Below are 248,252 nucleotides of genomic sequence, written 5' to 3' on the forward strand. Positions count from 1 at the left end.
TCCTGGTCTTTTGCTAGTTTGGGCTCTGTTCTGAACTTGCTGATGAAATTAAGGATTTAGTTTCAATCAACTTTTCTTTTCCCTGAAAACTGAAACAAATAGTGTCTTGAATGTTTCAACCTCCACTATGCTTTTTCCACATTTGTGTCATCTACTAAACCAAGTGAACCTCTAAAGCTTTCATCTCTGCTTTTGACCCCTCCTCCAGTCTAATTTGCTTTATTTTCATTAAGACTCATAGGTAAACTGGTGACTAAATCAGAGCAACAGTAGCATCATCGTCAATCATAGAATCACAGAATCAGTCAGGGTTGGAAGGGACCAGAAGGATCATTTAGTTCCAACCCTCTGCCATGAGCAGGGACATCCTACCCTACACATCAGGCTGGCCACAGCCTCATCCAGCCTGGCCTTAAACACCTCCAGGGATGGGGCTTCAACTGCCTCCCTGCACAACCCATTCCAGGTTCTCACCACTCTCATGCTGAAGAACTTCCTCCTCATGTCCAGTCTGAATCTCCCCACCTCCAGTTTTGCTCCATTCTCTCTAGTTCTGTCACTCCTTGATAGCCTAAAAAGTCCTTCCCCAACTTTTTGTATGCCCCCTTCAGATACTGGAATATAATAAGATCACCTGGGAACCTCCTCTTCTCCAGCCTGAACAGCCCTAACTCTTTCAGTCTGTCCTCATAGGAGAGGTGCTCCAGCAATCAAGCACACCATTTGTGCTTGTACCCTCACTGGAGCTAATGTCATTTGCCAACACTTCCATCCAGGGCAAGGTCTAAAGTTTAATTCTTCAGTTGCTTTATAACAACTCTTTAAAGTATGGAGAGATGGATGAATGGATGGAGACATAGACTAAAATATTAATCTTTTGGTCTCTGAATGAGTTCAGTATCCCAAAGGAAATGACTGTTTAATATTACAAGAGTAGCTTCATCTGTTCTAGCATTTCACAACAGACTGTTGCAGTGCCACTAGTGCTAATATATCACTGAGATGCTCAGATTCCACAAAAGATGTGGAGGATGATAAAAGCTGAGACAGTAAAAGCAGTGCATACACTTTTCAAGGAAAAAAGTGCTGCTCTCTTTAAAGCAGAGGCAGCAGTTGCTCACAGTGAGAAATCATTGCTCATCAGGAATAAATAATTTAGGATTTCTCTCTCTCTCTAACTTTGATTAAGTTTATTTCTAAAGATTAGGAATGTTGCTAGGACACCAAGAGCCTAGAATTAAGATGGTATCAGAAAGAAGATAAAGCATGTAGCAGAACTAGCATTCTGGTATGATGGTGATTTCTTACATCCTATATGCAGTCTGGGAGCCACAACCTGTGTCTCTCTGAAAACAGTTCAGAGTAATAAATAAAGCTAATTTTGCTTGCAGCACCTGCTGCTGTAATTTGGAAGGAGAATCTCTATCTTCCAGCAGCAGATGGCCCTTCCACAGATTCACAGTTTCTTGGTGAACCTTTGACCTTCCTGATTTTTTTTCAATAATCCAGTTAAGATTGAAGCAGAAAAAAATCCAAGGCTCACAAAGAAGTTTAATCCCTCCTCATAACTCAGTTTTGTGGCATTTGCAATCCCTCTGTTGTTGCCTTTTCTCATCCAACTCTTTGCTTCCGAGGATTTTATAGGGGTTATTTAACCATTGCTCAATTGCTGCAAAGGATCTGAATTACAAACATGCTGGGGCTATTCTTTCTCACCCATGCAATGTGTGTTCTTGAGTGCTGATCTAACTGGTCTGGTTCCATGAGCTTTTGTCAGCTTTCCTCACAGAGTGCTGCCTTCCCAGCTGGAATAGTACTCTCCTCCAGTGAGGAAACACTGAGATGTTTTTGAAGACAGTCCTCTTTGAGAGAGTGAAAACAGTCTCAATCAAGCATGCAGCACCTCTTTCCCTCTCCTACTTGCCAAATACAGAAAACAACTAGGGAAAGATATTTTGGAGGGTATCAACCTGCATATCAAACAACACAGGGGGGGTAAGAGAGGTGAAATGAATCTTCCCATGTTTTTACTTTCTCTTGCCATTGGTTGTAAAATGACCTCAGGCATCTTGCTTAAACTTGATAGCTATTTTCTGACAGCCAAAGTTAGATGGGGTAAATGCCAAACCTGATCTAGCCATCACCAGAGTCAACAGCAGCCTTTCTGCTCACTTCTGCTAACAACTGACTGGCCAAACCTGGCATCAATTTGACACTTTCTGGAGAAAGTTTATGAGCAGTGTTAGGGTAACTTAAATGTCACAGGAGCTGTTCAATATCTTGCAGGAATGGCTCAGCACAAGGGATGCAGCAGTAACAGGGAATGACAACTTGCTCTTTTGACTCCAGTGTTGTCTCACTTCGTTCTCTCAGCACAAAGCTCCTAGAACCACACATGTATTTATGTCTTCATTTTTACATTGGATAATTAAATATTCCTTCACAACTCGTCAGTGAAAACCTTCACTCTGAGCCACATACATATGATCAAAATGATGTAAGTCTAAGCATTTGGCTATTGTGTAAAAAGCTTCATATTGTGAGACAAGCACACTTGCCAGCTTTCCCTCTCTCCCAGGAGCCTTGGTTGAAAGGTTAAAGTCATGGGAATAGTGCAGCAATTTCCTGCTGCTGAAGCACACAAGTTAATTCAGTTAGTCCAGCCAAGGTACAGCACATTTATATAAACTGGCTAGCAGATTAGCATTTATCTCTGTCAGAACTGAAGATTTAGGTACTCCCATAGACATTTCTCAGTCTTGTACGGTGCAAAGTAGAATTGCTCTTGCCTAATTTTGTGGCTATGCTCACAGTGATCTGTACTCTTCTTATACTAGAGCGAAACAGGCACTTTCACAATGTTGTCTTATGTATGGGTTTCACCATTTGCTTTTTGAAGTGCCTGTGTCTCTCCACCGACTACAGAGAGAGACTACTGATTTATTTTTAGATGGCTGCCATTAAAATGAGGTAAGAATGGCCATAAGTAGCTTCCCTGTTTCCTATACCACTGTACCACATTGCCAGACTTTGTAGAACATATCTTAACTTGTCATAGAGTCATAGAATGACTTAGATTGGAAGGATCCTTAGACATCATCCACTCCAACCTCCCTGCCATGGGTAGGGATGCCCCTCAAATGGACTCAGCTGCTCAATCTGGACTCATTCAGCTTGGCCTTGAACACATCCAGAGAGGAGGCATCCACAACTTCCCTGGGGAGCCCATTCCAGAATGCCACTATCCTCATACTGAAGAAATTCTTCCTAAGATCCAGTCTAAACCTAATCCCCCTCAGCTTAAGACCATTCCCCCTTATTCCATTGCTAGACACCCTTATGAATGTCCCTCTCCAGCCTTCCTGTAGGATGCCTTCGGGTATTGGGGTGTCCCCCCAGAGTGTCGTCTCTAGTTTGAATAACCCCAGTTCCCTCAGCCTATCCTCACAGCAGAAGCATTTCATCCTTGGATCATCTTTGTGGTCCTCTTATGGACTTGCTCCAACAGCTCTATGTCCTTCTTACGATGGGGATACCAGAACTGGATGCGGTGACTGTCCCAGGCTGTTACATCTCCTTTTTCCATGGAGCATCCCTTCCATGTCCCATACTGGGGAGAAAGCTGAAAACATGTATGTTATTTCAACTGGTATCTCTTCTCATACTGTTTCTACTACATCACCAACAACATGGACAGTGGCCATGAGTGCACCTTCAGCAAGCTTGCTGATGACACCAAGCTGTGCGATGCAGCAGACAGGCTGGAGGGCAGGGATGCCATCCAGAGGGACCTGGACAGGATGGAGAGGTGGGCACAAGCCAACCTCATGAGGGTCAACAAGTGCAAGGTCCTGCATCTGGGACAAGGCAATCCCAAGCTCAAATACAGGCTGGGCAGTGACTGTCCGGAGAGCAGCCCTGAGGAGAGGGACTTGCTGCTGGACCAGAAGCTCAACAGGAGCCAGCAGTGCGCACTTGCAGCCCAGAAAGCCAACCACATCTTGGGCTGCATCAGGAGAAGTGTGGCCGGCAGGTGGAAAGAGGTGATTCTTCCCCTCTGCTCTGGTCAGACCCCACTTGGAGTACTGCATCCAGTTCTGGAGCCCCTATTACAAGAGGGATGTGGACATGCTGGAGTGTGTCCAGAGAATGGCTACTGGGTTGATGAGAGGGCTGGAGCAGCTCTGGTATGAGGAGAGACTGAAAGAGTTGGTGCTGCTCAGGCTGGAGAAGAGGAGGCTCCCAGGTGACCTTCTTGTGGTCTTCCAGTATCTGAAGGGGGCCTACAAAAAAGCTGGGGAGAGACTTTTTAGGCTATCAGGTGGTGACAGGACTAGGGGGAATGGAGCAAAGCTGGAGGTGGGGAGATTCAGACTGGACATGAAGAAGAAGTTGTTTAGCATGAGAGTGGTGAGAGCCTGGAATGGTTGCCCAGGGAGGCAATCAAAGCCCCATCCCTGGAGGTTTTTAAGGCCAGGCTGCTCTAGGGTAGGGTGTCCCTGCCCATGGCAGGGGGTTTGGAACTAGATGATCCTTCTGGTCCCTTCCAACCCTGACTGATTCTGTGATTCTATGATCACTGCAGAGCAGTGATGTTTACCTTGAAAATGTACGCACATGGAGTTACTTCGCCTAATAATGGACTAAAAGAAAGAACATATCTGAGATCCTGCTCAAGTTATGAGAAACTACAAATGTCTGATCTGGATCTGTATCTTTTTCTGTCTTTCTTTTTTTTTTTTTTTTTAACAAATTGGATGTTACATTTCACAAGGGAAGAATCAGGATTCACTGATGAGAGCACCAATGTCTTATTAATAGTAACTACAGCACAAAAGCAGCAGTTTCCAGCATTACGTTTCCTTGATGTAGATTAAGAGAAATTATTTATAAGACAATGGAAAAAAATTATGTAGGAGGGTGAATCACATTGGAAGAATAGGAAAAAATGGAAGTGGGGGCAGAGTTTCTTGAGTATGCTGTGTCATCACCAATGAAAACTAATTTGCTATATAAATGGGATACTATTAACTCCTGCTTAGTGGGACATAATGCATGGTGGAGGAGGGAGTACTTCAGTCAAAATGAATGACAGCAATTTTTGGAGAAAGAGAATGGCTCTTAGTAATGTTGGTTTTTTTTTTCAGGAAAGGAATTCATTGACATCTTTACATCTAATTCTGATTTGCAGTCACACTCTTGCCTTTTAGCACTGCACAGCCTAACTCCCTAAGACTGAACACAGGCAAACACAGAGAGAGTGTAAGTTGTCTGGAGGACAGGATTCCAAACTTTCAGTGAGGACACAGTTTGCCTGTTGACATTTTAGTTAATGGTAGGTACTTTTTTCTTTGTTTCTTCCCAAGTCTTATGATTATATTATCCAGATTACACTTACTGTGAAACAGGAATAAGGAATGCTCTAGAAAACTCTCTACTGCAGAGACACAAGCCTTTACTAAGTCAGAAATCTATGGTTTCTAAGAGGGGTTTTGGCTGTGCATGTTACGCAAGAGTGACTCACACTGGGTTTTTGCGCAAGCTTTTAACAGGAAAAACCTGCCTGGGTCATCCTGTCTCATCTCTACTTTTCTGGATTACATCCTCCCTCTTTTTTTCCCGAGGGAAACCATTTATTCTATAAGCAGCAGTTGTAAAACATACTTATTCACGTCAAAGCCAGGGGGAAAAAAAGAAGTGTTATTGCACCATAGAAGTTAAAGTCAAGGGCTTAGCCCAGAGACAAAAAAAAGTGGCACTTCTTACGGGAACACTCCAGTTTTCATGTGCAGTTTGTTTCCCCTTTGTGCTGACAGTCTGTCTGTCTGTGCCTGCTGTCTTAAGGGCTGTTCACACAAGAGTGGAAAGCAACCTGGGCTCTCTGCGCTCTTTCATGGCAACTCCTCGAGTATTCTTTACTAAAACCTTTCCTAGCATCTGCTCTGAATCAATATATGCAACTGGGTAGCACTTTGCAAACTCTACAGTGATTCTGAGAAACCTTGCAGATTTCTGTTCTCATTTCTGGGGCACAAAGTGTTCATGAGACATGATTCAGGGGAAAAAAAATCCTCAGATTGTCTGTTTGTCTCATTACTACCTGGCTCTGAGCTATGTAACCAATGTCTATATTGGAATTCAGGTAAATAAAAACCACAGGTCACCCAAGCCACATTTCCCTTTACACTAGGCTGGATCTCCTAGGGCAGTTCTGAGGGCATCCCTGAAGCTAAGCTCTCCCACCACGAGGCCAGGACAAGATTTCCCACGTCTTTATTTCCCCAGATTCCCATGCCTTGTTTCCCATGCTGGTCCTTGTTGCTCATCACTTGTTTCCACATCCTCCTCCTCAAATTGTGAATGACATTTAGACTCCAAAGTTACAAAAATGTCCTCCAAACTTGAATCAAATGTAGACTGGAGGTGTTTCAGTAAGTGAAACCATACTTGCTTTAATGCAAGACACTTCTTTTGGAAGCTGCACATTAATCTCAGGGCTTCTGAAAATCTGTATTCTTCATCCCATATTCATAGAATCATAGAATCAATCAGGTTGGAAGAGACCTCCAAGATCATCCAGGCCAACCTAGCACCCAGCCCTAGCCAGTCAACTACACCATGGCACTAAGTGCCTCAGCCAGGCTTTTCTTGAACACCTCCAGGGACAGAGGCTCCACCATCTCCCTGGGCAGCCCATTCCAATACCAATCACTCTCTCTGGCAAGAACTTCCTCCTAACATCCAGCCTATACTTCCCCTGGCACAACTTGAGACTGTATCCCCTTGTTCTGTTGCTGATTGCCTGGGAGAAGAGACCAACCCCCACCTGGCTACAGCCTCCCTTCAGGTAGTTGTAGACAGCAATGAGGTCACCCCTCAATGTCCCTTCTAAACTGGGAGGCCCAGAACTGAATTATAGGCACCAAGAGCAGGTTGGGCATTCCTTTAGCAAGAACTAAGCTCCATGGTGCCTGTAGTCCCACCTGAGAACATCTGCTGCAGTGCTGCTTCAAGGATCCGCTGGCTCATGAGGTAACGAAAGTAGATTTAGTGTTTGTATTTCCTCAGTGGTTCACAGATTCCATCAGGTTGGAAGGGACCCTCAAAGGTTATTTTGTCCACACCCCCTGCAGTGAACAGGGACATCTTGTCGTGGAGTCCTGTACCCCTAAATTCCTCTCCTGCCTGGACTTCGGTGGGAAGAGGGAAAGCCGCCTGGTTTCCCTCCCCTCTCGCCTGCCCTGCAGCCGTGAAGGGGGGGAGCAAAGGAGTTCTGCCCACACAAGGCAGTGACCGCGCTGGAGCCAGGCTGGGACTGGCCGTGCGCTTTCGCGCCTAAGGTGTGGTAACTCTGCCCTTTGTCTAGCGAAGGTTATAAATATTGGGGTCTTCCTGCCTTTGGGGTTCCCGCTTTGGATTTTATCCCTGCTTGGATGCTCCTGCTTGCCTGAGAGCTCCCCCACTCTCCCCTCGCCTTGGATGCAGAGAGATCTTCAAAGAACTGCTTTCCTATTGACACCTTTGTAAGCCTAACGACTCTTAATGGCCCACCGGATAGCTGCTGGAAGGTGAACGACAGAGGCAGACCGCGAGCAAGTCAGCCTGATCGTGAGTTATTTTGGCTCAATCTATTAGTAAGAAAAATGCTATAATTTAATAGCTAAAGCCTTTTCCAACTTCTGACTTCCAAAATAGTCAGAATATTGATGGTATCCCTGTAGGTAATTCTCATGCGACTGAATCTGCTGATTAAACTAAATTAATCTTTGTATATATAGTTTTGGGGGCGAGTTTTTGGGAAAATAAAATAACTATTTTTGTCTAAAATTCCCGACTCAGCCACACATTAATTCCTGCCTCCACAACACACCTCCAAGTTGAGTGGGCTGTAGAGGGACACATCAAGTTTGATCTTGAATGTCTCCAGGGACTGAACCTCAATCACATTGCTGGGCAATGTGTGCCAGCAATTTACCACTCTAATTGTAAAGAACTCCCTCCTTACATCTATCCTAAATTTAGCCTGCACCTAAAAAGCATTGCTCCCCATCCTGTCTCTACAGGCCCTTCTAAACAGTCCCTCCCCAGTCTTCCTGTAGGTGCCTTTTAGATATTGAAAGGCAGCTATAAGGTCTCCCCAGATTCCGCTCTTCTCTGGACTGAACAGTTTCAATTCTTTCAGCCTGTCTTCATAAGAGAGGTGCTTCAGCCCTCTGATCACCTTTGTGGCCCTCCCTGGACCTGTTCCACAGGTCTGTGTCCCTCTTGTGTTGGGGATCCCATAGCTGGACACAGTACTCCAATCAAGGTCTCACCAGAGCATAGTAGAGTGGCATAATCATCTCACTCAACCTGCTGGTCACACTTCTTTTGATGCAGCCTAGGATGTCACTATCCCTAACTGCACTATTTCTTGTAGGTATTTATGCTGTCCCTATATGTATTATAAGTCAAATGAAAACTGATTTACTAGAAAAGTTTTTTAAAAGTACTGAGATTTGTGAGCTGTAAGTAACATCGTTATTAGAGGAAAGTTTGAATGCATTTACTTTTATATCAGTCTCCAATTAAAGGCACCATTTAAAAGACAGATGATAACAGCAGCATTCAGGCTGAGGGAGATTAGCTAGAGAAGAGGGAGCAAAGAAGGTTCAGCTCAAAAGAGAAATGTATTCCCAATGAACAATGCAACCAGCCTTAATCTGCTGACAAAAAGAGGCATTGAACTGGATAAGAGCTTCCAAACTCCCAACTTCCAGACATTTATGACTGAATTAGACAAAGCTGAGGTAAATATTTTTTTCAAGCAAGAGTTAACTGCTGGCAGAGATGAGCCAGATGCCTTTTGTGTGTTCTATTTGTGCTTTCAAACTGCATTTGAATACACAACAAGCTCATCAAACTAGTCCTGAGCATGGGGTTTCTAGCCTAACCCTGAGCAATCTGGCCAAAGGCAAGAACTGGGAGAGTTACTGCTGCTGCAGCAGTGGGGAGGAAAACAGCACCTTCCCAGAACAGCAAGTAGTGAGAAGTATGACAAAGGTGTACATCAACAATCCATTTGGTGAAAACAGGAAAAGAGAAGATCAGAGCAAGAGGAAAATCCAGCATATCAAGAGCAGAGCTGTGCAGATCTTTTTTGGAGCCACTTGGCTGTGCAGGGTCATAGACTGATTTCTCCACATCTGGGCAGGAAAAGAACTCCACAAGTGCCCTCAAATTTCTCCAAAGTAATAAACAAGAGTCCAGAAAAATGACAAAGCTAAACAGAAAACTATTTCTCCATGGTGAAATAAAAAAAAGGTGAAGTTTTGCCAAAATAATATTCACTGACATGTTGCTCCCTAAATCAGCCTGTGTTCCAACTACATACATATTAGGCTCCAAAAAAATAAGATTTAATACATGTTTAGGCTTTCACTGAATGGGAAACAGGAGAAAATTCTACCTAGATAGAGAAAACAAAACTCAAGACCTCTGGAGAGCAGACAGCACAGATGGAAGACAGCATACTTGTCACACCACCAGGCATTTGTTTCCAAGCTTAGTATTCAGCTGCATGATCCATGCCCAGTAACTGGACTTCCTGGGAACCCTACTTCTTCCAACATTATTTCTTTGTCTTCTCTTTGTTTTCTGAGCAGGAATTACTTTTTGCCAGGAAGTTTAAGCAAAAGTGGCCTCGGTGTGTAGTGAAGTTCAAGCCATATCCTAAACATTTATAGTAAAGTCTGAAGTGTTTATTTCTGACCAGGACCAGCCTCACAGAAAGCCAGCCTTGGAGAAGCCAGTGAGTTTCTTTATGCAGCTGCCACTTGTAGATAGCTGTAAAATACATGAAAATTAAACTCATCTCTAGGTAACAAATTTTACTTTTTCAAAATTAGTATCTTAGAGGACTATAAATACTTATGAGAAAGGAAGGGAGAAAGGGAGATAGGAAGGGAGAAAGGGAGAGAAGAAGGGAGAGGGGAAGGGAGGGAAGGGAGGGAAGGGAGGGAAGGAAGGAGGGAAGGAAGGAGGGAAGGAAGGAGGGAAGGAAGGAGGGAAGGAAGGAGGGAAGGAAGGAGGGAAGGAAGGAGGGAAGGAAGGAGGGAAGGAAGGAGGGAAGGAAGGAGGGAGGGAAGGAAGGAGGGAGGGAAGGAAGGAGGGAGGGAAGGAAGGAGGGAGGGAAGGAAGGAGGGAGGGAAGGAAGGAGGGAGGGAAGGAAGGAGGGAGGGAAGGAAGGAGGGAGGGAAGGAAGGAGGGAGGGAAGGAAGGAGGGAGGGAAGGAAGGAGGGAGGGAGGGAGGGAGGGAGGGAGGGAGGGAGGGAGGGAGGGAGGGAGGGAGGGAGGGAGGGAGGGAGGGAAGGAGGGAAGGAGGGAAGGAGGGAAGGAGGGAAGGAGGGAAGGAGGGAAGGAGGGAAGGAGGGAAGGAGGGAAGGAGGGAAGGAGGGAAGGAGGGAAGGAGGGAAGGAGGGAAGGAGGGAAGGAGGGAAGGAGGGAAGGAGGGAAGGAGGGAAGGAGGGAAGGAGGGAAGGAGGGAAGGAGGGAAGGAGGTAAGGAGGGAAGGAGGGAAGGAGGGAAGGAGGGAAGGAGGGAAGGAGGGAAGGAGGGAAGGAGGGAAGGAGGGAAGGAGGGAAGGAGGGAAGGAGGGAAGGAGGGAAGGAGGGAAGGAGGGAAGGAAGGAAGGAAGGAAGGAAGGAAGGAAGGAAGGAAGGAAGGAAGGAAGGAAGGAAGGAAGGAAGGAAGGAAGGAAGGAAGAAAGGAAGGAAGAAAGGAAGGAAGAAAGGAAGGAAGAAAGGAAGGAAGAAAGGAAGGAAGAAAGGAAGGAAGAAAGGAAGGAAGAAAGGAAGGAAGAAAGGAAGGAAGAAAGGAAGGAAGAAAGGAAGGAAGAAAGGAAGGAAGAAAGGAAGGAAGAAAGGAAGGAAGAAAGGAAGGAAGAAAGGAAGGAAGAAAGGAAGGAAGAAAGGAAGGAAGAAAGGAAGGAAGAAAGGAAGAAAGAAAGGAAGAAAGAAAGGAAGAAAGAAAGGAAGGGTGAAGTAGAACACCTAACTTGCTCATTTGGAGTATCAGAACATAGGCACTACAATTGACTGTGAAATTTAGTCTTCTCTACCTTTAGATGTTACCTTTCAGTTTCAGAGTCATCTCTCCATAGAACAGAAAGCCCAAGAAATGAGAAGTTACAAAGTCTAAAAGACTTTTCAGTCTTCCAGAATTTAGCCAGCACATCAGGACCTGAAGTGTCCCCCAATGTGCTATAAGAGAGGGGGTTTGATCTAAAATGTTTTGAAGCAAACATGATCTAAAGTACCTACTTACATACCCATGGCATTCACTGCAATAAAACAAGAATAAAAATCCCAACACTCCTAGCTAGGGCTACAAAAAGCAACTCAGCCAAGGCAAAGGGTTAAGACATGCAAATACCAGGTGATGATTCCTCAAGATGATCTGGCAGAAAGGTTTGTTTCCTAACGCATGTATATGCACCTGCCATGTGTTCTGTACATCAGCAAGAAAGAATGAAGGAAGGACAGGCCAATACCTGCAGGTGTTTGTCCAACACATGCCTGGAGCCCCTTTGCACTGTCTTTGCAACACAAGTTGAAGCACCCCTCAATATTTCAAAGCTATAGTTAACCCAGGAGCTCTTCAGATGGCTGCAGAGAACAGTGATTAGTCATGAATTAAGCAAATAAGAGCGAAGCTACACTTGCAGATGAGATAGTCAAAGAAGCGTGGAGGGTTTAGATGAACATTAGACTCTGGCAGTTATAAATCCAACAGGCTGCCAATGGCAGTATGATCCCATCTCACTAAGTTTAGGAAAAATGCAAGAAAGTCTTATGAAAACACTGGGGGCTGCTCAGGGACCTCAGGTAGCAGTTCCTATCACTAATAATTGCAGTATCAATGAATAAAACTTCATGCTTGACCTTCTTGCTGAAGTCACAACCTGGTGAAAATGGCACTGGAGGCGGGGGGTGGGGTGGGGAGGTTAGTGAGAGAGTGAATGTGTGAGATAATCAAGTAGGGTAAAAGCTCACATCTTGTTGGCGAATCAAAGATCCACTACAAGCTGTTGCTTGCAACCTTTATGTGGGCATCAGGCAGAGGGTCTTATGGTTGGTTTGGGTCTATTAAAACAATAGAGAGCTCATCAGGGATTTACACTGTCTGTAACTGTTCTGCCTGTGTTCAGAAGGGTCCTCTGGCTGGCTGCAGGCTGTTGTGCCACTGTTGCATGTGATCTTTGAGGCACCATTGTTAGTGTGATCTACAGGACTACCATACAGGGTACATCTGTCTCAGGAAGCCTTACAATGAATTTTCTTGCTTCCCACCTGAAGCAAAAAGCATAACAACAACTAAACATATCTTGTTCTGTTTCTGAGTTAATTCCACTGGACACAGGCACATTTTCTTATCAGCATCACTGTCAGCTGAGTTCTTAAATTTTCCCTGATTCTCTTAGTTTAAAATCACCTGTACCAACTGGGTTCATCAGAACAAGTAGGAATGTGAGATGCTGGAATACATTTAATTCAGGTATGCATTCATGATATATTGGTGCTTTGAACAAGCAAAACAGAGCATAAATAACAGCCCACAGCATGACTTAGTCTAAAATAGGAAGCCAGGAACAGAGCAAGACTTGCCCTCTGTGCCAGGAAAGATGTCTGGATGGAAGGCAGAGCAGTGACTTGCAAGAAAATTGCTTGGACAGGAAGAGAATGTGAAATACCAATAAATATATATTAAATACACAAAAACCCCCAAAACTTTCACCCAAAATGACATGAATTCACCAATTACAACAGCAATACAGAATTTCAAAAGGCAAAGAATTCAGGCTAAAAATCAGCACTGCAAGGAATCCCTAAGTGACAGGCAGGGTGAAGCACTAAGTTGGAAGGGCACAGAAGTATCTGTGGACTCATACTCCAGAAGGAGAGAAGTTTGATGCAATAACCCTGCAGAGGCAGCATAAGCACAATGAGTTCTGACAGAAAGACAACAAAGATCTGTCAACTGAGAAGGGAAAGCAAGATTAATGTGATCTCACTATGCAAAAGTTTTGAAAGTCTGATCAAAGTTATGGAGATGTAAGTGCAGTAGTACCTGTTTTGTAAAAGCTAATACACAAGCAGGTAATCCCCCTACTACATACTCACACATGCAGGAAATCCCCCTACTACATACTCTCTCAAAAGTGGCTTGGTCTAGGCTGGATGTTAGGAGGAAGTTCTTCACAGAGAGAGTGACTGGCATTGGAATGGGCTGCCCAGGGAGGTGCTGGAGTTGCCATCCCTGGAAGTGTTCAAGAAAAGCCTGCCTGAGGCACTTGGTGCCATGGTCTAGTTGACTGGATAGGGCTGTGTGATAGGTTGGACTGGATGATCTTGGAGGTCTCTTCAAACCTGGTTGATTCTATGGTGACAGAGGCCAAGTTCTCATCCCATAGACTTCTTCCCTGTGCACAGCTGAGTCACATTTAGCTACTTCCATGATAACATTTGCTGAGACCTAGGTCCTTCAGAGCCTGCCCAGCTGTGGGAACCAACAGTTCTCTCTTCTATACCAAAGCTGTTCCAATACTTTACATCACTGTGAACTCACTAACAGCAGTAGTGCCACGGGCTTTGAAGAAGATGGTCTAGCACAACTGATGTTAAGAGACTAATTAATCCTTACAATGATTTTAACAACCATGATGATGAAGTATGAAAAACAGAGCACTTGGCTTGGTTTCCTGGAACTTTGGTTTCTCAAGGCTAGTAGCTGGAAATAACAACCAAAAAATGTTCTGTTCTCCACAGTAGTTGTGTTAGATAAGAAAATGGTCCAAAAAAATCAATAAACTCTGAACTTCCCAATGATACTTTTATGTCAACATTTAGAGAAATGGAAACATTAAAGACTGGATTTATTTGAAATTTGGGGTGTTTGCAATACCATTTTGGACAGCTGCTGAAAACTAAAATACAGAACAATCAATTCCCCCTAAGTATCTATGTACAGATACAGATGGGAGCACTCCCAAAATAAAACTGCTTCTGAGAGCATATGTTAGAACTAAAAAGACCTCACTGGCTTCAGTAGCTGGTGTTCACCCATTCAAAGTCAAATAAATCCATCAGGCCAGGAGACAAAGATTGTCTGGCATAAATTATCCAGAGAAGTCGTGAAAAGAAGTCCACAAAATTCCACATCCACAGATTTAGAGGAATGATTGAGCTGTTTAAAAAGCACCAGAGGTGCCTTATCTGAAGAAAAGATGTACTGGGATACACACATACCTTCTACTGTAAAATCAGAGAAGAGGCAAAACTGAGCAGTACCAGGCAAGGAGATCGAGCCCCAGAACTTAGTTTCTCAGGGACTATGAGAGTGGTCTGTGAGGAGCTGCCCAATCTGATCTCAGAAAGGAGGTGAGGCTGGCAGAGCTCCATGCCTCCAGGTCAATCCCATAGTAAGGCTGAGCACATATTCCCAATAAACACATGTGTGCAGATGTACACATGCACCACATGGGCTTACACACACAGTCAAAAGCAAAGATCAGCACCAATGGCCTGATCCTGCTCCCTTCTCTATACACACACACACATATATACACATGTAGAAGTCTATATACACATACACACACATATATATACACATGTGTAAGTCTATACACACACACATACATCTACAAGTACATACTCCACATCGAGAGTCACAACATGGACCTCTCCAGTTTCTGAGTTAGACATTCAGTCTCTAGCTGCTGGCACTGAAGAAAACAGCTATAAATGGAGTTCAGTGAGAAAACAGGAGAGACTGGTCAGGCATAAGGTACAGACAGACAGACACCTATACTGACCATCTTCTGCTCACATGTGATGGGTTGGCCCCTTTTATATCCTTATTCATACAATCATAGAATTGCACTGGTTTTCCCCAAGCATCTTGATCTCTCCCTTTTCCCACCTTTGGTTCTCACCCTTGATGTCTGTAATTAAGTCCTGTACAATACACAAGTATCCAAAATACACTTCCCACACGTCACACAGGGTATTTGCTACCTTTGTGTGCAACAAAGCCCACAGTCCGCAGAGTGATCTTGGAACAGTTTCTTCAAAAGACCCATTTTGGTGGTTTTTCTCTTTGGAACCACAGATTAATGGTTGTCTGGTGACAGTCCTGGGAAGAACAGTGTCAGGGCTCTCTGATGAGGTTATTGTGGTTCCCTTGCTCCTTTGTGTTTACAGAGATTAGATTTTAACCACACCACCTGCCCCTGCTCCCTTTCCTTCTTACTGCTTACAAGATAGACTTCTCAATCATTAGGTGCAACTGTGAAACATACTGCTTGGAGCTATCCCCTTAATAAGCTCTTAGCCTGTAAGTGATCCTGCTTTGGTAGGTGGATTGGACTCAATGATCTCTGGAGGTCCCTTCAAACCTCTAATGTTCTGTGATTCTGTGATAAAGAGGGTAAATTTATCTAAAGCGGGGTTCATCCACCCAAGCTCTGTGCTCCTTGATATCTGTGAAGATGAGCTCTGAAAAACGACCTTGCAGATTCTTATTCTTTAATTTGAGAGCCATCTCCTTTTGCCTGTGTACAGAAACTGCTGCTGAACTCAAACTAATGTCTGCTTGCGTGCTGCTTTCTACACCTCAGCTATTATCTGCATGAAGGGAATCCACACACTGGAGGTCAGTTCTTCATATTTGATAAGAATAATTTAGGAAAATCAAATTAAATAAGAGTTAAAAAAAATTACCAATCCCAGATAGTCCTCACCCAAATGTTCTAGAAGAACTTAAATATAAAACTAAGATCACAGAATCAACCAGGTTGGAAGAGACCTCCAAGACCATCCAGTCAAACCTATCACCCAACCCTATCCAATCAACAAGACTAATACGAATAATGATTATAAAGTAAGATTTAAACCACTCTCAGCCCATATGTTCAGGGCTGAAGTCAGTTCACAAACCTGTACTATGCTAGTCAGGACAATATTGGAATCTAGAGCGTAACCTGGCTAACACTGGGCAAGATTCACACTTCTTATGCTGTGTAAGGTGATCTGGAGTCTGCAGGAGTTTTGTGGATTACATACAAAAGGACAGTGGAAATCTTCCTCCTTTTCTGAAACCCCACCAAAATCTTGCACTGTTTTGTCTTGTGGACAGCAAGTGCAAAATAAACTGTAACAGATGTTAGCTGCGTTGCTTAATTTCTTACCACAGATACTCTGGCACTTGGATCTCTTCGACACTTCGGCTCTGTGAGGAGAAGAAATACAGATTACTCCATACAGAATAGAGTCAATTCAAGCAGAAGAGTGGGAAGTCTGGCAAGGCTCATCATATATTTCAGCAATTATAGAATGGTAGCAATGCACACAGCTTCTCCAGATCATCTGGAAGCATTTTTATACTGAATGAATAAAATAATCACTTTTCCATGACATCCCTCTTATCCTTCACTCTACATAAGATGAACTGAGTGGATTCCTCCAGGTTTTTTTACCAACTAAACTCAGCCCTCACTTTCAGCTGGTAGTTTTCTAAGTAACACTTTACCATCTCTGTCAACATGTTGAGACAGCATAAATCCTACTTCAATTCATTGTCACTTATATATACAGCTTCAAAAGAAAACAATATACAAATGGAGGCACAGTTCTGCAGAAGGCACAGTGGAATATTCTCAGAGAGCAATCCAATGATGTCTTCTGCTGGTTGAAAAGGTTTATGTTTTAGGATAAATGCAACTACAGTATGATGTGAAGTAAGCATGTGGGGAAATCAGAGCCAAACTGATAGCAAATTACTTAAAATAAAATTACTCCATAGATCTGAAAGTGAAGGCCTTTGTTCATGAATCCATAGAATGATCTGGGTGAGAAGGGACATTAAAGATCCAAGCCCTCCACCATGGGCAGGGACACCTTCTGCTAAACCACACTGCTCAAAGCCTCATCCACCCTGGCCTTGAAAACCTTCAGAGAGGGAATATCTACGGCCTCCCTTGGCAACCTGTTCAGGTTGTTCAGAGTTTACCAAAGGACATGAACATCATTATCTGGATTTTGGGGTTTTTTTTACCTGTAGCTCTGAAATCCACCTTCATCGCCAACCCATGAAAGAGGGTTCCTGAAAACAAATTTTAAACATGATTTTTTGTATTGCCATAAGCAGTGCCTGAAAGAACTGAGAATGCTTGAATGCATGCAGACATCCAAGTGTTAGCAGCAGATGTGAGAAAAGATCTGAGTCCTTCCAAGTCAGTATTAGGAGTGAAGGTAAGAGAGAGTGCAAAACCATCACAAGCATTTCAGAGTTACATATTCTTGTTGTCAGTGCCAGCAGCATGAGTTTGGTAGTAACTGGATCAAGAATAAATTCAGACAGCACAGCACGTAGATGTCTGTATGTGACCTGCGTGTCTAAGCTGCTGTAATAGCCATTAAAGCCTAGACAGTAAGTCAAGTGCACTTGAAATGCATAAAAATGGATGAAGCTCAAGACTCAAGCATTTAATTTTTAATGTCACTGTATTTCTGGGACATTTGCCTGATGAGACATACAAGAACGCTCTGCTTTTCTGAAGCAATACCTGAAACAGCATAAGATACTACTTTTAAACAAATCTACATCTTCCATAGTGGCTGGTCAGCTAAATTACTCTAAGCTCCATTACCTGTACTGTCCAGAGGCTCAGTCTAGCTGACAAACACAGACATGCACTGCTCTTTAGGATGTCTTCTCTACTACTGTTGATCAGGAAGGGCTCAGGTCTCTTGTCATATCTACAAACTGCAGATGGATGCCTGGATGCTCTCATGCATTTTTGAGCAGCTCCAATGTCTAAATTTCACCAATTTACTTCAGCCTTACACTCTTTCTAAAAGTTTGTGCTGATATTTTCTAAGGCACTGACTCCCGCACTTATCCATAGCTGTCTACTGCTGTTTGAAATGCTCCTTGGTATCTAAACTATCTTTACAGAAGAGGTCAGTACGACACAGGCTTTACAGGAGGCCCAAACCCTTTTTGGACAACAGCAGGTGAATGCCACGCAAGACACTCCACACTAACTATAATGACAAGATGTGCTTATGTGTGAGCAACACATCCTATGCCTGAATATTTGTACTGAGGCTTCTTAAGTTCAGCTTGACAACAGTTCATTATCTTATCTACATGCATCAAGTTAGTTACAAGATCAGGGATTGAAACTGGAGAGGGATGAAAATTATGAAATCAACGTACTCATTCCTGATTGCTGCTTCATTCACATCTACTCAAATCTCTCAGAGAGGTTTTGTGTAGCTTGGAAATTAATTTGCTCCCCACATACTACAATAGTAAAAAGTATTAATTTTCAGCCTAATAAAGGCAAATGTTTGAAAAAGGAAAACTACATTCTTGTACTCATTTTATCTTTTACACTTGTGAAATTTAGTTCTGTCTCACAGACACCCAAGAGATATACACAAGCCAGCAATATGCCCCTGTGGCCAAGAAGACCAATGACATACTGGGGTGTATTGAAAGGGATAGGCAGGTCAAGAGAGGTTCTCCTGCCCCTCTACTCTGCCATAGTGAGGCCACATCTGGAATACTGCGTCCAGTTCACAGAACCTTAGAGGTTGGAAGGGACCTCCAGAGACCATCGACTCCAACCCACCTACCAAGGCAGGACCCCCTAGGGTAGTTTGCAGAGGAATGCACTAAAGCAGGTTTTGAAAGTCTCCAGAGAAGGAGACTCCACAACCTCTCTGGGCAGCCTGTTCCAGTGCTCCATCATCCTCACTGTAAAGAAGTTTTTCCTCATGTTGGGGTAGAACCTTCTATGTTCCAGCTTGCAGTTGTTGCTCCTTATTTTATGGCTGTGGACCACTGAAAAGAGATTGGCACCATCCACTTGACACCCACCTCTCAGATATTTGTGTACATTGATGAGATCTCTCAGTCTTCTCTTCTCCAGACTGAACAGCCTCAGGGCTCTCAGTCTCTCTCCATAGGGGAGATGCTCAGGTCCTCCAGTCATCCTTATGGCTATCCACTGAACTCTTTCCAGCAGATGACTGTCTCTCTTGAACTGGAGATCCCAAAACTGGACACAGTATTCCAGGTGTGGTCTCACTAGGGCAGAGTAGAGGGGGAGAAGAACCTCCCTAGACTTGCTGGACACACCCTTCTTGACGCACCCCAGGATGCCATTGGCTCCTGTGGCCACAAGGGCACACATTGCTGGCCCATGCAGAACTTGCTGTCCACCAGGACTTCAAGGTCTTTCTCCACAGAGCTGACTTCCAGCAGGGTAAGCCCCAACCTGTAATGGTGCCTGTTGTTCTTCCTCCCCATATTCAGGACCTTGCACTTGTCCTTATTGAACTTCATGTAGTTACCCTTTGTCCAGCATTCCAGCCTGTCCAGATCTTGTTGGATGGCAGCACAGCCTGATGAGCTGGTAGCCACCAGCTCTAGGTTTTGTATCATCAGTGAACTTGCTGAGGGTACACTCAATACTCTCATCCAGGACATCAAGATATTGAAAACTGGACCCAGTACTGATGCAGTTCTTATACTACTTCCATCTAAATTGTACTTATACAGGCACCTCTAATGGGTTAGGTGTTTATAGGTACTTCAGTGAGCACAGCTTCAAGGGGCCTTCTATTAAAACGTAGAATTAGATCTCCAAGTTCAGATCTAATAATTGGTGAGAAAGCTTATGCTGAGACTTTTGTTTCTAACTAGTAAATTCACATTTAGATAGAAAGTATAGAACTTTCATATCAATTTATCCCATATTTAATTATGAAACATTCCAGATTTGAAATTTAGGCCAAGTGCATACCAAGTATGTAAGGGCTTGTCTAATTTTTCAATGTCTGGCTTTTTCTGTGCAGTTTTCCAGGGAGGAACTGGAACTTCAGTGGGAACTCCTGGCTCTATTTTACATTTTAGAAATTAACTCATCTACTAAAGCATCCCTAGAATAATGTAGAAGCCTAACTTTAACTGTGTCCTCGTGAAAATCCTTGGAGTGGAGGTGAGATTCTTCAGGAACATCTATGTGACTCTGGAATGAAGTTTATTAACATTGCAAAGTCAGTTCTGGAGGTTGTCTGACAGTCTCAAGTTACTTGATTGCCATTTCTTGGATATCTGTAAAGGTAAAACTAAGCATTACAGCTGTCTGACCAAAATGATTCTATTTCTTCTAGCGATGTAACAGTGAGTTAGCAGGGTAGTATTATCATAGTCTTTATTGATACAGAAGATTTGAGTTACAGAACATCAGGCAAACCCACCCTCTTAACTTGCCCAATATTTGAGGATGAACAGTTAGAGACAATAAAATGATTCAGTTACTTATAGTGCAGCTATTTGCTACAGTAATATTCTATTGCAAAATATAAGTGCATGTACAGTATATAAATACAACAGCTTTCTGTTCCTTGTTAGGAACATAAGCCAATCACATACATTTTACAGTTTAATTTAGCTCCTGCTAAAGTACATTTCTATCTTAAATATATATTAATGTAAACCATACCTATTAAATCTTTCAGTTTCACGCCCTGCACCTTAACTTGCAACTTACATTACAGTACTTGAAAAGCTGAGTGAAGACTTATTACTCAGAAGAAGTTTCTGTCAGAATTTCCTATCTTTTAAATCTTTGGCAACGTTTCACAGGAACAATCTTATTACTCAAACTTAGTACGTTTTTACTACATGACACTTTAGTCTTATCCAAAGATAAAAGTCTGACTCCTGACTCTATTTCAAAGAGCAGGCCATGCAGATGCACTGTATGAGTGTTAAAACAACAACGATCCTACACTGTAGGAGAAAACTGACATTGTGCAAAATGTATTAATACACATTTTACAGATTCAAAAGACACAGCATTGTTAGACATGGCAATGCTGGCCCACTGAGTAAACTCACTGCTTCACACCCGGTCAGCTCATGGCAATACACCACTCTGAAAATCCGCTCCTTGACAGGCTGCTCCTTTGTCAGACACAGCAGTAAGGTGTGTAAGGGTTTGTATTTGGGCCAGGTTATACAAAGTTTGATGAGCAAGATCAGCTTTCTCAAACCTATCAAGCTCCTCATAAAGTCATCTGACTTTCAAAAGGTAGCCATCTACTTAGGTTCTAGGCAGCCACAACTCAGCAAACCTTCTTTGATAGTACCATGTCAGTACTCACTTGCATCGGCAAAAAACCCACCACTGAATTCTGGTTAAGTCCTTCTGCACTTTGGTAGAAGCACCTTCTCAGAGCTGCTCACTAGGGCATGATCAATGAAGAACAGGTGATAAGGAAGGACACATGGGTGGATAGATGCAGAATTAACAGGAAAAATAACTGTAACTGGTCCTACTCAAATCGTTCCACATAGAAGTATCTGATGTCAAGTAAATCACACTGCACAGAACCTATTCTCTCAGACTGTAGAGTATGTTTGTGTAAATGACAGCTTCATTAGGAATCAGATGGAAACAGATTCAGTGTCTCAAAACAGCTTAAAGACTAAAAATCTTTAAGACAAAAAGCTGATGTTACCTTTTGCTTCCCTGCTATCTGTGTTTGCTCCTCTGTGGCACTTTCATGTGAAAGGTTATTTCTCTAGCATCATACCAGCAGAGACTCATCCCTTTAAAGTGCCTGCCAAGTATTTAACTTTGTCCATGCTAAAATGAAAACAAGAGCATTACTCAGTACTATTGCTTGAACAACTACATGCAGTTTGAACTACATGCTGTAACAAATCCCTATCAGAAATGCCCTCATCAACACAGTGATGAAAGTGCTCAAATGCAGTCACCACATAGTGGATGACTAGGGAAATATTCTGAATAGAAAATATAAATATAGATATATCTAGCAGTATTACTCTAGCACTAAAACACTAAGTGGTAGATTTGTAAGGAATATACAGAAGGCAAGCAAAATATTACACATATTCCTATCTTCATTTATATGAATACAGTAGAGAAGTTTTGGCATACCACATTTTCTGGGAGAATGCTATAATTAAAATATAGAAAAATATAGAAAAAGAAGTTTCTTTGTAACAGGACTGAGTATGATAAATACAGTTCTATTTCTCAGAAAACAAGATCAAAATCACAGCTTTAGCATTTGGAGTAAAAGACACCTAGGAAGTGTGAGCCACAAAATCAAACATGACCCCTGAAAAATCAGGATTCCAGCTGGGGCCTCAGCTCACAGGATTGCTGAACAAAACTCATTTCTATCCACTTACCAACTTAGCAACTTGTTGTTTTTTTTTTCTTCCAAAGTAGACAAAGGAAGCAAAAAAATAAATCTGTAAAGGGTATGTTAGATCCTATTTAAGGCAGAACATAAGCATGAAAAAATATTATATGCTCCAGTAGAAATATAGATAGGCAATCTACAAAAGTATCTCATATGGCTGTAGAGTTAAAATCAAGGGGAAAAGAAATGGTGTAAAAATGGGTTAGGACAGCAGCTACCAAAAATGTGAAAAAATAAAACTCTTTATCGTTTGTGTGGTTGAATGGTTTTGGGTTGTGAAAGTCATACTGCTGTGATTAAGATCCTGTAGCTTTTCATTCCACATCCAAACAGGATATATAATTGCTTCCTAAAAAAAAAATGTTGGATTTTAAACATATACATCTCATATAAACTGTACCTCTCCACAAAGTAACAGCAGCTGAAAGCAAGTCCTGAGTCACTACAGCCTGTAGGGAGGTGGTGTGCTTGTGGAAGAAAGGGCTTCAAAACAGACATCCTTGGTGGCCCCTCCAGCTCACAGTGCTGTGGAATCATAGGTTCTGCCACAAATAAACCACAGCTTGTATGTGTGAAAGTATAACACAAGCTTCGTTCTAGAAAGTAGTGTCTCATCCTTTCCTTTCTCACGCAGAAATTAACATCATGACTCTTCTAAGCTGCTCTGGGCAGCCAGGCCTCCTTGGCTCTACCAACCATCAACAGCAGACATTTCCCCAGAGCAAGGGCTGTGTCATGCTGAACAGCTAATGCATGGTACAGGAACATAGGGTAACAGACTGTGTAAGATAACAAGAGCACTCTTAAGTAGCTAACTTCTGGCCTAATAAAAGACCCACCCTTCACCTCAAAACCTTACCTTAAGTCTTGTCCATTCTTCAGTTTAAATAGTAAGATGGTCAAAGTGAAAAAGTTCCTTTATGCTTACTTTAACCCCTCAGCAACAGTGGTGTGCTGTACTAATCAGGGACTTCCAACTGCTTGAAAAAAGCCCTCGGAGCCAACGTGAAAAACCTGAAGAAGAATGCACAGCACACTCTGCAGACATACTGACTCCCAGGAACCAGAGCAACTGCAAAAACCACAGATGCTCTTTGTAAAACTAAAGTGCCTCTGGTTCACCAGGGTGTTTAATTCACCCATTAGAGACAGCCAAGAGATCTTGCACCACTGAGCTCCCATTCCAACCCTTACAACAGAGCTGGCAGCAGCAGTGTCTAGGCTTGCTGCCTGAATATGATGACTAGAGTGATTTCCATCTTTTCTGAAGAGGAAGGCATCTTGACTTCCTTATAAAAAGTCTTTTTTTTTTCCTTGCAAATAACCTAAAATCGTTTTTCCTTCCTATATTCTTGTATATGTTTTAAATCCTGATATCAACTCAGTTTTTCACAGCAGAGATTGAGAGCATAGGGGTTAATGGGAAGGAATGAAGTAAAAAAAACAATAGAGTGAGAAAGGGTTGCATGCTATTTTAAAATCCACTGGAATTAGTCTCACACATAGGTCTGCCATCCATCTAGGATTTCTTGGTAAGGAACAAAATAGTTCACAGTGGATGGTTATTATTTTAAACCAAACATCAAATTTGTAGCATTTAAATCTGCAGAGATGTTCTCTGTTGTGTTTTCTAGAACTGTGGATGCAGGATAAATTATTTCTTCAACCGTCACATAGGTCCCTGTTAAAAATCCAACAAATCCAATAGCAGCTATAAAAAGGTCTTTAAATATTGTCCATAAACTCAAGTTTTCCTTGTAGAAAGTGAGGATTTCAATCAAAGGTGGCAGAATCAGTGCCAGAGTGCTGCTGCTGACGGCTCCAACCAAAGAAATCACCAAGTCGAGGCGAGGAATCAAAACTGCTACAGCACCTAAAACACAAGAAGAGTGACACTGGTTTCACATTCAGCATCCTCAGGGAAAACACAACTGTGGCAAACACATCACAGAATTACACAGAATTTAACAGGTTTCTGGGAGGGCTGTTGTGTTTCTGTATTACCTTTTACCTTGTATATTTCTGTATATAACTGTATATTTTGTAAATATCTGCTTGTATATTGTGCTAGCTGTACATAAATAGCTTCATTTATATTCCCAGAACTGGCTGAGTCTAGTCTGGGTAACTTTTAAAGTGTGGGGGGGGCAGGGAACACCCAAACCATCACAACTTCTCATCAAGACAAGGAAGTAAACAGAGAAATGGGGAGAACTGTTAGCATATAAAAAATTACATATATTGTGGTTTTACTCTTCCACACTTCCCTTCTTCATTCTTAAGCCATAACAAAGTATTGTCTTTAAAGCAACTACTTTGCCAACCAAATGCCATGTGCACAATGTTTACAGCAATCACAAACAGAACTAGGAGGAAGGATATCCTCACATGACACACAAGGATGAAAACCTGAAGGTATCAGCTTTATAATTTCTCTAGTTGCAGAGTCTTTGCTGTGGGCTGAATGCCACCAGTTGCCTTGAACCTTGACGATTTCTGATTCTGAAAGGTGTTGTGGCCAGGAGGAGGTTGCTCTCTTCTCTCAGGTGGCCAGCACCAGAACGAGAGGACACAGCCTCAGGCTGCGCCAGGGGAAATTTAGGCTCGAGGTGAGGAGAAAGTTCTTCACTGAGGGAGTCATTGGACACTGGAATGGGCTGCCCGGGGAGGTGGTGGAGTCGCCGTCCCTGGAGCTGTTCAAGGCAGGATTGGACGTGGCACTTGGTGCCATGGTCTAGCCTTGAGCTCTGTGGTAAAGGGTTGGACTTGATGATCTGTGAGGTCTCTTCCAACCCTGATGATACTGTGACATACTCAAATTTTGTTATGATGCTCTCCCTTGAGAATATCTAACTAGGGAAAAACTACACTGGCAAATATACTCAGAATTCACTTGCAGAACACAACAGTTATCTGCTGCTACCAGGTAACCATTTGCTACACATTTAAATCAAATCTCTAACTACAGATACTGCACATAAAAAGGCGGTGAGATTGAATGTATAAGCTCACAGAGAGATAAAGGATTCTCCAGCCCATCCTATTTGAAAGCAGCACATCAGACACATATCATGCACAGATCTGGCAAGAAAAATAATTAACTTGTTCTTGCTTGTCATGACTTCAGTTTATTAACACTTTGTGTTTCTATAGAGATATGAGAGGCACCATGTGGCCCAAGAAAGCTTGGGCAGAGGCAGAGGTGTCCTTCAAGAAACCTTAGGAACACTCTGAGACTCAGAAATATGAAGACAAGTTTTTTTATCTCACTGTTACAATACACCTACTCTATGTCAAACAAACTGTTTCTTCCATTGCGTGAATGTGACATTTAAGGACTGGAAATGTCACATGTTTATGCATTAACTAGGACAAAGTCAAACAACATTAGGAAAGAATAATGCCAAAGTTAACTTTTGCAGCCATAACTCCACTCAAGCCTTAGAAGTAGGCACCATGAGTGCTCAGACAACATAGGATGAGCACTCAGACCAGACCTATTGGCACAGCAATGCACAGGCCATAAGTAATTGAAAAGTGTAGCTGGAGATATCTGCAATGTATGGTAAAACTCTCAGCTAATGAGTACATTGAACACGCTGTTCTGAAGTAAAACAGAGGGCTGCACATTTATTATTAGCTTGGCACTTTAATAGACACAGATTTTCAGCTTATGCAATAGACTACTTTTGAGTCTACATGTATCCAGAATTCAGAAGGTGTTCATTAATTTATAGTTCGTGTGTTTGCTTGAAACATTGCTTCATTACAAAGACTATTTTTTCATTGAAACACAAAACAAACAAAAACCCCCGAACAAACAACAGAAAAACAACCCAAAACTCCAAAACTAGAGTTTATAATTGCTATAGGTTACAGAAAATGCTGTGTGTTGGTATCTGGCTCATACCATTTTGTACAGATTTGGATGTTGCTGTTGGAGGAAATCTGAAAATATGTTTCCAGGTTTCCATTAGTGCCTTATTTATTCTCTAACAACCAAAGAGAAATACAGTTCATGTTTATTACCCACTAAAGAGAATCCTTAAAAGCTAAGAAAGAGCCCCAGTTTCAAAGAGCAGTAAACAAGGGACATTCCTACAGGTAGTGAGCCTGATTTTCCCAGCCATGCACTTAACCATATGCTTAAATACACAACACCCAAGAAGAAATTCTAAGCCTTAACAAACAGTCATGAAACTTTCTAGTTTGAAAGCTCTGAGAATCTCAACTGAAGACGTATGTCCTACAGCATTAGTATGACACTTCTGTTTTGATCAGCATCTTAAACATCTAAAATTTAAAGCTCAAACAAAAAACAGTGTGTGCTGCTCCTCAGACATCAGCTGGGCATTGCAGACTTATTAAGAATAAATAATTTATCTCTCATTTATAAGAAAGAAAGTAACAGACTATGCCACAACTAAACCAATCCCATTTTAAAAGTATATTACATAATTTAACAAGAAGCAAAGCTGTTTGTTTCAATAAGTTAAAAAAACTACTTCCCTGACATGGAAACTAAACTGTGTTTTGATATGTGGCTGCTGGAAAGCAGTCCTTTGGAGAAGGACCTGGGACTCCTGGTGGACAACAAGCTACCCACGGGACAGCAATGTGCCCTGGTGGCCAAGAATGTCAATGGGATCCTGGGGTGCATTAAGAGGAGTGTGGCCAGCAGGTCAAGGGAGGTTCTCCTCCCCCTCTGCTCTGCCCCAGTGAGATGTCATCTGGAATATTGTGTTCAGCTTTGGGTTCTCCAGGTCAGGAGGGACAGGGATCTACTTGAAAGAGTCCAATGGAAGGCTGAGATGATTAAGGGGCTGGAGCACTGCCCTGTGAGGAGAGGCTGAGGGACCTGGGCCTTTTTTGGTCTGTCGAAGGGAAGACTTAGAGGGGATCTAATCAATGTTTATAAATATAAGAGGACTGGGGTGTCAAGAAGGAGGGGACAAACTCTTCTCAGTTGTGTCCTGTGATAGGACAAGTGGTAATGAGTATAAACTACAGCACAGGAGGTTCCACCTTAACATAAGGAAGAACTTCTTTACTGTAAGGGGCACGGAGCACTGCATAGAGAGATTGTGAAGTCTCCTTCTCTGGAGACTTTCAAGACCCATCTGGATGCATTCCTGTGTGACCTGAGCTAGATTCTATGGTCCTGCTCTGGCAGGGGGTTTGGACTCAATGACCTATGAAGGTCCCTTCCAATCCCTAACATCCTGTGATACCAAGTAGAAGCATGTTTCTAATCTGAAGATAAACTAATGCAAATAATCACTTGAGACCATTTGTGAATAATTTACAGAGCTCTGCACATAGCTAGAAAAAAAATTTACATACTGATGCCATCAGTTTAAGAAAAGGATTTTAGATTAGGTCCTGTGAATTATAATATTATTTTTCTCTGTCTAGAATTGCTAATTAACATAGGGTTTGAGGTGGTATTTGTTTAATATATTCTTCAAACATTAGAAGATTTTGAGATGCATACAGAAGGTAATTGCTTTTAAAAATATTTAGATTCAGTCTTCACCAAAAAAAAAAGTTCTCTTAACTTGAATTCTTTTGAAGCATGCTTCTCAACACCAGCTCAATCTCAAAATCAACACTAAACAGAAAAAGCAATGAAGCAGATGATAAATTGCAGTTATACTACAAAGTGACAAATTCACTTTCATACTGGAGAGGAAAAGAGATATAGGTTGCACACAGGAACACCACAGATGTAATGTGGTTTGGCTTTACTCCCTTTGGAATAAGAAACCTTTCATTGTTATCTTTTTGTAACATACAGTATTCAGAGTCAGAAAGTGCCATCACATTACAACACACTGTTTCTGATTGCTTTGTCTTGTGTTAGAAGGAAGGACTAGACCCATACAGGTGAAGGTAGTTTAGGTATCTTTATCCCTCAAAATGGGAGCCACTCTACAATACCCCTCAACACAGAGCAGAGCCCTAACAACCTGTTCAGGGAATGGATCCATCCCTTCCACAGAGTCCCCTATGTTAGTTTCTTAAAGATGTGCAAGTAAATTAATTTTACCAGCAGGCATCAGAAATGCAAACCCAGGCAACAGGAAGTTAAAACAAATTTATCTTGCCCTCAGCCTTGAAAATAAAATTTTAATTGCATAGCTTTATATACTACTACATTTTGCTCCATAAATACTAAACATGTACACATGAATTAAAAAGCATTGCCAAAGACACTTTCAGGAATAGTAAAATTTCCTTATCTTTATCCTTCAGGCTTCTTGTGCTATTTCATAAACAAATGTTACTTTTTTAATTAAAGATTATTAAAGAAACAGCTGATTAAGATGACAAAAATATCATTGCAACCACGGAATCCTTTTGTCAGAACAGAATCTATCAGGATGCCATAAACTGTAACAATTGTGCCAGATAAATGGTAATTGGAGAAGCTAATTTAAGGACTGAAAGTATTATTAAATTACAGACAAAGTTTGCTCTCCCTCTTACACTCCAGTATTAAATAAATTAGAGACTCTGTTCTGGATAAATATAATAAAACTTATGAGCTGAGTCCCTCACCTACATATGGAGAAGTTCTGTGTGCAACAGCTTCTATTAGAAGGAATGTATTTATTTGCAAAATTTCCAAGTAAGACCACCTACCAAAGCAGCCTGTCTAAGAAGGGAACTCATGTCAGAGATCTAAACAAAACAAAACAGGCATACAGAAGATGGGAAAAGGGACAGGTTACACAGGAGAAATTTAGAAGCATCACATGGATGCATCTGGGGGGTCCCAGTAAAGTCAAAACTCAAGCTGAGACATTCAAAGTATGTCAAGGGTAATGAAAAGAGCTTTTATAGCCCCATTTGAGTGTGACATGGGGTAGTGACAGCACACAGAGGCTGAGGCACTCAGTACTGCCTTTGCCTCAGCTGTTCTCTCAGACCCTGTGATCAGTCAAAAAGCTCAGCAAGAAATAGTATGTGTGTGAAAGAACTCAAACCATAAAGGTATATGTGACATAGAATCATAGAATCAACCAGGTTGGAAGATCCAAGATCATCCAGTCCAACCTAGCACCCAGCCCTGTCCATTCAACTGGACTACGGCACTAAGTGCCTCATCCAGTCTTGTCTTGAACACCTTGACATGATAAGTTGCATCCAAGATGACTAAGAGAGATGGACGATTCTAATACCACCCTGTACTGTCTTTGAAAGGTCATCGGAATTGGAGAAGATTCAGGCCTGGTGAGTGTGGGAAATTCTGGCAAGTCATCATGGAAGGCCAAAAGAATAATCCAGAGAAATATAGGCAAGTCAGCTTCACTTTGGTATCTGGAAAAGTCATGAAGGAAGTCATCTTGGGGCACATTTCTGATCATGCAAAGGAGAAAAGGGTGTCTGGGGACACAAAATGGATTTATGTAGGATAAATCATGTTTGACCATCCTGACTGCCTTCTCTGATAGAATGACTGGATTTATGGATGACAGGAGTAGCCATCATTTACCTTAACTTTAGAAAGGTCTTTGACACTGTCTGCCACATTATTCTTGTATTTGGATGGAAGGACACCAGATAGGCAAAAGTCTGACTGCACAAAAGAATGGGTCATATTCTACCTAGAGGCTGGTAAAAATTCTACACCTAGTAAGGAAAAAGTAAGAGCTTCCTCTAACTGATGAAAACATGAAATGATTACTTAATATGATGGGAAGAATGTTCTTTAAGTCTAGAAGATTATAATGCTCTCAGTACAACACTGTCATCATACAAAAACATCCCTAGAGAACAAAGTAAAAGTGCTGAAAGTAGGCTGACATCATATTTAAGTCCAAGTTAATGTAAATCATCACTTTTTATTCACCCTTCAAAGCTAGAATCATAGAATCAACCAGGTTGGAAGAGAGCTCCAAGGTCATCCAGTCCAACCTATCACCCAGCCCTACCCAATCAACTACACCATGGCACTAAGTGCCTCATCCAGTCTTTTCTTGAACACCTCCAGGGATGGTGACTCCACCACCTCCCTGAGCAGCCCATTCCAATGCCAATCACTCTCTCGGCCAACAACTTCCTCCTAACATCCAGCCTATACTTTCCCCTGGCACAACTTGAGACTGTGTCCCCTTGTTCTATTGCTGGTTGCCTGGGAGAAGAGGCCACCCCACACCTGGCTACAACCTCCCTTCAGGTAGTTGTAGACAGCAATGAGGTCTCCCCTGAGCCTCCTCTTCTCCAGGCTAAACAACCCCAGCTCCCTCAGCCTCTCCTCATAGGGTTTGTGTTCCAGGACCCTCACCAGCCTTGTTGCCCTTCTCTGGACACGTTCCAGCACCTCAACATCTCTCTTGAATTGAGGGGCCCAGAATTGGACACAGTACTCAAGGTGTGGCCTGACCAGTGTTGAGTACAGGGGAAGAATAATCTCCCTCATCCTACACAAGCTGTATTAAAATTGATACTTTAACAGTGACACTTCATAGATGTTTTTTAATTTCTTAAGTAAAATGACTTAAAAAGGTCATGGATAACTTCAGATGTCACAGCACAGTGTTTAAATAACAGCAGTGCTGAATATCTTACAAACAGAGACATCTTAGATACTTTCCAGTAGGAAGTCACACTGATTCCACATAAAAGTTTTCACAAAATGCTAGGATTTTCATGTACTTTTTAAGTGTCTGAACTGACCTGCTTCTGCTGGGCTGTGAACATGCAGAGGCCTTTGGTACACTCAGCACCTATTGCACATGGCACATACTGACACGCTAATTAATGACTTGTAAATCTACTGCAACACATCCAAAGTAAACTAAAAAACAATGCCCACAAAAAGGCAACAATAACACAGTGAGATGACCAATGCATTTCCAAAAGAATGCTTTGCAACAGCTGGTGTCACAGGCGCTGGTTAGTTAAAGCCTGCCGTGTTGACTGATGATATTGAAAAAACAAGTTGCTAAGTGCCTTGGCTTCCCGGAGAGAATCACGTGCAGTAGCTAGCTGAAGTTCAGCTCCCTGTATTGACAGGCTTAGGCAGACTAAGTACTGAATTATGGCCTGCAGTCTGAATCCATCAAAAAACGCAGCCATCTGCAAATGTTTTTAATCTTAATTTTTTGGCACTTCACCTCACAAAGCGAAGTTCAGAGAAGGCTTCATCACGCAGGAACGCTCGAGTGCCAAACACATCTCTGTGCAGCTCAGTGCAGGGAAACTCAGGTACAATTTGTGTCTGAAGCACCGTTCCCTCTTCCAAAGTTAGCTGTGCCTGCTGCAGGCTGGGTCTCACTGCACAAGCCACTCTTTGCCAGATATCTGAGAACATTCCCTATAAGTATGAGCTATGCACATCCAAGAGGAGGAGGCATCCTTCTTAGTATTCATTCTTCATTTTTTGTGACTGAAATCAATACCCAATGTAAATACATGAGCATGTGTAATAAGCCTGTACTGCTACATACTATCCTTTAGCTGTAACTTTTAAAGAGCTCACCATTATCTTTTCAGCTTTGTGGGACAGGATAAATAACAACCTAATGCTTGCAGTGGTTACAGGAATAAGGAGACTCAGGTTCAAGGCTCTCCTACAGTGACTGGGCTTAAATACCATTTTGAGTGTTCCATAACATTGGGTGTATAGCTTTCAGCAGTAAAATTACCTTTCAATGATATTTTTCTAAACATAGGGCTTTTAATTAAATCACCCAAAGAAGTCTGCCAAAAATTCACTTTAATCTTGATGAAGGAGGTTATATGAAGGTTATTTAAAAATAAAAAAATCTCTGAATTGCTGATTCACTTCAGTTTCACCAGCAGAATTCTCACATGTTCTGCAGGGTTTTAAAAACACAGCTCCGTTTCAGTATTTCTAAAGGAAACATTGAAAACCTGTGCATGTTGTCTCTGTACAAATGATCCAGTTATAAAAGTCCCATTATGGCTTCAGGGAAAGAAGCTTTCTGAAACCGAGATGTTTTCTACCATTCCCATGTTTAGCAAACTTGAGATTAGATTTCAAATCAGCTTTTTACTTTAAGAAAGAAGCAGTTCTATTTCCTGCCTCACAAGTGCCAAAGTAAAACAGTAAGCAGCTTTCATGACAAGAAACTTTGTGTTAAAAACAGTAGTCATAAGAGCCAGTGATTTGACAGATGTAGTCTGCTTAGGATGTAGTCATAGGATGTAGGTTGCTCAGAAACAGCAGCGCACCAAACAAGCACTTTATCTCAGCAGGGAAAACAACAAAGCAGCAGAAAGCACCCCAATGGACTACTGACTGGAAAATGAACATTTTCACAGTCTATCAGGAGTGCAGCTGGTTTAAAGAAACGGTTAATCAAAGTGATTTTCAACACCGTAGAAGTCCCAGAACGAGATGATCTCTCAAACAGCTGACAAAGTCCCTGTGGCAACAATGTTTAGGATTGCAGGTCCTGGGATTTTGCATCTCCACGAGCAAAGGGAAGGCACCATATCCTTAGAAATAAAGCTGCTAATCTGTGCACGGGAAATCTATTTTCAGCATGTTTCACTCCACCAAGTCGTTTAGTAGCTTTGGGTATATCACTTCCCCTTCCCAAGCTTCAGCTTATCTGCAAGATGGCAACAGTGAGTTCCTCTGCAAGGCACACTGACAGTAACAGATAAAACCAATATGAAAATAATAAACTGCAGCATCACTGCAGGAGTTGTTAGAGCTTTACTACTTATAATGGAACTCTGATATCAAGCAGCATTACTCTTAACTGTCCCTTTGCCTACACAATAAATGGTAAACAAAGAACTGAGCTGGTGATACGTGAGTAGACATCTCTCTCTTTTTTTGGCTATCCTCAAATGCTTTGCACTCTGGTTTAGGGATGTTTTTCTTCCTATACCAAACTCTACCATGATCCTTTGGTTACACTTTTAAGTGGACACAGAAACAATTATGTTTAAATAAAGCCTATAGACTCCCACAGAATAAAAAGATATTGCCGTGCTATAACACTACTTTTTAACTAACAGGTACTACAACTACCAATGCCAATATTCCTGAAAGCATCAGTTACCCAAAGTAAAAATGGTGCCTGCTGGTGGCATTCCAAATAAAGATGCAGAAACCTGGCAAGTCAAGTGAGTGTGTGTCCACTCATAGCTCATCTGAGACGAGTGTGAATCATGGCACTGATTTCTACTCAGCAGCTCTTTAGGTAAGCATTACCTGACTTTCCTGGGGAAAAAAACAAACAATCCAACAATTTATTCCCTCCCACCACCAGTTACTGTTGAATTAATGTTTAAACTCAATCTCCTTTTCATTCTCAAAAACTGAACTGTCTAAAACAGGTAAAATTTCAGATAACCATAACTAAGTAAACTTCAATGTGAATTAGGATTGACATTTTTACCCAGCAGTATAATTAAACAATTAAAGGTAAGAGGATTTTATTTTTCATTATATAAACTACTTAAAGTTCAATGTCAACGTAAAAGGACATGTGAAAAGACACACAGAGCACAGGCTAAAATCCTAATTTTCAGATGATGGGCAAACACCAACTAGTGTTACATCTAGTACCAAATCACCAGATACCCCTTTAGAAAAGCCTGAATTCTGTGCTTGGTCTCAAAGACATTACCATAATTTTGTGTCATAAAAATCCAAATTTACATCCATGTGTTTATAACTTATTTTTCATCTGTTAATCTCCAAGGAAAAAAAATTATACAGATTCTGTACTTTGGCCACAACAACTCCAAGCAGCGCTACAGGCTGGGGACAGAGCGGCTGGAGAGCAGCCAGGAAGAAGGGACCTGGGGATACTGGTGGATAGGAGGCTGAAGATGAGCCAGCAGTGTGCCCAGGTGGCCAAGAGAGCCAGTGGCATCCTGGCCTGCATCAGGAACAGTGTGGCCAGTAGGACAAGGGAGATTATTCTTCCCCTGTACTCAGCACTGGTCAGGCCACACCTTGAGTACTGTGTCCAGTTCTGGCCCCTTCAATTCAAGAGAGATGTTGAGGTGCTGGAGCATGTCCAGAGAAGGGCAACAAAGCTGGTGAGGGGCCTGAAACACAAAGCCTATGAGGAGAGGCTGAGGGAGCTGGGGTTGTTTAGCCTGGAGCAGAGGAGGCTCAGGGGTGACCTCATTGCTGTCTACAACTACCTGAAGGGAGGTTGTAGCCAGGTGGAGGTTGGTCTCTTCTGCCAGGCAACCAGCAACAGAACAAGTGGACACAGTCTCAAGTTGTGCAAAGGGAGGTCTAGGCTGTATGTTAGGAGGAATTTCTTGCCAGAGAGAGTGATTTGCATTGGAAAGGGCTGCCCAGGTTGGTGGTGGAGTCACCATCCCTGGAGATGTTCAAGAAAAACCTGTCTGAGCAAGTTTGCAGATGACACTAAGCTGGGGGCAGATGTGACTGAGCTGGAGGGCAGAAGGGCTCTGCAGCGGGACCTTGACCGCCTGTACAGATGGGCAGAGGCCAATGGGATGGGGTTCAATAGCTCCAAGTGCAGGGTGCTGCACTTTGGCCACAACAACCCCATGCAGAGATACAGGCTGGGGTTGGAGTGGCTGGAGAGCAGCCAGACAGAGAGGGATCTGGGGGGTACTGATTGATACCCGCCTGAACATGAGCCAGCAGTGTGCCCAGGTGGCCAAGAGAGCCAGTGGCATCCTGGCCTGCATCAGGAGTGGTGTGGTCAGCAGGAGCAGGGAGGTCATTCTGCCTCTGTACTCTGCACTGGTCAGACCACACCTCGAGTACTGCGTTCAGTTCTGGGCCCCCCAGTTTAGGAAGGACACTGAGATGCTTGAGCGTGTCCAGAGAAGGGCGACGAGGCTGGTGAGAGGCCTCGAGCACAAGCCCTACGAGGAGAGGCTTAGGGAGCTGGGGTTGTTTAGCCTGGAGAAGAGGAGGCTCAGGGGTGACCTTATTGCTGTCTACAACTACCTGAAGGGTGGTTGTGGCCAGGAGGAGGTTGCTCTCTTCTCTCAGGTGGCCAGCTCCAGAACAAGAGGACACAGCCTCAGGCTGCGCCAGGGGAAATTTCGGCTCGAGGTGAGGAGAAAGTTCTTCACTGAGAGAGTCATTAGGCACTGGAATGGGCTGCCTGGGGAGGTGGTGGAGTCGTCGTCCCTGGGGCAGTTCAAGGCAAGGTTGGATGTGGCACTTGGTGCCATGGTCTAGCCTTGGGCACTGTGGTAAAGGGTTGGACTTGATGATCTGTGAGGTCTCTTCCAACCTTGGTGATACTGTGATACTGTGATACTGTGATGGTGTAGTTGTCTGGATAGGGCTGGGTTCTAGGTTAGACTGGATGATCTTGGAGGTCTCTTCCAACCTGATTGTTTCTATGATTGATTCTATGATTTGGCAAGATCAATTTTACATAAAACTGTTGTGATTGCTAACAGAAACCTCTTTCTTCTTCTTACTCCCAGGTAACAAGTCAGTTCTGCATGACTGTTAACGCTTCTCGCCTCCTAATAGCAGTAAGTCAATTTCTTTGTCATATCATTGCTAAGATTTATTTTACTTCTGATAAACTCCAAATTAGCCATTTTAATTTGATTAACTAACAAAGCTAATGACAACAAAAAAAATCCTTCACAGTATGTGATATCACCTCCACATTTTGGTACAGATAAATTAATATTTACTGAGAATTTATACCTACTTTGTATTATTAAAGAGGTTGAAAACTAACACCAAAAAAGGGAATTACAGCATGTTTGAAACTTATCAAACCCCTAACATTTTACTATCAGAAAAAAACAAAAGGTGCAATGACTTCATGGTTAGTGCTGAATCACGTTGTATTTATAAGGTAATATTCAAATGTACAGTACTTTTGTTACCAAAATTAACCTTGTGGGCTAAGGAAAGGAAAAGCTCTTATACTGTTTCTTTGTTCTCAAAACATCAATCTGGATGTTCAAGCACTGCTTAACTCTCTATCTACATTGAGGGAGCGACTTAGCCCTTGCAAAGAGTTTTGTAAATACTGATTTAAGGATGTGGAGTTAGAATATTGGTCTATCCATTGGCAGTATAAGAATCCATTTAGAAAATGAGCAAATTATTAAGAACAGAAAATTGCCAGGGGTTTTGTTAATTAGAAGAGATAAACTACAGCACAGGAACTTCCACCTCAACATGTGGAAGAACTTATGGTCTCGGTTCTAACTTGGATTTCCCAGAGTCTCAAATATAGTTCATAGAACCAATGACAATGTAGAGGATGCCCTTCCCTCTCCCCTCTTTTTTCCCCAAAAGAAAAGGAATTAGATGGGGAGAGAGGAACGGTATACAGACCCAAATAATCTCACTGCAGTTTGGAAGTTAAAAAAAAAAGAAAAGTTTGACAATAAATACAAGGTATATGAGGTAGGGAAGTTACAAATACATAGAGAAGGGAAAACATGAGAGAAACCATGTAAATATGCAACCACATTTGATGGCAATGGTTTTTGTCCACCTCATGGTGACGATGGCCACGTGGAAAGACAAAGACAGCAGGAAGACAGGAATGGTGATGCTGACAGGCAGGGAGGAAGAGAAGGGGAGAACAGGAAGTCCCCCTGCTTTTATGGATATTTAGACAGGAAGGGGGAGTGGGCTAAACCACAATCACCTGGTAGTGTTCAGACCCACCCCTGGGGAGAGGTCAAGGCCACCTAGGGTCAGGTTCAAGATCACTCCCCCCAGGAGGGTTAACCCTGTACATTTACTGTTAAAAGTACTGGAACAGGCTCCCAAGAGATGTTGTGGAGTCTCCTCCTCTGGAGACTCTCAAAATCTTTCTGAATGCATTCCTGTGTGACCTGCACTAGATTATGGTCCTGCTCAGGCAGGGGGATTGGTCACAATGATCTCCAGAGGTCCCTTCCAGCCCCTAACATCCTGTGACCCTGTGATACTGCTGCTTATAGATCAGATGGGGAAGAATTTTTCTTTCATTAGTTTTCCTCTAAAGGAAAAGTCCTGAAAGAAATAAGAAAACAGTAATTCTGAAAACACTCACAGGAGAACAAGAATAGCAAACTATCAGAATGGACTAAGAGGATTTTCCAACACAAGCGAAAGGATGAAAAGCTGTAGTAGATGTGGATTTAAATAAAAGGGACTTACGGTAAGGTTGATCAGTTATTGACTGTTGATTTTTGAGATAAACAAAAACTGCTGGTTGATCAATCTTGCATGCAAAATCCTATTTTGTAGGCTAGGCATTGCTAAACACCATAGAACAGTGAGGAGGACTGTTAACATGGTCAGAAAACAAAGTAGGTCAATTTTTTTCCCAGCAAATATCTGCCCCTCCATGGTGATGATTCATATTGGTATAAATGAAAGTGTAGCATGTGTCTGTGATGGATTATGCAAAAAATAATAATCTGTATTAATTTTTATGTCAGCCCTGTCCAGTCAACTAGACCATGGCACTAAGTGCCTCAGCCAGGCTTTGCTTGAACACCTCCAGGGGTGTGAACACCACCACCTCCCTGGGCAGCCCATTCCAATGGCAAATCACTCTCTCTGGCAAGAACTTCCTCCTAACATCCAGCCTATACCTCCCCCAGCACGACTTGAGATTCTGCCCCCTTGCTCTATTGCTGATTGCCTGGGAGAAGAAACTGACCCCTACCTGGCTACAGCCTCCCTTCAGGTAGTTTCAGGAGGAAGATTAAATGACAAAGTCTAATGCATCCCTTCTGCTTATGGCATGAATTTAGAATTTAGCAAGTATAACCACACAAGCAGATCACACAGCCATTCATAACCATCCTCCACTTCAGAGTGAGCTCCAATATTTCAATCAGGCAGAGAAATAAAAATCACCTAAAAAGAAAAGTCTATTGTGAAAATATAACACTGCAAGGATGCAGCTCCTTTAAAGATGCTATATTTTTTTTTCTTAGTTTTGCTCTGACATTTTAAGGCTGTATACCTTTATTATGACATGTGATTATTAAGGTCCTAACTCTGGAGTAGGCTGGAAAAGTCATTATAATGAAGTCACGGAGGACTTAATTCTCATACAGTTCCATCTACATGTCAAGACTAAAAGTTAACTTTGATGCCATTATACACAGTTAGAGAAAACAAAATAAAGCAAAAAAAAATTGTAATGCTAATTTTGACCAATAACCTTTCAAAAGGCACGAGAAGCCGCTGTCACCTAGGAATTGCTCTCCAATCCTTTATAAAACAAGTGAGACATTTGAAAACCTGTTGTGAGGATCAGCTTATCAAGACACTAATCACAAATAACACTAAGACATCATTAATATTCCAATTTTTATGCTTATCTGAAGCACTAACAAAGAAAATATCTGGAGTGATTAATTCCAGCTATGAAGTAATTTAAGAAACAATTTAAAGCAAAGCAATTTTTCACATTTATCAAAAAGAAGCACTAAGATGCTGGCACGCACACTGTCAGAAAAAGCTATTCTTTGGTAGTTCTGAGTACTTTTGCTACTGCTGTTTTCAATATACAGTGGAAAAGCTCTCCAAGATTTTCCAGGAATGCTTTTGCTACCTTTATCCTTCACAATCTTCAAAAGGCTTATTGCAATCTAACAACTCTAGCACCCTGAAAGCAAACCCTGGGTGTTTGACTCCCTGCACAATGCATGAATAAAAACCTTCCCCATCTATAAATTAGGAAATTATCTTCAAAAGAAAGAGTTTTTCTAATTTGAAGTCTGTGTTCAGGACCTCCTGCTAGTTGCAGCCCAACCTTAGCAGCAGATGTCATGCTGGGGCTTATTTCAAGAGACTTCCAATCATTTTCTGTTTGTTTGTTTTTTCCACTCAGTATACATTAAATGAAGTATTTCACTATTCGGATGTTAGATGCTCTCTCATGCTCAGTTAGCAATACAGATAGGTAATAGTGTTTACCTAGGAGCTCACACAGGACTGCAGTCAATCAGATGGTGACTGTTCTTTCCCTGCCTTGCCTGAAAAATCAGAGCTCACTCTCTACCAGTGCTGCTGAAGGAATGCAAGCACTTTGATTGCCTGTCACTCTTAAATGTGGCTTACATCTTGCTTAAGTGACCCCTGTCAGTTGACTGAGAAGAGTACCACACACATGTAACACATAGAAGTGTGTGTTAAATCTCCAGTAAACTCTCCATCTGGATAGAGCCAACGACAGGGAATGCACTACACCTGTTTGCCTTTACTAGAGTCACAGTTGAATATATTGCTTGTCTACTTACAGGTAAGAAACATAACTACCACCAGAAAATTAATACAAAATGTCAACAATTTGTAAACATAAAATGTACCCAAATATATACACCTGAGTCATTTCCTTCTTGTTCAGTAGTCAAATCTTTTCACATGCTGCCTTTGTGGATAAGACATTAGAACATGTGCATGTGATTGCTTGAAACATAGAATCATAGAATCAACCAGGTTGGAAGAGACCTCCAAGATCATCCAGTCCAACCTAGCACCCAGCCCTATCCAGTCAACTAGACCATGGCACTAAGTGCCTCATCCAGTCTTTTCTTGAAGACTCCCAGGGACGGTGCCTCCACCACCTCCCTGGGCAGCCCATTCCAATGGGAAATCAGTTAGTTGCAACCATTAGACCATTTTCTTCTACAAGGTTATTGTGAGGACAACGTATCTAAAGAGAAATGAAATCCCAGAGACCCTAGCTGGGTTACAGTTATCTTTTCACTTTGTTTGAGTTAGAAAGCAATATCTTCTGTATCTAAGTTGCAAAGACCAGTAACATCATGTCTTAGCTTTTGTCCCATATTTTACATACATTGCTGAAGGGAAAATAAGCACTTCCATTGCTTTTGACAATAATTTGCAGTTTCCTTTCCTTATAGAATTACTTTGCTCCTTAGTTATATTCCTTTGCTTGCTTAATAACACTCTCAATAAGTCTTATTTATGCTACGTATCTGAAAACAAATCACTATTTTATTTAGATGCCTTTCAAAAGTATATTGAGTAGCATCAGTAATTTCCCCACTAAGTAACTTGATAAACTTCATTATCAACTAGCCAGAGGAATTTATTTCAGCAAACACTGCATAGCTGGCTTTGCTGATTTTTTTTCCCCTACTTTTCCCCAAAGTTGAACTACTCCTTAACTGAAATGATTATCTTTACTGAGCTAGATCCTCATCAGGAGGGTGTAATGTTCAGCATCTTTCAACTTACTAATTAGCCTGAATGCTTCTACTGCCTACATAAATGTCCTGTCTGAAAATCAGGAACATTAATTAAGGGATTCACTGACTATTCCATTCTTCTTTTAAGCCAGAGCCACAGGGAAGATCACTTGACCAAACACTGATGTCACTCCAGGGTGACTGGATGCAAACTAAGACACAGATACAAATTTGTTGCAACAAAGGTAAAATAATTTATAATATAACCCAATGGAATGAGGGGCAAATACGAAGCCTAGTTTCATAGAATTATAGAATTACTTCAGTTGACAAAGACCACAGAATCCAACCATTGACCTAACACCACCATAACCATTAAAAACATCCCGACATGGCAAGTCTACATGTTTTTAAACACTTCCAGGGATGGTGACTCTGCCAACTGCTTGGACAGCCTATTCCAATGCCTTACCACTCTTTCAATAAAGACATTTTTCCTAGTATCTAACGTAAACCTTCCCTAGTGCAATCTGAGGCTGCTTCCTCTTGATCTATCACTTGATACTAGGCTTTCCTTTCCTAAGACATGCTCATGTAGGAATATTGCAGGAAATACAGATTCATTCAGGAGCACAACAGTCGGACAGGGTAAAAGAGGTACAAGATATATCAACTCTAGGCAGAATTCTTATGCCTAAAATTCTTGGGACTTAACTGAGTAAATTCTCTCAGACTTCATTTCCTCTTATGCAGAGAAATATAAATAATTAAATAGTCACACTAGTAATGTATGTTTTCTTTAACAAGACAGCTTTATAAAGTAGGCTTATTTATTTATTTAGTGCTCTAAACCACAGAAGTTATCCCCTGGGTAATGGACTCATTTGTTCTCTTGCTGCAAAGTGGCTTCCACGAAGTGACAGGCACATTCTGTGAACATCTATTTTCAGTCACAGAAGTGATTTTTTTTTTCAATTTCTGAAACATAAGCTGTAACCTACCACCATGTCATGGTTTAACCCCAGCTAGTAACTGAACACCACACAGCTGCTCACTCACTCATCCTCCCTTCAAGTGGGATGGGGAGGAGAATGGGAAAAAATAAAACTTGTGGGTTAGGAACAGCTTGATAACTTAACATGGAATAAAATATAGTAATAGCAACAATGGGAGTAAATTATTATTATTGTAGCAACTAAAAAGAATAAAAAGAGACATAAAACCCAATAAAAGGGCAAGTGATGCACAAAGCAATTGCTCACCACCCACTGACCAATGTCCAAGCAGTGATCCAGCCTCCCCAGTGAATCCTTCTGAGTTATATAGTGAGGATGACAGGAGCATGGCATGGAATATGCTTTGGCTACTTTGGGTCAGCTTTCCTGGCCATGCTCCCTCCCAGCTTCTTGTGTACCTGCTTGCTGGTAGAGCAGAGAAAAGTGAAAAATTTCTGACTTAGGATAAGCATTACTTAGCAATGACAAAAACATCAGTGTGTTCTCAACATTATTCTCACAGCAAATCCAAACCGCAGCACTGCACCAGCTGCTAGGAAGAAAAGTTAAATCTATCCCAGCCAAACCCAGGACATATGAAAACAAGGACAATGAAACAGCAATACACTGAGGATTAGTAACAATGCAAAACCCAACCAAATGTAAAGGGGAGATCTGGCTGTGAAAAAAGCAATCACTTCAGCTGGCTGCTCAAACACTGAGAAAGAGATTACTAAAAGGAAAAAACTGCTATGTAAGTTACATTACAACTATGATATTTTTATCTTCAGAAAATGGCTTTTATGGCTCTTCCTTTCCTTTATTATAGTGATTTTATCCCTACTCATTCCAGTTTAATTTTCTTCAAATATCAGCCCTAAAAATCTTCTTCAAAACCTCTCCATTAGAAAACTGAAGTCCTTTGTTTTCATCTTGTACTCCAATAACAAAACCAGTTCAGGTACCCATCCTCCTGAGTTATGTGCTTTAGCTCTAGTAAACACTGCAAAAAAACCCAAACAACTTTCGTCCCAGAATGGCTTTAGCATTTGCTATGAGGACAGACTGAAAGAGTTGGGACTGTTCAGTCTGCAGAAGAGGAGTCTCTGAGGTGACCTTATTGTGGCCTTCCAGTATCTGAAGGGAGCCTACAAAAAAGCTGGGGAGGGACTTTTCAGGATATCAGGGAGTGACAGGACTATGGGGAATGGAGCAAAGCTGGACATGGGTAGGTTCAGAATGGACATGAGGAGGAGGTTCTTCAGCATGAGAGTGGTGAGAGGCTGGAATGGGTTGCCCAGGGAGGTGGTTGAGGCCCCATCCCTGGAGGTGTTCAAGGCCAGGCTGGGTGAGGCTGTGGCCAGCCTGATCTCGGGTAAGGTGTCCCTGCCCATGGCAGGGGGGTTGGAACTAGATGATCCTTGTGGTCCCTTCCAACCCTGACTGATTCCACGATTCTACGTTTTCTCTAAGTAATGACAACTTACTGTTGTACACATACCAACTTACAGCTTTGATAACATAAATCTAAACAAACAAAATCCCCAAAGCCACAAACTCTGCATGGTTTCCTTACTTGGTCTTCAGAAAATGCAAAACCTTCCAGAAAAGTGCAAGCATTGAAAGCTAAGATCCAGTGCACCTTTAACTAGAACAGAAGCCTCAGACCAGAACATTGGTGCTAGTGAAGAATGCTACACATGGTGCTGGAGAGCAGCAACCCTTAGAAGTAACTACAGATGACAGGGTGCAGTAGAGCAGCAACACCTTATAAGAAGTTCCTGCAGAGCAGGCTGAGCAAGTAACTTGGGAGCAAGTTCCAGTAATATTATGGCAAAAGTCCTACCACTTTGGTTGGAGATGGATATGAAATTTTAAGCTAGGACATAAAAAAAATGTGACTTCTGCACACAACACAAGTAAGACTAGGAAAAGGTGAAGTGGGCTCAAAAGAGTTCTGTAAACTAATGAAACCTGGTACAAGCAACACTGACAGCAAGAGCTAAGGCCAGATATAGAATCATAGAATATTTGGAAAATTCTCCATTGCATAATATTTCAATCTTGCCTTCAGTTTAAGACACCATGCTAGTCTAAGAAAAGTAGTGAATTATAAAACAGATTATTAAGATTTTTGAAAAATCAAACAAACAGTTCATCAGTTGGTATTATTCATGAATTTAGACATTAACCAATGGTCTCTGCTCGTGCAATGCCTAGGATTAGGAATGCAAAGAAGTTACGCGTAAGAAGAGATGGGAATAAGTCATGATTTGAGATTTGAAGAGAAACAGAACAGTATCTACTAAGAATAAAAAAAATCTGATAAAACAAAACTCCCTAGGTAATATGCAATCAAAAAGAAGCAGCGCAAAGAAAGCATGAGGAGGAGGAGTTGCAGAGCTAGCAAGATGATGCACACGGAGAGCCTGTCAAGACCTCTGTATCTACTGCAATTTAAGTGGCTTTCTGCTCACATTTTCTCAATGTTGGTAAACAGAAATATGACTCACTTTTTGATCTGAACAGACTTTTATTACTGGCAGACCTGTCACTCTCAATTCAATGTACTGAGTGTCAAACAGTTACAAGGCTGCATCAGTATAAGTAGCTGCAAACAAGAGTGTACCAACTGACTCAGGTTCTTGGCACACTAAAGCCTTTCTGGAAACCCTGAATTAGCTGCAGTGATAGAAATGGAGATGTAAAAGAGGTAAAATAAAAGACAAAACAATGGTTCTCAAGGGAAAAACATTCCAGAGCGGTAACAAATGCAATAAGGTAAGACTCTGTAGAAATTCGTATTTGGAAATAACATCATTATGGCAGGAGTTCACTAGAATCATAGAATCACTGTGCTAAATGCCATAAGAAAACACTACCAATTTTATCTCATAGAGCTCTATTTCCTTCCAACAACATATCTCATGCCTTTGAGTGAACAAGAATCTCATTTCTGACTTCAGCACAATCTTCTTGTAAATAGATATCAACAGAGAAGCACTGAAAGACTGCAAGAAAGATGTGATTTTATTTTTAATCCTACCACAGAATAAAATTGACACAGAATCATGCTACTTTTTACAAACTGTTTTATATCTGTTGTGTGTTAAGTCTCCATCCTGCAGAATTTACAATTAAAGAAAAAGCTCAATGTGACATGCTGTAGTTGCACATTAGGACAAAAATAGCTTTCTACTTCAATGCTAAGTGGTTTTTTTTATTATCTAAGACTTGTACTACAGTGTCAGAAATAAAAAGGTAGCCTCTTCCACATTACTGTCCAGCTGCCTACAAAATTGTAGGCTAAAAACGAAATCTTTCAGAAATGACATTGAAAAGAATATAAAACAATTTCATTTCTCCATTGGAGAGAAAAAAATTCAATTTTAAAAATATACTTTCCTATGTAATACCACAGTTTATAATAATATAAAATAAGAACTTCTGAAATTCAGTGGTGTTGCTGGAGAAACTTACTTTTAGCAAACATTTATTTCAGTTAAGTATAGAGCAGCAGGCTGAAATGCTTGGCAAGCTGTAATCAACACTGCACCACTGCTTATTTATGTCTTCACTATGCAGTGCTGGGTGAGAAGTGTTCTTGTTTGGACAGTGCTCAATTGTCACTGTTATGCAGCTGCTACTTCACACACTGTTTAAGACAGGAAAAAACAATAATCCAAATAACCTCCGTCAACATAAAGTCCAAGAAGTTTGCCTTATTTTCACAGTATCACAATATCACACAGTATCACCAAGGTTGGAAGAGACCTCATAGATTGAGTCCAACCCTCTGCCACAGAGCTCAAGGCTAGACCATGGCACCAAGTGCCACCTCCAATCCTGCCTTGAACACCTCCAGGGACAGTGACTCCACCACCTCCCCGGGCAGCCCATTCCAGTGTCCAATGACTCTCTCAGTGAAGAACTTTCTCCTCACCTCAAGACTAAATTTCCCCTGGTGTAGCTTGAGGCTGTGTCCTCTTGTTTTGGTGCTGGCCACCTGAGAGAAGAGAGCAACCTCCTCCTGGCTACAACCTCCCCTCAGGTAGTTGTAGACAGCAATAAGGTCTCCCCTGAGCCTCCTCTTCTCCAGGCTAAAATTCAGTATTTCATTATGACCTTGAGAATGTTCCTCTGTTGAGTAGACTTAATTTCAATGCAAGTAACTGTCCAGTTTGTACCCTAGTGGAAGTTAATCTAAGCACAAGAGCTAATACACAACACTGTCACACACGTCCAATAGAGATTTGCTTCTGTACATCAAGGAAAGAGATAGGGTCTGTTTGCTTGCTTGACAGGTACATATTCAGAAGATCTAAAAGCTGTGTAACTGATTTTCATGAGTACTTCCACTTCTGCAAAATGCAAATAAATTTAAAGGCTACAGCCCTTCATAATCACATACACAGGTTATATTCTGTGGCTGTTCTGTAATTAACTAAATACTTTATGGTACTGGATATTAACAACTTCAAATTTCAAGAAGTTCCATGCTACCTCATCACCTTCTTGTACAGATTGGGCTATTTATGGCTGACATAACTGAGATTTGCTAACAAAAAGGAAAAAAAAAGCAAAGTATGAGGATGAAATCCAAAGCAATAAGTTCTTGCCAGAAAGAGTGATTTGCCATTGGAATGGGCTGCCCAGGGAGGTGGTGGAGTCACCGTCCCTGGAGGTGTTCAAGAAAAGCCTGGCTGAGGCACTTAGTGCCATGGTCTAGTTGACTGGCTAGGGCTGGGTGCTAGGTTGGACTGGCTGATCTTGGAGGTCTCTTCCAACCTGGTTGATTCTATGATTATGATTCTATAACCTTAGGACACGTAGCAGTTGGCAGTGATAGTTATCCAAATGGAAAAGCTGAATTTAAAAATTCAGCTACTACAGACTTGTCAGGAAATTGGACTACTACTTCACATTTGATCCAGGTATATACTGAACTGCAGAAAGACTGAAATCAATGCAACATGGTATCATCCCACAGATTTGCTCTAGCCAAATTTCCAAGCTCAGATCCCCCAAACCAAACAATATTAAATCTCCCCCAATAAGTAGACTGTTTTCCTCACAACCTGACCACCTGCAGTGATGAAATAATAAAGCAAATGTAATTGGTACATTGCACACAAACATCAGGTGTGCAAATCTGAACATCCATGCACTTTCACATAGGCAAAGCTTAATACCACTTAGGCATCTCACCAAATCATAGCTTCTTAAAGATGAACTGAAATTTAAAATGATTTATAGGTATTAGCACATGGATAATTCAAGGCAAGTGTCTGAATGATAAAATTTAACCTAAGTGTCAGACACAGAGCAGCGCGACATGAAGAACAAAAATAAATCCTCAGGGGATACCCTAGGATAGCAACAGTAAAACAACAGGAAAAAATATTGCATCTTACTCAAATAGAATTTTGTGACTGACTTGGGTTAAAGTAACAACCCCATTCAATGAAAGGTATTCCCATAAATGTGAAATACTCCATTAGACAACAAAAATCCTACTCATGTTAGCTGTACCACAGACAGGTGAGAAGACTCTAAATTGGAGTTGTTGAAAATAAAGCAATTATTATGTTCTGCATCCTTATTGTACAGATGCATTCATAAGGCTTTGATCTTGAAAAGCATAACGTGGGAGAATGTGTGCTGTTAATTTCTGTGTCCTAGTGGTCTGTTTATGAGAGTGGGAGCTTTTAATTAATTTTTTTTTAATAAAAAAATAAATCTTTGGCAACAAGAAGATTATGTAGGCATAAATGATGGGTATGACATTACACCAATGTAATATATGCATATAGATAATGAAATATGCTCTTTATATAATAGGAAGCATTACAACTCTACAGGCAATTTTGATTTCAAGATTTCTTGATGCCAGAGCTCCATTGGAAAACTAAGGAACTGTACAGGTTAATACAATTTGAGGCCAGACCTGAGTGTAAAGCCACATGCTAAATATGCCTTAATACAATATGCCAGATACTTGCAATAGGTTTTGCCTTCTATATGCACCTTGAGAATCCACTGCTAAGAGCAATCAGGGATCCTCTGCTGATCCAAGTGTAAGAGGAATGACGTTTTCACCTTATTTTTCTATGTCAATAGAAGGTTCCTGAAGAACTATATGTAAATTGATGCAGTGATAATTAACATGCAAATTATACACATCTGTTCCCTCAGGATGCCACAGTTCTGATATTTTGTTGTTTTGGTTTTTTTCCTCAGTAGGAATGTGCTGGATATGAAGCACACTCAATCTCTTTCTGTTTATCGTTTTGTTCTTCTACAAAAGCAACCCTAGAAGAGTCTCTGCTTTCAGACTCATTTCTATTGGCAAAGACTAACGTAGATACACATCACCTGTTTCTCTGTCATTCTTTGATTTGCTTCTTTCACATAACTTCACAGAATCTGTTTTCTTTGCTCCTTTGGAATAGGAAAAGGTATGCAAATAATTTTGTTTGGGTTATTTATTTCAATTGTGGATATTTTATTTTGTGCAGAAAAGAGGACCTGATAATACTTCTTCAATGCCACAGGTGTCCCTCCTTTATCAGCTAAAGCAGATATCCTTAAGAATCATGACTGATTATCAGTAAGAAATTCCTGAGGAATGTACATGATATGCTTGGAGCTACAGAGTAATTTCTAACAAGTGGAATGAAACATCTCACACTCTTAGATAAGAAATGTCTTTTCTCAGTTGTGTAAAGCCTAAGGGATGCCAAATAAAGTCTTTTATGACAATAAAAAGGAAAAATCACAATACTACTACATGCTACAATACCACTTAGAGAATAAGGTTTTGAAGTTTCACAAAACTGCTGAAAAGCTCTCCTCAGAAAATTCTACCCCTCTGCTCCTGAAGCTCACAGTACAGCTCTGCTGCAGCACACTGCTAGACATCTCACCTCTGCTTCTCCTTTGTGTTCTTATGAACTGAGCAACTGGATATAAATCATCACTGCACTTAGATTTTTTTTGTGTGTCAAGTTTTGTTCTCCTAACTTTCGTACGGTGTGCTCTAAGTTATTTAAATCTCTCAGATGAAACAAATTGTTTCCTCATATATTACACTTTTTGTTGCTGTTTGGGTTTTGTTTCTTTCTTTCCTCTAGATAAACCTGCAGTGTATAATTACAGGTATTTTCATTATACTCTCTGAAGGAGAAGTCCTTTTATCACCTCTGCCGTTCAGTGCACCTATTGATTTTAAAAACATTTCCAAATGACTGCATAACTGAAGGATACATCTATCTTGCTGGATAAAAGTGGGTGCTCCTATTTTGCTGACTAACCTCACACTAGTAACAAAAACACCGCTATCAACAATAACAACAAAAGAGACATTTTCTATTCCTCTGATAGATTTCAGGAAATAAACTATGAGATCCACAGTCAAGCATCTGCTGGATGTCAGAAATGCCAATCACCAATCAACCACCACTTTTCTTCAGTTACATTTGTTGGGTGGCTCAGCAGCTCAGAAAATCAAGCAACTGTCTAAATCTAGACTGTATTGATTCTTGGCTTTCATTTCTTCAAATGTTCATCTTACAAACCTAGACAATAAATACAGACACACAAAATAATTTATAATATAGACACAGTTCACCATGTTAAATACTTATTACTTGGCATAAATATCAACACTTTCAAGGTTTCTATGATGGTTTCACCATTAGAATGGAAAAAAAAGGAGTTTTAAGAACTGGATACCTCATGTCTCACACCTCTCTCACTAATTAAGGTGTCATTTCCTAAGGGCTTATACACTGATTTACATACGTGTTGTCCCACTGGGTTGTGGCTCAGCCTTACACAGAAAACACTGAGATTTAAAAACATGCTTCTTTTCAATAATAAATCCCATATTTACCCTTCTCACCCTACTTTGTTAGGCATTCTCTCTATTTCACTTCTACACAGGACAAGAATGTCTGAGTGTTAGGCCAAAGTAGCTTTGAGAACATCTGGAATCTAAAGAAAAATTGGTCTTAAACAACTTAAATACATTTTAAAATCACGTTTTTACAGCTAAAGGATGTACATATGCACAGCTCACAAACATACTGGTGCACATTTGACAAATGGCCACAAAGACAACTAAGGGATTGGAGCATTTTTCATGGGAGGAAAGGCTGAGAGAGCAGGGACTGTTCAGCCTAGAGATGTCTCAAAGGGACCTTGTCAATGTGTACAGATACCTGTTGTAGGAAGCAAAGAATATGGTGCCAGAGTCTTCATGGCGTTGCCTAATGACAGGACAAGAGGCAACAGGCACAACCTGAAACACAAGTATTTGTACTGGAACCTGAGGAAAAACATCTTCAACTGTGAGGGTGGTCAAATACTAGAACAGGTCACCCAGAGGGACTGTACATAGAATCATGATGTCCACCCCTGGAAGTATTCAAAGCCCATCTGTACACAGCCCAGAGCAGCCTGCTCTTGCTGGTCTTGTCAGCCCTGATCATCTGCTCACAGCAATTTCCTTGGTGCTTTCCTACTTCCACTGCTCTATGATTGTAGATTTGCTTTCACGTTTTGAAAGATTATTTTGTCATTTACTTGTATGATAAAGCTGCTTATATAAAGAGGCTATACATCTCATGTTTTCTTTCTCCTTGTTGGAAATTGGCTGGAAATGGGCATAAAATAAAGTACACACTATATGCACATACAAACAATTGGAAGATCAGCATTTTTGAAAGAAAAGAGAAGGATCAGCTTAGAATAAAAAAAAAAGATATAGTTATATGGAGTACACAGAGTTGCACAAACAGATTAGAGCACAAGTAATTTAAATGGAAATACTGAACACAAAGTAAGACAGAACAAAGGTTAACTTCATGAAGTCTAAACTGAAGAGCGCAAGAAGTAATTGCAGTAACTTGATAATACAAGCATTTACCTTTTTCAGTGTGATTTTACAACTAAAGAAGGTTTAATAGACTGCATATCTTTTCTAACCTGGTTTTCATATGCCTACAGAATAAACTGAGTGAAAGGAATTTAATGTACTGGATCACAGCTTTTACACCATATCAGAAAACCTTCAAAACTTGTATGGCTGGAACATAGTACAATTCTGAAAAGCAAGCACTGTGAGTATCAGCATTATTAACAACATGAAAATCTGTATTTTGCACCTTCAAAACTTGTATGGCTGGAACACAGTACAATTCTGAAAGGCAAGCACTGTGAGTATCAGCATTATTAACAACATGAAAATCTGTATTTTGCACTGTCCTTGACATCCTGTGCCTAATTATCTCAATACAGAGATTCTTTGTAAATGACCAAAGAGTGTCCCTTTGTCTCTAGAGCCTGAAACATTCAGCCAGCAACAAAGCAAAAGAGGATAAGCTGCACAGTAAGAACATCAAGTAAAACCAGAGGATTTATAATGAGTCATATGTGTGTTAAATGGCACCAGTTTTCTAGAACTCCAAAGTACCTAATAATTAGGATATCTCTGAAAGCACTTGGACAAATAAGTAGGCAGCAAAAACATAAGATGGTAACAAAGGAACATCTAATTTTCATAGTATGTATATGCATCATCAGCTCAGTGCCATCCCCTACAGAGCAGATAAAGGACAACGAAGGCAGTATAAGTACCACAGTTTTACATTCCCACTAGACCAAACCATAAACATTAGCATTGCTATTTCACTAAGGAAATATGATGCTATACAGACAAAATAGAAATAACTGTTTGTCAAAAAAAAAACCAAAACAACTCAAAATCAAAAAACCCCAAATCCCAAAAACAATGCAACTCAAACAAACAAAACCAACCAAAGAAAAAAACACAACATCACCATGAAAATAAGATTTAACACTGATGAGGCCTCACAATTTGTGTCTGGCTTTCATCAGTGGGATGTAATGTTGAGTTCTTCCATGAATATATCATGGGCCACAAAGATGATCAGAAGGTTGAAGCATCTCTACTACGAGGACAGGCTACAGAGTTGGGGCTCTTCAGCCTTGAGAAGAGAAGGCTTTGAGGAGACCTTATAGTAGCCTTTCAGTATCTGATGGGGGCCCACAGGAAGGCTGAGGAGGGACTATTTACAAGGTCTTGTAATGACAGGACAAGGGGTAATGGGTTTAAACTGGAAGAGGGGAGATTCAAACTAGATATTAGGAAGAAGTTCTTTAGAGTGAGGGTGGTGAAACGCTGGAACAGGTTGCCCAGGGAGGCTGTGGATGCTCCCTCCCTGAAGGTGTTCAAGGCCAGGTTGGATGAGGCCTTGAGCAACCTGTTCTAGTGGGAGGTGTCTCTGCCTATGGCAGTGAATTGGAACTGGATGATCTTTGAGGTGACTTCCAACCTAAACCATTCTATGATTCTAAGATTCTACACCCTAAAGAATATTTTAATATGAGAACACATGGACACAGAAGAGCAGCTTACAAGTCAGGAAACAATAAAGCAAAAGTTTCTCATCCAAGCAAAGAAAATATTCTGTTGCTACAAGAAGATGGTACAGATTGTGTTGAGAATAAACAATAGTATTTATCTTCAAAATATATGATGCACTTAAAATAACATTTTTTGCAGGCAATTAGTTATCATCCCCAAGGATATTTTAAGATCTAATTTAATTAAACATGTAAGCCATTAAAAATATGACTCTGCTATTATCAGAAGAAGTCCACAGACTTTGTACACAGCTTACAACGCAGGATCTCTGGACCTGTATTAGCCTGAGCTGGTTGTAGCTTGTTTTAACTGTGAGAGCAATTATCCAGCCATCAAGTAGACAAATTAAGTTTTGCCTGACTTGCTGTAGCATACTTCTGTGAATACAATTCATAGCTTCATAGAATACAAGGTTGGAAGTGACCTCAAGGATCATCTTCAACCATTCAGGGTAAGAATATCATAGAATCAACCAGGTTGGAAGAGACCTCCAAGACCATCCAGTCCAACCTAGCACCCAGCCCTAGCCAGTCAACTAGACCATGGCACTAAGTGCCTCATCCAGTCTTTTCTTGAACACCTCAAGGGACGGCGCCTCCACCACCTCCCTGGTTAAATGAGATTGTCCAGAGCCCTGTCAAGCTGGGCCTTTAAACTGTTTAATGTAGGGGAATCCACTATCTCCCTGGGGAGTTCATTCCAAAGGCTAAGAGTTCAAATAGTGAAAAAAAATTATGCATATTAATAATGTATGTTAACAATCCTACATTGTATATTAGAATTTCACACTGTCTGTGCCTTTTCTGTAATAGTTTATTTGGGCTACAAGAGTTAGCATCAATATAACCACAGCAACAACTGCATTGTATATTAATTCTCCTCCTAAAATACTAACGAGACTTAATTAATGAATCTTTCCATCTCTGTATAATGTATTCTGTCTAAGCTCACATCAAAAACATAGTGTAAAAAGTAATTAAACTTTAGGAATAAATTCTAATTGAGACTTAAAGCAACTATATGTATTCTTATGTGCTTAGCTGCCAGCACCAGAGATGACAGTACAAGTGAGTTCCAAGAAGAGGACAACAGAAGTGTAACAGCTGTTTTATAAGAGCAGGTGTTTTCATGCAGAACACTAAAACTCTTCCTTATCTTTTCATTTCCTGTAGCTTAGTGAATTGCATAAAAATACAGATAATGCTTTCCTAATGTTAAGTATCTCCAGGCAGGAGTTACTCTTTCACAGTCAAAGAAGGCTTAAGTGATTCTTGAAGCACTCATGCATTCTCCAAAATACAAGCTATCTCTCTTCCACTGGTTTCTGTAAAGTCTCTGCAAGGTCGTTAAATTTCACAGCTACCTCAAGTGCATACACAAGACACACGGTATTGGGACTTCCAGTGACTCAGCCAAGGAATCACCGTCACCAAGGGCCAAACAGGAACCTGTCTGCCCACAAGGAGAAATTTCTGGTATCAAGACTATTATTTATTTACTGAACAGCACTCTGAACTGCATAGCTGCATTTCAATATCTAAAGGGGCCCTACAAGCAGACTGGGAAGGGACTGCTTAGAAGAGCTTGTAGCAGTAGGACGAGTGGAAGGCAGATTTAGATTGGTCATAAAGAGGAAGTTTCTTTACAGGAGAGCAGTGAAATACTGGAACAGGTTGTTCAGAGATGTGGTTGAGGCCCCATTGAGAATGGGGCCCTGGGCAATCTGATCTAGTTGAAGATGGGGTTGGACTCGATGATCTCTTTGGGTCCTTTCCAACCCCTAACATCCTATATCCCTGCTCACTGCAGGGGCATTGAACAAAATGACCTTCAAGGATCCCTTTTAATCTGACCAGTTCTGTGACTCTGTAAAAATAAAGAAGCAGAACCTATGCTTCTCCACTCATTTTCCTTGAAGTACTTTTTTGCATCACCTGCCTGTACTAACGTTAGAAATTTCTCAATAAACTGACTCCAGTGAAAACTACATGGAAAAATGCCAGTCTTTGATGAACAACTGTTGGGTAATTAATTATGTGTTTTCTTGCCTCTTATGGCTTGGTTTTATTGAGAACAAAAGCTCTATTACCAGTGTTACCTACATTCTTCTCTGTGCATAGAACATCAATGACCATTGCAACAGCACATGCTTTGCTGTTCGTCACACTTTCCACCTTCATACGCTCACCCACTCTGGCCACATGTCTTAAAAGGAACAATCTCTCAATCACCAATATACAAATTTTTCTTTAACTTATACTATCTATCTTTTCCAGTATCCCTTGTCTAATATCCACTAACACTGTACCCTTTTTAACTACAATTACAATCAATTTGTGAAAGCAGAGAGGTAAAGACTGCCTTTGACTGAAGAAAGAAAAAGCTATGACCATTCATTTAGACAACAATGACAAAAGTGAAATTACATCTTCTGTTTTATGACTCCAAGTGTGTCATATCATAGAATCATAGAGACAACCAGGCTGGAAGAGACCTCAAAGATCATCCAGTACAACCTAGCACCCAGCCCTAGCCAGTCAACTAGATCATGGCACTAAGTGCCTCATCCAGTCTTTTCCTGAACACCTCCAGGGACAGTGACTTCACCACCTCCCTGGGCAGCCCATTCCAATGTCAATCACTCTCTCTCTGAAGAACTTCCTAACATCCAGCCTGTATTTCCCCCGGCACAACTCAAGACTGTGTCCCCTTTCTTTGTTTCTAGACATTTATACATATATACACACACATATAAAATTCAAGTACCATCTAAATTCCTCAGCATCATATAAAACCATTGGTACTGGTATTATTAATTTTTTTTTTAGTATAAATACTATGGGATATTTTAAGGGCATGGAAAAAGTAGTTTGAAGGTAAGAGAAAGAGGTTTACTGCAGAAATTCTCTTGTTATTTTAATGCATGTACATGTGTACCACCAACTAGGAGGAAAGGTTAGCTGTAATTTCAGCTATTGTGCATGCTTTTGATAACAGTCATTATTTTGCTGATTTACAGTCTTAGTCTATATACTACGAACTATAGCTTATAGTGTAAAAAATGTTCACCAACTTTACTGCTGTGTTAAACTCAATGAATTTGGATTTATACAAGACTGGTTAGAACCAGTTTCATAATTTTTCTTCCCCTGTACTATTTTCTAGTCTTTATGGGAAATATACAGACTTACATATGAATAGATGCAACAAAAGAAACTACTACGTAATATATTTTGACTTTTTTTTCACTGTGATATTATTTGATAAAATTATTTTGATTCTCAGCTCATGGGATAACTTTTTAGTTGTACATAAACCAGCAGGTAGCTTTATGGAAATGCTGTCCCTTTTCAAAATATCCTGTTTCAGAAGAATCATGGAATCAACCAGGTTGGAAGAGACCTCCAAGCTCATCCAGTCCAACCTATCACCCAGCCCTAGCCAGTCAACTAGACCATGGCACCGAGTGAAGAGCAAATATTAATGATATCCTAAATAGAAACTCCCTCTCCAGTTTTCTCTGAAGCATCAAAAGAGATTCAGTATGTCTAATGCTTACTAACACACATAAAATCAGCTCCAGATGAACTTTGCTGACCAGAAACACACTAGCTTGTTCATTCTTGAAGTGCAGCACCGCAAGTGACTGAGGAGTTGAAGAAATGCGACACAAAAAAGTTAGCCATATCTTCTCTCTGATCATTCTTATTTAAGAAAGGCCCTTCAATACCAAGTAGAAACATTACTTTGCCTGCCTAAGGACAGAGATTTTTATTATGTTCCATATTTTGGCAAGTAAGATGGACAATACTCAGCATTGTGAATTGATCTGAAAACACTGCACAAATGCCACTCGGTTCATAGCTTTTAGATTCATGTTGCAGAACCAAGATCCACAGGACCCAAGATCCTTCTGAGAAAAAAAAACTATTACACTATTTATTCATTATATACATTCTTTTGTTAAAAAGAACTTGGAAGATTGATCATCTTTAGTGATTTTTAAATGCAGCCCTGCACTTTGGCAACCAAACCAGCAATAATGTATTCCTCCTTTATTTTGCTTTCTTCATATTTAGTCATGGCAATTATTTCTCTTGTGCTTTACTCCCTGTAATTTTATGTTACATAGAATGGCAGTTATTTGAGCTAAAACAATTACTCTCAGTAGTTTGGGTGTTTATTTTTATTGTGATTATTGTCATTCCAAAAGGAGACCACTCAGTTCTGCATACACAAACCATTTAACATCTAAGCTGTTATTTTCCTTGAGGTTCAACCACCTACTACAGAAAAATAAAAAACAACCACTAGGCAAAGAATGAAAAAAAGTAAGTCAAAAGAGTAAGCTACCTTCTTATCCCTCTGGTATCCACTAATTAAGGAAAAAAAACACCACCTCAATAGTAACAAGGAAAAGTGCTGTGCTACTGTACCGTTTAGCTTTGCATTTAATTATCAGGTGGGGTTTTTTGCCAAAGAATAGCTTTAAAGATTGATAACTTTACCAGTAGGTATAGTAAGAAACTGAATCCTGTGGAGCTGAACCTGGGCTGAAGTCACAGAATATTTTCTTTTCCATTTAGGCTCCCTCTCAGTCCAGTCAAAATAGAGACTAGAACTGCACTGATAGTTCAACTCATGGCAAGCCAAGTTTTATATGGCAGCAAAACAAAGTCCCACATCTCATTCTCTGCCAATTTCATCAGCCTTTTTCATAGAATCATAGAATTAGTCAGGGTTGGAAGGGACCACAAGGATCATGTAGTTCCAACCACCTGCTGTGGGCAAGGATACCCTACCCTAGAGCAGGCTGCCCACAGCCCCATCCAGCCTGGCCTTAAACACCTCCAGAGAGGAGGCCTCAACCACCTCCCTGCACAACCCATTCCAGCCTGGAACCAGGCAAGTATCCAAGCAAGATACCGATACTTAAAACAATCATAGAATCAAACAGGTTGGAAGAGATCTCCAAGATCATCTAGTCCTGTCCAGCCAACTAGACCATGGCACTAAGTGTCTCATCCAGGCTTTGCTTGAACACCTCCAGGGATGGTGCCTCCACCACCTCCCTGGGCAGCCCATTCCAATGCCAAATCACTCTCTCTGGCAAGAACTTCCTCCTAACATCCAGCCTAGACCTCCCCCAGCACAACTTGAGACTGTGTCCCCTTGTTCTATTGCTGGTTGCCTGGGAGAAGAGACCAACCCCCACCTGGCTACAATGCCCCTTCAGGTAGTTGTAGACAGCAATGAGGTCACCCCTGAGCCTCCTCTTCTCCAGGCTAAACACCCCCAGCTCCCTCAGCCTCTCCTCACAGGGCTGTGCTCCAGGCCCCTCACCAGCTTTGTCGCCCTCCTCTGGACACCTTCCAGTATCTCTCTTGAATTGAGGCGCCCAGAACTGGACACAGTACTCAAGGTGTGGCCTGACCAATGCTGAATACAGCAACCTCCCTTGTCCTACTGGCCACACTGTTCCTGATCCAGGCCAGGATGCCATTGTCTCTCTTGGCCACCTGGACACACTGCTGGCTCATGTTCAGCCTACCAGTACTCCCAGGTCCCTCTCTGCCTGGCTGCTCTCCAGCCACTCTGTCTCCACTCCGACCCCAGCCTGTAGCACTTCTTGGAGTTCTCTGTCACTAAAGGCATGAAATCACACACGAATCTACTGAGTATCACAAGGACCTAAGTAGGTCATTATATACCATCCTCCCCTTGGGAGTTTAAACTCATTCTTAGTTCATACAAAAGAAGTGTTGCATGTATGCATCAGATGATAAGCTGCAAGTGAGAACCTGTCAAACAGAACACAACTAAAGCACTCAGAGGGAAATGAGGGAGGACTGCAGAAGTGGAGAGCACCTGCGGATAGGCCTGATGGCAACAGAATCTGCTTTGAATCCACATGAAGAACTGCATTACATTATGGAAGACCAAATACTCTGAAACTGGCACTCTGAAGGTTTAAAATTGAGCACTTTCAATGAAAGAACACAGCTGACCTTAGTTTTTCCAACTCTCACCTTTCAGTTCACCTGTAGTAATTCTGGAAACACTCTTGGGTTTATAATGCCTTTAAGAACTACTGCAAAGAAGAAATAGTTTGTAAATCATTCCATTTCCAGATAAGATTTGAAGAGTATGATGGTTTGGGTGTTACCCACTCCCCACACACTTTAGAAGTTACCCAGACTAGTCTCAGCTGGCTCTGGGAATATAAATGAAGCTATTTATTTACAGCTTAGCACAATATACAAGCAGATATTTACAGTCTATACAGTTATAGACAGAAATATACAAGGTAAAAGGTAATACAGAAACACAACTCCCCTCCCAGAAACCTGAGTCCCCAGGAGGGGCTCTCAACCACCCCTGCCCCTTCCCCCTGCCCCTCTCAACCTTACCTCAGTCCTAAAGAAGAACAGAGGTTCAGACAAGAGGTTAAGAAGCAAAGGTGAGTGGAAGGTGAGGTTAGAGAGATGTAGCTCAGTCAGAAACCCAAAGAAGAGTGCGACAAAATGGCAAGAGTGTTATCTAATGTTTTCCTTTCTTCTTCAGCAAGACTCTGAGGGGAGTAGACAACACCATTGTTTTCCTTTCACAGCCTATGATCTATTTTTTCTCACCAAAACATCTTACCCTGCTTCAAACTAGCACAAAGGGTAAGTGGATAATGATTTGCAGTTTGTTAATAAAGTACCTTCCACATTATGGCCTAATTGGCAAAAATACTCTAGAATATCTGCAATCTCAAAATTCTAAGCATTATTAATATAGTTGAGCCTGTATCAGGGCATCAGATGTAGCTATGATAGAGTATCTGTGTAGAATCAGAGATGACAGACTTTACACATGTAAAAGAAATGAAATATCAGCCTAGACCTGTTTACCAGAAAGACTATGGATGTCTGTCACAGTATGTGGCCTTTATTAACTCACTTATTTAAAGCTAAGGAAGACAACTGGAGTTGAAAGACACAAAAGCAAGTAGTACATTAGCTTCTCCATACAAGACTTCAATGAATCAGAAACAAAAGGAACAAAATCAGAAAAAACAAATGCTATTTTTTAAAATGCAAATTCTTCCCTAATACCTCGTAAAAAGGAGCTGTACAACAGGTCTTTAATTTTTAAACATATTGGAAGTCAGAGCTGAGATGCCATATCTAGTTTGTTTTCCTGAGGCAGCATCAAACCAGTTTGAAACATCTGACAGAAGAGAACAGACTCAATGTGAATGTTAAACAACCATACTGCAGAGCCACAATCAGACCAAATTAGAGTTTCCAGTATGCCTGACTGGTAAGATAAAATTTCCAGAAAGCAGTAACATATCTGAACTCAGCAGTAATTGTTTTTTGTTCTACAAGTGAATAATCATATGTGATACTCTCCAGTAGTTTTCAGCAGCAGATGTTCAAAAAGAATTGTTTGCACCACTGACCAAGACATGTCTACATCTATAAAGAAGTGGTTTATTCTCTGCTGAGAGCATGGTGAGTTGGATGCATAGTTCTCACCCATGTATTAACTCAGTGTTCCTGAAAATCAGGTCTGCTACTGGCTAACACAATTTAATCACTGTATGTAAACTAAGTGGGTCTACAACACTTACAAATCAAAAGTTGATATTAAAAAAAATATTTAGAAGGGGTGGGGGAAAGTATTTAATTTACTTATTGTTTGTGCTGGCTTGAGGCTAATTAGAATATTTTAATGAGAGAAATTAGATCACTGGTTGTGAAAAGAAAATCATGAGGAAGTCTGCATCATTCATTGGCTTGCTGAAAAGGATAAAAAGCCAAAATATAAACAATATCTTTCAGTCTAGTCTGCATCCCTGGATCTATTACTTTCCTCTTAGCGCCACTCTAATATCTTTCTATTAATCTTGGCTAACAGAAAACAACGTAAGTTTTGATGCTTGTTTTGTTTGTCTGTCTGGGAAAGTAAAGGGAGGAAAAGAAAGAGGTAGCTTAGAGTCCCTTCTGGGCAGTTTCATTTGTGCAAGTGGGAGTTTGGATTTCTGTATTATTTCTAGTTTGCATATAATTTTAAATATATTGTGTATATATGCTTGTAAGTTATGTCATGCTGTAACTATAGCTTCATCTTACCTCCAAACCATCTGAGCTAGTCTGAAAATTTCAATTGTGAGTAGGGAGAGAAAGTTCCTAACCCACCACAATATTGTATAGTGAAGCTTGGAATGAATAAGCCAAAACTTTAAGGTTTTGAATTTTAACCTTTTATGCATAACTTGACTTTCAGTAACATGACTGAATATCCAATAAAGTGTGCTACTCCTGCATGCCATAGATGTGCATAGATTTCACTTTCAGAGTGATGAAATAGACTTTTAACTTGAGAGAAGATGAAATATCATACAGAAAAGAGATCCTGTGACAGTGTTAACAAAGATCACACATAGAATTTAATATCCAAGTATAATGGTTTGGGAGTTATTCGCTCTCCCACACATAATGAATTCACCCAGACTAGACTCAGCCAGATGGAAGTTAAGGAAAGAAGCTGTATTTACAGCTTAGCACAATTTACAAGCATACATATACACACAAATATTTACAGTTATATATAAGTTAAAAGTAATACAGAAACACAAAATCCCTCCCAAAAACAATCAGACTGCCAGGAGGCTCCCGACCTAAACCTCCTCCCCGCTGTTTCACTCCCTTCAGAAATAACCAGATCAATCCCCAAGTATCTCATGTGACAAATCTGGAGAGATCTGAGGTGGAATGTCAAAAAAAGACAAGAAATAAAAGGGGAAATAAAAGGTTAGGTAGGATTAGAGTTAAGGCAGAGGCAACCAGACACAGACTGCCAGAAAGAAGGAGCAGAACTGAGAAGTGTCTTATCTATATTTTGACTAGTTGTATTTCTCAGCAGAAGCATGAGTGATACAGGGTACTGTTGGGATTTTTTCTTTCTTCTCACAGCTAAGGATTTAATTTCTCTCAGTAAAATATTCCAATTAGCCTCAAACCAGCATATCAAATCTAGGCCTTCTTGATACAAGACAGACATTTATATGAAATGCAGCAAGCTCTGCAGAGGGCCACCAAAGTAGCTATAGAGTTGGAATAACTACCCTGTGAGAATTTTGTAACTGGAAACTGCTCCATTCATAAAGAAAGAATTCCAATTTAGGCCTCCTTTCAAAACAAACAAACCAACCCAACCAAACAAAAACCCCAAATAAACAAATCTCCTTTAACTTGACAGGTTCTGTGACTCTGCAAAAATAAAGAAGCAGAACATATGCTTCTCCACTCACTTTCCTTACAGTACTTTTTGCATCACCTGCATGCACTACAGCTAGGACTTTCTCAATGAACTCATTAGGACAGGTTAAGTGATAGCAACTTCCTTGCTAACTACTGAACAGCTCTCTCCAATGAAAAGTTGGTTCCTAAGCTTTAGTCATCCAACAGTTCTAGGCTCAAAGAGAGAAAAAACATTCACTGTCAGAACTGACAATCCTTGCAGGCAATGGGAAATCAGAGAAAGCAATCCTCACACTTGATGAACTGAGCACACCTTGAGTACTGTGTTCAGTTCTGGGCCCCCCAGTTTAGGAAGGACATTGAGATGCTTGAGCGTGTCCAGAGAAGGGCGACGAGGCTGGGGAGAGGCCTTGAGCACAGCCCTACGAGGAGAGGCTGAGGGAGCTGGGACTGGTTAGCCTGGAGAAGAGGAGGCTCAGGGGAGATCTTATTGCTGTCTACAACTACCTGAGGGGTGGTTGTGGCCAGGAGGAGGTTGCTCTCTTCTCTCAGGTGGCCAGCACCAGAACAAGAGGACACAGCCTCAAGCTGTGCCAGGGGAGATTTAGGCTGGAGGTGAGGAGAAAGTTCTTCACTGAGAGAGTCATTGGACACTGGAATGGGCTGCCCGGGGAGGTGGTGGAGTCGCCATCCCTGGAGCTGTTCAAGGCAAGATTGGAGGTGGCACTTGGTGCCATGGTCTAGCCTTGAGCTCTGTGGTAAAGGGTTGGACTTGATGATCTATGAGGTCTCTTCCAACCTTGATGATGATACTGTGATACAGGATCTAGCCTCAGGACTCCTAATCTAGAATGGAAGACTTTGCTTCACTGTCTTGGAACCCAGACAAAAATGAGGATGGTATTACAACCAAAAGTAATAACACAGCAGAAAATAATAGGTAAAAATAAAGAAGTTATGCTCTGTATTGAAAATTGTTTGCAGTTTAGCAGATGTGAAAGAGACTGCATGAGTGTTAGCATTCATTTATGCTCTGAATAAAGAAATATCACCTTAAACAAGAAGCACTGGAAAATGCCTCCTACATTCAGTCTATTTAGTTTACCAAAGAGTACACCAGCTATAAATTAATTACAGCCTGTTTGCATTAACATGTGGAACAAAAAACGTGGTAAGAAAGGGTCTTTATGCTAGCAGTTGAAAGAAAGCAAGCACAGTGGTTCAAAGTTGAAACCTCATAAATGGAACACAGTGAAAAAGAAAACACTTAAACAATATAGCAAGGGTAGGAAGTCACTAGATTCATCTCTATAATCAAGACAGATATGGCCCAACACTTCAATTATTTTTCACCACGTTCAAGTGGACACAACCACAGTTAGGTGGAATGGGGGCTCCTTTACAAACGAAATATAAAAGGTACAAAAAGGAAGAGTCATTTCTAAAACACTGACTCATGAAGAAGTGCTTAGCAAGACTTAAAACACCATGGGATCTTGTCCTTTCTCTTCTGCTGAACAAATGTTAACATCTTTATTGATGACTTGGATGAAGGAATTGAGTCTACCATTAGTAATTTTGTGGAAGATACTAATTTAGGGGGGAATCTGCTGGAAGGTAGGAAGACACTTCAGAGAGACCTGGACAGGCTGTGTCAATGGGCTGAAGCCAACAGTGTGAGGTTTAACAAGGTCAAGTACAGGATCCTACACTTTGGCCACAATAACCCCATGCAGCAGTACAGACTGGGGGATGAGTGGCTAAAGAGTGGCTTGGCTGGGAGGGACCTGGGAGTGCTGGCTGACAGCTGGCTGGACATGAGCCAGCAGTGTGCCCAGGTGGCACAGAAGGCCAATGACACCTTGGACTGTATAAGGAATAGTGTGGCCAGCAGGACTGAGGATGTAGTTCTGCCTGTGTATGCAGCAGTGGTGAGGCCTCACCTCGAGCACTGTGTGCAGCTCTGGGCCCCTCACTTCAAGGAGGACATTGAGGTTCCAGAGCGGGTCCAGTGGAGAGTGATGAGACTGGTGAGGGAGGCTGGAGGGAAAGTCTGATGAGGAGAGGCTGAGGGAGCTGCAGTTGTTCAGTGTGAAGATGAGGAGACTCAGGGGGACCATACCACACTCTACAACTACCTGAAGGGCTTTTCTCCCAGGCAACTAGTGACAGGACAAGAGGACATGGCCTGAGGCTGCCCCCGGGGAGGTTTAGGTTGGATGTTAGGAAGTATTTCCACACAGAAAGGGTGATTAGACACTGAAATGGACTGCCCAAGGCAGTGCTGGAATCACCACCCCTGGGGGTGTTTAAGGAGAGACTGGATGTGGCTCTTAGTGACACAGACTAGCCTATGTGGTAGGTTTAGGTCATAGGCTGGACCTGATGATCTCAGAGGTCTACTCCAGCCTTAATAATTCTGTGACTCTGTGACTGCCAAGGAGTTCAGAGTTTCTCAGAACACCACAGCAGACAGCTGTACTCTTAGGTGGCATATGAATTTATCACTACATCACAGGTCATTTGGCACTAAATTAGATTTAAGAAATCCATCTCAATAGACATAATTATGAATTATTTTAGTTTTCATTCTGATACTTTAACCTTTCCTTAACCTTAGCTAGCTGCCCTGCAATTTCTTTCTAGCTCACCAGCACTATTTCTGATTGAACTTGTTAAAAAAAAAAAATCAAAAATTACTTCACTGTACATACAGAAATTTAATTTAAGCAATGACATCCAAAATTATTACCTTGTTTTCTTACGAGTGGAAAATCTTCTGCAGTCAAAACTCATCCAGTGCTCTGAGCTGTATATTAACTCTACTGGGCTTCTCAACAAAATATATAACTTCTAGGTAGTAACCTTGAACTAAGATCAATATTTTAAACCTAACTCCAGATACCTTCAGAATGTACCATTTTACATTTATCTGAACAGTAAATTCTTGTAGCCTCCTCTATATAGCTAAGTACCACCTCTTAAAATTCAACTGTAGCCATATTCTCAGTGGTGCACTTTGCAGCAAGTATTTGCAATCATTTTGTCTCTACATTCCAATAAGAAACATAGTCTGTAGGGATACTTAAAGGAAACATAAACCACCTAATTGCACCTCTCTTAGCCAAACCACTCAGATTTTGGATGTAGAATATATTCTGTCAAGTTGATTACTTGTCACGTCATAATAGAGGTTCATTTCATGCATCTATTCTAATAGTACTCTGGCTCCTTCTTTGATATTATAAATTAATAAAACCAGACAATTAAAGCAAGGTTTAAAATAAAGGGAGAGTCGTAAAAATAAAGATTTCTTAAAAAATAAAATCAGGGAAGTTACAAAAAGAAAGTATTTCATATGTTGTAGAAACAGTGGGTAAACACAGAATGAGAGACTGAGTAGCTTTTCCAACAAGTAGTAAAAACTAAGGCAGAGATCTGAAAGGTCAAGGAGGATGAAACTAGCAAGATCAGGTGCTAGCTGAGTGAGAAAGAAGTAGTTCACAGAAATAGAGTTGAACTGTGCAGAACAAAAATGTGGCATCTGATCTCAGTCCAGTAAAGAGACAGGGATTTAGCACAAGCTACAAAGGTAGAAGTGTGACAAAAAGTGCTAGCATAAAGCACAAGAAGCAACATGAGGAGCCAGGGAAAAGGGAATGAGAGCCAGCAGCGTGAGATTATGCTACAGAAGAACTGGATTTATTCCTAGACCTTTTGCAACATTTCAACAATCATGTCAATAGTAAACAAGGGACTGAAAGCTGTCAAAGGGATAACAAAAACCTGAATACCTACCATATCATATAGGCCACAAAGGTAGTGACTAGCTCTGGAGGTTTAGCCAGTGTTCCTGATCTATCACACTCACAGAAGGGTTAAAAAGGCAAAAAGACACAGAGCTCCCACTCTTCCCTGTTCTCAGAAACAGTAGCCCCCATTAAGTGGCTTACTTGCAATATATCTGTTATTGAGATAGAAGTTAAATCTATTCAGATAATGTAGTAGTTCAGAACATGGTAGCATCAATCACTGTGGCAGTTTTAGAGTTAACACTCTAGTTTCATTTGGAATTTTAAATAAAGAACTGTACTGGATGTAGAAAAACAACAAGAAGATAAATCTATATAATTTCATTCCTTTGCTGGACTAGTATATAACCTGCTATATAAACATTTTTCCTTCCTTAGCCTTTCTGCCTCCTGCTTTGTTTGCTCCTCAACTTCTCTGCACTGGCTGATTTCTGCACTAACCTTGGCTGAGTAATAACAGTTGTGGCCTTCTCTGTTTTCTCACTGTGGGAAGGAGTAGTAGGTGACTGTTAGCCCCTTCTGGCCTTCGCCCAGAGTGGGCTGAGGAACAATTCAGAGAGATCTGGACTCTTCCTTATGTTGTTTCTAAATTGTAAATAATTGCAAACATTTATATTTGTGTACATATTCATTGTATTATATGCTTGTAAATTTTAGCTTACTCTAAATACATAGCTTCCTTTGCTTCTAAGACATCTTAGCTGGTCTGGTAAATTTAGTCAAGGGGTAATTTCCACCCACCACAACCAAATAAATAAGACTCTCTCATCTTTCTTCTCTTCCAGTAGGGAAGAGAGAGATTCTGAAGCCCAAAGTTATCATTCTAGGATATTTGGATAGAACAAGTTATTCAATTCTATGAAACACTTTGTCTTTTTAAGACTTTTTTTTCCAGCTACAAGTTTCTCAGTGATTTACTTAATACTGTAATTCATCCATTTCATAGAAATATTTGCACAGGAGGCAGTAGGAGAGCTTTGTGTTGCAGAGTCTAATAACCTGGTGCAGTATAGTTACAGAAACATTCAACGGAAAACAGAATAGACCAAAGGAAGGCAAGACAGAACCACTGCACAAAACAGGACAAATTTGAAACCATTTTAGATATGCATGATAAATATGTGTACTCCACTTAGCTTTGCTTAGATCAATTACATCATTGTTTCCATAGTAATAAGCTTCAAAAGAAATAAAAGAGAGTATAAAAATACTGACAAGCAATTAAAACAACTGTGACACAGAGAGCTCAGGATAATGAGAAGTCTTACTCAACAGTTGTATTGGTGGCCTTGGTAGTCCTGGATAATTGATTCCAAATGTTAAAGATCGCACAGTGCCAGAATGGCAGTTCAAACAATTCTCTGACCATACTATTACATAACATCCATTATGAAGTACCCTAGCACTTGTGAGAAGATAGAGGACACCTCTGTTTTGAATGCTAACTTCACCTTTGACTCAGACCAGAAATCCTGCTTTGCAATCCTGCATTGACTATCTTTATGATCTCTGCTCTGTAAAAACGATTACGCATCCATGCTACTCATCCTATTTGAAGCTATTCTGATTCTGTAACTTAAGACTCTTTGCATTTAAAGAATAGATCTGGAATTTGGTAAAGCATCAGAATGAAAATCAGCGAGAATCTGCTATGGGAATTTAAAAGTTTACCTGCTCCAAGAGAGCACTGAAATGGAATTACACAGTATGTACTTTGTTAGTCTCTTATGTCAAACTGTTGTCTCCTCCCCTTTTTCCTTTCTGTGGGACAGCACTCTTCTATGGTTAGCAATGCCACTATCTGGAATTACAGAACAGACTAGGCACTACCTTAAGCATGCAAACACCTTAGGAGATCCAGCTTGACAGCAAAACTGATGAAGGTTAAAAAAAAAAAAAGACCAGAAGAACAATTTTAGTTGTATTGTGACTCCTTACTGGAAACAGTGGAGAACAATGATGAAACCCCACACACCCGAGAAGGTGAGTCAATATACATAAGCTTTTTCCTTGTTCAGTCAGGCCCATGGTGAACAGAAGTCATCAAACATCAGTATTGCTCTAATCTGAAAATCTGTCTGCATACTTCTTTTGTCCAACTGTCTTTACTATTAAACTGCAGGTTTTAGCATGGCACAGACATAATTTTGATGTCTTTTTTTTTATTATTTAAGTCTTCTTACTAGAGTAAGTCTGAAACACTGCCCTAAAAAGCAGCCAAAATAATACACAAAATAAGGCAGCTCAACCTTAGCGCAAAATCAAAGCATGCAGCGTATCTTCTGTACTCAGTCATCTTGTCAAAACTAACCTCTGAGCTCATGAAGCATCAGTAGTTGGAATATATAAAAATTGCAAAAGTAGCCTGTTGTAATTTTCAAGCTCACAATTAAAAAGGAACTGACTAATATTGCATGATTGTCAGGTACATATGCTTTCTTTCACCACAGAAATGCATTGCTGTTGAGTTACCAGTTTATAGGACAGTAACTTGATTCAAAGTATTTTTTACTTATAGAAGAAACTATAATTCAGATAACCTTACCAGAAATGTCCATTTAGTAATTTAACTTTGACGAGCAGGACAGAGAATTTTTATTTGGCTGTGTTACAGAACAGCTTTTATCAATGAGTAATTACTGCAAGACAAAACACAACATATTCCATCACTTGCTGAATTGAAAACTACACAAAACAGTGAAAGACAGAACATGGGGGTTTGTGCTGAGTAGTGCATCCAGTCTGCTCTTTGTGATTCATTTTCAGAGCCAGCATGAAGGAGAATATGAGATTACATACCAGGATAAAGAAGAAACAGTAAAATAGCCTATATTCAGAAGTAGCAACACATTCATTTGACTCATGTATCATGAAATTGTACTGTAAAGATATTATTTTTTCCTCCGGCTCCTAAACTCTAGAATACAGCTCTTCTGGTTGTGTCAGGACACAGGTTTGGAGGTCACAGTGAGAGTCAGGACTAGGAAAAGTTCCAGGTTTAAAAAGAAAAACAGTGTTTACAAGATACAACAGGAAAGAACAAACTACTGAAGCCTTGAACGTGACTTTGAAAACACAGAGATCAAAAAGTAAACGGGTTTTCAATTGTACTACAGCTTCCTTAGCTGTCATTATCACTACATCACAGGAGATTTGATCAAGGGAAAAAGTACAGATAAGCATTTAGTAATAATCAACTTGGCTAACCAAGTAAACATAGCATGGCAACCTACAACCTCTGATGTTCCCATTAGCACAATATACCTTTTCAACTCTGTGTTGTTTCATACCAAAGGGTAGGAAGACACATGACAATCTCCTGAGAACAACAGGCAGATTTTTAACAATGTCAAGCACTATTACTTATTTCCTCTTAACCGGGCATGAGGGAAAAAGGGTAGTTTTTCATCTGTTTTTTCTTTTACTTCCCACCTCAGAACAGTTGGATGCTACAGAAATTTCAAGTCTATGAACCACTGGACAGATGTAAAGTGTAAAAGGGAGTGCCTGTAAAAAAACCTGCTTTGCTCAGCAAGCACGACAGAAAATCATTGTCTTGTGTGTGGCACTTAAAAAAGTACCCCATAAATGACCCTCTCCTATAGCCAGTTCATGCATAGAAATAAAATGATAATGAAGATACAAAATCACAAACGTATCACAAAGAAAGTTCATGTTCCAGGAGCTAAAGAATTTATGTATTTTTGATATTTGGGCAATGTATCACCATTTCATTGTTTTTGTAAGCACACAGATGGAAAATATGAAGTGGGAAAAAAATAAAAGCAGGCTTGACTAGTTTGAAAATTATTGTTGGAAAGGGAATGGGATTGAACTGCAGGCAACTGAGCATAACATTCAGCATCACTTCTCACTCTTCCCGGGCGGCAGCATTCACCATACTGAATGCTAGACACATTTCTCATCTATATACTTTCAAATAGCCCATAAAAAGGAAGTAAGAACTTCTTTGGTCCAGTTCAACAGAAGCAAATATGTAAAACAGATTAGACAAACAGTGCTCTTCCAAGCACCTGTATGTCCTGGTAGGGCACAAATCCTGCCTCCTTCTGTTGTGCTGGGGTTCAGGAGTGAGTAGATGAGCGAACAATAAGGATTTCACCCCAGCAAAGCCTTGAGGGCTGGGGGCTTAGCACCTTGTGTCAGGTGTCTTGTGCTGCTCTCAACCTGCCTGCGTAGTCAAAGGAGGCAGGAAGCTTTGAATTCATTGGCCAGAACAACGGTGCTAGTGCATATTGGCGAGTTGGATTTCAAAATCGAGTATACAAAGGGGGATGACTCAGAAACCTTGACTTTCTACCTTCTGCCTTTCTGCACCGTGCCTGTGTCTGCACGGAGCATCTCCTCGCTCGCAGCTTGTTAACAGGTGGCCACCTGTACGCAGCTCACACTAGCAGCATCTCCTTCCTCCTCGGCCTGAAATATTTGTATTTTACCCCGGGATCATCGGGAGTTTGAGAGCATCTCTCATACAAGAGACTTATTCAGGGACCAAAGGCTTCGTGAGTATGTGCTGGAGTGAATGCCAAGACTCCATAGGCATTAGTTAGAACTTTTCCTGTTCTCGCGTTATTGTTTTCCAAGTTCTGATTGCCTAAACTGTTTAATGCTATGAAATTGCTTCTTGTCAATTGAAAAGCTAAAGAAACTCAAGGGATTTTCCCGAATTTCTAATATTAATAATAAAAATTACTATTCATAGAGAAATTAATAGTCATAATTCATAACTGATTATTAATTTCTGATACAAAGTCTGGTTCAACTCATCCAGAAGCAAATATGTAAAACAGATTAGACAAACAGTGTCCTTCCAAGCACCTGTAGATCTCTGTCTCTTGTAAGGAGTCTAGCCAGGATGACCATTACAGGTGTAGATGTCAGGTAGTGACAGAACTAGGGGGAATGGAGCAAAGCTGGAGATGGGTAGGTTCAGACTGGAGGTGAGGAGGAAGTTGTTCAGCATGAGAGTGGTGAGAGCCTGGAATGGGTTGCCCAGGGAGGTGGTTGAGGCCCTATCCCTGGAGGTGTTCAAGGCCAGGATGGATAAGGCTGTGGGCAGCCTGATGTAGGGTAGGGTGTCCCTGCCCATGGCAGGGGGCAGGTTGGAACTAGATGATCCTTGTGGTCCCTTCCAACCCTGACTGCTTCTATGATCTAAGACCAAAAAACAGTCCTCTTCATGCTAAATTAGACGACTCTCAACTCGTGTAGCACTTTGCAACATGTGCCATGCATTAGCTAAAATCTTCAGAGCACAGACTGCAACATAGGTTCACACTGTAAAAGGTATTATAAATCTTCAACTTAACAGTTCACTGTAAGTGAATAAATATTGTAAAGCAGCCTCTAAAAGGCACCACATACTTGTAATGACAACAAAATTCCTGGAGGGTTGTTGTGATGGTTTGGGTGTCACCCGTCCCCCCCACACACACTTTGGAAATCACCCAGACTAGACTCAGCCAGCTCTGGGAATCTGAATGAAGCTTATGATTACAGCTAGCACAATATACAAGCAGATATTTACAGTATATACAGTTATAGACAGAAATACACAAGCTGAAAGGTAATACAGAAACACAACAGCCCTCCCAGAAACCTGAGTCCCCAGGAGGGGCTCCCAACCACCCTTCCACCCCTCTCAACCTTACGCCATTCCCAAGGAAGAATGGAGGTTCGGCCATGGGGTTAGGAAGCAAAATGGATTAATCAGAGAGATGGCAGAGAGGCGAGAGAGAAGTGCAGATCAGGCAATGCCCCAAGAAGAAGCAGCAACTCCCTTATCTATGTTTGGATTCTTGTTCTTATACTTCTCAGCTAGCCTATGAGTGAAGTAGACATTACCCTGCTTCCCTTTCACAGCCTGTAATCTAGTTCTTCTCACCAAAACATTCTAGCTAGCTCAAACTAGCACAGTTGTAAAACAGATATTCAATATAAAACCTAAACCGTGACTAATAATAAAGTCTGCTTACTTTGAAACAATTACTGCCCCAAAACAGTATCAATGATTTCAAAGTACAGAAATGTGTTACATTCCATTTTTTAAATATTTGTTTTTAAATCCCAAAAAGAAGAATTAAGTTTTATCACAGTATCACCAAGGTTGGAAGAGACCTCATAGATCATCAAGTCCAACCCTCTGCCACAGAGCTCAAAGCTAGACCATGGCACCAAGTGCCACGTCCAATCCTGCCTTGAACAGCCCCAGGGACGGCGACTCCACCACCTCCCCGGGCAGCCCATTCCAGTGTCCAATGACTCTCTCAGTGAAGAACTTTCTCCTCACCTCAAGCCTTAATTTCCCCTGGCGTAACTTGAGGCTGTGTCCTCTTGTTCTGGTGCTGGCCACCTGAGAGAAGAGAGCAACCTTCTCCTGGCTACAACCTCCCCTAGGTAGTTGTAGACAGCAATGAGGTCTCCCCTGAGCCTCCTCTTTTCCAGGCTTTATGGCACAGGTATTATTTTTATTTCAAATTATTTTCAAATGTTCCTATTATAAAGCTTTCCAAGATTTCCAATTTTCACCTCAATCACAAAGTCCATACTTTTCTCTCTGTTCCATGCCTACAAAAAATTTCTGGAAAGCAGCTGCACCTCAAAATTTAAATTCACTAACAGAATCCTACTTAACATCTGAATGGAAGGAAGTCCAATCTACACAGCAGTAATCAAAACAAACAAAACCAAAGCATAATAAAGCATCACATGCTTTAATTTTGAAGGAATTTACTCACAACCTTCATTTTCTGTGTAAAGTTTTTAAAATAAAGCCATTTGCAAATTTGGGTCCATATCAGGGCCCAAATCCTGTCTGGATGCATTCCTCAGCGATCTGTGCTAGATTGTGTGGTCCTGCTCTAGCAGGGGGGTTGGACTCTATGATCTTCTTCTGTCCTTTTCAACCCCTAATATCTCATGGAGAGATTCACTGTTAAAGAAGACCTGATATCAGCTGAAACAATGCACCAAAAGGAAGAACTAAACCAGTTGGCTTCATAAGGCTTTGATCATTACTAATTTTAGGCCATTTTGCTTAACCCTGTGGAAAGAAAATCCCCAACTCTTTATCTCAGGCACCTGTTATTCACAAGGTAACACTTGTAGAACAATTAGTAATATCAAAGTCTTCTAGCACCATTGAAATAACCTGTCATATTTAACCATGTATGCTAAAATCATACAATCGTAGAATCAATCAGGTTGGAAGAGACCTCCAAGATCATCCAATCCAATCCAACCTAGCACACAGCCCTGTCAAATCAACTAGACCATCGCACTAAGTGCCTCATCCAGGCTTTTCTTGAACACCTCCAGGGATGGTGACTCCACCATCTCCCTGGGCAGCCCATTCCAATGGCAAATCACTCTCTCTGTGAAGAACTTCCTCCATGTGTTAAAAAAATCATGTGTTTAAAAAACCCAAAAGTTTATCATTTATACTGTGAGAAAGAACATTAGTTATTATATGGACATAAAGCAATGGCCCACATCAACAGCTGCTCATAAGATATGCCATAATAACCATAATGGAACACCAAAAGAAAGAATTCATAATTGAGATATAACTCTGATATTGGGTGAGCTATTCTTCTTGAAAGGATACTCAAAAAAATTGGAAGAAACAGGATTTCACACAGCTATTTCTGATAGCTAAGCATATGCCTCAAAACTACAAAACAAGAAATACAATTTCACTTTTCCCTGACTTTCCAAAAAAATCCATCTTGCAGTGAGTTTATTCAACCGGGGGAAGGATCCACCCTAACCCAGGACAGAATCATAGAGTGGGCTGGCTGGAAGGGACCTCCAAAGGTCACCTAGTCTAACCTCCTCTGCAGTCAGCAGGGGCATCCTCAAGTAGATCAGGTTGCCCAGAGCCCTGTCAAGCCTCACTTTGAATATCTCCAGGAATGGGGCCCCAGACACCTCCCTGGGCAACCTGATCCAGTGGTCCACTACCTTCGTAGTAAAGATCCTGTTCCCAACATCCAGTCTAAATCTGCTTTTCTCTAGTTTGAAGTCACTGCCCCTCGTCCTGTCACTGCAGTGCCTTTGTAAACAGTACCTCTTCATCCTTCTTGTAGGCCCCCTTGAGATACAGGAAGGTTGCTAGTAGGTCTCCCTGAGGCCTTCTCTTCTCTAGGCTGAACAACCCCAGCTCCCTCAGCCTGTCCTTGTAGCAGAGGTGCTCCAGTCCCCTGATCTTTATTGTGGCCCTCCTCCGGACCTGCCCCATAGTGCTTGTTCTCATCTCTGAACCGAAACACAGAATGGCTTATGAGCTTGTGAGCCTGTGCTAGTAAACAAGAAGTATGCTCATTAATCAACCACAGGGCTGTGTGGGGGAGGGTCACATAGGCCCAAATAGGCTTGTTCACAGGCCTATGCCTGCCTGGACATGTTTTCCCGCCAAAAGGTGTTTTTCTGTCTAAACCAGGGGAAAACAAATTAAGCGGACAAAGGGGCACAACAGCCCTGGCACCTCTGTGCCTGGCCTGCCCTGCTTATATAAGGTAGATGTAAACAGGTTGCATAAGCCCAAGCGCTTAGCGTGTGGCCCACCTGTGCTCTCCCCATATCTGGGGGTACCAGACCTGTGGACTCTACCTCATTTGGCATGTTTGGGCCTGCTGCCAGATGCTTATTGGACAGCACTGTGGCCAAAGGACCATCAATCTCAGCCCACATCTCATAAACAGGGCAATTCAGTGCTCCTGCCCCCTCCTCCACCCACCGCTCCGAGCCTCTTCGTCGCCTGGGGCCACTGCCGCTGTGTATGACTTTGTCCCACGGTACTTCACAACGATCCAGTGGGCGATCATCAAGGCGTACCTGGCTGCCGCCACTCCAGCTCACTGCACCAGCCCGATCATGCCCACGGAGGCTTCTCAGACAGTTGCGCCCCAGTATCCAAACTGAGTTATTTAGATCCACGAGGATCAATACGCGGCTTTCGCTACACGTTTGGGGCCACAGAGACTGTGACTCCAACTAGTGAATAATTGAACTCTCGATTTGAGCAGCAATGAAATTTCATTGACTTCACCCGTGGCACTTTATGCCACAAGACTCTCTATCCAAAACCTCTCCAAACCTCTACCACATTCCTTAATCCTGCTGTAAACAGACATTCTGCAAAATAATTTCACTAACGGCATATAAAGAATTTGTGTAGGTTAACTGTATATAAGTTTGGGGGAAATTCTCTTTGTATGTATTATTTAAACCCTTCAAATTCGGCCTCATATCTTACCCCAAACGCTGACAAAACCTCTTCACAAGAAGGCTGCCCTCGAGCAGATCACCTCCCAACCTGCACTGGTGCAGTTTCCTATTCCTTCCTGGTGCAGGACTCTGCACTTGTCTTTGCTGAATGTGGCCGTTTGAGCTGATCCTCTAGCTCAGACATAGGGGAGAGATGAACATTCCAGGGATAGGCCACATAAATGGCAACAATAGATAAATTAATACAATTTCTTTGGAGCATCAAGAACTTAATGTCTAGAAGCACAGCTTGTTCTGCCCCTTCTCCCGCTGGCTTCTGCTGCTGCAGCTTCGCCTATTTTCCCCGGCTGCTGTTTTGGCTACTGCTGCTTCTGCTGCTTCGCCGCCGCTTGACCCCTCCCCCATCTCCCTTAAGGTTATTGCATTGGTTTTTTTTCCCTTCCCTCCTTCTCTAGTTATTATCTCTCTTTACATTGCTATACTTATACTATAAGAAAATACAATTTCATCTTTCCCTGACTTTCAAGAAAGGAGGGGGGTTTGTGTTGTGAATTTTCTTCCCGGGGGAGGGATCAGCCCAAACCCGGGACACTGAACCTCATCTGTCTCCTCTGTGCCCAGCTCTCCAGTCTGTCCAGGTCTCGCTGGATGGCTGCACAGCCTTCAGCTGTATCAGCCAAGCCTCCCAGCTTGGTGCCATCTGCAAACTTGCTGAGCAAACTCTGTCCCCTCACCAATGTCATTAGTGAAGATGTTGAACAGGACTGGACCCAGCACTGATCCCTGGGGGACTCCACTGGTTACAGTTCTCCAGCTGGACCTAGCACCATTGATATCACTTAACCCTAAAACTATGTGTTAAAATCCATACAGATCATGCTACTTCTGCCACAGCTACTCTAAGTGAGTATTTTATTGGCACAATGTCATTAAACAGTAAAATACCTGGTAAACATCATGTTATCTTGTGTCTAATTGTTCAGTATGGAGAACTGCTCTTTCCTAAACCCAGGTACAGTTACAATGGGGAAATGTTTAGACAAGCACAACTGACAAGTTCAACTGAATAATTAATTCATTCTCTTGGCAAAATTACACACTAAACTGAGGCTCTTTTTTTTAAAACTGAAATCAGCTCCCTAATAGCTCAGTTCACACTCAGCTGGATCAGCCATTCGACTACATTTAATTTCAAACTAACAATCAAAACAGCTGACAATTCAACTGATATCTCCACATCCACATGCACTATTTCTTAACTCTCATTTTATCAGGAGCACTGTGGCTGCTAAATTAAGTTATTAAAATATCTCTATTTCTTGCATGGATTAAAGATAGTATTAACTCTTCACTCCAGTTTTCTCCACGATATTTGCTGATGCTCTTCATCAGCTTTTACCAATTCACCAAAAAATAATCCTGAAACTAATACATCAAACAACTTACTCTTTAAAAACTGAAGTACTGCTTGTATTTCATTCTTTTACTTCTTTGTGGATTTGCTAACAGCATGCAGATGAAAACAATTTTCTCAATATTTCATTATTTTTAATTCTTCCAACAAATCCAACAGGCACAATTTAAGTTTTATGCCTTTCAGGCAGAAGACATGTGTTAGCCTGTGCCAGGCAGCAACCAAGAAGTTGACATTTTACTTGAAACTTACATTCTTGCCACAGCCCAAGTGTGGCAAAAGCACAGTGTGGCAAAACCACAATGAAAAGCACAGTTTTCACTGAGAGGTATCAAATTAAGTGAATATGTTTGATGCTATATATCATCAGTAGTAACTAATGCTCAGCATAACTTAAAATGAAAATTATGATCTCCAAGATCTCCTCTCAACCTCCTTATGCTCATAGAATCATAGAATGGTAGGGGTTGGAAGTGACCTCCAGAAATCATCAGGTCCAACCCCTCTGTCAAAGCAGGATCACCTAGGGCAGGTCACACAGGAATATATGTCCAGACAGCTTTTGAAAGTCTCTAGAGAAAGAGACTCCACAACCTCTCAGCCTGTTCCCACCTCTTTTCAACAACTACCAAACCAAGTCTCCAGCTCTAGTCTGGACATTCAACACAATTCTATTTCACCCCTTCAGACAGTGAACAAGTTTTTCACTTGAGTTTGCAAAACAATGGCTGAAGTGTTATCATTTAAGAAGTATGTTGTGATCTTCCCACTTGCTACACCATACATGGTGAAACCCAAGCAAAGATGGTAAGATGAAATGAAGTGCTCAATACCAAATGAGGTAAAAAATTCTCCTTCTCCCTCCTTTTTCTCTAAATTCAAAAGCAGCTGACTTGCATTTTCAGCCACGCAATACAAAGATGGCATTTCAATACTTCATCAGAAGAAGGGAGAAAAACAATAGAAGAACAAGGTTTATTGAGTAGTTTGCACTCACTGTTTTCTTGTTCAAAAAGTTCAAATGAGGGGCTATAACCAAAGGAAAAGCAGAATTTTGCCAGTCTGGCACTCTCCCAGAAAAAAATACTCCCCAGTATTTTCATTTACCTTGAATAATAGTCTAAATCTTGAAAATGTTGCTAAGAAATTTCAGACAGCTACTGTGAACATTGCTCTCAAATTTGTCTGTAACTTTCTTTCCAATATGGCAAAAATCAATCTTAACAGCTTTAACTACCCATTCTGTCTGGAAAGATCTCAGTGCTCCTTAGGAATAGCTCAGAAAGGCAAGACTGACTTAATCACAGTATCACAGTATCATCAGGGTTGGAAGAGACCTCACAGATCATCAAGTCCAACCCTTTATCTCAGAGCTCAAGGCTACATCATGGCACCAAGTGCCACGTCCAACCTTGCCTTGAACTGCCCCAGGAACGGCGACTCCACCACCTCCCCGGGCAGCCCATTCCAGTGTCCAATGACTCTCTCAGTGAAGAACTTTCTCCTCACCTCCAGCCTAAATTTCCCCTGGCACAGAGTGACAACCACCCAGCCCTGCTACACACTTCCCAACAGCTGGCTACAGTCCTCCTTGGCTTCACTCTTAAAGGCCTGGCTGGACAGGTGACAGTAAGAGTCAAATATCTTTTCCATAGCATGCTTCAGATAAGATCTTTTGGGGGGAACAAGAGCAGAGGATGCAGAACATGCAAATCTAAAAGGACATAATATTTTTGTGAACATCTCTGTGCAATGCCAAGTGCCCAAAAGTGAGAAGAAAACGATGAAAAACTCTAAGCCACACATACAGATTTTAAGACACATGTTACATCTCCAGGCTTCTGCCAAGTCTTTACTTGCATACTAGGCAATAAAAACAAACCCAAAATATCCCAGAATATGCTTTTCCTCAGAGTTTCTGATGCACTAAAATGATTTTTAAATTACCTAAGTTTTTAGTAATGCAAAAGCCTACAAACTTAATAATAACTGATTTTTCAACTCTTCTCTTAAAAAGCTAATGCATTATTAGCAACACAACTGAAGTTTCTCTTTTCAGAGAACTACTTTCAAGTAAGCAGAGTCCCTTTAATCAGTGTATGACCTCTGAATAGTCCAGACATTACAACATATTCTGTCACTGATATCTAAAACATTTCATTTTTAAAACTCAATTTAAAAGAATTTGGATTATTTTTTTTTTCTACCAAAGAAACACTTTCTGAATTGTTTTAGGAACTATGTTCTGCACTTAGTGGAAGGGAAGCGCTACTTAAATCATCTCCGTTTATAACCAGTGCTTCAATGAAAAAGGACACACAGAAGACAAGTGCAGAGATAGAGAGCATGAAACACAATCCTAAGTGAAAACTATTATAGATACTGCATGCACACAATCTGCAGAAATAATGTGAAGAAAAAAAAATGAAATTACAGCTAGGCTAAATGCAACATACCATACAAAAGGCTGGCCAATATCAAACATTTAAAAACAAACTTCTGTTTTGACTTTTCTGTGCCTTGCAGCAAATCATAGAATCAACCAGGTTGGAAGAGACATCCAAGGTCATCCAGTCCAACCTAGCACCCAGCCCTGTCCAGTCAACTAGACCATGGCACTAAGTGTCTCATCCAGGCTTTGCTTGAACACCTCCAGGGATGGTGACTCCACCACCTCCCTGGGCAGCCCATTCCAATGGCAAATCACTCTCTCTGGCAACAACTTCCTCCTAACATCCAGCCTAGACCTACCCTGGCACAACTTGAGACTGTGTCCCTTTGTTCTGTTGCTGCTTGCTGGGAGAAGAGGCCATCCCCCACCTGGCTACAACCTCCCTTCAGGTAGTTGTAGACAGCAATGAGGTCCCCCCTGAGCCTCCTCTTCTCCAGGCTAAACAACCCCAGCTTCCTCAGCCTCTCCTCACAGGGTTTGTGTTCCAGGCCCCTCACCAGCTTTATTGCCCTTCTCTGGACACGTTCCAGCACCTCAACATCTTTCTTGAATTGAGGGGCCCAGAACTGGACACAGCACTCAAGGTGTGGCCTGACCAGTGCTGAGAGCACAGGGGAAGAATAACCTCCCTTGTTCTAACGGCCACACTGTTCCTGGTGCAGGCCAGGATGCCATTGGCTCTCTTGGCCACCTGGGCACACACTTCAGCAGATCCATTTTAGAGACCTGCATCACCGAGAAGTTTTAATGGCACAAGCTGGGTCAAGGCTTTTTGTTAGATTTTGTTTTGTTGGTTTGTTGGGGTTTTTTTTCAGGAAAATAAAGATAGATTCATAGAATCATAGAATGAGTTGGGTTGGAAGGGGCCTTAAAGATCATCTAGTTGCAAGCTGCGGTGGAGGGTTGCACAGGCCTCAAATGACTTTGTTTACAAATCTATTCATGCCCGGACATGTTGTCCCCCCCCAAGGGTGTTGCCCTTCCTATACTTGGGGTTAACAAGTTAAGGGGACAATGGGACACAATAGCCTTGGTGCCTTCCAGTCTGGGTTGCCTCCTCGAAGGTTGAAGTAAACACCTTACATAAGCTCACGTGCCTAGGGTGGGGAATCCACCTGAGGCCTCTCCTTATTTGGGGGTACCGGACCCTCAGGCTTCACCTTATTGGGTATGTTTTGGCCTGCTGCCAAGCCCTCATCGGACAGAACTGTGGCCCAAGGACCATCAATCGTGGGGTCAAAACTCATAGAAGGGACAATACAGTGTCCCTGCTACCTCTCTCGCTTCTCGCATCTTGCACCTCGCTCCTCTCCTGCCACCCTCGTCCACCTGCTGCTCCCAGCTGCTGCCAGCCGCTTTTGGGCACCACCGCCGCTGCATGACTCCAGCCCACGGCACCAGCCCAGGGAACTGACCAAGGCGCTCCCGCCCAGCCGCCGCTCCAGCCGCCGCTCCCTGCTTGACCGTGCCCGTGGAAGCTCCAGACAGGTGCCCCAATAACCCCCGAGTTGATTATTTAAACCCACGATATTTGGGACCATCAAAACTGACTCCAGCCAGTGAGTAACTGAGCGAACTTGATCTGAGCCAGCATAAACTCTCAATAACCTACCACTGGCACTTTCATGCCACAGTCTCTCTTCCTAAATCCTTGCTGAACCCTCTGCTAAATTCCTGATTTTATTTGCTGTAAATAAGACATTCTGTAAAGTTATTTCACGACCGCATACCAAGGACTTGTGTGGGGTAGCTGTAAATAAGTTTGGGGAAAGGGGGGGTTCCTTGTGTATATAATATTAAATTATTTAAACCTTTTAAAAATTCGACCTCATATTTCATTCCCCCCCAAACCCAGACGAAGCCCTTCACGACACAAGCACCCTGACATGGGCAGGGACACCTCCCACCAGACCAGGTTGCTCAAGGTATTATCCAAGGCCTTGAACACCTCCAGGGAGAGTGCATTTACAACCATCATGGGCAACCTGTTGCAGTGTCTCACCACCCTCACTGTCAAAAATTTCTTTCTAATATCCAGTCTAAATCTACTCTCCTCAAGCTTAAACCTATCCCTCTCATCCTATTGCAACAAATTCTTGTAAGAAGTTTCTTGATACTAAACAATTCTGAAGTATTTATTATGCCTTCAGAATATAAAGACCATTAACCACTGGTTAATAGCAAAGGGAAAGAAATGAAAGAAGTCCCAAAAAACCACAGTGGACAACAGCATGAAAACAAAAAGCAACACAGAAAAAAATGCATCTCAACACACCTCTGAGAGAAAGGGACCCACCACAATTCACGCTGGATCAGATTCTTCCTGTCACAACTCACCTAACTGTAGTTAATTCCCCCCAGTAAGCAACCATTCCATTTTCAAGTCCCGCTCACAAGGTACCCCACCTCTGGTTTGCTTTCATTTCTTTTCAGTACTCACAGACTCCTCTTATTATAGATTTTAAATCTCATTTTCTTTTTTTTTTTTTTCTTTTCACACAGTATCACCAAAGTTGGAAAAGACCTCATAGATCATCAAGTCCAACCCTTTACCACAGAGCTCAAGGCTAGACCATGGCACCAAGTGCCACGTCCAATCCTGCCTTGAACAGCCCCAGGGACGGCGACTCCACCACCTCCCCGGGCAGCCCATTCCAGTGTCCAATGACTCTCTCAGTGAAGAACTTTCTCCTCACCTCAAGCCTAAATTTCCCCTGGCGCAGCCTGAGGCTGTGTCCTCTCGTTCTGGTGCTGGCCACCTGAGAGAAGAGAGCAACCTCCTCCTGGCTACAACCACCCTTCAGGTAGTTGTAGACAGCAATGAGGTCACCCCTGAGCCTCCTCTTCTCCAGGCTAAACAATCCCAGCTCCCTCAGCCTCTCTTTTGTACATATTTTCCTGGAGACTGCTCCCCAGTTTTGCATTCTCAGACTACACAGTAATTACAGAGCTCAATAATAAAACTGAGAGCGAAAAAGAAACCCAAAAGCTATGTCTGAGTATGACATTTATAGCTTCCCAAACAACGAGATGTGCTTTTAAACCTATTTACCACAGTCTCTTCTTATCAGATACACCTCTCAACGCATTCTTCACCTACAAATCATCACAATTTTCATTTGTAAACAACAGTTTGGGTCTAAGAGAGTTTTAGTTTTTCAAACTTATTGTGTTATCATTGCCAGGGCAGGTCACAAGGGGTACATAAAAGACAATTAGAGAATGAGTGGTAGTTGAAGGCCTCATGATGCCAAGAGATGGTTAACACTAAAGATTGGGGTCCCAGAGAGACACTAAAAAGCATTTTGGAGCTGAAAGCATTTTGACCTAGATGTCTCTCAGTATTGCAAAAGCTTTTCCTCTATCCTCAGCCATAAAATCTTACGTTTGCTGTGCACCACGAACACTAGAAGCAGAACACAGCCTTTAAGATGCTTCAGGAGATTTGCACTTCATTATTCAAGAAAGCTTTTAACTTTTTATAATTTCACATAGCAGACATATTATCAGAGCAGCAAGTTATTCCATCAATAGTAGTTCTCTTTGTTTACTGCAGTAATTAAACTGCATCGACACCAAACGTTTCTCTCAACAGGCTTGGCCTTAAGAAGGTCTCACTGGATAGTCAAGTTCTTTCTGAAAGCAAACAAGTATTAACTGCTGCCCAGCCCATTACCTACTGGTCTTTCTTCTCATGTTGAATGATGACAACAACTAAACTCTTCTCTTGCATCAGTATTTTCACTCTAAAGAACAACGTTTAGCATTTTTTGCTTGTTTAGTGGGCTTGATTCTTTTTAAGGCAGCTTGTTTCAGTACAAATGATAGCGTTAAGAAGCCATTGCTGTGCTAGAAGCAATTCTTTTGTAATATTTCTGACCAAAGTTTCTTGTGCTTTAGATGGGAGCTGTAAAGACAAGCTAAACTTCCCCCTCAGTTCATTATTATCACAGTATCACACAGTATCACAGTATCACCAAGGTTGGAAGAGATCTCACAGATCAAGTCCAACCCTTTACCACAGAGCTCAAGGCTAGACCATGGCACCAAGTGCCACATCCAACCTTGCCTTGAACAGCCCCAGGGACGGCGACTCCACCACCTCCCCGGGCAGCCCATTCCAGTGTCCAATGACTCTCTCAGGGAAGAACTTTCTCCTCACCTCCAGCCTAAATCTCCCCTGGCACAGCTTGAGGCTGTGTCCTCTCGTTCTGGTGCTGGCAACCTGAGAGAAGAGAGCAACCTCCTCCTGGCCACAACCTCCCCTCAGGTAGTTGTAGACAGCAATAAGGTCACCCCTGAGCCTCCTCTTCTCCAGGCTAAACAATCCCAGCTCCCTCAGCCTCTCCTCGTAGGGCTGTGCTCAAGGCCTCTCACCAGCCTCGTCGCCCTTCTCTGGACACGCTCAAGCATCTCAATGTCCCTCCTAAACTGGGGGGCCCATTGATAAGATGAGATCCTGCTCAGCATTCAACAACCACTGCTGACTCCTCCTAGTATCTATGGTATCTCAAGTAGCTGTGAGAAAGTATGGTACAGAGAAGGAGAGATGGGAAGATGAGAGAAAAACAACAGAAGTAACAGGCAGTGAGGGCAGAGATACAAAACTATTTTGGAGCATTATGACCTAAAGTGAGGGCCCCTCTGTGAACACTGACCAGGCATCCATGTTTGCCAGTGCAGCTTTAAGGATACAGAGTGGCACAACTTTGGCTTAGTCCTCAGACCAAAAAAAACCCAAACCAAAACCCAAAGACCAAAACAAAACAAAATTAAAGAAAAAAAAAAAAAAAACCACAAACAAACCGACCCAGAAAAACAATTTCCCCATGAGTAGTATGTACTGCAGAAATGCTGACATGAAACAGCAGTGTGTGTCTACTAGAATCATAGAATCAACCAGGTTGGAAGACACCTCCAAGATCATCCTACTTGGAAATTATTTCCTTAGAGTAAAAGTTTTTAAGTTGGCAGCTTTAGCACTACTGGTAAAAGATGCAGCTGTTAAATAATTGCTTATATCTACTTAAAAAAGTGCTTAAAATGTAAATACAACATCAGGTTCATGAAAATCAAAACATACTGAATCATTGGCTCGAAATTCCAGGTTTGCTAGCCTCCAGAAATAAACAGTAAAGAAAGAATAATAAAACATGTAAATAAATAAGCATTTTTTAACAAGTGCTCTGCAGATACTTACAAGTTGAGCAGACTAACAATGCTCTCACCACAAGTTCACAGAGTAACTTCCACTTCTGCTGCACTTTGGAGGTGGCACTGGGAATGAGGATCTCAGCAGGGACGTAGTACTGAATCGAATAGGTCACAAAAATCCCAAAGGAGTACAGAATTTTTACAGCCTGATACAACCTGTTCAAAACAGTTAGGCATGTCAATGTCAGTTGCAAACTTCATTAAAAGAAATAAGCTTGAAAGCTTTTTTTCCTTTTATAGGATTTTGTATCAAATGACATTTGAGAATTCATTAATGGCTAAGCAAGCAAACTCCCACATTTTAATTAGATCCAGATTCTTTACCTCCCACTCAAATTCAGATATTTAACAAGGTTTAAGGCCTATAAAAATATAACCTGTTCAGTGCCTTTTTTTTTTTTCTTCAAGGTTTACAGATGTCCTAAGAGTTGTTGTTAAGTGAAAAAGCAGGTAAAGTGACTATAATTTTATTCCTCTCATGCTATTTTTGGCTGACAATAGTGGCTTTTTTCTAAATTTGTACATCAAATGATTTTTTTAACAGAGAAGCTGCAACAATGGGCACAAAGAAACAACACAATTATGTTCATGTGTAGGAAAACAAACTACAAGCCTGTTTATGTTTCTCAATGAAGACGAAAATTGATCATGCACTATCATTTTGACAGTCTAGACTATCAGGTAAGGGTTGATCAAACACCAAAGTAAAATTAACACAGTGAACTTTAAGCTGTGATGCCCATCCTGCACATCAATTATTGCTTCCCAAACTATACATATTCAGGAGGGCCACAGCTGAAGTTTTCAGAGCCCTCATCTGGCCTGATCTTACCATAGTGAAATCCATTGCTATATGGTTGAATCACAAATTATAGAATCAAGCAGGTTGGAAGAGACCTCCAAGATCATCCAGTCCAACCTAGCACCCAGCCCTAGCCAATCAACTAGGCCATGGCACCAAGTGCCTCAGCCAGGCTTTTCTTGAACACCTCCAGGGATGGTGACTCCACCACCTCCCTGGGCAGCCCATTCCAATGCCAATCACTCTCTCTGGCAACAACTTCCTCCTAACATCCAGCCTATACTTCCCTCGGCACTACTTGAGACCGTGTCCCCTTGTTCTATTGGTGGTTGCCTGGGAAAAGAGGCCACCTCCCCACCTGGCTACAATGTTCCTTCAGGTAGTTGTAGGGTTATTAGATTTTCCTTCATGATCTCTTTGTTTTCCTACATTTCTGGCTTTTTATAAACAAAATATCTGCAAATCTACTCCAAGAGGTCTCAGAAAAAATATCTTGAGAATCTTTGTTCAGTTCAGTAAATCTCCTACTTTTAATTGTGTCTTCTTAAACAAACCCCACAGTCCTAAGTTAAATGCATTTGTAAATCTGTGCTGCACATGCTAGAAGCATTGTCACTAGTCTGCTTGTAGTCAACTGATAGAAGTTAAAAGTCTGCTTGGTCTCAATTTCTTTCTAAGAATGCAGCTGAGGACACAGTCAAAAGGTACATTTTTTGTTTATTTGCCATAGGGTGTTCTTCGTTCACAAATGAGAGTGGAAATGATTCCCATAAGCAGCCTTTGATAACAAAGGATGACACTAGCCACATCAAAGCACTGATTTTGTTTTCCTTCACACATCGAAGCACTGAGAACGTTTCTTTTTTCAGTTCTTAAAAAGAGGCTCAAGTGCAACCAGAAAGTGAAGGCAACATGTAATAGTAAAAAAAAACCAACCAAGAACTAAAAACAGGCAGCAAGAGCAGGGAAGGAACAACCTGTACCCTTGTCTCTGTATTTCCCAAACACACTCAAAGTTTACTCCCTTTGAGTATCATTGCTTGTATCTGTGTTAGTAAACAAAGTCTTGCTAGGACCACTTCTGGCTTCTCGTCCTAAAGCCAAGTGGTACAGCACAGCAAAATGTGTATCCATCCAGCTCAGCTCTTTGCCATTATGACAGGATGGCTCCCACATCTTTCCTCCAGCCTTTTGAAGGGAGTGTTGAACACAGTGTAACAGTTTAATTATACTGGAGTAATTTTGAACTGAGAAATACAGCTTGAACTTGAACTGCCTTATCAACCTTGTCTTACAGGCTTCTCATCTCACATCTACAAGACAGGTCATGAAGTTTTCAATTTTTGATAATACTGAAACACTGATAAACAATAACAACTTAGCCTTTTAATCAGCTGAACAAATACACAGAAGGAATTAAAAATGTATACATGGAGCAAAAAGAAAAATACACTTTGACTAACAAGTCCTAAATTATTTGTATATCAAAGGTTTGACTCTCACTATATAAGGCTTGATAAAGCCTCAAAGGCACATTCAAAGTGACAGAAAAACTTTTACGTGAGTTTGTATGGAGACATAATAGTGTAGCTAGTTTAGTAGCCATGGCTTCTGCAGCAATTCTTTTTAGTTGCTGAGCAGCTTTATGAAATGTAGAGGGAAACAGCGACATTTCTATCACAGAATCACAGAATTTCTTAGATTGGAAAAGACCTTCAAGATCATCAAGTCCAATCATCAGTTTCACACTGACAGGTCCTTGACTAAACCAAATCCCTCAGCACAACATCTAACCACTATGAATTGCTGTGGTTGGAAAGGACCATCAGGATCAGCACCAGTTTTGTATCCCTGTCCAAATTCCATAAACTTAGCTTAGGATTTTAGCTGCTTAACAACAACAACAACAAAACCCAAACCAAACCTGACAAGCTACCCCAGAATGAGCCTTTAATCCTTGGGCTTCGGATCATCCTCAAAATGTATGCAATTTTAAATCTTTAACTTAACTAAAAGCTTTAATTACACAGTAGCTCAAAGCAGCTCCATTACACTATTTAGTTCTACAAGGATTCAGATTTTTCACATTAGGAAACAATTTCTACATTATTAAAGTTATTTTACTACTACTTTGCTATTATATTTCTATCAGACAAAAATGGCTCCCTAGGCTACCTTTAAAAATAAAATCTCTAAATCACTCACAGTGCTGGAAGAATGAAAGTTTGCCTCTTTTCAGTCTACATTTCAGATTTTGCATTATGTAAGGGGGAAAACTGGAAACTAGTATAACAAGACTTACATCAATACAGCTATTGCACACATGGCATCAGTTATGCCAAGCTTCTACTTAAACTAGTGCCATGTAACCTCTGTTTGAACTTTGAACATGCTATAGTATTCTGTATGGTAGATAATCTTTGGGATTCATGGCAAATGAGCTGTAGCACCAAGACTATCACAAGTATGACTTTGAACATGCTATAGTATTCTGTATGGTAGATAATCTTTGGGATTCATGGCAAATGAGCTGTAGCACCAAGACTATCACAAGTATCTTAATGAAGAAAAGGACCTTCTCCCTTAAGATGAGGCTCCAAACAAGGACAAAGAAGAACTTTGTTATGATGAGGGTAGTAAGACACTGGAGCAAGTTGTCAGCAGAAGCTGTGGATGTCCAGTTCCTAGAAGGGTATGAGACCAAGTTAGATGGGGCTTTGAATAAACTGATCAAAATATGGAAAACGTCCCTTGTCCATGGCAGGGGGGCAAGATCATCGGCTCTTTAAATATCCCTTCCAACCCAAACCATCCTATGACTCTGTAAGACCCCAACCAAGTATATTATTACAGTACTAAAGCAGAATTTTCCATAATCTATATTTGCAGGTGGCACAGGTCTTGGTTTCAACCAACGATCAAGTGACAATAATGGTTATTTGCTATCACTGCACACTTAAGCACAGCATCTGTTTGGTATTAAATGGAGAGCTTTCCTTTAAGAATACCTGTTTTTAACCTGCAGCAGTTGCACACAGGGTGTGCTTCAGAGCAAGATTCTGATAGGTGTTGTAAGCTACACATAGGAGCTTTTGAGAGTGATTGCCATTGGAATGGGCTGCCCAGGAAGTGGTGGAGGCACCATCCCTGGAGGTGTTCAGGAAAAGACTGGATGAGGCATTTAGTGCCATGGTCTAGTTGACTGGCTAGGGCTGGGTGCTAGGTTGGACTGGATGAGCTTGGAGGTCTCTTCCAACCTGGTTGATTCTATGAGTACAGCACACTAGGAATGCTATAGGCAGAATATATTAAGGTCTCTTCTAGCCTGGTTGATTCTATGGATTGTATGCTTTTTTTTTTTTGCCACAAATCTATATGTGCTAGCTTAGACTAACTGAAACCCTCCTTGGCTTCAGTCAGACAGCACCTCATGATCACAAATACGTCAGACAAAATACACTCTCTATATATGTGACCTCTCCTCAGTCAGCAGCAGTGAAAAGATTCATATCACTAGATACTTTGCATAATTCTGAGCATATGATAAAACAATTTTGAGATATTCCAGGCAGCTAAACATCTGCATGTGAAAACAGAAAAGTTATTTTACAGTGAAATTAGCTTCCAGGAAGAAGCTGTTATTACAGATCAGTAAAAAGAAGCTGAAAACTACTCTTTTTCCAGAGTCGATATTCACTATATTCTAATTAATGTATTGTGCTGACCAATGATTTATGCTCCAAAAGACATTCTAAATGAAAACTGCAACAAATCCCTTCTCCAAAAGTTCTCTTTTAGAAGACTATTTTAAAATATAAGCAATCTTCTATTTAAATAAAACTTCAGGACTTAACTGTTCTAGGGCCTGTGTATGCCTTCTGCTCAATTTATGTGCAAGAACATCAAACAAAAAACAGAAATCAGCAGCATTTTTATCAGGAAACGTTTCTTTTTAAGAGAGGGGATATCCAGCTGGAATTGAACACTTACACCAAGTCTCACTACTTAGCTGTATTCCATGGTCTTTCACGTGACCATTTGCTTATAAAAACTCATCCACTCCATGTGTTTCTCTGGCTCAGTCTGGCCCCTTACTGGCTTTTCAAGTGAGGGCCAAATAACAAAATATTGCCAGAGAGTTTGCTAGAAGTTTGTTTTGCTAGCACAGTTAATTGCACATATTTGCTCACCAAGACAGTACCAGGTAGACCCACAGCACTGCACAGCAATAGCACTGTGCATTACAGCCTATGGACACATCACTGAGTCGTTTTCCCTTCTAATTTTGTTTGGTGCTTGGGGGTACTATCCAGGGTAAGAAGAAAACAGATGACTTTGTTATCTCTTTATGTGCCCTGAGCAGCTCTGAGGTTATTAAACTTCTAGTGCCAATTCTCCACTTTACAGAATGCTAATTTCCATCTCTTTTATTAGCTCTTTCTTTGCATTAGGTCTGCGAAGCCATCAGGACAAATATCACCTTGCCATCACATCTGCACAGCAGCCAACAGCTATTTGGAAACTCTATTTTGAAGAGCCCTTTTAGATAGCAGGGCTGCAGAGTAAAGTGACTATTACAGCAGAATAAAGTTTATCCTGTTGCATGCGTGAGCATAACAAAAGCAACAGAGAAAGGAACCTTATTATCTTCCACATTCCTCTTCTTTCTCTTTTAAGAGTACATCTCTTAAGGTACAGACAAACCCAAGTCTAGCACTTAAAATAAACTTCAACAAAGAGCAGTATCACATCATATCATTGACAGAAGTATTTTTCCTTTCAGGTGCTGTCTACAGCTACCTGAGGGGTGGTTGTGGCCAGGAGGAGGTTGCTCTCTTCTCTCAGGTGGACAGCACCAGAACCAGAGGATACAGCCTCAAGCTACACCAGGGGAGATTTAGGCTCGAGGTGAGGAGGAGGTTCTTCACTGAGAGAGTCATTGGACACTGGAATGGGCTGCCTGGGGACATGGTGGAGTCACCGTCCCTGGGGCTGTTCAAGGCAAGATTGGATGTGGCACTTGGTGCCATGGTCTGGCCTTGAGCTCTGTGGTAAAGGGTTGGACTTGATGATCTATGAGGTCTCTTCCAATCCTGATAATACTGTGATCATGTAGACAGAAATGGACACGGCAAGCATTTGAAGACTCATACATGTTATGTCCAACAAAAGGGAACAACTAAATATGCTTCACAAACAATATGCACCAAGATCAGATTCACAACACGATATAGAAAAAAAGGCCACAATATGGCAAACAGAATTGCTGCCCAAATCCCAGTTTCTACAATTAGCACAAAACCAAAATAAGCAAAAAAAAAACAGTAACAAAGACATGAAGGTCTCCCAGGTAACCAGCAATAGAACAAGGGGACAGTCTCAAGTTGTGCTGGGGGAGGTCTAGGCTGGATATTAGGAGGAAGTTCTTCACAGAGAGAGTGATTTCCCATTGGAATGGGTTGCCCAGGGAGGTGGTAGAGTCACCGTCCCTGGAGGTCTTCAAGAAAAGCCTGGATGAGGCACTTAGTGCCATGGTCTAGTTGACTGGACAGGGCTGGGTGCTAGGTTGGACTGGATGATCTTGGAGATCTCTTCCAACCTGGCTGATTCTATGATTATAGAGATCATTCATCTGGTTCCCTACGCAATTCCTTTTAATATGCAAGGAATCACAGGTTGGGATCACAGCTCAGCTACAGAAAGCCCAGAGACACTATATATGCAGCCCAATTTTAAAAGACTTTGAGCACCTATCAACTATGACTACACTGACCCAGGGAAGAACCTTTGCAATGCTTTTGCCTTCTAGATGACTGGTTTTAAGTCATGTGCACTTACCATTTGTCTTGTGGCAGGTTTAAAGTTATGCTGCCTTTGATTTTGTCCCCGAAGCGCAGGTACCCTAGAGTAGCTAATGAGATATACGAAGTCATGACTATTCCCATGCCAACGTTCAGTGCCTGTGGGAAACGTGTGCTGTCCTTCATTTTGTTTTCCAATGGGAGTACCTTGAAAGAGAAGGAGAATCAATTACACTTTACGTCCTCACATATTTTTCTCCCCACCTTTCAAAGCCAATTGCCAAAATTTAAGTGACTTTTTAACAAATAAGATTACTCCACAATGTTTTATAACCTGAAAGATCACAATGTTTTAAGCACCCAATAGAAATGTGCAATTACTGAACAGTTCCCATCTCGGATAGAAAACTGCATCACTGCAGAAATATAAAGCAATATTTATAGGTTAGAAAAATTGACAAGAGAAACTTACTATGCCCAGAGGAAAACATACAAACAATATGAGTAACACAAATGATTTTGTAACCGAATTGTCCAGAATCCAAGGGTAATTCTATTTCCATTAGGTGTGTTTGCACTATCAGTCTCCATCACAGAAAAATGCACCAGACACAAGCTCATGCTCAGATGTCAGCCTTAGCTCTCCCCAGGCAGAGGGAAACCTGAGTTCATGAGTGCAGGAACATGTGCCCACACTCTCTCATTTTGCTGACAGAGGTAGGGCCAGGCACACTAAGCACTGCTTTTCCTAATCATAGTGTAGGTGCTTTGAGCCTGAGCTATAGTCAAGCAAGTTTACTGTGCTTGCTAGAAATTCAGAATGAAGGTAGAGGCACTGCAAGCATTACTGCATGCAGATGGCTGGAGAGACTGTCTTCTACAGGTACTGTACAGCCTACAGAAAACTACACTTAGCAAGTCTGAACTTACATTTTCAGCCACCAACACGAAATTTCCACACAAAGCAGGAAATCCAAGCAATAAGCTCCTGCGATGCACTTTCCACCTTGAATTTCACCAGCATAACAAATTCTTTTGTGTCTTAAGACACAAGCTGAAGGTAAGTGCATGCTCCTAAACAAGCATATTTCCCTCATGTATTTCAGAAGAACTACACACTCATCTTAAGACACTCAATATCAGAAATTGCTGTGGAAAGTGACCCCGCAGTCCCCTTGCACCTTCTCATTCCTCATTGGGATCTGACCATCCACAGCCTGTGGCACCCACACAGTGCTCTGCCACATCAGGGAAAGTGGAATTCTTGCTTAAACACCCAGAGCTGACACCATGAGCACACTGGCAGCTGCAAAACCCAGAGTTGGTGCTGACTTTTACAGTATTTGTCTCTGGGGGTATGTGTGCACCCTCTTGCAGATACATCAAGAATGATGAAGGCAGTATACGAAATAGTCAGTGGAGACTGTTTTGGACAGTGCACAATTCTTGTGGAGACAAAAAAGAGAGAGCAGTGAATTAATGTTTTCATAGAAGTGTCTGTCATCACCCCAAGAACTCTATCCTGTTTCATATGATTCAATATTAAAACAACTTTGCATGCCCACATATAACTAAAATGTCTAATGTAAAGTAAAGTGTGCTAGTTTGAAGCTAGCTGGAATACTTTGGTAAAAAGAATTAGACTGCAGTGAAAAGGAAACAATGATGTCTACTTCACTCACAGGCTTGCTGAGATGTATAAAAACAAGAACATAAATATAGATAACACAGTTACTCTCTGCCTCTGGCTGCATGCACCTCTCTCCCTAACCTGCTTTCTGTGTGACTAATCCTTCTGCTTTCTAACTCCCCTGGCTGATTCTCCAAACTCACCTTGAATGCAAGGCAATGTCTGGGATAAGGTAGAGGGGTGGAAAGGAGGTGGAAGAGTGGTTGGGAGCTCCTCCTGGGGAGTCTGAATTCTGGGGGGGCTGTTGTGTTTCTGTGTCACTTTTTTTAACTTGTACTATCCTGTCTACAGCTGTATATATTGTAAATACCTGCTTGTACATTGTGCTAAGCTGCAAATATAAAGCTTCATTCTAATTTCCAGCTCAGCTAAGTCTACTCTGGGTGATTTTCTTAAGTGGCAGGGAGGTGGGGCAGGTAACACTCAAATCATCACACTTCTGTAATGAAGAGCTAGTCAAGTCAGTCAATGGAATAAAGAACACAGTTCAGCTCATCTCTCAGTAGACATTGAGGTTACATCTGATTATGCCACTGTAATTAAACAAACTTGCCATCTCTGGGTAATAATTGTGTCCAGTCTTACAGAGCCAAAACAGTTTCAGGGCAACAGCAGCCCTGTAAAAAGCTGCTCTTCACCATACAAAATAGGTTTTCTAATGACTGAATATTTGCTGTTTTCAATTTAACCAACCTAAGTTATGGAAAAAGCAGATTTCATCTACTAATTCATGAACAAATTCTTATATCTGAATTGCTGCCCTGTGACTTTCTATAGGACAATCATTCCTTTCATCCTGCTCAAACACTGACAATCACTTCCTGACCTCTTGTGGAGTATCACCACTGCCAATCCATCCCATGTTGTTGTCTTTCTTCTGTACTAGAAATCCTGAGTAAGTAATTTCACACTTGGGTACAGAAAGATCTCTAAAAAGATATATATTTGGAGGTATTTCCAGACTTTCACTGATTTAATTAAATTGAAATAATTAAAATTCACTATACATCTTAACTGAGGACCTTCTTTATATCATTCAGAGCCTCCACTGCTGACACTTTTCCTCCAGAAAGCAATCTGAGGTTGGAATGTAACTTCATCTGGTGAAGACCAGGAAGAGTTTCAAAAATCACATTTTTAATTGGCAATTTTGAGCATCAGAAAAAAATACAAAAGGTGACATGTGACTAGAAGCTGTTCATTACTGCCACACAGACAAAATTCATTCCTCTAAATGGATTAAGTTTTGTGTCCATACAGTACCTATCCAAGTCATCCTTCTATATTTCACAGTCAAAAAGTGCCAGGTGGGAACAGGCAGCACTTCAGATTCTTCTGTCCTCAGTTGCAGTTCAGTTTAACATACCTCTCTATTAAGAGTGATGAAGTATGCAAATAACAGGCAAATTTTATCTTCATCTGCGTTTCCCACTCTTTACTTCCTATAACCAGACAGCATTTGGGCCTGGACTGGTAACAAAAGCACTCATTCAGCATCTATCTGTTAATTCCCTGGTGACTAGAAATGGAATATATTTACTGTGTAAGTTGTGCAATGTTCTACAGCTTCTGGGATTCTTAGAAGCACAAATTGTTACAGTAAGATCTAATTCCAAACTACATTAACTCTGCAAAGATTTAATGGCAAATCCTTGCCCATTTTACAGATAACAGCAGCCTCTTCATAAGTTCACTGGCCGAGAGATTTGCTTTGCCCAGTGTCTGGCATTAATTTGGTACATTCCCTACAGAAGAAAGCAGTGAACTCAGACACACATGCCAGCCATGAAAAAAAAATCTCACATTTTTCAACCATGACTCTCGGCAGGAAAGGGATGCTAGAAACTGCCTACCCCTCTGAAATTGCAAAAGCAGTCTGTAGGGGACAACTAATGGGGAAAATCTTCCTGTGGTTTCACAGTCAGAGGGAGCTCAAGCCAAAGACTACAATGCTGCTCATTTTGATGCCTTCATTCAGATGAAAAAAGCCCTGCAGGCTTCCTATTTTTTGGATGCATCCTCAACTGAAATAACCAAACACCACATTATGTGTGACAAACACTGGCTATGGCCATTCTGATGATAGATATTGACATGTGGGGGGAGTTGAGCTGAGAGGTGAAGGTGGATAGCAGGCTGGAGCACACGAGAAGCTGTGAGGCAAGTAACTCATGCTGAAGAGAAGGCTAAGGGAGGGAATCTCCTTGAAGCCTTCAGCTAGCCAAAGGAAGATAGGGTCTGTAGAGAAGACCTAGTCAATTTCTAAAAGGTGCCCTGTCAAAGAATGAGAAATAACAGTATCACAGTATCACCAAGGTTGGAAGAGACCTCATAGATCATCAAGTCCAACCCTTTACCACAGAGCTCAAGGCTAGACCACGGCACCAAGTGCCACCTCCAATCCTGCCTTGAACAGCTCCAGGGACGGCGACTCCACCACCTCCCCGGGCAGCCCATTCCAGTGTCCAATGACTCTCTCAGTGAAGAACTTTCTCCTCACCTCCAGCCTAAATCTCCCCTGGCGCAGCTTGAGGCTGTGTCCTCTCGTTCTGGTGCTGGCCACCTGAGAGAAGAGAGCAACCTCCTCCTGGCCACAACCTCCCCTCAGGTAGTTGTAGACAGCAATAAGGTCACCCCTGAGCCTCCTCTTCTCCAGGCTAAACAATCCCAGCTCCCTCAGCCTCTCCTCGTAGGGCTGTGCTCAAGGCCTCTCACCAGCCTCGTATCCCTTCTCTGGACATGCTCAAGCATCTCAATGTCCCTCCTAAACTGGGGGGCCCAGAACTGAACACAGTACTCAAGGTGTGGTCTAACCAGTGCATAGTACAGGGGCAGAATGACCTCCCTGCTCCTGCTGACCACACCATTCCTGATGCAGGCCAGGATGCCATTGGCTCTCTTGGCCACCTGGGCACACTGCTGGCTCATGTTCAGGCGGGTATCAATCAGCACCCCCAGATCCACTCTGACCCCAGCCTGTATCCTCTGTAACCTCTGCATGGGGTTGTTGTGGCCAAAGTGCAGCACCCTGCACTTGGAGCTATTGAACCCCATCCCATTGGACTCTGCCCATCTGTCCAGGCGGTCAAGGTCCTGCTGCAGAGCCCTTCTGCCCTCCAACCCAGCCACACAACAGTGACTGGCTGCTATAAGGAGAATTTTCAGTTGGATGTAAGGAAAAATAATTTTATAAAGAGAATAGCTAACTGCTGGCACAGACCATCAAGAGACTGCAGACCCTCATTCTCAAATACTTTCATAGCTCAGCTGGATAGGGCCTAAGAAAACTAAGCCAACTCAAAGTAAACCTTATTTCAAGCAGCAGTTTAGACTTGACCACCTCCAGATGTCCTTTCTAACTTGTTTTTTCTGTGGTTCTGTGGATGTACATTGCTATCTCTAACATTACTCATAGGTCATCTATGAAAAATAAAATGAAAAAGTGAGTATTAAAGAGAAATTCAATCCAGACATTAATATGTGAATTGAAGAAATGTGAAATCAATAGAATAAAGAGTAAGTACTGTTTACAGTTTTTTGCAGGCAACTGCAACTACTGTTCTGTTCTATTCTTAGCAGCTCTGTATTTTATTTTTTAGTTATTAATGTTGTTGCATTTTAACACAGGCAGACAAGATTAGCATACAACTAGCCACCTGAAACATAGTTCAGAAAGGAAAACAAAGGAGCAGCTCTATGCTCAATGTGCTTGATTCCAAAGCAATCAAATTGGTGGGGTTTTTTTTCCATTTCTACCTGAACTGCAATTTATTTCTTGCATTTAAGGCCCAGTATGAAGCTCCACATTTCTCCAAGAAAACAAAGACTTAAGTAACAATATTTTTTATAAAAGCCATTAAAAACCATTGTAAGACAATTCTCTTAAGCATACTAACTATTGCTTTTTAGCTATCTGTTATATCAAATCTCGCCCATTAAACTCAATGAAGTCTCTTTATGCACCTAACAAGTAGGTCAAAACAAAACCTGCATCATCTAAACACATGATCTCGTATCAATCTCACTTTAATATTACAACTTTCATTTCTAATTAATTTAACATGTCCAGAGAAGGGCAACAAAGCTGGTCAGGGGCCTGGAGTACAAATCCTATGAGGAGAGGTTGAGGGAGCTGGGCCTGTTTAGCCTGGAGAAGAGGAGGCTCAGGGGTGATCTTATTACTGTCTACAACTACCTGAAGGGACATTGTAGCCAGGTGGGGGGTGGCCTCTTCTGCCAGGCAACCAGCAATAAAACAAGGGGACACAGTCTCAAGTTGTGCCAGGGTAGGTATAGGCTGGATGTTAGGAAGAAGTTCTTCACAGAGAGAGTGATTTCCCATTGGAATGGGCTGCCCAGGGAGGTGGTGGAGGCACCATCCTTGGGGGTCTTCAAGAAAAGCCTGGATGAGGCACTTAGTGCCATGGTCTAGTTGATTGGATAGGGCTGGGTGCTAGGTTGGACTGGCTGATCTTGGAGGTCTCTTCCAACCTGGTTGATTCTATGATTCTAACAAGAAGACAGACTGAAAATAAAATAGAATAATACTATCAGTAGCTACAGACACACTAACATATTTAGGTCTTGAAATTATATTTTAAAACACTAATTTCTGCTGCGTAAGCTTTAGTTTAGAACTGAATCTGCCTCTAGTCTGAACAGATGAGAGGACGCTAATGCAGCATCACTCAGTCTAGGAGAGAGCATCCATTCCCAGCCTCAGCAGAGAACCTTCCTAGGCTAAGGCACTCTCTCTGAGCAGCAGTAGGTGTTTTGAGACAGTTGCTGTCACTGCAGGATATGATTCCCCTGACAGAACTGATCCCCAAAGAAATTATGCAAAGAATTTGAACCAGGTTTTATACAGTATTCAGCATCACCAGCTCTTGACAAGCTGAAAAGTTCTATCTCTCACAGGATACATAAAGCCAAGTAACAACCAATCACACAAACTCCCTATGTGGTTAAATTTCATCAGGATCCAAAAGATCCATGAAGCATACGTAAGAAGTCAGAGCCTGATGGCACATATGACATGAGTCAGTGCTTGCTCTGACACTATGTCACTGTTGGGCAGCTGCTGGAAAGATTTTCACACTAAATTTCTTTCCAGTCCTTGTGTAGCCCTTGTTGCACTACCTTCAGAAAACTTAACATTTTAACTGAATGCAAAAGAGATAAGGTTCTTCTCACAAATGCTCTTCAGTTTTGGGTTTATTGCTTCCTTTCTGGAACAGTGAAGCTGAACGTGATTCCTTGTCCATTTTTTCTGGAACCAGAAACTAATTTCACTCTTCAATTCTTTTAAATTATTTTCTTAAAAAGCTAACACCCTACCTAGGTGATTGAATAGCTACAAGAGATAAAAAAGCCCCAAACCTCTCGTTCTCTCTCTCTGTCCAATACTTGCATCATAACACCTTCCCATAAAAGACATAATGCACCAATTCGGTACCTCACACTAAATGTTTCTGCGTTGTTTTATACTTGTTCAAACAACCATTTCTGGCAGGCAGTATCATTAAACCAGTCCAAAAAACCCACAAAAATAATCCACTCACATTCTTCAGACCTATAACCTATCACCACACACACAACCACTGCACAACCTAGGGATAGGAGCAGGATGGTCACAGGATAGTCTTATAGAATAGTGATAGGATAGTCAGGGAAAGCTTTAGGCAATAGTCTTCTGTCCTAAGCAGGATCACCAAGGGCAGACTGTCAGAGGCAACAGAACAGGGAGATCCATGCAATCAGTTTCAGAGTTCTGAATATTTGGGTTTTTTTTATGTGTATCCTTTCCCTGCTTCTGATTTCCATGCTATGCTTCCTTCACGCTCTTCCTCATCCAGTTCATACCAGACCCCTGTCACAACCCTAAACATCTATGAAATCAGATGTTTTAAACAGAACTGATCTTTTCCATAATTTATTTTCATCTCTGCTCCTTTTCTATGTACTCTGCTTCATAAAATCTTCTTTATTGTTTTTGAGACACTGACACATCACTACTGTTCTTTTCCTTAGAATCATAGAATTGACCAGGTTGGAAGAGACCTACCTCCAAGATCATCCAGTCCAACCTAGCACCCAGCCCTAGCCAGTCAACAAGACCATGGCACTAAGTGCTTCAGCCAGGCTTTTCTTGAAGACCTCCAGGGACAGTGACTCCACCACCTCCCTGGGCAGCCCATTCCAATGCCAATCACTCTCTCTGGCAAGAACTTCCTCCTAACATCCAGCCTATACCTACCCTGGCACAACTTGAGACTGTGTCCCCTTCTTCTGTTGCTGGTTGCCTGGGAGAAGATGCCAACCCCCACCTGGCTACAACCTCCCTTCAGGCAGTTGTAGACAGCAATGGGGTCACCCCTGAGCCTCCTCTTCTCTAGGCTAAATAGCCCCAGTTCCCTCAGCCTCTCCTCATAGGGTTTGTGCTCCAGGCTTTTCACCAGCTTTGTCGCCCTTCTCTGGACACGTTCCAGCACCTCAACATCTCTCTTGAATTGAGGGGCCCAGAACTTAATACTTGATTCCTTTATCAATTCTTGGTTTCTTAATTTTCAAAACAAGCATAATCCATCTCCCTTTCACCCACCAAATAAGCTCAAAGGTACCCATAATTTACTGGAAAAGAACATAATTGAATCTTTGAAATACCCTGCCTAATCTATAATCCATTATGCAAAGTATCCTACCCTTTCTTTCAAGCTGCAGGAACTAGGTGTAAACATTCCTCAGTAATATCACTCTCTCTCCTTATTCCTGGCCTTGAATACTCTGCTACACCCAGTCCTTCTACAACTAAGCTTCAGAAGACTGTCTAGTTCTAATCACAAGTCTTTGTTTTATACAAGGGAACTAAATAAATCCCAGAATAAAATTCAGCCTCCAGATAATCGGATAAATTGTGATTTAATTGTCACAGCCACTAAATACTGATCTTGTAATGGGTAACTTAATCACAGACATGTTTAATACATATGGTCATCTTTCTCCCTTTTTCAGGAAATACCACTACAATGGCAAGAATGAAGCAATCCTCCAACACTTACACTTTAAGTATTTCACAAAGAATCACAGAAACATTCAGGTTGGAAAAGATCTTCAGGATCACCGAGTCCAACCCAGAACCCTACTCTACAAGGTTCACCCTAAACCATATCCCCAAGCACCACATCCAAATGACTTTGAAACACATCCAGGGTTGGTGACTCAACCACCTCCCTGAGCAGCTCATTCCAAGACCTGACCACACTTTCCATGAAAAATATATTTCCTGATGTCTAAACTTACCCAGTCACAACTTGAGGCCACTCCCTCTTGTTCTACCACTAACTACCTGTGAGAAGAGACCAGCACCAAAAGCTCCACAACATCCTTTCAGGTAGCTGTAGACAGTGATGAGGTCTCCCTTCAGCCTCCTCTTAAAACTAAACAGCCCCAGCTCCTTCAGTTGCTCCTCATAAAATTTATTCTGCAGGCCAGAATAAATTCACCAGGTTCATTGCCTTCCTGCACACTTGCTATACAGATATACAGAGACAGCTATAAAGAGATTTTGATTAGTTTAAGATACAGAAAACTCAAGAATTTGTGAAAAGGAAAGCAAACATATTTATCAACAGTTTTACACAGAAAAAAAATCTCAGTCCATCTATAATCAAATTTTATTGCAACAAAATAAACCATTTTCACTCAAAGCAAAAAAGGCTGAGAAAGTTGATAAGCCAAAGCATTCCAGTTATGTAAACACAAATTCTACTACCAAATCCCCAAAGATTCAAGACTGAATCCTCAGTAAAACTGTTCAACCTAGGCCCTGTACATTCCCTCTTGTCTGCAGAACTTATGATATGTATTAATCTGAAGGGTGGATTTACAAACCTGAAGTGTAGCGTGAAGTAGTCTGCAGAAAAGTAAGGTTTCTCCAAGTAAAACCATGATCATAACATATGTCTGTTACATTGCCATGCTTTCCTTGCCTGTCCTTGTCTTTCTCTGTGCAGAAAAAGTCTTCCACAATGCTTTCAGCAACAAGCTTTTATTCCATCACTTTGAGATACATTTTTTAAGCTTGCTCTCAAGAGAGATACAGAACAGCACTACTTTGCAACAAATGCAATAAACAATTTAATTTTCCTTAACAGATCCCTCATGACTGTAAATAAAAGGATGACTACTATTACCCAAGGAAAAATGCCAGCCAAATGGTGACTGTACATCAATTTTTACAGTAAAAGACTTAAACAAAACAAATAAATACAGGAGCAAAGTTCTCATTACAGAACACTACCTTCTGAAATCTGCTGAGCAATTCTATCACTTCAAAAAACAATCTTCTCAGGTTCCAGCAAAGCAGCTTCCTACCTGTTTCACCAGGAAAAGGAATTACTCATATCCACAAACCCCACAATCCATTGTCCCATTCTGATGGCCTTAATTTAACAATGAATCATAAACTCAGATAGGGTTAGAAGGGACCACAAGGATCATTTAGTTCCAGCCCCCCTGCCATGGGCAGGGACACCCTATCCTAGAGCAGGCTGCCCACAGCCTCATCCAGCCTGGCCTTAAACGCCTCCAGGGATGGGGCCTCAACCACCTCCCTGGGCAACCCATTCCAGGCTCTCACCAGTTTCATGCTGAAAAACTTCCTTCTCATGTCCAGTCTGAATCTTCTCACCTCCAGCTTTGCTCCATTCCCCCTAGTCCTGTCAATCCCTGATAGACTAAGAAGTCCTTCCCCTGCTTCTTTGTAGGCCCCCTTCAGGAAGCTCACAAGAAGGTCACCTCAGAGCCTCCTCATCTCCAGACTGAACAGCCCCAACTCCTTCAGTCTGTCCTCACAGCAGAGCTGCTCCAGCCCTCTGATCATCCTCGTGGCCCTTCTCTGGACATACTCCAGCATCTCCACATCCCTCTTATAATAGGGGCTCCAGAACTGGAGGCAGTACTCCAGGTGGGGTCTCAGCAGAGCAGAGTAGAGGGGGAGAATCACCTCCCTCCACCTGCTGGCCACAATTCTCCTGATGCAGCCCAGGATCTGGTTGGCCTTCTGGGCTGCAAGTGCACACTGCTGGCTCATGTTGAGATTCTCATCCATCAACACCCCAAGTCCCTTTCCTCAAAACCTACCTGCCTTCAAGCAGATCATCACTCCCACCCAGTTTGGTGTTGCCTCCAAACTTCCTGATGGTGCACTCAATCCCCTGATGCAGATCACTGATAAAGATGTTAATCAGGACTAGCCCCAGTACTGAGTTCTGGGGAACACCGTAAGTGACCAATCTGCCAATTAGATTTAACTCTATTCACCACCACTCTTTGGGCCTGGCTGCCCAGACAGTTTTGTTTACCCAGGGAAGCATCCACCCATTCAGGCCATGAGAAGCCAGCTTCTCCAGGAAAATGCTGTGGCAGGCAATGTCAAAAGCTTTACTAAAGTCTAGATGGGTGACATCCACAGCTACGTGCATTACTGTAGACGCACTTCAGCTGGGCTAACATTCCCAACCCTTTTCTGTGGGTGAACACTCTCACTCCTACCTGTCTGTTCTCAGATATTTCCATGGCTTCTAGCCCATCAATAACCCTTGCATTTTTGATGTGACATCTATCTCCAGCCCCTACCTCCACTTAGACAGTAGAATGAGAGTCTTCACTAGCACATCTTCTTACAAACATTGGTATGATTCCTCTAGGCATAGCTCTAGCAGGACCAGTTATATTCCCTTCTACCTTCCAATCCAGTTCAAAACTCTTTCAGTGAGCCCTGCTAATTCTTGTCCCAGGGTCCTTCTCCCACTCTGAATCAGAGGTATCCCATTTGTTGCTAGCAGATTTGGTGCTGTGTATACCAACCCCTGACTGAAAAACCTGAAGCCCTGCCCATAACACCAGGCTCAGAGCTACAGTCATCAGATCCAGTCACCTACACTTGGGTGTCCCCATGCAAATCATCCTGCTCGAATTCACACCTTTTATATTCTGGTGATGCAAGCCTTTGTATCATCTCAAAAGAAACCCAGGTAAACCAATACACTTGTGTCTACAGATGGCCCAAGCAGATTTAGATGATGTCACATTGCCTGTTAAATGTCTGTGTCTGATGAGTCCAGCCTGGCTTTAAAGACAACAGATGACTGCCATTGGGTTTCCTTCATTTTTTTAAAAGGGTAATATGAATCTGGCAGAAGAATTTTTGACAATGAGGCTTTTATCTCAAAACCACAGGCCCAAAAAGCTCATCCACATCACTTTCAAAATCCAAAAAAATGACATTTTACAATGATAATCCACTTAGTTTTCTGAGGTTTTTTTATATCTCCTGGAATTGGTTAGCTGCTGCCTAATGTGATTCCAAAGCCTGTCTCTTGGTATACAAATATCACCCTACTTTCTACTGCAAAGCTGTGATGCCTAAGTTCAAAAGCAGCTTGAATAGACATGTCCAAATAACAGACTAAAATAGCAGAAGCCTTATTTTCCATACCTGAAACTAGTGTTGGAAAGTAGCATTTTCTCTTCTCTAGTCTAATCAGTCTGCTGCACTCGATAGGGGAAAAAACAACACAACACAGTACAAACCAACCAATCAAAATACCCCCAGCATACCCATCTGTATATAACCCAGCATATTTATACATAACAGAGAAGAAAAATTATCATTCTCATTTAAACTCTATTTCATCCTCCTTTGCCCCAAAGCTTACACTGAAATACCATTCCCACATTTGATTTTGGCTTTTTATACCTTAGAGGAGAAAGCCAACCAGACTTCTGCTGCAAAGTATTCATTAAGTTTATCTGCTATTACATAAGCATGGCATTATGCAAAGCTATTACCTGCACATGATAATGCTGCAGACATACTTAAGGCTTTGCGTTTACACCCTTCTGAGAAGGGCATTTAAAGAGGTTTGACTACATTTTAGGCACAGTCTGAAGTTACTTTTCAATTCAGTAACAAAAATCTCACATTCATTATTAAAAACAGACCTACTCATCTCTGAAATATAAAAGAGGCTCTTGACTGTAGTTCTTATAAAATAATATTACTTGTTCTGTGAAAGACACATTCACCCCATTGTATCACCTGAGCTCCTGTATTCAAAGCAGTGCAGTTCTCTTCTTTGGCCTGAACACCAGCCCCATGGTTTGCCAGATAGCATGGTCTGGTACAGGGAACCCACAGACAGACAGAAGCTAAAGCACAGAGGGAAAGAAGCAGCTGCAGATTCTCCCATCCCCAAAAGAGCCCTGTATAAGGAACGGTCCACTGAGGGGTGAATATACATTTTCTCCACCTCCTAATCAACACATTATTGCCTTGAAAGAAAAACCTTCAATTTAAAGATTAAAACAAAACTGATTATCTGATACAGTGTCTTATATTCACTTGCATACTGCACTTCTGTTGCTCTACAGTTCCATGAAACACGGTAATACTACTGCCAATATGACTTTCAGAAGTTCATCCTGATGATCTTGACTTACAAGTGTTGAAATTGTCATTCAAAGTCACTTTAGAATCACAAGACTGACAGTACTGAGCTCTTCACTTGCTGTTTGCTAACTAAATATTTAGGGATCACTGAGTACCCCTGCTGCAAACTCCTCCTGTTAGCACACGGCAATGAGTATCACCTGGCTGTCAAGACACAATTTGCAGCAGATACCTTATACCGACCAGCAGGGATCCTGTTTCTACAAGCAACTCAAGAAGGGAGCAAAGAATTGAATAGCACAAGCAACAGACTGCAGCACTTTTTAATCCTGTTACAAGTATCACTCAGACTTTAGCATGCGTTAGCATTAATCAGCCCTTTCATGGCTGTAACCTTACGTTGGCTGCAGCAGCTTTAGCACCAAATGAACAACTTGACTGGACTATAGCAACACAACAAAGTTGGTCATTATCTGCCATCAAATCAGTTTAGATTTATCTCACAGCTCACTCATCATCATATGTATTGTTCTTATTTTAATGAAAACACCTCAAAATAGCTTTATAACACTGGTTGATGGAATGTTCAGCTGGCTCTTACTATTACACAAGTAATTATCTACACAAGGCATTAGTTTATTTGGGATTCTGTATTTCAATTATAGATAGCCTACTCTTCCTCTGAGTTATTACAGACACAAGTCAGTAAAATCAATGGTCTTAAAGTCTATTTATCTAGCCAAAGCTAGATATATTTATATATTTACCTATAGCCAAAGCAAAAATATGCCAAATTACTTTCATACTTCTGACTTTCTTATTACACAGGGACAGCTAATCAGCCCCAAAGCAATGAGAGACATTAACCAAAACTCCTATTTTCACAATAACCACCTAAAAGAGAAATATCCTCTCTCAAGAAGATGAAGTAAATCCTACTGGGAATCTGCTGAATCACTGAACCTCTCTGAATCACGTTCCCCATAGAAAACAGGACTTTAGATTCCTCCATTTAATTAGTCTCATTAATTTTAATAATTACTGAAGACTTAAAGTCATATTTCAAGTGATGACAAATACTAAACTACAAGAAAAGAGAGGGGGAAAAATCAATATATAAAAATCTTTTTGTGACAACAGGATGAAAAAAGAAAATCAGTGCTATTTTCCCTGTAGTCAATTATTTTGTTCAAAGTAAAGAGAAAAACATCTGTTTCCATACTGCACATGGCATTATGAGCTGCTAATTATTTTCTGTCTACATCAGCCACTCCCCTCTCAATAAAAACAAAAATCAATTAAGTACCTTTGAAAATAAATCCTCCTGACTGCTACGGCTAAGATATAGTACTGTTTTATACTCTGCCTCATAAATCATCTGTTCCTCTACTCAAACTGTTGATCATTAAATATTCCTAGCAGGAAAAAACATTTTACACAAATCATTGGTAATGGAGAAACCACACCAAGGGCATTTTTCCTCTCGTCAGGTTGTGCTTAAGGTGGTTTAACCAGGCAAAAAACCTCTGAATTTCATTTGCTGTGCCTGTTCACAACAGTCAATAATCTGGCTGGTCTCAGATGAGTACAGTGTGCATTAGAATAAAGAATGTTTGGAGTCAAGGAAAAGGAAAAATGAGGCCTCAGAACTGTTTAAGGCTAACTTACTGCATAAAATAAATCAGCCATAATCAATTGATAATAAAATGAAGACCTTAAGTCTTCTGTTTATAATGTAACATCCAGATAGCCTCACAGAATAAGTGTTACTTGCAAGACACTCCAGAATAAAATCTAAAAATCAAGTCTCTGACCTCAAGACCAAGATTAAAGAAATCAATTTTCAGTGCCTCCAGTGAGAGAGGGCAGACTAAGGAGGCAGTCTAATTCATCATTGGGGTTTCTTTTCTTTATCAGAACTACTCAACCACATGGATGTAAGAACAACAGTAATTAGACGCAAGGTAACAGGTTATCACAAATGAGCAAGTGATGATGTGAATATTCTTAATCCATTGTAATGTGAATTGGAATGCATTAACTTTTGTCTCAGCAAAAGGATTTTAAATGTGGTTCCCCTCCCGTTTGCAAGAGGTCACAAACACACAGAGATCTGTCACAGTTCAGCCTATGATGGTAACTCAGGGAGCTGTAATAACTAGTTACCAGTTCAATTAATCGGTATTAACTATTGCAACTGGAAATATGTGTCTCTTGCTGCACTCATCTGTTTCATTTCATGCTTAAACAACTTTATTTCATACTGATTATTCAAATCCATAAATATATTTTTCATTCTCTTCTGTGGGTGTCATAGAATCAACCAGGTTGGAAGAGATCTTCAAGATCATCCAGTCCAATCTATCCCGACTTCAGAAGGCTTTTGATACTGTCTCCCACAATATCCTCATAGAGAAGCTCAGGAGATCACAGTATCACCAAGGTTGGAAGAGACCTCATAGATCATCAAGTCCAACCCTTTACCACAGAGCTCAAGGCTAGACCATGGCACCAAGTGCCACCTCCAATCCTGCCTTGAACAGCTCCAGGGATGGCGACTCCACCACCTCCCCGGGCAGCCCATTCCAGTGTCCAATGACTCTCTCAGTGAAGAACTTTCTCCGCAGTTGGTCTGTGAGGTGGATCAAAAACTGTCTCGACAACAGAGTTCAGAGGTGGTCATCAGTGGCACAGAGTCAAGTTGGAGGCCTGTAGCCAGTGGTGTTCCCCAGGGATCTAATGTGCCAGAAAATAACTACTATAAATCCTAACACTAATTCAATTAACTAGCACTTCCATACTCTCCTCAAGATTCTTATTTGGCATTTCCTGGATACAAATACACACTCACATGCTATGCAGTACCTGTATCTAATACAACTGGGATATGAGTCACACCTATTACACATGCAGTAAGTGCACCCTGTCCCAGACACACTAAGAGCAAGATTTATCAAATTCACTGAGTATGTTTTTTTGCCCAAGGGCTGCAGGCATCAAACCACCCCAGACAAATGGCTCTTTTACTATGACAGAACATCCAGATGACAAAAGATGTCACTTGGATGGAAGCAAAACACCTGCATTGATCAGTTCAGAGTTAGAGAAACAGCCAAGAACAGTTTGAGAAATGGAGATCCCACACATCCTGTGTGGGAAAACACATTTTAGTAACTTAACAGAAGTTAAAAGTTTTTGCTCTTCCGCTCTTCTGGTTTGTTTCAGTTCTGAAAGCCACAGAAAATGGAAAGTTATTTGAACACTTTCCTGTATTAAGTCAATGACAGTCACTTCAGCTTTGTTGAGTGCTGGTTTAAGGTTATTGTGGTTTGGGTTTTTTTGGAGCTTGGGAGTGGTGTTTGTTGGTTTTTTTTTAGTTTTAAGCACAGAGCAATGCTTAAGTATGCAATTACATTAGTAACAAATAAAGTGTACATACTAATTTCACAACAGTTTGAAGACATCACAAGCTACCTTTCCCCAAAACAGCTCCTTGGCTCTTTTTCCAAAACATTCCACATCAAACAAAAGTGCTAACCAACTTTCAAACTTTGCTGGCATGAGACACAATTGGAAAGCCCTTAGTATCAGTAATAAATAAAAGGTTAAGACAGGTCCACATTTAATAACTGGATTTTTAAGGGTGAGGTCTCTTTAACTGGCATACTTCAGGAAACAATAAAGAATCAAGATTCACTGTCAGAAAGCCATTAATAAAAAAAATATTCTGGTATTTCTATCTCTTTTTAATCATCTCTATCAAGTCACATTTATAGGACAAGTTTGAGGCAAGAATAATACATTTCTGATAAAGCACTTTGTCCTCTGTGATCCCAAAAGGAAAAGGAGGGTGCTGAATATGTTCCTATTTTTACATATTCATCACCTAAAACTGAGCTGCTGAATCATTCTAATTATGGTATCATCATATTCTGAGCTGAGTACTATATCATTATATAGCATCTTATTACACTAATTATTACACTATTGTCTCAATCTGTCTGGAACTAAAGGCATTCTCACAACTTGGGAGGGGGCTAAGTGTCCCAGTAGCAACCAATATTCACCAAACTCCCCTTTGATGGGGTTGTTGTACCCTCAATTTCTGCAATACTTGACAAGATAAATTAACCCTTTTTCATATCAATGTGGCAGATTACTGCTTCAACTGAAAAAACAGCTAAGTAACAACAGAAATAAAGCTGCCTTAATCCCACCACTTAGCACAGATTCAGGTATTTTGAAGAGTTAGTAAAAAGGACTTACCACACCAATTCCTTCAAAAGCAAATATTGCAGTCCCAAAAAACAGTGGGTATTTCTTCCAGCCAGCCACAAAAGGCAGTTTTTGAGGATCTACCATATCCTGAAACAAAAAAAACAGTGTCATGCAAAGTACATTGGCTGTTCCTACAATTTCCATTGATGTGTCATGCTACAGGAAAGAAATCTCAGCATGCGTCAGTAGTGGTGTATACATTGTTATCTACAATCCCTGGTCTTCCTCCCAAACTTAGTCCTTTATACACACATCTATAGCCACCTTCCCACACACACATACACATTTGCAGGTGAGTATATTCTAGGTTCAGATTACTGGCACTAGACATTTTCCAAGTATCACACTGGTGTATATGAGAGAGCATCAATGAAAACAAAAGGCAAAGCTCACACCTCAAGCTTAATCTTTTGCAAACTTAGGCTATTCTTACTGCACTGCATGTTCTGAACTGCTTTCATGTTGCACAGACACACATCATGGACAGTTTAAGAAAATCTTTTTAACACAAGCTGAGCTCCTGCAGAACAACTAACTGCTCTCTATCCTCCCCAACCTCTTTACGTAACTTCTTCTGCCTCCTCTCCCAGTCAATACCTTCTGATGGCTCTTCTGCCTTCCTCTTTCCCTCCCATCCTCCACTCCCCACTCATTTCATAACACTCATGTGAAACAATAGTGGCTCTCACCACTTACCTACACCATGCATGTACCAGTGTCACTTAACACTTTTTAAAAACCATCAGAAAAAAAAATAGAGCTTTCTAGATGTGATTTTTTTTTAGCTTTCAGTTTGATTTGTTCCATTATGAAACACCTCCCATTATGAAAAGCAGCAGCAACACAGAAAATACAGCAACTATTCAACTTCACAGTACATGGAAGTATTAGCAAAGGCTAAATCTTTAACATTTTCCTGATTGTACTGGAGAGTAACTAGAAATGAATATTGCTGTTCTAACACTCAAGAGCTGTAATTGAAGGCTCAACATCCAAATGGAGACCAGTAACAAGTGGTGCCCCTCAGGGGTCGGTACTGTGACCAATTCTGTTTAGCATCTTTGTCAGCAATATGGACAGTGGTACTGAGTGCACTCCCAGCAATTATGTGGATGACACCAAGCTGTGTGGTCCAGCTGACACAGTGGAGGGAAGGGATGCCATCCAGAGGAACTTGGACAGGCCTGAGAGGTGGGCCCAAGCCAACCTCATGAAGTTCAGCAAGGCAAAGCAAGGTCCTACACCCAGGTCAAGGCAATTGGAAAAGAGAAGGCTCTGGAGAGACCTTATAACATCCTTCCAGTACCTGAAGGGAGCCTACAAGAAAGCTGGAGAGAAACATTTTACAAGGGCATGTAGCGATTGGCTGAGGATGGTAGATTTAGCCTGGATGTAAGGAGGAAATTCTTGACAGTGAGGATGATAGGACACTGGAACAGGTTACCCAGGAAGGTCATGAATGCCTCCTTCATGGAAGTACTCAAGGCCAGGTTGGATGAGGTCTTGAGCAAACTGGGGTAGTGGAAGGTGTCCCTGCCCATGGCAGGGGGGCTGGCACTAGGTGATCTTTAACGTCCCTTCCAATCTAAACCATTCTATGAATTTATGAATCTATGAACTGTTCTTCTGCTGCACCAGAAAGATTGACTCCAGATTAAAACCTTGCAGGTTCTATCTGCAACTCATAAAAATTCCTATATTACAGTATCACAGTATCATCAGGGTTGGAACAGACCTCACAGATCATCAAGTCCAACCCTTTACCACAGAGCTCAAGGCTAGACCATGGCACCAAGTGCCACCTCCAACCTTGCCTCCAGGTTGTTACAATACATATGTTTATTATCTTAATTGCAGCAATATTACTCTTTCTTTCAAAAATAGTGTAGAAGTTTGGTTTAAAGCATGTCTCAAGTATTAAGGCATCTCTTTAAATTAAAATGCCTCAATAAAACACAAGGCAAGTCTGCCTTTCAGAAACTGTCAGTCAGTATATATCTATCAGAGACCAACTGCCACGTGCAACAAATACAACCTGCCACACTGAAAACACAGATATTTTTGCTTATACTTACTCTAGCAATATACTGGTAAATGATCACCAGGCTGACAGCCATGGACACATTGGCAAGCAATGAAAGCAAGGACAGGCTCTTGAGGTCACGAATAAAGACCAGGAGGATCAGCAAGGGCAGGAAACACAGCATGTATATTCGTAAATCAGTACTCCTCCTCTCAGAAGAACTGCTGGTGGCACTGACATTTATGGAAGCAGTCTTGTTTTCCAAGAATCCTTCATGGACCTGTAGAATACAGAAATAAAAAAGTCTGTTAAACAGGAGCAGTACTGAATATCTGTATACAGATGGGCACATGGCTGTTTATATAGAGAGGGATTTGTCCCTCTGCTTTACCAGTTGCATCAGACATTTCAGAGCTCCAGTGCTCTGTGCAGAGGAGAAGATAAGGCACATTTGGCATGTGTTGTGTTCTTAAGATCAATGATGAAATCAAGACCTGAAAGATCTGAAAGCATTTTTATCCCTCCACTGACTAAAGAGGAAATCCAAGTGAGCAATTTGTCCCTTTCTGAAAGGAATATGATCTAATTTGGTAAAATGAATGCAAGAGACATGGATCTAGGCATAAATATAAGAGTTAGAAAGGACAGTAAGGGTGTTAGCTGACCAACTGCCAGTGCACCTGGGTTCAGTGTCTAACAACCACACACCTTTGCCATGCATATCATAGCAGCATACATACAAAATAATGTTATTGCACAAACCCATCTCACTTTTAATTCAAATTATTTTTCACTCTCTTATTAATCATTAACTTAAGTTTAAAAAACATGAGCTTTGAGAAAGCCAAAAGTCCTGGAGACATTAAATTGATAAAAGCTGATGCCTATGGATAAAGAGTAGAACACAGTATGAAAAAGCATTAGGCTTTTTGCACATAACATTACAACAGTTGCCTGTAGAATCACAGAATCAATGAATCATTAAGGTTGGAAAAGATGTTCAAGATCATCAAGTCTAACCATTAACCTAACACTGCCATGTACACCACTAAACCATGTCCCTATGAACAACATCAACATGTTTTTTTAACACTTCCAGGGACAGTAACTCTACTCTGGGCAACCTGCTCCAATGCTTAAGCACTCAAGAAAAGACTGGATGAGGCACTTGGTGCCATGGTCTAGTTGACTGCACAGGGCTGGGTGCTAGCTTGAACTGGATGATCTTGGAGGTCTCTTCCAACCTGGTTGATTCTATGATTCTTTCTGCGAAAATGTTTTCCCTAATATCCATTCTAAACTTCCCCTGCTGCAACTTGAGACCACGTCCTCTTGTCCTGTTACTTGTTACCTCAGAAAAGATCCCTCTTTAGAGCCTTCCTACCTTAAAACAGATCAACAATTCCACCCAACTTGGTGTCAACTGCAGACTTACTGAGGGCACACCCAATGTCCTTTTGCAGATCACTGATAAAGATATTAAAGAGAGCTGGCCCCAGTACTGAGCCCTGGGGAGAACCACTGCTGAACAGTTTGCAAGTGAATTTAATTCTGTTCACTAGCACTCTCTGGGCTCAGCCTTTCAGACATTTGTTTATCCAGCAAAGTGTAGACCCATCCAAGCCATGAGCAGCCAGCTTCTGCAGGATGCTGCTGTGGGAGACAGTGTCAAATGCTTTACTAAAGTGCAGGCAGAAAACACCAACACCCTTTCTCTCATCCACTAGGCAGGTCACCTTGTCATACAAGGATGTAGGGTTGGCCAAGCAGGATATGCATTTAATGAACCCATGCTGGCTGTGCATCGTCACACTCAATATTATCTGCTCCATAACCTTCTCTGGCTCTGAGGTTGGGCTCACAGGCCTGCAGTTCCCCAGATCCTCCTCTGCTGACCCTTCTTGCAGGCAGATGTCACATTTGCTAACTTCCAGTCAACTGGGACCTCTTCAGTTAGCCAATACTGAATAAAAGGCACTTGACAAGCTCTTCTGCCAGCTCCCTCAATATCCTCAAGTGGATCTCTGTTGGTCCCACAGTCTTCTGAGCATCTAGGTAGAGTAGCAGGTCACTGACAGACTCCTCTTTGCTTATGGAAACTTTATTCTCTTCCTCATCTCTGTCTTCCTGATCAGGGGCCTGAATGCCCTGAGGATAACTAGTCCAACTACTAAAGACTTGTGAAAAGAACGCATTAAGTACCTCAGCCTTTTCATCATCTTGTGTGACAAAGTTTCCTTCCAAATCCAATAAAGGATGGATGGAGAATCTCCATGGCCCTCCTTTCATTGCTGATGTATTTGTAAAAACATAGAATTATAAGGTTGGAAATGACCTTTAAGATCATTGAGTCCAACCATAACCCAATTACATCCTTGGTTATCTTTTACAGCAGTGGCCAGAATAAGTTCTAGCTGAGCTTTGGCCTTTCTAATTTTCTCCCTGCATAACCTAACAATATCCTTACAAACTTACTGAGTGTGGTGCAGTTCAGAAGACTGAGTTTGGCACTACTAGCAATTCACTTTTCTTCTTTTGGAAAAATGTTAATGTGACCATAACTGCCAAAATTTGGTTTGTGTACTTCTGTGCTATGTGCACACCACGATCAAGAGACAGTGGTTACTCTGCTTGCTGCAAAATGCTTATGGTTCAAATCCATTTGTTTTAAATCTCATCATGCCTTTTCCCTAAGAGTGTATCTTTCCCTTCCACGAAAGCAAATCAGCACTTGACTCTGCTTAACCTGCTCATGCTGCAGAAATTTTCACGACTCAAAAAAGATATCAAGGCAGTGAAAAAAAGTTCCACATAGCACAAAGTCTTAAACAAAAATGGTAAATCAATACGTAACAAAACAACTGAAGGCAGTACTCTGACTCCCAGGTACTGCCAGACAACCATCTCCTACAGCCACAGTCTTAAAATTAATACAGAACCAAATACAGAAGAAGACTGACAGGAAACATACAACAGTAGCAATTCTTAAGTATTACTCTTATCCTTATCGCACTGCTCACAGGCATGGTCCCATGACTGCTCAATTTATGGGCGATTCTTTCAATGGCATTTGTTCTTTAAAATGCCAGCTATTACCTATGCAAGTGAAATAAGATCATAGATCTTGTCTCAAAAATCCAAACATGGGAAGCTGTACAATAAAAGGGGCAATCATTATCATTACAGTGCAAGATTTTATATAGCTGTGATACTTCTACGCAAACATCACAACTACCTGGGCTTAATGGCATCTATTTTATTTTATAGGCCACAGTAACTCAGGGCTATTAATTTTTTTTATTTTCAGGAATAGGAAGGAAAGAAAACCATAGAATCACAGCATGCATCAGGTTAGAAGTGACCCTTGAAGGTCTTCTTGTCGAACTCCCAAAAAAGAAGACAAGCAGGCAATCAAGGGATTGGCAGCAGCACGAGACTTTCATGAGGCAGAGGGAGACAGCAGCTAATAATGTAAAACCAAGTCTATGTATCACAGTATCACCAAGGTTGGAAGAGACCTCACAGATCATCAAGGCCAACCCTTTACCACAGAGCTCAAGGCTAGACCATGGCACCAAGTGCCACCTCCAATCCTGCCTTGAACAGCTCCAGGGACAGCGACTCCACCACCTCCCCGGGCAGCCCATTCCAGTGTCCAATGACTCTCTCAGTGAAGAACTTTCTCCTCACCTCCAGCCTAAATCTCCCCTGGCGCAGCCTGAGGCTGTGTCCTCTCGTTCTGGTGCTGGCCACCTGAGAGAAGAGAGCAACCTCCTCCTGGCCACAACCACCCCTCAGGTAGTTGTAGGCAGCAATAAGGTCACCCCTGAGCCTCCTCTTCTCCAGGCTAAACAATCCCAGCTCCCTCAGCCTCTCCTCGTAGGGCTGTGCTCAAGGCCTCTCACCAGCCTCCTCGCCCTTCTCTGGACACACTCAAGCATCTCAATGTCCCTCCTAAACTGGGGGGCCCAGAACTGAACACAGTACTCAAGGTGTGGTCTAACCAGTGCAGAGTACAGGGGCAGAATGACCTCCCTGCTCCTGCTGACCACACCATTCCTGATGCAGGCCAGGATGCCATTAGCTCTCTTGGCCACCTGGGCACACTGCTGGCTCACGTTCAGGCGGGTATCAATCAGCACCCCCAGATCCCTCTCTGTCTGGCTGCTCTCCAGCCACTCCGACCCCAGCCTGTATCTCTGCATGGGGTTGTTGTGGCCAAAGTGCAGCACCCTGCACTTGGAGCTATTGAACCCCATCCCATTGGACTCTGCCCATCTGTCCAGGTGGTCAAGGTCCCTGCTGCAGAGCCCTTCTGCCCTCCAACCCAGCCACATCTGCCCCCAGCTTAGTGTCATCTGCAAACTTGCTGATGACTGACTCGATGCCCTCATCTAGATGATCTATGAAGATGTTAAAGAGGATGGGGCCCAGCACAGATCCCTGAGGGACACCACTAGTGACTGGCTGCCAGCTGGATGTGGCACCATTCACCACCACTCTCTGGGTCCGGCCCTCCAGCCAGTTCCTAACCCAGCACAGAGTGTTGCCATCCAAGCCATGGGCTGACAGCTTAGCCAGCAGTTTGCTGTGGGGGACAGTGCCAAAGGCCTTGCTGAAGTCCAGATAGACCACATCCACAGGCCTCCCCACATCCACCAAGCGGGTCACCTGATCATAGAAGATCAGGTTGCAGAGGCAGGATCTGCCCTTCCTAAATCCATGTTGGCTGGACCTGAGCCCTTTGCCATCCCTCAGGTGTGCAGTTATTGCCCCCAAGATAACCTGCTCCATCAGTTTCCCTGGCACTGAGGTCAGGCTGACGGGTCTGTAGTTCCCAGGTTCCTCCATCCGACCCTTCTTGTGGATGGGAATGAATGTAAAACAATTCATTCCAACTAGCAAAGTTCACAAGTATAGGAGGAGTAAAATTTTGCATCATTCACAAACTCAGGAAGAGGGAATTAACATAAAACTTTTTTCTCTGTAACAAAAAGCTCCAGACAATTTTTTTTTTCATTATGAAAAAAGGAAAGACAAAAAGTACAATTCCACAGCCACATGTTTGCCAGAAATCTCACATTAAATGACAACACAGGGCACCAGTTGTTACAGAAGCACTGCTTCCACCTTGCAAGGTTCTGAAGTCTGCCACAAGAAGCTCCTAGCCAAGCTGGCAGCTCATGGTTTGGACAGATTCACTCTGTCCTGGATCAAGAACTGGCTGGATGGCAGAGCTCAGAGAGTGGTGGTGAATGGTGCCACATCCAGGTGGCAGGCAGTCACTAGTGGTGTTCCCCAGGGATCAGTGCTGGGCCCAGTCCTGTTCAATATCTTTAGTGATGATCTGGACGAGGGCATTGAGTCCATCATCAGTAAGTCTGCAGATGACACCAAGCTAGGAGCAGGTGTTGATCTGTTGGAAGGTACCTGAAGGGGCATTGTAGCCAGGTGGGGGGTGGCCTCTTCTCCCAGGTAACCAGCAATAGAACAAGGGGACACAGTCTCAAGTTGTGACAGGGTAGGTATAGGCTGGATATTAGGAGGAAGTTCTTCACAGAGAGAGTGATTGGCATTGGAATGGGCTGCCCAGGGAGGTGGTGGAGGCACCGTCCCTGGGGGTCTTCAAGAAAAGACTGGATGAGGCACTTAGTGCCATGGTCTAGTTGATTGGTTAGGGCTGGGTGCTAGGTTGGACTGGATGATCTTGGAGGTCTCTTCCAACCTGGTTGATTCTATGATTCTATGAAGCATCACTTACAAGACATCTAACATTTGTTAGTTTTCATTAAGACAACGTTCTGAGAAACCTGTGAAGAGATGAATATTTAGAACTGAATTCCAGTGAATTAATAAAGCTATAACAACTCCACTTTGCCAAGCTACATTGAACACTTAATCAAATTACTTCCCTAATGCCACGTGAAGTAAAAGCTCTCTGTGGACATTTCCTGCTTTCCCACCACACTTAAAACAGAAACACAGAACAAACACTTCCAACAACCTCTCACCTTAACAACAGCCTCGTGTGTTTACTTGCTTGCATGCATTTGCAGGTAGCCAGAGCTGCTTTGCACACAAGGGCACATAAGAGGGATTTCTAAGAATTACAGTGTGATTTGAGCATGTGAGTCCCACTGAAAACATCAGGTACAACAAATATTTAAGCTAAAGTGCCTTCAATTTCTATAAATGTCTTTAAGCCTAATGAATTATTTTTAAAACAATAAATTATATCCAAGAAAAAAATAACTGCAAGGAGGATACAGCTGAGTATCTAAACCACATTTTTAAAATACCACAGTATAAACCAGCCTCAAATCATTTCAAGCATTTAAATACTTCATTTTTCTCTTAAGACATTCTATCTCTAGACACAAAGCCTTATAAAATGTTCCTAAAATCAGAAATATTTGATTTTTTTTCCTATTAACACACCAAATTCCATCTAGACATTCAATCAGCATTTACTAGTGAACATGACTGCAAAATGTTGCAAACGATATCCTACACAGTTCAGTTCAAGATTAAGCTTACTATGATCAGTTACCATGATGATGGGCTTAAACCACATCCATGTGGTGTTTACAGGTTGAAGTTGATGATCTCTAAGGTTTTTTCCAACCTGATTGATTCTGTGTAACAGTGGTCACAAAAAAGAACCTTTTATTTTCACAGAAATGTGAGGAATGCTACAGCTGCACATGAACTGTCCACAACCATCATCAGATGAGTTAATACCAATGCAGAACTAGCAAAACACAGTCAACTCAAATCAGACTGTGACTCCCTGACTTGAGCTTCCCATCACTCACTCACACATTTTCAGATATAAGTTTGTGGTGATAGGCCTGATAGGGCAAACATGGGCTTATCCATGCCCAGACATGTTCCCCTGCCCCCCCGCTCTTATGTGTTGGGGAAAGCAACTGTGTGAGGGAAGGGCAAAAGCCCTGGCCTCACTTAATATGGTGAAGCCTGGCAAAGTGCCATTCTGATTATCCAATGCCCCATTAGTCTCAGGCTGGATATCGATAAAAGGGATAAGCAGGTAGCACAGGGTGCTGCTGCTGCTGCCTCTTTTGCATCCTGAATTTGCCTGGAGAGCTTACCAGGAACAGGCTCTAAATGCCTGCATGCAATTGATTGGCCTGCACAGCCAGCATGACATTGTGCTGAGACTGCACATTGCAAGACATCCTGCCTGCACCTCTAAGTCTCCTGCCAAGAGAAGAAGTCCCAGAGACACACAGATCATCCAGAGAAGCCAGAAGCCAAGGTCAGAGATTGTCTGCCTCCTTTCCCCAGAAGCCTGGAAAGAATCCAGTCTCAGCGGCCGACAAGACAGAGCTCCCTGAAAGCATTTGGGTACTGTCTGGGACTGTGGCTAGCCTCACAAGTGGAGTAATAATAATTTTGTGAGTAAATATTTAAAAGCCTCTTCCAGTATAATATCTGCATTTGCCACTTTGAGCAATAAGTGATCTAGTGTTGCTTGTTCCCTGCATGTATAAATTTCCAACCTGTGCGTTTTTGAACCTGTGAATAAGTTTTCTGGTGAGTTTTAATAAAGAGTTTTCATAGTTTTTAACAATCATGGCCTGGCTATTAAAATTAATACAGATTGTTAATTTTGTATAATCCATCACAGAGTTATATTTCCATATAGTATGCTTTAAAATGGTATGAGCATGCTACCGCTTCTCTCTGTACTCTTCACTGCTTCAGCACTCACCAGAAGGAAACAAAGGCCAACGAGAGTCTCAAAAACATCATGATTTTCAAGAACCTGAGATAGATCCTGTCCCTTAAAACACAGCTTAAAGAAGGGGCATCAAAGATATTCTAGCTGGAATGTCAAAAAAGAAAAGACATTCTGAATTTGCTCAGTACAGATACTTGGAGCAAATTAGATTTAGAATCATAGCTGTCTTAGCCCTAACTATGAAAAATCACCTACTTCATGCACATTTTTAATCCAAAATTTGCAGCTCTAGGTCTGCAATAAAGGATTGTTTAGCCTGGAGAAGAGGAGGCTCAGGGGTGACCTTATTGCTGTCTACAACTACCTGAAGGGTGGTTGTGGACAGGGGGAGGTTGCTCTCTTCTCTCAGGTGGCCAGCACCAGAACGAGAGGACACAGCCTCAGGCTGCGCCAGGGGAGATTTAGGCTGGAGGTGAGGAGAAAGTTCTTCCCTGAGAGAGTCATTGGACACTGGAATGGGCTGCCCGGGGAGGTGGTGGAGTCGCCGTCCCTGGGGCAGTTCAAGGCAAGGTTGGACGTGGCACTTGGTGCCATGGTCTAGCCTTGGGCTCTGTGGTAAAGGGTTGGACTTGATGATCTGTGAGGTCTCTTCCAACCTTGGTGATACTGTGATAATTCAGCCTCCCTCTTGCCCCTTCTTCTGTTCCACATCACCTCTTATTTGAGTCACTTTGCTTGTCAAGTCTTCTGTCTACTACAAAAAAAAACATTACATTCTCAACAGCCTTCTGGGCTACTTCATCCAAAAATGGATGTTTGGGTCATTGAATCATAGCATTATTTTGGTTAGACAGGATCTCGGGAAGTCTCTAGTCCAATTACTTGCTCATAGCTACATCAGCTATGGGGTCAAACCAGATTTTTCCTCTCCCCATTCTGCAGCTGGGCCTTGAAAGCTTCTAAGGATGGAGGCTGTTGCACAGCCTCTCTGGGTAACTGGTTCCAGTTGCTTGACTGTCTTCAAGTTTTTCTCTGCCTCAGATCAGAAGCACCTATGTTATTTTATGACCACTTTCTATTGTCCTCCCATGACTTCAGTAAGGAGCTTGGTTCTGTTCTCTAGAGAAAGTGCACATAGGCACAGTATTTTAGACATCAGTTTGCCATTAGGTGACAAAGCTACTGTGACTTTAAGACTGTTATAGAGAGCAGTATTGGCTGGGTGAGGACAAAGTTTCTGAAGTTTAATCTCTGTAAAAGCTCTTATTCAGGTGCAATAAAATATGAAGCCCATGACTTCACAATTAGCATTTCAGTTTATTTTTAAAAATAGAAACTCTTGAACACTACAGTTCAACTGCTGACTCTCATGCTGCTCTCATTATGTCCACTACACACAGGTTTTTGCATTACTAAAATATTTTGGAGGTTAATTTCATACACATGTACATAGAATCATAGAATGGTTTGGGTTGGAAGGGACTTTAAAGATCATCTAGTTCCAACCTCCTAGCCATGGGCACAGATACCCTCTACTGGATCACACTGATCAAGGTCCCATCTAATCTGGCCTTGAACACTTCCAGAGATAAGAGTATCTGCAACTTCCCTAGGCAACCTGTTCCAATGTCTCACCACCCTCACTGTCGAGAATTTCTTCTTATTATCCAGTCTGAATCTACCCTTGCCAGCTTAAAACCATTGACCCTCATGCTATCACTACAAATCCATGTAACAAGTCCCTTTCCAGCTTTCTCATAGCCCCCCCTTCAGGCATTGGAAGATTGCTACAAGGTCTCCCCCAAGCCCTCTTTTCTCCAGGCTGAACAGCCTGGGCTGGTAGGGCATAAATCCTGCCAGGCTGATTTAATCCTTGTTCTCCTCCTCTTGTTACAGGTCCAGGAAGTTGAGTCAGATGAGCAAAGCCTTGATGGCTAGGAGCTTAGCACCACATGTCAGATGTCTTGTGCTGCCCATCAATGTACCTGCATGGTCAAATGAGACAGGAAGCTTTGAACTCACTGGTCAGCACAATGGTGCTAGTGCCTATTGGCCAGTTTGATTTTCAAATGAAGTATTTAAAGGGGAACGATTTAGAAACTGTGCCTTTCTGCATGGAACCTTCCTGCCTTTCCTCATTCCTGGCTCTTTAACTGGGAATCAAGGCGGCCACGTGCATGCATCTTGCCTTAGTAGCTCAGCAGCAGCATCTCCTCTATCCTTCCCTCTGCGTGGAATATTTTGTGTTTTACCTCAAGATCATTATCATGAGTTTGAAAGCGTCTTTGGTACAGGAGACTTACTCAGGTACCAAAAAGGGTCATGAGTACATATGCTGGAGTTAATGCCAAGACTCCATAAGCATAGTTAGATTTTTTCCCTGTTTTCCCATTTCTATTTTCCAAGTTCTGATTGTTAAAACTGTTTAATTCTGTGCAGCTACTTCCTGTCAACTGATATCCAAAGAATCTCAGGGAATTTTCCTGAATTTTTTAATATTAATAATAAAATATTAATACATAAATTAATATTTGTAATTGTCACAGCCAAGTATTAATTTCCAATACACAGCTCCAACTCTCTTAGCACATCCAGCCCTCTGATCATCATGCACACCATGTAACTGATATTAAGGACACGGTTATACTGATGTAAAGACAGTGGAGGGGAGTTTCTTCCCTTTCATGGAAATAAATACCTTTAAATCAACTTCATATCAATAAAGGAGCTTTAACACCACGAGAGCAGTACTACTCACAGAAAATACTCATACCACAGTAGTGGATTTTGAAACATGACAGAATAACGATCCTGTACATTGACTCAGAAGTGGCTCACCAGATAAGTTCCAGCAAAAGTCAGTTGTGTGGGAGATCTAAACAAACAGGCAAGAGTGGCTGAGTAGTGAGAGAAAGCTGAGTCAGAAAGTAAAATACAAGAATTACAGAAAGTAAGGATCATTACTGTCCTTCAGAGTGGAACAACTGGCGGTGGGAGATTTGATATTAAAGAGCAGCAGAGAAAAGCTCTAATGAAGATGAGATTATACAGATTGGTTCAGATGCAGGCTAACATCACCATCCCTTGGAAAGTGCATTCTATAAAAGTTTAATCAGATAACATTTAAAACTGTTCACACAAGTAACGAAATACCAAGCAGCAGGAGGACTTTTTGGGGTTTTTTTTTCAGACTCTCATATTCTGTTTAGCTTAGTGTAAGTTTACTGCTGATTGTGTTAGGATGGACTATGACTCACTGTCTGTCTAACTCGGTCTCTGAAATATTAGAATTAATACAATCTTGGATTCCTGTTCTGGACAACAATCACTTTCAATCTCCTGCTGCTCTCTGCCAGTGCATTACTGCACATGGCAGTCATGCTGGGCCAAAACCATCAGATATTGCATCTAACTTTCTTCTCCTTGAAGAAAACAAAACAATCTGAAATACAATCAGAATATCAGGCAGTTTAGACAAATCTTTCCTCTTAGCCATCCAATTGATCTGTTCTTGGAAAAGCCATGTACAAAAGAATATGCATGCATGTCATGGAGCCCACTTTTTAACTTCCAATTTGAACACACACTATCTGCATTTCGTTCTATGTTTATTGTGACTGCTCCTGGGAGTCCCACAAACATCTCCCTAAACCACATGAGGAAATACCATTACAGCCCTAGAAAGAAAGTGCACGGCACTGAAGTCATTAGGCATCATGACTGCTAGTGAAGTCCCCAGATCTTACATGTTGGAATGATGTCTGAAAAATCTGTCTTTGCAGGGGTGCTTCACCTGGTATCTCATTCACATAGCTCAAGCACAGGACTCACCAACTTCAGCGGTATCCAGGGAGATGAAACACTTTTGCAAATCTGGTTATCAAATTCCTTGTGCCAGGCACTCAGAAAATGACTAATGCACAACTAGTGACTGCAGAAAATTCAGTTCAACTGAGGAGTACACTTCTTGTAAAAACTGTCTCAGAAGCAGGAAATCTCCTTAATCTCTTTGGCCAAAATCATCTGCATATCCCAAAACTCACTATTTCTGTCACACAGGCTATGGGACTTCTTAGCACTTAGTAGTTCAAAACAGTAGTGTTTGAGCTCACTGGTTCCTTCTAATTTCTTCTTTATTCAACTTGGAGTAAGGCAGTAATACAGACAAGGCCAGATCTGGCACAAAACCAATATGTTATCAGGCAGATAAAGACTATATTGTAATCCTGCAATTTGGCATGAAAAGGCATGACAAATGTTTTACAGTTCATTCAGTTCTGATATTTTATTATCATTCAGTACCCAACTTTTCAAACTACTTATTTTTCATATGTCTAATTTCATATTTAAGTCAAATCTCCTATGTTTGTTTTTTTTTTCTTTCCACTTTACAAAAACTGGAAGGAAAAAAATAATAATTCCATTATGTGGCATCCCACTGATGGGCCATCTTCAAAGGTCTAAAGATCTAACATAAAGAGTTCCCATGCAGCATTTTTCAGCCAACAAGAAAATGACAATTTTCCAGAGAACTCAGCAAATATTCACAAATCAGTTGATAAATGCCAGGACACTTGACTTAGGGTTTTCCATTGCTCAAGCAGGAGCAGCAAAGAAACTACAGCATGAAAGGGGACCATATTCTTTTGGGCACTGATTCTTTTTTTCTGTCTCAGTGTGCTCTTGCTCTAGTCATGCTGCAGTCAACCTTCAGGTTCTGTTCCAGTTTTTCTTCAGTTCCATATACCTTCACCCATAAGCCCCATATTTGCATGCTTCTAGGCTTATCTAGAACTCTACCCACAATTTCTTTGGTGTCCCAGGAAAGTATTCCTTAGGAAAAGCCTTTATTTGAAATTTGACCCAACTGGAAATAGGGGGTTGTAGAACAAAGCATTAGGAAAACTGTCATGCAATGCAGCCAACATTTTCATAATCCCACAGGCACTAGTCAGAAAAGATTTAGCAGCAGAAGCTATACCACCTGTCCATTAGTGAGAATGGTACATCAAACACATCACAGAATTCAACAGACAAAGTAAATATTTAGACCCAATTGCACCATTGTGTATCTAACTTAATATTCACCTCAAAACAATCTGAACTGATTAACGTTCTATTCCTGTGTTAGAAGCATTTTTAAATGCTTTGCCTTCTATCTCTGACATAGTGAATAAAGTGAAGGAAGAGATGACTCAATTTGGGTTGGTACGAGTTACAACAAAGGATATCAAAGAAAATATCTCAGTGGAAGTTCCTACTGGTTTCAGTGGGCTTAATTTACAAATAGTAGCACATAAACGTGATCAGAAGAGTATGGAGCATAGTGAAGAGGCATTGGTCAAGGAGTGGTATTAGTAAGATATTCACTATGGTCTTCCTTTATCCTAGCTCTCCACACACCCCCATTCCCTCTATCCAGGTATCTCATCCTTCCACCACCCCAAACAAGTCGACTTAAACCCCCATGAATTTCTGTTCTTTGGTGCCCTCTACGGGACCAGGAAGAAATCACAGCCTCCTTCCTCAGACGAAAGAGTACAGAACTATCTGAATCAAATACGCTTTCTGAATTGCTAATTACTTCGTTCAGAGGGTACAGGTCATGGGCCCCTGCAGTCACTGCTTTTACAGAGCTTACTTTTGTGTAAGATCTTTCAACCTTTTTTTCCCAAGAGAGCAGCAATAGGATTCCTGAAAAGGTTTGGGGTTATTTTCAAAACCTATAAACACCAAGGTCAGCAAGTGTTCACTCTTGCCTTTTGCATAAGGTCAAAACATATATAGCAACTGGTTGATCAGATACATATTCAACAGGAAAGGTTTTGAGTTGAACTTACGTTACAAAGCATGCAATAAAAATCACCACTTCAGAGGGCTAGCAAAAGGACATCAGATGTAAAACAGGAGGGTTAGGTATTGCAATAGATTGTGACAGTAAGACTCTAGTTTTTAAGGCTGAGTTGTAGTGTTTTTTTCCTCTCCCAAGAGGCAAACTTACAGAGCTTACAAATACACAAATTTCTCAGGATCTTCATCTGTGGAACTTGGAATATTCTTGTAACTCTCATCTACCAGGAAGTGACAAAAACATCCTGTCTTCTATATATTAACTGCCTCAAGGGGACATTCTTCTTCCTCATTAAAGTTAAGCTATGTCAGGCCACATTTATTCTAATTTTTGGGTAGAATATGAGTCCATACCAATGATTAATGCTCAGTAATCTGCCCTATCTTAGCCCTCAGCAACTTCACTAATTACAGAAGTACACATTTAGACACAGGCTCAGATTAACCTTCATTAGTTTTATGTCAAGTAACTAACCATAGCTTTAGATTACATTGGGGGAGTGCTGGTATCCTAATAAGCCTGTGGAGGACAGAGCACTACAAGCTCAAAACACCTGTAGCTTCTATCTGAGCAGCCAACCTGTGCTGGCTGACCTCCCACAGATTTTCTGCTCAGACACAAACTGCACTGCTGATTGCAACTACTGAGGGTGCAAAGAGGAAGGACCAGCAGGTATCAGGGATTCTGTCAACAGAAAAATCTCCAATGTTGAGAACAAGAAGTGCTTAGAACTAAGAATGAGAGACAAAAAACCATGAATGAAAGCAGGAGCAGCTGTCATGAAAGTGACAGGCATAGCTTTGTTTGCTTTAGTCAGTGATTGACTGTGAGGGAGGAAATGGACAGATGGGTTTTAGTGGAAGGTCTGGGGGTTGCTCAGGAGGTGTAAAGACATCTGTGGTTGTGGGGATTCATTTGCAGTTTTTAACTGACATTCTCATAAATATGGCATGATTTGTGATATTTGATTCTTACCAATCCTTAAATAACTCAGTATTTTCTAATAATTCATATCTATTTGAAAATCTAAAACCTATTAACATGTGCTTGCATATATTTATTACTACCTGCTACATATGTAATAGTATTTACAGTAAAACACATGAAATGTAACATCAGCAGTGCTACTTAATACTTTGAAATCTGATACACAAAACGTGGTTTAATCATCTATTCCAGATGGAAAGTAAAAGAATATTGAATAACAGGATTAGAACTCAAGCTTGAGAAATTAGAAGTCAACAGAGCAACAAAAAAATCTAGGATTCAATAGGTAAGCAGAAACTGTCTGTACAGAAAGAACCAGAAGAATTGCCTAGAATACAGCTTTGCAGTAAAGGACTAAGAGATCATCATGGCATGCACCCACGAGTGCTGAAGGAGCTGGCAGAGGTCCTTGCCAGACGACTCTCCATTATTTTGGGTAAGTCATGGTGGACAGGAGAAGTGCTTGGGGATTGGAGGAGGGCAAACATTACTCCAATCTTCAAAAAGGGTAAGAAGGACTCAGGTAACTATAGACTGGTCAGCCTCACCTCTGTCCCCAGAAAGATAATGGAGCAACTTATCCTCAGCACTATGCTTTGACATACCAAAGACAAGAAGGTCACTGGGAGCAGTCAGCATGGGGAAGGCAAAAATCATGTTTAACCAAAGGGGAAGAAGGCATGTTTGATCAACATGATAACCTTCTATGAGAACAGAACCAGGTGGTTGTGCTTTTCCTTGATTTCAGTAAAGCATTTGACACTGTGTCCCACAGCATCCTCATAGCTAAACCGCGGAGGTGTGGTCTGGGTGATGGAGTAGTGAGGGGGATTGGGAACTGGTTAAAGGAAAGAAGCCAGAGAGCTGTGGTCAACGGGACAGAGTCTAGCTGGAGGCCTGTAACTAGTGGTGTTCCCCAGGGGTCAGTAATGGGACCAGTAGCATTCAATGTATTCATTAATGACCTGAATGAGGGCATGGAGTGCACTGTCAGCAAGTTTGCTGAGGACGCCAAGCTGGGTGGAGCGGCTGCCACACCAGAGAGCTGTGCTGCCATTCAGAGAGACTTAGGCTGGAGAGTTCGGCAGGGAGATATGTAATGAAGTTCAACAGGGGCAAGTGTAGAGTTGTGCATCTGGGAAAGAACAACCCCAGGTATCAGTATAGGTTGGGGACTGACCTACTGGAGAGCAGTGAAGGGGAAAAGGACTTGGGAGTCCTGATGGATAGAAGGATGGCCATGAGCCAGCAGTGTGCTCTTGTGGCCAGGAGGGCAAATGCCATTCTGGGGTGTATCAGGAGTGTGGTTAGTAGGTCAAGGGAGATTCTCTTTTCTCCTCTACTGTGCCCTGGTGAGGCCTCATCCGGAGTACTGTGTCCAGTTCTGGGCTCCTCAGCTCAAGAAGGACAGGGAGCTGCTTGATAGAGTCCATTGCAGAGCCACAAAAATGGTTAAGGAAGGTGAACATCTTCCTTACAAGGAGAGACTGAGGGAGCTGAGGCTTTTTAGCTTGGAGAGCAGACAAGTAAGGGGTGACCTCATTCATGTCTATCAATATGTAAGGGGTGAGTGTCAAGAGGATGGAGCCAGGCTCTTTTTGGTGATGGCCAGTGACAGGACAAGGGGAAATGGGTAGAAGTTGAGGCATAGGAAGTTCCATGTGAACCTGATGAGGAATTTTTTCACTTTAAGGGTGACAGAACACTGAAACAGGCTGCCCAGGAAGGTTGTGGAGTCTCCCTCTCTGGAGATATTAAAGAACCATCTGGATGCATTCAAGTGTGATCTGCTCTAGGTGATCCTGCTCTGGCAGGGAGGCTGGACCAGATGATCTTTTGAGGTCCCTTCCAGCCCCTGACATTCCATGATTCTATGATCATGGTGGACCACAAGTCAATCCCAAGCTAGCAATGACATGTTCCTTCAAAAAGACCAGTACACTGTGTCAAGTCTAGAATACAGTCTGTAAGACCTGTGACATAACCCTTCAGCTTTACTGATCACAGGCAAAACTTCAGCTAGAGTGGCATAACCAACTTCTAAGATGAAATTTAGAAAAAAACAGAGAGAGATGTGACCAATTGCAGAGTGTTCACAGAAAAGAAAGAATTGCTAGATTCTATCACATCTCCTCTTCATTAGATAGATGTCTCCCCTCAGGAAGATAACAATAATCAAAAACACAAAAGGTGTACACCATAAATTACTTACAGATTATACAGTTATAGAATTTATATACTTGTAGAACATGAAATCAAGGACTTAAAGTGCCAATGAGGAATTTTAAGCTTCTGCAAAGAAACTGTCCTAACAGATAACCACGGAAACTGACTGCTGAGGAAGCTGCAGAAATTTCAATGTCAGGCATTTTTAAGAATAAAAATTAGGACTGGGTTTGACACTATGAATTCTGTAACAGAGAAGATTATTCTAGAAAAGGGAAGAGACTAAACAAGAACCACAAAAAGACTTCAATTATTTGAAAAGAGAAAAATATGCTCAAGAGGGAGGAAGGGGAAGGAAATCAGCTGAAGGCTTGGCTCCTACACCTCACTTTCTGTCATTTCCATCATTATTTTCTTTTACTTCAGCAAGCAAATCAGAGAGCAACAAGGTCATAAACCCTTGCTCAAAATCTGAATTTAGTTCACCTTGCACACTGCTCCTTTTTAACTAAAATAACCTATTCTGAGCATCTCTCAGCTTTACAACATTCTACAAGTAATTCTTTTGGATTTCATAAGGAAGAAGATAAAAGTGAGGAAAAATGAATATGAAATCATAACGGTCTCCACACGTTAAGGTTACTCACTTGTTTCACATTTTCTGCCAGAAACACAACGTAAACACTACAGAATCCCAGCTGTGTTATCACTAGGAAAAAGTCCACAATATACCTGAAAAGGAAAAAAACAAACATTATACTCAGGATCAAATGATTAACCTATTTCTAACTAATATGCAATTACTGCTCCTTTTTACAGTTGTTAAAATGTCAGATTCAAATGTCACATTATTTTCATGAGCACTGCAAAGCAGGTTCACAGTATCATCAGGGTTGGAAGAGACCTCACAGATCATCAAGTCCAACCCTTTACCACAGAGCTCAAGGCTAGACCAGGGCACCAAGTGCCACATTCCCCTCACTGCAAAACAGGGTGGATTTGTAGATGTTTCTTTTGTAAGGTAACATTGAGTAGGTATCAAAGCACCTCATAAAAACCCACAAACAAAAAAACAAACATACTCACATTACTTGCATATTTTAAAGTGGCATAAAACATAATTCAACTACTTACAAATGTGGTACACAACAGAGATACTTATTTAATGCACAGATAAATTTGGTGGGTGGCTGTGAGCCCCTAACGCAGCAGTTTTCCACCAGGACAAGAAAGTAAATGTCTCAGTCTAAGTTATGGAAGTTTCAGCAATTCAAAAGAACCAATGTTCTCACATCTTACTAAGTCTGTATCATTGTATCCAAATACACATTTAGACATTGTATATCAATGAAAAAAAAACCTCTAAACCATGGTTCAAATTGGTTTTGAAAAGATGTTGCACACAGCGGTAGCCAAAAGACCTGCTGTAGTGAAACTCATTGCTAGTCAGGCAGACAGCAGAGATCTGCCTCAGAGAAAGAACTTGCTCTAGCACTGTGTCTCTGGAAAGCAAACCACCAGTTGTGGCTTTGACATCACAGTATCACAGTATCACCAAGGTTGGAAGAGACCTCACAGATCATCAAGTCCAACCCTTTACCACAGTGCCCAAGGCTAGACCATGGCACCAAGTGCCACATCCAACCTTGCTTTGAACTGCCCCAGGGACGACGACTCCACCACCTCCCCGGGCAGCCCATTCCAGTGCCTAATGACTCTCTCAGTGAAGAACTTTCTCCTCACCTCGAGCCGAAATTTCCCCTGGCGCAGCCTGAGGCTGTGTCCTCTTGTTCTGGAGCTGGCCACCTGAGAGAAGAGAGCAACCTCCTCCTGGCCACAACCACCCCTCAGGTAGTTGTAGACAGCAATAAGGTCACCCCTGAGCCTCCTCTTCTCCAGGCTAAACAACCCCAGCTCCCTAAGCCTCTCCTCGTAGGGCTTGTGCTCGAGGCCTCTCACCAGCCTCGTCGCCCTTCTCTGGACACGCTCAAGCATCTCAGTGTCCTTCCTAAACTGGGGGGCCCAGAACTGAACGCAGTACTCGAGGTGTGGTCTGACCAGTGCAGAGTACAGGGGCAGAATGACCTCCCTGCTCCTGCTGACCACACCACTCCTGATGCAGGCCAGGATGCCACTGGCTCTCTTGGCCACCTGGGCACACTGCTGGCTCATGTTCAGGCGGGTATCAATCAGTACCCCCAGATCCCTCTCTGTTTGGCTGCTCTCCAGCCACTCCGACCCCAGCCTGTATCTCTGCATGGGGTTGCCGTGGCCAAAGTGCAGCACCCTGCACTTGGAGCTATTGAACCCCATCCCATTGGCCTCTGCCCATCTGTACAGGCGGTCAAGGTCCTGCTGCAGAGCCCTTCTGCCCTCCAGCTCAGTCACATCTGCCCCCAGCTTAGTGTCATCTGCAAACTTGCTGATGACTGACTCCATGCCCTCATCCAGATCATCTATGAAGATGTTAAAGAGGATGGGGCCCAGCACTGATCCCTGAGGGACACCACTAGTGACTGGCCGCCAGCTGGATGTGGCACCATTCACCACCACTCTCTGGGTCCGGCCCTCCAGCCAGTTCCTAACCCAGCACAGAGTGTTACCATCCAAGCCGCGGGCTGACAGCTTAGCCAGCAGTTTGCTGTGGGGGACAGTGTCAAAGGCCTTGCTGAAGTCCAGACATCTTTCGTGCAGCACAGAATTGTGATCAAATTTCACTACAAACCAATTTTCCCATTGAGCTCTACTCCATTCCTATGAAGTAACAAAAAAAAAACCTCTTAAGAGACTAGCTCACCTCTTCTTATTTGAAGCAAAGTAATAATCAAAACACATGATACAAGATGCTCCATCCTTGAAAACAACAGGACTAAAAAAAGTTCTTTCTCAAGTGGGGAAAAAAAACACTTTCAATTATATCTCTGAGTTTTTGAGTTTCTGACTACACAGTCAGACTGTAAACTCCATAAACAGCTACACAGCAACAAATGGCAAAGAAAACATAATGGTCTTATTAAAATGAGAGATAAAGTACTTAACAAGCTATTAATATCACAAAATCACAGAATTTCTTAGACTGGAAAAGACCTTCAAGATCATAGAGTCCAATCATTAGTTTCACACTGACAAGTCCTTGACTAAACCAAATCCTTCCTAATCACTATGAATCGCTATGGACAAATCAAAAGGACCACCAGGATAATCCAGTCCAACCTTCATCCCAGCATCCTTAATCACTAGACCATAGCCTCAAGTGCCACATCCACTCTTTTATTAAGCACCTCCAGGGATGGCAACTCCACCACCTCCCCAGGCAGCCTGTTCCAGTGCCTGACCACCTGCTCAGTAATGAACTTCCTCCGAACATCCAACCTAAACTTCCTCAGATGCAACTTGAGGCCATTTCCTCTTGTCAGCCTGACATTACTGCAAAATACAGTATGTATTTCTCCATTGTTTGCAGATTATATTTAAACAGGAATGAAAAGTTACCTTGCTTCCTTTCAGAATAAATATATCTATGTAATTGACATTTGCCATGTCAACCTGCTTAGAGTGAACTCTAATGTAGTGGTAAGTGCTTATGGCAAAAGAGAATTGTGATGGTTTGGCTGTTCCCTGCCCTCCCACACCTTGGAAATCACCCAGACTAGACTCAGCTGGCTCTGGAAATTGAATGAAGCTTATTATTTACAGCTTTGCAAAATATACAGGCAGATATTTACAGTACATACAGTTATATGTTGAGGTGCTGGAACGTGTCCAGAGAAGGGAAACAAAGCTGGTGAAGGGCCTGGAACACAAACCCTATGAGGAGAGGCTGAGGGAGCTGGGGGTGTTTAGCCTGGAGAACAGGAGGCTCAGGGCTGACCTCATTGCTGTCTACAACTACCTGAAGGGACATTGCAGCCAGGTGGGAGGTGGCCTCTTCTCCCAGGCAACCAGCAATAGAACAAGGGGACACAGTCTCAAGTTGTGCCAGGGTAGGTATAGGTTGGATCTTAGGAGGAAGTTCTTGCCAGAGAGAGTGATTGGCATTGGAATGGGCTGCCCAGGGAGGTGGTGGAGGCACTGTCCCTGGAGGTGTTCAAGAAAAGACTGGATGAGGCACTTAGTGCCATGGTGTAATTGACTGGCTAGGGCTGGGTGCTAGGTTGGATTGGATGATTTTGGAGGTCTCTTCCAACCTGGCTGATTCTATGATTCTATATACAAAAATATACAAGGTAAAAGGTAACATAGAAACACAACAGCCCACCAAAAACCTGAGTCTCCAGGAGTGGCTTCCAACCGCCCCTTCACCTTCCCCCTACCCTTGTCAACCTTACCCCAGCCCCAAGGAAGAATGGAGGTTCAGTCAGGGGGTTAAGGAAGCAAACGTCAGAGAGAGGCCAAAGGAAAACGCAGCTCAGCCAGTTCCCCAGCAGCCCAGTGCCTTATCTATGTTTTGATTCTTATTCTTACACATCTCAGCAAGCCAATGAGTGAGGTAGACATCAGCCTTGTTTTCCTTCCACAGCCTGTAATCTAACTCTTCTCACCAAAACATTCTAGCTAGGCTCAAACTAGCACAAGCATGAAAACTGAAATCATTTCACTATGTTAGACAATACCAAATGCATTTCTGGATATACCTCTTCTCTTCCTACAGTACTGAACAGAATTCTTTTCATCACAGCTCATGTAGATCCGAATAAGTAAATGTCTAAGAGGGAGACACTCCCCAGTCTTGCCATGTCACCACTACCAAGACTGGCTGCAGGAAATAACAAACAACACTGCAGTAAAACATTTTGATCACAAAGAACATGTTCTTAAAGCAGGTACAGCCTCAGTAAAAAAGGAACTCTCCTAACTGTTCCAAGAGAAATCATTCATTTTTAATAACCAGTTTATTAAGTTATAAGGCAAACTTACCGTCCCCAGGAAGCTCGTTTCTGAAAAGCAGCCAGGGGCCCCACTTCCATGGCATAACTAACTGTATCACTGTATCCCACAGAAGACTTTTTCATTCTGAAATCAAAAAGTGAAGAAAGAAAAAAGTTAGTAGAAACTATGAGGGCCTGTGTATTTACCTTGAAAACGATGGTGGTCTCCCATGATTGTAAGCAGTCACCTGTGGCACCATTCTGTGAATGATGAATTTTAAAGGTACAGTTTGGGCTTCTTTTCCCCAGGAAAGACCACTCAGCATTCTATAAGCATGTCAACCACAATGCTGCTTTCCCCTGATTCAACAAAGAAGTTGCTTATAGAACAACTTTCCTAATACATCAACCCAGAAATAGTTTCTTACAATATCAGCTTAAGAAGTTTGTCTCAAACTTAGAAGTCACAACTTTGACAGGATTCAACAGTTTTTTCCTGTTGAATCACAGATCACAGAATCGTTTATTATTGAGGCTGGAATAGATCTCTGAGATCATGAAGTTTAGCCTATGAATTGTTTCAGTGGTCTTAGTTTTATGTACATTTTCAAAGGCATTCCACACCAGAGAGGAAAATGCAAAAAATTCAGAAATCAGAAGATTCCTTCCCAGTATAGAATCATAGAATCAACCAGGTTGGAAGAGAATTCCAAGATCATCCAGTCCAACCTAGCACCCAGCCCTAGCCAGTCAACTAGACCATGACACCAAGTGCCTCATCCAGTCTTTTCTTGAAGACCTCCAGGGACGGTGACTCCACCACCTCCCTGGGCAGCCCATTCCAATGCCAATCACTCTCTCTGTGAAGAACTTCCTCCTAACATCCAGCCTATACTTTCCCCAGGCACAACTTGAGACTGTGTCCCCTTGCTCTGTTGCTGGTTGCCTGGGAGAAGACACCAACCCCCACCTGGCTACAGCCTCCCTTCAGGTAGTTGTAGACAGCAATGAGGTCACCCCTGAGCCTCCTCTTCTCCAGGCTAAACACCCCCAGCTCCCTCAGCCTCTCCTCATAGGGTTTGTGCTCCAGGCCCCTCATCAGCTTTGTTGCCCTTCTCTGGACACATTCCAGCACCTCAACATCCTTCTTGAATTGAGGGGCCCAGAACTGGACACGGGACTCAAGGTGTGGCCTGACCAGTGCTGAGTACAGGGGAAGAATAACCTCCCTTGTCCTACTGGCCACACTGTTCCTGATGCAGGCCAGGATGCCATTGGCTCTCTTGGCCACCTGGGCACACTGCTGGCTCATCTTCAGCTACTATCTATCAGTATCCCCAAGTCCCTTTCCTCCTGGCTGCTCTCCAGCCACTCAGTCCCCAGCCTATAGCGCTGCTTGGGGTTGTTGTGGGCAAAGTGCAGAATCCTGCACTTGGCCTTGTTAAATCTCATCCCATTGGCCTCTGCCCACCCATCCAGCCTGGCCAGGTCCCTCTGCAGGGCTCTCCTACCTTCCAACAGATCCACACCTGCTCCTAGCTTGGTGTCATCTGCAAACTTACTGATGCTGGACTCAATCCCCTCGTCCAGGTCATCAATAAAGATATTGAGCAGGACTGGGCCCAGCACTGATCCTTGGGGAACACCACTAGTGACTGGCTGCCAACTGGATGTGGCACCATTCACCACCACTCTCTGAGCTCTGCCATCCAGCCAGTTCTTGATCCAAGTATCACATTAAACTAATAATGTAGCCTTTCACACTACAGGAGCACAGTTTTGTGTTTCTATTCAGTTCAGAAACTTCCTTGCACTTTTTAAATAAGAGACTCCTCTACTGCTTCTCTTTAACATCTGACAGTGAGACAAAAATGTTTAATAAAAGTCCTTATTAATTAAAATACTCTATCAGTCAAACTGGAGTAACTGCTTCCCTCCCAGTATTGTACATCACACTTGGAGGAGGACCTAGTGTTTATCTACTCACTAGAACCATTTTAACACATTCCTTCAGCACTACAATTTGGAAGAATCAGGTTGTCACAATCCAAAGAGACAGAGCTTACATATAATTATGACAGACATTAACAGCAATTCCTACTTTACCTCTCATTCCTGTAAAGTATCTTTATAAAGTGACTATTTATAAATTTGACATTTTTTTCAGAGCTATAAAGACTCAGAATCTATGAAGAAATCTATGAAGATAAAGGACCATCTGGATACATTTCCTGCGTGATCTGCCCTAGGTGATCCTGCTTTGGCAGGGGGGTTGGACTTGATGATCTTCAGAGGTCACTTCCAACCCTTACTATTCGATGATTCTACGAGTAATGAACTGAAGTTAACTCATAAGAAAAACCTGATTATTTGCCAGCAAAGACAGGGAACAGACACTGGGCAACCCAAGTCAAACCAGCTTCATTTTCTGTATGAGTAGAGAACAAATATTTTTTCAATGTGTGCAAGCAGTGTTGCACAGATCTTAGCTATCACTTATCACACAACAAGAATTTGAGTGTTGTTCATTTCAAGTACAGGATTCTGAACTGAAAAGAAGACACTGCTACATGCAGCATCAGGACATTCTGTATGCCAAAAATCAGAAACAGAAAAGAAGAAAACAAAACCAAAAAACAACTCAAACTCAGCAACAGAATGAGTAGTTCCACATTTACCTCTGACATATATAGTGGCTGCAACGTACCAAGATGTGCATACAATGAACAGATATAATTCCTATGAACACAAGGCTGATTGGTCCAACCTGGAATGGAAAAAACAAAACAAAACCCAAGAGATAAGTAGATTTTTTCTTGAAAACATGCTAAAATGTAAAACCTTCACCTTGAAGAAGATATCTTAAGAAATAAAAATTCCATATAACTGATTTTTCCTCTCTCAGAAGGGGATTTGCTGCTCATGTTTTATGGCATTCCTTACTTTCAGTTCACTACCAGACAAAAGGCTATCAGGGGTAATCAAGCCAATACCAAATTGTTGTGAACTGTACAGCCTAGAGAAAAGAAGGCTCCAGGGAGACTTTACAGCAGCCTTCCAATACCTGAAAGAGGCCTACAAGAAAGCTGGGAAGAGAGTAGGTGACAGGATGAAAGGGAATGGATTGAACCTTGAGGAAGGCAGATCTGAACTGAATATTGAAACTCTTTATAGTAAGTGTGACAAGACATTGGAATATGTGTCCAAGGCTAGGCCAGTCCTTGAGCAGTCTGGTCTAGTAGAAGGTGTCCCTGCAAAAGCCAGGGGACCTGGAACTAGATGATTTTCAAGGTCTCTTCCAACCCAAACCATTCCATGCATCTTTACAGTGAGGGTGGTGAAACACTGGCACAGGTTGCCCAAGGACATTGTGGATGCTCTCTCTCTGGAGGTGCTCAAAGCTAGGTTAGATGAGGCCTCAAGCAACCTGTTCTAGTGGGAGGTGTCCCTGCTTCTGGTGAAGAGTTGGAATTAGATGATATTTGAAGTCCCTTCCACCCTAAACCATTCTGTGATTCTATGAATCTATGAAACTTCACTCTTCTAATAATACATCTGCAACAAAAATTACTGAGAAGACTGCACATACTGCACAATTTGATACAGTGCTTTGAACTGTATCAAATTTGATACAGTGGTTTGCTGATTGATACCCGCCTGAACATGAGCCAGCAGTGTGCCCAGGTGGCCAAGAGAGCCAGTGACATCCTGGCCTGCATCAGGAATGGTGTGGTCAGCAGGAGCAGGGAGGTCATTCTGCCCCTGTACTCTGCACTGGTTAGACCACACCTTGAGTATTGTGTTCAGTTCTGGGCCCCCCAGTTTAGGAGGGACATTGAGATGCTTGAGCATGTCCAGAGAAGGGCAACGAGGCTGGGGAGAGGCCTTGAGCACAGCCCTACGAGGAGAGGCTGAGGGAGCTGGGATTGTTTAGCCTGGAGAAGAGGAGGCTCAGGGGTGACCTTATTGCTGTCTACAACTACCTGAGGGGTGGTTGTGGCCAGGAGGAGGTTGCTCTCTTCTCTCAGGTGGCCAGCACCAGAACAAGAGGACACAGCCTCAGGCTGCACCAGGGGAAATTTAGGCTGGAGGTGAGGAGAAAGTTCTTCACTGAGAGAGTCATTGGACACTGGAATGGGCTGCCCGGGGAGGTGGTGGAGTCGCCGTCCCTGGAGCTGTTCAAGGCAGGATTGGAGGTGGCACTTGGTGCCATGGTCTAGCCTTGGGCTCTGTGGTAAAGGGTTGGACTTGATGATCTGTGAGGTCTCTTCCAACCTTTGTGATACTGTGATACTGTGAACTCCTTTAAAGTGTTAACAACAATAAAAATTTCTTCCCCTTACATTAGTAGATTTGGTGGTGTGCAGAATAAAAGAAATCAAGACAACCACAATGCTGATAAGTTATAGATGATTTCCAATTTTTTTTTTTAAATCAGAGTATAAGTTTGACCAAAAGTTTTCACAGACAGTACTTGCCCTTCAGATGTAACTTTGATTCCTGAACTGAACATCCTATGACAAAGAATGTCAGGATTATTTAGTCACAAGGTGAAAAATTGGCTCAATTAAATTTTCCCTGCCTTGGGGAAATGCATTGTTTGTTACCCAGCATAAACAAGTTGTGCTATACTCTGTTTCTGCAGAAACACAAGATTTATTAAACATGCTGATGCCGAAAGTTAGGACATATGATCTAGCTCTACAGAAGTCTGGACAAAGTTAAGACAACCTCATAGTAACAGTCCCCATGAGATGTCTTAGAATCACAGAATGGTTTGGTCTGGAGGGGACCTCCAAAGGCCATCTAGTCCAACTCCCATCCTGCAGTCAGCAGGGACATCCTCAACTAAATCAGGTTGCCCAGAGCCCTGCTAAGCCTCATTTTGAATATCTCCAGGGACGGGGCCCCAACCTGAGCAACCTGTTCCACTGTTCCCCCACCCTCATAAAGAACATCACCCAAGTAAAGGACTTGTTGCTAACATCCAGTCTAAATCTGCTCTTCTCTAGTTCAAAACCATTGCCCCTCGACCTGCCACTGCAGGCCTTTGTGAACAGTTTCTCTCCTTCCTTCATGTCTTTAGAGGAGTCTGAGTGGATCAAACCCTTTCTTTTTTGACAGCCTGTTTTTGACTACGCAAAAATACAACACATGCTTTTCTGAAGTCTTCAAGGTGAAATAGTAACTGTACAAAATAAATAAACTCAATCTTCAGTACTAACTTCACTAGACTAAAGAGGAAAAATAGAACATAACTCTGCTGAAGTTGGCAGTGACACAAAATCAGAGATTTAATCTTTCAGGCTCAAAAATGTCCAACTGTAGACATTTTTGAATATTTTTTTAACCTACAAAAAAAAAAACCTGTACTCTTACCACAAGGCCAGCATTTTTTATTGCAAGTGGAAGACCAAGAAGCCCAGTTCCAATGTTTCCCTTGAGGAGATGTGTAAGTGTTTGTGTAAACCTGAGGATAAAATCATTAAAAGTAACATTAAAAGTAACCTGAGATTGGTGGGAGGAAAAAAAAAAAGGGAAAAAAGGAAAAAGGACAAGAAAATGACACAAGAGAAAACAAACCCACACTCTTTGTCATTTATTAATAAAGGGATATATTGTAACCTTCTATTACTTTAAGGCTGACTGGCTACCCTATAAGATGTCTGGCATATTCAAATAATGTTCTTACTCTTCTTTACAAATGAGCCATCTCAAACAGAACATGCAACTCTGATCTTCTGTTCCTTGCTCCAGCTTGTGAAAGGTTACTTTCTGTGCAATGTTACTACCCTTTTGCCTCAAAGTTAAAATGACCAAATTTTATTCAATAAGTTATTTTAAAATCAATAGCACCAAAAAAATACTACTAGCTAAAAATCATGCCTGACAGCCAAAACTTTATCCAAAGAGAAGTAACACCTTTATAAGTTCTTCAATTAAACTTGAACAAAGAGAGAATTTCCAATGAGATTACTTCCAAAGTGTCTTAAGTTTCTTCATGAAAAAATAAAATCAATGAAAATCTGTAACCAGTGCTTAGATTCTGAGTGACCTAATCACTCTACAACAGGCACCTTGGAATATTTTACAGCTGGTACAATGTTAGCTTCCAAAGAACAGAAAACATGCTTGGAATGGGCTGATTTTCAGCAAAACTATGCAAAGCCCTGACATGTAACCACAAAACTATGCAGATGCAAGAAAATCTCTTGAGATTTCAGTAAACTACCCATGAGAAACAAGTTGGAGGCAACAAACTTTAACAAGCTGATACTTAAGAATAATACATACGTAATGCCTTCTTCATTATCAAGCTGGTAATGCTTCTCAACTGAAAGGAAATTACTTTCATTTTCTTCATCTGAGATGCCATCAGAATTTTGTTCATCAATTAAGGGCTTCATTACTTCCATGTCTGTACAACAGAGTTAATACTACATTAGCATGAGAAACAAACTTATAGTTTAGAAGTAAAACATGACTCAAACTTCCAACGCGATGAGTGTGCCAAATTATAAAGCTGGTTTAGGCAGACAGAAAAGCAGAGCACATTTTGCACAGGAAATTTTCTCTCTTTCAAGTGGCACACAGTCTAATTACCACTACCATTATTATTATGGCCAAACACTACAGCTTTTTTATTAAGAAAAGCCATTTTTTAATCATCAAAATCTGATAGTTTAGATCATTTGGCAAGCTAATAGAACAAAGGAAAACAGAAAAGCCATCCGTTGTTACAGAAGGATAGGTTTTATCTTATCCACCATTAACTACTGCAAGACTAAGCATTTAGTTTACTCTCATCAATAGTGAGCAAAGACACTTTCCAGTCATCTCATTCTAAAATGCACACCCTTTTTTCACATTACAGCAGGGCCCAGGAAGCTGCCTCAACAGTCAGGTATGAAAACACATAGCACAGGTAGCAATGGCCATTAAGTACTCCAGAGATGAAGGATTTCCCAGCTAAAACCACATGGGTCCCTACTTGGACCCAGGCCCTTTTAGGAGCTCTGACAGCAAGAAAGCAGGATTGCTCTTCAAGTTCAGCACCCAATAACAAATAGCCTTACTCAGAAAGGAGCAATTCACACTAGCAGAGAGACAGCCTGCTCTGCTGTCCCTTCTGGAGTGTAAAAACATACTCCATGTGATGCCTAGAGCTCAGCTCACTCTCTGGCCTCCACGTTGTAGATACAAAGCATTATCTGAGCTCTTCTGGCATTTTATGGAGTTATTTTATGGTGCTGCTAACCCAGGTTGTACAAGTGACTTTTATTCTAACATGAAGAAGGCTTTCATCTTGCTAATGGATCTGCAGCATAAGTCTGGACATGCAGCAGGGTCTATTTTTTCCACATTATTTGACTTTTTATTGGACTATATTGGTATATGTAAAAAGCTACCTATACTCCTTCCAACACTGGTATTTTATCCTTCTCACCAGGATTAGCCTTTGCCAAATGGCAACAGCACTCCAGGACCTTGCAGAGACTCTCCCACTGGAGGTGAAGTCATCCAGCCACACACCATCTGCCATTTGGCTTCTTACCCAGGCAGACCAGCCCCAGAACAGAGACAGCAATAGGCAGCTTCTCCAGACATCTCACCCGAGTACCTGGCTCCTAGGTAACTATTTTGTTCATTTTTAATCTGAAATGACCCTAAAAGTCCAACTGGCACATATAATATCCAAATACTCCACTCTGTGAAGTTAATCTATTGCTAACTTTAAAATGTTGTGGCTGGTTTACACCACAGTCAGCATTTGATAAGTAACAACCATTTAAGCCCACAGAAGTATGTGGTTATCATGGACACATGCACCTGAAGTGCAGCTGGGACACAACCACAGTGCCTAAAATCTCTAGTGCAGCATCACCCCATTATCACAAGCCTTTCCCTTGACTCAATGCTTCATTTAAAGCTTCAAAGCATGGGCAAAAGAGGTTACATCAGAACTGGTATGAAAACAAGGGCTGGCTGGTAGGTTGGACTGGAAGATCTTGGAGGTCTCTTCCAACCTGGTTGATTCTATGATTTTATGATAACACAAGTCAGCAACATGTATTTGTAGTTAGAGAACACTTATAGATATGACCTAGTTGTATCTTAATGACAACACTCAGATATCATACCAGAGCACTGCTCCATAAGCAGCTCACAAAGAGAAACATCTATTGAGCCTTCACCACCAGCAATTCCCAAAGCACAGATGACTCTTCATGCACCAAGCCAGCACATGGCTTGAGCAAATATCAGAAGGGTGATGGTGTCTCTACTCACATCTATCAGCAACATTATCTGGGGAGCAGATAACCCCAGGTACAATGAGGGGGAAAGGCCTCAACTTGCACCAGGGGAGGTTTAAATTAGGTATTAGAAGAAACTTCTTCCCTGGCATGGTACTCAAACACTGAAACAGGCTCCCCAGGGAGGTGGTTGAATGCTCATCCCTGGAGTTGTTTTAAAGCCATAGAGATTTGGTGCTGAGGAACATGGTTTAGTAGCAGATTTTAAAGGTCTTTTCCAACAGAAATGATTCTCTGATTCTGCAACCTCTCACCTCCTCAAGATACATTTTTTTTCATTGCAAATCAGCTAACAAGAAGATTTAAAGCAATCTGCAAAAAGTGAAAGACATTTTCCTTAAACAAACTTTAAGACAACTGAAAATTTTGCCATCCCTATTTCTCCAGGCCTGTTTTCCTAAGAACACTGATTCCAAAGCAGAACCATACAGCCAGCAAACAGCACACAGCTCAGCCCTTAGACAGCCAGTTACCATTTTACCATGGAGAGGAAAAGGGAGAGACTATTTTTTACAGATGTATAAAAAGCAGAGGCAGAAACTGGAAGATTGATACTCTGCTAAAGTTACTAACCTGCATAAACCAAAGTTAAAACTTTTGCACAAGGACTTACCTCAAGCACTGAGACTAAATAAAATCAGCAGAGTGACCTTCTTGCTTGAGAAGTAGAAAGGGAACTTTACTCTCCACACGGCACCACAGATACTAGCCAAGACCACCTGAGCACCCACAGGCAATGTTGTAGCTGCTCTCCACAGCTGTACCTGGTGAGTTATGCAATTTGAACACCTGCAAACTCTTAACAGTAACGAGCAGGGCTGAGTCCTCGTACACCAGGCAGGAGATACAGCCAAACTCTAATGCCCAAGTACTTAAACCCTATACATATAAATTTATATGCTTAGAATATATATGAAAATTGTACATTAACATCATCAATACTCAAGAATCATAGACTCAGGGCTCAGAGCAAAACCGAAACACACACATGCAGCCCCAAACCCTGCTCACGTTCCACCTTACGAGCCCATTTCTGAAATTTAACCAACCTGAGTCCTTCTGCAGGTGGCCATGAGCAGATTAATCAATGTTGCTCATGGAACCCCTCCAGCATGACCCACCCTACCGTGGGATGATCACAGCTACCTGATGCCTGCCCAGGGCTATGTCTCCTCCATTACAGTATTGGCCAACAATCAAGGAATTGAAGGTTCCTCTTATCCAAATTAGAATGGGGCCAGCCCCTCTGCAGGTCACTCCTTCGGCTGTCAGTGTGCTGATGCTAACGCTTCAGATGTCACTGGAAGTGACACTTCTGGCTGCTTCAAAGGAACAGATAATTCACTTAATTTTTAAAGCTTATGGTGCAAAGCCATTCCTATGAAGCTGAGAAAGTGAATTTTTTTCTTTTTTTTTTCTTTTTTATCAGGCACTTGTCTCCTTGAAACAGCACATGTGCTGTTCAGTAGGACACATCATTTCAAGAGAGATGTTGAGATACTGGAATGTATCCAGAGAAGGGCAATGAAGCTGGTGAGAGGCCTGAAGAATAGCCCTGTGAGGAGAGGCTGAGGGAGCTGGGGGTGTGCAGCCTGCAGAAGAGGAGGCTCAGGGCAGAGCTCATTGCTGTCTACAACTACCTGAAGGGAGGCTGTAGCCAGGTGGGGGTTGGTTTCTTCTCCCAGGCAAGCAGCAACAGGGGGACACAGTCCCAGGTTGTGCCAGGGGAGGTCTGGGCTGGATGTTGGGAGGAAGTTGTTGCCAGAGAGAGTGATTGGCATTGGAATGGGTTGCCCAGGGAGGTGGTGGAGTTGCTGTCCCTGGACATGTTCAAGAAAAGCCTGGATGAGGCACTTAGTGCCATGGTCCAGTTGACTGGACAGGGCTGGGTGCTAGGTTGGACTGGATGATCTTGGAGGTCTCTTCCAACCTGGTTGATTCTATGATTCTATGACTGTAAGATGTATCACAGAGGTCTCCAGTGGCTGATGAGAGAACCAAGATCAAGGAATTACATATGAGTTCAACAAGGCCACGTGCCAGGTCCTGCACTAGAGTCACAACAGCCCCATGCAAAGCAACAGGCCTGGGGAAATGTGACTAGAAAGCTGTAGGTGGAAAAAGTCCTGGAGGTGCTGGTCAACAAGCAGATAAATATGAGTCAGCAGTGTGGCCAAGAAAGCCAATAGCATCCTGGCTCCTATCAGAAATAATGTGGACAATAAGAGTAGGGAAGTGATTGTCATAGAATCATAGAATCAACCAGGTTGGAAGAGACCTCCAAGATCATCCAGTCCAACCTAGCACCCAGCCCTATCCAGTCAACTAGACCATGGCACCGAGTGCCTCATCCAGTTCTCCTGCACTTGGCACAGGTGAGGCCATGCCTCAAATAGTGTATTAAGTTTGGGGTGTCCTACTATAAGAAGGGCATTGAGGTGCTGGAGCACATTCAAAGAAAGGCAACAAAGCTCATGAGGGGTCTAGAAAACAAGTCTTATGAGGAGCAACTGAGAACAGTAGGGTTATTTTCTGCAGACTAAATGAGGGTGAGGGGAGACCATTCCTTCTGACAACTACCTAACAAGACAATGCAGCGAGGCAGATGTCATTCCCTTCTCCCAGGTAACAAGCTATAGAACAAGAGGAAATGGCATCAAGTTGCACTAGGGGCGATTTGGATTGGACAGTGGGGAATTAAAAAAACACAACAAACACTCACCAAAAGGGTTGCCAAGCACTGGAATAGATTATCCAGGGAAGTATTAGAGTCACCATCCCTGAAGGTATTTTAAAAAGACATGCAGATGTCACACTTAGGGACATGGTTTTGTGGTAGATTTAGCAGTGCTGGGTTAACAGTTCATCATGACAACCTTAAAGGTCTTTTCCAACCTAAATGATTCCAAGTTCCTATAGTCAATTTGCTACACAATTTGAAAGCTGCAATGTTATGAACCTTTTAAAGCAGCATAAACTGCCACTGTAGCCAACAAAGGCTGTTTCACCATTCAGCAAAATAACTGTGACAAGCAAAAGCTAGCAGCCAATAACGACCAAAACTGTCTTTCAGACAAAACTAGGAGCTTACACTGGGTTTAATGCTGATTAAATTATAACAATTTTCAAATTACTAAAGAAATTCTGCCAAGAGCAAAAACATTATTTACCTTACACTTGCCAACCACAGTATCCAGTCATAAAATACACTGAATAACTCTCAGCTTCAATCATTTTCACCAAAAACAAAAACCAAAACAACCCAGAAATCCCTGTGCTTTGTACATTTTGTATTAAAAAAAATACAGAGTATATCTGGTAATATTCCTCAATTATCATCTTTACAGAACTCTGAAAACATTGAAGAATACCACAGATAACCTACAATCAAATGTTTTGCTGTTCAGCAAACAAAAATACATCATAGATCCATTGAACATTCAATATCTTAAGCAGATTAAACTTATTTATAGATGCTGTCTGAATACCTCTGCAGTCTGTAACGCTGGCAAGACTGGGGAGGAGACAGAGAAAATTGGGAGTGAAGTTGAGCCAGGGAAGAAAAGGTACAGGGAGCAGTGTAAGAGTCAGTGTATTTTCTCATATATCCTACTCTGATTTGATTTGCAAGAAATTACTTTGCACAAGTCAACTCTGTTTTGCCAGTGACAGTAAATGCTGAGTGATCTCCCTCTGTCCTTACCTAGACCCATGAGCCTTTCATTACATTTCTTCTCCTCTGTCAGCTGAGGGGAGTGACAGAGCAGCTTGGTAAGCACCTTGTGCTCAGCCAGTGTCAGTCTGTCACAGCCATTCAACAAATACTGAAGATTTTTATGAAGCCTTAAAGATACCTAAACCATCAACATGGCACTGAAGTCAATCCTAGGCAAGAGAAACTTTAACACTTTTATTGTTATTCTTCTTTTATTTCGACCTGTAGAACAATGACAACGGTCAGGTTGGCATGATGTGTACTGAAAGCCCAAGGTAACTAGTAAATAGTATGCTTACAGGTACCTAGTAGAAGGTAACAGGTAATTAGTATGTAGCAGAAAGTAATAGGTGTGCAGAGAGCTTGCAGTTTTTGCATGTAGTAACTGCTCCTTTCAAGGAGGTTTCATGCTAGTGGGACTCAAGTTTTAAATGAAATCACAGAATGTTAGAGGTTGGAAGGGACCTCCAGAGATGACTGAGTCCAACCCCCCTGCCAAAGCAGGATCACCTAGAGCATGTCACACAGAACTGCATTCAGGAAGGATTTTAAAGTCTCCAGATAAGGAGACACCACTGCCTCTCCGGGCAGCCTGTTCTAGTGTTCTGTCACCCTCGCCACCAAGTGTCTTGTCCCACTGAGGTGGGAATTTATGTCTTCAAGAAAAGCCAGGATGAGGCACTTAGTGCCATGGTCTAGTTGATTGGATAGGGCTGGGTGATAGGTTGGACTGGATGATCTTGGAGGTCTCTTCCAACCTGGTTGATTCTATGATTCTATTCTTGCCTTGTATATCAAACCACTTTTTAAATACAAATTTAATGTGGTTCCCCAAGTAAACATTTGTTATGATGCACTGCTTTTCTGCATAATAAGTCATAGCTCACAGCTTTCAGATGGAAAGGCAGCTGAGTATGAAACTGGGATGTTCCATTGTGTGACACTAATAGCAGGATGGTGTAGGAGAACAGTCATTTAAAAATCTATAGCTTAGATCTCCCCAAGATTTGGAAATAAATATTCAAACCTCTATAATGAATATATTTAGATACATTTTTTTCCCTGAAAGGATGACCAGGTACTTTATTCAAGCAGTTTAAGTAAAAAGGTAGGGGCTAGATTGAATTGACTGTTGCCTTCCTTTTAAATTAAGATGACTGTATAATTTGGAAGACATTGCAGTGAGAAAGGAGCATAACTGTCCTTGAAGTGGCCTGAGGTTGAAACAGGAAAATATGCTAAAAGCACATGCTTACAGATGTTTTTTCTCAGCTGTGAGATGCAGTTCAGAGAACTCTCTTGTGATTTTTTTTGGCAATTTTAATAGGTCTTCCTAAATCTAGTCAATGAATCTTGAGATGACAGACTGTCTGGAGAAGGGTTCAAGTGCAGAACAGCATATACCAACAGGCATAAGGAGAAGTTGGAAGACTTTATTACCTCTTGTCCTGCATGAAGAAAAAACACAAACTATTTAGGTGTTAGATTGATATGGAGATAATTTGGTGGATCCAGCAAAAAATGAAGAGATGAAAAGGATAATGTCACAAAAGCTGTGTGTGCTTGGGAAAACATTCAAGGGAACACTCAAGAAATAGCATGAGGACAAAATACTTAATGACAAAAATTCAAGGCCAGTAAACTTTAGTCTATGCTACTCACACATAGCAATAGCTTACAGAGAGGAACCTCCCATCATATTCCAGCAGTATATGTTTGGAAATGCAAAAACAAAGAACTACTAGACTATGGCTGTTAACTTAGGAAATAGCATAAAAATGCCACCATGTGTGATTTTCCTCATGACACTCCACCTAGAATAGCACATCTAGCTCTGGGGCCTGAGCCATGACAGATGCATGGACCTGTTGGAGCAAGTCCAGAGGAGTGCCACAAAAATTGTCAGAGGGCTGGAACATCTCTCCTAAGAGGACAGGCTGAGAACATTGGGGTTGTTCAGCCTGGAGAAGAGAAGGCTCTACAGAGATCTTATTGCAGCCTTCCAGTACTTCAAGGGGGCCTCTAAGACAGATGGAGACCTTTCACCAGGGCATATAGTGACAGAAGAAAGGGCAAGGGGTTTAAATTGGAAAGATTCAGATTGCACACAAAGAGAGAATTTTTTTAGGCTGATGAGACACCAGCACAGGTTGCTTACAAAAGTTATTAATATCCATCATTGGAAGTGTTCAAGGTCAGACTGGATGGACTTTAAGCAAACTGATCTAGTGGAAGCTTGCCTGCCCATGGCAGACAGGTTTAATAATATGATCTTTAAAGGTTATAAACATTTTAAAGTTTACACTGACTCTTGTTATGGAATAGATAACTGCTTTTGGTGGGGAAGCTGGTTATCTTTCGTTAGAGTCAGTGCAGTGGGTCAAATGACTTGCTGCAATCTCAAGAAGTAAATTGTGGGGTGAAAATTCTATGTGAAAGATACTCTTTAAAAACTGCATCATAGAATCACAGAATCAACCAGGTTGGAAGAGACCTCCAAGATCATCCAGTCCAACCTATCACCCAGCCCTAACCAATCAACTAGACCATGGCACTAAGTGCCTCACCCAGTCTTTTCACTCAAGTTCATCCTAATCAGTAGCAGACAAAGTAGCCTACTACTCAACTGTCCTCATTTCTTCAGGAGGCATCCCTGGAAAACACAGTGGTTACTCATATTTCAGAGAGCAGATTTTTTCACTACACACTAATGTGTTGGAGGTGATGACTCATGAAGGAGCTTAAGAATTTAAATATACAAGGACAGTATGTGCAGCATAAAAGATGAAGAGGCAGGAAAAGGTTCACCACCTCAGGGAGAGGTTGGCTTTTTAGAGCGAATTGCTGATGTAAATCTTTCAGTGTAAGCTTTTTTCCTATCTCTTTCAAGAATGCTTTCATTGCTGCCATCATCTTGCTCCTGAACAAAGATCAGGATGTAAGCCAAACAAAGAAAAGATGAAGCAGTAATGGTCAGGCATTCAGACTCATAGAGGTGAAGAGGCTGGCTTCTCTTTAGTGATGATTCAGCCTGTGAAGGCAGCATCTCATTCCTTTCATGGGTTATTTTTCATCCTGTTGCTCTTGGTCTTCCATGAAAAACACAATGAATTTAAATAAATGGGACAGTATGTTTTGTCTGAGCTGCACATATCTTCCTTCTGTTTAATTCTTACATCCAAAAATGCTTTGCTTTTTCTTGTAATCAATTGCTGCACAGGAAGAATGAGGTTATGGCTCAAGATCAGCTGTAAGGCCAACCAGGGGAATGGGAACGTGAATGTCTGCCACGGACCACCAAGTCAGGAAGAAGAGGTGTATGTTTAAACAACTGGAAGAAACCTTCTCTTCTAAGGCCCTGCTTCTCACGGGGGAGTTTTGCCATCTAATACCTCCTAGAAAGGCAATATATCAGGGCTCAAATAATTGAGAATTTTTATGGACTGATTGCAGGATGATTTCTTTCATTCAAGTGATTAATGAGCCAGCTAGGGAAAATGTGTTGCTGGTTCTGCTACTCGTGAATATAGAAGAAGATGGATGGCAGCCTTGGCTACAGCAGCAATGGATGATGAAACTGAAAATCCTGAAAGCAAAGAATGCAAGTACCAGGTTAAAGTACACTTTGTGAGGGTGAATGTATACATGTTCAGGTCATCTTGCTCTAGAGTGCAGTAAAAGTACAGCAAACATTTTTGTTCTATTCATTTACTAATGGTAGAATGGAAAAGAAGCACCAAATTGTGTATCTGTAGTGTACACTGAGAAGAAACCTTTTATTTTTAATGATATATTGCAGAACTCACATAGATGCTATGCATTAGTTTCTAAATAGCTGCTGCTTGTTATCCTGCCAGAGCTAAACCTGGAAAAAATCACTGCATTTTGACAGCCTGGTTGTGCTGACCAAGAAGTAGGTAACTTCTTTGACAGTGTCTGATGGATATCAATGACTAGGAAAAGTAGGCTTCTACTTGAACTTCTTTGGAAGTTCTCTGGATATCTTTTACATTTCTTGCTGTTAAAGATTGTGATATTATAGTGCCTTACAATCTTACTTAAGATATTTCAAGTGTGAATTAAATCTACCAGGTATATAAAATATGGTGAATGTGGGGAAGGCTGTGGATGTAGTCTACCTGGACTTCAACAAAGCCTTTGACACTGTCTGCCACAACAAGCTCCAGGCAAAGCTGGCAGCTCGTCGCTTGGACAGATTCACTCTGATATGGGTCAAGAACTGGCCAGAGGGCCGGGCCCAGAGAGTGCTGGTGAGGAAGCTAGTGACAGGCCTGGAACACAGCCCTGTGAGGAGAGGCTGAGGCAGCTGAGGCTGGTTAGCCTGGAGGAGACTCTGGGGTGACCTCATGGCTGTCTACAACTACCTGAAGGGAGGCTGTAGCCGGGTGGGGGTTGGTCTCTTCTCCCAGGCAACCAGCAACAGAACAAGGGGACACAGTCTCAAGTTGTGCCGGGGGTGGTATAGGCTGGATGTTAGGAGGAAGTTCTTCCCAGAGAGAGTGGCTGGCATTGGAATGGGCTGCCCAGGGAGGTGGTGGAGTCACCGTCCCTGGAGGGGACTGGATGAGGCACTTAGTGCCATGGTTTCTAGTTGATTAGACAGGGCTGGGTGCTAGGTTGGACTGGACAACCTTGGAGGTAGGTCTCTTCCAATCTGATTGATTCTATGTGTACTTTGCTTTGGGCTTTTTTGGTATAACATTATCCCACGACAGTGGAATATCCCAATATCAGGATGGATATTTACATATATGACTGCATAAAGCATTTAAAAACACTCAAAGGCAATCTTAGTTATTATCAACCTATTCTGAAGCAGTCCTTCAGTAACTTTACCAGAAAAGTCAGAAATTATAAATGGTTTAAAACACAACAACACAAACAAAACCAACAACAATAAAAATAGCTCTTAAAAAAGCACAGTAGGTGAACTCAGAATGATGAGACTGTGACCTCCTTAGGGCAGAGGCTGTTCTCTTTGTATTTCTGTGGAGCAGCGAGTTGATTAGCACTTCCAGACATGACAGTAAGTTGTTATCAGAGCTGTGCTAGTGGTAACAATAATCCATAGATGACTAGACAGCTTTAGATAGCTTTAGGCATGGCCAGATGGAAAAAAAATACAGCTTGTCTTAAAAAAAAAACTTATCACTTGAAAAATAAGAGGGAAAGCTTGAGTGTGTCTAAATCCATTCTGAAAGGACTACCTCTGATCAGAAGAAGGGTCAAGAAGCTGGAAGTAAAATAGGATTTCTACAAAATTCAACTCTTCTGAGCATGGTTTGGTTGCCTGGTAAACACTGTGGATGTATGATGTATGTATCAGGCCTTTCAGTGTCAGAGTGAATATCTGCTGATAGCAGTGCGGGTTCCTAAGAGTCACACTGATCCTTTCATACTCGTAAAAGGGCATCTTACTTGCTGCCTGTTGTCATTATTTAACATTACAAACAGCATCCTACAAAATGTCATGGACTCAAAACTGGAAAAGTAATATAATTATGATTTATATGTTACATGATCACAGACTTTGCACATTTACAGTTTGGCTTGTTCCTATTAAAAACACTTCAAAGTCAGTATTTAAGAAAATGAAAATGAGCTCACCACCTACTGGGGAAAGCTTCCAGTGTTGGCATTTCACTTCCTCTGACCCCTCAGGGAACAGAATTCTACTCCAGAACTAGCAGGACTTGGTGAGTGTTGAATGAGCTCAGCAGTGAGTCAGAGCTCAGAGAGGATGGTCATGGCATCCTCAGGAATTAGTCAACACAACACTGTGGGAATAGAGGGAAGGAGCTTCTTTGCTGATCCTTCTCTTGATCAATTTCTAGACTATATGTCACGTACTGAAAGATGATTAAAGCTGTCTTTATTTGTACAATTAGAATACCACAGAGCACATGGTAGCTTTACAGTGCACATTATGGCTGAGTCCTTGACGTCTGATTTTGTTCTCCACTGGACATCTTTGCTTTTGTCAAATGCTTTCATTACTGGCTGCCCACTCTATTGACACCAAATTCAGATGATCCTTAGCTACTTTGAGACTGAGTTACATGCTTTTAAATTAACTACCTGGATAAGCTGTGTTCTGCATCTTCTGTGAGACTCTGAGTTACATGCTTTTAAATTAACTACCTGGATAAGCTGTGTTCTGCATCTTCTTTGAGACTCTGAGTTACATGCTTTTAAATTAATTACCTGGATAAGCTGTGTTCTGCATCTTCTTTCAGACTCTGAGTTACATGCTTTTAAATTAACTACCTGGATAAGCTGTGTTCTGCATCATATGGTATATTACACTGCTACATTTTTTAATAGGATGGCACAATCTCACCCATTTCTTTTCAGAATGCTTCTTTCAAACAAAGGTAAGCAGAAGCAGCCAGACAACATTTATATGATCATGTTTTCAGAGGAATTTCTTTATGTGAAACATGTAGCTCTCACTGTTCCAGAGAGAAGCAAAGATTTCAATTTACTTTGACATTAAAAATAGGTCCCTTTGACCACAAAGAAAGATGATTTCTCCCAAATCACCCAGTAAGGAGAAACTTTTAAAGCTGCATTCAATTAAAACAAACACCTGTATGTGCTTCTTTTTACAGCTACAATCACTGCCCATCTTCGCTGCACAGTATTTGCATTATACACCTGATTTTATTTTACCACACTGCCATACTTCTGAAACTTCCAAAATGCTGATCACATTGATAACCATTAAGAGAAAAAAAGGAGAAAAGAAAAACAAAGTTAATTGAATGCATTGTAAAAATACAACCATGCCTTCCAAAGGTCCAAGACCACTGCCTTCAGATTTTCTCTGAGATAGTAGTTGGTCATTACAGCAGGAAAACTGTACATAAGTAGGGCACAGTAGGAGGCTTAATTAACGATCTTCAAAGATTGGCCTTTTTCTACTAGATGAGAGGCATTTATTTTAACCCAGTTATTACGTAGACATTTATTTATCTGACTATGTCCCTGGAAACAAAGATTTTCTTTTTTAAAAAACAAAATTCAAAGTAATAGATTTGAATTTAATATAGACAACAATAAAGTAAACCATTACACTTGTTAAACATCCTAGGCCAGAACAGAACAAATTAAAGTTCTATGTCTTTTATATGTATAGATCACAATAAGTCATGAGAAATTTCATACAGTGCTACACTAAAATCTTTTGCTTCTAAAATGTATTTGCAGGTCAGCAGCAAATATTCTAGAAATCCAAGATTTCTTCTGAACAAGAAGCCCTGCAGAAGGACCTGGACAGGCTGGATGGATGGGCAGAGGCCAATGGGATGAGATTGAACAAGGCCAAGTGCTGAGTTCTGCACTTTGGCCACAACAACCCCAAGCAGCGCTACAGGCTGGGGACTGAGTGGCTGGAGAGCAGCCAGGAGGAAAGGGACATGGGAGTACTGATAGATAGTAAGCTGAAGATGAGCCAGCAGTGTGCCCAGGTGGCCAAGAGAGCCAATGGCATCCTGGCCTGCATCAGGAACAGTGTGGCCAGTAAGACAAGGGAGGTTATTCTGCCCCTGTACTCAGCACTGGTCATGGTCAGGCCACACCTTGAATGCTGTGTCCAGTTCTGGGCCCCTCAATTCAAGAAAGATGTTGAGGTGCTGGAACATGTCCAGAGAAGGGCAACGAAGCTGGTGAGGGGCCTGGAGCACAAATCCTATGAGGAGAGGTTGAGGGAGCTGGGCCTGTTTAGCCTGGAGAAGAGGAGGCTCAGGGGTGATCTTATTACTGTCTACACCTACCTGAAGGGGCATTGTAGCCAGGTGGGGGGTGGCCTCTTCTCCCAGGCAACCAGCAAGTTTTTCCCAGAAAGAGTGATTTCCCATTGGAATGGGCTGCCCAGGGAGGTGGTGGAGGCACCGTCCCTGAGGGTCTTCAAGAAAAGACTGGATGAGGCACTTAGTGCCATGGTCTAGTTGATTGGTTAGGGCTGGGTGATAGGTTGGACTGGATGATCTTGAGGTTCTCTTCCAACCTGGCTGATTCTATGATTCTAAATCCAGTGTGAGAGAATCTGATTTTCAGATCAAGCACCCAGTAGAATGCTGTGCCTGTAAAACTTGACAGAACAATATCCCTTTTAACTTTACATCCATTCCTGTACATTTTCTATCTTGTGGGACTAGTACAACCATGGTAAGAGTACCTTGAAATCTCTTCAACCCTCCTTTTTGCATGCCAGTCCTGAGCAACAGATAGAAAGGGAACTGGACTACATTAGGTCAACCACTTGCCCATATTCTCAGAATCATAGAATCAACCAGGTTGGAAGAGACCTCCAAGATCATCCAGTCCAATCTAGCACCCAGCCCTATCCAATCAACTAGACCATGGCACTAAGTGCCTCATCCAGTCAAACAGACCTGAGAATATCCACTTCTTGCCAGTATTCTCAGGCGGGCAGTTCACTGGTCCTATTCTAACGTGACAGCTCATTTGAGAATAAATTCCACTAAAAGAGTTTTAAAACTGGTAACAGCAACCAGCACCAATGCATATTGTGATAACTACATCTACTGCAGGGCCTCCTGAAATACTGCATTATATAAATACTTGGTCTCGGGCCATTGCCTCTTTTCCCCACCATTACACCAGACACAGAATCACAGAATTGTTTTTGTTGGAAAGGACCTCTAAGATCGAGTCCAACCAGTGACCTAACACAGCCCTTAAACCACATCCCAAAGTGACATGCCTACGTATTTCTTGAACACCTCCAGGGACGGTGACTTCACCACCTCCCTGGGCAGCCTGCTCCAATGCCTGACTGCTTTCTGTAAAGAAGTTTTTCCAGACATCCAATCCAGACCTCCCCTGGCTCAGTTTCAGGCCATTTCCTCTCATCCTACCACCCGATAGTAGTGAGAAGAGACTGGTCCCCATCTCACTACAACCTCCTTTCGGGTAGTTATAGCGAGCAATGGCAACTCCCCTCAGCCTTCTCTTCTCCAGACTACACAATCCCAGTTCCCTCAGTTGCTCATAAAATGATCTCTAAACTCTTCATCAGCTTTGTTGCCCTTTTCTGGACACAGTCTGGCACCTCAATGTCTTTCTTGTATTGAGAGGCCCAAAACTGCACACAGTGTTCAAGGTGTGGCTTCACCAGAGCCGAGTCCAGGCACGGTCACTTCCCTGCTCCTGCTGGCCACACTGTTCCTGATGGAGGCCATAATGCTGCTGGCCTTCTGGGCCACCTGAACACACTGCTGTGCTTACGTTCAGCCAGCTGTCAAACAGCACCCCCAGGTTTATTCCTGCTGTCCAGCCACTTTTCCCCAAGCCTGTAGTGCTGCATGGTGTTAGTGTGACCCAGCACCCGGCTTTGTTAAACCTCATACAACTGACCTCAGCTCATCAGCCTAGGCCTGTCCAGACTCCTGTGCAGAACCTCCCTACTCTTAGGCAGATCAATTTAGTGTCATCTGCAGACTTACTGCAGGTATACTCAATTCTCTTGTCCAGATCATTACTAAAGATATTAAAGAGAACTAGCCCCAGTACTGATCTCTGGGTAACACCACAAGTGTCACCAACTGGGTTTAACTCTGTTCACCACCCCTCTTTGAGTCCAGACACTCAGCTGATTCTTAACCCACACAAGCCACAAGCAGCCAGTTTCTCCAGGAGGATGCTGCTGGAAACAGTGTCAAAGGCGTTACTCAAGTCCAGATAAAAGATATCCACAGCCTTTCCTTTATCTAGTATGTGGGTCACATTGTCACAGAGGGAAATCAGGTCCATTAAGCAGGATCTGCCGTTCATGAACCCATGCTGACTGGGCCTGATCACTTGGTTGACCTGCACGAACTGCATCATAGCACTCAACATGACCTGCTCCATGGTCTTCCCCAGCATCAAGGTCAGACTTACAGGTCTGTATCATAGAATTCAAGACAGATGTCTGAGTGACAAAATTTAACCCAAGTGTCAGACACAGAGCAGTGTGGCATGAAGAACAAACAAATCCTCAGGGATTTGGAATACTCTAGAACAGCAACAGGAAAACAATAGGAAAAAATCTGTCCCATAAGCATGTAAACTTTCTCAATGAAAGCTCTGATGCTTATGATAGATTATGGCTTCTAATATATGAAATCATAGAATCACAGAATTTTTTGGGTCAGAAGGGACCTCCAAAAGTCATCTAATCAAATCCCCCTGCAGTAAGCAGGGGCATCCTCACTAGATCAGGTTGCTCAGAGTCTGCTCTCAATTTCACCATCCCCCAGCCTGTATCAATATCTAAGATTGCCCCAATCTAAGTGCAGGATCTTGCACTTTGCCTTATTGAATCTCGTAAGATTCTCTTCTCTGTATGTTGGTGAGGCAGGACCCCACATATATATTAAATCCCTAGCAGAAAGCAGTAGGCAAAAGTTCTTGCAGATACTGCACTGCTCAGTCAGCTCCTGCAGAAGGACCTGCTAACAGACAGAAACACAGCAGAAGATTCAGAGTCCTGTGAAATGTGTTTATCAGAGGGTGACCCAGTATCTCTCTATAACAGGGATAAAGATTGAATTTAATAAGCAGTAATTTTGACTGCTCTGTAAAAACCAGAACCATATCATCCTTGTGCTAGCCTAATGTGGTTTTATGCTAACAGTTTCTCACAGGCTGTAGAATACCATATTAATGATCCAGGCCCTCTGTCACCTAACCAAGCATGTGACTGCTCTTATGGGACAAGTGATCAACATTCTAAAGAGCAGAGTTTTTCAGTTCAGTGTTCTGAACCATGGCTCTCACGAAAAACATAGTTACAAAGAAAACATTGTCAGTTAACTATTTTCAGAACCTGCAAGTGGCTCCAGTAAGCAGCTGTGTAACTCTCACTCCCTCCATGACAGAAATACCTGTTTCTCCACTTCCCAAACTTCAGCTTATATATAACCTTTCCAGCACTTTGCCAGAAGGCATTGAACTATGAAGCACAGCTTTGTCCACCAAACATTCTAGCGTGGCCATGTTAACCACGTGCTTCCACAACTGCCTTAGACATCATGACTGTGAATGGTAGTGCTAGGGGCATGGCTGTCAAGATTTCTGAGAACTTTTGTAGCTTTTTCTAGTTCAAGGGGGAGCCAACAGATAATCCCTTTCACCCACAGACAGCCCAGCTACCTTTTTATGTTCCACTACTCTCACTTCTACTGCCTGCAAGAGACAGAAGTAGGAACAAAACCAACCTTCACGTGACATTATTTTCCAGAAGGAAAATTACAAGAGGAAACTCAAAATTCCTTTTAAACAATTGCATTTTGCAGAATAGTAAAAATCAGTATAAGCTTTTAGGGGTTTTGTTTTTCAAGAACTTTAAAGCTAGTCCCTAGTGCTGTTATTTTAACCACTCTTCTTCTTTGGAAAATACATCTTGGTGTCATTTATTCCTCTTCAGTATAGACTGTAACATAGTAAAGGAGGTTTGTTCTGGTTTATGGTAGCACTTATTCATCATGAGATCGGTTAAACAAATGTTGAAGTCAATAATATCACTTGATAAGCAGGAAGCACTGTTTGCTTTTGCATCGTAACTATTAAATCCAGAAGGCTAATAAAATAAGACACTTGAATTATTAAACCAAAGCACACAAGTCTCCAGTTTATTATATGTTTTCAGAGGAGTACTTTTACCCCAAACCACAACGGCTCATTCATTTGGAAATATGTTAAGTCTTAAATAATCCACTGCCCTGTGTGGCCCAAACTACACATTTCTACTCAATCAGCACACTTCCAAGTAATGACACATTAGAATCATAGAATCATAGAATCAGCCAGGTTGGAATAGACCTCCAAGATCATCCAGTCCAACCTAGCACCCAGCCCTATCCAATCAACTAGACCATGGCACTAAGTGCCTCATCCAGTTTTTTCTTGGAGACCCCCAGGGACGGTGCCTCCACCACCTCCCTGGGCAGCCCATTCCAATGAGAAATCACTCTCTCTGTGAAGAACTTCTTCCTAATATCCAGCCTATACCTACCCTGGCACAACTTGAGACTGTTGGTAAGATTGGACTGGATGATCTTGGAGGTCTCTTCCAACCTGGCTGATTCTATGATTTTATTAAGTATTGCATGGGCAGAAACCATATAAAGAACTTCTTAAGCCTTAACAGGTGTTGATCTGTATTTCAAAACAGTTAATCCTTTAAAGAAATTGGTTCTAAGATTTTTAACAGTGAATTTGGCAGATCTGAGGATCTTAGTCAAAAAAAGGCTAAAATCTCGTGCTGCCACCCTTGGTCCAGAGGTGGAGATTTCTCCCTGCAAGACGGACCAGCCGCTATGGGATATCATAAAATCTGAAGCACATCTCCTGCTTTCCATCGTTAACACCGGGCAGGACAAACTGTCGAGATTATAGTGAAACACAGCCTTGAGGTGAGGCTTTCAGTCTGCCCAGTCCAGTCTAGAATCAGCTATACTTTCTAAGCAAACCTGCTACCAGTTTTCTCTCGTTCATTTACAGATAGCCAAACCAAGACGTGGACGTCTGCGTACCCTCCTACTCAGATTTAAAGGTCCGAACATAAGCAATGAAATCTGCTAACGTATCGACACATACATCTCCCCTCCCCAAAAAAAATGCAGTAAATCCTCACGATTTTTCACTGTAGATAAAAGCATCTGCTAATCATGTAACCCTAACGTATCTCCTAAACTTCTAAGCAAGACCGCGACCTCCTAATGAATCATGAACCGGCCAGACGCTACCGGCGCCTTCAGGGAAGCGCCGCTGCCACCCCGAGCGGCAGTTACAGCGAGCCGGGCCTCCCTCGGCCCTACGCTCGTCGACCCACTGTGCAATCCCCGGCCGGGTCTCCCTCTCCGAAGAGGCACAGCGGGAGCAAGAGTCCCCGCAGCCGGCGCCGTGCTCCGCTTCCCTCAACCCTGCGCGGCCCAAGGTATCGCCAGCCTGGGTGAGCGGTCCTGAGCTCCAGGCCACTAACACCAAAGCGCAACAAGATAGAGACCACCCCTCCCCCAGGTGGGATGGTTCGTCCCACCCGCCTCAATGCGCTAAGCGCTGCAGCGCATCCCCCGTTGGCCGAACCATTCCTACTGGACGGGAGGGGGGTGAAAGTTGAACACCAGCTTCTCACACTCATGCTCCCCCACTCTCCGCCCCGCTGCAAGCCGCCATCCCTCTGCCCCTCGGCTACTCTCCCCGCTGGTCCGCACAACAAGCCTTACCCAACTCCTCCCTGACGCCGCCGTCCATCTCCCCACCGGCTCGCTGCTCACTCTTCCGTCAATGTGGAGCCGGCCGGCGCGGCGAGGCGCTGCGCATGCTCCCTGCCCACCGCGCTGAGCTCACGGGAGCGAACCGTCGGTAGCGGCCGGAAAGGCAGGGCCCGCCTGGGGCAGGGTGGCTCGGCAAGGTGCGGTCGTAGCGGGCGGCCCATTCATTTTAATCTTTGGAAACCAAACCATAGAATCATGCAATCAACCAGGTTGGAAGAGACATCCAAGAGCACCCAGTCCAACCTAGCACCCAGCCCTAGCCAGTCAACTAGACCATGGCACTAAGTGCCTCATCCAGGCTTTTCTTGAACACGTCCAGGGAGGGTGACTCCACCACCTCCCTGGGCAGCCCATTCCAATGCCAATCACTCTCTGCCAACAACTTCCTCCTAACATCCAGCCTATACTTTCCCCGGCACAACTTTAGCACTGTATCATAGTGCTAAAACAAATTTCAACTGTACTCCGTAGTCAAAGTGCTCCAGATCAGCCTGAAATCCTAGAATCCTTACTCTTTAAATCTTTCCTCTGAAATTAAGCAATTTAAACTTGTACAACAAAAGTGTCTATAATTTTATAATTCTTGTTTTCATAGCTTGAAGACTCTTAATATAGGGCTGTTGGTTGGGGTAGTTTGGGGGGGAGGGTGGGGAGGGAAGGAAAGGGGTATTCACAGTATCACAGTATCATCAGGGTTGGAAGAGACCTCACAGATCATCAAGTCCAACCCTTTACCACAGAGCTCAAGGCTAGACCATGGCACCAAGTGCCACCTCCAATCCTGCCTTGAACAGCTCCAGGGACGGCGACTCCACCACCTCCCCGGGCAGCCCATTCCAGTGTCCAATGACTCTCTCAGTGAAGAACTTTCTCCTCACCTCCAGCCTAAATCTCCCCTGGCGCAGCCTGAGGCTGTGTCCTCTTGTTCTGGTGCTGGCCACCTGAGAGAAGAGAGCAACCTCCTCCTGGCCACAACCACCCCTCAGGTACAGAGTTGTAGACAGCCATAAGGTCACCCCTGAGCCTCCTCTTCTCCAGGCTAACCAATCCCAGCTCCCTCAGCCTCTCCTCGTAGGGCTGTGCTCAAGGCCTCTCACCAGCCTCGTCACCCTTCTCTGGACACGTATTATCCTATCTTAAAGAAAGGCATAATGCTCCAAAGGATTTTCAACTGGCCGACTAGCCTAAAAGGATTGCCCTTTGATAGAACCTCCTCTCAGCAAGCTAAGCCTATCACAGATTTTGATCTTCTGCTAATGTGACATACTTTAACCTGTCTTTCATGCTCATTGCTCCCAGAGTAATCTATTGGTACTTTTTCATCAAAACTTTCATGCTTCTGCCTCTATCTGTGGCTGATTTGGTATAAGTAATGAAGTTTCCAGCTACCAATGTCCTGAAATCTAACTTCTTCTTCTTTATTTTTTTTTTTTTCTGGCAATGGGAATGTATGATAAAATCATTTGTCTTTGTTCTGTGCAGGAGAAATGCGAGAGTCTCCTGAAGCCTCTCAGAAGCTTCAGTAGCCTTCAGACATGCGTCATTAATTCGCATAGCTACACTGAATAAATGCCACTGGGGATAACATTCATTCTCAGTTGTCAAAGTTATGTTTTCAGAAAAGAGTTTGCATAGGCAGTCTGTGGCTGCAAGTTATTGATTTAAGGAACCAACTCATTAATTATAATTTTAGTGTCAAGCCTTTATGCAATGTCGATGTGTTTTATTAATATTCACGGCTATTCTTTATCCTCCATAGTTTCTAACGTGGCTGAAGTTTGTTCACAAAGAATGTGTCAGGTTGTTAAGGTCTATTCCAAATGTATGTTCTGTTTAGAGTGTTCGTTCCTTTTACCTTGTGTAGTGGGTTGGAAAGTTACCCCACTCCCCCCCACCAAAATAAAATTTACCAGACAATTCACATAGAAAATTCACATAGAATCAACCAGGTTGGAAGAGACCTCCAAGATCATGCAGTCCAACCTAGCACCCAGCCCTAACCAATCAACTAGACCATGGCACTAAGTGCCTCATCCAGGCTTTTCTTGAAGACCCCCAGGGACGGTGCCTCCACCACCTTCCTGGGCAGCCCATTCCAATGGGAAATCACTCTCTCTGTGAAGAACTTCTTCCTAATATCCAGCCTATACCTACCCTGGCACAACTTGAGACTGTGTCCCCTTGTTCTATTGCTGGTTGCCTGGGAGAAGAGGCCACCCCCCACCTGGCTACAATGCCCCTTCAGGTAGTTGTAGACAGTAATAAGATCACCCCTGAGCCTCCTCTTCTCCAGGCCAAACAAGCCCAGCTCCCTCAGCCTCTCCTCATAGGATTTGTGCTCCAGGCCCCTCACCAGCTTTGTTTCCCTTCTCTGGACATGTTCCAGCACCTCAACATCTTTCTTGAATTGAGGGGCCCAGAACTGGACACAGTACTCAAGGTGTGGCCTGACCAGTGCTGAGAACAGGGGCAGAATAACCTCCCTTGTCCTACTGGCCACACTGTTCCTGATGCAGGCCAGGATGCCATTGGCTCTCTTGGCCACCTGGGCACACTGCTGGCTCATCTTCAGCTACTATCTATCAGTACCCCCAGGTCCCTTTCCTCCTGGCTGCTCTCCAGCCACTCAGTCTCCAGCCTATAGCGCTGCTCAGACAGCTTGGAAGTAATATAAAGCTATGTTTTACAGCCAGCTGTGATGGTTTGGGAGCTACTCCCCACACACACTCTGACAAAATCACCCAGACTAGACTCAGCCATCTGAAGATTAAGAAGTTTTATATTTACAGCTTAGCACAATATGCAAGCAGATATTTACAATATATACAGCTATACATAGAAATATACAAGTTAAAAGTTATAAAGAAACACAATACCCCTCACAGAATTCAGAGTCCCCAGGAGGGGTTCCCAACCACCCTTTCACCTTCTTCCCACCCCTCCACCTTATCCCAGAGTTTGCCTTATGTGCAAGGTGAGTTTGGAGGATTGGCCAGAGGATTAGAAAGCAGAAGGATTAGTTACACAGAAAACAGGCCAGGGAGAAAAGTACAGACACCAGCTGTGACAGAGAGCCACTGCAACTGTGTTATCTATGTTTATGTTCTTGTTCTTACACAGGTCCTGCCTCACCAACCTGATCTCCTTTTATGATCAGGTTACCCGCCTGGTGAATGTGGGGCAGGCTGTGGATGTAGTCTACTTGGACTTCAGCAAAGCCTTTCACACTGTTTGCCACAAGAAGCTCCTAGCCAAGCTGGCAGCTCATGGTTTGGACAGATTCACTCTGTGCTGGATCAAGAACTGGCTGGATGTCAGAGCCCAGAGAGTGGTGGTGAATGGTGCCACATCCAGTTGGCAGCCAGTCACTAGTGGTGTTCCCCAGGGATCAGTGCTGGGTCCAGTCCTGTTCATTATCTTTATTGATGACCTGGACAAGGGGATTGAGTCCAGCATCAGTAAGTTTGCATATGACACCAAGCTAGGAGCAGGTGTTGATCTGTTGGAAGGTAGGAGAGCCCTGCAGAGGGACCTTGCCAGGCTGGATGGGTGGGCAGAGGCCAATGTGATGAGATTTAACAAGGCCAAGTGCAGGGTTCTGCACTTTGCCCACAACAACCCCAAGCAGCACTACAGGCTGGGGACAGAGTGGCTGGAAAGCAGCCAGTAGGAAAGGGATCTGGGGGTACTGGTAGATAGTAGGCTGAAGATGAGCCAGCAATGTGCCCAGGTGGCCAAGAGAGCCAATGGCATCCTGGCCTGCATCAGGAACAGTGTGGCCAGTAGGACAAGGGAGGTTATTCTGCCCCTGTACTCAGCACTGGTCAGGCCACACCTTGAGTCCCGTGTCCAGTTCTGGGCCCCTCAATTCAAGAAGGATGTTGAGATGCTGGAATGTGTCCAGAGAAGGGCAACAAAGCTGGCAAAGGGCCTGGAACACAAACCCTATGAGGAGAGGCTGAGGGAGCTGGGGTTGTTTAGCCTGGAGAAGAGGAAGCTCAGAGGTGATCTTACTACTGTCTACAACTACCTGAAGGGACATTGTAGCCAGGTGGGGGGTGGCCTCTTCTCCCGGGCAAGCAGCAATACCACTGTCCCTGGAGGTGTTCAAGAAAAGCCTGGCTGAGGCACTTAGTGCCATGGTCTAGTTGACTGGCTAGGGCTGGGGGATAGGTTGGACTGGATGATCTTGGAGGTCTCTTCCAACCTGGTTGATTCTATGATTCTATGATTATATGCCTGGATGTAATGGATTAAGAGTGCAGAGCTCCTTCAAGTCCCTCCTAGGGTATCCCCAGCTCCATTACTTCCTGCTCTCACTGCCCACTATCATTCCTGTGATAGTGTGCTGTCTACCAGAAAAGCCAGCTCTGCCCCACCGCCTGCTTGGCATCCTCCTTCTGTCGCAGCCTCTCCATTCTGTGTTATAACAACAAGTATCTTCAACTAAGTCCCTTCCAGAAGAGAAGTTAGAGTAAATCTCAGCAAGCCTATGAGTGAAGTAGACATCACCATTGTTTCCTTTTCACAGTCTATAGTCTAATTCTTCTCACCAAAATATTCCAGCTAGGCTCAAACTAGCACACCAGATAAATGTACAAGCATATATACAAAATATATTTTCATGTATTTGAAATTATGTATGATTATATATGATTTAGAAATAATACAGAAATCAAATCCTCCCTCTCTGGACAAAGCCCAGAAGGGGCCAGTGCCACCATCTTCCCTGCCCCCACATAGAAAACCAGCAAATGTTATTGGGTCAAGGTTAGTATTCAACCATGCACAGACAAGCAGTAGAGGAGGTGGAAGGCAGAAAGTGAAGGGAACAAAAAGTGGGAAGTTGTTTATATATTGGCTTTTTGTACCAATTAGCAAACTTATGAATGATATAGACATTATCATTATTTTCTTTTTACAACCAATACTGCTCATTCACACTATATTCAAAAGAATATCCAGAAAGTTCCTCTCTTGTTTATGATTTAGAACCAAAATAGAGCATTAGCTTTTAAACTGCTTCACCTTGTCGTTGCATCTCAGGATTTGGCCCACAATAAATCCAGGATAGATGTTTAAAAGGCATGAAGGACATAGTACATCTTTATTTCACAAGCTACCCAATAGAAAACTGTTGAGTTTTTTTCATCACTACTTGCAACTATTTTCATTTGAATTTCTTCTTGACGAAGAACATTTGTTGTTTGTAGTATTGCAGTAATGCCATAATATTTGTAATAGGCTCCAAAACTTATATCAAATACCTGAGTAACTTCTGTTGAGTGATGACTATTCAAAACATGTAGGAGATACTATAATGTGATGGATGCTCATGGTTTTGTAATATGTTATGCCAGGGGACGTATAGGCTGGATGTTATCAGAAAGTTCTTCACAGAGAGAGTGATTGGCATTGGAATGGGCTGCCCAGGGAGGTGGTGGAGTCACCGTCCCTGGAGGTGTTCAAGCAAAGACTGGATGAAGCATTTAGTGCCATGGTCTAGTTGATTAGACAGGACTGGGTGCTAGGTTGGACTGGATGATCTTGGAGGTCTCTTCCAGTCTGGTTGATTCTGTGATTCTATGATTCTATGAATAGAGTGACTTACTTTAACGCAGACATCTGGTCAGATTCTAGCCATCCATCCTTCCATGCAAAATTGCTTCATGATGTGAATAGTGCAGTCACCAAGTGATTATTTACCTTTGTCTTCATATTCTGAACAGTGTCTACACTTTCCCTCTGAGAAATCATGGGTTCAACTCGTGTTTGTTTTGTTGATTCAGAACAAGGCCAAATGGACTACAATACCCAATTCTTCCATTTTTAAATTTTCTTATTAAAAGCTAGCCCTAAAATCTTTTATGGTCCATTTTCAGGATTTGTTGTTTTGAGGTTTTTGTATGCTTTAATGCTCCTTACTAGAAGATTGGCTCTCTGAAGTCTGTCTAAACCCAAGTTTACTCTCAGGCTATATTTCCACACTTTTTTTTAGGGAAAATAAATACAAAAACAGAGTAAATACACAGAAATACTGTTTGAATATATAACCCCTCCATTGGATGTCAACTGATTTTAGTTTTGGGACTTACCAAGTCTTCAGACACTCTCATTGTATTTCTTCATGAAATCTTTTGGTTTTATCCTTTATGTTTGGCTTCAGACTGTCTGGTAGCAGTGAATCCCATACTTCAGTTATACATTGTGCAAAAAAAGTGTGTGACGTTCTTCTCTCTGCAAAAAAAAAGACATTAAGCTGATGGAGCAAGTCCAGAGAAGGGCGCTGAAGATTGTGAAGGGTCTGGAGTACCTGGCTTCTGAGGAGCAGCTGAGGGAACTGGAACTGTTAAGTCTGGAGACAAGGAGATTGAGGGGAGACCTTCTCACTTTCTACAGCTATGTGAAAGTAAGTTTCAGCAGGGTAGAGGTTGATCTTTTCTCCCTAGTAACAAAGTCTAGGACAAGAGGAAGCAGCCTTGAATTGCAGCACAGGAGATTTAGCTTGGATATTAGAAGAAACTTCCACCAAAAGGGTTATTAAGCAGTGGAATAGGCTCCCAGTGGAGGTAACTGAATCCCCATCCCTGGAAGAGTTTTAAAAGACTCGTGGATGTAGTTCTGAGGGACATGGTTTAGCACCAGACTTGGTAGTAAGGTGATGATTGGACACGATGATCTTTAAGGTCATTTCCAACTGAAACAACTGTATGATAAACCCCAGGGTTTTTAAATGTGACAATAAGTATTGCATTTACTTTGTCTAAATAATTTGTGGGTTTGTAAATCATGGGCATACTCTATCCCTTTTCCAGGCTGAAGCATCCTGGTCTGCCTGGTCCACCCATATATAAAGCCCATCCCATGCTTTTGATCATTCCTGTCCCCTTTCTCTAAACTTTCTAGATCCATACTCATTTGCATACAAGGACACCAGAACTGCAGACATACAAAGACTCTAAAAACCCTTTTGTGTATTTCTCACTGCTTTTTACAAGGTGATTACTTTGTATAATACTTTAATGAACCCTTGGTAGACCTCCGTTATGTTGCCATCTGTCTACCTGTAGACTATAATCCTGTCTAATGGGCAAATGATTGGTATTCCTCCAAGATTTGTCACTCGTTCCTATCTAAGAGCACAGTTTGAAATCACCTTGAATATGAATACAGCATCTGCATTTCATTAGATCCTGGATCTTTGTATCAAAAAAACAGTAGCTCCTTTCATTTCATCACTGACATGGAAACATACACACACACACATATCTGTCTTCTCACCTCTTCCAATTGCTTGGTTACAACAGAGTTTCTCACAAACGTTCAGTGCTGTGATCTGCAATGGCCTATTTCCAAGGATTCCTATTTTTTCCTTTGTGTAAATTTCAAATAAACACTGAACATCCTAAACCATCTCTTAAAAGTCAGTGTCTTAATGGTCTTCATCTTTAAAACCATGCAGCTGATAGACTATGAGACTCTGAAGTTTTCTCAGGAGTTAGTTTGTTGCATGTTGAATAGGGAGCCTGCTTCATGACACCTTCTTGCTATGAGGCTTCATGCTGTGTGGAACAGCCTGCTTTTCTCTGCTGCAACAGGTCATGTGGAAGGAGGTTCAGAGGTTGATCATGGATTCACAGAATGGTAGAGGTTGAAAAGGACCTCTGAAGATATATGATTCAAACCCTCTGCTCAAGCAAAGCCCCCTTGACCTGTCCAGATAGTTTCTGGGTTTCTCCACAAAGGGAGACTCCACAGCTGCCCTGGGCAGCCTGTGCCTGTGCTTGGTCACCCTCATATGAAAAAAAGTGCTTGCCAATGTTCAGAGAGAGCTTCCTGTGGTTTGGTTTGTGCCCTTTGCCTCTGCTTTTGCCACTGAACACCACTGAAAAGAGCCTGGCTCCAGCATTTTTGCACTCTCCCTTCATGTATTTATATATGTTGAAAAAATCCTCCCTGAGCTTCTCCGTATTTCTAGGTTGAACATACACAGATGTAAACCTTTTCTCATAGGAGAGATGCTCCAGTCCTTGAATTATCCTTCTTCACCTCTGTTGCTTTCTCTCCAATCTGTCCATGTCTGTCTTGTACCCAGAACTGGATGCAGTACTCCAGGTGGCCACACCAGTGCTGAGCAGAGGTGAAGGGCTGATTAAACTAGCTAATACCTTGTCAAATGAAGACCAGGATACTATTGGTTTTCTTTGCAGCAAGGGCCTATTGTTGTCTCACATTCAATTTGATGTCCACCAGGACCCCCTGGACATACTTTGTCAAGCTACTTTCCAGCTAGGTGGCTGCCCACATATACTTGTGCTCAGAGTTGTTCATGAGGTTTGTGGCTGAAGATGGTTGTCAATGCCACCAGTTAAGAACGCAGATCATAAAGGGATCATTGTGTTCAACTTGTACGCTTTAAACTCGGAAACTGCTGAGCGCAAGTTTGATTGCTACAGCTGTGGTTAGGAGAGAAATGTTACATGGTGCCCACTGAAATCTATGAAAGACTGCTGTTGAGTAACAAAATGTTAAAAGCCTGATGTGTGTTGGCTCTCTCTAAGCTTTGATGAAGAATAAATATGATTACAGAAGATGCTGCAGCTGTCAAAAGTGGTGGTGGTGGTGGCGGTGGTTCATACTTCGAATAGAAATTATCAGCACAGTTCAAATATGAGAAACATTTGAGAAAGCCAGCAGGATTTTTTTTCTAGCATGAATCATAATCATGTGGCTAAAGTAAAAACTTTTTCTGTCACTTAATGAAAAGGAAAGATCTGTATTTGCATACAGATCTGTGTATACTGGGGCTTACCAGTCAAATGTTGCCAACGTCAAGGTTCACTTGACAGGTGGGCTGTCAATATTCAGAATTGAAGTATAGCATCCCTTCAGTAAGTAGGTCACTTGGGAAAATGTTACAAATGTACAGATACTTGTGGATCTTTGTCAATTCTTATATCATTTATCTTAAATATTTAAACAGGAGCAGATGCGGTGCATAGCAAACTTATCAAGTTGCACTAAAGGAGGTCGGATGATAATTTGGAGCAGTGTTTCAGATTTGCCACACTATTCCACATTATCCTGCTGACTTCACCAGTGCTACAATCTGAATTCTAAGGCTGTTCTAGAAATGCAGCACTCTATTTTGTCTAATCATCTGCAAGGACCTACCTCTGTGCTTCTGAAATGAGCTGGATGTCTAAAGCTCTGCATATGATCACACTTCAGGTCCTAACATCTGTGCCAAATTTATGGTCAGTTGTGTCTTGTACTAAATATTCAATAACAAAAGAGGACCAAGGAAGTCTTACTCTGTGGCCCAGTTGTGGACTTCTAACCAACTTTCTCCAAGACTATGCCCAGGCACTGTGAGACAACAGTCCTCTGCACTGTGAATAAGTATGCACAAAGTCAGACTCTCTTCATTTCCATGGTTCCCCCAACACTATTCCACCAGGCTTCGCACCTTCAAACAATCCACCTTCAAACAACCCATGTGTCCTCATGCAATGTTTCCAAGGCACTTAGTATATACACACAAAACCTGAAAACAGATGACAGAAGAAGGGAAAAGAATTGTGGTGATGTAAGGCAAATTCCTCCTGTTGTAAAAAGGAATTCTATCACTCTTCGTTTCCTCAGATAGAGACAATAAATGCATCAGCTCAGGTCTCTTTTGATGCCTGTGGCTGTGATGTCACAGAAATATGTGGCTCACCAGCAGAGACCTACAAGGTGGCTGCCACTCACCCTCCCACTCCTTTGATTCACTTCAGCTTTGGGAACTAGTACAGCCTATGACATAAAGCATTATTCCTAGTGGCTTCTCTAGTTTATGAAAAACTGTTCCAGAGAACTACAGCTCAGAACAACTGAAAATCCACCTGCTAGCATGCATCAGAGGGACTCCTTTCATGTGTCTTGGGGAGGATTCATTTTCCACCCCACCCCCCACCCCTTCCCCCTGGTACTTGAAATTATCCAGACTAACTGAGATTGATGGTTTTGGAAGTGAGATAAAGCTATATTTACAGCACTGCAGTACTTATAAGCATACATATAAAAGTATTTACAATTATTTACAAGTCAGAAGTAATACAAAACTCCTGATTTCCCTCCCAGACAAAACAAATTGCCCAGAAGGGCTCAAGGCTAACTGCCCCCCAGTTTCTCTGTTTCTTCCCCCTTCTATCTCAGAAACCCACACATAAGCAAAATGGAAACCCATGGCATGCATGATTAGTTGCTGAAACTAGAAGAAGGTGTCAGAGCAGGTGGGGCTTAGAAGGAAAGGTGATTACATCAAGCAACACAGATTCCAGGCAGAGAGAAGTGAACAGGACAGCATCCCAGGAGAAAATGGCTGAACATTATCTGTGTTTTCACCTTTTATCCCACTCAGCAAACCAATGAATTATATAGACATCATCATTATTTTCTTTTTCATAACCAATGATCTAATTTCTCTAGTTAAAATATTTCAATTAGCCTCAAACCAGCACCCCACCAGCTGCAAGGCTTTCGTGGAGGATTATCTGCCTTATTGAGCTTCCTGAAGTAAAAGTAGTTGTAGGACACCATAAAGCCATAGTCTGTGAGTGATTAAAAGGTGATGCTGAAAATATTCTTTAAAGCTGCAGGAAATATCAGCGATTGGAATTAAAAAATAGCTGCATAGGTAATTTCCATTTAATTCTGAGGAACAACCAAACACAATCAAACTACAAAACAAAAAAAAAAAAAAAAAAAGAAGAAGGAAATAATGGAAAGAGACAGAAAAAACTAAATGTTCAAGAATCATAGAATCAGCCAGGTTGGAAGAGACCTCCAAGATCATCCAGTCCAACCTATCCCCCAGCCCTATCCAGTCAACTAGACCATGCCTCATTGAGTCTTTTCTTGAACACCTCCAGGAACAGCGACTCCACCACCTCCCTGGGCAGCCCATTCCAATGGGAAATCACTCTCTCTGTGATCATCAGAAAATTGAGTGCTGGGATAAATGCAGTCTGGATTTTCCCAGGATTGGTTTGTTACTGGGAAATTTATAATGAATCTTTATGTACAAGCACCTGCAGTAGCACTGATTTGTTCAGTGAACACACTAATCCAACCCTTTTTCATCTGCTCTTAGCTGTAGTTAATATTCTATGAAAACTAGAAAGTGTCTTACCTTAGAAATTCAGGTCAGCCACTCATGTTCAGGAAGCATTTAGACACAAGCTGTGCTTCCATCCACAGAAGCCACACTATTAAACAGGGTAAAAATCAATCTCCTGCACTGTCTTTTGTAGGCAGACCCAGTGTAAGTAATTCAGAAAATAATTGATGGCCTGTTTCTGCCTGCATAATATATTCAAGCTGTGAGCCAGCTATAGTCCTTCTGGACCACTGCACTGTACTCAAGAACAGACACTGTTCCCCCCCCGCATGCTGCCTCGTGCCCATTGGACCTGCTTAAGGATGGGTTTGGGTTAAACTCTATTGTGGGTTAGATTTGGATCTTGACAAATTGGAATTTACCCCTAGAGTAAATTACCAAGCAAATTCAGAGCTTGGAAGCAAAATGAAGGTTATACTTACAACGGTGAACTAAATATCAAATGTATAAAAGGCAGTGAGTGTATACAGGGTATATTTACATATAGTTAAAATATGGAAACAGTACAAGGATCCCCTCTAGACAAGGGAAAAGTGAATAGTTCTCTCCATTGCTCCCCTTATACGTAGGAGAGAGAAAACAGAGAGAAATCCCTGCTAGTACTTAGCCATATCAAGAAGGCTCAGGCAAGGTCAGCGAAGCCAAGCAAAAGCACCAGCCAGCAGCAGACAGAGCAAAGAAGAGAAAAGGAAAAAAGAATGGTTGGTGCAGCAAACTGTATCCTAATCAGCAATCCAGTGCAATGATACGGACCTATCTATTACGGTTCTTTTGTATCCAGTCTTTTATTTGCCTTTTACTCAAATATCTCCAGAAAATTCCTATTCTTGTTTATAATTAAGAACTAGGCCAGAGTACCAGCTTCAAAACCATCACAAGCTCTCTTCTTGGTCTGCCCTGCTTCACACATTTGATGTAATGCTGAACCTACAGTGGAAAGTTGATTTGACTTACCACCAGATGCCTACTGAACCTCTTTATTGCTCCCCTATGTGTGAGAAATACAACTCTGCAGCCACCAAGGTCAGTGAAGAAGGAAGGAGGTGCTCCAGATGTTGGAACAGAGACTCCCTTGCAGCTTGTGATGAAGACATTGGTGAGGCAGGCTGTCACCCCTGCAGCTCACAGAGGTGACAGATATCCACCTGCAGTCTGTGGACTACCAGATCAGGTAGATAGCTGAAAAAGACTGAGCCCAGGGAGAGCCCACACTGGACGAGCCTCCTGGCAGGATGCATGAACCCATGGACTGAGAAGTCCAAACTGGAGAAGATTTGCTAGTAGCCCCATGGAGGATCCATGTTGGAGCTTTCTGTTCCTGAAGCAGAAGTAGTGATAGAGCAGTTTGGTGTACAGCAAAAGTTGATGCACCACAGTGAAGGAGGGACAAGTGAGAAAGATAGCAATGAAAAATTCTCACACTTTTTACCTCATGGGCAGCCCATTTGATTCATGAAATGTCATTGACACAACTAAGCAGCCATAGTTTCAGTTCTGGTGTAAACACAATGGAGTGTTGTCTTCCATTCACAGAGAAGTGCAGCTACACTGTAGTTAGAAAGAAATCTTACTACATTCTGACAATAAAAATCAAAGAAACCCAAACATTTGTCTTCCTAAACATCTCATTCTTTGTGGACTGCAATGTTTGCCTTTAAGTTGTCAGTGACATAAAGCTGTGTATCCCAAATCTCCTAAGTATTGGAACAAAAGGAGTCACTAACAACCATTGTCTTCTTCTGGAATACTTACCTTAAATGCTATTTGCTTTATCAATGCAGAGGACACCTCCTCTTCTATGCAGAAGTTCATTCTGTTCTTCACAAGGAAATTTTCAACATAAAAAGCATATCTGTATTTTACAAAAGCTGTGTATTTAGACAGAGGGAAATAATAATTCATATTTATTTAATGCTGAATATTTTACTTAGCTGTGAACTTCTGATAATAAGACGAAAACCTGATTCATACAGTGCTGATACTGAGTTCCAGTTACAATCCTCTGTGTAGCATAAAAAGCAATGACACTACTATCTTCATCCCTCTTTTGGTTTTACTAATCCTTTTCATTATTCCTTCCTCTTCTTTACTCAGTTTAGAGCTTGAGATTATTTTGATGTCAGAATACACATAACAAAGCAAATAAAACAGCAAAGTTATGCAATGATGAAACTGCAAAGAGGGCACTGAAGCAAGAAAGCTGCTTTTTGGTGGAAGCCATTGCTGGTTTCAGTAAGGTCTCCTCCTCTGTTGGTTTGCATTAAAGGATCACCTATTATGTAAAAATTAAAAACATGTATCTTAGGAAATCCACCAATTTGCATCACCAGGCTGTGTTCTATATCACAAAATTTTGGTGTAGATTGCTGTCATGGTAGTCCTAGTAGGCCAAAATAGGCTTATACATATCCTGGCTTGCCCAGACATGTTTTTCTGCTCTCCCTCCTTCTGTTTTGGGGAGTAGCAACTGTGAGAAAGAGGACAAAGAACCTGGAACCACTGAGTCTACGGACTCTGGCCTGCCCAGACTTGTTTTACTCCAGATGTGGTACACACACTTAGCCTGTGCCTGCCTTGTGCAAGGCCTATGCTTTTCCCAAATTTGGGTAAAGCAAGCCTATGGCTTCACCTAATATAGTTAAGCTTGAATAACTGCCATTCCAATTGGCTATTCTGTGTCCAAAGGGCCATTATTCTCAGGCTGTATTGATAAAAGTGGTTGAGCAAGTAACACAATGTGCTCTGCCATTGTATTTGTGCCTGCTGTTGCCTGCTGCTATCACTTACTGCCTCTGTGCATCCTGAATTGCTTGGAAACTGATTGCCTCAAGTTTACCAGGAACAGGCTTTAAATGCCTGCCTGCATAACCAGCATGACATCTGTGCTGAGACTGCGCATCGCAAGACATCCTACCTACACCTGAAAATCTCCTGCCAAGATGGGAAGTCCTGGATACACAGATTGTCCAGAGGAGCTAGGAGATAAGGCCAGAGATTGTCTGCCTCCTTTCCCCAGAAGCCTGGGAAGAATCAAGTCTCAGCAGCCAACAAGATAGTAACAGAATTCCCTGAAGGTATTTAGGTGCTCTCTGAAGGCTGTAGTTAGCCCTGAGTGTTGAGACATAATTTTGTGAGTAAATGCTTAAAATGTCTTGTAATTCACCATAGCCTTCTGCATAAGCAGAAAGGAGCTCCTTGAGGCCATCTAGTGGGCAAGCAGTATTTGGCCACAAGAATCTTTTCTTCCAGTTCAATTAATGCTTATATGTTTTTCCTGGTTATTTCTAGATATGATGTTATTATCTGTATAAAGTTTCCACGACCATGCAAAGAACCCATTATTATTAAAATTAGTGGTCATGGATGGTGAGAGTTCTGAATACCAAAATTAACAAACAGTATTAATTTGGGGAGAATATAATCTTGCATTAATTAGTTACCCTTTTATTACAATTGCTGTTTGTTAGGAAGGGGGTATCACAACCTCAAATTTTGAGAGGTGCCAACCTGGTGTACCTGTGCCAGTTCTCATTTGTGGGTGGGCCATGTGCCTCACTATATAACCATTTGGACTGCATCTATACCAATAAGCTTATTAGATGTTAGTTACAACCACTGTTCTGTTTTAAATTCTAACTAAAAACCTAGCACTGTTCTGAGCTGAGCTTGCACTTTCCCAGGCACACCTTACATGTGAGCCATTCCCAACAAGGAAATTGGATGTGATTGTCACATTTTGGAGGGTCACGGGCTTTAGCCATATAGCTTGTGTTTTGTTAGTTATTCTTACTTCATGCTCAAGGAAAAAGTCAAAAAAAAGAAAGACTCTGTCCTGTTTTGGTCACTAGTACAGATTTTGTTCACTGGTATAGATTTTGTTCTACTGGTATAGATGCATTGAAAAAGGAGTCAGCACGCAGGTGGTTCTCAGAGGATCCAAGAGGTTGCAAAGTCTCCTTTGTCTGTAGCTGGTACAAAAGCAGAGCATCTGCAAGGTGGAGAGAGGAGGAAGGAGATGCTGTATAAAGAAATGTGGCATGTCATACCAGGAGTTACAGGTTAACCATCTCGGGTGCAGCTAATGACAGAAATGGAGATCAGAATCTTCTGAGTCAAATTCTCACTGCCTCTCCAAGTAAAGGGGCCTGTAATGACTTTTTTTCCAGTCATAGTTTGCTCAATAGCACCAGACTCAGCAACAACAACTGGTGAAAATAGGACATAGTTATTTTGACCTTGACCTGTTCAGACAAATTAGGATAGTGTGAAAGTAAAAATCTTAGCTGCTGACATTTACCAGCTGCTGGTTCTGGTAGCAAGCAGTGGGAGGCTTTAAGGAAAGTATGGATGTGATTCTTACTCAGTTCATCTGATCTGGGTCAACCTCCCCTGTGTACACTACATCACTGCAATTATTAGCAGTTTAACAGCATTTCACAAATGAAGTTATGTAAATTGTTCCCCTAGTCAGTGCAGAACTTTTGCTCTTAAAGGATAATCCAGGCCAAGGAAGCAGCCTGAGGCTCCTTGAAGAAGGGCTCTTCTGGGGAATGGAGAGGAGAGAAACAAATGAGCCAGGTCCATTTATATGTTTGTGTTCTAGGTACATTTTGGCCAGAAGAAAGATTTCAGTAATGAAAAGTGTTAATGTAGGAAAGGAGAGGCAGAGGCAGAAGAGATGAAACTTTGCTAGGCTAAGAAATTATCCCAGACAAATCCTCCCTTTACCTTGTAAGAATAATTTAGGAACTTAGAGGGAGAGAAGAAGGGCTGTCTTCATGCCCAGTCAAAGTTGCAGGCTTTGAATTATATTTAGTCCTCTGTGAAGACTTTAAAACCCTGTACTGAGGACACAGAAGGCTCTTCGGTGTGCGATAATGCTGTTGTGTTAGCAGAACGATGGTTCATGTAACCAAACTGGCTGCCTTACAAGGTTTCACAGGTGTTGCAGAGGACAGCAGCTCCTCTGGGACATCTCCATATACTGTTAATCAAACTCTAACCTCTACAGCATTATTAGAGTTTGGAGCTGCCGGATCAGCCTAAGCAACATCCCTTTTGGGAATGCAGACACATCTATCTGAATCTGAGTAGCAGCAGACAAAGAACAGTGTTGCCATTTTTAAAGAGATGACAGAATGAAACTCTCTCAGATTCATTGGAAAAGAAAAGAGAATTATATTTGAAAAGAATGATACAGAAAAATTACAGAGAATATACAGTAGTTCATAGCAAACCCCTTAAATCTTCCCCACACTCAAAACTAAATCTACAACCCCCAAAGCTCCGTTTCTTCTCCCTCAGAGCCTCTTCCTGCCACTAGGCAGTCATAACTGGGCCCACTCCCTACATGTTTACCTAGATAAGTAGCTTCTGACAGAGACATCAGGCAGGAGAGAGAGAAAAGCAGAACAAGCTGGCCTCACTATGAGCTTTATAAAGAGAGAGCAGAATTATGGGATTGAATAACAATTTTATGACTCCCCTAGTCCCTATATGATTTTTTTTAACCCTATAGTTCACAACCTACAACATTCCACCCCTTATTCAATCCCAAAATTCCTGCATCACATCACTTATCTAATTAGAAACAGTTGGTGCCATCCAAATCATTCATCCTTCAACTACTCTATTGCACAGGTAGGGGTGAGGGATCCTTCAGGTCCCTCTGCCTGCCTCAGTAAAGCTACCATGACTCTCAAGATGGCGATGTGAAAACACACTAATATTGCACTGCAATGCAAGGGTCTACCAGGATGCTACAGAGATCATTTGTCAGAGATGTCAAATTACACTTCTTTCTATGTCACTATGTTAAAAACTTTAACTAAGGGTTTGAATTAAACTGCCTTTTTTCATATTTTATTTATCTGTTGCTCTTAATTTCTTACCTGACCAGCTTAGTCCACTGGTTACCCTTTCTGGCTGAGATTAGTAAGTGTTTTACTTTAAATTACAACATTTCTTTCTCTTTTTATAGATCAGCTTTTGCAAATAGTTTTAGACAACAGGCTGGTGCAAATTGCTATTATCCTGGATAAAGGAGCCACTCAAAACTGCAAAAAACTTCACTGTTCTTTATGTTAAAAATGTATTTTCAGATTGCTTAGAGACATTTCTATGTTAGAATCATAGAATCAACCAGGTTGGAAGAGACCTCCAAGATCATCCAGTCCAACCTAGCACTCAGCCCTAGCCAGTCAACTAGACCATGGCACTAAGTGCCTCATCCAGGCTTTTCTTGAAGACTTCCAGGGACGGTGCCTCCACCAGCTCCCTGGGCAGCCCATTCCAATGCTAATCACTCTCTCTGGGAAGAACTTCCTCCTAATATCCAGCCTATACTTTCCCTGTCACAACTTGAGACTGTGTCTTCTTGTTCTATTGTTGTACAGTATTATGATAGCACAGTCTTACAGTGTTAATCTCCACTGGGGAAGAAAGGAAGTTCCATTATATGCTGCTTAAGTAGGATAAAAAAAGAGCACCCAAGGAAGAACTGTGAAATACAGAGGGGAAATTCACCTTGCCTAAAACTACATATAAAGTCTGTGTCATTATAAGGACTTTTAATTCCACCCTCTTAACACATAGACTAATACCACTTCTGCCTCAGGAAAAAAACCCTTTGGCAGCTGTATTTTTAAGACTCCATGTAAATGAGATAATGTGAATGATGCTCCTTTCTATCAGGTACAGATGGAAGCAAGAGAATTTCTTACAGCAAAGCCATTTAAAGGCAGAGAAGTAACACAGATCAGTATCTGAAGGGGGCCTACAAAAAAGCTGGGGAGGGACTTTTTAGGCTATCAGGGAGTGACAGGACTAGGGAGAACCAAGCGAAGCTGGAGATGGGTGGGTTCAGACTGGATGTGAGGAGGAGGTTCTTCACTGTGAGAGTGGTGAGAGCCTGGAATGGGTTGCCCAGGGAGGTGGTTGAGACCCCATTCCTGGAGGTGCTAAAGGCCAGGCTGGATGAGGCTGTGGGCAGCCTGCTCTAGGGTAGGGTGCTCCTGCCCATGTCAGGGGGGTTGGAACTAGATGATCCTTGTGGTCCCTTCCAACCCTGACTGATTCTATGATTCTAGATATTTAAAAAAAAATATCCCACTCTCTCATGACCACCACTACCAGTTCATAAAAAAAGCTTCCAGCTCAGTGAATAACCTGCTTGTGTACACTTCTAACAGTGCCCTCAGATGTACTGGTGCGCAGCTCCAGTGTGGCAAGTCACAGCTGGCAGTGGCAGCTGATGAGACTTCCCCAAGCACATCCCGTGGCACTGACATTCCCAGCTCCTAACCAGCTCTTGCCTCCCATCTAGTGGCTACAATCCTGCATCGAATATTTTATTCTGAATTACTCTTTTCATTTTTGTTAGTGCACTGAACAAGTAAGAACCCTGTCTATCACAGGATAATGTAAGTCCCACATTCTCAGAGTTTTCTAAATAGCTACCATGTGCTGGTAAAGTTAGTTAATTGTTATTGATTACTTTAAAAGTTTCCACAGAAGCTTCAGAGTTAGGAGGTTGGGAAAAAAAAATCTGAATGTGGAGTTCTTCATTTGCTTCCATGATTTTGAGCCACGTAAGGAAGCTGTGTTCACAAACCTTTCGCTGCCACTGTTAGACAGTTTACATTTCATCTTAAAGTGGCAAAGTTAAAATCTTGTGTGGAAAATTCCCCCTGCAGAACAGTGGCCTGTAAAAAACACTTCAGAGATAGTAAGAACAATAATAAAGTCCCAAGAGCAGGCACTTGACTTTACATTCTTCAGCAACACCAGAGTCACAGTATCACAGTATCACAGTATCATCAGGGTTGGAAGAGACCTCATAGATCATCAAGTCCAACCCTTTACCACAGAGCTCAAGGCTAGACCATGGCACCAAGTGCCACATCCAATCCTGCCTTGAACAGCCCCAGGGACGGCGACTCCACCACCTCCCCGGGCAGCCCATTCCAGTGCCCAATGACTCTCTCAGTGAAGAACTTTCTCCTCACCTCCAGCCTAAATCTCCCCTGGCGCAGCCTGAGGCTGTGTCCTCTCGTTCTGGTGCTGGCCACCTGAGAGAAGAGAGCAACCTCCTCCTGGCCACAATCACCCCTCAGGTAGTTGTAGACAGCAATAAGGTCACCCCTGAGCCTCCTCTTCTCCAGGCTAAACAATCCCAGCTCCCTCAGCCTCTCCTCGTAGGGCTGTGCTCAAGGCCTCTCACCAGCCTCGTCGCCCTTCTCTGGACACGCTCAAGCATCTCAATGTCCCTCCTAAACTGGGGGGCCCAAAACTGAACACAGTACTCAAGGTGTGGTCTAACCAGTGCAGAGTACAGGGGCAGAATGACCTCCCTGCTCCTGCTGACCACACCATTCCTGATGCAGGCCAGAATGCCATTAGCTCTCTTGGCCACCTGGGCACACTGCTGGCTCATGTTCAGGTGGGTGTCAATCAGTACCCCCAGATCCCTCTCTGTCTGGCTGCTCTCCAGCCACTCCGACCCCAGCCTGTATCTCTGCATGGGGTTGTTGTGGCCAAAGTGCAGCACCCTGCACTTGGAGCTATTGAACCCCATCCCATTGGACTCTGCCCATCTGTCCAGGCGGTCAAGGTCCTGCTGCAGAGCCCTTCTGCCTTCCAACTCAGTCACATCTGCCCCCAGCTTGGTGTCATCTGCATGCTGGAAAGGCCTCTAAAGACTATCTGTGGGAAGGGGAGCCTATGTGAGGTTTTCTAGTGCCCTGTCTAGTCATAACTCAAAAATCCCCAGTGAACAAGGAATTCTCCCTCTAACTCCAAGGTGACCTCACTCTTTTTCACTCAAGCCACATCCAGAGGGGCAGAGTCTCTACCTGCAGCATCTGAATGAAGAACTGCACAAGATGAAGTCGGACTGGACTGTGGATCACACTGCTAGTGCTGTATCAAGGAGACAGTGGGAGGAACATCAGAAGGCCAGCACTGGCTCTTTGCTGCTCCCAAAAAACAATTCTGAATTCACAGGGAGGACTGCAGGTAGAAATAGCACTTGGCATCTGGGAGTGCTGTGAGTGAAAAGGGAGGGCAAAGCAGAGATGCTGCTAGGGCAGAATAGTATCCGGGTGAGATCTGGGTAAGCAGTGGGAATGTTCACAGATTCACAGGTTGTATCAGGTTGGAAGAGACTCTCAAAGGTCATTGTTGTGGAAGGCCAAAAGTAGGCCTAATATGTGTCCTGGCTGGTCCAGGCATGATATCCTGCTCCCCCTCCCTGTGCTGGAGTGGGGCTCAACAAAAGAAAGAGGACAAAAGGCCTGGAGACATCAACTCCGAGGATCTGACTTGGCCAGACTTGTTTTGCACCTCTTTATATCCTGTGGTAAACAAGGTACATACACTTGCCTCTTGCATAGGTGTATGCTTTCCCAAATGTGGGTAAAACAAGACCTTGGCTTCACCTGATCTGGTTAGTTTTGGCAAAGTGCTGTTCTGATTGGTCAATCCTCATTGTCCAATTGAGCAATCAAGACTCAGGCAATTGATAAATACGGACAGAAGTTGCAAACAATTTGCCATGCCATGTTGCCTTGCCTCAAATTCGCCTTGCTGTGTTGCCATGCTTCACTTTGCTTTGTCTTGAAGACCACGAAGCCTTGCAGCTTCCAACCAGCTTTGCTGCTTAACAGCAAGCTTTGATGCTTCAGGCTTGTCTACCTGGAAATTTTGCTGTGCCTCAGTTTACCAAGGAGAGGCATTAGTTCCTTCACACTGTAGGCAAGAACCATTGCTGAAAGTTGCCCAAGATGGCCAGCTTGCTGAAAGTTGCCCAAGATGGCCAGCCTTAGCATGAACAACCTCGACAGCAGGTAATGACAGCCTAGACTGTGCAGAAGGGGTTTACCCAAAGGGGTTTACTGGGGCAGCCAAGTGCCCTTGAGGGACCTCACCGCAGCCTGCACGGTGAGAGAGAGCAGATTACTGCCACACTGCAGGACACTGTGCTTGCCTGCACAACTGTAAACCTCCATGCCAAGTCCAAAGCCCTGGAAAGGGCATAGAATCATAGGATCAGAGAATCAACCAAGTTGGAAGAGATTTGGTAGTGTCTCCCAACCTAGTTGATTCTATGATTCTATGATCCTATCGCTACAAGCCCTTCTAAGCAGACCTTCCCCAGCCTTCCTGTAGGTCCCCTTCAGATACTGATACATAGCTATAAAGTTTCCTTAGAGCTCTCTCCTCTCCAGGCTGAACAGACCCAATTCTTTCTGCTCTTCTTCATAGGAGAGATGCTCCAGCCCTCTTATCATCTTTGTGGCCCTCCCCTGGTGGAGTTCTCACCAGAGCAGAGTGGCAAAATCACCCCTACTGGCCACACATCTTTTGATGCAGCCCAGGATGTGAAATTGTCCTTCTGGACTGCAAGTGCATATTTGTTCTGGCTGCCTTGTTTCAGCTAGGTTCTTATCCATTCAGGATAACTACCCAAATTAATATAACTCTTATTGAACATCTGTAAATGTTAATCATTCACCCTATTCAGTATAACAGCCAGAACACAAAGCAGGGAGTAATCCCGTGTGAGAGTACACTGAGATGTATAGCAAGTGAATAGGTATTTCTAGTTCTTAAATTGAAAATATCTCCTTTGGTATTTATTCCAATATAGGCCAAATCTACTTCTGAATTATGCTTATTGGGATTTATTCTAATTCATCTAAGCATGGCTCAGAATTTATATGATGAGAGATACTTTGCATTGCCAGCTTGTACTCCCATTAGCAGTAACAGTAAATTAAACAATGCCAGGGCAAAGGCTTAGGCACAAGCAAGTGATTGTTTATACTGTTTAATTGTTAGGATAGAGCCTGGGGTATTTTTATACTCACAGTTTGCTAAACAACTCCCAGGCATAATTTAGGACTTGGCACAGGCCATGCACTGTTCTCAATTAAATGGTTGCTTTATTTCGCAGAGAAAAGGAGTTTGAAAGTTGGTTGTGCTAGAGAAGGAATTTAATGTGTGACTACAGGCATTGCCTTTGGCTACATCCATGCTGCTGGGAAATAAAAGAGGCAGACTGAAAGTTTAAATAACGTCCTCCCTACATATGTAAACTGTAGAGTTTGGTGAGCTTCTCTAAACAGATTCTCTTTATCATGGTTGCATAAATCAGCTTACAGAATCCAAAAGTGCTATCAGCATTTGGAGCAGTTGTGTGTAAAATTCCTTCTCTCATGAGCATGCAAGCAAATAGTAGAATTTAAATGTAGATTTAATTTCCTGATTGTCTTACTATTCTTTAAATAAAGGACAAGAAATCCCCTGGCAGTAAGGAATAGTGTTCTGGATCTTTATGGAGCAGTTGGTATGGGGAAGCATTTTCTTTGTAAAACCAACAGTTCAGTTCAATTTAGTTAATTTAGCTCACAAGAGATCTAAGTAATAGCTCTGAGAATGTCACCAGTGTTTGTAACCAGTTCTGGCTGTGTACATAGTAAAGACCATGCATAAAGAAGAGCATGCTTTTTGCCTGAAGAGTTACAGGAGTGACTAGTGTAGCATAAGTGTGTAAAGAATTAATATTGGATAAGTATAAGTGAATGCACAAAAAGTTTGCAGAGCTCTCTAACTTAAAGCAACAAAAAATCTAAGATTTAAAGGTGCTATTTCAAGTACAACTGACCTGAAAAGAAACAAAACTACTGAAAATCATATGCCAAAATTTCCAAAACTCCATAAGAAGTTATCTAGTTAAATTTTATTCCACAATCAGCCATTTTATTTCCAGTTTGCAAATCTTGCTTGATCTATTTCTGGTTTGAATGTTAAATGGCAGCTTTGCAAACAGACAAAACTGACCCCTAGTCTATTTTGCATCTTTTGCATCTAGAATCTTTTGCATCATTTTGCATCTTTTACATCTTGAATGATCTAAAGGAACTTCACCGTCAGCAGCCAAAGGTAATGGGAAACTACCTACAACTTCTGTTATATTTAGTGTCAGGTCTTAAATAGTGACAGATTGAAAAGACTAAAGCACTAATGTGAACATATCACTTCATTGATGAAGAATCTTGTACTTACTTGAGTCCAACAATTTTGATATATAGTTCTGTGAGATAATATATGGAGAACTAATATTTTGAGCCAGTTAATTTAGCAATTTTCTTCATTGCAACTAATGAGATCCCACTGGAATAAGTGTTATCATAGCTGATCCAAGGCAGAAGTCTAATCAAGCAAGTTTGGGAAGATAACACACTCTCATCATAAATGCCAACCAGATTTGTTTAATAAAAGATGCTCCAGGCAGAGTCCCCTAAACAAAATATCCTTAGAACTCAAAGATCCTTGAATCCATTTTCCATTCATGAGCAATGTATGTGCAAATCTGTAACCTCTGTAGTAGTCAAAGGTCAGATCTAGGTCGGGGGGGGGGAGGGGAATATTTAAGTATATTAAAAATCACTGGTATATCTTATTTTTTCTCACTGAAATCAGCTGTTTGTCTAGAAAATTAATTCCTCTAGATGCCATGCTACAGTGGTGGCCATGGTGTGTTTGATGCTGTGCTTGAGAGACAGAGAAGCATTGCTGGCAGCAAAACCCCAGCTGTCTGTTTACCTCTGGTAGTAATTTTGTGTTGAGATTGATTGGAAAATAAAAAGATCCTTTCAGATTTCAGCAAATGAGGGTCTTTAGTGTGGTGTCTACATAAAGATATCATTTAGCTATGAAGCTTATTTGCACATTAAGCCTGTTGAGTTCATATCCAAGGCACACAGTTTGTTAAGTATTGAAGCCTGTCTAAATGGTACATGATTTTTCTAGTGATGATAATGTTTTTGTGCTGATGTGTACTGTAGTGTAAATACAGATAAGTGATCCTGTTTACACTGAGAAGGAGAAAACATCTGTGTTGTACTCTACTAACCTTTTTTACTACCTCTAAGCAATTAGCTCAAAAGTATTTCTTATTCCTTTTCTCTTCTTAAGGGTATTCTGTCCTTTGTCTTGGTTTCATACTTGATTAATTCACATTACACTCTTGGGAATCACTGGTTCTGTTAATATAGGAGAGTACTGTATTATTCTGGGATAAATAGTGAGATGCTCACAGGTACGTTAAGGAGAGTTTGGGAAGTAAATACACTTTCATGCTTTTAGATTTCCCTTTGAATAAGTAAGGAAAAAAACCTCATCAGATGTTGAAGCTAGAGGTTAACAAATTGAGAAGAAAGCAAAAATCTTGGAAACTTCTAGAAGCTGAGACTTGGTATCATTTCAAGTGCTCCAGAGTTTGGGTAATATAGTGAAATACATTCCTTATAGAAGCATGGTTTCCAGAACTATTCTTTTAATGTGAACTCACCATCATTAACTGCTGTTTCCACTCAGAATTTAAGCCTCAGTTACTCTTCATATTTGTGTAGCCTTGTGCAGGAAGCTGGAACTGTTCCTGAGCATTCAGCCAACATCTTTACAGCCTGAAGTCAAGCTCTGGAAATCAAGTTTAAGTGAGTTCAAGATTTCAACATAGACACCAGATGTGTTAAAGCACAAGCCTGTGTAAGCAAGCCCTTGAGAAGGAAAAGACATAAAACACCATTCTGATTTCTGCTGCATAACAAGTACTGAATCCCCTCTAGAGCTGAACCAGCTGCTTTTGGTGTGGTGTGGAGATTCAGACTTTATCCACAAAAAATAAGACTTGGTATCAAAACACAGCTCTCATCTGTGCTGCCTGCAACAATGTTGTGGCAAACATAGGGTTGATAAGCAGTGTGTGAAGAACTATGTACATGCCCTTCTTAGTGCCTCTCTTCTGCTTGAAAAAGCCTACCTTAGATATGCAAATAGGCTGCAAAGAACATCTCTGTATAGGGACTGTTCACCACTGTGGCTTGAGTGGCTCCACCTCAAATTTAGGACAGTCACATCAGTAGATATCGGTAGGCAAGTAACAGCACTAATTGTCATAGAATCATAGAATGGTTTAGGTTGGAAGGGACCTCAGTGATCATCCAGTTCCAACCCCCTGCCATAGGCAGGGACACCTTCCACTAGAAGTTGCTCAAGGCCTCATCCAACCTGGCCTTGAACACTTCCAGGGAGGGACCATCCACAACCTACCTGGGCAACTTGTTCCAGTGTCTCACCACCCTCACTGTAAAGAACCTTTTCCTAACATCTACTTTGAATCTCCTCTCTTCCAGTTTAAACCCATTACCCCTCATCCTGTCATTACCAGACCTTGATTACAAGACCTATTATCTGTGTCCCTTCTAAAATAATATCTCCAATCATACAGAAATATCCAGGCATTTTCAAAATCCAGGCATATCCATCCAGGTCATCTGAAAAAAAAACCCTGAAGAAAACCCAACATTTTCAGGCCTTGCCTGTTTTGGACTTAGTTTCCATCCAGCAATGACTTGTCAGTAATAGATGTAAATATGCCAGTAGTTCTAACCCTTCTTGGGCTTGTAAGGCTTGGTTGATTTACCATTTAATAATCAATAACATTGTCTTTGGTTTTCCCAGTGCATTTCCTGCACTTCTAAGCAGGGAGGGAAAGAAAAAAAAGTCTAAATGTCCCTATGTGAGAAATATGTTTGATCCAATCAATTTGTGGCAAGAGGTCACAGACAGGGAGGAAGGGGGATTTTGAGTGGAGATGCATTCCTCCTTGCACCACCATCGCAAAGGTATGCAATAGGCTTAAGATAACAGTAATTAGTAACTAGAAACTAGAAAGGTTGGTGGAGGGGGAGGCATGTGGAAGAGACAGCCTTTTTACATAAGCAGAGGGAGGAAAGGGGGATTTGAATGGAGCTGCATTCCTTCTTGCACCATCTTTTTGCATGAGCAAACAGAGGAATACAAAGGAGTTTGGAGTTCATGGAAAGGACACTTGAGGAAGACCCCTTACTTCATCACTGAAGACCACCAGAGGGACCACCTGATAAAAAGAGACATGCGTGGAAGAGACACCTCCCATTCCTAAAACTGATAAGGAAAACCCAACCTTTTCTTAGAATTAGTAATGAATATGTAATAGAATAGGCTATAAAAAGAGCAAACTGAAGGCAAAGTGTGTGTGTTAGGATAGAGCCTGTACATTGCTTGACTCCTGCAACTCTATTAAAGCCTTATTTTGCATGAACACAAGTTTATGCCTGTTATTTATGACACCTAGATAGAGAGCACATGCCTAAATACTGTTTATATACAGGATAGCAACAGCACATGTTTTAATATGAGCCAGTACTGCTTCCAAAGCATGTGTTTGGATACTTTTCTGGAAGAAAATTAGTTGAAGGTTCCAGTGGCATTTGTCTGAGTGATGCTTACTTAAATAAACATGCTTGTGTTTATTTAAAGATAAAGGTTTGTTTTGTAGTTACTAATTGCTTGCATTAATGTTCTGTCATGGCTTGGCCAGTTTCTTCAATGATGTCCTAATGGATTTAATCCCTACAGGATGAAGAAATAACCAAACAATAAATAGGACTGTTTGGTCTTAGCTGATACAGCTGCTTGGTAATGTTCTGCTCCTTGAGGAATTAATGGTTAAGGAATAGTCCTAATGAAATACTGTAATGTGTCCCATTATAGGAGTTACACTGTACAAATTAGAGCAAAATGGCAAATGTCTCATGTGGAGCAAAACAGCTGCTAACAGCATTGCTCTGTGGTAACATTTGGTGATAGCAGAAAGGGAATTGCCAAGGGCCCTGTTCTGCCATCAGTCTGCCAGTGTAATTGCAGTTGTATCATAAGTGTCATGGGAAGTTTATCCCAAAGTGCTAATGTGATGCAGGTGGTGAACTCTAGCAAAACTGTTCCCAAAACAATAAAAGATGTTCCTTTTTGTCCCAGATTTTACATATATACATATATATGTATACACAGAGAGAGACTAGAGGACAGAGGACTCAGCAGGACGTTTGGGCTGCCTGCAGTTATGGGACAGACTTCTCATTTAGTGCCATTTGCAAACTCATTGAGCTCAGTCATAAACCAGTGAGGTTTCTTCTCCTGCTGAGTCTTCCTGGACTCTGCTAAGTGGGAAGAGTCAAAGAAATGGAAAATCTGCATCTGAGACTATATTTCTTTGGTTAGTGTTTCACTGAATGCAGGTAAATCAGCATTGCCACTCCTGAAACACAACATTAATGAAACAGCAGGCGGGTGCATAATGCTCTGCAACAGCCCCAAGGCAATGCACAGGAACTTGAGAGGCTGAGTCCCACAAGACTCTGCTGTGATATTTTGGTAGGGCTTTTACAGACAGAGGATGTCAGACATTGGCAGATTGTGTGGCTCGCTCCAACTCCTACAGTAATGTTTCACTGGAATTTTGGGAAAGGAGGGAGGAAGAAAGTGAGTTGTGACACTATCCAGAGTGATATAACAACACCTCTTCAACTCCAAACTTTGTGTGCTGAAAAAATGCCTTTTTTTCATTAACAAAAATCGGTGGTTGGGTTTTTGTTTTGTTGTTTGTTTTTTTTGTTGTTGGGGTTTTTTTTAAAGGTTAAAGAAACTATTTTGAATTTAAAATACCTCCACAAATGTGAAGGTAGTGCATGTGGCATGCTGTGTGGAAAAAAAATATATATCATGGCTGATTTCCAGGGAAGTTTCATTGTGTTGTAATTCCAGTAACTTTGCATTTTTCCTTACACACTCTTAGTAATGTTCTCTATGCATGCACTGGCCAAGAATTTATACAGGCTATTCCCTCTCTTCAAATTCTGCCTTCAAAGTGCTTCTTATTGGCCTACATTTGGAATACCAAAACTGTCGATGCAGTGTTTACGGCTAGCAAGGAATGCAAATTCATCTCATCATTGACCATTCATGTAGCAACTGTTTCCCATCTAATCTTTAACCAGAAGTTGTTTAGTTTAGCACAACTTTTGCATTCTCACCAGAATAGACCAATCATTGAAGTGGTTAGAGCATGTATTTCAATAGGAGGCCTCAACTTCTCAGATATACACATACCGTCCCACCTCCTTAGTTTGCTTAGCTCTACCAGAGTCACATTTATTCCTTATGGTCAGCTTCTGTTCCCGGATAGTCTTCCAGTCAGCTGAGCCCTGAGGGAGTCCCTGATTGATCTCCATGCACAGGGAGGGAAGGGAGAGAGACACTAGGAATGTCCTGGGGTGAGGCTTGCTGCAACAAGCATTGCACTAAGACTTCTTTACACTGAATGCTTTCTCAGTGTGCACACTCTTTCACTGGAAGATGTTTAGTCATTTATTAGAGTCACTTATTTCTCTGATTTCAATTCATTTACAATGTCCTAAAATCCAAAGTCAGCTTCACTAAAAATAATTCTCCTCAGCTGACTGGGAAAAGCAGCTGAGGGATGGGGCATTTGGGGCATTCAGCAGCCTGACCTAGTGAAAGATGTCCCTGCCAATGGCAGGGGGGGTTAGAAGTAGTAGATCTTTAAAAGTCCCTTCCAACCCAAACTATTCTATGATCCTACAATTTAAGTCATGCAGAACCTTCCACTCTAACCCTCCTTTTTTTTCCATGAGTTAACTTTAACATTTGAGTTTGCAGACAGTATGTCCTGTGAGAAATTTTTACTTAAGATGTGTGTGTTTATACATGCATGTGTACCTGCTCCCATCTTGGTCTTTCCAGTCAAAGTATTTTCAGTATCTCTCCACTGTGAGAGAAGAGATAGCCCCAGTGATGCCTTTCTCCAAACTAGTCACTGAAGAAGGAAGGCTCTTCTGCCTTTCCAATCTGCTGTGAAGAATATGACTTCATCAGAAACTGTAAGCATGATAAATCCAGGAAATATTTCCCTAATAAGTCTAGCACACAGTCCCTAGAGATGAAAGATAACATCACAAAATCACAGAACTTTGTCCACTTCTATTTTCAACAGTAGGGACTGCCATTCCAAATTAAATGTGCCAAATAAGTTCTGGGTTATGACAGATTATGCTATTTAATGCTCAGCAAACTGGTTTTACACCAACAGACCTACAGCAGATAGACCATAATAACCTAGTCTCTCACCTCTATACTGTGAATCAGTGTTGTGGTAGGCCTGATAGGCCCAAAATAAGCTTATCCATGTCCTGCCTTGCCTAGGCATGTTTTTCTGCTCCACCAGAGAGGCAAGCATGGGAAAAGGACACAAAAGAACCTGTAGCCACTGAGTCTGTCCTGCTCAGGGTCCTGTGGTAAACAAGATATACACAATAAGCTTGTGCCTGCCCAGTGCAAGGCTTGTGCTTTTCCCAAATTAGGGAAAAGTGAGCCTATGGCTTTGCCTAATGTGCTATGGTTTGGCTAACTGCCATCCTGATTGGCTGTTCTGTGTCCAAAGGGCAATTAATCTTGGCTCACATTGATAAAAGGAGATACACAGGTGAACAACCTGCTTTGCTTCCCTGCTCTTTGCCATGCTCTCTCTCCTGAGCCCAGACGTGCCTTGCAATTGCCAACTGCCTTATCATTTGCTGGTAAACTCCACTGTCGTGAGACACCAAGAGCAGACCCTGGATGCCTACATGTGATCAGCCTGTGTGGCCAGCGTGACATCGTGCTGAAACTAGATTGCACAACATCCTGCCTCTACACCTGAACATCCTGCTTAAAAGAGCCAGGAGACAAGGTCAGAGATCATCTGCCTACTTCCCCAGAAGCCAGGAAGAATCAAGTACCACGTCCAACAAGAAAGAGTCTCCTGAAAGCATTTGGGCACTGTCTGGACTGTGGCTAAGCCCTGCGAGTCAGGTAATAATAATTTGTGAGTAAATGCTTAAATGCCTCTTTGTAATTCTCCATTGCCTTCTGCCATAGAGCAGAAAGAGCTCCTTGAGCCCATCTACTGGGCAAGCAGCATATTGACCCAAGCAGCATTTGACCACGGGAATCTTCTCTTCCAGTTCAATTACTGTTCACATATTTTGCTGGTTATTACTAGATCTAGATATTATCCATGGAATGTTTCCATGACCATGTAAGAACCAAAATATTATTAAAATGAGTGGTTCAGAGAGTTCTGAACAGCAAAATTAATAAACAATATTAATTTTGGAAAAAAATCTCTCGCATCAATTAATTTCCCCTCCACAAGAATCAGCCTGGAGGGGCACAGTGGACAAATCAGAGTACTTACAATGGAGGAGACAAGCTGTGTCATGCTGTTTGATCCTCAGTATTGGTTTGAAAACTCCATGTAAATAACAAGCACTTCAAATAATCCTGAAAACAGGCAAGAAGCTATTTGGGCAGGATTTGTTTTCAAAGTACAGTCTTTTAAATTCACGTGGAATGGAAGTAAGTTCTCATGTAACTTTTGCATTTTAGTTCTCTTTGGTTCTTGCCTCCTTTCTGGAAAGCAATGCACTTATTGCAAGATTGGCTAGATAACTTTTTTTTTCTCTGTGCCCAGGAAAAATGCATTTTTCACTGGCTATATTTTAATTTCTGTTTATTTACACAAAAAGTTTTCCCTCTTATGATAAGACATATCATTCTCCTTCATAGGCCTAAATCTGGAACTGAGTTCCCTTGGGAACAGAGGAATGGGACAGTTAGGATCACAAGATCGCAGGATGTTAGGGGTTGGAAGGGACCCAAGGAGATCATCGAGTCCAAGCCCCCTGCCAGAGCAAGGCAATGCTGTCTAACACAGATCACAGAGGAACACATCCAGACAGGCCTTGGAAGTTTCCATAGAAGGAGAAGCCACAGCCTCTCTGGGAAGCCTATTCCAGTGCTCTGTGACCCTTACAGTAAAGAAGTTCCCCCTTGTGTTGAGGCAGAACCTCTTTTGCTGCCATTTTGGATCACTAAGTGTGTTTTCAAATGTATCTCATAATGGCCTAAAAGGCTGTAAAGAATTCCAATATCTGTAAGGGAAAACTGGAGAAAAGTAAGACCTTATTGACAAAAGCCAACACATGGCCAACATAGATGAATGGTGGAAATCTGCCAGTAATGGCAATGCCAGTTTCTTCCCAGATATTCCTGGGGGCAGTGCTCAGATTGTTTCTTTAATTGACCCTCTTTGGCAGAAAGAGAAAAAAACCAAATCTTTTCCTGCCAACTATTAATTGACCACATTTACAATAGCATATAAGGAAATTATATGGACATAAGTTATCCTGTAGGGTTTAATTAACAGAGCTGAGAAGTCTGATGCCCAGAAGGCAGTATCTCCTTTCATATGGTGTGAGCTGGTAGAGCCAAAGCCAAGCAGAGAGCCCAGGCAGCAATAATGAATTCTGCATACGTCAGAGAGGGGCTGCTGGAGACCCCGTGGAGATAATCTGGATAGTTAGCACATGCTCCTGGCCAGAACATACCACAGTTCACACTCTCTGTAGAGCATGTCTAGACTTTAAATAAAATCTTATGGACAATATTGAAAAGAGAGCAGCACTACCAGATTTCCATAAGAGAACTTTTTTAATGAATTACCCTGCAGAGATTAACCTTTCCCTTTATTTATTTAATTTCTCTGTGGTTTATGAAAATTTCCTCATATCTGAGCATAGTTGTATGGAACTGATTTAGCTGCTTGAAAAATTACTTTTCTCCCTGTGATACACTCTCAAGTCAAACACCATAGAGATTCACAGTTTTGAGCTCTGCAAATGAAGTATGAGGAAGTAGGTGGCAGAGAGTTCACTCTCTGGGAGGGATCCCCAGTTTTGGCAAGCTCTGTTGGGTTAGCATGTGCTCCTTAGCAAAACATATTGAGGTGCATCTTGAGGTGCTGGAACGTGTCCAGAGAAGGGCAACAAGGCTGGTGAAGAGCCTGGAACACAAACCCTATGAGGAGAGGCTGAGGGAGCTGGAGTTGTTTAGCCTGGAGAAGAGGAGGCTCAGGGGGGACCTCATTGCTGTCTACAACTACCTGAAGGGAGGCTGTACCCAGGTGGGGGTTGGTCTCTTCTGCCAGGCAACCAGCAACAGAACAAGGGGACACAGTCTCAAGTTGTGCCTGGGGAAGTCAAGGCTGGATGTTAGGAGGAAGTTCTTGCCAGAGAGAGTGATTGGCATTGGAATGGGCTGCCCAGGGAGGTGGTGGAGTCAGCGTCCCTGGACGTGTTCAAGAAAAGCCTGGCTGAGGCACTTAGTGCCATGGTCTAGTTGACTGGCTAGGGCTGGGTGCTAGGTTGGACTGGATGACCTTGGAGGTCTCTTCCAACCTGGTGAAATTATTAAGATCTCACCATAATAGTGGAACACAATTTCCTGTGTTGATCACAAGACTAGAGAAGAGCAGATTTAGATTGGATATTAGGAACAAGTTCTTTACCATAAGGGTGGTGGAACACTAGAACATGTTGCCCAGAGAGGTGGTTGGGGCCCCATCCCTGGAAACATTCAAGGTGAGGCTCAACAGGGCTCTGGGCAGTCTGACCTAGTTGATGATGTCCCTCCTGACTGCACAAGGGATTGGCCTAGATTACCTTTGGAGGTCCCTTCCAACCCAAATCATTCTATGATTCTATGACTTACTCTGCTGCTTCTGCCTGCTCCCTGTATTGTGCATAATGGCATCAGCTGGTGTTGCAATGGCTGTGCCTGTGGTGGAGGCCTGTGAGGACACCACCTTCCTTGCACCTGCTCCCCTGCAGGTAGAAGAAAGGAAGATTAGGAGCCATAATGTGAGTCCTGGATGTCCAGGCCGTTGTGGCTCCACCCCCACCCATCCTCCTCTGAAGTTTGCAACACCTGTGGCCTGGGGAGATGAATGAGGAAACCAGGATTTATCACAGTCAAAACTGTGATCAGTTCCCAGCTTCTCCATTAAGGCAATTTCGTTTCTCATGGCAGAACCAAAGTCCTGTCAGCAGAAATCCCTTTGCTCATCAATGCTGACATCAGTTCTTTTGTTCACATCCTTTGCACATCACAGTTTCTTTCACTGTGTAGCCTCCTACACCACAGATAATTGCTGGCAGTCATGTTAGCCTGTAGCTGTGAAATGTCAGGTAGTTCTTCAACCACCCCTCCCACCGTGGTATTGCTTCCCACAGCCCCTGTCATTCACTGAGGACTCACAGTCCTTTCTTCATCATCAACGTGGCGACCTCAGAATAGATCCAGAAACATTTCTGCAAACAGATAAATAGTCCCCAAATTTATGTAACAAGCTAGAAAGAGATGCAAGAGATCATCATGAGCAAAAGAATGGCTTGCACTGAGGAAAAGCACAAATATGATCAGCTTTAGACTTCTCAGAAAGGCAAAACCTGAATTTGTTTCAAATCTGAGAACAGAAAGGTTAACCTTCTATGGTCAGGTTATATATATAAGGTTAACCATTGCTACACATGCCAGAATGATGACAAAATCCCATTACATTTCTAAAATAGTCAATATTTGTGTAATTACTCACCATACTATTTGGGAAAACTGTCTATAACAATGAAGGGCATAAATAACATATTCACACAGTGATAAACACTAATAGATTATTCTTACCAGGATTCACAAATTCTCAAAACACAGAAATTTAACTTTGAGACTGCAGGTAGTCACTGTCCCTGGAGGTATTCAGGGAAAGGCTGCATGAGGCACTTAGTGCCATGGTCTAGTTGATTGGATGGGGCTGGGTGCTAGGTTGGACTGGATGATCTTGGAGGTCTCTTCCAACCTGGTTGATTCTATGAGTCTATGATTCTACGAGGACACTCAATTTGCTAGTATAATTAATGGTTCCCTTTAGACCTATGCTGAATATTCTAATCAAGAACCATTTTCTGTTTTTCACTAACCAGTGCATGGAACACCAAAAGATAGAGGAAACAAATAGAACCAATGTCATTTGAAGATAGGTGGTTTGGAATTTCCATAAAATGCGTATTTGGATATCCAAGTGGTCATGCTAGGTACATACACCCAACCAGTGTTTTCAGAGCTTTGTACTTGTATGCCATCTTACACAAGAACAGACTTTCAAAACAACATAGCTTCCATTTAGACTCAATATACATAGTCAGATATTTTTGGGTGCATTTCAAGTGCTGAGGGGTTTTCTTAACTTCATTGTCGTGTCTTTCCTGAATGTTGTCTCATTGTGGAGCTAATTCTGGTCTGCCAAAAACATTTGGAAAAAATCCCATCTAGCTTCTGCAAGGTAGTACCCAAATGTGATCTGAGAAAGAGCTTATTCCTGGGACAGAACCCGAAACACCAGTTTTTGCCTGGTTCCATCAGTGTTGTTGCTGAAAGACTAAACACTTCCCAGGTGCCCTCATGCCATGTGTTAGGCCTGGCAACATGTACCTGCAGTATTGTGCCATTAAAGTAGTGCACTAGTAGACTCAGAATCAGCTCTTACAACATTGCAGATGCCCCAAAAAGTGAAGATTAACCTCATGGCAGAGCTACAGGTGCACCAAATGGCATCCAGGTGGGCCCCATGCCTAACTGCAAAGCAGTGTAGATGAAGATGGGTACCTTCAGCTAGGTCAACCTGGCCCAGAGGTAAAGGATCACACTCTTCATTTCATTGTGTAAATGTGACCTCACCATACAGTCTGGATGGTAATGAGATAAGGGTGTCAGGACTTCAGCCCTCTTCACAGCCAACAGACAGATTTGAGGTGTACTTTCTATTTAGTACCAAAAGAGAGACAAGCTGCAGGAGCAAGATCTACAACAACTGAATGATAAACCATGAGAGAACTGCTAAGTTAAGGTTGCATTTTCAATTTTTGAAACGTTTAGAGTTTGACTACTTTTATTGTCAAAACTTACTCCTTGTTTAGATGATGAAACCCACTGGACCAAAGAGAATTTGTTTACTTATGTTTGAAGAGCAACAGCCTCACCATGCTGTAAGCCCAGAAGTACCACTACATAATATAAATAAAACATATGTAGTAGGATGCTTCATTTTTAGTGATTTAATGTCTCATTCATGAATAAAAGTTTCAGTAGACAGCTAGGTGGCAATGACCCCTCATCTTACTTTCAGTGGAGTTAAAAGGGTCAGGTTCTGTGCCAATGCTACGTTTATTCTAATGAAGTAACTGGACCTGTGCTAATTTACACCAGCTGCTGCTTTGGCACATTTGTGGAAGAACAGCCATTTATAAGACACATCCATGGCCGATGGTACAGGGCTTTTATAAGCTAGTCCAGCTGGTACTATTTCATCCTTGTGATTTCCTATTTTTAGATCAATACAGTCAGTGCCATTAAGTTGTCTTTAATTTCAGGCATTTATGCCCCATTATGCTACTTTTAAATTGTCAGCCAGGTGATGTAACGGGTAACATGATGGACACATCCAGCACCAGTTAAGACTTAAAAGCTAATAAGGATCTAAAAATATAGATGATTGGAATTACTTGAGAACAAGTTTATCAGAGCATCTTTAGACAAGTGTTAGTCTCTTACTCTGCCAGTAAATGATCTTACCCTCTGGCTGTCTTGCTCTCCACAAGCACAGCTGAAGGTCAGAAAGATATTCCAGGTTTGAAAGTGGCTGAGAGATTCTTATTGTCTAAATAAAAGTGGCACAAATATTGCTTCTCAGCAACGTGTCTGCACATCTTATATCACTCCTGCATCGGAAAAAAAATACATCTGGAATTTGGAGAAGGTAGAAAAGAGTCTGAGAGATGCACATTGAGAACTTCAGCTTTTACATGGACTGATAAAGTTTAGTCACTAACAGAAAATCCAGAAAATGAGGATAGGACAAATATCTACAAAGGAAGCCAAGATTAACTGTGCAATAAAAACTTTGTGCCAGTAAAAATTAATTCAGTGAACTAGCTTCTGACATGCAATGACATTAAGTGAGATCTAAATACACTTGGAAATACATTATTTCTATTTGATGCTTGATTCTAAACATGTAATTGTTCAATTCATTAACATTTTGATTTATTTTTTCTCCCCTCTTCTCCTTTTTTTTTTTTTTTAACCCAGGAGAAGGTAGGGAAATAAGAGATTTTGGGTTTATTGGCCAAAAGATTCAGTGGAATAAAGCTGAACAGGAAGTTTTTGTCACTTCTTAGGCTTTTTTTTTTCCTGTAATTTTGCCTTCTCTGTACTTAAAAGAGTTTCACTTTCCTCTTACCAAGCTGGTTTCTTGTGTTAGGTTTGGGGGTTTTGTTTTTCAGTTTTGAAAGTGCAAAAAGTAAAACTGAACACTCTTGAGATTGTTCATTCTATTGCACCTAATGCCAGAAGAGGAGAAAACAAGGCAGAAAATAGTATCCAAATTAGGAAAACTTCTAATGTATTTTGTTTCTAAAAGTTGACAGAACTAAAGTTTGTTTGTTTCATTTTAAAGTTCAGTAGGAGAGGTAACCACTCCCAATTGAAGAAATCCAGATAAGAAATTAATTCCTGTAAGAAATTAGGCTGAAACAGAGATTCTTTGAAGTTGTCTTTTGGTTTTTGGGTTTTTTTTTTCCTCTGACTAGAGTAACTTCTTGTGGTGGAGATTAATAATCTGTTGTGAATTGTGACTATTAATTTCTGTATGAGTATTAATTCTTATTATTAATATTTAAAAACTTGGGAAATTCCCTGAGATTCTTTGGATTTTCGGTCAACAGGCAGTAGTTGCACAGAAGGTATTTGTGATTTGAGGCTAATTTTTCCTGAGAGAAACTAAATCCTCAGCTGTGAGAAGAAAGAAAAAAACAACAGTAATCTGTATCCCTCAGTTCTCTGCTGAGGAACACAACTAGTCAAAATATAGATCAGAGGAGCACTTCACACATACTTCTTAGCTCTCACTTGTGGCTGTGCCTTCTTTCCAGTGATCTGGTCTCTGTGTCTAACTCTGCCTTTAACTCTCTAATCCACCTAACCCCTTTTTCCTCTAACCTCCTTGTTGTCTTCTTTTGATATCTCATCTCAGATCTCCAGATTTATCGCATGAGATACATGTGAGTTGATCTGGTTATTTCTGAAGGAGGGAAAGAGAGAGGGGGAAGGGGGGTTGGGAGCCCTCCTGGGGACCCTGATTGTTTCTGGGAGGGGCACTGTGTTTCTGTGTTACTTTTAATTTGTATATAAGTGTATATATTTGTGTATGTATGCCTGTATATTGTGCTAAGCTGTAAATACAGCTTCATTCTCAATTTCCATCTCGGCTGGGTCCAGTCTGGGTGATTTCATAAGAGTTGGGGGGTGGGTAACACCCAAACCATCACAGTATTTATAAACACAGAATTAAACAGTTTAAACAATCAGAACTTGGAAAAATAGGAACATGAAAACAGGAAAGATTCTAACTATGCTTAGTTAGAGTCTTAGCATTAACTCCAGCATGCTCCCAGCATTAACTCATAACACTTTGGTCCCTGAGTAAGTTTCCCATACAAAGACACTTCCAAAACTCACAATAATGATCCCAGGGTAAAATACAAAATATTCCAGGCAGAGAGAAGGAGAGAACTGAGAGGATGCTGCTGAGTTGGTGCAAGCGGCATACACGTGGCCACCGCGACTCCCAGTTAACAAGCTGTGAATGGGATGCTGCTCTTGGTGGAGGGTCAGTGCAGAAAGGCTCAGCGCAGAAAGGCAGAAAGGCTCAGTTTCTAAATCACCCCCCATTAAACACATCATTTTGAAAATTAAAATGGCCAATAGGTGCTAGCATCATTGTTCTGGCCAATGAATTCAAAGCTTTGTGTCTCCTGTGGCCGTGCAGGCAGGCTGAGGGCCAGCACAAGACACCTGACACATGGTGCTAAGCCCCTAACCCTCAAGGCTTTGCTGGGAACACACGTTTATTGTTTGCTCATCTACTCAACTTCCCAGATCCACAACAGGAGGAGGGGAGCAAGGGTTAAACCAGTCTGTCAGGATTTGTGTCCTACCAGGACACTTCTATACTTTCTTTTGCTCCTGTTACTCTGTACATGACACTGCATGAGGTAATCTGCATTTAATTGGAATTTTGTTACTTATTCTATCCAGAAATTATTCAAAGTGTTGTGTATAAAAGCCATGTAATGGTTGAATAAAAGATATTTAGCCTCCAAAACTTCCTAGCTGTAAGTCAGGTGTTTCTGAGCTAGAGGATCAGCTCAAACGGCCACACTCATATCTCTGTCACTATAAAGCAGCTTCAAAAACTTTTCACCTGCATAAGCTGGAATTGGTAGTTCATTAATATGTCCCCACGCAGCAGTAAGTAATAAAATAAGTGCTTAGGCTACTTACACTTTCTCTAAGAAGAAAATAAAAGTAATTATTTCCAGAAGAAAAGTCTATAGAAGGAGTGTGTGTGTGTATGTGTATTGGCATGAAGAAGACTCTTAGTCTGACAAGGTAATTACATACTTGGCAAAGAAAGACTTTAAAATGTAAGGCTTACCTTGCTAGGCAGGCCTGAATGACTGTTTGTCATGTGTAATGTTTTGAAAGATCTGAAATATGTAATTTTGGAAGACAGTGGGACCTAGATCCTGCCCATCTCTGAGAAAGCAGCCTAAGAAAACCCTGGGATGAGAACTAGCAGTTGCCATTAATCAGAGTAAACCTCAATTTGCCCTTTTCTGTTGCAGCAGTTGCTCCCTGAGACACAAGGGATTCAGAGTCTAGATTTTGCTATGCATTAGGCAGTGGCATTCCTATTACTGTCTTTACAACCCAGTTACAAGTCACAGTGAGCAACCAAGGAGGCAGAAAATCTATTGGCATTTTATTCTAGAGCTGCTCTAGCATCAAATCTCAGAGCCTGCATCTTACTGACAGTTTAAGAATGCATCTTTTCAAACATTATTTGGTACTTCTAACTCCACAAAAGCAGTTCCTTCAAGCCCTATGTAGTTAAATGATTAAAGCTCACGAAACACTAGGGGTAGATTAAGAATTTTTATGCTATTTTATGCAGATGTTAGATGGTGTGTGGAGCACTGAACATTAGGTTATATCACAGATTGTGGGGGCAATTGCAGTGAGCTGTAAAAGCATCTCTGCTTACTCATCGACAAATACCTGGAGAGTCATGATTTCTCTATGTGGCACAAAGAGATAAGAGAAGATCCCAAGAAGTTGTGCTGAAGCTGAGTCATTCCCTGCCACCATTTGGCTTTATGCTTCTCCATGAGAAAGGTTCTGTCATTCCCCAGGGAATATGTGGGACATATTCTGACCAACCAGAGGCAGAGCACAAAGCAAAATGCAGGTGGCCCAGTTCCCAACTTAAGTCTCAAAATTAACTGCCCCATAGTATCTGAAACTTGTTTCCCAGGTGAAATATCCCAGTTGCAGCACTCGGCATTATTTCCTTCAGAAAACAAGGTGGGAAAATCTATCACCAAAAGGTCATTTTGAAGGGGTCTCTGTGAGCAGAGTTCATCCTATCTTCGCATCCATCTCATGTGGATCCACCAAAAAAGTTCCTATCAAGAGTCCTTGCCTTTGTTTTGTCACAGGCAGACTTGGCAAGTTTTGTTCTCCCTGTGTTATTCAGATGTAGCATTAGGTGAAACAGGTAGGAAGGAGAGAGAAGTGGTAGTAATGACACTGCAGAAAACACTGTGAGCTCTGATCCAAAACCTTATGTACAGCTTCATAAACCCTAGGCCAAAGAAGAGTAAATTCAGCTGAAGCAGATGCTTTGAAGGAAGGTTATTTCCATCAGAGGAAAACCTGGTTTGGGAGGAAAACTCAGAGCTGAACTTGCTTAATATAGCAAAAGAAGAGCTGAGACATGGCTGGATTAGAAGATAAAAGGAGAAATATTTAAGGTAAAGAAAAATCATGTCACTGTAACTGGTTTTACATAAGTTTTATTTATCAAATTAAAAGAATTATTTTAAACTCTAGCTGAGATTCAGAAAAAAAGCCAAACATCAAAAGGATTAATAAGAGAAGGGAAGAAAAGCTAGTTTTAATTTTTGACAGTACAAAAAGGATGATAAGTATTAAGGCTCTTTGTACCACGAGAACCTGGAGCCACTGATCCAGAAAAGCCTTTCACAGTTCCTTTTTTTTTTTTCTTTTTTCTTTCCCTGCTGAAATGAAAAAAGCAAAAACCTCTGCAAATCTCATGATATGTTTTCACAAATATCAAACCCAGGAAGAAGCAAGGTTCAAAAGACTTGGGCATTTAATGTGGAAAAAAAGCTGCTTGTTCGTTTGGGGTTCTATATTAGAAAAGTAGCATCTAACCTGAATGCCTTTGAAGATCATTTTCCAATTCATGCCACAATTTCAAACCTTTATGAGTAAGAGTAATTGAAATCTGTTTACACCACTGTCTGTTACCATATAAATAATATCAGAGATCAAATAGGGGCCTAAATGAAGATATGGAAAGGTCTAATTAAATTAAATATTACAATGTTGTATGAGGAGAAGTAATTGTGTTTAAAACAGACTATACTAAGTGACACAGGAAAGTTTTATTATATGACTCCTTTGATTGAGTAACAATCTAATGATACCTATGAAAACGCCAACTACCTCAATGAATAATTAAACAGACAACAGACTTGTAGTCACCAAGCAGCAATAAATATTCAGGTGAGAGCAGCACTTTAATATAATATAGTCAGCAGCTTTAAATAATTATTTATGCATTACAAACTAACATAGACAGTAGAGCAAAGGGAGCGGGGGGGGGGGGGGGGGGGGGGGGGGGAATATCACAGAAATCACAGAATCACAGAAACATTCAGGTTGGAAAAGACCCTCAGGATCACCAAGTAAAAATTAGAACCCTACTCTAGAAGGTTCACCCTAAACTATATCCCTAAGCACCACATCCAAATAACTTTTAAACACATCCAGGGTTGGTGACTCAACCACCTCCCTGGGCAGCCCAATTCGATGCCTGAGCAGCTCTTTAATTCTTATAAGAAGTTCTTTTATATTATTGCTTTGTTTTCCTAGAGTACGTGTGTTTTGGAAAGGACAGAAGATGATGGAGTTGCATATTCATATGCATATTCAGAAATTAACTTATCAGGGAAAGTAGTAGGTGGGCTTTCTGCAAACTTCTGATGTTCTCTATTGAAGCTTTTTTGCCCTCCTTTCCAAGCACCTGGCTGAACATGCCTGCTGCAATTCCACCAGGGGCCATTATACAGAGATATCCAAAGCAGCTGACATTTTGTTGTCTACTTTCAGTTTACAGAGCGTGTATCTTTACAAGGAGGAATAAGTCAGCCTTTTTAAAAACTATTATTTTTCTTGGTAGGAAAATGGAGAGCAATGTCAAATATTTCCAAGAAGATGAGAGTAATGTTTAAGTCACATTTTTATACTGGTGCCTGATGTGATTGGAAGTATCTATTCTATTTCTGTAAGTATAACCTTGGAATAAAGACAAGAACAAGAAAAGCTTTCACTCCAGACTTTGCGATACGCCAGAAGTGTTCAACCAGCACCACAGTAAATGATGCAGCTGCCAGGTGACATGTGGATCCTGGGATGGAGACAGAGCTGAGAGAAGTTCAAGCTTCTCTAGTTTACACCAAATATAGTCATCCCCCACCCCAGCTGATAAGGCTCTTAGGAAACACCTGCAAATACAGACCTAATTACAACACTGACTTGCCTAGAGAGCAGCTCATTATCTGGCAGAAAATATACTTTCCATAGCTATATGTCCTTTCTGTGCTTCTCTGTTTATTCTGAGAAATTCTTCTCTTTTAGTTTCGTCTGTGGACACTTGCCTCAAAACAACTGAAAAGCCAGCACTGAAAATTGGCTCGACCTCAGAAATTTTAAACTTCAGGCTGCTTTCTGTTTACCACAGCATCAGAACTGTTTGTACTGAAAATAGGGGGGGTGGGGGAAAATCTGAGCTATTTCTCCAAGCCATTTAATTTTTCTTTTTGTGAACAAGGACCTGAGTCAGAATAAATCTGGTCTCATAAATAATTTCTCACAGCAGAGATTTCCTCTGTTGCGAAAGACGCTGTATTTTTGCCTCTCAGTTTGGGAAACAGGCAGAAGGACTCCAGAGCTTGCCAAAGGCAGTCTCATCACCATGACGCTGACAATCCAAAATATAATGAATGTTCTTCTTCAAAGCCAGGTTTTTGCTGGCTCCCGGTCCGTTCCCCAGTCAGTAAGAGCTAGGAAGGCTCTCAGCGCCGAGCCCACTCCCCGTTGCTGTGGGCTCTGCTGCCATCCAGTGGACACCAGCAAAACCGCCCAGGACCACGTTGGATAGACCGCGGGAGTGCTGCTGCCGTAACGAATGCCACAGGTGTCACCCGAGGCCGTGGGAATGGACAGCCAGCGGCGCAGTGGAGCCGGTAGCCACCCTTAGTTGCTGCTGGTAAATGCTGTGCTGAGAGCTGTTCCCCAGGGAAACTGGGTTTGCCAAGTCCCTGCTTTGTGAGAAATGAGCATCTCTCAGCCTCGTGGAAGTATTCAAGCCCACAGGGTAATTTCTTATACATAATCTAAAACCACCTACAGACTCGGGTGTCTATCCAGCGCGTTAGGGCAGCTGATCCAGGAACCAAGCGTGACAGCAACTGACAGAGCAGTGCTCTTCCCAGTGTAGTGGTGTCTTACAGCACCCATCCAGAAGAGCAGAGCAGAGGGACGGAGATGTGGACTGGAGTCAGCCACAGCCGAGCAATGAACAGCCCAACCCCCGGCAATGGACCGACCTCAGTCTGGCAGGAGTTGAGTTCACATTTCCCACCAACCTGAGCACACAGCACGACTCTAGGCTGCTCCCAGTGACGCCCAGCAATGAACAGCCCAACCCCCGGCAATGGACAGATCTCAGTCTGGCAGGAGTTGTGTTCACATTTCCCACCAACCTGAGCACACAGCACGACTCTAGGCTGCTCCCAGGCTCGCCCAGCAGTGAACAGCCCAACCCCCGGCAATGGACAGATCTCAGTCTGGCAGGAGTTGTGTTCACATTTCCCACCAACCTGAGCACACAGCACGACTCTAGGCTGCTCCCAGTGACGCCCAGCAGTGAACAGCCCAACCCCCGGCAATGGACAGATCTCAGTCTGGCAGGAGTTGTGTTCACATTTCCCACCAACCTGAGCACACAGCACGACTCTAGGCTGCTCCCAGTGACGCCTTCCCATCACGGCTGTTGAAGCTGAGCTGCTTTGCAGCCAAGTGAGCAGAAGCACTCAGACCAGCAGTGTGATGTGCTCCCATTGCTTCCTCTCCCTCTGGGCCCACACGTTTTTCATACATCGTGTTTCTGTTGCAAGAACTTTTCTGCCTGTACCCTCGACAGCACATGAAGACTTACATGGCTAGCCTCAGTGTATTACAACCTTTTGACTTAGGTTAACCTCACAGATGTGAATTAGAAAAAAATATGGTAAAAACCAAAATAGTGAAATAATTTCTGCCTTATAGACTTTTGGTGCTAGTGTTACTGCATGTGGACACTACTGAGGACAGGGCATGTTTTGAAGACTGAAAAAGGTGCAGAAATCTTTCCTAGATGGTGATGAATGCAAGGAGAACAGCAAACAGCAGGCATTTAACTGCTTCTTGCATAGGAGCAAATACATTTCCATTTTGACATCAGGTACAAGGATGGGCAACAGTCCAGCACAAATCACACCACCACTGACAGTCACCAGCCAAGCACCCTAAAAATGTAAAATCACTGTTCAACTGTTCTTTCTCACAATGATATCTTGGGAAGGCATCCCATCTCTCTAACAGCGGGCTTTCCCTGGGAGGCAAAGGTAGCTTCTAGGCTGTTTGTTGCTGTTGGGTTGGGGGTTTGTTTGTTTGCTTTTTAAAGCAAATTCATGGAAAACATATCTGCAAACCAAACTACCATTCCAAATGTTTAGAATTAATATTGCCAACTGAGAAGGAGTTTGTTTTCAGTTTAGTGTAAACAATTTGTAGTGCAGTGCTCAACGTTTTTAGGAATGAGATTGTGTATCAGTTTTTCTGGTTTATGTTTACTCAAGATTCAGGCATCAAGGATTCAGGATACAGATCTATTTCAGCAAAATATTCATCCATGTGTAGCAGTAGTGCTCTGCTCCTTTGACACATTTAGTGCTGGATATGTAGCAAATGAGAGACCTGTGCCCTTATACTTCTGTGAAGTGTGTTTAAGGCACTAAACAGTCATAAAGTCCTGGGGTTTATCCCAGGCTACTGTATAATATAAATCTTTCATAAATTGATCAGGTTCTATCTGTATAATACAAATCTTTCATAAATTGATCAGGTTCTATCCTAAACATATTCTTTTCTATTCCCTTTCAGTCTCCATAACTTTAAAAAATGTATAATTTCCTGACTAAATTCTTTCTCATGAGGTGGCTTGGGATTTTTTTTTTGTCAACTTTGTCATCCATTTTAAATCATCTGCACTCAGTGATTATTTTCTCATTTCCCTGGCACACCTGTGCTGATGTAGTTACATTGAACAGCTGTATTTTGTGCAAACTTTTGGTTTGGAAGATTAAACAAGCCAAAGTCTTGCCAGGTCTTTCTGTAATTAGTAATATCAAATCAGCATTTACGTGCCTACCATTGCACAAATGTGTATGACCAAATAAAAGAGCAGCAACTGAAAATAAGGACCAAAATACTGTGAAAAAAAGGGAAGCCACTCAGAGCTCTGTAAATAGGGATAGGAATATGGCAGATGTTCCACAGACACACTGCAAAATAACAGCAGCAATTTCATAGAATCATAGAATCAACCAGGTTGGAAGAGACCTCCAAGATCATCCAGTCCAACCTATCACCCAGCCCTAACCAATCAACTAGACCATGGCACTAAGTGCCTCATCCAGGCTTTTCTTGAAGACCCCCAAGGACGGTGCCTCCACCACCTCCCTGGGCAGCCCATTCCAATGGGAAACCACTCTCTCTGTGAAGAACTTCTTCCTAATATCCAGCCTATACCTACCCTGGCACAACTTGAGACTGTGTCCCCTTGTTCTATTGCTGGTTGCCTGGGAGAAGAGGCCAACCCCCACCTGGCTACAATGCCCCTTCAGGTAGTTGTAGACAGTAATAAGATCACCCCTGAGCCTCCTCTTCTCCAGGCCAAACAAGCCCAGCTCCCTCAACCTCTCCTCATAGGATTTGTGCTCCAGGCCCCTCACCAGCTTTGTTGCCCTTCTCTGGACATGTTCCAGCACCTCAACACCTTTCTTGAATTGAGGGGCCCAGAACTGGACACAGTACTCAAGGTTTTGATCTGAATCAAAATACAACAACACTTCTATTCAAATATTTCTATGGAGTAAGCCAAGGTGAATACTTCTGGTTTAAACAGAAATCTCTTATTTGATCCCAAACGAAGTGTTTTATTTGATTGTCTTTTATTATTTGGTCATTTTGTAGGCCTTGCACTCCCCTTTTTCATTTAGTACAGAAGATCTTTTTTTAGATGCCATTTAGAACTTTGTAGGTTTTAGATAAATAATGCCAAACCAAAAATTTCAGCAGTACAGAATACTTCATTCTGAAAATGCCAAAAGGATGTTTTGACTTTTCTACAATTTCCTTCTCTTTTTCATTTGCAACTATTTATCACATTCAACATGACCTGACATTTTGCTTAACTGAAATGTCTAGTTTTAGCAAAGTTACTAACCCTCAGAAAGGAAAATGGTTCATATCTACCTGTTGGATCTGTCTCATCTTATTCTTCATTCTGGGGTGGGCGGGAAGGGGCAAGGTGGTTGATAGTGGTATCAGCAAAATGGCAAGTGAAATGGAAATGCTGAAAAGGATTCAGTTGTTATCTACTTCTCCCTATGAAAAAGCTAAGAAATATCAAATGTAGGCAGTAGTTGGCAGGTTTAAAAAAAAATAAATTTCAATGTAGAATTCTTTTGTACAAAATATTATGGAAACTAAAATGTTTACATAGGCTAGAGGCTACATTTGTGCAGAAGTAACCTTAGAGGACGACTGAAAACACAGGCATCACCTCTGGCTCAGCAAGTCCCCAAGCTGCAAAGTCCTGAAGTCCAGAAGAATAGTTTGGTGAATGATTTCTGAGCACTTTCTTTGCTCCCTCTGGATGTACTTCTGGAAATTTTCTGAGAAAGGATACTGGGCAAGACAGACCTTTGATCTGACCCTCTTGTCTGTTCTGAAGAGCCTCAGTGCAAATAATACAAAGAAACAGAATTAATGAGAGCCAAGCTGGGCTGCTCTGCCTGTTGAGCACAGCTGTGTTTCAATGGTACAAACCCTATTAAAAATGTCACATTTGATGTCTGCAATGCTTTTCTGAGTTCTTACTGAAAAGTGAGCTACTGCCCTTCTGGGAGGCTTTAACAACCCAGATATTATCTGTTTTATTTCCCTACTGGTAGGATTATGATATCTTGTCCTATCAAACTGTTTACTGTACCACGCTAGTTTACTTTATTTCTTCCTGTCTTATGTAGGAATTCAGAGCTGTTGAAAACAGTAGTGTCAATAAATAAGCAGGAGGCAGCCTGCTAAGATCTTAAAGCAAAAAGAAGAGAAATGGAGAGCAGAAAAAACAACATAACTTCATTTAGACATTAACTTAATAGCTTTAAGCCCATCAAACACCAATACTTTGTTTTTCCTTTCACTCTGCATAAACATTTAGCACAGCATGAGGGTGAAACTGCTCTTCAAACCCAGCTCTCTCCACTCAGTGCTGATTTCACTGCAACCTCTAAAGAATGGGTTGTCAGCATTATTCTGCTCTCTCTTCTAAAATGATCAGAAAGAAAATTAAACTGTATATTTTTTAAGCCTCAGTCCTTTTGTTTGGATTCTTAAGCACCATGGTGACAACTGTTGGTCTTACTTGAATACACATAACCTTGAAAAAGTACTTGAATTTTTGCTCTTGTGATACACAAGTACCACGTGGAAATCACTGTCAGTAGATTCAAAGAGCCAGTGCATGGAGCACTGCAAGAAGAGTCAGGCTAAAGAGGGAAAATACCTGTTTTTTTGTAAAACCTATAACAGCTTTTCCAGTAATTATTACTCAAAAGAGTAATTGGTTTTGCCAGTTTCAGAAGCACATTTAGTGTCTACCCAAAGGAAAAAATATTATAATCCTGTAAGTATAAATGTGAGATTCTCAAGCCTCAGTCCATGGATCACTTGCTAGATGTTTGTAGATATAAAAAATTACAGTGGGTCCCTTCTGATTCCAAGCTGCATTATATTATATTTTCAAACATTATTTTCTGTATCATCAGCTGTTTATTTTGTTATTGGAATGGTGCTATGTTGTAACTGAGAGTTCACTGTCCATAATGGCAAAGAGAGTGACACAACTTACAAAAGATTACATGACTCGCACACCAAGAAGCAAAATAAGGTTGCAAAAGAAACAATCTGCAATGACTTGTTGCTTAAGGACTGTGTTAATTAGTCCTGAAGTGTCAGTGAAGCCTGAAGTGTCATAGTGAGAGCTCCTGAGCTCACTTAAATTTGTGGCACAAATTACAGCTACAAAACACACACTTAAATTACTGGACATAGTTCTTCAACTTGATGCACGTTACTGCATGAAGGAGGGGAGGGGAATTAAGAAAAATAAAGGTAAAGAAGAAGAGTGATGAACATGCAGCCATAAGCATTTACGCCACAGAAAAAGGCTACTCTAGGAGGAATGTGAGAGGCAGGTAGGTATGAATAAAGAAGAGAGGTGGCCACTGTTTGTTGGGAAGACTCTAGAGAAGGGGTAGCTAAGAAAAAAGGTGAGCTCAAGATCAAGGAAGCCCACCACTGCTCTGCACTGGAGCATTCTGTCTTGATTGGACATCCTCCTGCAAGTTTGGGATCCACTTTCATCCTAAATAAGAGGTCTAAAACAAGTCAGGTTTTGGAGCAGTAGCTGGGAAGCTGATCCTGGTGGTTTATTCTGCAGTAGATGGCCATACTGGTGTAACACTGGTTTTTAGGCAAGTATTCAGAAAGTCTGACCTTTCATTTCAGTCTTCCATTTCACCAGCTGAAGGTCACTTGTTTCATCTCTGTTCCTCAGTTCTTTCTGTAAAATGATAATAGCTGCCTTCCATCCTAAAGAATTTTGTGACAGTAAATACATGCCTGGATATTCTGAAATACCTGGATGAAATGAAGTGATATAAAAAGCCACATGGAAAGATGCAGAAGGAAATTGATATTTTTTGTTTTCAGAGCAGGTTTTAAAGTTTTACAGCAATAAAGAATGGGGTTCATTCACTAAATGATGGGAAAGCAGCTGATGAAAGTGGTTCTGCAGAGAAAGAATAAGTATTTGATAATGCATGTGATAATTAAAAACTATGTAATAATGCAGCTGGACAAGAAGGCTGACATAGGATTGTGTGGTATTTCATTTTCAGTGCTAGTCCTGCAATTTTTATAACATTCATTTACTTCTGGCTGGGTAATATGCCTCAAAGTGATCTCAGATCACTAAATGATGGAGCAGTCACTCCTTAATTGATCTAAAATATGCAATAGGTCTTTGCATATGGTAAGATGCACTTTATTGCAAGTGTGAGGTCTTTTAAGGTACTATCAAGTACTTTAGAGATTTGACTCTCTGTATGCGTGTCAGGCATTGACAATACTGGTTTCTTTGCTGCAGCTTTGTGCACCAGGTAGCTCACAAGCACAATATAAAGGTTTTCCCATGTGTATACACACATACACAGACACATACATGTGCAGGCACTTGTACACGCCTGCATATACTCCTACTTCTCTATATAACTTTCTCTTTGCCTGAGTCTTTCTCATTGAGGGTATTCAGTTGCATTCTCTGGCACTATGTTTCTCTTTTAAGTTTTTTGTTTGTTTTTCCATTTTCCTCCTTGCAAGTTTAGCAAAAGGGCACACTGTCATCTCCTCTAGACTGTTGGTAAAGATAAGGGGGACAGGTACCAGGACGGACCCATGCAGCGCTCCACTGGTTAATGGCCTCCAAGGCACAGTGTGAACCATTAAATGGGACTCTTCAAGCCCAATCATGCAACCATTTTTTTACTCATTTAGTTTTAGCCCCATCCAGGTCTTTGTGCCCTAACTTGAATTATGCTTGTGTTATTCATTTTCCTGTACACAGTCCTATGTCGCTAATAGTAAAATTCTTGTGTAACAAATCTGCATGCAGGTATCTATAACATACAAAAAAACCCAAAAAGAAGTCCTTAAAATAACAGTAAGTAGTCTTATGAATGTGATGATTGTGAGAATGATGCAAGACAAAAAAAAAAAATCCAGGTTCAAATGGCACAGGAACACAAGAGGGTGACAGTCATTAGCAGAGATGTTGAAAGAAAAGAAGATCTGGGGGAAAAAAAAATATCAGTTAATGCTAATTCTCTCTGCCCGTCATTATTTCAGGGAAACTGGACCCTTTCCAAAACCAGGCACTCTGTGCTTTACTATACAGCAATGAAAGAGCCATTCGGGGTCAGCAGTAACTGTAAAATCAATGGGCAGCAAAGGAGTCCCTCATTACTCAGCTCAACTGGAGACAGAAGAGTATTTGATGATCGCTTTCATATTCTGTCCCTGAAGGTGACCACAATTAAGGCAAGCTAAAACGATGATGGCTAATGGGATGCCACTGAGATTCAAACACTATGTAGAATCCCCTGGTATGTGAAGTTAGAGCCAGTAACACATTTCTGCACTCTAATTAAAAACAGCAACGGAAATATAATAAACACCATGTTAGTGAAATGGGAGACATTTGCAGTAAAAGATTTCCCTAACAAAAGAAGATGAAACGTTTGTGAGAGCTGATAAAAAACCCCAGCTGGCCAAAAGGCCAAAAAGTCAAACATATTTTTCTATTGCTTTTAGTTTCCTGAAAGAATTATAAACATATGGATCTCTGAGAAACTTTGTGCAAGAAAAATGGCTTTAGCAGCCCCTGAAAATATAGAGGGGAAAGGTATTTCAATGGCATTCGTTGTAGCCTGAAAGAAGAAATTGTTCGCTTCTCTGGGTGAAACGTATTAACCTCTAACAGGCAGTGAGTCAATAAAAATTATTTAAGACTTCTTTCTGGCCTTAAACTCTGTGAATCTATGAATAGCAGATGACACCCATGCAAAGCCAACTGTTTGTCATTCATACCATCGTCTTCTTTATGTTTCCTGAAGAATTAAAAGGACGATGTTCTTCTTCTCTATCTGCCCACTTGCACATCTCAAAAGAGTTTGTAATCATATGCCAGAGACTTTGTGAGTTGTTGCTATCCTCTGGATGACCTACTTGGGAGCTATGAACTTGGAATACGTGTGCAGAATTGCAGCTATGCTTGCTACCAGCACAAGATAAAGTGAGAATATGACTAGGACCTGGTTCTTTTATTTTTATCAAATCTCTCTTTCCAAAGTATGAATTTCACATAAATCCTATAGCTCTCACAACTCTGTCAGGATAAACAGCAATAGTGACTGCAGAGTGTGAGCCCCTGTTTTATTACTATCACAAGACACAGAAGGTGGCAAAGGCATCTTCAAATGAAACAAATCTTTTGTCACAAATTTTGAGCACAAGCTAAGATATTCCATGAGGCAGGGAGAAAAGAAGTTAAGTGCCTTTCAGGGAGGATGTAGGAGAAGGAATCGTTTTCCAAAAGCCAAGACGGATGGGAAGGGTGACAGAGAGACAGGAAGTTGTTGGGAAGTCTTCTCTCTTGGTGCTCAGGCACTGGCATTAAGGAAAGCATCTCAAGCTTCTCCCCGACTGCAGAAATGAACTGTTTTCCTAGAGAGTCAGAGAAGGTTTATTGTCCTGCTGCAGCTCTGATCAAAGAAGTCTGCAGCTTGCGTAGTGCTTAGGGCTTCTCATTTGCACCTCTGCTACCTTTTTCTTGCAACATTGCGGTCTGCCAGTCATTTTTCTGTGTAGGTGTGCATCTTCATACCTCGAGGGTGCTGGGACAGAGTTTTGTACCTTTCTCTCCAAAACGCTATCATCTTCCCAGCTCTGCACTCCCAATTCTGGAACACAGCCATAACTCTTGCATTGGATTTCTCACAAGAAGCAATTGGTACCACTGTGTAAAACACCTTTTTTGGCTTTGTCTCCCTGTTCACCCTTTCTTTGGTGGCTTTCTGTGTGTAACATTGACAGACAACATGTAGTGCTTAGTAGCTGCCAGTAGGAGATAGCAATGTTTTACGTAGCCAGGAGCACTGCCCAGTAACACATTTGCAAGAAGATGAAGAGTCTCAACTACGGGCAACATGTGCGATCAAAACATCCTGTAAGCAATATGAGTAATGAGTAAAGGTGACTACTAAAGAGGTGGAGTGCATCGCGGTAAAACCATATAGAATATTTGGGAGGGATCACCAGCTGCACTGGAGAGAAAAACTGTCTGGGAATGCTGACCACCGCTGCTTCACCTCCCAGCTAGCTGCCATAGAAAATTCCCTTTTGGTTTTCCCTTTCCCTTTCTCATATCCCTTGTCTTCTGTCTTTTATCCTTTCCTGATTCCTAATTCCTTTTCCCTTTTCTATTTTCCACCTTCTTTAATTTGTGAGGTTTATTCTTTCCTTGGAAATGGCCATTCCTGCTGGAGCTGATGTACCTCAATTCTTTATATCATCAGTCATACAGACACACTCTCTGTAAAACATCTGTGTGGATGTTGCATAAAACAGCTGGGTAATCAGTCACTTCAGTGATTTATTGCTGATGCCTAGGGTGCATAGCATTTCTACTTTTGGGTTTGTAATGACTTCCTCTGAATTAATGCCTAACAAGCCTAAAATATGTTGCTTCTTCTCATCTTTTCTTTCTGCATTTAAAAACTTTTGTCCACAAAATGCTGTATCTTTCTCTCTGAGCCTTACATTTCTTCTTCCAAAAAGACTATCTTTTCTGCTGCTCTAACTGCCTGGATGAATAGCTTCTGGATAGCTGCTCTGTCAGAAGTGCTATCAGTCATCTCTGGAAACTGTCTTATTACCCACTGTGGGAGGTAGCATGCAGCAGTAGATAAGACTGTGGGGGTCTATTTCTGTCGATGTGACTTCCTTTTCTGTAGTTTTTGGCAAGTTATTCCATCACTGTGTTTGTTTATCTGTGGTAAACAGAGCATTGATACCAGGTTCTTACTGTTATCTTTCAAAGTACTTTGATTCTAGAGATGAGAAGGGATTTAGATAACTATGGGCATTTTCTGTTAGATCCAGTTTGTTGACAATTAAATCATTATCAAGAAATTGTTCCTAAAATTAGATCACTGTGAAACAGGTCGTTTAATTTCACCAAATCTAAGAACTTGAAGACAGCAGAGGAATCACACAGAATCACAGAATCAGTGAGGTTGGAAAAGACCTTCAAGATCATCAAGTCCAACCTATCACCCAGCGTTATCTAATCAACTAAACCATGGCACCAAATGCCACATCCAGTCTCTTTTTACACACTTCCAAAGATGGTGACTCCACCACCTCCCTGGGCAGCCCATTCCAATGGCAAATCACTCTCTCTGGCAAGAACTTCCTCCTAACATCCAGCCTATACCTCCCCTGGCACAACCTGAGACTGTGTCCTCTTGTTCTGTCACTGGTTGCCTGAGAGAAGAGACCAATCCCCAGGTGGCCACAACCTCCTTTCAGGTAGTTGTAGAGAGCAATAAGGTCTCCCCTGAGCCTCCAGGCTAAACAACCCCAGCTCCCCCAGCTGCTACTCACAGGGCTTGTGATCCAGACCACTCACCAGCCTTGTTGCCCTTCTCTGGACACATCTGAGCATTACAACCTCTTTCTTAAATTCAGAAACGTTGCTGGAAGATGCTTGGAGAGATACTCAGTCAAGTTCACTACTGTTCTTTTATATAATCAGTGCCAAAGAAACATCCCTGATTCACAACTAATTATTAGAGTGTAACTTATTTTACCTCTTTTACCCATCTAAAAATCAAAGTCTAATTCAGGCATCTGATTTCCTGCTAATTGAGAAGGAGAGAGACAAATTTCTTGAAGAGCAGTCCATCCAGCCTTGCACAATGACAGCTTTATCTGGTATCTGCTTATCTACTATGCATACTGTAACTGCAGTGTACTAGCATTATTTGTACAGTTATGTAGGTGTATTTCTGCAATTGCTCACAACATTTTTGTCAAAGAGTAGTCTGCTGAAATATTTCTTTTCAGTTGTTTTCAAGAGATGATCTCTTGGGTGAGCACAGAAATTCTTCCCAATATTCCTCAAATTCATGATTTGATATTTTACACTGTGAATTTTTCTCCCATTTGTACTACTCTCAATCTAAAGATCATCTATTTATTTCTTGTGAGGTAGTCTGAGCCTCTTCTGTATTAATGACTTCCAGTAACACAATGACATAAGCAAGTTTTGTCAGCACATTTCCACATTTAATCCTAAAATGATGTGAGAATATTCAAAATATCACTCACTAGGCTGCTCCTTGAGCAGCTCCACCCTGACTTTCCTCCCCACAGTACATTCCCCTTCAAATGCATCTGCTGCTGTCTCACCTCTAAATAATTCCTTATTCACCTGAAACAACAACTTCTAATTTGCATCTTTTCCTATTTCCCATATGGTGTGGTAGGCCAGACAGTTGACATCCATGGAATTTCTTTTGTCTAGAAAATGAGTTAGCAGAGAAAGATGCCAGGCTATTCAAATGCAGTTCACATGCTGTAAACCCAAGCTGCAGTTTATCTCATTCTCCATTTTAGCATTGTCTCAAATTTCTTTTTTTCCATCAAAATATGTGTCAGGGCCCTGAGGGTACTAATAATCCTTAACTGCCCTGACCAGCCTTGCCTGAGGCTTCCACCCACCCCTTCTGGAAACTGACAGCCCTGACTGTGCCCTGACATTATCTTCTTAAACTTCTCACATCTTTGATATCAGAATAATGGAACTTTAGTTAAACAAATAACACTTTTAGCCAGCCCTAAATAACTTTACTGCATTTTCATGCTTTCCCTGACTTGAGATCTGTTGCATGCACTGTTATGAGACCAACAGCATTCTGTATTCTCAGATTACAGAGAAATCTGTAACCAAGTTGACACTTTCCTCATGACCTGAACTCATCAATCTCTCTGAATTATTTTTATGTGTGAAGCTCAGTTCTGGTAATTTTTATTTGTATATTCTTAATCACAGAGCTGTCCTCTCTTTGTCCATATGTTCAGCATTATCATCTTTACCAACAACTGAGAAGTACAACAATTAATGCTTCATCATAAAGCTTATTTCTGTAGATGACAGAATCACAGAAATGTTCCTGTTGGAAATACCCTCAGGATCATAGAATCAGTCAGGGTTGGAAAGGACCACAAGGATCATCTAGTTCCAGCCCCCCTACCATAGATCAGGCTGGCCATAGCCTCATCCAGCCTGGCCTTAAACACCTCCAGGGATAAGGCCTCAACCACCAACCTGGGCAACCCATTCCATAGTCTCACCACTCTCATGGTGAAGAACTTCCTCCTCATGTCCAGCCTGACTCTCCCCATCTCCAGCTTTGCTCCATTCTCCCTAGTCCTGGCACTCCCTGATAGCCTAAAAAGTCTCTCCCCAGCTTTTTTGTAGACCCCCTTCAGATACTGGAAGGCCACAAGAAGGTCACCTGGGAGCCTCCTCTTCTCCAGACTGCACAGCCCCAACTCTTTCCGTCTGTCCTCATAGCAGAGCTGCTCCAGCCCTCTGATCAACCCTGTGGCCCTTCTCTGGACACACTGCAGCACATTCACATCCTGCTTGTAATAGGGACTCCAGTACTGGATGCAGTACTCCAGGTGGGGTCTTACCAGAGTAGAGGGGGAGAATCACTTCCCTCAACCTGCTGGCCACACTTCTCCTGATGCAGCCCAGGATCTGGTTGTCCCTCTGGGCTGCAAGTGCACACTGCTGGCTCATGTTGAGCTTCTGGTCCACCAGCACCCCCAAGTCCCTCTCCTCAGGGCTGCTCTCCAGGCAGTCATTGCCCAGCCACTGCCCAGCCTGTATTTGCCTTTGGGATTGCCTCGACCTAGATGCAGGACCTTGCACTTGATCTTGCTGAACCTCATGAAGTTGGCTTGTGCCCACCTCTCCAGCCTGTCCAGGATCACCAAGTCCTAATCTGTAAGGCTAATTCTAAAGCATATCCCTAAGAACCACATCCAAATGACTTTTGAACACATCCTGGGTTGGTGACTCAACTGCCTTCCTGAGCAGCCTATGATCCTCCTGCAGTTAGGTTGTTAGCACATGGCTAACTTAGATGCCAATGGGAAAATTTGAGTGTTTAAACACTTCATTCTATTGGACACTTGTACCCACTTCCCAAGCTTGCTGTCACAAGATTAGTGACATTTTGCACTTCAACTCATATAATGTAGTCTTCATGCATCTCAAGAAGCTGACACAGGTGTCAAGAGACACTTTCCAAGGCTAAATATTGGAACTTGCATTTTAATACTGTACATTATTACAGGCAAGTATTCTCATTCAGCAGCCATGCACCATATGGTTATCTAGTTGCAAGCAGATTGCTAACCCCAGACCTCCTTAATGCAAATAAATCATGGCATTCTCTTAATGTATTGGAGACTACATCTGTTATCCTGCACCTGTCACTACTATGACAACAAAATGATTTATGGTTCTAAACTTCAGTCCATTACAAAATGGCACATGGATAGACACGCATGCCACGATCAATTTGGGGAACAGATGGAAGTGTAGCAGTGTCATAAGCTTCAGGCATTATCTCCTGATAATATCAAAGCTCCCTGATGGACAATTCTTTTCAGAAACACACCTAGAAACTGGTGATTTACCAACATCTGCACTTTTCTTTGTTAGCTAGAGCAATGCTTCACATCTGCTGGTTTAAGCTATCATACTTGACAGGAGGTTTGTTTAAAACATTTGTTCACATAGGAAAAATTAAGATCACTACGTAGCTTTAGAGTGCAAACATGAGAAGAACTCTGCTGTTTGCAACTCAGTGTAAATGTGGTCTTAAAATCATTTTGTGTGTATACACATATGTATACATATATATATACAGATAACTTAGAGAAGACAGCCCTACTACTTATTCAAGAACCAGTAAAGATATTTCATATTCATAACTTGGTGAGTGAAAAATGACTGCAATCTTGTTCTCCAAGTGCTCCCTCTCGAAGATGAATTTCATGTAACCTTACACATCTAACATAAATACAATGCCTTTTGTGGCCCTATGGACAATGATGGGCAGTTGCTCCCATCTTAAAATAGATAGTCCAGATAACTACCTCTTAATTGATTGCTGAATAATTTTTATTTTAGTATGTGTCAAGATTTAATCACATAAAATGAGACATTTCTAAACATTAGGAATTAGCATGGGAGCAACAAAGCTGATGATGGATCTAGAAAACAAGTGTCGGGGGGACTTGAGTTGTTTAGTCTGGAGAAAAGGAGGCACAGGAGAGACCTGTCTCTCTATATAACCATCTGAAAAGAGGTTGTAGTGAATTGAGAGTTAATCTGTTCTCCCAAGTAACAAGCAACAAGAGAAGAAATGGCCTCAAGTTGTGCAGGGGAGGTTTAGTTTGAATGTTAGAAAAAAAAAAATCTTCACTGAAAGATTCGTAGAGCATTAAAACAGGCTGCCCAGGGAACTGGAGGAGTAATCATCCATGGCTGTATTTAAAAGACATATAAATGTGGTGCTGAGGTACACAGGTAATGAAGCTGGTGAAGAGTCTTGAGAAGAGATCTTAGGAGGAGTGGCTGTTTATTCTTGAGGAAAGGAGGCTCAGGGGAGACTTTCTCACTCTCTACAATTACCTGAAAGGAGGTTGCAGTGAGGTGGGGATCAGCCTCTTCTCCCTTGTAGCAAGCAATAGGACAAGAGGAAATGGCACAAGATTCACTAGGGGAGATTTAAATGGAATATTAGAAGAAACTTCTACACTAAATGTTATTAAACCCTGAAACAGGCTCCCCTGAGAGGTGGCTAAATCCCCATCCCTGATGTTGTTTAAAAGATGAATAGATGTGATACTAAGGGGCATGGTTTAGCACCAGACTTGGTAGTTAGATAATAGTTGGACTCAATGATCTTAAGGTCTTTTACAACCAAAATTCTTTCATGATTTTATGGTTTAGTGGTGGACTTCTGCCAGGCACCCAGCAACAGAACAAGGGGACACAGTCTCAAGTTGTGCCAGGGTAGGTATAGGCTGGATGTTAGGAGGAAGTTCTTCACAGAGAGAGTGATTGGCATTGGAATGGGCTGCCCAGGGAGGTGATGGAGGCACCGTCCCTGGAGGTGTTCATGACAAGACTGGATGAGGCACTTAGTGCCATGGTCTAGTTGAGTGGCTAGGGCTGGGTGCTAGGTTGGACTGGATGATCTTGGAGGTCTCTTCCAACCTGGTTGATTCTGTGATTCTATGACTTGGTAATGCTAGATCGACAGTTGGATCCGATGATCTGAAAGGCCTCTTCCAATTAATTCTATGATTCTGTGATTAGTTCATCAGTTTGCCCTAATTTTTTCACAGGTTCCTCACACCAGCTGCCATCTACCCTTTCATTGTGCTATCATATATTACAAAGAAACTAAAGTCTGGTCTTTTCATAATGTTCAAACATACCACAATTTCAATTGCAAACTCTTTAAACACCACAAAAATAAACCAGCTTGAAATATTACCAAACACCTTGAAAAAAAAATTGTTGGGAGAGTCTTGGCTTTTTCTGTTCTGCCATTTCAGCTGTCGGATTACCACACTGTATCCCTGGAGAGCAGCAGAACATGGGTTTCTGCATTATCACATAATACCTTAGACAGCAAGATGGCATGGATCAGAAATGCATATTCTTTGTTCTCTTTGCCACTGGAATGGGCTGCCCAGGGAGGTGGTGGAGGCACTGTCCCTGGAGGTCTTCAAGAAAAGACTGGATGAGGCACTTGGTGCCATGGTCTAGTTGACTGGATAGGGCTGGGTGCTAGGTTGGACTGGATGATCTTGGAGGTCTCTCCCAACCTGGTTGATTCTGTGATTCTAATATGCATAGAGAAACATCTTGGAGGAATGTTAAGTTACTATGATTCTATGAAACTGAATTCCTAATAAGTTTATACATTCGTACAGCCTGCTTTTGACTGTGCTTTTCATTTGTGTTAAGAATCTGTAAATGACACCCCTCTGGTCAGAAATTTTCTGTGGCAAGCTGCTTTACTGGAGTCTTTAATTTTTTTAATGGTTACTTGCTTGCGTTCATGCCAGCTTGCCTGATTGCTCACCAGCCACCAAGACACCCACAAAAACTTTAGATTTCTCAGCTTTTTAGGTCTGTGATTGCAGAGAATTAGATGTAACAGCTAAACTCACTATTTTTTTTCCAGAAAATTTTTGTCTAATAAAAGAACATGCACTTAGTAGTTACCTCTACATCCAAATTTTTGAGAGCTTCATCCTGTCCCAGTGAAGAAAGCTTGCTGGACCACCAAATCCTAAACTCTCAGATTCTTTCACAGGCCACAATGCAGGATATTGTGAAACAGGAACCCTCTATATTCCTGGACTCTAGCTGCAGCTAAATATCAAGCAGTTTTGCCTCCATTAAATTTTTTGGGGCATTAGCATCTCGTCCTAGTTCTCAAAACTATTTTTCATGTATGTAGAATTTGCTTTTTCAGCAAGATGTGAACTAGACACCTTGCATTAACAGATGTTACTATACATCTCAGTAGACATCTCACAGCTCACCAGAGTTTTAATCTTTGCTTGATGTGATGCTTCAAGACTTTCAGAGTTTTTATACATGCAAAATTACAGCTAGAGAACTTTTAATTGGACTTTCAAAAGGTCTGTGTACATCTAATTCCACTGATGTCAATTACAGGATGTTAGCAGTTGGAAGGGACCTTTGGAGATGATCATCAAGTCCAACATCCCTGCCAGAGCAGGATCATATAATCTAATTCAGGTTGTATAAGAACACATGCAGACAGGTCTTGAAAGTCTCCAAAGGAGACTACACAACCTCTCTGGGGAGTCTGTTCCAGTGCTCTCTGACCTTTCTACAGTAAAGAAGTTCTTCCTCATGTTGAGGTAGAACTTGCTGTGCTGTAGTTTACATCCATTGCCACTTTTCCTATCACAGGGCACGAGTGAGAAGAGGTCAAAATATGCTTTTGAATTCTGCTTATTGAAAACAAACATCTGTGAAGTTGTTATTATTACTGCCTCTGAGACAAATGCTCTGCAAGGGAGGACAACACTTTCTAGATTTTTTAATATTTTATAGATTATGAGAATTATTGATGTTTTAAGGTTGTGATTTAGAGCCTAGAAGGTAATTAAAATGAAAGACTGTTTCAGATTGTCAGTAGATTCTTGGTTTTCAAAAAAAAATCCATGTGCAGATTTTCACATATGAATAGAATCTTGTAAACTTCAGGGTGCTAGGTCAGATTCTGCATTGAAATAAACACAGTAAAATGTCGATATTTTACTGGGAATTCGTAGATTTTAAATGAAGACAGATTTTGGGCAGTGCTGAGCAACAGAAACATAACAGCTTAGAGGAGCTGTAAGTCAGAAACACAAATTTTCTGTTAAAATTGAGCTGGTTTACACAAACTGCAATTCTCAGTCAACTGCTTTGTCCATATGAGGCATAGAAAATACTCTGCCAGCCTTATGCTTTCAAGTGAAATTGCATCATCAGAGCTAATAAATATTTAAGGATGGATCTGAAGCCTGTGAAATCTGGCACTTACTTTAATTATCTTTGGAGCAAATTTTTCAGAATCATAAACAGACTAATAGTAAATAGAAAACACTACAAGAATTCTTAATCATCTTTCATTGGTTTAGACTACAGAATCACAGAAGATTAGGAACTGGAAGGGACCTCAAAAGATCACTCAGTCCAATCCCCCTGCCAGACCAGGATCACCTATACCAGATCACACAGGAATGCATAGGAACATAGAATGGTTTAGGTTGGACGGCACCTCAAGGATCATCCAGTTCCAACTGCCTGCCAGCAGGGACACTTCCCACTAGAACAAGTTGCTCAAGGCCTCATCCAACCTGCCCTTGACACATCCAGGGAGGGAGCATCCACAACCTCCCTGGGCAACCCATTTCAGTGTTTTGCCATCCTCACTGTAATGAGCTTCTTCCTAACATCTAGTTTAAATATCCCCTCTGCCAGTTTAAACCCACTGCCCCTTGTCCTGTCATCACAAGACCTTGTGAATAGTCCCTCTCCATCCTTCTTATAAGCCCCCTTCAGATACTGGAAGGCCACTATAAGGTCGTAGGATGTTAGGTGTTGGAAGGGACCCAAAGAGATCATCGAGTCCAACCCCCCTTGCCAGAGCAGGGCAATACTATCTAACACAGATCACAGAGAAACACATCCAGACAGGCCTTGAAAGTCTCCAGAGAAGGAGGCTCCACGACCTCCCTGGGCAGCCTGTGCCACTGCTCTGGGACCCTTACAGTAAAGAAGTTCCCCCTTGTGTTGAGGCAGAACCTCTTGTGCTGCAACTTACACCCATTGCTCCTTGTCCGATCCCAGGGAGCAAGTGAGCAGAGCCTGTCCCTCCCTCCTGGCAGCCTTCAGATACTTATAAACATTTATCAAAACCCCTCTAAGTCTTCTTTTCTCCAGACTAAAAAGCCCTAGGTCACTTAGCCTCTCCTTATAAGCCATGCCCTCCTGTCCCCTAATCATCGTCATAGCCCTCCACTGGACCCTCTCCTGCAGATCCCTGTCCCTCTCAAACTTGGGAGCCCAAAACTGAACACAGTATTCAAGATGAGGTCTCAGCAGGGCAGAGTAGAGGGGGAGGAGAACCTCCCTTGATCTGCTGGACACACTCCTCCTAATACACCCCAGGATCCCATTTGCCTTCTTGGCCACAAGGGCACATCTCCTCGAAGCCTTCTCCTCTCCAGGCTGAAGAGTCCCTCTCTTGTAGCCTGTCCTCATAGCAGAGCTGCTCCAGCCCTCTGATCATCTTTGCTGCCTTTCTATGGACTCGCTCCAACAGTTCCATGTCCTTCTTGTGTTGGGGACTCCAGAACTGTACATAGCACTCCAGGTGGGGTCTGACGAGAGCAGAGTATAGGGGAAGAATCCCCTCCCTTACCCTGCTGGCCACACTGCTCTTGATGCAGCCCAGGGCACAGTTGGCTGTCTGGGCATTCAGGCAGGTCTTGAACATCCCCAGATAGCAAGACTCCTCAACCCCCCTTGGACAGCCTGTTCCAGTGTTCCATCACCCTTACTCCTAGAATATTCTACCTCATGTTTACACAAAACTTCCTATACCTCAACTTCCACCCATTACCCCTTGTCCTGTCTCTGGGCATCACTGAGCAGAGCCTGACTCCGTCCTCTTGGCACTCACCCTTTACATTTTTATAAACATTAATGAGATCTCCTGCTGTCAGAAAACTACTCTATGGAAGTTATAAACATGTTTCTGACATCTGAAACTACATATGCAGGGCACTCTGCATACAGAAATAAGCATTCTTCAAGTTATATATTTGGATTTTTGCATTTTACATATAGGCTATTTCAACTTGAGTCACATCAGCCTAAAAGCAGGTGGGAAGGTTGGTTTAAAAAATGTGCCTTATAGAGTCAACATTCTGAATTAAATAGAAGAGACAAAGAAGTAATTTGCTGTCTGAAACTGTATGACAGAAATCTGTTTTCAATCGAGTTTAAAATGTTTCTGTAGATTCCAGGCTCTTCTCAGTGATGTTCAATGATACAACAAGGAGCAATGGGTGCAGTTCAGAGCACAGGACATTCCACGTGAACACAGGGGCAAACGTTTTCACTGTGAGGGTGGCAAAATACTGGAACAGACTGCCCAGAGAGTTTGTGGAGTCTCCTTCTCTGGAGACATTCAAAACCTGCCTGGATGTGTTTCTGTGCGACCTACTCCAGGCGATCCTGCTTTGGCAGGGGGTTTGGACTAGACAATGTTTGGAGGTCTCTTCCAACTCCTAACGTTCTGTGAATTTGTGTGAATCACCAACAATTATAGACAAAGAGACTTGTTTAACAAATCAATGGCTGTCAGAACTTATATTCCTTAGGAAAATTACTAAAGTTACCAACTCTCTAAATTTAATCATAATTTTGGTGATGTTTAGTGCCAAGTTTCTAATCTACATAGGTGAAGAAAAAGCAACATGTCAAGGGCAAAAAAAAAAGAAGCAAACAGCTAAGAAAAGCATCAGTCAAATCCATAGGGTGTTTTATCTTAAATCATTATTAGTGGACCAATTAGGATTTAGCAATCCTCAGCTACTGTTAAGGATACAGAAAATCTATGCTTGTGCCGTGTGAAGTATTATTATATTCTTATTATATCATTATTTATGGTGTGATAATTGATGTAATTTTGAGATTGAAAGTTGAATTTGCCTAGTGAGACAATTTTTCTTATGTTACTGGCAGCCCATTTATCCCCATCTTGATGTGCATGCTGGTCTCAGAAGAGATAGAAACCCTAGGCAGTTACCCCCAAAGGAGTTAGCTGAGCAGAGTCACTCAAAAATGGAGCAGTAGCAATGGTAAGAGATTCAGAAAACACAGCCTGCCTTAAGAAATTGAAAGACCCTGGATTGTTTATCCTAAACAAAAGAAAATAACATATTTGGACGATTTTATATAGAATATTGCCAAAAAGTGGAAAGGACTAACTTCTTCTGTGTTCCTGTGATGTACAGTATGAGAAGACACAGGATTAAGCTGCGCTAAGGATCATTTAGGTTAGATATTAATAAATGTAGCTTGATACGGTTTTACAATAGCCTTTTGATGTGTCCCTCACAATCTCCACCACTGAATGTGTGTTAGAAAAAGAAAGGATTTATAGAGTATAGGGAATAAGGTATTCAAATGTAACTCCACCTGATTAACTAATGTTTTTAATTTGTGGGAAATTAACAGGCCAAGAGGGCAGCAAAGTGGAAAGCAGTAAGTCAGCTCTGCTTTTTCTCTATTACTTAGGCATACATTTTATCACACTGGATTCAAAATGCTGAATTTCCCACATCCTAGAGGAATTATCCCATCAATCCAATTCAGCAAAAAAACCAAATCTCTTTCTGAACCTCACTAATCCAGTCCTTTTAAGACATTAAGATCTAATTTATACATTCTATGAAAAGCTTCGCATAACCAGCTGCATTACAGGACTTTACTGATGTAAAGGGCTCATTATGCCAACCATTGAAATGATAAATAAACTTCCACCAATTGCAACTTCTCTTTTTCCATTCAATCTAGAAAAATAAAATGTCATTACATTCTTTTATTCCCTTTACCTGGAGGTGCTAAAGAACTTGAGAAACTAACTATCCTCACAACAATCCAACAAGGCAGCAAAAGTGTTAGACTGGCCTATTCTAACCACCAGAAAAAATAGAATGACAAAGCCTAAGTCACTTTCTCAAGATCATGCAGAAAATAAGTGGCTATCATTAGACTAGATTAAATAATTCTTCTTTTCTATTCACTAGATAGTGCTTCCTCTCTGACCATGATAGCACCGTGATTGCTTATTTATGGCAGAATTGCACTGAAGTAATTGCACTACATTGCAATAACTGATGGAATTAAAACGAGAATCTGGTCCACCAAGAGTGGCATTCCTGCTTCTGTTGTCATTTGCCCTTTGTCCTAGTTTTAACACACAAAGTTGGTGTTTTGTAATACTGACTGATTAGATTGAGCTTCCAGAGCACCCAATTCACTGAAGCTGAAAGCAGAAATTCCTCACTGCAGAAAGCCAGGCTTAGTGGAAGTGGTAAAAGGTCAGCTGCAAGCTACTTTGCTTTCTAAACTATGTGTGGAAATGATATTATTTGTGCAGTACCATAATAGGATGGATGCCCATTTGACGAGATAACAATACAGAAACTCCGTTGTGCTAATACCATCTATCAGTCATGCAATTACTTCGTTAAATGAGGTACTTGATTCTTAAAATTAAGAAATAAAAAGGATTTTTAAATTATTTCATTGCTGCCCATCTGTATGCATTTATAAAAACAGCAATGGATTATCTACAGGTTGAGTAGGAAACTCATTACGGTAGAGTCTTTTCAGACAGTGATTTGCAAGTTTCACTTTGACTGGCTCATTAGATTCCACACTGAAGATAAAAACCACCACACTGACTATTTTTATTCATGTGCTCAGTTACTACCCAGGATGTTACACCATAAGTCTAGACATATAAAGCTTTCTGAATGATGGAATATCAAATAGTTTTCTCAAGAGTCTTCAGGGTTGCTTCTCAAATAGCTTTATAGAAATGAAACCATATCAGCCACAGTTTCATTTTGGCAAATCCTAGTGAGTCAATCTTTGCCAAATTTACATTTAGCTAACTTTGACATAGTTTTTGTCTCTTGAATAGTTTTAAAACCATGTTAGGTTCCTGAATTACTATTGCTATACATCATCCATATCTATTATACCATAGAAATTGAGGATTAAAAGAAAAATAATTAAGCTTCTATTTGTAATTCGGTAAGTCTAATTTTATTTCATTACTCGGGCATGATTCTTTGAGCATGTTTCTGAATGCTTTGGCAATTTCAATTCCAAAATTACTCTAGCAGATTGTACATGAACTCTTTGGCCAAAATTTCACTATAGGAGATACTGTTAATATTTTTGCTGACAGTTTAAGATATCTCTTACAACTTATATCTGATTTTCTTCAGATTCAGCTGATAATGTCCTGTTCCCTGTCATGATAGCTCTGAATCATTATGCCTCATCCTATGTATTAAGCCCTTCAGTTAACTACAGATGAGAACAGATCTACAGCAAATGGGAACAGACCCTGGCTACTCAGTGCCACCAAAAGCTTTTTGCCCACTTAGCAGAATGTATGAAATATGTTTTGTTAACCTCTGCTTTGCTTCTGTTGACGTTAATTAATGTGCAAAGCACTTGTTTAAAGTTATATTATAAAATCAGTTTTCCATCTGGGTATTTCTGCTGCTTCTCAGTGGCCCATTTAAGGTAGTTAGGCAGATGTCTCACATTTCCTTCAGTAAAAAAAGCTTTCAGTTGAAAACTATCATTATTAAGTTGGATGCCTATATCCCTTTGCAAAATAAGATGTAGTAAATCAATCAAGAAAAGTGAAGTAGCTGTGCAAAAAAAAAAATGTAGTGTACATTTAAGCACATAATGGTGTTTGGAATTTAATTTCTGAATCTTTCTGAACTTCTGTTTGATACTGAGGTGCCCAGAACAGTCCATTATTGTGACAGCCTCTGATATCCAACAGCCATTTAACATCTCTGTGCACTCTGGTCTCCTGTATCTTTGGCAGAAGGAGCTATATATTCTCTCTGACCCAAGGGCACTAACTAGTCTGTAGTTCTTTCTTCCTTTCTTTTTTTTTTCCCTCTTAGTTTGCTTACTTTTTCTCAGAAGACAATGTGATTTATGTCTCCTGGAAAATGTCAGGCAGCATTCACTGCACACTAAGACAGCTATACCAGTTCCCTTCAAAATTTCTTTTAAAACCCAGTCCTCCTATTACTACTACCACTATTATTTCCTTCCATTACTATTCCATTATTATTACTGATTAGCTGTTCTGCAGGATCACTGCAGTGCTTCAGCATCTTGTTAGGCACTCCAGCAACAAATAACTGAACCTCTTCTGAAAGGAAAAAAAAACAGAGAAAGAGAGAAAGAAAGAGGCAAACAATGGATATGACAAATAAATGAGAGGAAATGCAACTAATCACAGGAAATATTCCAAATTTGGGGAAAAACAGACACAATTAGTGTAATTCTGGTGACAGGTAGGTGAGATGTTCAGCATATGTAATAACAAACAAAATAGTTTCCTCTCCAAAATATGAGCTGGCCAGTCTGGCAAAGGCACTGTATCCTAGAGCAAAGGGAGACCATGAATGCTCTCTCCCATTTGCAGACAGGAAGGCTTATACCAAAGCAGATCCAGAGCCTTCAACACATTTGTGGATTTGTTCTACCCTGTATTACGATTTTAATTACCAAATATCCAGTTCTTCATAACTGCATTGGCATTTGGATACTGTGACCTCCTTAAGGGCACAAACAGACCTTTGAATCTGCAGAAGTCCCTGTTGAAATAGAACTTCACTGGCTTTACTTCTTTGTAGGAATTCACATTTCTTTTCATACCAAGTATCATCTGGCCTCTGGTGCATTTGCAACTCATCTCTGAATTGTGATTAGGGTTGTAATGTGTGAAGGGCAGTAATATGCTGAAAAATAATATTCTGGAAAGCAAGTTCAAATGGTACTGTATCAATACATTTTTAATTGTCTCCTTGGTGCCTCTAATGCAAGCTGTTTACTTGGACATATTTGAAAGACCACACTGTTACTTGTCCTAAAACATATTGCAGATTGAGTTGATAATCATGCCAAGTTTCCTGTTTTTCATGTCTTCAGCCTCAAAAATTCAACTCATTTATCAGTGACAGCAAAGAACAGGAATGCCTCTTGCTGTGCAGCACCAGCAGAAGTACAAGTGAAAGAATTTTATCAGTGTTACGTGTCCAGCAAGTGCTATGAAACACTCAGCATGGTTCCTATATGTTGTACTTCAGAATTCCTACAACTCTAACCATTCTGTTTTGCCTGCTTTTCTGACTTTAACTGTACTTTGAGAGTAGCCCATGACACAGCCTGCTGAAGACACTGCTCTAACATTCACATTGAAAAGTAGGTCACCAAAACCAGAAAGATTGGTTTCAATCCTTTGTAAATGAAAAACCTACATTTTGCTTTTAGGAAATTAAACTTGAGGAAGACTCAAAATTATGTGATCTGGAAATCTACCTACATGTATTTTCTGCAACATGCACCTTCTTTTTCAGGGGAAATCATCACAACTGTAAAAAAGAAGTGTCAATTTTTCTCTGGAGAAACTCTGCTCATGGTTACCATTTGCATCTGCTTTCAAACTTCACAGCTCCGTGATGAATTATTCTTTAGATTGCATTGGACACATTCTGAACCAGCATGACTCATTTTTCTGTGCTGGAGATCCTGGCATATCACAACACAAAGCGCTACTGATCTCAGAGTCAATATACAGTTAATTTGGAAAAGGAAATCAGCTTGCCATGCATCAAACTTAGCATGGGTATGTGGATAAATTCTGAAGAGAACCTGAGAGAACAAACAGAAGAAAGTGCTTGATTGAAGGGTGGAGGTGATCTGAAAGAAGCTGTGCAAAACTGAGCCCCTAACACTTGCCGTTTGTATTCATGGAATTTGATATTGCAAGGACATAATTGTTTTTTTAAAGTTTATCATAGTAGAAGATAGTCCATTCCTTATCTGACAAAATAATGCAGCTATCAAGGTAACAAATGCACTCCTGTAATTTGGCTACCTTTGTGTAAGTACTACATCTCACATGCCTGTGTGGGAGGACAATTTCTACTGTACAGCTCTGGCAAAATCTACAGCAAATTATCTTTCTTTTCATTTCTTTTTTCTTTCTTTTTTTTTTACTTTGTAGCTCCTACCAAAAAAAAAAAAAATTAAAACTAAAGCATGGTTACATAATTGCCTTTATTTTGTATTTCTTTTTCCACTCATCAAATATGGTAATGATTTTTTTTTTCCTCTGTTCTCTAAGCCTGTGTGTCCATGAACCTGGAAACTGGAAGAAAGTTTTACAATATTCTCATTTGTATAGTGGTTAATATGCATTTTGTCATACACATATGTTCTTTTTTTTGGTCCTTCTAGTCCCACTTCAGTGCTGAACACAGAATCTGATGTACTGGTACACAGTTTGTTCCACTATAAATGACAGCGAACAAAGCACTTGAATATTTTTGTGCTTTTAGGACTTAGTGAAACTAAAAAGCAAATGCATACCAAAGTTATGGGCTTGAGCTTAGATGTTTCAAAGGGGAGAAAAGAGGAGCTATGGTAGGCAGCAGAGGATAGCTGTCATGTTCAAGTACAAGGCCCTACAAGATAAGGATCTCCACAGCCCCTGGGTCCTTTGAGAGAGCTCTCTTTCTTTACAAGTTCAGGCTGTGACTACTGCTGCCAGTGCCTCGTTTCTATCATTCATATTGCATCCTGTTCATACTCTCAAGGCAAATAAATGCACCCTGTAATCTTTACTTGAACAGAAGCAAAAGCAAAATATTCAATCCCTGTAATGTCTTAGTTTCTTTGATCACAGCTTGGTGGCAATATAGACTAGAGAGACTAATGACTTGTGATGGAAAATATTCCCCACATGTTCAAACACATTTACCTATCATTTTCCCACCTTCCTCAACTAAAATATAGAGAAGTGGGCAGCCTTTTTAGAGAAAAAGCTTGTAGAAAGGTGGATTAAACAGGAACTAATATCAGCAGGCAGCAGGTAACCATGATACTAATTATTAGCTGTGACTTTCTGTCGAGCCTTTGTCTAACCCAGCTATTTAGATTGCACTGTACCATTAGACTGTCTCTTCTTTCTGTGGGTATATTTATATTCCAGGCTCTGTAATCTCATAATAAGGTTTTGGAGAGTCATTTACAATTTAAGGCATATGAAATATATCAAGACAGGTAACAAGGATCAGGATGTAAGACTACTCTCATCAAAGCATGTCTGCAGAATCTAGTTCTCTGTATTTTTTTTCCCTCTGGTCTCCCTAATCTTGAATTCCTCTGCAGACAGTGGCTTGATCAAGATTCAACAGAAGTGCAAGAGCACACTCTACCAGAGAGCCTCCAGACTTTGGAAGGGTAAGATCAGTTTTGCAAATTTCTAGTTTTTCTAAAAATTTCTAACCACAAGATTGTGGTATAAGAAATGTTTCAAACCATTACTGTCATAGAATTATAGAATGGCTTAGGTTGGAAGAGAACTTCGAGATTATCTACTCCAACTTCCCTGCCATGGGCAAGGACACCTCTCATCTAGACTTGGCTGCTCAAGGCCTCATCCAACCTGCCCTCAAGCACATCCAAGGAGGAGGCATCCACAACCTCTCTGGGCAGCCTTTCCAGAGTCTCACCACTCTTGTGCTGAAGAGCTTCTGCCTAAGATCCAGTCTCAAGCTACTCTCTCTCAGCTTAAAGCCATTCCCCCTTGTCCAATTGCTAGACACCCTTATGAAAAGCCCCTCTCCACCCTTCCTGTAAGATGCCTTCAGGTATTGGAAGGCAGCTATAAGGTACCCCTCCCGAGTCTTCTCTTCTCTAGGCTGAACAATCACAGCCAATGTCCAACCTTTGTCTCTCTGATTCCTGAAAGACAAAAAGGAATCACACATAAACCAGACCCACACCGTAGTAAAGGCAAGTTCCATCTCAAATACAGCTCTGTATCGTCTGTTTTCTATTGCTTTTTCTAGTTGGATCCTTCAGTGTGATATGTAAAGTCAGAAGGTTGTCAGTGCAATGTAAAGCAGCAAGAGTAAATAAACTATAACAGTTGTAAAATAATTCTAAAAGCAGTCTTTTTGTATGTAGAATTTCTTCATCAGAAGTAGGAGACAATAAACTATAACCAAAAGCTTTTAAATGTAGTAAAAATGTAGCAGTCACTGAACACACAGATGTGACAATGAGAGGAGGTCCAGCATAGCTGGTTGGTATTCAAGGATCACCACCTCCAAGCTCAGGAAAAATGCATCTCAATAAACTGGAAATAAAGAAAAAATGGCAGGCCTGCACAGGTCAGGAAGGACTTCCTAACCAAAAAAGAAATATACAAGAGCACTGGTGGGTGAGGAAAGCCAAAGCTAGCCTGAAGTTCAATCTGGTGAGGGATGTGAAGGACAACAAGAAAGGTTTCTACAGGTGTGTTAGCAATGAAAGGAAAACTAGGGAAAACATGGGTCCACTGATGGATGAGACAGGGAACTGTTAAATTATAGGAGAAAGGGTAAGGTTCTCAATACCTTCTCTGCCTCAGTCTTTACTGATAAGCTTGGCTTTCAGGAATCTCAGATCTCTGAGACCAGTGGGAAAGTCCAAGAACAGAGGGAAAAATATATCTGAGGAGGACGAGGTGAGGGAGCACTTAAACAAAACATACAAACAGAAGTTCATGGGGCCTGATGGCTTGCATTCACAAGTGCTAAGAGAGATGTTTGATGTCATTCCAAGGCCACTCTTTCTTATCACTGAACGATTATGGCATCTGGAAGAGGTTTCTGAAGACTGTAAGAGAGCAAATATCACTATCTTCAAGAAGAGGAAGGAGAAAGATTCAAGGAATCGTAGGCCAGTCAGGTTCACACCAGTTCCTAAGAAGGTGATGGAACAAATAATCCTGGAAAACATTTCCAAAGTCATAAAGGAAAAGAAAATGACTGGGACTAATTAACATGGATTTACAAAGGAGGAATCATGCTTATCCAACCTGACGGCCATCTACAACAAGGTGACTACCTTGGCAGATGAGGAGTGGATGTTGCTTAGCTGAGTTTTAGTTAGGCTTTTGACACTGTCTGTCTCCCACAACATCCTCATTGACAAGCTGACAAAGTACAAATTAGATAAGTGGACAGTGAGGTGGATGACCAAGAGCCAGATAGTGTGCTATCACGGAACACAGAACAGCAGCTTCCTGGGCTGCACTAGGAAGAGTGCTGCCAGGAGGTTGAGGGTCTACTCAGGACTAGTGAGGCTACATCTGGAGTAATAAATCCAGTACTCCCTAGGACAAAACAGATATGAAGATGGTCAAGTTGAAGAGTTTGCTAAAAAAGTGTACATTTTTAATACATTATACCTCCTATGATGTTTGTCATAGATAAGCAAACTTAAAAGAAGGTCTGAGTTTTGATAGAGGAATGAAGTCCATGCCATCTGATTCTGTTTCCTCTGTTTCTTGGTTTAAAGTTGTAGTGCAGAGATCTCTGTACAATGCCTGATAAACAAGGCTTCAGACCCTGTGTGTATCCTGCAGGAGCCACAACCATGCAAATAAATAAGTACAGGTGAAAAGGGGGGGGAAAAAGTAGAGAAGTAAAATTGATGTAAGTTAGCCACAGACTTTCTAGGTGGAAATAAATTTCAGGGGAAAGTCTCTACAGAAGTATTACATATCTAAGACAATCAATAATTTACTACACAGAAGATACACAGCTTTTGTTTCTCTGTATAACTCCTTTGGCTTGGAGAAAGGGTGTTATAAATCATAGTTTGTCTTTCTGAATGGAAAAGGAAAAGGAATGGAAGGCTAGTGCATGAACGTCAATGGAGCTAAAGCATGCTGGAAAGATCATCACAGTATCACAGTAAATCATGGTGCTGTGGAGATGCAAAACAGAAGGCCAAAATGATCTCTTGTAGACCATAAATCAGAAATCCAAAGTGATCCTTTTATGCCATTTTTAGAAGAGCAAAGACCAGTTGGTTCTATCTGCTGAGTACAAGCCTTAAAAAAAGGGTGTGGTGGGGTGCCTAGTTGCTGATGTTTGGTTCCGTAGTAGACACCACAAGGTAACTGAGATATCTGCTAGCATATCTGAAACATAGTGGAAAATAATCAGGGGAAGAGGAACACATCCAGTTGAGAAAGAAATCATTTAGTGGTGCAGTAGCTACCAGTGCAGTGCTGGTAGTTATAGAGCTTTAAAAAATAACACAGCTCCTTAGATTTCAGTAAGCAGGGCAGTCACAAAGCAGAATATACTTGCATTAACTTTGTGCCAAAAGTAAAAGCTAATCTAGAATATTGTAGAATATAATGATTGTTCAAGATCTTAAAAAAATACTTATGTGTAATGTGTGAGTTCTGGAAAAAAACTACAGATTAGAACAGAATTAACTAAGCCACTGATTATTGATGTGACTGCAACCTCAGCAAAAGATCTGTCAATACTACTACAGAAAGACAGTGACTTAGTGATCCTACCAACAAATTTATTATTGAAAATTCACAAGTAAAGATATTCATAGAACAATGATCTGTAGAATGCTCTGATGGGTTTGTTTCAGTATTTCCTTTCATCAAAAGTATTCTAAATTACAAAGTAAGAATAAAACCTCCAGCTTCCAAAGGAAAGTATAATGGATAAAAAAGGTGAAAGTTATTTTTACTTAAAAGGCATGCATGCCTTGGAGTGAACAAAAAAATTCAAGAGACATCTCACTATCCCACTCACAAGCCACTGTTCTACAATGATAAATGGTATTCTAGAAACACTGTATGGTCTACAGCATTCAAAGCAACCAATGTTGGGCTTGCCAAACACTTCACATTTAACTGGTAACAATTCCTGAAACTATCAGAAAAAGAGAGTGAAAATGATAGAATGTAAAAATACCCTCCCAAAGTCACAAACGCCTAATTGTCATACTTAACCTTCTTAATCAGAACTAGTAATGGTATTGGAAATTAATAATCATTATTAAATATGAATATTAATTTCTGTGTGAATATTAATTCTTAATTAATATTTTAAAATCAAGGAAATTCCCTGAGATTCTTTGGGTTTTCAGTCAACAGGAAGCAATTGCACAGAATTAAACAGTTTAAAGAATCAGAGCTTGGAAAATAGTAATGCAAAACCAGGAAAAATTCTAACTATGCTTATGGAGTCTTGGCATTCACTTAAGCAGATGTACTCACGATGCTTTTGGTCCCCTGAGTAAGTCTCCTGTATCAAAGACACTTTCAGATTTGTCATAATGACCCCAGGGTAAAATACAAAATATTCCAGCCAGAGGGAAGGAGACCTGAGTTGCTGCTAAGCTGGCAGGTGTGAGCTGCATACACGTGGCTGCCTTTAATGAGCTGAAAATGATGAGAGGCAGGAAGGCTCCATGCAGAAAGGCACAGCTTTTTAGATCATTCCCCTTTAAATACTTCATTTTGGAAATCAAACTGGCCAATAGGCACTAGCACCATTGTTCTGACCAAAAAATTCAAAGCCTCCTGCCTCATTTGACCATGCAGACACGTTGAGGGCAGCACAAGACACCTGACACATGGTGCTAAGCCCCCTAGCCCTCAAGGCTTTGCTGGGGCCAAACCCTTAGGGTTTGCTCATCTGACTCCACTCCCAGACCCACAACAGAAATGAGAGAACAAGAGTTAAACTGACCTAGCAGGATTTATGCCCTACCAGGACAGTAATGTGTAAAAAGAAAAAAAAAAACCAAAACAAAACTGCTAAGTGAGGAAACCTTCTCCTTTGTTCCTTGCTGTTTAGAAACACCCCAAGTTAAAGTCAGAGATCTCAAAATTAAATGTGTAGAAATAAGATATCAATAATCATTTGGCTCTGGGGTCCTCTGAGAGGTTACAGTTCTCTATTGAATAAACAATACTTGAATAATGTGTTCTTCAAATAACTTGTTCTAGGAAATGTCACAAGGTTGCATTTCAAACTGAGATTAAGTACTTATTGGTTCCTGTTCCAGTGCATTCAGATCTCTATTCAAAAAGCAATGTAATAAAAAAAAATCAGCAAGCCAAGGAATCAAAATTCTATTAACTCACATTTTTCACTTGCTGAGACATTGTTTTGACAGGCTTCTGTATATCATTTCATTAGCAGCAGTATTTTTAAAGAAAGGAATGTCACATTAAGAAATAGGACGATATACTCAAACTGCCTGTGCAGAACTTGCTGCTATTCTAATTACTTTAGAGGGTGGAACTATCACAGTGATGTGAAAAGTGTTTCCTAAGTTTAAGATTCAGCTCACTTAGCTGTAGACATATAATAGAGAGTTTTATATGTGAACTGGGCGTCCTAAGTTCCCTTAATAGTTATTAGGCAGCAAGAGGGACTTTGAAGTTTCATCAATCTCATTTTAGATATATACATTAGGAAAAGATGAACAGGACCTAGAAATTCTTCTCATGAACTGTCAAGGGATTAAAAGTCAGAAATGGCAACTTTAGACAACTACTACATCTTTATGGCCTTGAAACTTTGATTAACCTAGAATAATAAAAAATAAATCATTGAACCATGGAATGTCAGGGCTGGAAGTGACCCCAAGGATCATCTAGTTCCAACCCTCCTGCCATGGGCAGGGACATCCCTCACTAGATCAGGCTGTTCAGAGCCACATTCAGCCTGCCTTTAAAAAGTTTCAGGGATGGGGCCTCCACCTCTCTGGGCAACCTGTTCCAGTGTCTCACCACCCTTATGGTCAAGGCCTTCTTCCTAACATCTAATCTAAATCTACCCTCTTCTTGCTTGGATCCATTCCCCCTAGTCCTGTCACTACCTGACATCCTCAAAGGTTCCTCACCAGCTTTCCTGTAGGCCCCTTTCAGATACTGGAAGGCCACAATATGGTCTCCTTCGAGTCTTCTCTTCTCCAGACTGAACAACCCCAACTCTCTCAGCCTGTCATAGAATCACAGAATCAACCAGGTTGGAAGAGACCTACAAGATCATCCAGTCCAACCTAGCACCCAGCCCTATCCAGTCAATTAGACCATGGCACTAAGTGCCTCAGCCAGGCTTTTCTTGAACACTTGCAGGGACGGTGACTCCACCACCTCCCTGGGCAGCCCATTCCAATGCCAATCACTCTCTCTGGGAAGAACTTCCTCCTAACATCCAGCCTATACTTCCCCTGGCACAACTTGAGACTGTGTCCCCTTGTTCTGTTGCTGGTTGCCTGGGAGAAGAGACCAACCCCCACCTGGCTACAATGTCCCTTCAGGTAGTTGTAGACAGCAATGAGGTCAGCCCTGAGCCTCCTCTTCTCCAGGCTAAACACCCCCAGCTCCCTCAGCCTCTCCTCATAGGGTTTGTGTTCCAGGCCTTTCACCAGCTTTGTTGCCCTTCTCTGGAAACGTTCCAGCTCCTCAACATCTCTCTTGAATTGAGGGGCCCAAAACTGGACGCAGTACTCAAGGTGTGGCCTGTCTTCATAGAGGAGGAGCTCCAGCCCTCTGATCATTCTCATGGCCTTTCTCTGGACACATTCCAGTATATCCATATCTTTCTTGTCATAGGTGCTCCAGAACCGGACACAGTACGCCATGTGGGGTCTCATGAGAGCAGTGTAGAGGGGAAGAATCCCCTCTCTAGACCTGCTGGCCACACTTTTTCTGATGCAGCCCAGGATATGGTTGGCTTTCTAGTCTACAAGTGTACACCAGTAGCTCATATTGAGCTTCTTATCCACCAGAACCCCCAAGTGCTTTTCTCCAGATCTGCTCCCAAGCCAGTCACTTCCCAGCCTACATCAGTGCCTGGGATTGCCCCGACCCAGATGCAGAACCTTGCACTTGGTCTTGTTGAACCTCATGAATTGGCATGGGCCCACCTCTCCAGCCTATCAAGGTCCCTTTGGATGGCATCCCTTCCCTCCAGCATGGCAGATGCATCACACAGCTTGGTGTGTCAGCTTGTTGAGGGTGCACTCAATGCCACTGTCCATGTCACCAACAAAGATGGTGACAAGTATTAGGACAAGACTAGTCCTAATACTGATCCTGGAGGGTCTCTGCTTGTCACTGGCCTCCACTTGGACATGGGCAGTTCCTTCTTCCAGCCCCTGCCATTATCTTCTGTGATTTCAGGACTGTGGCTGGAGCCTTTGCCAGTGTAGACTGAGGTAAAGGAGTTGTTTGGAAGCTCAGCCTTCTCCACATCAGTTGTCCACAGTTCTCCCGTTTCCTTTCTGAGGGGGCCCACAACTTCCCTAGTCTTCCTTTTGCATTAATGTAACTATAGAAACTTTTGCGCTTCCCCTTGATCTCCCTGGCTTGGTTTAATTGTAGCTGAGCTTTAGCTTTTCTAACCAAGTCTCTTGCTTCTCAGACAGCTTCCTTATATACCCCCCAAAGGATGAGAAAACCCTGAGAAAAATCTTTAGCAGCAATGGGCAGGTCTGCCTTTATTGAGGCTAATAGTTCTATCTCCAAAATGAGCTGTAACAGGGAACAAGTTAGTAACAAAATAATGCATTATCAATTGACCAATGATTCCTTTAGATATGTTTTCAAACACAGTTGAGCAAAATCCACTTCTTGGTTCAAAGATTTTACCTTAGGCTACTTCACTCTGTGTTATAGCAACTAAGAATACTATGCCTCACACAAAATATGTACCTACCAAGTGTATACCAACCATAACTGACTGGAAATCTGAGTGTACTGTAAAAGTGATAGAAAATATCTTCCAATACACCATTTCTACAACAAGTCAAGTTTTATAGCTATGAAAAACAACTTACTAGACCCTGAGAAGATACAAGAGGCTTTGGAATGCTCTTGAAAATAAGGAGTAACATTCACTTCCCAAAGCTTAAGAAAAGGAGAGCAACATTGTGGGGGTTTTGGGTTGTATTTTTAAACCACTCTGCAAATTTGGAAATACAGTTACTCTCTATGCACCAATAAAGAATTTGACAGCTCAGAAGAACACAAGCTCTATTCCCAAGGTTGGAAAAGAGGCAAGAAGAGCACAAAAAAAGTCTTCATCAGCATGTCAGTTGATGCTTTGATCTGTGGATTTTTTCCAGTAGAAAACCTTGGGGGAAAACCCCTTTACACTCTATAACAAGAACCATCAAATCAGCTAAATCTTAAATGGTCAAAGCTGGCTGCTTTTTAGTACAAAGATGCTAAACTGCAACAAAGGCATTTACAATATTTAGAATGATAGAGTGGTTTAGGGTAGAAGTGACCTCAAAGATCATCTAGTTCCAACCCCCACCCTAGGCAGGGACACCTCCCAGTAGAATTTCTACACAAGTAAACAGTTATTTCAATAAATAGACCAAAAAGCACATTAAAAATCTAGTTTCCAGATGTGGCAATACTTAACAACCATATAAACATTTTCAATAGTTTACTGATTCTGATGATCTTAAAGCAATCCTTCTGGTTTCAATACACCTTTAACAGTCATTTTGCAAAATGATCAGTGAAATATGTTGAACTGCGCTGGAAAACAGGATGAGAATGTAGAACACCTTTTCATTACAGCGTATTAATGAAACATTAGTTTGGCTTAGAGTTATCTTTGCAAGGCAAGATGAAATTTCATTAAACTACTTTTGCTGAAGTGAGTAAGAATAGTCTGTGAATGAAGAACATATATGAATTATTAATGTCATGGGCACTGAGTTATTGAATCCCAGCCAAGGGAATTATTGGGTGTAATGGGAGGACTTGTTAACCAAGCCAGGATGCTGTTTCTTAAATATTGTATGCACAATAAATGGTCACTGCTGCAACAGGCAAAGATAAAGTATAGATAGATGAATTAGAGTATAATGAATATTACATCAGGTTTTAATATCTGGAAACTAATCCAAATGGTTTAGTGAAAAGCATGCAAAGCCTGTGATGTAATGTTGATTAATTATATTTATAATTATTAAAGTTAATATTAATAATCCAGGCAAAAATATTAAACTATGGAAATTATGTATTCATATTCAGTCTCCCAGAAAACTTATTTTTAAGGTTCAAACACACTGTTGTGGGTGTTTCCACAGGGAACAGGCAATTTAACAAATTAAGAAAAACTAGCAAAATACTAACATTAATTTGAGCTTTCAGAAAGAGATCCTTGCAGTAAGGGCTTTGGACTTGGCATGGAAGTTAAACTCCTTCCACATGTTACCTGCCAGCGGGGGTTTTCCACACTAATGCTGGCCCTGGGTCTCAGGCAGCTTTTGGCAATGAGTTTTACCTACTGTATGAAGGCACTTAATGCCTCTCCCTGGTGAACTGAGGCACGGCAAAGTGTCCAGGTGGACAAGCTTGTAGCATCAAAGCTTGTTGTTACACAGCTAAGCTGGTCTGGAGCATGGCAGCAGAATGGCAAGGCAAAGCAAAATGAGGCAGAGCACATTGTTTACAGCTTCGCTCATGTTTATCAATTGCATGAGTCTGATGGCTCCATTTGGCCACAGAGATTAGCCAATCAGAATGGCACTTTGCCAAAAATAACCATATTAGGTGAAGCCAGGGGCTTGTTTTACCGATATTTGGATAAGCACAGGCCAAGTGTATGTACCAGGCTTACCACAGGAGCAGAACAAGTCTGGACAAGTCTTGGGTCCTCAGATTCAATGTTTCCAAGCCTTTTGTTTTCTTTCCTGCGTTACTCTCTGCTCCAGCAAAGGGGAGTAGGACAGCCAGGATTCATGTCTGGACAAGCCAGGACACATATTAGGCCTATTTTGGCCTTCCATCACAGCCTATGACAGAGGTCAGAGTTGAGTACAGAACTTTTGAGTTCACAGTGCCACCCTCCTTCTCTATTTGCTGAAGGTTATGACTGCATAAATTTGGGCTTCATACTTTCTCTTTTTTACAGTAACTACATACAATAAGCCGTAAAATCCATCCAGAATGACGGCTTTCAAGACTCCTTGGGAAATTCAGGTGATCAGTTATCCTGCTGAATGGTTCAACAGATGCAAGTGCATGGTTTTGCTATGAAGCATGAAATACTGCAGAAAAGTTGCTGAAATCATAGAATCATAAAATCATAGATTCAAGCAGGCTGGAAGAGACCTCCAAGATCATTCAGTCCAACCTATCACCTGTCCCTGTCCAATCAACTCCACTACCTCCCTGGGCATGCCATTCCAATGGCAAATCACTCTCTGTCAAGAACTTCCTCCTAACATCCATCCTTCCATCCTATACCTCCTATGGCACAACTTAAGACTGTGTCCACTTGTTCTGTTGCTCACTGCCTAGGAGAAGAGACCAAGCCCCACCTGGATACAGCCTCCCTTCATGTAGGTGTCTGACCCCATCTCCCTGGTCTGTATGTTATATAGGAAGAGGACTGTTTTTTAGTGGAAGTGAAACTAAGAAAGTCTTGAACAAAGACAGAAAAGACACACCAGTGAGCTCTTTCTGTTTGTTGAAGAAAATATCCAGAAGAGAGAGTCAGTCAATAAAATCTAGCCTGGATATAACGATCATTAGAATTGGCCTTTGAAGATCATTATGGCCTTGAGAGAAGTAGGTAATGCAGGAGGCTCTTTATAATACTATGAATTGAGGAGGGAAAGCTATTTTTAGTCAGCAATTTTCTATTTGGTTTTTCAATTTAAGCTACTGGGAATGTGGAGAGCTGAAAATATTGCTTTAATATCTCCCCAGCTGTGAGCTTTTTCTAATAAGATGGAAAATACTAATATCACCTTATATGTATTCAGCTGCCTTTGTCCCAGAGGATCCTAGGACATGGACAAGTTATTCATAAAGAAAAGTGTGTTCACTCAATCATAGATTGCAGCGATCAGATATTGGTCAGGAATACAAAACCAGCTGGAACAAGAAACTAGACAAGGACATTTTGGGCACTTATCTCATATGCATACCCTTGCGCTTACAGCATATCATCAGAGAACATATAAAGTCAACAACTTAATCATTCTACAGTTGGAATGGAAAAGTTAGTGGCAACAGAAAGGGAACAATTGTGGAGGCTTTGCTGAGTTGTTAGAGACTGCAGAATGCAGCATTTCTAGCCAAAGTTAATTTTTTATCTGAATGTTCCTGAACAGGAATTTACAAGTTAGCTGTTAAGGACATTGGCAGTTTTAAAGAGATACAACTGGAATTGTTTTAAAGGCTGAGGATGAATATTCAAGATTGTAAAAATATAACTATAGAACAATTCCATGGTGACTTTCATGTTACTAAATAACCACATTATTTAGTTATTTAGGAAACAATTAACGTCTTACTGAATCAAGATCTCTGCAAACCTATATTTGCAGTACATCTAGTTTCAATGGAATATTATGAGAGTAGATAACAAAGTTCTGGAAATAAAATTATGTGACCATTCAAAGTTTCTCCTTCATATCTGTTGCAAAAGTTTGAAAGGTGGATTGATTCTGCATTTGTTCAGTCCTCTGTTTCAGCTGACCTGTAATCCTTTCTTGCTCCATGAAGCCATGAAGGGCAGCATGCCTGCATGCGTGATGGACTTGACAATTACATCAAATGGGTAAATCATAACATTGGAGTAAAAAAGCAGAAATGTTGCATTATGTTTAATTTTTTTTTGTTTTGAATGTCCCTTTGCCCAGCACAATATACACAGGTGGTTTCACTCTGTACTAGCAGAATCTAATTTCTCTTGCTTTGTAGCAAACCACTGTCCACTGTATCTATCCTGTGCGTGCTGTTTCTACCCTGTCTGCATCAACACTGCTCCCATTCCCCTTATTCTTTCATCTGCCTGGTCCTTCATCAGCCTTTTCAGCTGTATCCTTAATCCTGAGTTTTTCACACACCACACTGATGACTGTGAGGACTGCTACAGAACCATCTTCTTTATCAAGTCCTGTGTTTCAGATAAGAAGAAAGAAGCAGAAAATAAATCCTTTTGCTCAGAGGCAAAAAGAAACCCACATTTGATTTCTTTCCTACTTTCTTGTCATCATTTTATAGTAATGGCATCAGCTTTTAAAGCATGCACAGAAAAAGAAAGCAGATCCAATTTCTATTTCCTATGAAAGGCAACGGAAAAGGTAATTAATCAGAGGTTGAAACTGAATAGTGATGCTTCTTCTAATGCTCAAACATAAGATTTGTCAATGTACAGGCAAAATCAAACTTTGACATCAGTAGTGTCAGAAAACCATTCACTGCACATAAACTGTTTTTACTATTGGTATTTTTAAAGTTGCTTTGCCTTGAGACCTTGTCTAGGTCAGGTTGGAGCCAACGAGTAGCAGAAGGCAGGTTTAAAAGTATCAGCGAGGTAAAACACACACTAAATTGAGAACTCAGCCACATTTGGTCAAGGAGGTCAGTAAGAGCAGCTTCTTTGAGGAGTACTCATCCTAACACCCAGAAATGTCCAGCAGCAACTTACTGGAACTCCAAAGCTATGAAATGGCAGAGGTCAGAGTGAACTGTAGTAGCTTTTCCTGAAGCACCCACTGAGTTGAGCTACTGAATAATTCAAGAGCCAGGCCTTGCCAAGAATCTTTTATCCTGGCCAGAACAGGTGTAAGATTCAGAGGGTGCATTTGTCTCTGCGTGTTTTCCTATGGTTCTTCATATTTTCCCCTCTAATGCTCAATAAAATCTAAATTGACTGTGGCTTGCATCTGACCAGTTACCCTTTAAGATATGAGCATAGTGCTTAAAATACAGTAATTAGTTATGTCTGCAATGTGGTGTTATGTGGTGGTGGTGTCCAGGCTGGAAGGAAAAGTCAAAGATTAAGGCTCCATCCTTACAAGTCACCTGGTGCCTCTGGCTGTAGAGTAAGACAGCACTACAATCCTCACTTTCAGCTTTTTTAAAAAATGTAGTTATTTCTGTTAGCTCAAGTTCTATAGGAAAGTCTTGCTTGCTTTTGTTTTTTCCATCAAGCTGAAGCAAAGTTTTCACTGATGCCATCACTGTTACATACCTGCATGCAGCTGTCCCTGCGACGAGCATTTGTACTGACTGAAGTTTCCTGGCTGTGACATGGCAACTGTTAAGCAGAACTTGATGCTCAAGTAGGTCAGTCTTGAGCATTTCAGCAACTGAGAAGCTGCAGAAGGCAGAGAAAGTAAATGTTATGATACTGTTATTTACACTCTAGAGACAATTATCAGTTTCAAGGTCTGAAGGTTGAGTTTAGATGTTAAGTTGCTAAAAAGCAATTTTCTGTTTCTAGAGAAAAGCAAGAAAATAACAAAACCAGTACACTAACTGCCTGCCTCTGAGTCCCTAACCTGACTGACCAAATACGCCTTTACAGTTAAGTCAGAGGCTTAACTTTGCCAGGCAAGCCAAATAGCTCAGAACTCATAATGAAGTTGTGTAGAAGGCAAGATAACAATAAATTTTAATTGCTCCACCGCTGTACCAAATACTAAAAATAATGACATCCAGGCCATTAGAAAACTAAATGGCACAACTAAGATAAAAGAAATACAATTAGTTAGGGCAGAGCACATGATCAGCCAAGCATAACCTGAAAATATCATCTTAATATAACCAATATAGTGTAGCATTCTGTATGAAAACATTCTCATGCAAGTGAGTCATGTGAACTCCCATGTCATCTCCTCACTTGCTGACTCTGAAACCCTGAATGACAACTTAAATGTCAGCACTGTTAATTGTTTTTCTACAAGTTATTTCAACAGAATATTCACTTAATGTGCTTGAGTCTAGATCTAGAGAGGTTTTCCTCCCCCTCTGCTCTGCCCTAGTGAGACCACACTTGGAATATTTTGTCCAGTTTTAGGGTCCCCAGTTCAAGAAAGACAGGGATCTTCTGGAGACAGTCTGTCCTACTTTGAGCCACAAGATACCCAGAGCAAAAGGACAGAAAGGAATTTACTCCAAAGGAGTAAATAAAAACACTCACACACAGTATCACAGTATCACAGTATCATCAGGGTTGGAAGAGACCTCACAGATCATCAAGTCCAACCCTTTACCACAGAGCTCAAGGCTAGACCATGGCACCAAGTGCCACGTCCAACCTTGCCTTGAACAGCTCCAGGGACGGCGACTCCACCACCTCCCCGGGCAGCCCATTCCAGTGTCCAATGACTCTCTCAGTGAAGAACTTTCTCCTCACCTCCAGCCTAAATCTCCCCTGGCGCAGCCTGAGGCTGTGTCCTCTCGTTCTGGTGCTGGCCACCTGAGAGAAGAGAGCAACCTCCTCCTGGCCACAACCACCCTTCAGGTAGTTGTAGACAGCAATGAGGTCACCCCTGAGCCTCCTCTTCTCCAGGCTAACCAATCCCAGCTCCCTCAGCCTCTCCTCGTAGGGCTTGCATAGATAGTAAATGGAAAATACTATTTACAGTACAGTAACCACAAGTACAAAAGATGTGAAAGCATAAAGGAAATACATACATGAATCAATCTACATCAGTCAAATTCTCCACCTGGGCCTACCAGGCCAAACCCTTCCAAAATCTCCCTCCACTCTCAGCCCCAGCAGGCCTAGGAGCAGCCCTCCCTGCACACAACCCAGGCCTACCAGGCCTCAGTTCCCTCTGCCACAAGACTCATCAGGCCCAGTGCTGTAGCAAGAAATTAGCTTGCCAAGAAGGGCACAGAAGGCTCAGCCTCCTTCACAAATCAGAGAGATAACAGACACACCAGCAGCAGCAGAGAGAGGGGAGAGAGAGGCAGAACGGGCTCTGATGCCTGGTTACATAGAGAGATTCAGGAACAGTGTGGCCAGTAGGACAAGGGAGGTTATTCTGCCCCTGTACTCAACACTGGTCAGGCCACAGCTTGAGTGCTGTGTCCAGTTCTGGGCTCCTCAATTCAAGAGAGATGTTGAGATACTGGAACATGTCCAGAGAAGGGCAACAAAGCTGGTGAGGGGCCTGGAACACAAACCCTATGAGGAGAGGCAGAGGGAGCTGGCAGTGCTTAGCCTGGAGAAGAGGAGGCTCAGGGGGACCTCATTGCTGTCTACAACTACCTGAAGGGAGGCTGCAGTCAGGTGGGAGTTGGTCTCTTCTGCCAGGCAACCAGCAACAGAACAAGGGGACACAGTCTCAAGTTGTGCCAGGGGAGGTCTAGGCTGGATGTTAGGAGGAAGTTGTTGCCAGAGAGAGTGATTGGCATTGGAATGGGCTGCCCAGGGAGGTGGTGGAGGCACCATCCCCGGAGGTGTTCAAGAAAAGCCTGGCTGAGGCACTTAGTGCCATGGTCTAGTTGACTGGCTAGGGCTGTGTGCTAGGTTGGACTGGATGACCTTGGAGGTCTCTTCCAACCTGGTTGATTCTATGATTGTATGAAAGGAAAAGAGAATAACACTATACAACAACTGTCCATCCCCCTAAGACTTTCTGGTCCCTGAAAGACTTTTATCTCAGTGGGAGAACAGTTTGTCCTAAACCCACAACAGAGTCTAATGGAGAGCTATGAGGAGAACTGCAGGACTGTTTAGTCTTAATAACGTCTATAATTATTTGAGGGGTGAGTGCCAAGCTGAAGGTGCCAGGCTCGTTTTGGTGGTGCTCAGAGATAGGACAAAGAACAACAGGCAAAAGTTAGAACACAGCAGCTCCACCTCAACATGAGGAGACACTTCTTTATCAATTAGGGTACCAAAGCACTGGAACAGGCTTCCCAGAGAGGCTGTGGAGTCTCCTCTGGAGACTTTCAAATCCCACCTGAATGCTCTCCTGTGCAGCCTGCCCTAGGTGACCCTGCTTTGGCAGAGGTTTTGGACTCAGTGATCTCTGGAGATCCTTTCCAACCCCCTAACATCCTGTGATTCTGTGACTGAAAAAAGTGAGTCTTGAATCCATGTAAGATTACAAAACTTCCAATTATCCACCCTCTGGTTGTCAAATACGACCAAAACTAGCTTCTACAATCCTTACCATATTTTCTGCTATTGAAATTGAAGAGGCATCATCAAATAATAGAAGATGAAACAAAATGCACAAGGTGTTTCTTGTAATCACTTCAGACAGTAACAATTCAAATTTATGCTTTGGAGAGCTTATATTTTTCTATAACTTTTCTATTTTAACTGGAATAATTTTTAATCAATGCTTATATTAATGTGGCACCATTCGACAACTGATGCCACTGTGGCATGATATATAGCAGTAGAGAAAATGCACGATACAAAGTTTAAAATCATCTTTTCTCTTTCATTAATTGCAGGCAAGATCACAGACAAAAGACTCTTTCGTTTTATAAGTAAAAATAAGCTAACCAAGAATTATTCTTGTGTCTAGAGAACCAGAAACCATCCCTGTGCCACTAAGCTATAAAGCATTATTTTTACACTGAAGCAGGAGAAGCTACAAAGGGAAGACAATGCCATAACAAAAGATGTTGCAGTAATGCTAAATATTATTATGATTTCCCAGAAAAACATAAGCAGAAAACTTTCACAATGGTGTGGTTTTTTCTTTTGTGCATATATTGCCTAGCATTAGATAGACAAGATTCAACAAGGCCAAGTTTTGGATCCTGCACTTGGATCGCAACGACCCCATGAAAAACAACATGCTTGAGGCAGTGTCTAATAAGCTGCCTGGCAGAAAAGAAACTGTGTGTGTTGGTTGAAAGCTGGGTGAATATGAATCAGAAGTGTGCCCGGGTGGCCGAGGGCAGCAGCATCCTGGCTTGTATCAGAAATAGTATGTCCAGGAGGAGTAGGGGAGTGATTGTGCCCTGTGCTCTGTCACTGGTAAAGCCGTGCCTCGAGCAATGTGCTCGGTTTTGGGCCTCTCACTGCAAGAAAGACAATGAGGTGCTGGAGCATGTCCAGGAAAGGACAACAAAGCTGGTGAAAGGTCTAGAGAGCCAAGTCTTATGAGAGCTGGCTGAGGAAGCTGGGGTGTTTAGTCTGAAGAAAAGGAGGCTGAGGGGAGACTTTATTGTTCTCTAAAACTACCTAAAAGGAGGTTGGTCTGAGGTGGGTGTTGATCTCCTCTTCCTAGTAACAGGTGACAGAAAAAAAGAAAACAGCCTCAAGTTGCACCAGTAGAGGTTTAGATTGGATATTAGGAAACATATCTTCGCCAAACAGGTTGCTAAGCATTGGAAAAGGCTGCTCAGGGAAGTGGTGGAGTCACTGTCACTAGAAGTATTTAAAATATGTGTAGATGTGAATTTAGTGACATGGTTTAGCGGTGGACTCAGTAGCAAAAGGTTAATGGTTTGACTCAGTGGTCTTAAATGTCTTTTCCAAAGGTAATAATTCTGTGTTGTTGCCTTTTGAAAGTTTTATTCAACATTAAAGATTGATGCAGAAAGGTTAACTTGTAATCATTACAGCAAACAGGCATAACCAAACTATTACCTCTTTTCTGCATTCTCCAAAAGAATTTTACCCTTAATTTTCAGATTTCCTATTGCAGGATAAATTCTTAGAAGTCTCCACTTGTAGACAAAGTCCCATCCTACAGTATGACTTATCAATCAGTTTGCCTGGCAAATCCAACTAAATCCAAGCTCTTTCTGTTCTTCCCTTCAGTGGTCTCAAAAGCTGTTTTATTAAAAGACTGGTTCTCAGTTTAAACTAGAAACAAAATATTTAGAAACATCACTCTACTTCTATGTTTGTATTATGTCAGGATTTATCATCCCCTGACAGGAAATTACTTAGGTACCTTTAGAATCCTCAGGCAGGGTTTATGCCTGTCTAATTTTCACAAACAGAAGTCCCTCTTGCAAAGGTTCTTTTAAAAATGTCATTCTGCTCTTATTGTTTATGTGTCAGGGATTTTTTTTGGTAGGCTTTATTGCCTCTTCACAACTTCCGCATGTTTGTTGATGGATGGCTTATGCTGAGCTATTCCTTTTTCCTTTCAGTATATCACTTCTGTAAATTAACTTCATAGATGTCCAAACTGATGTACAGAATGTAATTATTAAACTATTACAGAGCTGCTATGAATCCATCACATAAATCTCACTCAAACCAAGAAATGAGCATGTTTGTTATGAGAGCTACACTGAGCCTACTGCAACAAAATGTTCAGTCTAACTTGTCTTCTGAGATTGCAAGGTAGGGTATGAATATATCCTGTAAATAAAAACTTCATTTAAAGATAAATGCACAAATGCACTAATGCTTTTACCTACTATTACAATTTACACTACAAAAATAGCATATCTTGAGCAGTTCAAGAAACAAATATCTAGGAAGCATAACCACTAGGGTATATAATAGTTTATAACTTAAATTGCATCTCAATTATGCTACTCCTTTAACATCATCTCTGCCAGGGCCCAGCTGCCAGCTGAGTTAAGACCAGGAATCATAGAATCATAGAATCAACCAGGTTGGAAGAGACCTCCAAGATCATCCAGTCCAACCTAGCACCCAGCCCTAACCAATCAACTAGACCATGGCACTTAGTGCCTCATCCAGTCTTTTCTTGAAGACCCTCAGGGACGGTGCCTCCACCACCTCCCTGGGCAGCCCATTCCAATGGGAAACCACTCTCTCTGTGAAGAACTTCTTCCTAATATCCAGCCTATACCTATCCTGGCACAACTTGAGACTGTGTCCCCTTGTTCTGTTGCTGGTTACCTGGGAGAAGAGGCCACCCCCCACTTGGCTACAATGCCCCTTCAGGTAGTTGTAGACAGTCTCTTTGTCTTCTTAGAAATGGACCAAATGCTCAAAATGATTATTAAACTAAAAGCATTTTGCTTGTTTTGGAACTTCTTAAAATCTCATATAACAATTTGGTGGTGGAACAGATATATTAACAGAATTAATGTTTCTTCTCAGCAAAGTATATTAAAACGGGTATGTGCTTAACAAATACTGTTAACGAGAGCTTGACAAGTTCCTGTAAAACTCACACCAATGACAAAAATACATCTGGTACAACAAGACTCATTTTCCATGGTTCTCTCTGTCTGTTGGTAACAGGATACCTATCAACAGTGTGTTGCAATGTGACATAAAAGACAAAAAAAAACCCAGAAAATACATTCAGAGATGTATAAAGATCAACATTTCTCTTTATCCTGATACTTTTGATTTTTCCACTGGAGCTGTTAAGCTCACCTTCCTACATGCATCCCAAGGCCAGGGTGAGCAAGAGGCATGCTAATGAGCATATAGAATATTGCAATCTCTAGATTGATACTTGTCTTTCCTTAAACTTTCTGGAGAGGAGAGAGAAAGGAAGAAGGGGAGGGAGAGGGAACAGGAGAGGAGGGGAGACGACTTTACTACGGGCATTGCTCAAATGAGTCTTAAACACTACCAGACTTGATTTACCAACCACCTCTATAGGAAGACTGTTCCAGTGTTTGACCACTCTCACAGTAAAGAAATACTCCTTATTGTCCAGTTTAAATCTCCCCTGGTGCTGCTTGGAAGCACTCCCACAGCCGTGTAACCGGCTAACAGGGGGAAAAAGATCAGCACTTCCTTCCCTACTGCCCCTCCTCAAAAAGCTGCAGAGAGACCTGAGCTGGCCCCTTGGTCTCCTTTTCTCCAATGTAGACAAACCTAAAGTACTCAGCTGCCCCTCTCTCAATTTATCATTGTACCTGGCATTGTTGTGTCTTAGGAGCAGGACTCAGCATTTTGACTTGTTAAATTTAATCCTATTCATCATAGGCCAATGCTCCAATCTATCTAGATCCCTCTGCAAGGCATCTTCCCAGCTAATTTCTCTTGGTTTTATACAAATACCAATGGTATACTTTGTAGAATGGAACAGAATAGAATCAACCAGGTTGGAAGAGACCTCCAAGATCATCCAGTCCAACCTAGCACCCAGCCCTAGCCAGTCAACTAGACCATGGCACCAAGTGCCTCATCCAGTCTTTTCTAGAACACCTCCAGGGACGGTGACTCCACCACCTCCCTGGGCAGCCCATTCCAATGGCAAATCACTCTCTCTGGGAAGAACTTCCTCAACACTTGGTCACACTCTGTTGTGTCCCTCCCCTGACCTATCTCCTTTTTTTTTTCTGTAGAAATGTGCTTATTTATTTATATTAATTTAAAAGTATTTTTGAAAGTAGTTTCCTTTTCATTGTTTTGTTGCTGTTGTTGTTGGTTAATTGGTTTTGGCTTTTTTCCCATAGCAGTCATAATTTGTAAAGCATGTTCTTTCTAGTCAACAAATAAAAGCTTTGCATCTCCTAACACAAGCTCCAGTCAAGAGGTAATGCAGATGAACAACATAGAAAATGTCAGCAATTTGATAAGTGATTTTTTTAATATAGTGAATGGAATATGTAAAGGCATATCAGGCAGTGAGAAACACAACTCTAGTTAAGTGCAATGGAACTGTCCTAGAAAGCTTTGAAAATTATAGCAAGTAATTTATTTTTTTTTCTTTTACATTATCCATCACCACACCAATCCCCCAGTTCTATTTGGGCATGACAGATGGAAGTTAAACTTCTGAATAACTGATTACCACTGAGAGATGATGAGACAGGAAGGAAATTAAAATATATGCTCTGGGAATATGGCTGGAAAGTTCAGTTGCTGCAGATGAACAAATGGAATTTTGCTGGCAGTTACATTCAAAATTGTTTCTAGTGCATAATGCAAATCAACCTAAATTTAAGTACTTAAAATAAATCAAAATTTTCACCATTTTAAAAACAATTCTTATAACACATTTTCCGTTACAATAAATTATATTTTAAACATTTCCCATGTTAAAAATCAAATGCTCCAGTGTGATTTCTTCACATTTATTTTACTAGAGTAAATAAATAATTAAAAGAAGTGTAATTACAGAAGTGTAATGTAGAAAACGTTTTCAGGGCTCTGAGCACAGCAACAGGTCCCACAACTTTCTCCTCTTTTCCTTAGGGGTCTGGCTGCCTGTCCTCTGGGCACTGACATAGTGCAGTCATAACCTGCTCCCAAAGCTGCTACAAGATGGAGCTTTGAGATTCTGTGTAAAGGGTCTATTACCTCAGCTCAGGAGCAGCATTTCAGCTCAGGACCAAACCCCTGGTTCCTTTCTGAGCAATGCTGGAGCCTTGCCGGTGCTCAGTACCACACCTGTCTGCTCCTAATTTTGCTGATAGGCTGGATGTTAGGAGGAAGTTCTTCACAGAGAGAGTGATTTGCCATTGGAATGGGCTGCCCAGGGAGGTGGTGGAGTCACCATCCATGAAGGTGTTCAAGAAAAGCCTGGATGAGGCACTTAGTGCCATGGTCTGGTTGACTGGACAGGGCTGGGTGCTAGGTTGGACTGGATGATCTTGGAGGTCTCTTCCAACCTGGTTGATTCTATGATTCTATGATTCTAACTTGCCTTAGGGTGTCACTTTAGATCTGCCCACCACCTCAGCCATCCCTTGGCTGTGGTGGACCCCAGTCACTGTTCCTCTCTCCGCCCTGCCCTTCTGTCTGGCAGCTGTGGGACTGCTCTGTGTTGGGGAGAGCACTGTCCTGCACCCCATCCTCTGCTCTGAGCCCACTGCTCTTATACAGCGTCTGCTCCTGATGCTGCCTGACCTGCAGAGACCTAAAATGTCCCTGAGATATTCCTGAAACAAAATACAGGCAGGAAAAAAATAATAAAGTAAAAATAAAACAACTTTCAGTAATCTTTAAACAAATTACAGGGGAAAATTGTCAGTTATTTTCTAGAGTAAGCAAGCAAACTTTACCAGGAACTTTCCTGAAACTCTGCATATGATTTTAACTTAATCTTTCCTTTTTAAGAGTACTTTTTCCATAATTCATAGCTTGAAACAGTATTTCTGCTGACATGAAAAAACATCTGCCTTAGCACAGTAGGTAGGAAACGAATGAAATAGATTATTTCTTAGAACTGGTATAAAAAATGCAGTTCACTTTGGTAGTTTAAGCAAACAGTCCAAGTAAAACAAACCTAAAGCTCAAAAGTTAGTGAACTAACTCAACACTACACTAACTTTTGAGTTAGTGAACTCAGAAGTTCGTGTTTGTAGACTGGTGGCACCCAAAAATGCTCCACACAATTTCAGGACAACTTCAGGGGAGAGGCTGAGGGAGCTGGGATTGTTTAGCCTGGAGAAGAGGAGGCTCAGGGGTGACCTTATTGCTGTCTACAACTACCTGAGGGGTGGTTGTGGCCAGGAGGTTGCTCTCTTCTCTCAAGCGGCCAGCACCAGAACGAGAGGACACAGTCTCAAGCTATGTCAGGGGAAATTTAGGCTCGAGGTGAGGAGAAAGTTCTTCACTGAGAGAGTCATTGGACACTGGAATGGGCTGCCCGGGGAGGTGGTGGAGTTGCCATCCCTGGGGCTGTTCAAGGCAGGATTGGAGGTGGCACTTGGTGCCATGGTCTAGCCTTGAGCTCTGTGGTAAAGGGTTGGACTTGATGATCTGTGAGGTCTCTTCCAACCCTAATAATACTGTGATACTGTGACCTTATTGCTGTCTACAACTACCTGAAGGGTGGTTGTGGCCAGGAGGAGGTTGCTCTCTTCTCTCAGGTGGCCAGCACCAGAACGAGAGGACACAGCCTCAGGCTGCGCCAGGGGAGATTTAGGCTGGAGGTCAGGAGAAAGTTCTTCACTGAGAGAGTCATTGGACACTGGAATGGGCTGCCTGGGGAGGTGGTGGAGTCGCTGTCCCTGGAGCTGTTCAAGGCAAGGTTGGACGTGGCACTTGGTGCCATGGTCTAGCCTTGAGCTCTGTGGTAAAGGGTTGGACTTGATGATCTATGAGGTCTCTTCCAACCTTGGTGATACTGTGATACTGTGAATACGAAGGGAATTGTAATGTCTTGCCAGAAAAGTTCTCCAGCGTTTGACAAAAATCTATATAGTCTGGAAATACAAATCATGGTTCTAAGAAGGTAAAACAGCCTTGCTTTGATTCTTGAGAGTGTTTTGTAACCGAATGAGATGGCCTGAAGTCTGCCAAAAGGTAAAGAAAAGTGTCAACCACACCTAGGCCCTTTGCACAATCATCTGAAGTCGTCTGAAGCCATTTTACGAAAGCATAGCTAGTTACTCTGAAAGAAAAGGGCAATTATTAACCCTTTTCATTATCTTTTAATAATAGCATTTTCAAGGGGAAAAAATAAAGAAGGAAAAACCCCACACTTCCTACTGATTTCTTTATTATGCTAAAGTACCTACTCTTTAAGCCTGGGCGATGTCTCCTGAGGTGCAGTTCCCTCCACGTCCCTTCTGCACACAGCCGGGAGGGAAGTGTCCTGCAAAAGACACGAACGGCTCCGGGGCGGCCGCTGCGCTTCCCGCCGACTCCGCGAGGCTCTTCCACGCCATCCCTCCCTCCCTTGGCGGGAAGCAGCGACGGAGCGTCACGCCCGGGCCCGTCCAGACGCCCCCCCTCAACTCTCCGGCAGCTCCCCGGGATCCCTTCCAGCAACCAGTGGGAGCCAGCGTCCACCCGTCATGCCTCACTCTGCGGCTCCTGGCCGCCCAGCCGCCCGCCTGCCTTCCCGCCTCGCCCTAAAGCCCTTCCCGTTACTACGGCGACAGGAGAAGCCGCCCAGCGCTGACAACGGCCGGGACCGGCGGGAGCTGGGGCGGGATGAGGGAGCTGGGCTGGCTGGGCTG

The 248,252-nt window shown here is 41.8% G+C and overlaps 1 protein-coding gene and 1 long non-coding RNA gene across 6 annotated transcripts; both read right to left on the bottom strand.

Annotated features, from left to right (window-relative positions):
* Window positions 1–20,246: 20,246 nt before the first annotated feature.
* LOC135189501 (uncharacterized) lies at window positions 20,247–23,500 on the bottom strand. The gene is made up of 2 exons (XR_010308111.1): window positions 23,152–23,500; window positions 20,247–21,703 (listed from the first exon to the last, which is right to left on the bottom strand). It is a non-coding gene; the product is annotated as an uncharacterized LOC135189501 (long non-coding RNA).
* A 244-nt stretch (window positions 23,501–23,744) lies between these two features.
* Window positions 23,745–156,292, bottom strand: SLC36A4 (solute carrier family 36 member 4). 5 transcript variants are annotated; one of them, XM_064169991.1, is made up of 12 exons: window positions 156,165–156,291; window positions 137,173–137,296; window positions 136,258–136,348; window positions 133,557–133,645; window positions 130,928–131,023; window positions 126,658–126,742; window positions 109,354–109,581; window positions 107,267–107,365; window positions 89,896–90,065; window positions 83,242–83,411; window positions 41,689–41,836; window positions 23,973–24,165 (listed from the first exon to the last, which is right to left on the bottom strand). In XM_064169991.1, the coding sequence occupies exons 1-12, from the start codon at window positions 156,190–156,192 to the stop codon at window positions 24,066–24,068; spliced, it is 1,428 nt and encodes a 475-aa protein (XP_064026061.1). In that variant the 5' UTR covers window positions 156,193–156,291; the 3' UTR covers window positions 23,973–24,065. The 5 variants fall into 5 exon arrangements, with proteins under 5 accessions (XP_064026043.1, XP_064026052.1, XP_064026082.1 ...); XM_064170003.1 differs by lacking the exon at window positions 23,973–24,165 and adding an exon at window positions 33,280–33,498 and having other exon boundaries at window positions 156,165–156,292; XM_064169973.1 differs by lacking the exon at window positions 41,689–41,836 and having other exon boundaries at window positions 23,745–24,165; window positions 156,165–156,288.
* Window positions 156,293–248,252: the final 91,960 nt, after the last annotated feature.

Source organism: Pogoniulus pusillus, chromosome 3, assembly GCF_015220805.1.
Source record: "Pogoniulus pusillus isolate bPogPus1 chromosome 3, bPogPus1.pri, whole genome shotgun sequence".
Taxonomy (NCBI): domain Eukaryota; kingdom Metazoa; phylum Chordata; class Aves; order Piciformes; family Lybiidae; genus Pogoniulus; species Pogoniulus pusillus.

Coding starts and splice junctions, on each gene's coding strand:
- SLC36A4 (XM_064169973.1), bottom strand. CDS start 156,192: ATGGACGGCGGCGTCAGGGAGGAGTTGG. Junction 136,349..137,172: donor GATAATGAAGAAGGCATTAC/GTATGTATTATT, acceptor TTTTATCCTCAG/GTTTACACAAACACTTACAC. Junction 131,024..133,556: donor AGCCACTATATATGTCAGAG/GTAAATGTGGAA, acceptor TTTTGATTTCAG/AATGAAAAAGTCTTCTGTGG.